At 40.8% G+C, this 243,793-nt stretch overlaps 3 protein-coding genes across 5 annotated transcripts; 2 read left to right on the top strand and 1 right to left on the bottom strand.

Moving 5' to 3' along the window:
* The first annotated feature begins 49,371 nt into the window (after positions 1–49,371).
* CRMP1 (collapsin response mediator protein 1) lies at positions 49,372–101,483 on the top strand. 2 transcript variants are annotated; one of them, XM_050895299.1, is made up of 14 exons: positions 49,372–49,743; positions 66,626–66,714; positions 72,031–72,215; positions 73,771–73,935; positions 79,032–79,093; positions 80,736–80,816; positions 85,348–85,416; positions 87,440–87,560; positions 88,660–88,816; positions 93,330–93,471; positions 95,129–95,299; positions 96,521–96,700; positions 99,247–99,412; positions 100,474–101,483. In XM_050895299.1, the coding sequence occupies exons 1-14, from the start codon at positions 49,372–49,374 to the stop codon at positions 100,563–100,565; spliced, it is 2,052 nt and encodes a 683-aa protein (XP_050751256.1). In that variant the 3' UTR covers positions 100,566–101,483. The 2 variants fall into 2 exon arrangements, with proteins under 2 accessions (XP_050751256.1, XP_050751257.1); XM_050895300.1 differs by lacking the exon at positions 49,372–49,743 and adding an exon at positions 52,349–52,535.
* A 6,837-nt stretch (positions 101,484–108,320) lies between these two features.
* Positions 108,321–166,681, bottom strand: EVC (EvC ciliary complex subunit 1). 2 transcript variants are annotated; one of them, XM_050895738.1, is made up of 21 exons: positions 166,511–166,681; positions 162,760–162,870; positions 159,886–159,969; positions 159,120–159,352; positions 158,050–158,134; positions 155,633–155,731; positions 153,175–153,312; positions 151,054–151,212; positions 149,286–149,502; positions 145,361–145,509; positions 142,427–142,525; positions 131,137–131,349; positions 124,451–124,560; positions 122,927–123,137; positions 119,400–119,606; positions 118,451–118,595; positions 113,787–113,895; positions 111,704–111,830; positions 111,344–111,437; positions 110,028–110,139; positions 108,321–109,013 (listed from the first exon to the last, which is right to left on the bottom strand). In XM_050895738.1, the coding sequence occupies exons 1-21, from the start codon at positions 166,679–166,681 to the stop codon at positions 108,932–108,934; spliced, it is 2,955 nt and encodes a 984-aa protein (XP_050751695.1). In that variant the 3' UTR covers positions 108,321–108,931. The 2 variants fall into 2 exon arrangements, with proteins under 2 accessions (XP_050751695.1, XP_050751696.1); XM_050895739.1 differs by lacking the exon at positions 166,511–166,681 and having other exon boundaries at positions 113,787–113,892; positions 162,760–162,811.
* Positions 166,682–167,097: 416 nt separating this feature from the next.
* EVC2 (EvC ciliary complex subunit 2) lies at positions 167,098–243,515 on the top strand. The gene is given in 24 exon segments (XM_050896372.1): positions 167,098–167,104; positions 169,946–170,000; positions 177,330–177,490; positions 178,028–178,093; positions 182,765–182,951; positions 185,042–185,151; positions 186,260–186,322; positions 191,343–191,477; positions 193,785–193,936; positions 204,720–205,044; positions 207,985–208,059; positions 208,147–208,224; positions 209,524–209,699; positions 216,122–216,281; positions 217,585–218,049; positions 220,110–220,224; positions 220,227–220,309; positions 221,849–221,971; positions 229,006–229,233; positions 231,342–231,553; positions 232,997–233,084; positions 239,835–240,028; positions 241,502–241,603; positions 242,085–243,515. Coding segments are annotated over 23 exon segments (3,594 nt in total). The 5' UTR covers positions 167,098–167,104; positions 169,946–169,978; the 3' UTR covers positions 242,359–243,515.
* Positions 243,516–243,793: the final 278 nt, after the last annotated feature.

Here is a 243,793-nt window from a genome sequence, read left to right on the forward strand (position 1 = left end):
CTGTTCTGCCTAGTCACTGCATTTTTGGTCATGGTGTGAGAACATGGAGCAGAGTAAAGGGGAATTTCAGTAAAGAATTCCTTGAAGTTCACTTGGGTTGGACTTGTATTAATTGTATTTGGACAAGAGCGAGAAGCTTTGAAGTGCCATGGCCTCTCAGCACATGGCTGTCTGGCAAAGCCCTCTTTAAGTGGGAAGCTCCTGGAGCACATTGTCGATTTTTGTAACGCGGCTCCGAGGCTGAAAGTCACAAGCAATTCTTTCTCACTCTTAGTGAAAGCCGCAGCTAGAAAAGGAGGACGTGGCCGTCTCTTGTTGCCCTCCCTTGCCCCCACCATCTGCTGGGTGCTGCCTCTCTGCTTTCCCATCTGTGGGCTGGGGACTCTGTCTCTCAGCAGCCACATCTTTGTTTCCAGCTGGCTGCAGACAGTCCCTTCTGGTGAGTGGGCTTTAAAATCTAGGGGTGAGGCTGTCTAGCTGGAAAGTACTGATAGTTTGTGACTGTTTGTGCAGGGAGCTTTGCTTGGGGGGCACAAGGCCATTCTTGTCTCTCAGAGGAGCTGATTTGTAGGAGAAACTGCACTCCGTCATGTAGCTGCTCTGTGGATAGCGAGGGGCTGGGGTCTGCTCATCTCTGCCACCCTTACAATTTTACGTGCCTTTTCTGTGCTGGATATGATCACCAAGATGATGTGGCTTCTGAATGAACAGTTAATTAGAGATCTTTTGTGGATGGTGGATTTTTTTCAAATGGTGGTTTATGGATGAGCTGGGCAGAAATAAATAACAAATCTACTTTAAATGGCTCCTATATCATCTGGATACCTCACCATTTTGCAAGGCAGAAGTATACTGTCTGTATCCTATAGCTGGTGAGCAGAAGTGTGGAGAAGCCAAGGTCCAACTAAAGAGCTTTAATTAAGAGCACACTGAGCTTTATCAACCCTAAATTAAGACATGGTCTCACAGAGGACAGTTCCTAAGTCTGAGCTGGGAGGTAGAGGTCTTGGTCATGTGGTTTTTTATGATGGCCGTAGAGGTTTTCATCCCCTAATTTACCTCTCATAGCTCATCATGGCCCCATTGCCTCCTATCCACAAATAGAAACTGCTGCCTCCTCAAACCTGTCAGTGTGGCTGCTCAAGTGATAAATCCCTGAAACCATTTCTGTCAAAATGAACCTGCTAAAGAGCAGATGACCACAAAAGGAGCTCTGCAAGAAGTTCTGGGGAAATAGTGGTGTGTAGCAGGTGGTTGGCCCTGAGTGAGTGTTTGTCATGGCTTAACCCCAGCCGGCAACTAAGCACCACACAGCCGCTCGCTCACTCCCTCCTGGTGGGATGGGGGAGAGAATTGGAAAAGTATAAGTGAGAAAACTCGTGGCTTGAGATAAAGACAGTTCAATAGGACAGCAAAGGAAGAGAAAATAATAATAATAATAATAATAATGATAAAAGAATATCCAAAACAAGTGATGCACAATGCAATTGCTCACTACCCGCTGACCGATGCCCAGCCCGTCCCGAGCAGCGATCGCCACCCCCCCGCCAGGTCCCCCCAGTTTATATGCTGAGCATGACGTCATATGGTATGGAATATCCCTTTGGGCAGTTTGGGTCAACTGTCCTGGCTGTGACCCCTCCCAGCTTCTTGTGCACTCCAGCCTTCTCGCTGGAGGGCATGAGAAGCTGAAAAATCCTTGACTTAGTGTAAGTGCTACTTAGCAAAAACTAAAACATCAGTGTGTTGTCAACATTATTCTCATACTAAATCCAAAACACAGCACTACACCAGCTACTAGAAAGAAAATTAACTCTATCCCAGCCAAAACCAGGACGGTGTTGGAGAGGGTATTGGAGGAAATAACCTCTTCAGGTTTTTGAAACCTAAGAAATGCAGCTGCAACTGGTGTAGACAAGTATCTCAGTGAGTTAGGTGGTCTGAATTGGGTTCAGAACAGAAAGTACCTTGTGTGATGATGCATAGGTGAGCCAGAAAAAATCACTGCTTGTTATATCTGACATCTGCATCTTTCCCAGAACAGCACATTCCTGTAGTCCCCATTTTAGATGTCTCTGTGAGACTGGGATTTGCACTGACTTTTGCATGTGGACAGACAATTGACTCAACATGTCCTCGTTCTTCTTGAGTGACATGACATCTTTACTAGGCTACAGAATTAAGCTCTTTATTGCTTACAGCTCAGCCAACACTGCAGACCTTCACAGCAGTGACTGTCAGATGTCTGTCTCCCAGGCAGGGAAATTGTTATCACGTATTTAGGAACTAAGCTTAATTCATGCTCTAGGGAGTGGGATTCCTTGGAACATATATAAGTCTGAGTTAGTCTGCTGGGGTCCCTGACAGTCATGAAGAGAAATCAGCATTCGATCTACAGGATAGGATTCATCTCATCATAACGTAGGTCTGAAATAGGCAAGATGATCTGCACTCTAGACGTGCCTTTTCAACTCACTGACTAAAGATGAGTGGATGGGGACTGCCTCAGATGTCAAATCTACACTGCAGAAGAAAGGGAAGGTGATTCCCACCCAAATTACTTTAGTAGTAAATGTGACCAAGGCCGTATGGGACTTGGTTGTGGCAATCTGGTACGGCCTAGCAGGACAAAGACTTGAAATCTTCCACCTGTGTCCTAGGTGAATGCTCTGAACACTGGACCAGCCTTCTCATAAGAGCTAATGGACATTAACACTTGGGAACCTCTCTTTTGTGTTGTTCTAGCTCTTTTTCGAACGTTCTGCCTGAGGACTTTTCCTTTGTACTTATACCCTGCATTAACTGTATAGTTTTGTCTTAATTTATAGTCACCAACTCTGTTGGATTCACTGTAAGGTGTTTAGGTACCAGTTTATAAATATATTGAGTAGGAAATAAAATGTGTATGTAGATCTGAAGACTTGTTGACCTGACAAATTCTCCTGAGGCCCCGGGAGATCAGAGACAGCATTCATCAAGTGAGGCATTGAGCATATGCCGAGCCTAGTGCTAATACTCAGGAGCTTTTGCATAAAAATAAACTGGATGCACTGTTCTTTATCTGCGAACTGTGCGCTCCTCTTTAGTTGTGCGTGCTTCCCCTTGAATAGCGCAAAATAGGACAATGCAGAAGAGAGGTCAACAACTTATAAAATAGTGTGTTCAAACACATGGATTCAGCCTGAGCTGCGGAGGGTTTTCTTCAGTGGATTAGTACCTGCAGCACTGCCCTTCTCCTGGGAAATCACATAAGCACATGTGTTTCCTTTAGAGGGCTTCTGACCTCTTTTGTGTTCTTCTTCTTAATTTCTGCATCCTAAGTAAGGTGATATTAAAACAAATCCTTGTTGGTATGCTTCCTTGAGAGCTTTACAGAGTGTAAAGGAGGGAAATAGTTTCTGCTGCTCTTAAATTAAGAGCAATCGCTCAAATTCCTGCAAGTCTTTGGAAGATGACATGTCTGCTAAAAATGAGCGCTGCTCTTTGCACTGGCAGACTGGATGCTGGGGAGAGAATAATGTGATTGTCAAGACACATCCTTCAGTTTAATAAACCGTTTTGAGAAGAAGGCTCTGCCTCGGTTTAATAATAATCCTTGAAAAAAGTTCTAAACTCTAGCATGAAAATAAACACTATTTTGAAATAAACCTACTTTCTTCTGCAGTACTGGGTTACATTGTAAATTAAGCCTTGTATAGACAAATGGGATATGAATAAGACAATTGCCTTAGCAGTATTATTAGAAGTAATAACTTCTGTTGTGGATAAATCTGACCCTTTTTGAATGTAAAAACATTCATATTTTATTTCCTAGCCTAGCTTTTCCCTCAGAAGAGGTTGTCTTGTCTGTAAGACTTATTTGAAATGTCATGATATATGTCCTACTATGAATTACCAGTTTTGAGCTCTCAGTTGAACAGAGGTCATAGCAATATATTGTTTTGTGCGTCTCAACAGGATACTCTGGAAGCTTAATATCAGGGCTCCTTCCTGCTCCGGAACAATTGTTTTGGGACTGATTACCAAGTCACAGTGTTGTACACAATGTCTGAATCTGCTTGCCAATCTCCTCCTTGATTATCAGTGGAAGGAACTGCATTTCCATCTGTGTGCTTTACATTGGGACCCTTATGCATTGGGGTCTCCCCTCCCTTCTGTCCCTTGGCAGAGAGTTTATACTGTTCCCACAGTCAGTGCGCCTGGTGTGTTTTCCCTTGGCAGTGAAGTCATTACATCCCCAGTCATTGCAAAACTGACACCCATTCATTGACACTCAAAGAGAATAAAACATCAGTCACACAGACCTCAGGCCCTGGGAGCTGCACTGCTGCCTTGTGCATGTGAAGCCGTGGGATCCTTGGTATTTTCCGATTGCTGCAGCTGAACTCTGTGTTATCTGTTATGACCACACCATTAAAAAATCTTCTAATTTATTGCCTAATTTATAGGCCCACCTGATAGACCTATGACACAAGCTGAACTCATGTTCAATGATTAATGTGAAATAAAAGGTAGTGTTACATGGCCCAGTTAAATTAGATGCTCTTGATCTAATCCTGTCATTCAGCCACAGCTGTTAACAGTTTTGTGTCCTCATAAAAGACTGTACCTGTGCTGCTGGAGGTTTTCAGGCTGAAAGAAAATCATATTATAACAAAATATATAGCCAGAGCTTATAAAACTCAATAGGATAAGAGATAAACATCCATAAATATAATCAGAAATTTATAGGAGGAATGCCTAAATAAATATGATTTTTACCACATAAAATGTTATGGAGATTTTTCAAAGTCGTAAGAAGGCATTAGGTATCCAGATTTCATTGCCGTTCCATTTTAGTTGGTAACTAACTCCTCTTATGTCTTTGAAAATGTTCCCTAAATTACTGAATTTGATTATACACATCATATATAATCATATAGGGCCAAAGATGAGGATTCTTTGTGATTTTTAAATTTTATTTTTCTTCAGTGCAAATTTCCAATTGAAATATTTACCCATGGGAGAGTATAAATAAAAGTAGCTGAAGAACCTCAAGGTGGTTTCACTGGGACTTGGTAACATTCGCCTTTGTAAAAACTGGCAAGTGATAGGACTGTTGAAAAGGCTTTTTGTCACCCTGGGCATCAGGAAGCGGCTGCAGAGTTGACTGCTGCGCTACAAGGACAGTGTAATCCTCAGTCACGTGTTGGACTTAATGGGAATTAACAGATTTCAGAGATCTTAAATGAATGTTCCCGTTAGGAAGGACACTTTTCTTCTCCCCCATTTTGTGTGACAAGATCAATATCTCATCAGGGAAACCTTCGATACAGAATATTTTGAATGAGCATACGATAAATAATATTCTCTTGACTGCACTTGGGCTATAGGAAAAGAGTTTTCCTGGTGTAATGAATGATAAGTAGAACAAAGATAATTTGGGAGTAAAATGTAGCTGTTTGATCCATTTGATAATTTCCATCTGGATGGCATTTGCTTCCCTTGGTAAAGGGAATGGGAGCTGCCTATTTCTACGCAATCTGTTCAGTTTCTTTCATGGAAAAGGACAGTTTAGCTATTCTCTCCATATGGGCATACATTATTTCATCTAACAAACATGTTGTTCATCTTTCATTTTATTCAGACCCTCTAAGAAGTCTTAATTCCTGGGTGGGTTGGGGTGAGGGTTGAATATCCTCTTTTTTTTTTCCCCTCTCTCCAGAAATCAATAAGGGAGGGGGAAGATCCCCATTATTCTGTATAGACAGGTGCTAGTTAATTTACTAAAACAAAAGAAGCTTTGCTTGAGGGAGCAGAAAGCAAGATAGCTGAAAGGATACCAGAATAATCATTGTTCCTTTGGGCCTGACGATGCTGGAGGAATACAGGTCTGCAAGTGTGGCTCCCTGCTATTGTGGGATCTGAGTCATGCAATCTCTGTCATAAATTAAGCAAGTTCTATCTCAGGATTCCCCCTCTAGAACAGTAAAGTATTCTAAACATTAAAAGAATCATTATAATCGTAATGTCGTCTTGGCTAACCAAAGAGAAACTCTTTTCTTAGTACAATGAGGTGACACTGGTTAATGCTGCATTTTGTCACTGCCCTGGGACTACTGGATCTTGTGCATTTTTAGCAGTTTTTTCCTTATATGTGTTTTTTGTCTGAGGCAGCCTGGGCCCTTTGATTAGCTTCCAAGAAGACTTGTGTATCAGAGGGGATGTGTCAGAGCTGCTCCACTCTGACACCCTGGGTGGGCAGCGAGGTCTGCACCCTGCTCCCCTCGCTGAGCACAGTCATTCCAGCATGAATTCCTGTTGCCCACAATGTCATGAGGTACCCGAGTGCAATAAGCACGTAGGCACTGGCGCTTTGTCCTTGGAATACTTTTATTTGAAAAGCGATTCTGTCCTCTGCATCATAATTTTTTTGGAAGTGCTAGTGTCTAAAACCTTTGAAAAAGCACTGAAATCTCTTCCTAATACCCCTGTGCGTAAAAGCAGGAAGGAGCAGTAGGAATTGCTGTTTTGCTAGCTGCAGTTTAAGAGGACAACCCTATTTTCTTGATGAAAAACAAACTTGGAATTTTTTCCTTTGGCAATCCCATGTGATGTAGTCCTGCAGAAATGGAGTATGGTGAGACTGCATGGAGCCAAGGAAAGGGGCAAAAATTAGGAAAAGGATATGACTCAGTGCCTGGTGTTTTAGGTCCACACCTCCTTCATCCTCTTCTTACTAGTAGTCCCTAGATACTGCTTATTCTCTCTTTCTTGGTTTGGTGTGACTTGCTGGGCTCTTTCAGCAGTGAGTTTTTGCTGTACCACGCCCAGCATTCCCAGTGGATACTGCTGTTGTAGATGTGCCCGGGCAGCCCAACTGGAAGTGCATCCACAGAACAGTTCAGAGTTAAAACAGCCTTTTGTTGCTGCCACTGATAATCATTTGCTCTATCGGCAAAAGTTGCTACCCCTACATCAGATCCATGAAAGCATGGATGGCTTCTGAATGTGCTAATTCAGCACCAGAGCTGTGATTTTAGCAGCAATTGCTCCTTAGTGTTTTGCACCTGGAATTGTTATTAATTTTCGTATTTATCAAACAGCTGTAAATTGAGACCTCTAGTTTGCAAATACTTGTGTGATCTAAAGAAGCCTGTGAAGGATGATTGCACTCCAATTTCAGTGGAGGCTTACACTGATTCAGTTAAAGTTCAGTTAGGGCCTGGTTCTCAGAGGATTTCAGTGCCTTAGCAATCACGTTTCATCAGTGAGTTATGAATTTTGAATTTCAATGCTTAATTTTTTTCCATTGTCCTTGCTACTTCTTGGTAATGTTCAGACTGGACAGAAGTAACCTGAGAGAGCAAGCTCTAACTGATTACACAGTGGGTTTAAAGTAAGTCCAGGCCATAACACTCATGCTTGGGATGTGCAATCCAAAAGACAAGCACCATTTCTAACTTCCAGAAAAGACTTTTTTTTCTTGTTCTGACCTTTAACAATCTGCACCAGTGAACAGAGCCATGTCGCAGGCAGCCTGTAGGAAGGCACTCTGCTCTTTCGCAGCCTGTATCTGATGTGCCTCCTGTGTGGGAAGGGGGGTCCCACCAGACCTCACCTGCCAGCTCCCCAAAAACAAGGTTTTCCTGGTACAGTGAAACCAGTTCTTCTCTCTGCTGAGAAGTTTTGAGATATCTTGTGGCTGGAAATAAAGGATTTAGCCTTAATTCCAGGCGGGCTTGACTGTTCATCTCCTTCAGGAGTGCTCCTAAACTCTTGCAGTGACAAGAGGTGATGAAAAAGAGTGTTGGTCAGGTTTCTGGTGACATGGGGTCTCATTATTCATGAAGTCCACAAGCCACAGTGAAATTACTAAGGATTTAAGCCTAGCAGGCTGAGTTGGCTAAAGGTGATTCTTTCATACTCACTTCAAAGGAGGTGAGAAGGGAGAGGAAAAAGACATAAGGGAAGAAATGGTGGAAACAAGAATCTGTCCAGGAGCAGAAGCAGAGGCTGGTGGAAGAAGAGATGAAGTTTTGTTGAGGAGGAAGGACTAGAAGGAAAACAGACAAACGCGTGTCAGGAAGGACAAAGGTTTGAACTTAGATCCCTGTTTCTCAGTTCTGAGGATTATGTTTTATAAATCTGTATATATTCTTAATTCTTTTGCACATATTTAATTCTTCAGTAAAGCATAGTTAAAGCCAGAAATATTATGATTTGTGGTGAGGATACGAACAGCTTCCTCCAGTGATGGAGGGCTTTTTATGCTGCTAAATGACTCATATCAGGAAAAAATAATGTAAGTAAGTCTGTAATTGCTTGTCTTTCTCCACATTGGTGTTTCCATGGAGCATTTTCAGTTTGTTGAAGTAACAAAGCACCAGAAATATTCTGGATTGCCTTATGTGTATGTTGCTCATGTAGTGATTATAAAGGGGGAAGAAACATTTTTTATTAGATTTCTTACGGGTGCATTTTAAGAAGCAAATGTCATATGCTGCATTAGGCTATTCTTTAAAATAGGAAAAAAAGAAGGATGTGTGGAGTCTCCTTCTGTTCCCCAGAGTTTCAAGAACTCATGGCTGAGCCAGTTAACGCACACATTTTTCATGTGAAGTTCAGTCTCGCCATGCTGGAGGCCTTTGTCCCTCTACAGCACACAGCCAGGATTAGAAATCTTCACGTGGGTTGACTCAGATGGGGAAGCACGTGTGCCTGGCTGCGTGGAGCCCAGGTGCTGAAGGACTTCTTGGGGAGGGGAGAGGGAATGGGTCAAAATGAAGAAACAGATGTTGTCTGGGCAGGAATTCCCATTCATTTTGTTTACTCACCTGGCTGTTGAGGAAACCCTGTGACAACATATGTTTTCAGCCAACAGCCTTTTCGTAAGATTAGCTGTGACAAATACAATACCTTGTTTCCCATGGAGAGAGCTGATGTTTGTTACTGCTGTGTCACTTCAGTTGCAGTTGTGGATTTTCTTTTTCTCTTCACCTGAAAGTAGCTTTAAATGAGACAGAAGTAGTATCTGGTTAGCTAACACAAATTAAACAGCCAGCTGAGATTTCCTTCCTTTGCCAGAGCCCTTAGAGCTCTCTTTGTGCTCTTTAAGATTTTACCCAGACAGATTGTGGCTTTTTCAATCCTGGTGGTGTGTGACAGTTGGATCTGGCTAATATCTTGGCCCTTAATGAGTTATTAAAGTGGGCAGCATCATTAAGAATTTATTTTATGCCTTGAAGCCTTTTTCAGACCTTTTTGTTATGAGACGAGCAGCTACTGCTGGCAAAAGGGGCTTTGCTGCTGCAGAGTCATGGCAGCGCAGGGGTTGTGCAAGTTGTGCCTGTGTGGTACCGCCACATATGCTGACACTGTGGTGTGGACATCCTTTGAGCAATTAAGTTACAGCGTTCAAATTATTGATGTAGTTATGTTAGGCATAATTTCATAAAAATTGGCTTTATTCTTACTTGCAACGTTACATCCTCATGTATTCTACAGGCATATACTAGAACACAACTAGTGAAGGCAAATAGCCAAATTGTTATGTTGTTTCTCATGCTTAGAGAATGGAAACTTGCTTGTGGGTAGAAGGATAGAAACGTGCTTGTGGACAGAAAAGGAAGATACATTAAAAAATGAGCCAGCAGCTGAAAGCAGATACCTTGGGGAAGAGAAGAGGGCAGAATGATACTCTCCAGGGCTTTCATCATTTGCTGCTCAAGAACTTCCTGAAGCAGGGCTGGTTTCTATTCATTCAGTGAATCTTGATGGATTTTTCTTCTGTTACGTTGTCAAGTCTCTCTCAAACCCGCATAAACTTTTTGTACTTGCAGTATACCATGGAAAGGAGGTCCACCACTTAATTACATGCTAAGAACCACTTTGTTATGAACCTATTACCAATTAGCGCACCCTGGCTCTTGTCGTTCCTGGTTTCCTTCTCCACTTAGATGTACTTTTACACAAGAATCAGTCTTCACTGTAGAGAGTAAGGTTTGCACAAGAATCTGTCTAGCAAACAGCAGCTTTGTTTACTGTTAGCTTTTGGACTCAAATTTCCAAAGCCATTTCAGGCCATATATAGAGTAAACATTTTTGAAAAGTCCTAAAATCTTTCTTCGCCAAAATTGCAGACCTTAGTGTAAATGGCCACTTACTATTTTTTCTTTCTTTTTACATAAGAGAAAGTATTCACTGGGCCAATTCCAGAGCACAGACAAAACTTTTGGAGGTATCACTAATATTGCAAGCTGTGTTCCTTATCAGAGCTTGTAACATAAATCAAGCAATGATAGGTAGTGGGAAGGTGGACTAAGTTAGGAAATGAATATAATTTCTTTTCTATTCCAGATAAGTGCTTCCATTTGAAATATTTGACATTTATCATGTTCTGTCTCCTCTGTACAACTCCAAAGTATTTTGCTCTCTGGAATTCCACAGCTTCACAAATTATTGTCTCAGGTTACTACAGACCGGGGCAAAGTGAATAGGAACAACAGACTGAGAGTCTCTTCTTGTCAGCTCTTTAAAGCTGTGTATGCACAATTAACATCATCATGCTTCCTCTTCCTTTTTCAGTTGCTACCTGTTCTGAAAGAACTTTTAAGGCCAAAGCCTTTATGTCTTTAAGACACATTTCTACCCCAAAATGCCCAAATACTCATTCTGCTGTTGAATATTAAGAAAGATAGTCAGCCTCTTCTGGTTGAAGTGTTGTTCTTCTCAGATTCCTGTCTTGAGAATTTAGCAGCTATTTTTTCAGATATTATCTTTTTTTCCATGCTATATTATTACACCTGCTTCTTTTCATTCACTATTTTGTCTGTTAAATAAAAGTCCTCTTTCATTAAAGTAATTTTACTACCACACGTGATGCAATATTTTAATGCAAATTTTATTAGACTGCCTAGCTAATGCAGATGATCGTGACTGAGATGAGTAACTGTTAGTGTTTTGCTAATCTCCAAAATTTGGAATTAATAGGGGAATTCACAGTATTGATAAGGAAGTGTTGATACTAGGAAGCTATGTCCCTGTTGAACCAAAGCATTTAAAGCATGTGCTGAAATTGCATTGTAACTTGAATGCTGTATTGGCCAGGGGGTTAACAATTGACTTCATAGTAAGAACTCAGATGAAATGTTGTGCTGAACAGGGGACATGTTAAATTGACTTTCCTCACTAAAAAAAGATAAAAGCTCCAGTGCCTGCATTTATGTTATGTCAGTGATTTGAAAAGCTAATGAAAATAGTATTCTTGCTGTATGTTTTTTTGTTTTCTCTCCAGGGATGAATGTGCCAGTTGGTTTGGTCTACATTATTAAACAGTGAGGAGAGGCAGCCTGATGGTTGGTTCAGAGAGATGATGATGAATTAGGATGTTGTAATGTGACTTTCATCGCAGAATACAAGGTAGGTGCAATACAAATGAACATTTAATGTTTTATCTCAAAAGACATTAAATAAGTTTCATTTTGATGCAGTTGTTTTGTATAGTTTCATTTAGATAGAGAAAGCCTTGTATGCTAATTTTTAGGAGTGTTAATTTTCAAATACAGCACATCGATCTTGAAACATTCAATAAAATCAATATAACCATTTCTGATGACAAACGCAGATCTGACATTTTTTGCACAATGGTCACTGACATATAATCTATTCTGTTGCCTTACAAAAAAAAAAAAAAAAAACTAAGCCAGCAAACTAAATAGAAATATATGTCATCAGGATAGTTTTAAAATCAACTATTTAATATTGGTCTTAATATAATTATTATGTTTTTAGCTGAAATACCAAGTTGAATTATATTTCCTGGTCACACTAGAAGGCTAGATTTCTCACTCTTCATTGGTTCAGGTCCATCACTTGGACTTAGACAGGACTTTGGTTGTACACTGTTGCTGAGTCATCCAATTTGTCTCAACTATTTACCTGCCTCTCATAAACTATGTAATGCTTGCTTTGATCACGTTCAAGATCCCCACACTCTTAAACCTAGTTCCCCTTTCACCATGCCTTTAAAATACAGCAGTGCTACGTTAATGGTTGGACTTGATGATCTTAAAGGTCTTTTCCAACCTAAACGATTCTATGATTCTATGATTCTAAATAGATTTAATGCTTGTGAAAGGTGCCAGACTGATTACCCAGCAGATGCGGGAATCCCATATTCATCAATAGATACAATAATTTACATTAATATAGCTATTGAAAACTTGTGTATGCTTGAAAGAGATACTTTTCTACAAAAATGAGAGTTCATAGTCCGTACTTTGATCCTCTGGTTGCCTGAATGTTTGCATTACTATTAATGGAGCACACATGCTATTGGATTCATTATGAGAGTCTGAGTACTTCTTTACTACCCGCTGCTCCATCTTCCCCTATCACAAATCAGAGAGTTTCCTCACTTGCACAGTAAGTTCAATGTTTCCTCTGTCTGCCCCGTTATGCCCCTTCCCCATTTCACTCCCCCCAGAGACCATACAATACTGGTAACCATTTCTCGTAGCTCCTGACAACTGGCGGGGCCGAAGACAGTACTTGTTGAAGCTCACCTGGGTCTAGGTATGTGCTCATTTTAACCAGCACATATGTGCTGACTGATTCAGGATCACTTGCCCCTTTTTTTCTTATGAAAATTGAAATCCCTTTCCAATTAACTATTGAAAATGTGTTCTGTTATCATATATATATATATTTAGTACATTCTCTTCTTTATAGTACTTTGGTATAAATGCAATATTAAAGGTACACAGGGTATTCTGCTACTATTATCTGTAGTTTGAAATTATGTACTCTTTGCAATTCTTCCACATCTTCCTATGCATAATTAATTTTAAATATATGTCTTTGCTGCCCTTTCCAGTTCTCTAAACATGTCAGTCCGGATGAGTGTAACATCACTACTCCTAGTCATCTTGTTATTTGGATTTATGCATGTATTATCTGAAATGACTTATGAACTTTCAAAGGGATGTTGTTTCCATCTTCTTATCAAGGGCTTGATCTTGCCTTATTAAAGACAATAGTAGTCCCATTTTCTTTATTAAGAACAATTTCCATAATACAATAATGTTACATAATAACAATTTCCATACAATAACTTCTGTAACTTGTGGTTTAAGAATGATCTCTGTATATACATGCACATTTAGGAACAGCTCTTTAGGCTGTTTAAATTGTTTGTGTTTCATCATGCTAAGACAGTAGCTGAAGAATTATTATTGCTTATGGTTGCCATATGTTTGTGTCTGGGTTTTTCGGTCAGCGTTTATACTGTGGTACTCAGGACGATTTTTTGCAAGCAGAAATTGCAGTTTCATGGCTGAAGCCCTTGCTCAGCGTCACACTAAGAGCTGATTCTTCGAGCAGTCCCCTCGAAATCCATTGCTTCCTGAGGATTAAGTTGCTCCTTGCCATGCAAAGCTGAAACTGAATCCAAATGGCCCAAATTGAACTGAATGGACTGAAGATGTAGACACTGACTTAAAAGAGAATTTGGATGTATCTGCGCAGCCCCAAGCAGAGGGGAGATGGCAGGAACATGTGCCACTTCATTTATGCAAGAAACACTGGGTCAAGTCAGAGGCATTCCTACGGCTTTCTGTAACACAGGCACAGGCAGACCAAGCTGGTAGCTTCCTATGAAAGCCTGGAAATGTACCTTTTGCTTGTAAATAGCATGAGATTTGCCTGAATGTTAAAGATGCTTAATTATTTAAAGATGCTTAAGCAAGTCAGGTACCTAACTATGCATGTGGGGAGGAGGGAAGGAAGAGTAACGACTATAGGATTTGGTCTAATATTGTTAGCCTGGGCTTTAAATTTTTACATATATATTACCGTCTCTCATTGCCTTTCTGCAGTCATTGGTGGGTGTGAATCTGAAGATGGGTTTGGAACCAGATATTAGAAATCTTTAATAGGACAATTTCTAGTCAGCCATGTGAATACCACAGCTGCGCTAGGGTCAGAGAGGCTTTTATGTTGCTTGTCTCCAAGTCTGACAGAACATCTACTTGCCATTTGAGTCCATCTAATCAAATCACGATAAAGTAGATGCTATGAAACATAGGTCACCCCTTAATATCCACCTAAGACTTCATGACCACCAAAGGCAAATATCTATCCTATATTAAATCATTTAAACACATGTTTTTCACATCAACTTTTTACCTATTTTTGTTTTCTGCCACAGTTATACCCAGATGAGGAATTGCATAAGTCTGCCATGAGTTCAGCAAGTATCAAGGTAACCCAAGTCTTTATTGAAAGACATTACTTATTCTATCAATATTTAATGTGGAGCAACCACTGAACTGCATAATTTGATAGAGATGATTGTGCTGCTCCCTGAATACCTCTAATGCTCTCGCGCTTTCTTCACTTTTTAGAAGCAATGTGAGAGAATAAACACCAAATGCTGTGTTCAGGAAAAAAACATGAAACAAGCTAATAGTACTTGGTATTGCACATATATTTTCCTGGCAGTTTTTCTGAAAGTCTCTTGGGGGCTCAGCGGTGTCTCTTAGCCAGTTGGTTGCTCAAGGGCTTTACTGGCACACCGAGGTTGGTTCCCAGCGCACAATATGTGATGTGCCTTCTCAGACACACATTAGCTTCTCCTGGGATTTGTGGTTCTTCCCCCAGTGAGCCCCTAGCAGACATCAAGTTAGTTGTAAGCAGTGGAATGAGACTAGGTCAGTTTGCTCCTGGTAGCATTACTCCTGCTTAGCTTTCGCCATGCTCGTTGGCTCTGAATGCCAAGGCAGCTTCTGAGTCTGTTATGGCAGCTCTTTAACAGCATCATTTGCAGTTATTACTGTAAGCACACCGAGATTAGGTTTATTTCTCTGAGCTACATAGAGTTCACCCTGAATATTATTCAAAACAAGTTCTGTGAAATCATCATCCATACTGCTTTGCCTGTATGTCCTTTTTCCCAGATGTCTTAATCATCTGTCATTATTTGATTCAGTCTGTGATCTAAAAATGCTTATTTGACCCTTTGTTTCTCATGTCAATGCACTGCATCTGTCCTTAGAAATTCAGTAGCATACCTTCTCCCACTGCAGATACTGGCTCCTTTCTCTGTCTTCCTACCTACGCGTCGACTGTATGTGCAGGTGATAGGAGTATGATAAAGAATATGGAAATGCTATAAACCATGTAGCCATATGACGAATTAGTTTATCTCGTCCCTTTGGCCCCCTCCAGCTGATCTCTGCTCCAGGGGGCTCTTCCAGCACTCCACATCACAGAGCTAGGAGCTACCATTAAAAAATACAACAGGCAAGATCTTTTTTTTCTGTCTTGTGAAATTCTCACAGATACAAATTGCTCCTTTGCAGGTCCTGTGAAGGGAGTAAGATTCTCTGAAGGGCTGTTAAATACAAACATTTTTATGTAAAGGATAATTGTTAAAAAGTCCAGGATATTATTGTATTCTCTTCCACAGGAAAGGGAGAACTTTCTTTCAGTGTAATTTACCACTTTCAGTTCCCTAAAAGATTGAGATCATAGACTTGAAGCCATAATAATTTTTAGCATGAAAGAACTAATTTAATTTATAAACAATTTTATGACCTTAAGTGAGATCTTTACAGCAGGACTCCAGATGCCAAAACCTAGAGAAGTGAAGCCATGAAGTACTTTGCCAAAAATATATTTTACAAATTTCTGAAGAAAGACAAGTAGAAAATAAAGACTTTAGATGGTAAGGATTTAAGACAACCTGCATTATTCACAAGTGCTCTAACAGTCCTGTGTAACCTAAGTGTTCTAGAATAAAATAAAACTCCATGCTATTTCTCCTCTATCTCATTTCATGTACATTACATATATATGTTATATACTACATAAAGTACTCCAATCTCTGCTGTTGCAATCAGGTAAAACTCATTTCAAGTCAAAGGTTTAGTACTCATTTACTAGCTTGGTCTAGTACTGTATCAGAAAACATTGCCTAGTGAGTAGTATTGCTAAAAAGGCTGTAGGAAACTAACTTATTTTGCAATTAGTATTTCTCCTCTTTCCAGACTGTCTTAGAAAACTCATGCTCTCTGTGTACATTTCAAATCAGTGTTCAAACTGCTGATGTTTCTGGCTTGGTTTCTGAGACGACAAGTGTCCAGTGCAGTTGTAGAAGAGAAGTCCTGTGATTTGAAGCTCAGTCTTGCTCTGAAAAACAACGGCCTGTTGCCAGCTCTTGTAAGGTAGCAGTGGTACTCTTCATGTGAAAGTTAATGCCGATGTTTATCCTCAGAGCATCTCTGTGCAAATCCACGCTATTGTCTTTGTTGCAAAAGCGTCTTCAATTTAAATATAGGCATGTTCTAATAAGGAGACACTTTTACGCCAAAGAACATGTAAAGGGTCAGTAGTACATTAAGGTAATTCAGCAGAAATGCACAAAGTGGTTTCGTGCTACTTTTTTTTTTTTTTTTAACTGAAGCATCTGTTTGTGATTCCTGACTAGATATCATGTATCTGGGTGAACAGAGTTTCAGTGCCTCACTAAAGGCAAGTTCCAAGTGACAGCAGATGGAGTTGGAACTAGGATTAATTGTAAGGGAAGTGAGAGCTGAGGGTGTTTGGTTTCAGTTTTAAGAATCAAACCTCCTGCCCTGGTTAACACTGAGATATTTGGATTTGATACAGATTGATAAGGAGATTACCAGAGCAGGGAGATAAAGAGCAACCTCAGATCACCTGATTAGGGCCTGGTTTTATTCACTGTAACATGGAAAAACTGTTAGTAAGGGCACAATAAAAGACTACTCAGCTATGGCAAGGTTTGCTTTGAGAATTTAAGAAAATTAGTATGTAAAGACTTGGGGGTTACAAATACAGGGAGTTCAAAGTTTGGAGGATCTTCTGAAGCTTGGTTAAGAAAGTTATGATTTCTCTTACTGAAGAAAATAAGAGGCAGACACTATGTCTTGGTGAAGAGTGGAGAAAAGTATTGTCTAGGTAGAGAGTGTCTCTGGTAAAGAGATTTTAGTCAGGTCATTCCATGGTAATCCAAATGTCTTTAAAAGTCAGGTTCCTGCAGTGCATGAAGGAAAAGAGCGAGAAGATCAGATTTCCTCACCAAGAATGCCTGGTCTGTAAGACGTGACATTTGAGTTTGACTTTGGGTTTGGCTGGGAGAACATTACACAGTGCTGGCTACCCAGAGATTTCCCCCTGACCTGAGCAATTCTGCATTATACACATCCTAGAACGCAAACAGAAATAATAAATGCCTGCTGTTACATGCTCCTGCATGCACAGGCTAACATCAGTAAGTAATGATAGTTGTTTAAATGTTTTTATTGGTTCAGTTTTTGAAACTCTTTGTAGTGCTTTTGAAAAGCCACCAAGCCAGTCCTTCAGCAGGGAGCTGTGGCAGGTCCCTTTATCTTAAAAAAATATATATATGATATCGTAACTTTTATGTATGAATAGGTATTTAGGTCTAAAGGTGATTTTTTTACCCAGATCAGAGTGACTAATGTTCCGGCGTAAACATGCTTTGTAATGTTCCCGTCTTGCTGTTGTTCTGTCTCCAGAGAGGAGATCCTCCAATTTATTGCTCCTGGACATGCCTCCCACGTTAAGTGTCCCTGCACAGCACGTGTCCAGGGGAGGGCACAGGCTGTGCTGTACATTGCCACAAAAGTGAAATCAGTCAGCCTGTTGGATTACAAACACAACACAAATTTACTCATTTGAAACAGAATCTTGTTTGCTTTTGGATTTTGTATTTTCTGTTTTTACCTTTGAAATCAAAATGGGAAACCTGTTAATTTCACACAATTGCAGGCAGCATTAGTCTTGGTGACAAATCTGAAAAAATAAAAGGAGATAATCTTCATCCAGACAAATAAGAGAGGGATGTCTTCCTCGTTTATGCTGTATGCTAGTCAAGGCAAAATAATTTTACCCATCTAAATGAGAAAGCAGTGATTCTTGGGTGTTTATTGCCATACAGTAGATTCTGCATGTTTGGTGGTTTATTTTTAATTAATGCTTGTGAAGCTTTAATTGAAACCTTCACACAAGATCTTTAAAGTCTCTGATTATATTGAATAGCTTATGCAACAGATGCAGTTTTAATATTTTTTAAAAATTCTTTAATATTGTTTAAGATCCTTTTTCTTAATGTAGATGTCATTTGACCTATGCCAGATAAAACTGAAAACTGTCTTGGCAAATACCATACCACACTGTGGTGAGGAAGTGAATAGAAAGCTAATGATGAAGAAAACTGGTTGTCTTGAGTAAAAGCAAAAATTCTGTGAGTGCTGATGAACAATACTTTTTTATTTCATAGTTTTTATAAGAAATGGTTGACTCACATTGTAACAGGGACAAATTGATCCAGCATATTCATATTAAGTAGGGTTGTAGAAGGGCTCTCCAGAAGTGAAGAACTAATGTTCTGTACACTGTGTCCCCAGCTGGACACTCAAAGGCATGTTTTTGATCATCTTTGCCCCAATCTCTTTTGCTGTTGTGTAGAGAGTTCATCTGGGGGAAAATGCGGAGTGAGCAATGACAGAAAAATGCAAGAAGTGAAGTAACACTTCTCTTGGGCTGCACGGGACAGTCTGTCAGCTTCTTGAGCTTCATGCTCAGCAAGAGATGGAACTTGTTATTTCAACTTTAGCTAAGAAATATAAACTTAGATTATTTGTAACAATGTAGGGTTTGCTTTTAACTACAGTAGATGGAATATTTTTCAGGTGGAAACGTAACTTTCTTTCGTGAAGGTGTCTCCTTGAGTTGTATATTAATTTATGTAGCACCATTTATGCAGTGCACCATATACTAGTGACTCCCTTCTTCCCAGATTGGACCTCACTGATTTTCAGAAGGAGTAACATGAGGAGTAATGTCTGCAGTGCCAAATTTACAAAGATACAGAGATAGATGTCTAGTTGGTGTAAATCCCTAACTTGCATTCAGATTGGATGTGTTGGCCTGAGTGTTTAGTTTGCACTTTTGAAATGAATCTCCTGTTCATCCCCTCTTTGCTGTGCTATAGATAACATAGCGGAGTAGGCAAAATGGATTTCTTCTAAGTGAATCTAAACTGGAAAATACTCTCCAGCTGCTGATGGCTTTCAGTCCATCAGTCCAGACTAAGGCTATTCCAAAATCAAGCCCCTAAAACTTGTACAGTATGGATATTGTGTCCTTAACACCAGCTTTCTGCTCTATCTGCTCCTATTGCACTTCATTACTTGCTAAGTTAGACAAAGCCAAAAATGTTAATGGGGATTTAACATTTTAACTGTGTCTTAGATGTTTTTGTAAATCACTAAAGGTACCTTCAAACACCTCAGTAGGTCAGGCTCTATGACAACAAACTTGTTTTCAGTGCTCTGAACCAAAATATTAAAAAATTGTCTAAATAAAAATGTATTTCCTTTCTCCTAAATATGTTTCACAAAGTAGGAAATGCCTTTAAAAGCAGGTATTTGCTAAAAAAAACAAAACCAAAAAAATTTTGCAACCAGGTACTTTTCAGACAGTTGCAAACATATGGTCTTTGTTCTCATAATCATACAATCTTGAAAAAGCTGTGGTAACTTGGGACCAAAAGGTTTTTTGCTGTTAACGGTGTATTCAATACTTACTTACATGCTTTTAGTAGCAATAAAATATCTCCTGTTAAAGTCAATAGTAAAATATAGTTCACTTCAGTTAGGCAGGATCAAAGCTTGAATGAATACACAAACAATTTCCTTCTTACTTGTGTGGTATTCTTCATAAAATATTCCATTTTTATCCTTTACACATAAGTAGAGCCTCCTGAGAGGGAGCTTTGTTTCAACATCAGGAGCATGCTACACTATCTCTGGTTGCAAAACCACTTTAATCTGGAGATGACAAACAGGAGAGATTAATGGCTTCAATTTGGACACATCCAGCCAAATACCACATTGATTCTTTAACAAAGGCGGAACGGACGTGATTGCCTGGGATTTAAGAAGGAAAATATTGACTTGGTCCATGAGCTTAAAATACATTCTTATATAACTTAAAATATTTTTAATATCACCACAGAGATGCGAGTACTCTGTACACTGCAGTGCCATATCAGCAAAACCACTTAAATGTAGGTTTAAGCATATAATGAAATTTCATGAACTTCAATAACAAAAGACACTTAACTAAAGGTATAAATAAACTGAGGGGTTAAGCAGGTGTTTAAATATTGGAGTAGTTCTTACATCCTTGTTTTTACAAGGAGACAGTTAAGACACAGAGAGGCCAAGTGACTTCCCCAACATTTCCCAAGAAGTCTGAGGAGGAGGAAGAAGCTGAACCCATTCTTGTGCTCTAGATGCTAGGTTAGACTCAAGAGTGACCTACAAAGTCACCCTTAAAATGCAGATGGTGTCAGCATTGCTATTTGTCGATGCAAATCCTGGTGGGATGGAAAAAAACCCCAGTCTTTGCATGACTAGGGGCTTTTACTAGACGTGTTTTTAGACAGATATTTTAGATAAGATATTTTAAGCTAGTTTTATCAACCAAAGTGAGTGAAACTTTTACACAAAAATAATTTATAAAAGTTTTAGGCAACACTTTGATACATCTGTGGATATTTTTCCTTGTCTTTGCATTGTTTTTAGAGACTATTTGACCCTTTTCTGCAGAAGATGAGAGAGATGGGCTAAGATTCGAAAAAGGGTTGTAGAAATGATATTGATATATTTTAATTGCTAGCCAGCGTGCTGTCCTCTCTAATGAAACCTTTTCTTAAGTCAATTAAAATAAAAGGCTTAGAACACAGGAGAGTGCAAAGAGGTGATAAGAACTGATGTACGGTCATATTAGTTGGAGAGATGTAATGTTCATTTTCAAAGGTACAAGGGAATGCAATGGTGATGGGCCGGAAAAAACCTCTTCTCATCTTTCTGTTACACTAGAAGCATAGGAAGATTTTTCCTTGGTGGTTGATATGACTGTTGCAAAAAGTGTGGTCTAAGACTCTGAAGATTAACTCGTGACATGTGAGACCGCAACCAAGAAAAGCTAAGCGCCATTCAGACCTCTGTGATGGTGTGACATACTTAGCACTTTTAAAAAAACAGGCCATTTAAATATAGCTGGGGGGCTAAATAAGGCAAGTTTTAAAAATCTTAGCCAAAAGCCTTAAAATATCAAAGGGAAATGTCTAAATGTTACAAGTGTGAAGTTAGACATATAGTATGATGGTTTTTGGGTTGGTGTCAATTATGGAAGTTGATTGGAATTAAGTAGAACTCTATCAATACTGGGAAAGCAGGTGGATGGACCCAATTTAATCAGTTTCTTCCCTCCCCAGTCTTAACTGGATATCTTTGAAATTAGTTTTTTTGTTGGAAAATGGCTGTGGACTAACAAAATCAAATTTTTCACTGCACTTGTGAGGACCTATCCTTCCTATACTGTCTACAGATTGTAATAGAAGCAATGAGGAAAAAATGCCAAATGCAGAAGATACAAAAGCTCTTTGTTAGCTAAATCACCCACAGTAAGAAATCAAAGCTAAACAACCAACCAACTAACCAAAACCCCCCCAAATCCAACTGTCCATCTGATGACAGAGCTGTTCAGTCCAAGAATCACTTAAGCTGCTGTCTGCTTTATGAGACTCCAAGGGCAAAAAAGCTTCTGCATTTTGTGTTAAGACAGCAGTGATAGAAGATTCTTACAGTGGATTTAGTTCATCCCCGTCAGTTCCTCCACGGATACTGGTTGGGTTTTTTATAGTGTATGGCTTTGAGGCACTGCATTTTGAAGCTCAATTTCCCTCCTTCCTGAAAATAGAAAAGTAATCTTGCTGCCTTGGGAGAAGGATTTGGCTTAGAGAAGAATTATATTAGCATGACATATATAAACAAAATAAAAGTAAAAAAGGAACTTGCCTGAGAGAGAACAATGAACATTTATTTACTGTCTCGTGGAGACAGAATTTTTTGACTGCGTGGAAGGTCACCGTATGACTTATATGCTACTTAAGTCTCACTTGAAGTCCCACTGTTTTGTCTCCTTTGCTTGGATGATTACTCAGAATGAGAATTTCTTGCCTGTCCTGGACCTGAAGCAGTTAAAAGCCTGATAGAGCTACCCATGCCTTTCTGATATATGATCATGTGTGCACATTCAGGCAGCTTGTGTAGTAGTAATGAAGGAAATGCAGACTAAAACTATGCTTGCTGCCTGACATTCTTACAGTAGCTGAACCTGTATTTTAATGACACTCCAGCAAAAGAAAAGAAAAAAAGTACTTCGGTTCCCCAGTATCTCCCTCCACATACATCTCCTTCATGTCACCATCCCAGCTGTGTGAGCAACTTTCATCCAGCCCTGGATTCAGGAGCAATGTCTTCTTTTGTCTGCTGAAGAGCTGTCAAGCAAACTTTTAAATTTAAGTTGATCTGTTATGAACTTGTAGTAGACTGCTGGCAAGCAAGTCTCTAGTTGAATGAAAGTTAGTGACTTCTTAAAAAGAACCTGTCGAGTACAGGAAAATAAAAAGCACATTGAAGAAGAATGTGATCTCTGTGCTTAATATTCCATAAACTGGCTAACTAGTTCTGAATTTGCTTATTTTAAATATTGTGGGAATCTATATAATCTGCAAATCTGGTTAAGAACTCTAGCTTCTACAAGATGCTAATAAATTGGTCAACCATACTGTAAAATGTATATTAGTCTTTGGACTTTATGAAGTAGTTTAATTGTGTGCTAATCTGAAAATAGAAAATAAACAGCAAGTTTAAATAGTGTCATCTTAATATATTGTATCACATACTCTAGTATTTAAAGATAAATATATTTGGAAAAGGAGATGAAATGGGATATATGTAACATTATGAGTAGAGTATATATGAATTTCATAGGCCATTAATCTTTAGTCTTTAAAGTTTCCTATTCAAGGCTATACATACATTAACTCAGCTATCAGCTCTTTGCTATCTTGATTATGCAGGTCACAGAGGTTGCTATAGTAACCTTGCATTACCAATGTAAAGACAGTGAAGGATCTGGCTATCTAGATAAATAAAATAATCGAGGGGTGCTTGCAAGCAGCACCCTGATTAATGTAATGCCTAGGTCCATTGAATGAGCACTTAGTTCCGCGTGGGTTAGGCTCTTGACTTGTGGAGTATGAGAAGGGCTGACACTTAAAGCCAGTTTCATGTGGAACAGGTTAGTAATTACAGATATGCTATTCACTGGGAAAGCCTGTGAATTATGGCATATATGATGTTCATTTGTTGCAATCTGCAATCACACTGTCAAAAGACAGTCCGGGATGGATCCCATGTGTGAACCTGCTCTCGGGGATGCAGATATTGTTTGGATATTTTGAAAACCAAGAAAAAGTGGTTTCTGTGAAGCTGAGGTGAGTCCATGTTGTTGAATACAGTTGTTGAAGCGCACAGCCCAGTGCTAGTAGGGACTAGGTGATTCATCTTATGGGAGAAAAGACTAGATTACACAGCGGTTAGGTAACAGGCATCACTAAATGCTAGTGCCGGTCTGCCATGGGGACCTGTCCTGATGATAAAGGAATGAGAAGTTGTAAAAGGGAAGAAGCAGCAAATTTCTGAATCACATTTGCCCATGAGTTGAGTATTTCTGACAGTTACTCCAGGGGCTTGAGCCCCAGCTGAAGCTTTGCAGTATTTTTGTACACAGAGGACCCACGTGAACTCTATATGGGGAAAAATCCTAACTTGTGTAGTTTTTTCTATAGTGAGGAAGCTTATTGTGGGAGTTGCTTTCTTTACCAGGCCTCTGACTTCTCAGAAACTTGTAGGAAGTTTGAGGCTTTTTCTGTAAGTTGGTTTTAGTTATGGCCAGTGGGTTAAAAAGTAATGCAGGAATGCAGGTACAGAGAGGCACAGTAGTGATGAATGCTCTGTTTCCATTGGAAACCAAGCCTAAAAATACTCCTGTAGCCACAGCTCAACTGTGCTACCAACTGAAGTTGCTGGCTAAGCCTGTGAAATAACACTCAAGCCTAAACCAGTGAAATGAAGAGTTAAAGTTGTAGTCTCTCGTGAGCCTTCGTTCAGCCTTCAGTCCTACAAAGGAAACCTCTCATTGCTTTAGAAGGGTCCCAGCTCTTTTCCTTTTTGTCTGTCCCTGAAAAGCCAGATCAGTTTTGTGACTTGCTTTGTTGAGAGTGTCAGCCCGCTCCCTGAGAGAGGCTGCTGCTGTCCTGGCAGCTTTCTGCAGGGGGAAAAATGGAAAGAAAGATTCTGCATCAGCAATTCCATTCGTATTGCTTTCCTTCCCTCCTTCCCAGAACAAAGGTGGTTTTGTTTGTGCTCAAGAACCAACTAAAAAGTTTGGCTGTGAAATGAGCCCTCCTCTGGAGAAAAGGGAAGGGGTAGAAGATGTAGCATACAACTGCCAGACACAAACTTCTACCCGCTCCCTCCTCCAGGTCACAGGCTACAGATGGCTTTTGCATTAGCTGGTTGTTGTGTTGTTGCACACAGCTGCAGAGCAGCTAATGAGACAGCAGTTGCTGGTTTTGAATCCTAGACAGAAGTAACTTAGTAAACTGGAATATTCTATTCTAATTTTGTGATGTAATTAGATAGGAGAGAACTTGAAAAAAAAGGTACTTCCTCCTCGTCAATGGGACACAGGGAACGGTTGGGTAATTGTAATTTGGTCACATTGGTATATGTTTCAATTCAGAATCTTTGGTGCTGTCAGAAAGGTGGGAGAGAAGTAGAGCAGTTAACCCTTGCAGCTAACACCCACCTAGGCATCTCAAGACGGTCATTACTTGAGCAGACTGAATAACATTACACTCATTGAAATAAAAATTCTCCCAATAGTTCCCAGTGGTGTGTAGTCTCTGCTGATAAAATAGGTTCTGCCCCTGAAAAGCTCTTATTCATATTGCTTGTTCCTTGTGTAACCAAGGATTTGCAGGATCAGAGAAGTATCCACATTATTCTGCCTGTCAGAGATGAGGTAGATATATTGAATATAGAGGACTCTCTTGTGTGTATTAGTCTTATGAAAAGATAGCCACAGGCAAAGCACTGCTGAGCGCATTTCAAGGTTTAGACTACAGTGATAAGGGGATAGGCATGGCCCATATACCCAGGACAGTCAAGCACCAAAATCAGATGGGTAACTGAATGCCCAACTCTGTGCTTAAATCCCTTGGGCAATGATGGAGAAAGTTCGGAGGAATGTGTGTATATCCTTTTGCTTCCGCAAAAGACAGTGGTTTACATATTTTGAAGCAAAGAAAGAAAATGTAATGCCTCCGTAAGAAATGTTAATGAATTGAGTGTACCTGGAAGCTGTCTGTTGTCATTCTTTTTGAGCTTGGTGCCCATTCCCAGGCTCAAGGCTATAGAATTTGCAGGATAATCAGCTACATAATCCTCAGCAGCTTTGTATGTTCAAGCAAAGGTATGGGATACAGAATGTCTGGGTAATTAGCCGTGACAATCTCCTTCCAGCTTTTTTGGCTAAAGATGACTTAGAGGACTGACCTTTGTCTCTGGTGTCTGGGACTGCAAGTTAAATGCTGGCTTGGGGTTTGACTGGAGAGAAAGCACAGTCATTCTCGTCCTCACAGCTGCCTGCACACAGATGTGAGCCATGGAAGAGGCTGCAGTTTGTGGAGCTGCTCTCCATCGGAGGAGCACACCAGCTGAACTGGTTCATCCCAGTGCTGTTGATGAATCTTCCAAAGACACCACATGAAAATCTATTTATAATGGAGTGAGGAAGGGTGGAAAGAAATAAGGGTGAATGAACCATGTTATTTAAAAATTAGTTCATGCTTTCAGTGAAGGTCTATTTTTCCCTGTGAGCTTGCCAACATCCCTTAATTCATATCACTTAGAATAAAATGACTTCTGGGTGTAAGGAAGATTTGAATTGTCTTTTCTGTATCGCTGAATAATGATTACCTGGGGAGATACAAAATGTAAATTGGCAATGAATGAGGTATAGCTGGTAATACGTTAGATGCATTATCTCCAACCTGAGGCCTTCAGTCAAAAGAGGTCATCTGTTATCATTAAAGAGCATTGCAGCAGGTATTTATATTTTAATTTTTCTTCTTTTTTGAGTTTAATTTTCTCCTCATAAAGAGTGCAACACTTTTCTGAAGAGACATGTGCCATGACTTCTTCTTAGGCTTCCTAAATTATATTATTTTGTGATATAATTTATGAGCTAGAGGAAGCAGGGGATCTGTACTTCACTGAATGACTGATGTTCACTAGTTTTCTAGAAATGTTTAATTTTTCCCTTTACTTTCTTTTCTGAACAATATCTCTTTGTACAATTGCTGTGTGAACAATTCAGAACATGAAAACATTAAGCCTCACTTCCAATAATCTATGTTCCTGTGTTGGAATTGAATTTTTTCTTTTCTTCCAGATACATCATTACAACTTACCTTACATTATGCTGAGTCAGACAGCAGTGTAGAAGAGCTACTAATTAGTCCCATGAAGTATCCCTTGTGCTTTGCTGAATGACAGCGGGCATGTTTCTTAAACTCCAGACCTCATTTTTCACATTTAGAAAATAGGGCTGTAATTATTGACGGTAATAGTGTATAATGTAGTGAATCCTAGTTAGTTGGGGCAAGATTGTACTGGACAAATGTGCTGGAGGGAGAGCAGTATGGCCTGCCTCAAATTCCTCTCCAAATATTCCCAATGAGAACAAACAAACTGGAAGCAGATGGAGACTTGTCTCTTCTCTCCTGTTTGCTGAAGTGAAGTGGGACTAGTTGTAGTTAATCTTATAAACCCCTGGGTTTGTCTTCCCATGGAGCAAGAGGGAATCTTTGAAGCTTTGTGTCTCCTGGGGCTAGAACAGTTCTGCACTGCTGAAGACTGGGGTTAGTGGCATGAACCATCCACCAATGGAGTGCATGAGCAAGAGTGGAATTACTATTTAATTGAACTCTGCTTTTCTAGTTGTTAATTATACTCCTTCTATGGTTTTTCATGTTTAAGCTGTATCATTATGCCTAACAAAATGTTTGTTGTTACCTGCTGTGATTTTGAATAATGCATGGTATTAGTATGCAATTTGGGACCATCATATGTTCTCCCTGGAGAAAACCAAAGGTTGCTTCACTGTTTTTGTGTCTTTGAAGGTGAATGGAAGGCAGGCTCTGGCTCCTACTGTCTTTTATCAGACAGTTAATTTTGAATCAGCCAAGCAAATTAAAGAAGGCATAATGAGGGTATAGTATTCACAATATGTTTGAAATATTTTTATGAAATCGCTTGCTAAGATAAAAGTAACCTGAGTAAATCAGCCCAGGACCTCTGTAAACACCAGTGTCTTGTACTTTCAGTTAATTGTTTCCACAGATGTAGTCAAGGACAACATTGTGTTTATCCTACGGCAGTGTTATTGCAGCTCTCAATTTCATTTGATTTCATTTCCTTTTCTTAATGGATAGGTTAACCAAATGTAAAAATAAAAATCTATTTTTTCAATTATGACAGGGATTTTCTTACATGAGTTTTGTGAGTTGCCCTGGAAACAAGAAAACACTGAAGTAAGGTCAGAAAAATGGTGTCATGCCAACCATTGTTTCTAGTTTTTTGGTCCCAGCTTAATACTAGATAAATTGTATGGCTGAGGAGTCCAGCTGTTAGCTGATACTGGCAGGTAACTTCTGAACAAAGATAAGTGTGGTATGTTTGTTTTGATTAGAAGAAAGTCAATGGGAATATTCCACAGTGGAAGTCATTGTGTCAGAAAAACATTTTTAAAAAATGTTTTTCTCCCCCAGCCTGGCATGTGCTCTCCAGTCACTTCACTCTGCTACTCTCTGTGCTTCGTCACAGTCTCAGGATTGCATTGACGCCATCTTTATACAGTCTGTATCAGCCAAGATCTTTCAGAGTGCAAGGCTGAAATCTTCTTTCTGGCTATCTTCACAGATAGTTATGGAATATTTTCTCATTTTTCCAAGCAATGAAAACACTGGTCCTCTGAACATGAAGCAGACCGATTTAATGTTAAAACAAAGGTCGTTCCTAAAGGTTAACTGCCTTATAAATAGCCAGATTGTTCCCTCCACTCACTACAAGTTTGCAGTCTTCTTAATATATGCACAGTCAGGGAAAAGCTGTAAATATAATGCTAAAAGCAGACGCTTGGAACTATTGCTCTCGCTTTTCTTCAGCGTATGCAACTGTTTGCAGTAACTTATTGCCAACAGAACTGTTGTGTCCTAGTACTTTGGGCTTAATCTTGTAAGTCTCCTGAATACGTGTTCCCATTCCAGCACTCTTGAACAGATCTGTGTGAGGAGGGTTTGCAAGAGCAAGTCGTTAATTGAAAGCCACAAATACATCACCACCTGCTTAAGCCATCAGTCTAGAACTGAGCTAGCTCATGAAGTTCAGCCAGCTGAAGTCCTAGCTAAAAAATCCTGGTAACCAAACATTTTGGCCATAAGAAGCCCGCCCCTCAAATCTTATCCAGACAGATCATTCCACCTGCTTCTCCCCTTGCAATTGATTGAAGTTCCTTCTTCCAGAGGTTTTCCAGTGAGTCTTGCTGATCTTTCAACTGCAGCTTTATGTCCATTGATAGCTGTTCTTTTCTCATCCGCCTATTCAAAGCAGAGCCTAAAAATGCAGAGGTTATCTGCATCCATGGCCTTCTCTCTGCAGACAGACCCAGCAGATCTCTGACAGTAAATAGCATTCTTGCTCCACAGGCACGTAAGTCCATTGAAGGTGATGAGGTGATCCAGGAAATTGCTGCCCTCATAAATTCCTGGGACTGTGTGCTCAAGGCATAGTGTCATCTCTAATACCTGTCTACCACTGGTGATCTCCAAGAACTCCTTATAAAATTATAGTGTAATGCATTAACAAGGTGTAGGAGGGAAGGACGTATTTTATGTAAATTTAGTCAGGAAGTCTTTGAAACTAATTTCTTAAAGTGAGTGGGGAAAGCTGATGGAGTGTGATAGACGTACAGAATTTTTTTTCCGGCTTTCAGAATAGATAGTGTTGATTAACTGGGCTTAGCATAGCACTGCATATATTAACTGAGCATAAAATTGCTCAGTGGATGAGCCTGCTCTGTGGATGAACTTAACAGGCCATGCTCTGGATGTTATTACAGATGCAAATTTAGGAAGTTTTAGAGCTATACTTCTGCAGATAAAACCATTGGTTTTGGTGAGCTTGGTATCGAATTATTTTCCTGGCCTAGTGTCAATATTTTAATTTGTAGTAAAAATGGAATCAAATGCAAAAAAAAGATGTGAAGCCATACCTACAGAATGGACCGTTTATTCTGAAAAGTCTCAAACTCAGGAGTAATGCTAGGGAAATCCTCCTTCACATACGCTACTCAGCATAGGTACCGCTGAGAGATGTCAGAAGCTTGTCTGTCAATCAGCCTGCTAGTTTACATGCCAAGTCCTGTTTGATCCTGCCGATTTGTGCTTGTTGGTCATTGTCTAACTTGTTGCTAACTTGTCTGCTAGAGCAGCCTCTGATCTTTCTTTGGTGCTGTTCTGGACATGGTCTACCATTCTGCAGGCGTGGGCTGCACACCTTGTTCCCAGTGCATCACCTTGCATTTAACCATATTAGAATATTTATAGAAAATCAGTGATTTCATTTCCATGCTAGCTAGCTGGAGGCTGGAGTTACAAATTAGAGTTACTTCTTGATCTAGAACTGGGATTTGCATAGATGTCTACATGTATTTGATACCTGAATAAAACACATCATGATGCCTACTGTAGTAGGTCAAATCTGTTGTTCTCAAGTATGAGTGCATGCCATGGATCTATGCATACTTCATTTCAGCATGAGAGCTGGGTACCTGCTGTTGACTTGTGTCCCCTTCCCTTCACAATACCTTGACCTGGTTTTATAGAGAGAAGATTTTTACAAATATTCTCTCTGTAAACATCCAAGTCTGGATAGAGTCTCCTCCATGCTGTGTCCTATGGACACGTATGAAGTCCCTGACCATTGCCATGACCATTTCACAGGGGTGACTGGTAGATGTGTGACAAAATGGAAGGGGTCAAAGGAAAAGGCAGAGCAAGAAGCAGCAGTAAGAAAATGTGATGGAGTGAACTCACAAGTTAACAACTGAACTTAAAACAGTATATTAAAATACAACTAACAAGAATTAACTCAAAATCTTTTCTTTCCAGAAACAAAACTGCACATGAATGGATGGGCACTAGTGAATTTAAAAAAAAAAAAAAAAAAAAAAAAAAAAAAAAGCCTCATGAAAATGATCCAGTGTGTCTGATTGTAAGCACCAGGCTGAGAACATGTAACAATTACAGGTCTTTGGAAAATTGAAGACTGAGATTTCAGGGGGTCTCCTTTAATGGGAAAAAAAGATGGATATGAGCCTTTGATGAACAGCACACAAGGTTATGTAGCAGTCACAGCATATTCTGTCTTACTTATTTGGGACAGAGAGCCAGATGCATCACTGTTACATAAGCTTGCTGACCTGCATATAGAGCTTTGTGGTAATAGGAGTTTCAGAAAAATAAATCCTGTTCAACTTAGCCAACATAAAGATACGAAATTAGTGTCTTTTTAAGTTTTGTTGCTTTCTACTTGCTTTCTCTGGAATTGTATGGCTATACAGGTATGTTTAAAGGGGAAAACCCCACAAAACATGTTATTCCCTAAAGGGCTTGGTTTTGAAAATAAAATTGGGAGGGCATGAATACCTAGGATAAAGAGAAAGGGTGAGGAGGCAATGAATGTGATGAAGGCTCAGTCTGCTGAGTAATGGTACAATCTGTATGCTTAGGGAATGGGACCACAAGATGTGTTGTACACCAGCCATAACAGCCCGTTATTTAAGTGGTGCAGCATGAAAAAAGATCATGCCATTTTGCAGAGGGTTTTGATAGGTTTGTTTAATTTGATTTTATTCTGATTTGAAATGAAAAGGAGTATTTTTCCAGTTCTTAATGAATAGAATAGAATATTTTCAGTTGGAAGGGACCTACAATGATCATCTAGTCCAAAGTTAATGACACCTGAAACTGGAGGCATCAGAAGCTCTGGGGTCCCCAGTTCGAGGAATTCTGTCTGGATCCTCTGGCTACCTGGGATGCCAAGGAGTTGCACATTTCGAGAGCTTCCAGACTCTTGCTTCTTTTCTTTCTGCCTGGTGGGCTAACAGAGAGCTGGCAGCCTTGGAGTTTATGAGCAGGGATACTCTGCTCTGAGTTTCTTGGCATCCTGCCTAATGAGATCTGTAGAGGAGCCAGCAGCTTAGGAGCTCTGCAATCTATGAGGCAATCCTGGAGCATTAACTTCTTTCAAACTCCCACTCTCTGTCAACCTGCCAGGAGTACTGTTGAAGAACAGGGAAAGGGACCTGGCAGGAAATCAGGTGTGATTCCTGAAGCCTCATCAAAATCAAATGTTCCATTCAAAATGTTTCTGACCACTTTTAGTAACCCCATGCAGAAACCCTAACATGTCAGCACCTGATCCTGGAGGTCCTGCATCCCCTTGCTTTAGATATAATGGGTGCAAAGCTCGATGAGGTAGAAGAGAGGACAAAGAGATATTTACACCATCCTATATCTCTGTAGTTGGGATGCAGGTCGGCTGCAGCTCTTCACATAGCACTAGACTACCTGCAATCAGATGGCCTACAAATCCCAGTTGTCCTAATGGTATTGGAGGACATGGTTATTCTAGGAAGGCTCTTGACTGGCATAGCGGCTAATATAATGGTACTGGAAAGGTAGATGAAATACATGTTGGCACCCTGCACTTTTTCCCATGCTTGCTTTATGATTGATCTTGAGGTCTGTGTCTGAGTAGAGATATTGGTCCAAACAGTGTGGACAGGAGAGTTGTCCAGGCACATGTGTCCCAAGGATGTACTTAAAATTCAGTACAGATATTTCCAATGTAAGTTATAGCAGCCTAAGCGTTACTGTAATTTATAATTATAATCTACTGCTACAGAGTGACGTTTCAGCAGCTGGGGGTCCCTGGAAGGTGAGCATGCTCTTGCTTTTTCTAGCCATAGAGCAGGAGGATGATAATACAACAGGCCTTGTGGCTCACTGTCATGACTATGGCCCCTGCAGGGTGAATTAGGACTAATGATGCAATGCAAAATTGCCCAAATGACAGAGAGAATCTGGGCCACTGCATTCATCTTGTCTGATTTCCGAATTTTTCAGTGCTCAGGGGGACAGGATTATAACAAAGTTTGACTTCCTGCTATGTAGGTCATATGCTGTATGCTGAACCCTCCACCACAGGGGTAAGGCTGCACCAGGGAAACTTGCTTTGCCTCTGTAAATATTGATGGGAATAGCAAATGTTTGTCTTTTATTAATAATTTTCAAGTAGTTAGATTTGGGATAAAACTATTTAGACTTTTACTGTTGGTGGTGCATTAAAATATGTTGCAGTAACAATGTGTTGCAGTTATTAAACTCTGCAGTCTTTAGATTGCTGCCTCTGAGCAAAATTCACTGTTGGTCTGGAGGCTTTCAGGGTGACGAGTGGGCTGTGTGGCTCTGCCGCAGGGTGTTCAAAGGTACCATCACCCTAGTGCTCCTGCGACCACGGCTGTGCATCCGCTGTCTCTGGCAGACAGGGCTGTGCAGGCTGACACACAAATCTACTGTAGGTTGATCTGGGAACAGGGTGAGGAAGTAACCACAGAAAGTCTACAATTTGCTCACAGACTTGTAATGATACTGCTTTAAAAAAAAAATCCAACCTACTCTAGCAGTTATTCTGGCTTGTAACAGGCCTTTGTAAAGATCAGGCAAGGAAAACAAAGCAAAACAGAAAAGCTCAAATATTTCTGTGCTCCTGTCTTCCTGAGCGTTTGCTATGGGGTGCAGAGCATCTAGAAATCCTCTTCTGCAGATGATGCTTAATCTATTCTGGATGCACATACATTATTTTTCCCTGCGTGGTTGGAGGGGTAGTGGGATACAAAAATGCTTTGCTAAAATGTGAATTCACTTGCCCATTTTTCTTAGGCTGACAGCAGCAAGGCAAACCTGCTGATCTTGTCTGACTGCATTTTAGGGGAAGTTATTTTTTTGCTACTGCTGCAGCTCTGTTGCAGCAATTAAAAAAATGTGTCTAAGGAGGAGGCAATAACTCTGAAAGCGCCTTTGGTGACTAGACATTATATGCTAAACATGCAGTGTTGCTGCTCATTTTCCCAGTCTCCTGTGAGTCATAAAATCTTGTCTCGTATTGAGTGAGCCATTCTTAATGACCTTGACTTTTAAAAAAAATGCCTGTGACTCCCCCTAATTCAAATAATTTAAATGAATGGTTTTCTGTAGGACATTGTAGTGCTTTTCAGATCATTAAAATTCCTGAAGGACAATGGGCAGGTCTGCATTTGCAGGCATCACTGCTGTCCCCAGGACAAAGCCCCTCTGGCCCAAAGGTTGCTGTGGCTTAGATGAATGCAACCCTTGGGTCTTCTGGGCAGCCTTTACCCATGCAAATGTGAATAGGACTGCCTGGGAAGATCATCTAGTAAAAGATAGCATGCTCCAGAGACTGAAGGGCTCAAATGGCCTCTACTTCCAAGGATCTTATGTTGTCCTGCTCACAATTTGTGCTCTTCAATCCCAGCAGGTCTTTCAGATTTTCATGGTTGTACTTACCTCCTTGGCTTCCCCAGCATCCCCCAGAGACCAGGGTGCTGCTCTGAGGCACAGGCTTTCCCGTCATAGTCTGTTGATCCAGTTTGCAATGCCTTGCTGCAAGGAGGTTGAATCCAACTCAGCAAATGAAGCATGTTTCTACAAGATTCACCTATTGCAAATATATCTGTTCCAGTGGTGTTCTACAACTGGTCTGTGAAACTGATATTACACACTACCAGCAGAACCCTATCATTAAGCTTCCGGTGTTAAGGATGCCTCTCTGTGAAACTGTAAGGGAAAGGAGTGGCCCAGCAGCCCAAAAATTTGGAAATAACCAAGTTGAACGTGCTTCTGTTGTATATTTGGGGGGGGCTGTGGGACTGTTGTGGGTCAACCTGGCTGTTGCATATTCAGCACTGGAAGAAACACTGTATGTCCCAGTTGCAACTGGATGTATTATGGTGCTAAAGCACACAGTGAAGTACATTAGATGTGAAGTATTTGTTGTGGTTGTTGCTACTGTCTGTTACTGTTGATAATCTTTTGATAATGCTCACTTCTTTAACTAACCTCAGTGAAATATGCACATGATAGGGATTGTCTCCATTTTTGACTTGACAAGATAATCCTTCTGTAATTTGCTTTTTCATTGTACTGAGTTGCATTATTGTTTTGAGATGTTTCTCAAAACCAATATGCCCGCTATATAGAAGGTACCACTCTGCCATCGTATTTGGACGTGTCATGCTGTTATTGTCTCTATAGTGTAAGGTTAACTCATTTGTATTAGCCTTTAAATCCATTATAACTGTCTTAATGGGAGACATGTAAATAACATTAAGTTCATGTCCTCAATTTACCTTAGCACAAAAAAGAGTCTATATTTAATAAGTGCTGTTAGATTTTCAAGGCTAGTAAAAGCTCTGGGATATATAAATGAGGTGGTGCCTGTACAGGAAAATTGATCAGTAAAGTAAACGGGGTCCTGTGGAAGATGCTTTGAATACAAGGGTGTTTTAATTGTTTCTTATTTTAAATTGGAATAGGGCCACTCTTTAATTAGGACTAGCACTGGGTGAACTCTATCATAAACAAAAAATAAGATTCCAGCTGGTTTTTCCTTTTTTTGTATGTTCTCAACAATCTGTGATCAGACTTTGAGGTTTCCTAGTTTGTCACTTTAAATTGTTGGACTGCTTCATATCAACGTGTTTCACCCTAAGCTTCTTGGCAAGCTGGCTTGCTTTGGCTGCGTTTTCAAGATTTTGGGTTAGCGATTGATCTCATAAGCGTGTATGTTACTGCTGCCTGCCTGCAAAGTTGTCGAATATTTGATGAGCAGGAGGTTAGACATCGAGATTCTTCTGTAAGCATTTGCATCTCAAAGCTGCAAAGGATTGCAAGGATATTATTCTAGAAGACATTTTTGAAAGCAAATTTGTATATATAGATAGGCCATTAACAGAAGAAATTAACTTCCAGAATGGCACTCTGCACAGCAGTGAATTCAACTGTCCATGCACATTTGTAAGATTCACATTTGCAACTCCTGTTCACTGTGGTTACCCAACCCTAATTAAGACTCCTAAATTGTTCTTCTCCAAACAGTGTGAAAATGAGTGTGTGTGTGACAATTTTCTGAAGAGTTCCATAACATTAAATAGCAGCACTGCTTGTATGTTGTATATTGACCATATTCAACTCTTAATGAAACTAATGTATTTTGCATAGAGTGTGATTAAGACAAACCTCATTCATCGCTGCAGGAATTCATTTTACCAGAGTTAGTTACACCATTAGTTTCATAAGAAAGAAACTGGGATAAAGCTGGAGCAATGATGTTGAATCAGATGTATGAATGTAACACTATTTAGTATTTAATACCTTTATTAAGCACAAAAATGTATAAGAACATTATTTCATTTTCTAACAGAAGATAATATAATTTATTCGTGGTTTTCAGCATCCGTGGTTGGTTAGTTGGTTGGTTTTTTTTCCCTGGGATGCAATTGGTGTAGCTTTTCCTTCCTCTGAGATATAGGCAAGCTCTGTTGGCCTTTGGTTATAATTGGGACCAATATGTCTTCATTCACAGTTTAATGAGATTCACACCTCTTGAGCTCCAATGTGAATCCATCAATTAGAAATTAATTTTATAAGCAGCAATTTGTGAATGAGAAGACTACACTGAATACTATTTGATTTTCTTTTTTCCAAACACAGAAATCAAATGTTTTTGCGAAGATCAGTATGCTCTTGGTTATATAGCATTTCTTTACCAAACGGCTGAGAGATCCCGTGTGTATTATGGCAAAATGCAGCTTTGCAACATTTCCTTTCTTGTAATCACTTTCTTTTTTGCCAGTTTTTCTATTTGCAGGTAATCGAAATTTTTCTAAATAAAGATGTTTATATTTTAAAATAAGGTACTATAACACCCGAAATAATTTATGGTAATTTTCTATTAAAGTGTGTGTGTGCCACAGACACATTGATTTTCTGTGATTAATAGAAATTATAAAATGACTGGATGCTCATGATTATATTAGTTAGACCAAGTAAAATATCTGTAACTTCATTATCAAATATTAAAGAACAGCACAAGCCTTCATGCCTGGCATTTTCTCTCATTTGTGCTACTGTAGCTCCAGAATAGTGGTAGAAGTCAGTGGCGCTTCAGTGATACTAAAGAAAGGATAATATGTGACCCTTGATAAGGGCAGAGACACAGCAGAGTAATTCTTTTATATTTTACAGCAGAAACTCTTTTCAGCTGTTGCATAGTATCTTCTTCAAATATTTGTTCACAGTAGCAAAAATATGTATTTCCTTGCTGGTTATAAAGAAATTTTATTAATTCCTTGAATTTTGCACTTTCTTCACTTTAAATACCTCTAATGATACAAAACAACAGAAATATGGTGTACCCACCCTGCACATCAGGGCTGAGGTGTGGAGCACCCACTCTGTACCGGTGACTTCAGATCTTTGATGCTGTGTGTTACATACTGAGGAAATGTTCCCAGTATGCATTGACTGATACTATACAGAAGCCAGCCTGAAGCAGTTGGAACTGCATGATGGTCCACCACCTAAACCCACCTCAGACAGTTGGAAAGTTAGCAGACATTATTTTGATATGTTTTTACAGTGGTATCACCAGATTTCATGTCTTCTTTCAGATGATCAGAATAAAATAGCATCCTCCTTTTTCCATCTTTATCTTCTCAATGAAAGGAACTATTTAACTTAAAATCTTGTGTGTGCATTCATTATGGTTGGACTTGATGACCTTAAAGGTCTTTTCCAACCTAAATGATTCTATGATTAATTAAAAAAGAGAACAGGGACTCTTTGAAGATGCCGTAGAGATTTTAGGAATGTGTGTACAGTCCTGCAGCTGGGTTTTTTTTCCTTCCGGCCCTGCTGTTGTTTGTCTTTAAAGTCTCTATGTTGGCTTGTTTCTTTCTGACTTTGATGCACACTCTGAAACTTTTTGCAAAGCTTTTACTGCTGTACCTTCTGAAGGGGAGAAGGATGGCTTCCACGCTGTGCTTTGCAAGGGACAGAGACCACAGACCCTGGCAGTGGACACAGAGCTCTGCTCTCTGGGAACTGATTGGAGTGGAGAGTTAAACAGGACCACCGTCTTTAGGAGGAGGTGCGGTTGGTCGGCATCAGTTCTGTTCCACCAATATGAGCTGAGGTGGATGAGCTTGTGCAGACCAGCCAGTACTATTTCGGTCATTGTATTCTTTGTATTGTCTGTCTCTGGACAAGCTGAGCTGGCCAGGGGACCGCAATGGCCTTGGCTGGCAGTACTAGTGTTCTCTGAGCTTCCTTAAAAATGTTAGTTTAGATACTTGAGGGAGTAGACCACTTGCTCTGTGAGGAGAGGCCAAGGGATCTAGGCTGGTTCACCCTGGAGAAGAGCCAGCTTTGGAGGGACCTCACAACAGCCTTCCTGAACCTGTGAGGAAGTAATTTAGAAGGTGGAGCTGGGCTCCTCACAGTGGTGCATGGTGAGAGGGTGAGACACGGTGGGCATAAGTTGAAACAAGAGAGGTTCAACTGGATATAGGAAAAGCATTTCTCTCATGAGGACAGCCCAGCAGTGGGACAGGCTGCCCAGGGAGGCTGTGCATTCTCCATCCCGGGAGGTTTTCAAGATTTGATTAAGTAAGCCCTGAGCAAACTGGTCTGACTTCAGAACTGACTCTGCTTTGAGTAGATTGATCTAAATGACCTTCTGAGGTTCCTTCCTATGATCTTATAGTTTCCTGATACTTAGCACATGATGAACAAGGATAGATGAGGAGGACTGGGAGCAGCTAGAACAAATAAATGCTGGTGGCTCACAGAGGTGGTAAAAGATTGGAGAACATCAAGTGAGTGCATGAAAATGGATCACTGATCTTTGTTATGTTGGAAATTATTCAGTCCTGGCTTAGAAAGCAGTGCACGGTCTTATCACTTTTATGTTGCAAGGTTCCCTTTAAGGCTGCAATGTCATGAAGAAATCAGTTTTGTTTAATGACCTTCTGCATTAGCAGTTCTTTGTGTTGGTGACTGAAATTGATTTTCCTTGTGATGTGAAGGAACATGAGCCCAGCCTCTGCATCGGTGCTCAAGCATGTGCTTTAGCCCTAACAAAGAATGGGAGGCCAGCAAATTTCTGAGCACCAGAAATACCCATGCTGAAACTCTTCGGTCTGCTATTGATAAAGACTCAGCTGTTTTTAGTCACTGTGATGCATGGTTGGAAACTGCACCTTTGTGCTTAAGCACTGGAAATGCTTGGTCGATATTTTTCTTTGGTAAAGTGACATTATGAAGACCTTTTTTGTTTTCCTCAAGCATTTCACAAAACAGACTTCCTCCCTGACCAGAGTAATTACAAAACAGTTCAGTAGTAGTTTATGTTGCCATACTGCTTAGTTAGATAAGTGGTATGAAGAAAAAGAATAGGAGAAGGGTGAAGGATAAATATGTCAGGGAAATAAGACTGCAAGGAGCACAAGGTTTCAAAAAGACTTGGAGTGGAGAATAAAAGGAGGGATAAATAAAGTCACATAGGAAGGAGCAAGGACAGACAAAGAGGATGAAAGGAATGTGAAAGAGAAAGTGAAGAGTGACAAAAACAAGAAAAGAAATATAATTGGGAGCTAACATTTCAAGAAAAAATAATAAAAATGGAAGTAAATATTATGCAAATAATGACTTTCACATTTGTAAATGCTCCCTAGTCTAGCAGTGCATGTTTGGCAAATACTCTTTATCCCTGACTTTGGAAAATTGGAGAACTTGGTTTAAATTTAAATTGGTGGATAACGAAAGATGTGATCACTAAAGTGCAAAAAAATATATGATCATTGAATGAATGAAGTTTGAATCAGATTTCCATTATTTTGGCCACACCAGTTTTCACACCTGATACTTTAGGGATGTTTTTCCCTTTGAACAAGTCAGTAAACTGACAACTGGCAACAATGGGTAGCTCCTGTGCAAGCAATTGAAGGACTAAAATTGCAACCTCTCTGTCTTCTAAAATAAGACTAAGTTTTAGGAGGACCTAGGGACTCATCCTTCTGATTCTCCCCAGCTCCTATGCACAGTGATGGGATCACAGAGAAGAGACTGTGTATGAGTAGAAGAAGGGGAGAGACAGGAATGTATTTCAGACCATCCCAGAATACAAGACCAGCTCTGCTGTTACTAAGTCATATTTCTCTTTGTAATATTAATTATAAAAGGGAAAGTGCCTGATGTCCTGAAAAATCCCTGGAAGCTGTGGATAGCAAAGGCTGTAAGTGTGTTCTGTTGGGTCTTGTTCTGATTGCACTTAGACTACAAAGACATTAATCAAAAAAGAAGATGATCCATGGAGACTCTAGTAGAATTCCCTTTCTTTGCCTGGAGACAGAATGAACTGCAATGGACTTTGTTTGTTTGCAGCACAGCCTGGAGCTCTATTAGACCATGGAAAGAGAAGAAATTCCAAAAACAGTTTTGTTTGGATCCACCTACAGCAGAGGCAGAGATAATGCATAACATCTTAAGAAGGCTGCAGAAAGCTTCTGGTGTTGTTTTTAATCAGAAGGAAGTCTGAACATTTGCCATCTTCTGATCCAAGATGGAGATCTGAACTAGGGAGTATGCAAGAGCTCTAAATGCCTCTCATCACTAGGACTCCTAGATGTGCTCCTGCTCAACTGACACTCTCCTGGCTCAGTTACTGACTTTTGCATACCTCATTGGTTTTGTGTCCTACAATATTCCATCTAGCTACTTCTCCAAAAATAATGGCCTCCCCTTTATTACTCTGCCTCACCCTGCAGGATTTTTTTTCAGTTCTGTTCTTCACACTTGGAAAAACCTTTCCATCCTAAAGTATAAGCCATAAAGGCTCTCTTCTTTCCCAGTTTTTAATTTTTCTCTTTTGGGGGGCATGTTGGTGAATGGGACATGTTTTAGTAATGACAGTTAATTACTGTCACCAGTTGGTTATTATAATAATAATTGCAATATACCAATTTTTTAAAATTCTGTATGTTATTATAATTTCCTGTACTCCTGATGTACTAAGATGTATGTTTCTCCAGAAGACATCAAGTTTTAGCCAGCATTAAGTATGCAGGCAGTGCATCACTGGTGATATTTAACAGTAATAATGGCAGCCTCAGTGGAAATTGCAAAGTCAGATCTAATATTTTGCAGGCTTTGAAACTTAATATCTGAGGAAGAATTCAAATGATGAATATTGTTCTGAGAAGAGGCATAGAAATAGGACTTACCTGGAAGGTCAGATTTGTGATGGCTGTCATCCCTGGGATGAAATTTATATATGAGACTACTTATGTAGATACCTACCAAGGGAATTATGAAATCATGTTGGGAAGATGGCAGGGAGTGTTTATTCCCATATTGATAAACAGATGACAGGAACTTGTTTACAGAAGGAGTAGCAAAAGGGAAAAGTATGGGATGCGCTTTTCATCTTAAAATCAGTAAATCATGGAAGAATGTCTCAATGTGTTTTGAACAGTTCAGTTTCTACAATGTGTTGTCTTAACGTTGCCATTATGTTATGTTTGTATGGAAGCACCTAGGCACTCTGCTTCCCAAATGCTTTATTTTGACCTTGAATGAATAATAAATGATTCCTTAAATTGTGAAAATCCAGATACTTATCTTATGTTTTCATCTTTTTTTTTCCCCCCTTTTTTTTTTCTCCTTCCTCTTATCCAGGGAAGAATGTATCAGTCCCACAGAAGAAGCAGTGCTGCTCTGAAGGAATGATGAAAGGTGCTTTGACCTGGTGGTGACTGCAGCTGCTTCATTATGGGAAAAAATGTGAAGCTGCCCTGAGTTACCATCTGCCACGTTTTAGCCACCTCCTGTAGTGGAAGCTGGCCATGCCGGCCAACCCAATGTGTGGTTTGAGTTTTCGTTCTGTTTTGTTTTCTTGGGATCTCAGGATTTGCATTTTAAAGAAATTATCAAGTCAAGCACAGATGTCGGTCTTCATGGGTCTGCTTGTGTGGGCATGCAATATCTTCAGCCTCATATGGCTTTGAGCATTCCTGAAAGGGCCTTTGATCTGAGTTAAGATGGTTAGTATTTCTGAGGACGTGGTACTTGAGGGTACAAACTGTTTAGAAAATGAGACAGAACTGCATTTTTACAAGAGTAAGTAGGAATTGGGAATGTACTTCATGTGCACTGAGAGGCACTTGGAACAGTGCTGTGTCCTAATAATCTAGATTGATTATTTCAACCACATGAATAGGCCACACTGAATTTAACTTCCAGATAAGGCATTCACATGCATACATGCTTTTCCTGAAATAGGTGCTTTTGTGCACACTGGTTGGTAATAGTACATGTGATGCAAACACATTTTGCAACCACACTGCACAATACAGATTTATGCACCCATAACCCCTACCATGCATGTCTGAGTACCCTTTTGTGAAGGCAGGGAGATGTGAATGCAGGCACAAGACTTGTGCATAAGGGATCATATGGGTACATCCATTCCTTCTTTAACTAAAGGCACACAGCACTGTTGAAGTCAGTGGCAATACTGGTGTTGACCTGAATGGGAGCAGCCATGGGTACTACTGCTCTCTCAAACCATCCCTTACAGTGTAATGCACTTTCATTTTTAATAACTGTTTTATGACTTGTATTTCCTCTTTTTTTTTTTTTTAATGTTGAGCTAACTGCTAAAATGTGCTGTCTTTACAATGCTTAGTCGCCCAGTAATTCCAGATATCCTTTGAAAGGAGGCAGAAGGATAATAAACTGTGGAATCCCAAATCAGATTAATGTAATGTGCATTTCTAGATTATGATTAGTAACAAGATGACATGTTGGCATGGTAACACTTGAAGCTTAACTACAAGTTCTTAAAATAAAGCAATGACATATGTGTAGGTTTCTATCCATTTGCATACTAGCCACCTGAAAACATACATCATTTCCACAACACTCAGGCAATTTAACCCTACTTCTTACTTTTGAATTAAGTAAGTGTTGAACTAAAACATCATGCCTCTTTCCTAGTATTTATGCATAATCTTCCATCATAAATTATAAGTGTTGATAATGAACCTGTCCATTTTGTAACATCTTAGGCTTTCTGCCTTTTGGTTTCATTTTAAAATGATTAGCATAAGGAATGTAGAACATGCTTCATTCTTTGTGGTTTGTACCACATCGATCTCCTTTAAATTCTACCACCTCCTAATATGAAAATTGTCTCACCGACATTGGAAAAGTCTGTTAATTAATTAAATTGATAGACCAGTGGGTGCATTTCCTGTGGCTGAGGATCGGGAATTAAAATCCCAACTTTACCTCAAATCATTGTAAGAAAGCAGTAAAATTTTTAATGTGAGATTACTAGCTGAGACAGAGAGCCTAGCCTTTTTCTAGTTGCCTTATGGTGAAGAGAAAAGTGTTGTCTAGTTGTTACAGAGTCTGTTTGGCTTTCTTTCGCTAAGCAGAAGTTAACTTGTTTAATGTGCTATCTGTGGTAAACATGCCAGGGGACTCTTTACGTGTATTGTTGTTTTGTGTTAAACTTTCTCAGAATGCAAAATTGGGCACTTTGTTCCGATTGCTTTATATGCACAACATTGCTTTGACCAAATTCCTTACAGTCAAAATTAAGATGCTGCTAAGTTCTGCGTAAGTAAGTACAATCTTCTTCTGTCACCCTAAATAGACAAAACGGGCAGTGTTACATGGAAAATGTGATTTCTTTGACAGTTCACTTATTTATGTATACTCTACTATATAGAGCATCACAGGATATTGAAAATATAGCTTACATTATTTCCACAGCTCCTTACGCAACCTTTAAATCCCAAATTCTGTTCTTCACACCACTATGGATGGCAGATGCTGGAAGTACAATGATTGACTCCGGCATGATAATCATGTTACCTTCAGAATAATACAATTGCCAGGAAATATTTCACATACACAGCAGAGTTCCCAGGATAAACCTCCTGCTAAGGCATGGCTGATATTTGTCCTTGTGGCCTTTTAAGAAGTGGAAACCCTGATCTGTGTTTCATAAACCCACCTGTATTCCTCACTTGCAGATGAAGGATTTTAGTATTTGAATTTACTGTGATTGTGGGGTGGAGGGAGGGAGGGACATGTGCATGCTGGGTTTTGCCACTAATCCTTTGGAAATCCTTTAGTGCCTTAAGGAGGCAGAGGGGGAACAGACCTTAGGATTACAGAAACTTGTTCAAACCTCTTTCCTGCTTTAGCAGAATTCCTTTAAAATATATTGTGCCTTTGGCTTCAAACATATTTGCATTAGAAATCAGTAGCCATGGGATTATGGACAGGAATTTTTGTCCCTGCACAATGTTAGGAAAGAGAGTATACTGTTTCTTATATAGGATATGAATTAAAAATATAGCTAACAAGTTCTACCATTGGGATCCACGCATACTAGAAAAGTTGCCAGTTGCAGGTAAAGCCAAACAAAAAAAGAAAAAGAAAAAAAAAAAAAGGAGAAAGTTTAAATGTACTGGATGAAATGCGTGTACCACTGAAGTGACTGGCAAATTTCCACTGGCTTCCCTGGGACCAAGATTTCATGCTTGCTTCTACTTGGCTTAAGAAATGCTCACATATGATAGATACTTAGGCATCATGCTCTCTTTAACGTTGTCTATGCACATAGGAGAGGAAAAGAGAGGTTAGTAGTTGTGGAGACCTGCCTTGATTTGGAGTTGTTGGGATCTGTGGTATAAATCTCTGTTCACTATTGTTTCTCTATGTAACATAGACTCTTGCTATGGGAATATGAATATGCAAATGTAGATTCCAATGTGAGAGGTTACTGCGCAGTGTGCACTAACCAACGCCAAACAACTACAGTTCTATAGTCTCTGAATTGTGGTCTTTTTTAAAAAGAAGGAAAATGTAGCTAACAGGTGAAAACCACTCCTGTGCAAAAAAAGCCTGTATGAGGCAATTAATGTATTCACTGATGGTCCTAAGCAGATCTTAGGAAAAGTTGAATAAACTTTTAGCTCATGGGTGAATTTTATCTTTTAGGAATTAAGAGCAATTTGTTGGTACAGAGCTACAAAAAAAAACCAAACAAACCCCAAAACAGGGCAAAAAAAATGAAGGCCTGAAAATCAGAGTGGTATGGTCTTCTATTTTGCTCCCTGTGATGACAAGTGAGTTTTAAAGAATATGTAAATAGTTAAAAGAAAATTATTACATGACTTGCAGTATATAAGACAAGACCCAGCATGGAACAGATTTTTATAGCTTGTTTACAAATTATGCTGCTGTCTTTTGTTTGGAACTTGGAAGAAGAAACCCTGTAAATTAAATAAGGAGTAAAGACTTACTGCACACACTTGTTTAACTGAAACAAAGGTATTTCCCCACCTCCTGAGGTATTAATGAGTAATCCGGGATGAATAACGTATGGAGATCTTGCCTTTTGAGCTCTAGTGCTGCGCAGCTATTTAGCTCTTTTGCACAGCCAACGGTGGGATAGTAACCAGAAGTCATGAAGAGCAGTTGTTAGGGCTACAAATTGGGATCCATTTGAAGAAGTGCCAAAGAATGCACAAAAAGGCTGGGGTTTATGGTGTGATACTTATTAAGCAGATGTACCAGCTAGACTGGGGAGGGAGGAGTGTTTGTAAATAAATGCAAAGAGTTTAAACTCCAACCCATGACCACCCTGTAACTGGGTGTCAAATTGGTCTCGGCTAAGTGAGAAGTTTTAACAGTATGAGAGAGGCCACTCCTGTTTGAATCTGTCCCATTAAAACCTTCTGGATAACTTTTCAGCAAAGATTTCCACTCTAAGATATTTGTCATGGATATCAACTGTACATATGTATTAATTTTCAGTGTAACTAGGGAGGATACAGAACTGTAATGAAGTCACAAAGTCTACTTGATGATTATCACAGATTTGTAACTCTCACTTAAATTATGTAAGATATGTTGACATTTTATCTTGTTAACAAGATGTATTTTTCTATGTTAGTTAAATGTATAATTTGTATAATTTTGTATATTAAATGTATGCATATTTTAAATTAAAAACTTTATAATTTTAATTATTTGAACTCTAAAATGGTGGCAGAGCTTCTGAAATACAGTTGTAAATACAACTGTATCCATGGATAGCAACCCAGGAAGTCTCCATTTTGAGGAAGGGGCCACCTGATCGTCTAACAGGGTAAGGAAACTGTTACACCTGAGCTCTTGCTCCTCTTGGTGGAGGAGCTGCCATTCAACTTTTGCTGATTTAGCAGAATTAATATGAATTAGCAGAATACTATGGGCTGTGTCACTGCTCAGGAAGTGGGAAACCTGAGCCTTCCCCAGCTTGAAGGGTTTTGGATCCACGGTTCCTACATGTCAGCAGACAGTCCAAATCACCAGTCCATGGGATGGGGTTTTGTGGGGGGAGGAGGACACTGCAGCCAGAGATACAACAGTCGTGTAGAACAGAGACAGGGAGACTGACTCAGTGACTTAGTGACTCAAGTCACTCCTCTGGGAGAAACAAGACTTGGGTCTCTTTCACACTGACTCCCAAAGGCTGTTCATGCCTTTTTTGTCTGATGATCCTATTGTAAAATGCACAATAGCAAAAATAGGTGCAAAATGTATATTGCTTATTCTCTGAGCCCCTGCACCAGGGAAGTCCTGTTCTAGCTCATGATGTTCACACTGTTGCAAGAAGAGTTCCAGCTACAACTGGAGCCAAGCCGGTAAACAATATCTTTCTTGTTGGACTTCTGTTGAAGGCTTTGGTTGTGTGAAGCAAGCATGCCTCTAGGTTTTCTGCTCTCTCTCATCTAGTCTATTTGCAATAAAGGTCCTATAGGAAGAGGGTGCACTTTCAATGAAGTTCTGTCCTCTTTTCATCAAGCTATGTCAAGACAGGATGAGATGCAGTGTCTGCAAGAGAATATACCAAAGCAATATATTTCTCCAAAGTTGCATACAAGTTTTTAGGTAAACTCGCAGAGTGACAGGGTATCAGGCTGTAACTGGGTCTGCTTCTGTAGCCCCTAAAACTGCAATTTTGTCTCTTAATGAACAGAAGAACAGTATGCATCTGTTGACTTAGAACACAGTTTTTAATAAACTAAGGGCTACAATATGAAAAAAATCCATTTAAAAGCAAAGAAAGACTCCAATATGATTTTATGCTTATTTCTAACTTGAAAGTTTACTGCTGTTTTCTGAGGCATTGATTTGACATGTTCTCTGAGTCTTGTGGTCTCCTTATGTATCAGCATTAAGATGAATGTCCTAGCTTAATACTGAAAAAAATGGCATTATTCTTTGTTATTTCAAAAAACTGAGCAGTTCTAGAAACCTGAACAATGTTATCTAACTAGATCCCAAATATAAACGGAGTCCATCTTTCTTAGCTTTCTGGATGTTAAATAAAAGATGCTTTTCATTTAGCAGATGCATGCACTATGTACAACATACTGGACCTACTATGGGACCATCAGAAGTTTTTTTTCTGGAGGTTCAAATTAATCCCTTGATTGGAAAGAAATATCTCATAAAATGAATAATTTTTCCAATACTTACGAAGACAGGAAGGTCACACATCACACTGCATGTACCACCTGCATATTTCACTAACTGTCAGGGTTTGGTGTCCTATGGAGGAACAAATTGACTTTTTTTTTTTTCCCAACATGATCAATAAATCTCAATGTTACCATCAGGAACAAAAAAATCAATATTTGCCCACATACAAGAGAAGAATTTAAGGAAGCAACAAAGCAATATCCTACAAGCTATACTTATTTTTTCACACACCTGTGAAACCTCCATATGATATTAATGTGTTAATGCAGTAGCACGGTTTATTAAGTGAGCTGTGGAATCCGGGGAGTATACACTCAGAAATGTCAGTCACAATGCTGCAACTACTAAAATCAGTGTGTTAGTAACCAATGATCAGTGAACTTTTGACTAATTTCCTAACTCCCCTCATGTAAACAACACACACAGTGTTGAATGCACACACAGGGCATTCAAGGCAGCAGGTACCACTGCATTATAACAAATGCAGAAAAGAAAGATATTTTCCTTTGATGTGTTTTGGCAGCGCTCAGGTATGTTACATCACTGCTTTTTCACATGGTTTTGGTCCATGGGTAGTTGTTAATGAGAAAGATGGTTATCTGGACTTGCTTCTGATGAAATCCCAGGGACCTCTGTCTTTAACCTCCCACTTTTCCTGATTAATTTATAACTTGCGATTTTTCTTGTGCTGGGACCACCAGGCATGCCTGTGGGCCATAGACAATAGTGCTGTGTGACTGGGCTTCTATTCAAATGGCATAGCCATGTTGTACGTGAGCAGTAAACAGGTCTTCTGATTGATCCACTGCTTCAAATTTGCTTAGTCATTTAATCGATCTCGGACCAGTTTGTTCCAATATATTATTTCAGAGCAATAGAAAATGTCCCTTATGTAACTGCTGGTGTATTCGAAGCCTGTCAGAACTGTCTGAGATTGGCTGCATGTGCGGGAGAGGAGTGTCCAAGGTCTTGTGGTTTCAGTGGATGATCTCCTCAGGCATTATAAGACGGGTAGAGGTGTGAAGACGGACTTTCTGGAGTGGGCTGTGCAGAGAGTTGAGGGTCACACATTCTCCACCCCTCCTGCTTTAAAAAAAACCCCTCCTTGATTTTGGGAACTGGCATCCCTCACAGCGAAACGAAGCCCTCCGCCTCAGGGTCCCCGGGTCGCCTCTCCTTTGCCGAAGCGAAAGCCAGGCAAGAGCCGGCCAGGGCTGCCCGGCCGGGGACGCCGCCCGGGGTGCTGAAGGGACAGCTCCGCGGGGGCGCGCCGCGCTCCCGCCGCTCCGCGGAGCCTTCCGCGCCGCCGCGCCGGCCTCCCCGGCTTCCGCGGGACTCGGCGGGACGGCGGGCCGGGCGCCGCGGACACCCCCCCCGCTCCGCAGGGGCCTCGGCGGGGCGGCGCGCCGGGCACTCCGGGCTCCGCGGGCTGCACATGGCGGTCCGCGGAGCCGCCGCCGCCCCCCGGCGCCCCATCCCCGGCGGCGGAGCAGGCAGCTCTCGGCGCGATCACTTCCGTGTCAGGGCCGGCTGCCGCCGCCGTGCCTGCTGCCGGCGCGGCGCGCTGCGGGATCGGACGCCCTCGCAGCGCCGCCGCGGCGGGGGGGGGCGGCGCGGCGGCCGGGGCGGCGGGGCGGAGCGGGGCCGCCGCCAGCCCCCCGGGCACCAGCTGCTGCGGCAAGGAGAGGGCAGCGCCAGCCGCCCTGCCCCGGGGGCCTGGCGCTGGTTGTGCTTCCTCCCCCACCCCGGCCACCCCTCTTCCTCTCCCCGCCGCTCCCCCTGCGGCCGCCGACCGACTCCGAGCGGCGGGGGCAGCGCGGAGCTGACCCGCCCCAACCCCGCACCGCGGGCTGCCGCAGCCGCGCCCCCCGCCCGCCCCCCCCCCCCCCCCCCGCCCGGGCACCGCCGCAGCCTCCTCCTGCGGAGGGAGGCGGGGGGAGTGTGAGTGTGCAAAGTGGGAGAAACTCCCTCCGGCTCGCTCGGGGGGGGCTGGGGAGATTTTGGGCTTTGCTTTTTTTTTTTTCCTCTTTTTTTCATTCCCCCCCGGAGCCACGTAGCAGCAGGTGACTGGCGCCCGCCCGCCGGGAAGGACCCTGTTTGCACCGGCTGTGTGTGCGTGTAGAGGGCTCCCTCCTCCCCCTGCCTCCCGCCCCCCGGATCATTCTTTATACCGGGGGAGCGTGTGCACTGCGGTCCTTGCTCTGGGAATTGCTGCTGCTCTTCCTATTCGTCAAGGGCTTTCCAATCACCTGCCTCTGCCACCCTCTCCTCTCCGCTCTTTGTACTTTATTTTCACGTGCTCTTTACTAACACGGCTATTTTTAAATCCCGCTTGGATTTCTTTCTTTCTCTCTCTCTCTTCTTCTTCTTTTTTTTTCTTTTTCTTTTTTTTTTTTTTTTTCCGGGGGTGGGTGGCGGGAGGGAGGGAGGTTAACGTTTGCATCTCCCTAAGGGAAAGATCCCACCAGCCAACCCAGCTCCGCCACTGCTGCATCCATCCATTCATTTTTATGGTCACTACCAGCCTATCCCGGTAGTAGAAGGTGCAGAGAAGTGGGAGGCAGAGAGAGAGAGAGAGAGGGAGGGAGGGAGAGATCCGGACAGCGAGAATGGCCGAGAGAAAGAGGAACTGGAATAAAGAAGATGACCTGCCTGTGTATCTAGCTAGGCCGGGTACGACAGCCCAGACACCGCGGCAGAAATACGGGGGGATGTTCGCCTCCGTGGAGGGGGCCTACGAGAACAAAACCATCGACTTCGACGCCTACAGCGTGGGGAAGAAGGGGTCCCGGACCCCGCGGAGCGGCAGCCGGCACGACATGCTGGACGGAGGGGACAACTACAGCGAGACCGCCAGCGACATCAGCGAGGTCTCCGGCTCCGTCATCAGCTCCCCGGGAGACCGGGAGGACAAGACCCCGGGCGTGGAGATCAGATACCCCGTGGGGAAAGAGCTGCTGCAGGGCCAGGACAATGGGCAGGTGAGCGGGGCCGGAGCGGGGCCCCGGGCCGGGGGGCGGGAGCCGCCGCCCCCGCTCGCCGGCGAGCCGTGCCGTGCCGTGCCGAGCCGTGCCGTGCCGTGCCGTGCCGTGCCGTGCCGTGCCGAGCCGTGCCGCAGAGCCCCGCTCGCCGGCGCGGGGGAACGGGGGCCGCCTTGGCGGGGGAGTTTCGGCACGGAAGGTCGGGGAGGCGCAGACCCCTCCTCCCCGGCACGGTGATGCTATAGGAAGAGCCCGGCTGGCCCCTAAACTATCTCACTTGCCTGAGCTTAGTGGGGGGGGGGGCGATCCCAGAAATCGTTTTCCTTTGTAAGTGATGGCGATGAGTTCTCTCCGTTTCCCTTCCTGCCGTTAAAACGCTGCCCGTGCCGGGTGGGCTGGAGGGCAGCCCGGGTCCCCTCGGCGCCTCCCCGCCGCTCCCGGGAACAAAGCAGCCCCCGCTGCGCTCCTGGGCTCGCCGGAAAAACTCCGCGGAGCCTGTCCCAGGCACGGACCCCGGCTCTGCCCCGGCCCCGGCTCTGCCCCTGGCTCCCCCCCCGGCTCCCCATGCGCCTTCATTGTCTCCCCGGCAGGGAGCGCGTAAGGCGGGAGGATCAGCTGAAACCTTTGCCTGGGGGTTCCCCACCTCTGGGGCTGCAACCTGGACTCATATGGTAGACTTCAGGAAAAAGTGAGGCCGATGGGGCTGGCTAGCCCCTGCCAGCTGTGCTTCTCCATCTTAACCCTGTCTGTGGCACGCAGACTGGAGGCAGACCCGGGGGGCTGGCTCTCCTGGGAACCGGGGCTGTCATTGATTTCCCCTTAGAAAGAAATGCAGCCTTGCAGTCATGTCCCTGCATAGATGCACCCTTTGCCTTAGCACCCAGCGTGGAGGCTGTATGGCCTGTCCATGCTCTGCTCTTTCCACAGGCTAAACTGAGAGTTTCCACTCTTTTCTCCCCCTCTTCAATTTGAACATGAATAGGGCACCGGTCCTCTCTGGTCGGGGGTCTGGGTGCCGGTACCACACAGCCTCCTGTGCAGCCTGGTGGGTGGCCGCTGCGGTGGGACACTGGAGCAAGCAGGCAGGGCTTGGTGGGACACTGTGCCTGCGATGGTGCTGCTTCACTGCAACGACCTCAGGGTTGCCTTCAGAGGCTGCCAGCTGCAGTGCAGTCTTCCTTTTCCCAGCTCATCTGAACCGCTGTGTCTTTTCCATCAGGACCCCGGGGCAGTGGGATGCCGTCCCCACCCTGAACGTCCCCCACCTTCTGGGACATCCCTGATGCCTCCTCCCCATCTTCCCTGCTTCCTAGTTCAGCCTGGGACTCAGGGTAGTGAGCACATTGCACACTACCTCCCCAGATCTCACTGTGCTTCCAAAGTTGACTCGCTCTGGATTGGACTTGGGGGGGGTGAGGACGATGTTGGGGGTAAAGTAGGCAATATTTGGTCACTGGCTTAGGAAGGTGCACTGTAAGCAGCAGCCACGTGCCTGACCCCTGTGCAGCAGCGGCCGGAGCTTTTTGCAAGCTCCGAATGGTGATTTCAAGGGAGATGTGTCAGGGTTGTGGCCTGGGTGGGAAATGCCTTGTATCTGTGTGTGTGTCGCAGGGGTGTGTGCGCTAAGAGCCCCTGGCTGCTTGTCGGGGGAATTAACTTGGGCGCAGCTTTGCAGTGCCTTTCACCCTTCCTGCAGTTGTTCATGGAGCCTTAATCAAGCACCGTGAGTGGAGGGAGGCACTCTGTGAGTCAGAAAAGACGGAAAGGTTTCAATTAGCCACTTTTCCTCTCCAGCAGCTGCTGGCATAGCATCTACCTGGCCAGGCCTGGCTGTGCTGGGCTGTGCCAGCCCCCACGCCCTCCCTGGGGATGGGGCAGAGCAGCGAGCGCCACTGGGACAGTGACAAGGAGGGCAGAGCAGGTCAGTGCTGGGTCGGAGCCATTGGTGGGACAGAGCTGGCAGTGCCATCTGGGGCAGTGCCATCGGGGACAGAGCGGGCAGTGTCATGGGGTCAGACCAGGGCAGTGCTATGGGGACAGAGCAGGCAGTGCCATCAGGGTCAGTGCCATGGGGACAGAGCAGGCAGTGCTATGGGGGACAGGCCAGGGCAGTGCCATCGGGACACAGCAAGGCAGTGCCATCGGGGTCAGTGCTATGGGGACAGAGCAGGCAGTGCCATTGCCATGTGCTGCGCGGTAGGACCCGCAGCCGGGGGTTACCCCCCCCCCCGGTCCCCACCCTGCGGGAGCCCACGCATGGGACCCCGCCGGTGACCTCAGCGTGCGAGCGGGGCGGTGGCGGAGCTGGGAGGGCGGCGTTTCCCAGCGCCGGTGCGGGAGGGAGGGAGGCTCCGGCTGGATTGATGGGCTGGGAAGGGGGGCCGAGGGAGTAGGGGTGGGGGACAGGAGGGAAGGAAACGCTTCCTGGGTTGAGCTGAGCGAATCCCGCTCCGACCTGCAGCCGGGAGGGCGCTGCTGCCGCCGGGAGAGGCAGCGCTCGCCGACCCCCCCGGGAGCCGCGTCCCTGTTTTATTGCAGCCGGAAAAAAAGGTGCCGGGTTTGCCTGGCTCCCCTTCCTCTGGGCGAGGAAACTTTGCCTCCATTACACAGCTCTGCCGGGTCGTCCCCGCCCCGCCCCATCACCCGACCGGGCTCTGAATTATTATTCCTCTTATTACCACCGATATTCTTCCGTCGGGCTCGGCTCGCTCCTCGGGGTGTGTTGCGTGCGCCCGGCGCTAGCGAGAGCCGACATGTCTTACCAGGGCAAGAAGAGCATCCCCCACATAACGGTAAGCGGATCCCGGCACGCAGCGAGCCGCTGCCCTCGCTCCTTTGTTAGCGGGGCGGGGAAGGGCGTGAGGCGGGAGCGCAGCGGCCGCGGCCGCGCAGTGCCCCGCGGATGGCGGCGGGGAGCCCGCCAGGCTGCGGGGCCGCGGCCGAGGTTCCTCGGGTCTGGGTGGGTGCGGGCGCCGGTGCCCTCTTCTCCTCCTGCTGGAGCTCCGCGCTGGGAGCGATTTTATTTTTTTTTTAATTTTATATTTTTAATTCTATTTTATTTTATTTTTTTATTTTATTTTTTCCCTTTCCTCGCCCTGCGCACCGCCGGGGCTCAGCGCTGTGTGCTCTCTCTCGCCAGCCTGGGGCCGGCGGCGGTGGGTCGGGGCGGGGAGGGGAGGGCCGGCGGGAGGCTTGCCCCGGCGCTGGCGGGGCCGGGGATCGGGCGCCGGGGGCGGCGGTGCCGCCCTCCCGAGGAGCAGGGCCCGGGGAGGCTCGGCCGCCGGGCGAGGCAGAACAAAAGAGGGAGGGGACGAGCCGCAGCACAACGTGCCCCCGCCGCCGCCGCCCCCCGGCAGCGGGCAGGGGCAGCGCAGCCCTCCGGCGGGGGCAGGGGGCGGTGGTCCAGGGTGGGCTGGGGGTGCGGAGAAATGGGAGGTGGGGAAACGGAGGGGGGAGAAGCGTGGAAAATCAAAGAGCGCCATGATGCCAGCGCCAACACCTCTGCGCGCTATTAATACATCAGACGTGGTGGGGATCAGAAGTCAAAGAGTTAATCGTAACCATCCTCTTCCTATCTGTGTCTGTCTCCTGCTAGATGCTTTTATCCCCGAGCAGGACTACAATAGACCATGCTTTCCATGCCAGAAAGAAAGGATCTGGGTCCTTTGATTCAGTATATTGTTTCCCATAGATACACCGGATTGACAGGGGCTGGGGATAAAGAATAGGCAGAGCTGGCGGGGAGCGGGTTTCAGGGGAATTCTCCCCCAGAGTTTGGTCATGCAGAGATTTTCCCCAGCACCAGTGTCGGTCTCCAGGCTGGTGCCTGCGTTCCTCTTGGGGGACTGGATCAGTGGGTGATGGGGTCGCTGCTGCTGTGGCACCCGGGGCAGAGATGAGCGGGGAAGCGGGGTGAGCTCAAAGAGGCTTGGGTTTGTGGAGCTTTTGCAGGAAAGCTAGCACCGCCGGGGCGCAGGGCAAGTTTCAGTAGCTGAAGAGAGGGCTGACTGGTGGGTGTGGCAGCTTCCTGAGCAAACCTCATGGTTAAAGGCATTATTTGAGCCAGTGTTACAAGGCTTGTAAGCACCTCAAGGTTTTCTCAATATTAAAAAAAAATCCTTTAGCCAAAATATTTGGTCAGGAGGGGAACAGCCTCCTTCTAAAAGCAGGGGGTTATGATACCGAAGTGCTGCATTTATACAGTTTTCCACTATCAACAGGCAGCAGTGCCTGGTGGCCCGGACTGAGCCTCGGTGTTGCAGTGGCTCTTTGGGTGATGGTTCCTCTCGCCTCGGTCCTCGGTGCGTCGTGTGTCTTGCAGTTATTCAGATTACCTGTGGACTGGGGGAGGCCCTGGCTGCCCTCTGGGTGAGTGTCAGGTGCTTTGTGCGTGGCTTGACCTTCATTTGCAGCTGGAGTGTAACAGGTTCCCACCCATAGCTGGTTGTTTGCTCTCCAATTTGGAGTAAAAGCAGAAACTGGAAGAATTGCAAGTGTTTGCCTTGGAATCAACAGTTCATTTTCATTTCTTCACTTCTCACAAATTTCCTTCTCTGTGCTGGTGAGAGGATTGCTGGGAAAAAGAAAGCCCAAACCTCAGCCTGTTCTCTTTGAAATGGGATGTGTTGAAGCTTCTATAAATAAATATTCATTAACACTAGTGAGTTTTGTGACCAAATCAAAGGCATAAATTAACATTAGTGAGGTTGGCAGACATCAGACTTGGACTGCCTTTTTTTATTTTAATGTTTTACACTTCTGGCCCTTTTTCTCCTCCAGCAAAAGCAAATCAGACACTCTGTGTTATACCTTGTATGCGCTGCCTGTCCCACAAGAGCCCACTGGATTTGCCTGTGTGTATCTTCCAAAAGCCCCATTCCAGTATGGTAAATTAGATATTTCATCCTGGCACTAAGGAAACACATTGGAGCTTCAAGCCTTCTGGGCTCTAAGGAAATGTGATAGCTCTGTAAAGTTATGCAACAACAACAGCGATGATGAAATCATATAAAAATGTCATTTGTTACTGTGCTTAACATGCCCCCCCCCGCTTTTTGGAATTACACCAGCTCCTGGATTCATTGGAATAGTGAGAAACTCATTTTTAACAGTGTCCTGTGTGCTGATACTTTGCTGTGGATTTTCCCATACCAAGCCTGTGTTCCTTGCGTGGGGCCAGGAGCCATCCTGAGCACACAAGAGAACAGCACCCAGCATCCTGCCACAGCATCTGGCCACAGGCACTACCTGCGGTCAGTGCCTGGCTGAAAGCTCCCTCCCGGAGCTTGCTGTGGGTCAGGTCTGCGTGTCAGGAACTTTGTGAAGGAAGAGGCAGAGGCTGGTTTCAGCTCTGATCATTGTGGGAGCAGGTATCACTCTCGGGAAGGCAACCCTGTGGTGTCCTTTCTGGGTTACTCCCCTTGGTGCACATGGGCATAACTGCCTCCTCGTGCTTTGTCTGACCATGCCTCGCCTCCTGGACCCTTCAGACTATTAGCAGTGGCTGACTGATATCCCCTTCAGCCCTTTCCCCCGAAGCAGCTTTATTCCTACCTTCCCTTCTCCCCTTTCTCCTGGAAGTATCTAGGATAGTAGAGACACTGTGTTGCAAACAGGGCCCCTTTGGCACCGAGCATCTCCCTGCTCTCATGTACCACATCTTCACCTGCTTTTTTTTCATTTCATTTCACTTGCCTTTTTTTTCATTTCAGCCCCTGAAAATTCGTGCTTCTTGCAATTTATCCTGTTTGTGACTTTCCTGCTGCCCTTTATGCATCCCATGCAGCATCCAGGCTTGCTTGCTGTTATTAGCTGAGCACCAGCACTGCTCTGGTGTAAGGTGTCATTCAGTTGTGAGTCACTGGAGAAACTGGGCCCCTTTTGCTGTAACTACTGTGGGAAGGACCTCCGTATTTGAAGCACCAGACCAGTCTCTGGTTGATGTAAAATAGAGATGCACTGAACCAGTAAGTGTAAGCACTTCGGTCACGTCCTCTGCACTGTGTTGAAGTCCTTGGGGGATCTCACTCCCCTGGTTCAGGAGTATTAGCTGGGGATGGAGCAGGGTGTGCATAATGTAAAGGTGGCCAAGGATGCATCTGCAGGAGCATATTTCTCAGGCTGTGTAGTACAGTCAGCCACCACATCCATTGATGAGGTGTTTTTCTGCATGAGGTGGCAATCTTCTGTGCTTTGGTTGTGCAGACATGCTCTCATGCAGACCGGATTTTCCAGGATACGTCCCCCCGCCCATTGCTTTTAACGTCGCTGTCATACTCCTCTTGTGCAGCATATTACAGGGAATCAGTGAGGGTGACGACACTGAAAGATCTGTTAGGAATTATTTTGGCTTGTGTGTTTTGGTAGTCCTCGGCACTTTTCAAGCAAGGCCTCAGCCCAGATGAACTCAAAATTACAGTATGTAGAGAGCACAATTTTAAAAAAGTACGTGGCGTGTAAAATGTCTGTTAGAGGGCTTGTTTGTTCCAGTAGCGATTGCAACCATTAAAACATAATCAGTGTGAGCTCAGTGAAGAAGTGGTATGAAGACAAGTCTACTGAGCAAAGGGAGAATAGCTAGTCACCAAAGCAAATGCAAGGAGGGACATGGGAGAGGCAAGTGGTGCACAAATCTTAGAAAAGGGAATAATATTCCTGGGAATGGTCCAAGGGTTGGCATATGAATGGGGCAAGGAGCTGCTGGTCCTGAGCTGGCAGACTGTAAGGCATGGGGAGATAGAGAGCTCAAAAATGCGGTGTTACAGAGGGAGGAGCTCATTGAGCTTAGCAAGTAAAGAGAAGGACTGGCACAAGCTGAGAAAAAGAAGCAGATGCGGAAAAATGAAGAGAGGCTGGAGAAATTCAGAGGAGTGGGCACAGAGAATAATTTTAGTTGTAGCCTTTTGAATTGATTGACGTGGAGAGAGCTGAGAAATAAGTAGGCTTCAGCTGAACACGGCAGAATACTTTTGAGAGAGAAAAAATGCATTCATCTGGACTTCTGCTGTGTGACACTGATCTCAAGCTAACTATTGAGGGTCAAGACAGAAACTTTCTGTTTGGCCTGAGCAAAGTGCTGGGGTAACGTGAGGTGTTCTGGTATGAGACAACAGCAGTGCGAGAGCTGCCAGCCGCCAGCTAATTCACTTTGGACGCCAGGTGGGACATGTCCTACAAATGCAAGGTGTGGTGAGTACCTGGAATGGGGAACCAAAGTCCTCGTCTAGGTTTGGATCTATTCCATATCTCCCGTGGCCGTGCTTTTTTCCCCATCCACCTTTGCTTAACAATATGAAGCTACACACAAATTGGTGTGTGACGTGCCAAAAGTGTTCGAAAAGCCTACTGAGTGCTGGGTATGGGAACAGTGTCTCACATTATTATTCTGCTATTGGCACAAGATTTGGACTGATTTAGACAGCACTTTTTGTCGTGCTTTAAAACACCAAGGCCTGGGACTTCTGGATCCCCTCTTACTCTTGAATATTTGCTTAATACTCAAAGTTATGTTTTTCCATCTGTAGCTGTTTAATAGACTTGGCCCCTCTCAGTTTACCTGTCTGCCAGTGAACATTTGTGAATTCACATTGCATATTGCACTGAACTTGGACTTGGCACCTTTGGAGATGCTTTAGCTGCTTCAGTAGAAGTTTTTGGACTTCCAACCACCATTTCTATGATTCTGTGATAAGTCTTTTCCTTTCCTTTTTCCACGGGAGAAAAAGTGGCCATAGTGTTTAAGCCACTTCCATCTGATGTCTTAAATTACATTCAGAGTAGGTCCTTCTGGGGCCATTTCTGTGGAGACTGAAACCTTTGGCAGAGGGACAGAAAGAAGGGTTTGGGGCAGTGATTCCTTTAACTGCCACAGCAAGTTTGTCAGTTGGTGCCCGCTTCAGGGTTTTCAGCATCATGGCTGGTGCCACCACGGGGAGCTGAGCTGCGTTTTGCTGGAAGCCGGGCAGGTTTGGAAAGGGGACAGTGGCTGTCTGGGAAGACAACTGATGCAGTGAGGTGGTTGTTCAGCAAGTCTGAATCTCCTCCTTACAAGTGCCGAGAGCGACCGCTGTCAATGAACCACTTTCCTGACAAGAGGTCAGGGTCTGTTTTCTGCTTTGCTGCCATTTCTTTCATAAGCAAGTATATACATGTGGTAAAAGGGAGAAGTTTCATTTTCCTTTGCGGGATCCAGGAGAGCCCACTGTCTTGTGAAACACTCGGCACTGTGAGAGTTAGCTGGAATACATTTGCTGCTTTTGTAGGTGTGAGAAAGATGGAACAGACATGAGCAGCAAAATAATTTGCAGGTTTCTAATCTTGCTACATGTAAAGATGATGGCATCGTCCCTTGGGACAGCGATACTTTGGGATTACTTTTGCTTGTCACTTGATGCACTTGTCACAAGACAAAGTTTCGATCTGTAGTGCATGTCCTGATGAGGTTTAAGGCCTCAGCTCTTGCTTAGGTGAATAATAAATGTCATCGAATAATAAATGTCCCCACTGATTTCAGTGAAATCTACACTCTATGTAAAATCTCTCTAAGAAAAGCTGATCACCCTTGCCCACCTTGCACATGGCTACCTAAAGGAGTATGCAGAGAGAGTGCAAAGAGACTGTGGAAGGGTTGTTCATGGACTGGTAATGATACCATGGGAGGTGGAGCAGCAAGCGTTGCAACTTGCTATGACTTGCAGGGGAAGTAGATACGTGAGGCAACATGACAGCAAAAAGTATCTAAGCGCAAACAATATACATCCGTGTCTACCACATTTAGTTGATGATGAATTACTATTGCTAACATATTAAAGGGCATTTTCTACTGTTCTGCTTCCCTTGCATCCACCTCCGTGTCCAGAGAAGGGATTCCTTACAGTCTTATCTGGATTTCGACTGTGAGTGGTGCCAAGGCTGATGTGTCCCGGTGATGCAGGTTTCTGACTAGAACTTAGATAAAACTCATCTTCAGTTCAGTGGCACACAGCAGCAATCCGTGCTGTAAACCGTTGTTAGTTTTTCCCAAGTTTAACCTTTCCTATGAATGGCATGCTGAGATTTCGAGATCAGCTCTAGTTGACGTAACCTGCGTGTAACCCAAGAGATGGCTATAACAACACACGATGCAATGGATTCAACTCTCCAGCCCATACTTAGGTGAAACCCCTGCTGATGCCAATGAATATTGTCATCAATAAGATGTTTGTTGTGCTTCCCTTCCAACAGCAAAGCAAAGATGACATTTACAGTGAAGAAATCCCCATGGAGTTAGTAGCTGTAGGAGTAGCCCTTTTAGACCGTGTGATTAAGGAGTGAAATTGCTAGCTGAATAGAAAGTCAGGTCTCCAAAGGGGAAACAAAAGAACATCAGATCTTTTAAATGAATAAAGATGAATGAATATATTGGCTACAGACCAAGATACAGCATTACTACAATCAACATAATCCTTCCTAAATGAGGTGCCATATACTGGAGTGCGTTTGTTAAGAAAAGGGCCTTAAAAGCAGGATTCTCCATTAGTGGCCTATCGGAAATGATGCCTCAAGGATACAATGTTTTACAAGCAATTCCCTGAGTTGATTCAGGGATCACCCTAGCTAAAAATTACTTCCTATGGAGGGTAACCTAGACGTGAAATTCAAAAGGAAGGAGAGTGCTGATTAAAAGCAGATCTTCTATAAGCAGATAGTACTTCATGAAATCCCATTTACAGCTCTTTGATCCTTATGAAAGGATTTTAAGCAAGCATTCCTCTTGGGAAGGATGTCTTTCTTCCTTTGCCATTAAGTTTAAAAATGTTCCTTATTTGTAAGTACTTTGATAAAAGCAAGGTAATTTAACGGTATTGTATCACAACTGGGTCTGAATCTGACCAGCTCTGACAATAGACAACTAAATATATCCACAAAAAAAAAAAAGTAAATCTCTTGTATATTATGGGAAATAACTCTGCAAGAAGGAAAGCACAGAAGCACAGAGGAGCTCTCAGTGTCTCCCTCCATTGTCTGCCAGTGGGACTTTTGCCTTTGAGAAACCGCTCCCTTGCAAATAGTCTTCTTGTGGAGATTTGGATAATCAAGAAGAACACAAACTTCAGCCTGTGGCTTTTGAACCTTCCCTCTAAATTGGGGATGCCGTGTCTTTTCTAACTCTCAGTGGCTTTTTTAAAGCCTTAGCAACAAAGGATTCTGCTTCTCAAATGTTAAAAAAGTAAAGATGAATGTCTCGGCTGCAGGTGTGGTAACGTAGCCTAATGCCTTCTTATGTCTGTTGCCTTTAATCTGATGTCTTTTAAACCACATGCGTTTATAGGCAGAGAACTGGAAATACAGGTGGATTTGGAATTTAAACTGTTTTCAGTTGGCTATTTAGTCATCTTCAGGGCCATTGACTAATCTGGATTTTAGAGAATACAGCCATTGTTGCTCTGGAGATGTAAGGACAATGGTATATTCTAGTAAGTCCTTAGAATTATGCAAAGGATGAAATCACTGCTGAGTGTTTCCTCCTCCATTAGGCCTGGTAAATCTGGGGCTAAGAGTGTTGCAAAGACTTTTTCAGTTGGCAGTGGCTGCAATGCAGCAATCATAAAAGTCCAAATGCAACAATGAAGCAGCACTTAGACCCATATGGTGGATATGTTATATGAAATTCATTGTAGTTAAATTGTAAAGCAAACTGTAAATAGTTAAAAAGACATGATTTACTTCATTTCGAGATGAAGATGTAATAGGTAGACATTCCATTTGTGGAAGAAAAGCAAGAATGTGATAGCATATATCAGAATTGCAGTCTGGACAGATGCTGCTATTTGATGAAAGCACTGCTCTTGAAATCTTTTTGAATCTTTTTGTATGGTTAGAATACATAATGGCAGATTCATTCCTTCTTTTTTTTTTCAAACTCCATCTTGTACAATAGAGGTGTGGTTTTCTCTGAAAGGTGCCTGCAGGTGCAGTACCATGGGTATTGATACTGAAGTGTGTGGTTTGCTATAACTTGTGCTGCATTGTATTTTGACATGCTGCACCAATTTGGGATAATATTTATTTAGTAAATCTTATGTCAGAAGATGGCAGTTTCTGTTACCATGTTTTTCAGTAGTTCCAGAAGCAGACTGAGAACTGCATGTGTAAAAAATGTATTTGAATTTTGTTGTGTGTAATGTTTTTAAATACCTCTAGCTCTGAGTGGAGTAGGTGAATGAAAAAAGGCTAATTTTAAATTTCTTTGCAATTGTTCCTGCTCTAACATTTGAATCTAACATTTGGATCATGTTTACAAGTAACCTAGAGTTGAGTGATTTACTGACCAAAGGAATTTGACTTCACTTGTAATTGCGCAGAGCGCACTGCAGATTTTGGGACCGCAGCAGGGCTCAGGCTCGTCATCTGGCAGGTTGATGCAGACGCTGCTTGTCTCTGCTGGCCTTATACCATTGCGAGTGTATGAAAATATGGACACGCTTCACAAGAGCTGAGCCAAGCTGATTTAAAAAAACTCGGCAAAACAGGCAATTTGTACAATTTCTGCCAGTCACCAGCTTACAGATGTTTTGTGTTGCTCTTACTATAATGCAAACAATAGTTGTAAGGGAGCAGAAAGCCACCGCCTCGTGTCTGAGCAGCTGGCCCCTCCTCCTGCAGCAAACGATGCTGAGTTTGTGGCATCTCCTTCTGCTGCCGTGAAAATTGCTGTCATGTCACAGACTAAGCTCTCTGGCTTTGCTGCCAGATTAAGCAGGAGAAGCTAGACCGTGATTAGCAAAAATCACCAGGAAAGCAGTGCGCAGGGTTTGAAGGTGAAGAGCTGTAAATAATAGGAATGGCTGTATCATACTCAGCAGCGAGCTGAGCTGGGAGGTGCCAGAGTGCTTGTAAAATGGAGCTGCAGGGAGACAGAAGATAAGCATTGTTGCTGTGCTGATGCTGTGTCATAGCCAGGCACAAAACCCGGAAGCACACAGCGTTGCATCGATGCGGTCGCATCATTGCAGCAGCAACGGGTGGAGGAGAAACACCTCGGCTCCGACACCCCACAGTGAATGCCGAGCAATGGCATGGATTTACAGTGGTACTTTCTGCACCTCCCCATGTCAATGAGAGCAGGTTTTTTTTTCCCCTTGAATCTTGGCACCTAATGAATTGCTCAGTTTATATGTTCAATATAATACTCCCTCTCTGTTTTGCTGTGTTCCCGCTGTCTGTCCTTGACAGGCTGGAGGGAGGAGAGGGTCCCGGCAGCTTTCCTTGGCTTGCACCAAGAAGAGCTGGGCTGGCAGCTTCTTGTGCCAGGCAATGCACTGAAAACTTGGTATGGAGCCCTTAGGGCTCAGCAGGCAGGGCACCAGTGACTGAGACATCTGTTAGCTGAATAAAAAGGTGGCAGCCACCCTATAAAGGCTTACACTATTGTCACCTCCTGAGCCGAGTAATGAGCGCATTGTTGTTTGCATTGTGAGGCACCCGAAGGTCACCCACATGGCTGAGGGTACATCTGAGAGCTAGGCAAAGAAAGTGTCTTGCCTGGAGGGGTTTACAGCTGGGAAGGGGAAATATGGGCCAGCGCTGAGTGATTAATTCATGAGCTTCAGGTCACTCCTCCCTCCACCCCCCCCCCCCCCCCTGCTTTCCCCAGGGTGCTACAGAGTGTGGCTGTCCTCCAGCCTGGAACATTGTCCAGGTAGAAGAGGACTTCGGTCTCTAGTTTCTCTGGACATTTGGCACTTGGTAAGAAAACTGCAAGCAGCCTGCCTGACATCAGGCCCCCGGTAAATAATAAATGGCCGCTGACCATGCACAGCCTGGCTAAGTGCCCGAGGAGGCTAACCTACTTCACAGACCCTGTGTGTGCCCAGATTTCTGTCGAGGCTTTCACTGCAGCAAGTACCAGTGACCTAAAACAGTGCAGGAGTGCCCAGGCGTCTGTGGCTGTGGCAGCAGTGCAGGGTGGCAGTGTCCCTTTGCCTTCAGGCCAGGGCTGTGCCTGTCCCTGAAGCCTGTGCTTATGCTATGGCAGGGAATGAGTACTCACATGCTGACCAAGGGTTTGTACGAAAGTTTATTTCATGAAGAATATAGCAAATCTCTTGTCAATGTTAACCCACGCCTCCCTGCTAGTCAGTTATGTTTGTGTAATTTTTCCAGCGTGTTCATGGAAATGCATCTATACGGTTATGTGCACGAAGGCATTCGGTACCACTGCTTTGGCTAAAGACAAGCCACCCTGGTCTGGAGCAGGGTGTAGGAGGCAGTGCCTGTTTGCTTGGGCACAGTGTGCTGTTGGGGTGTCCACGCGGCACTGAAATCCCACCTGAGTTGCTTGTGCCCATCAGCACCATCTGTGTAAAGGCACCCTGCTTTGCTTGTGCTCCTTGCTCGCAGTGATCTGTAAGGTGTCCTACAGACACGCTGACAGCTCGAACTGGTTGGGAAAAGTTCCAACAAAACTCTTTTTCTCCTGAATTTGCTGATTTGCTGGAATGGAAATGTGTGTCAGAGATGTTTCCACATCTATCGGGTCCTGATGAAAGCTGGGCAAGGCTCCATGGCACCCTCACTGGTGGCTTGGCAGACGACCTGGGGAGCATCAAGATTTGTGGTGTTTTGGCAGCCTCATCTCCCATGGCTTCCTGTTCCTGGCTGGGGGCAACCTTAGCCACAGGCCAGCTCAGGTGCACGACCTGCTCCCTTTTGCAACAATTTTGAATGGTTTGTATTTTCTTCTGAGTGGGAAGGTGTCAAGAATTAAAATGTTGAAAGTCTCCAGTTTGAAAAACTCCAGTGCAGTTTTCTTCCATCACCAGAATTTCTTAGGACCTCTGAAATTCTGATGAAGGCAAGACTTTGTAGCTAAACATCCAGTAATCCTTTATAAACTGCAAGTGAGGCTTAATTTAATGGATGACTGACATAATTGAGTGCTTTCTTGAAACTGCATTTGTATCCTTTATAGTTTCAGATTATTCTAATATCTAGTTTTGCCACTTATATATGTATATTTATATATAAAAACATATAAAATCCTTATGTCTACAATTATTTTTCTGGGTCTGTACTTCTGCTTTATTTTAGTCTGTCTTATTTTCCCGGCCTGTTACATTTGTTTCTATTTATTATGCATCTTCTCCTGTTTTAAAAGAAATAAAATGTAGAATATGTTGATGACCATGCAGATTTTTTGACTCATTAGCAGTGACAGGTGCAGTGCTCTGGTAACATTCCCTGCCTGTATCAATAAGCTCTTGCCTCTTGTAATTGGACAGTATTAATGTTTAGGAAGGCAATTGAATGAGCTTAAAAAGAGCTCACAAGATGGTGGTCTCCACAGGTCAGCAGGCAGTTTAGTAAATCATCATGGTGAGGCGATGCAACTGCCAGCACGTGGCAAAATAGCTTAGTACCATTCAGGCTGCTGATTCACAAGTCCTGCAATTACAAGTGACAGTAGAGAGGCTGGGGGAAAACAGGGAGCCTGCTTTGGCAAATTCCAGACTGAGGACTTGCATTTGTCTCCATCCTTTAACGAGAGGGTACCAACATCTGAGGCAGGTCCTGGGGACATATTTCATTGTAGTTCTGTGCGTTGGTTCCCCTCCAAGGTCATCTCACTGCTGCAGCACATGGAGAAAAGCCTCAAACCTTCTGTGTACATACTCTTTTGTCACGGACTGTATTTAAAATGTCTTTTCCCCCCTTCTTTCTCCCCTTAAAATGTCTGTTTCTCCCTTTTTGCTTTTCTAGAATGATATAGAGGGCTATAGAGGCCTCGAACCTACAAAATGTTCAAATACAAGCTGAAAAGTAAATGTGCTACATGTAACTGAGAAGTTACATTGAAAAAAGGTTGTTGTAACACCCCTAACTCTGACTTAGCACTTTTTAATCAATAAATTTTTAGAAGGTGTGTATTGTTGTCCTGGTTTTATAGATGAGGAAACATATCAACTTGTTTAATTAATCTTTTCTAAACTGCGAACTTGGGACATGCATGGTTTATATGCGTGAGTCATCCTGTAATTAAACCAAGAATTGAGTCTGGAGTGAGGAGTATAAAACATGGACAAAATGGAGATTCTGAGTTATTGTTTAGTGAGCCAAGGAAATAATTTACAATAAAAAGCTTTTTTATATATGAATGGGAAAAGAAGGTTCTGACTGCTTTAGAGTTTTCCAGCATTTACGATCACTTGGCAAAAGTCTTTCTAAAAGCGTTAATTACTTGTTGTGGTTTAACCCCAGCCAGCAACTAAGCACCACACAGCCTCTTGCTCACTCCCTCCCAGTGGGATGGGGGGAGAGAATCAGAAGGGTAAAAGTGAGAAAACTCGTGGGTTGAGATAAAAACAGTTTAATAATTGGAATAAAATAATAATAATAAGTAACAAAAAGGAAAATAACAAAGAGAGAGAAATAAAACCCAAGAAAGACAAGGGATGCAAATGAAAACAATTGCTCACCACCAACCCAGCCAGTCCCCAAGCATCGGCCCCCCAGCCAACCTTCCCCCTAGTTTTATTGCTGAGCGTGACATCATATGGTATGGAATATCACCTTGGTCAGTTGGGATCAGCTGTCCTGGCTGTGTCCCCTCCAACTTCTTGTGTACCCCCAACCTACTCACTGGTGAGGTGGTGTGAGAAGCAGAAAAGACCTTGACTCTGTGTAAGCACGGCTTAGCAATAACTAAAACATCCCTGTATTATCAACACTGTTTTCAGCACAAATCCAAACCATAGCCCCATACTAGCTACTATGAAGAAAATTAACTCTATCCCAGCCAAAATCAGCAGAGTGCTGAAGTTACAGACTTTCCCTGTCTCTGGGTAGGTGGTAGGGTGCTGGCATTTCCAGTATGACTTCTTCAATGAGGGAGTTCAAATATTGGTTCTCAGGAATATGCAGTGGTAAAATTTGCTTTCTGTAAAATGTATTTTTTGAGAACAGAGTGTAACCATTTGAATAGAGAAGAATGGAAACAGATGATTGTTGTGAACAGTGCCCCAGCAGACTTGGTATTTGAACAGTTCTTCACGGGAAAAAATGTTTGCTTTCTGGCACTCCAGAAAATACCGGGAGGCAGTAGCTCTCTCTGCGGTTCATATGATATTTCAGGTAAACCAAACTTTGGAGGCTGCAGTCCCGTCCTCATTCATGGAGCAAGTGAGATACGGCGTGGGGAGCCTCAGTACAGAGTGCCCCCAACTAATCAGCAGCCTTTGACCTGCAGGAATCACAAATTAGACAACAATCCATTCTTCATGTCCACTAGAAACTAGATTTTCTGCTGTCGGTCTGTAACACAGTACGGGAGGCGCAAGCTGTGGGCCATGTCCCTTGGCCACCTCGGTGGAGCGGCTGATTTGACCCTGCTGAGCTGACGCTGCTTAAAGGAGCTCCCCTGAGCCGGAATTTCTGCATTAAAGAGCTCAGCAGCCTCTCCTGACCTTGTCCCTTCCCATTTCAAGCTCTGTTACTCTTCCAGCGGTGCTGACAGTCCCAGCTGAGCTCAGCTTGGCCATTCCAGTATTGGGCAGTTTATTCTGGTGGCTCCTCTTCCCTTTTTGGCCTTTGTACAGTAAAGTGGTGGTAAAAAGGGGATGTAGCAGGATTTCAGGTGTTTCCATGTGCAATGAGTTCTGCCTTGAGGAAAAAAGACTGTGATGACCATGAGGCCTCATGCCCCAAAAGTCAGAAATAAACTCTCAGTGAAACTATGATTTTCCTCTCCACTATGTACCCACCTGAACCTATGGCATAGATGCTTATATAGTGTGCTTTGATATTAATGGCTTTCTATATAATATAAGCCTGTTTGGTATCATCAATATGTTATTATGTTTATTTATTTCAACAAACCCACATGTCTTCCTTTTTTTTCCCCCAGAGTGACCGACTACTCATTAAAGGTGGAAGAATTATCAATGATGACCACTCCTTCTATGCAGACATATACCTTGAAGATGGACTTATAAAGTTGGTTTTTTAAAATATTGGAACTTTTTTTGCATGCCTGTTAGTATAGGCTACTGTGATTTCTTGATGGTGCTTACCTGAAATCTTGCAGCCAGCATCTTGGTTACCTCTAGATGTGGGGCCATAGTAGAGGAGTGTTTAATTACGAAATTCTGCCATTTTATCTTTACTAAGATTAGATAAGTAGAAAATGCCTTTACTGTAAGTTGAAGGTATTTGCTTTTCCAACAGTTCAATCCTAGTTTCTTCCAAAATAGTCCAGGCAAGTAGGCTCTCTCAACACGAGAAGTAATGGTAAGGACAATGGGTATTTTCTGAGTCCATGTATGACAGAAGGCTCATTACAGCTTTTTTCCCCACATCTGATCAGGGTGAATGCAGCCATGCTGTAAAAGATTGTACGGCACAGAAATATGCCCTGTGATACACAGTACCAATGGGGACCTCCTCATTCTCAGTCACCCTGTTGGTTAATGCTGAAGCATAGCATGTTCTGTTGGCCAACATTGTTATGCATTGCTCATATGTCCCTTTTCTTGCTTAGAAAAGGTATATGATCTTAAATCTTCACACAGTTAGAAAGAAAATCCTACTGGTTTATCAGGATATAAAATATAGGAATGGGGAAAGTATTCCTTAGGTGAAAAACATGAAATAAATACATATTACTGATAGCCTGGGAAACAGTGACAGAGATGTCTGTTCATGTAGCTCCTACCTTGACTTAGCGGAGATGGGGGTCTCTAGTTTTGCAAAGTTGTGTAGTGTGTAGAAGCACTCTGATGTACACAAGGATCAAAGCCTTTTTCTTGACTGCTAAACATTTTCACTAGTGACCTAACAAGTTTGGTCTCCAGAGGCTACAATTTAATGCACAGAAACATGATTATGGTTATCTGGTAAATAATTCATTACCTACTTGTTGTCAGAGCTCCTTTTTGTGAGAAGCTAGCATCAGATTAAAAGTCTGATTCTTTGCATATCTGTGGCTACTTACATTATTCATGGTTCAGGTTATTATAACAGAAAAAATTCTGAACACTTTTACCCATGGACTGTGCGGCTTTCTTTTTAATACTTCACTCTGCCTTTCCAGTTGTAGTGTTACTTGCATTGCAGCAATGGCAAAAGGAGCATATGGTTTTAAGTGGAGAAGGCACAAAATTTGAACACGTATCTTTTTTTTAATAGCAACAGTCAACCAAATTGTGCTCTCTCTGATAGGTATTTTAGTTGAGTTTTTCTGTGCTTTTGATTGTTCAGATGCAAATTTCCTAGTAACACTGAAAAGCATCAGAACTGATTTAACAACTAAGTGCATGAGATGATGAGAGTCTGAAACTGCTGTGAATTTTTGGCCTTGATTCCAGAAATGCAATGGTACTTGGTAGGCAGGTTAGCAACACCAACCTCTGTGTTAAGTGCATAGACTCCCTCTGAAATCCATGCATGGATCCATACCTCCAGAAAGTATCTCAGTGGCCCAAGATAGCTAGGATTAATAATGAATAGACAGGCAAGATCTTAATTTTTAAAATGACTGTATCTTTGCTCAAGGAGGCAAGTTTACAGTTCACCACCTGGAGTCGTGCCTGGTTTCCTGGATTTAGATGACCCGAGATTTTTCTTTGTAAACTGTGCAAGAAGTCCTGCTCTGAAAAAGTAGCTAATTTGTGAGGGCAGCCTGGTGTGAGGTGGGCTTGGGTCCTAACTGTGTTCAGATGATAAATTTTGTAGTCTAGGAAAGCGCTGTATTTTCTGGGATTGGTCTTTTTTAGTTTCTCCAGCTGGAACTGCCCATTGTGTCTGAACATTTAACATCGTTGTTAAATGTTGCTCAAGATCCTTTGGAGCAGGATCTTGAACCTCAGGCATCCACATTTCAGTTGATGCCCTAACTCTGCAGCTGCAGATCCTGCTGATAATAGAGAATTCTTTCCACAGAATGGAGCAGACACCAAACCACTCAGCCCAGAACATGCAATAGTGTCCTGGTTTTGCTAGGATATAAAAGATCTGGGTTAATTTTCTTATTCTACAATGGAAGATGATTAGAAGATAGACGGTTGGTGTTTCTCTTGCAGACTAATGAAATGAATAGGCCTTCTAATGCTTATGTCACTGCAGATTGTCCTGCAGAGAGGAATGTAGATATGACCTTGAATGTGTTTGAAGATTAGCTATAGTTTGGAGGAAGGTAGATGCTTTCTCCTACCTATCAATGCTCAAACTGGCTCCCTAGGTACAAGGGAGCAGTGGTGCATGTGGATTTTTCCTAGCTGAAACTAGCCCTGCACACTCAGATGGCAGCTGAGAGGCAGTTCTCCAGTATCTAAATAGTAATTTAGATATTTAGTAATTTAAATTGCCATTGGCACGTAAATAATATATTTTGCCTACATCTATCCCATCTCTGTTATCCACGTGAGGAAATGAGCCCTGGTCTCCATGCCAAGTGGCAGGTCATGGTCTGGTGCTTGCTGTCCTCTGCTCCATCCCTGCCAAGGGAAAGGGTTGGATCCCTCCAGGCTGGAGGGGTGTGTGCAGGATGGGTGACTGGGGATGAGGTCTCCAGAGCTGGGCAGCTGACGAGCCAAGCTAGAGGGACCCTCAGATGCCTAAAAGAGATCTGGGCTTGATAATGACAGAAATAACTCCATGGAGTTCTGGGGGAGGTTTTCAGCTTTCTCAGGTTAAGCTTATGAAGAGTTGAAGCCTGCTGTTTCCATTGCGCTTTAATCAGCTCGTGTATGCAGAATTTACCTGCTTGTTCAACTGAAGATGGTAGACAGCATGAACCTTCCATGAGTCTGAGTTTTCTAGTTCCTAGTGCATCAGAAAACCAGCTCAATCATTTATACAGTGTCTAGAATATCTGTGCTATTGTATTTTTTCACCCACAAGTAACTGGATGCCATTCTTATTACCATACACTTAGCATTAACGAGTCGGCAATTCAGGAATCCTGTCACATTATCTCTTACTCTGTGTTCTAGTCAGTCAGAATAAAAATAACCTTGAATGCCAGTGAAGATCAGCCTTCTCCCAGCCTTAATCTTGATGCCAGGGCAAGAGATGAGACAAGCCCCTGACAGGTAATAGTGCAGCATCATCCACAAAGGCCATTTGGTCCCATGTTGCTTCAGCATGGATGACTTCAGCCATTGCCAAATAATCTGTTACTCAACCATACACTGAAAATAATGAGCAGTGAGTCATCAAAAAACTTCAGTACATACTCAGCACTCTTTCACTTCATTAGGGTATGTGTCTTCTTGAATAGGGAACTGGTAGATAGTGATTGTGGAAGAAAATAAAAATTAATTGCTTTTATATTTTTGTGTAGGTTTTCTTTAATATTATTTTCCAAAGGTGTGGTAGTCCTTGGAGTGCAGTTCCACCTTAGATGTATTTAAAGGAGATTGGTCATAGTAAATTTTTTTTTCCCAGTTCAGTTTTTTGGCCCCACAAACTCTGTTCAAAGGTTTAGGATTGTTCTGATTAAAATCTTGGGAGTAGATTCAACTAACAAAAATTAGTGCAACACCATTATTACACATGGGGCTATCTAACTTCATACAAGCATTCAATTTGCTCATGGGTTGGCGTGCCTTATGGTATGCCTTTGCGAGTCAGATTTTAACAGCAGAGGAGCTTCTTGCAACTTGTTTGCGCAATTGGATGTGCTGGGCTGCTGCTGGCTTTTCCATATGTATCAATTCCCTGTTTGTCATGGTATCATTAGCGGTCCTCACAGCTGTAAACAGGTTATGACATGCTCCCAGTGCTATACGTGTTGATGAATATTAGACGCCAGACATGGAGTTGTACGGCTTCAAGCTGTGATATTATCATCTCTCATGAGTAAGCCCTTTTGGATTTGTTCAGTGCTGAGCGGCTGAGACCCCAGCTTGGGATGCTGGCAGGGAGTTTGCTAACTGAATGGCTGTGCTTCCCTCCAGCCAAAACCTGGAGCACCCGGGGAGCCAAGCTGCTGGAGGTGACATTTTTGCATAGCATATGAAACAAATTCTTGACCTCTTGGGGCTATTTATTAACTCTGTCAGTTTGGCCAAATTCCAATGTGAATAATTATCCCTGTTTTTTTCACTGGTTTTAATTAACGGTTATACTCATTTTCTGTTCTAGCTTGTTGCGATTGGCTGTTAATCAGTTGCTGTGTTTTGCTCCGTAGGTGGGAGTTGCATTTTAATATGGGAGAAACAGATTCAGCAGCTCAGATGTCTGGGGTATTTGTTTAGCTATGGATAAATATTACTTTATCCCAGACAAAAGGAAGCTAAGACAAGGACTGTGTCTCTGTAATATGAGATAAACTAAGTGAACGTAAACTACCTTGTAGTTATCTCTTAGCCCAAATATATTACGATGTAACAATGCAGAGACATGGCTTCCACACAGACCCATACCTTTTCCTGTTTGGCACCATGCAAAGTAGACAATAAAAATGTAATGTAGCTTTAAAACTTAAAGGTTAGTTTACTCATAGTTGTGTCCGTGAACACTAGAAGTATTTTGATTGTAAGTATCTGGAGTTTGCTTGATATCAGCATGGGGGACAGATTAATATTTTTAATAGTGAAAAAAAATATCCTGTTTTGAAGAACTGAAGGGGAAAAGATGGAAACAGTTAATTAACATTTTTTATACACAGTTATGCAGAATGTTTCACTAAGTTTTACTGTAAGAGGAGGATGAAGAATATGTGACATGTTAGGTTAGAGGTGTTTGGGTCTCTTAAATATGTATTTCTGTATCTTAGCATATTTAGATTTCTTTTAAGGATAAATTTGCATTGCTTGGTTACAAAGTAATAATAACTCCTTTCTGATGTGCTTTGTGCTTCTGCCATTTATTTACAATTCCAGCTTGCTGTCATATTTGATCTATGTTTTTCTGCTTTCATTTAAGAACTTAATATACAAAACTGGAGCCCCCAAGAGAGTATTAACTCTAGATATTTGTAATTGCTTAAAGATGGAACACTTAAGTCTCACCCTGAATCATATAAAAAAATAATCAGTTTTTAATGCCGGTGCATTACGGCTTTATTGGCCACTAGAGCAATGCAAAGCAATCCGAGCATATGGCCCAGCTAGGCAGGCTCGCGGATGCTTTGTTCTGCCAGTGCTGTGCAGAGTGGCCAGAGCGGGTGCTTGAGTTTCACCTTCCCTTTGGGGTCCCAGTTCTTTCTGTATGGCCCCTAGGTGTCTCTCCCCTATGTGCCTCAAATAGCTTCTGTCCTCTGTGCTTCTTTGTTTAAGTAAAATAATATTAGCTTTCCTTGCTGCCTAGGCAAATAGGAGAGAATCTGATTGTTCCCGGAGGAGTCAAGACCATAGAGGCTAACGGGCGCATGGTTATTCCTGGGGGAATAGATGTCAACACTTACCTACAAAAGCCCTACCAAGGAATGACTGCTGTCGATGACTTCTATCAAGGCACAAAAGCAGCGCTAGCAGGGGGCACCACCATGATCAGTGAGTACTAGCAATACTAACTCTTCCTACCCCAGGCTGAAGCTCATGTCCCATAGGTGGGGATAGCTACAGGAGGCTCCATACTGATTTTCTGAGATCTTCTGCAATGAATCTTCAAATTTCTGGGCACTGTGTTGGAGATCCATTCATCATTGTCACCCAGGGCTGGCCTGAAAATGAACCTACCCTCAGAAAGAAACAGTGGCATGGGGAATTGTCTCTTGGATTTCCCTCTGAAATACAGAACAAGCACTGAGGGATAATATACCTACTCTTGGGATTTTTGAAAAACAATGTAGTTAGTGCTGTAATTATATGGCACAGAAAATCTGACAAAGATCTGCTGTTCCCACCTAGTGACATTTCAGGGGCTTTGGAAATAACAAGATGCTTATTTATGAACTTGGATTTGGCACCAGGAATTGAGGAAGTCCTTACCAGAGATGTCCTGGAGGAAAATCTTTCTTGGTGGAAGGGAGAAGTGTTTCTAGTTGTTAAAGACCCTTCTTCTGTCTACCGGATGGCAGGACAAGATTTAGCTCTTTCCTACTAGCAGTGGTTTGGCCCTTGGTTAGACTTTGTGAGGCAGTTGTTCATGTGACATAAATTGTCTTAGCTTCCTTGTGCAGAGGAGCTGCCCAGTGGGGTTTTACTCCCACTGAATTGGAATGTGGCTTTTTTTGCTGAGTGGTGTTATCTGTTACCTATGTTCAGCAGCAAGTATCAGCTGAAAGGATCTCTGGCAATAAGCACAAAATGCACTGCTGTTCATTACTTTTGTTAATAATTTTTTCAGTGTATGTTCTTCAGTTGAGGCTTCCTGTGCAGTGTTACATTTGCAAATGCCACTGGTAAGCGCATCTTGCTTTGTTTCCATACTTACTTTTGACCTAGCCCTGCAAAGATAAGTGTATATGCATAAGTAGTCATGTCTTTATTTTATGCCAGTAAACATTGTGGTACCATCATATGCAGAAAGCCTTGAGACAGTGAAGATGCATAGTTGCAGCACGCTCGATCTGCCATATAGTGTGGCTGAGTGTTTGTTCTCTGCATCATCTCTGTTCAGACCTTTGGCTGTATTCCCAGTTCTGGCTGCTGAGAAAGCATTCGACATCTCCATTGATATATTGGTAAGGCAGAGTGGGCCAATTCAGTGACTATGAGGCACTGGTTAATAATAATGCTTACTATGAATACATAGAAACGAGCACATCAGACAATAAATACAGGTAAGTCCAGAACTTGTGGTCTCTTACAAAACAGCAAAGGGGAAAACAAATGTTCCCTAAACTGTGAGATGTTTGGCTCTCCCACTGTGTGTCTATTGATGCTGCACCAAGCAGGTTGCCAGACTCAGCTTTAGTATAGACTGTCCACAAAGTCTGCTGTACCTGAGACAGCAGGACCTGGCTAACATCCCAAAGTTACGGTCTGCACACAAACTGCCTTCAAGGCTGCTGTTTTGGCTGAGATGCTGGAAGGCTACTTCCAGGCACTGAGGAAATCTGAACAGTGTGCAGTCTGGGTAACAGACACTGAATCTCTTTTTCAGTTGACCATGTGTTTCCAGAACCTGGATCGAGTTTACTGACCTCCTTTGAGAAGTGGCATGAGGCAGCTGACACAAAATCCTGTTGTGATTACTCTCTCCACGTTGACATCACTAGCTGGTATGATGGGATTCGAGAAGAGCTGGAAATACTGGTGCAAGACAAAGGTTAGTGAGTGAAAATTAGTAGTATTTTTTGTTTTTATTGAAATATCATATGGAGGTGAAATTTTGAAGTATTTTTATGACTGCATCATCCAGAACAGAAATGCACAGCCACTGGTTATGCTGCCCAAGGTTCTGCACCACCTTGAACTTTTGTATTCACTTGCTGCGGTGTAAAATGGACCTAAAACTTTGTGCATTAGTGCTAGTCAGCCGCAAGGCTGATGGAGGGAGCAGGTTTACTCCAATATAGGCACGGAAAATTAAGATGTGTATGTTGTCAGATACAAATGTATCACTTTATGCTTGCTTGTACATGTGGGAACAGGCTCAGGCATTGCATAGTTAGGTTTTATTTTAAGGTAAAACTCAGAGATCAGCATTAGGGTAATCAGCCCAGTCACTGTAGATCCTCTGTTTCATGAATGGAGAGAATGAGACATTTAAAGGTAGCAGTTCCAATTTTAACTAGGCTGGAATCTGCCCATTTAGCTGCCTCACATTAAGCCCAAATATGAAGGGCACACGTGCCTGAGAAACTGTCATCACAGGCTATCATTTCTCAGCAATGGCTTAGGACAATTTACTTGTTAAGGCTAGATTTTTTAATAAAATATGCCTGTATTTTTAAAATAGGTTCAAGTTATTAGAAAAAAGAGGTGCTAAAGTTAGGTACCTAATATTGACAAAATGTCCTGATTTTCTCAAGTGCTTGGTCTCCAGTGGCTGTCCCTGAAGTTACTAGAAGACACTTTGTTTCAGGACTTACAAAAACCAGGTCACTTATTTAGGAATCTATTTAAGACACTTACTTATGGGCTTGATGCAATTCAATTAACAGGTCTACTATCATGTGAGATGCTGTAAGTTACCTTACTTGGACTCCAGCTACCACTCCAGAATAGCACAGATAAAACCTCTCATAAATCCTTTTCCATACATACCAGCTCATCGTGGCAGTCTCATATATGGAGGCACCAGATACCTATGTGTGGGCAATTGAATCTAGCCTTCAGAAAATCCTAGTTTAGATCTCGTTCCTTAAAATTCTGCCTAACAGCATGGATTGTCTTTCCAGAAACATATTTTTTCAAATATTTTTCACTTGATATTTTCCTTGAAAATGTATGGATATTAATTAGGAAATATTTTCTGAAATGGTATTTAGTTACCATGGGTAAATCAGAATGACCCTTCTGTTGGGAAGTCTAAGTAATATGTGTATGCAGCATCCTTTGTAAGGTGTAGTGCTAGTGATGACTTAGATTTGAAACATTCTCTTTATAGAGAAATGTACTATCAAAGTAGAAAAACAAAGCAAAATCCTATTTTCGGGTGAGCAGTTGTTTACTGAGATACTATGGAGGCGCAGTCACCTAGGGGAATTTATCCTGTATTGCAGCATGCTAGCAGTACGTGTGCTGTATAACCAGATTTTAGGCAACAAACCCCTTCATTCAGCAAGATTACATACAATTTAGAGAAACTGCAGCTGCTCTTACATAGATCTTTCTAATATAGGTGATTTTTACAAGGTGATGACATCTGTCAATGCTGATGGTGCCAAATCTGTGCTGTTTCCCTGCTGTCAGCATTAGCATGGATATGCTGCTGTGCATTAGCTGACTGTACTCTCAGACAAGTATACTGTGCCTTGTTTCAGAGGTTAGATACTATTTTCCAGAGCTCCCAGATCACAGATGGCTCAGCACTCCCAAATTTGCCTTAGGGCTTACATTAAAAGCCTGGTGCAGACAGTTAGGTGAATAGTTTTCTCCAACTATTGAAATGTGAGTTTTCAATATAAATCTGACCTGCCTTTCAGTCTTCAGGGGAAGCACAAATCTGTTCATCGGTTCCTGAACCGGGATGTGTGATGGGGCCCTTGGTGGCCTCTTTGGTGGCAATTGCATTAGGAGGTCACCTTTGTTCTCACGGATGCTGCAGTATGTCTCAGGCAGTCAATGTGAATTACTCTCATGTGTTAGGAGACACAAGGTAAGGGCGAGTATGAAAGCACAAGCACAATAGGAAATATTTCAGCGTGGCAAGGGCTTTCAAATTAATGGATAATATCTGCTGATAATTGAAAACATTTGAGCGCGCTGGTGCAAATAGACTTGATGTCAATGGACTGACACTGGTTTTCATCAGCTGGGAATCTGGATTGAATTTGTTCTTGGCTGATTGTCTTGTGGGTGAGTTAGCCGAGTAACAGGGCTCAGCTAATCACATTTCAATGCTGTGTGTGCCTAATACAATCTCGGCATGAATAAAAAGGGAGCTCACAGAGTTGCTGTTGAGGTGCCTTGTCATGAGGTATAATTGAATAATTAATCAGTTTTAAATCAATACAAAGCTAATTTAAGGAGACACAGGCTTTGGAAGGGCCTGGAGATTTTGTAGAACCAAATATTGATTATAAAGACTCAGGCTTTTAGCATTTCGGCAGCTAATTTGGGACTGGGCTTCTCCAGTATATGCAAAGGAGCAACAGCCTGAAATGTGTTGGCAGATGCCTTACTTGTTCCTTTAACTACTGCACTTTGTCACTGTTCAGAAAAACCTGTAGCACTGTCTGAAATTTGGAGAGGATCCTGTTGAGTACTCCTGGTGCGAGAGCAAGCAGGACATTAAGAAGAATGTAGTATGTAACAAATGTTAAGCATTAAAGTCAATAGGCCATGGACCAGGTCTTCCGAAAAGCCACATATTTCCAATGACTAGATCAAGACACCAGACCAAGGTGTTAGGCAGTCTAATCTTGGATAGCTGTATATGTAAATTGGTGTTATTTCATCTTGGTATCTTGTAAAGGTACTCTCTTTGCAAGGCAGGATGGTTCAAACCATCTCTCCTGTTAACTGTAAAGGCAGGCTGTGAGATGCCCTTCCACTTTGTGTGTATCTGATGTGGTAGCCGAGGGCGCGGATGTGCATTTAGATGGGAGAACTCTGCTTCTGCGCTGTGGGAGCTGTTGGTCAGGGACAGGCTCAAGATCCCGTGGCGGGATCCCTGCTGGGATCCCTTCTACTGTCATTGACTTCAGGGAGAACATTCACCTGAGTGGGAGCAAAACTCATAGTCATTTTACTAAGGTCAGAAAAGGGCCTAAGAAGATACAAAGGCAATAAAAGAAAAAGGAAGAGAATTTGTATTACTTGCGTCAATGCATGTCTTCCAAGCACAGTACCCAGAGAAAGCGGCCTTACCTCCTGCAGGTTTGTGATTAAATGAATTACCTTTGGCTAGATCCCAGTGGATAAGGGAGAGCAATACGTAACTCAGCACTTTGCTTACAGAGAAATGTGTATGAGAGGATTCAGGCACATGCCATCACTGAGGCTAGTTGGCATGGCTTGGACCAGCCTTGACACGTCTCATTGCTTCACATGTGCATGGTCACCCATGCAGAAAGGTGGCTCCCAGGTGCAGCTGACATCTGAGACACTGTGTGGGTTTGTGAAGAGAAACAGAGCTTTCCTCCAAGGCAGGTCGGGCAGATGTGATCGATCAGTCAGAGGGGAGATGGTGCTGCAGGCATGAGACTGTAAACATTGGCCCCAGGGAAGGTGTAGTCAAGCTTAACATTTTAAAGCAGGGACATTGAAAGTGTGTCATGAGGAATAGGCTGAGGGATTACAGTTAATAAAGCCCATGCGTGTCTTCTGGGAACTTGAGAAATAGAAAAATAGGAAGAAAGGACAGGCTTGCAGGCTGACGGGGCTCCACGGTCCAGGCTGGATTTGCTCAGTGTGGAAGTCAGCAAGGAGGGGCTGGCTCCTGCTTTGTATTTCTCCCTGAGCTGCCTGGACTTAGCAGGAAGACATAATACCAGGAATCATTTCAAGGTTTTATCCTGCATGTATCCTGGGGTATTTTAGTGTTGTAATTGTGAATAAACAAATTCTCTGTGTGAGTGTGAACAGCCATACCCTCTGCCTGAGGATGTATCTGCACCTTCTAGTCTCATGAAGGAGTTATGTCTTCATCAGAGAGCCTTATTCATTCGGTGTAGCCAACATGAATAACATGAACAGATCTCTTTCTTTTTCCTTTTGCCCCAGGAAGCACAGTTTTCATGACAGCTATTTTGAAATGCAGTATACACAGCTTAGCTTAGAATTTACTTTTCTTTTAAGCTAGAAAGCTGAGATCAGTCCCTGTACCACACTGGGGATGTTGTTAGTAGACTAAAGGGTAAGGCAAATTTATAAACTAATATAAATTCACATGTACAGGAAATATGAACAGAAGAAGTTTGGAATTCCCGTTCCGTTAGAATACGAAGCTGTGTAAATAATCAAATCTTTGAAATAAACAGGAAAACTCGTAGGCGTTTGAATACAGTTGGTTCTTGGCAACCGACACTCAACACTAGCATTTCTTACTGATTTCTAAAATTTGGAGCTGTCATCTTTCATGCTTTTGCATGACTGCCAACATAAATCCTTCCATCTTTGGAAGGTGGAAGGAGAGGTATGGTGAACTGCCCTTGTAACTGGTTTCAGGCTTTGCTTCCACTCCTTCCCAGTGTCTGCCATCAGTTAAGCTGGGTGCTTTGGGCAGTACGGTCAAGAAAAAGCAAGTCTGTATGCAAATTCAGATACACAGTTCCTACAGCTTCTCAGCACTTTGGGGAAACTTAACTAGAAGTTTATCTATTGAAAAGCACAGTTTCAGGTCAAGCTGAAATGTTTTCCTGATTAGCTAAAGAAAGCTTAAGAAGAAAACCAGTGATTCACAGAGCCTCACACACGTTTTTTTAAACTTCACAAACTTTACATGCTTGCTTTAGCCACCATCGCTTGTCTATGATTTCGCTACAAGCAATCGTGTTTGCGGTGGTGGCTGGGTTACTCCTGGGCTAAACACAGGCAGTCCACAGAGTCCAACAAATTCCCCCAGAGAAGAGGGGATTCAGGCTTCCAGTCCTAGCAGCTGTAATGCAGCTGTGGAGCCATGCTTTATTTCTGGCAATCACTGGTTAAAAGCCTGGTCCGGACATCTTCTATGACTTATTTTTCCTGAAGTTTTTGTTAAATACAATTTAAGAATCCACTTACATGGCAACACCTTTGAATTTTGTCTTGGAACAGGTGTGAACTCTTTTCAAGTCTACATGGCCTACAAAGATCTCTACCAAATGTCCGACAGCCAGGTATTGCTCTGAATGCTTTTCATTGCTGTGATCTGTCTTCTCTTTTACGATCTCCGAAGACTTGAGGAGTTGCTAAGGTTGAATCCCAGAGAAACGTTCCTACTGACCTGAGTGGCACTGGGGGAAATATGCACTGGGGGAGTTCTCTCTGGAGGGTCAGTGCCGAGCAATGCTGAACATCTGCATGTGTTCCTTCAAGTGTATGACATTCACTTACTGCAAAGATTTTCTGGTGTCTCCCAACATTGCAACCACTCAGCACTGCTCAAGATTTTGCCCTCACTTTATTTTGCTGTTACCTTTCAAGAACTCTAGGTCAGAGGGAAGAAAAGATGAAGCCCTCGAGGCAGTGGCAGTTTTGAGGTTTCAAGAGTTTCTCAGTTGCTGCAAACAGCTAAATGGAGTTGGGGGAGGTGGCCTTTTCTCATTAGGGCTGGAGATAACAATGAGCTTGTTTCTCCAGAGCTCATTACAGATTCCAGACTCTTCAGCTTTCCCATTCATAAGTATCAGGTCATTGTAAATGGACAATGGCATCTGTTAGTAATAATAATGTTTGCTTATTCAGTTGAGAAAATGTTTCTTTCTTACTTATTCCCAGAGCTATAGCTCTCGGTCTCTTAAATAACTGTTGTTACACCTCCGATACATGTGGGTTTAATTGGAATTTTAGACATAATAATATAGAAATATTCTCTGAGAGGCAATGCCTGTTAAATTCAACTCCCTGTTGGAATTGCCAAGAGAAATACATCAAATTGTTTAATGTGTGAATAGACTAATGCCTGTTACCTTGTTTAAAAGCGCATGTTGCAAGCTGTGTATTCCGACCCATTCAACGCTAGCTGAAGTGCCCTAGTGCAAAAGTGGTCACTGAAGAAACCATGTCTTCAGTATTTGCTCTGTGTTTGAAAAGTGAGCTCCCACGTTACTGAAGTCTGGTTTAAACAGGGAACACATCAGCTGAATACCTTTTGGAAAGGGAACTGAATTTCAGTAGATCTGTGCTCAGAAATTCTCAGTAAAAGCAATAGGATCAACTATTTCCCTTCTGTATGGATGGGTTTTGAATCTTAGAAAGCAATAAAAAAAAAGGATGCTCTAGAGAAAATACTGCAACTTTTAATTGCAGAATTAAAGATGTTGGTGAAAGCTTGACACTATCTGCTCTAAGAAGAGCGTGCAAAATGCCTGCACTTCAGAAAAGAGGTGTTCTAGCTGTACTAAAAGTGTCTGTAGTCCATGGGAATAACTCCATTTTACATTTGCTAAAACTGCAGAAAAGACACTACTCACTAAACTTAGGCCTGCGTGGAAGGGTGTGAAGAGGTAGCCCTGCAGTACAGGGGGCTGGGGGAGGCACTGTGTCCGAGGGAGATGCAACCCTGCTCGGAACTTTTGACCCTGTCTTGGTGCAGAAGGGCAGAAGCTCGTCCTGTAAGGGGGTGGGTAAGTCAACACCAAGCAGTGAAGCTCAGGCTCTGTGTAGAAAGCGGAGAGTGGAAAAGGGAGATAATTTGCTATTCACCTAGATAATTACCAGCCTAGAACGTGCAAAACTGAGGTGAACAGAGAGGTCTGAGTGTTAAGTAATGTGTTTTCCTTATTTATCAGTGTTCTACCTTCTTTGTTCTACCTGCAGCTTTATGAAGCCTTTACCTTTCTAAAAAGTCTTGGGGCTGTTATCCTGGTCCATGCTGAAAATGGAGACTTGATAGCTCAGGTGAGTGAACTGTCGTTTTTGCTTCACTTTGTGAGAAGACAGACACAAGAGAGGAGAAGTAAAACCCTCCAGTCAGAGTGTGGGTAGGAAGAAAGGAACTACCTGGTAAGCGCCTTAATTGAGTCTGGTGCCCTACACACCGCTGGTATAAAGCCTGGGATGAGAGGATGGAGGCCCTTCTGCATGGTTTGGCAGAGCATCTGTGAGGCAGAGCAGCGATCCAGACAGCTCCTTGCCTTGGCAGCAGATGAGGACTGGATGAGGGGGGCAGAAGGAAGCAAGAAGATCTCTTCTGAATCTGGCAGAGACAAGTGAAGCAGAACAACGTAAAGCCTTGCTCAGAGATTTTCAGGACAAAAAGTGGAGCTGGGAAGCTTTATGCTAATGTCTCTTGCTGCAGCTATCAACATAAGCAGCCTAGTGAGTTTGGAGTGGGTGGTAAAGCTCTCAGACCTATTTATTTTTGAGAATATTCTTACAAATCTCTGAAGTTTGAGAATAAGAAACCACCGTGATCTTCTAAACACTTAAAAAATGTGCGTTAAAGTGTAAGTCATGCTCTTTGAAGATGCCTCTCAGAACCAGGAAACTGCACTCAAATTCAGTATGTCCCACTAAAATGTCCCAGATCCCCAGTGCAATCTTTGCAGGTCAGGTGCCCCGCATACGTACTGTCCTTACACTGGAGTGTGCTGTAGCTCTGATCTGTGCCAGAGCACATCGAAAGAGGTATCCCAAGGACAGCAGTCGATAGTAAACCTCTCGCTGGTCTTTCAGAGGCCAGGATTCCCCTATAAAACAGAATGGGCAGGTTTGGGTGGGTGTTTTTATGACTCTATACATCTCTGGCAGATGAATCTTTTAAGGCTGTGGCAGAGATGTCTCCCTCCTCTGATCCCTTGTACGTGCATAGAGCCCCTCTGAGGTCTGTGAGGCTCCAAGTGAGCCGACTGATTTGTCTGCTGAGCTCTTTATCTGCTGGCTTATCCGCTAAGGACTAGGCTGCAGAGCTGACAGGGAAATTACAATAGCTAAAAACAAGTTGTCTTTGAGATCTGAACTAGGGAAGCCACCTTGTCTCATGGTTAAGGGAGAACCTCAAGTGAACATTTGAGTGGTTGAGCAGTGTGTAAAAGGGCTCTTGCCCACATGGGTTTATTTTGTTGTTTTTCCCTCTGTCATGATTTGACCCCAGCCACCAACTAAGCACCACGCCGCTGCTCCCCTCTCCCCCCTCCCAGTGGGATGGGGAGGAGGATCGGAAAAAAAGTAAAACTTGTGGGTTAAGATAAGAACAGTTTAATAACTAAAGTAAAATAAAATATAATACTAACAATAACAATAATAATAATAATAATAATAATTGTAATGAAAAGGAATATAACAAAAAAAAAGAGAAAACCCAAGAAAAGACAAGCAATGCACAATGCAGTTGCTCACCACCCGCTGACCGATGCCCGAGCAGCGATCCGCCCCTCCCGGCCAACTCCCCCCTGTTTATATACTGGGCATGACGTTCTATGGTATGGAATACCCCTTCGGCTAGTTCAGGTCAGCTGTCCTGGCTGTGCTCCCTCCCAGCTTTTTGTACACCTGCTTGCTGGCAGAGCATGGGGAACTGAAAAATCCTTAACTTAAGGTAAGCACTACTTAGCAACAACTAAAATATCAGTGTTATCAACAGTATTCTCACACTAAATCCAAAACACAGCACTGTACCAGCTACTAAGAAGAAAATTAACTCTATCCCAGCTGAAACCAGGACACCCTCTGTGGGATTCTGTTCTTTATCTGCCTGGTAAGTGTCGTGGTTTAACCCCATTCAGCAGCCAAGCACCACACAGCCACTCGCTAACTCCCCGTCCCCCCCTCCCTGCTCCCAGTGGGATGGGGAGGAGAATCGGGAAAGAAGGCAGAACTTGTGGGTTGAGATAAGAACAATTTAATAACTAAAGTAAAATATAATACTAACAATAATAATAATGAAATATAATAATAATAATAGTAGTAATGAAAAGGAATATAACAAAAAAAAGGAGTTGGGGGGGGGGGAAAGAGTGATGCACAGTGCAGTTGCTCACCAGCCGCTGACTGATGCCAGAGCCATGATCCGCCCCTCCCGGCCAACTCCCCCCTGTTTATATACTGGGCATGACATTCTATGGTATGGAATACCCCTTTGGCTAGTTCAGGTCAGCTGTCCTGGCTGTGCTCCCTCCCAGCTCCTTGCACACCTGCTTGCTGGCAGAGCATGGGGAACTGAAAAGTCCTTGACTTAGGATAAGCACTACTTAGCAACAACTAAAATATCAGTGTTATCAACATTATTCTCACACTAAATCCAAAACACAGCACTGTACCAGCTACTAAGAAGAGAGTTAACTGTCCCAGCCGAAACCAGGACAGTAAGAATTTACGCCTTTTGAGAGCCTTCTTTCCCTTTTCCCTTCAAGTCTGGCCGAAATAGCCACTGGGCTCAAAAGTTACTAGTGAGGAGTCAACAGGCACATACAGTACAGTTGTGTCCTTCCCCCACTGAAACTAGGTGAAAACCCTCATTTGGATTCAAGAGGGAAAAAAATGCTCATTTCCCATGAAGTTTAGCATGATTTAAAACTACCAGAATATATAATTTATAGTTTTAATACAACATAAAATATCCAGTAGAATGAAAATTAATAAGAAATATAATAAGTCAATATTACTGTAGGAATGGCAAAATGAAACAAATCAAATAGCACCCATGATGTTTTGATGCATTAAAATGATGTTCCCCATTAAAATCAAGGTGCACTCGTGGAATTGCATTTCTGATAGAAATCTGTTTCAGTTACATTTTTCTTTGATCAGCTTTAATATACAGCCATGGAATATGAACATACAGGACAGAAAAATTATTAGGAAAAGAGGAAGTAGTAAAGAAATGTGAATTGTGTTATACGTCAACATATTTCTTCATCATTGCCATGTCTCATAAAATCAGTCTTTCCTTATGCTTTTATTTAAAAGGATTATTTGGATAGTGAAAAGAAAGCTGACTGCAGGGAGGTTCTTCAGGGCTATCCTGTGTGAAAATACAAATTTGATCTTATCAAACAAATATTCTAGCTTATTAGCACTATGAAATCCTCTTACAGTGGGTAATTTTATCATATCTGATTTTATGACTTCCTTCAAGATGCAAATCTATCCTACTTTGTGTAGCCATTCTTTGCCATCTTGCTATTTTTTTATATGGTTGTAACTTTATTTTTTATTGTATTTTAATTATCTGAAGTCTTTAACTGGCACTCTTCAGAGCTGTTGCATTAATGATTTAGAACAGCTATTTTTAAGAATACCTATGAAACATTATGATTTTCTAACCAAAATATTCTTAATTACACAGTCAGATTAATACATTCCTGTTAATGCCTCTTCAGCCTTGACTGATTGCAACAAAGGCAAGAGTATATGTGAATATTAACTTGCTCAGGTTTTGCTGGAGTAAGTTGGTAATGTGTGAGCTTTTCACTGTCGAGGACCTGGGATCAAATATTTATTAGATGACACAGTAAAGTATGTTCGGTAACTTCATCCTGGTCTCTGGGGGACATTTGTCGGTATTACAGAGTTATTACATTTGTTGAACTCGGCTCATTAGAGACCTGTGGGCAGGGCAGGCCAGGGTCAGAAGTTCATCAACAGCTCTGGTCCCACTTCTGCTCTGCTGGCAGACCTGGACCAACCTCGGATCAGAAGTGGTTGACCACTATTTTCTGCAAAAAGGGAAATTTATTCCAATACCACTGCTTGACCTTAAATTAAAAGATAGGTGAAGCTTTTTGTCTGTTTTAAAAAATTTATCTCACTGCTGTGAAGCTGGATAGCACAGATTTTTTCTGACAAACCCCCATTGGTCCTAAGATGGGCTTTTTGGTGTGGACACAGTGCCCTCACAACTAGAAGGCGCTGTTTTGCTTTTGTGAAAACATAATTTTAGTGATTCACTTTGTAGGAAAAAAGTGTTACAGAAAACTGGATGCCAAAGGCAAGACTTTATTTGATGAAGTGTCAGCAATGCTCAAAGTTTAAGGAAGGTAACAGTGCTTCATGGATTGCAGCCAGAGAGGAACTTGTGCAAGTAAAGAAAGAATCGCAGGCTGGAAATACCCATAATTACTATTTAGTATATTGATTGAAACCTGTTCCCTGAATTGGTGTCTCAGTGTAATAAGACTTTCTGGAGGGCAGAGGAGATTTCTGATGGTGCAGCCCAATGGCTCGAGGCACAAATACACGGTATTGCACCGCAGAGGTAAATCTTCCCCTGAAATCTGTGCTGGCTGCATGGAGCAGACGCCGGGGTGGCATGGGACCAGTTTAGAGCCAGTGTTTTCAGTCCTCCTCCCCCGGCAGCAGGCTTATGCAGCTCCATTTACACAGACAAAAAAGGGGCAGTCAGACAATATGGCTGTTAATCTGCCAGAGGATGCCTGGTGCAAGGGTCTCATCCCGGAGCGGTTGTCAGCATTTATCTCTTATGTTGCAGGAACAAAAGCGTATCCTGGAGATGGGAATCACCGGACCTGAGGGACATGCCCTGAGCAGGCCTGAGGAGGTAAGAGACTTCACTCATTTTGTTGCTTGTGGAAATATTTTGTCAAGCATGGCTTGGCTTCTGTATGTGCAGATGATAGATGGGTGCGTGGGGGAAGGCAACAGTCTGCTTCTCCCATGGCCTCTTCCAGTATTATTCAAAGCCTTGAAAAGTCCAGGTTCCCTTCAGCTTGTTTGTTTGCCTGAAATAGCCTTTTGCTGCTGCAGCAGGTGCGTTCCCTCGGTCCGGGGATGAGCGTGTCCTTGTACACTCAGCAGTTGCAGCTCCTGCTGCCCTGGGCACGGGCGTGCGTGTATTTTTTGAGTGTGACCCTTGTGATTTGATTTGTGATGACAAAAAAATGGGCTTATCAGGGTAAAAATCAGCAGTGCAGCTTGTGGGTTAGGCTTTGGAGTAACTGCATTCGTTAAAATGCTTTGGCTGAAAACCTCCTATAAGATGCATGTGTACATATATACCATGCATATGCATACACCCACATATAAATCTACGTTTATGCCAGCAGATACATTTGTAGTAGGAATGCAGGCTGTAGAAATGCAAATATGTGAGAACGGAAAGATGCTGCGAGGCAGCTCATTTTATGCAACTCTCTTATAATAAAAACCAGGCTCTGGCATGGATCATCTCAGGCATCTGGAAAGGGTTTCTTTAATGAGAAGGAAAAGGTGGAGACATGTGGATGTCCCTTAATGTACACAGTTCAGGCCGTTAATGGGATGGTGGAGGGCCGTAGTGGGAAGTGACTGCTTTCCATGAAGACTAAAGAGACAAGGTCCTGGGGATTTGAGGCTAAACTTGAAGAGATTGTTGTGGTTTGCAGATCTTTATATAACCTCTCCCCAAGGCAAAAGGAATCAGCTTAATTGGTTGCATTCTTCTATTGAACTGTTTATGTACTTTTTCATTTTGCTGTTTAACTTCCACCTAAATTATTCTAAAAGAATGGAATCGCTTCCTTTTAATGAGAACAAGGACTTAAGGAAAATCTGCATTTGCAGTTCCCAGAAAGGAATTTTGCATCTTTCTGACCATGCATCTGACCACCTCAGCCCCGGCACTGAGGTACAGAGGTCCTGCCTCCTTCCCTGGTCTTCTGCGGGTGCATTTGGGGCTTCCAGAGCAAATGTTGTGATAAAAGTCCTAGGACAACCTGAAGCAACAGTCTGATTTAAGAAAAAATATTTTACAAAACTGTGAAGAATTAAGCCATGTGGTTTTGAAGGGCTAAGTTGCTCAACTTTTCTAGCACAACTCTTGGAGAGAAATTTCTGTACTGTTGAGTCAGTATTTTCAGTCACAACAGAGTTTTAGGTATTAAAATGCTGATACTGTGAGTCCGTCTGGGAAGGAGGTATAAAACTGATGACTGGGGAAAGGAGTCTCCAGAGCCGCTGGGAAACACTGCTCCTCTGTCTGAAGACGACGGTTTTGTGTGCCTACATCCCAGATGGCTCACTGGGAGGAGATTGCCTTTACGCTTGCTGACAGAGGGGGCTTACTGGGCAAGGCTTCAAAGGCTTTTGTGGATTATGGGCTAAATTCAGTCCATAGTGCTGAAGTTGCTGTTTGAGAATACTTTACATTCACTGTCATCTTATCCTTATGTAAAGATTGCATAGGGTAAACTGCCAGGGGGAGCTCCGAGGTTGTCTCCCTTGCTTCGTTCTCCTTCCAACTGCAGGGTGGAAGTCTGAAGCAGAAAGGTGGGAGGGAGGTAAGGAGGAGCCCCATCAGCTGCTTGGACATGACCTTTCCTGGGGTGCAGGGAGCCAGGGAGCTGTATTGTGCCAGGGCAGCTGTACCCCATTAGCGAGTACAGCCTGGCTGTGGTTACTCCTAACGTGAAGTGTCTGAGGTTGGGTTAGCTCCCTCTTTCCCAGCACTGTGTCTCTCTATGGAAAAAGCAGAATCAACCCCTGAAGAGTTGTTGCTAAACAATGAGAAATATGGCTCAGTCCTCCAGCTCATTTTTTCTTCAGTCTGCTTTTGCAGTTAACTTTTTCCTCCTTGTTTTCCTCAGCTTGAAGCAGAAGCGGTTTTCCGTGCCATCACCATTGCCAGTCGAATAAACTGCCCAGTGTACATCACCAAGGTGATGAGCAAGAGCGCAGCTGATATCATTGCACTGGCCAGAAAGAAAGGTAAGAGACTTCCTTTTCTCCCCCAAACTTGTTTTTTTTTGTTGAATAGAAGCTCAGTGGAAAAACCTGTACATCTTGACCCAAATCACAAGATACAGGGAGAGGTTACCAAAGAATGGTAACACACAGAACCTAAATATTTATGGCTGAGAAAGATGAAGGGAAATCCTTCTACATTTTTCAGTTGAGAAATTCTCCCCACAAACTGTCCCCTTGAAGATTGTGTTGTAACTCTTCTTTATCCTGTCTTCCCTTTTACTTTTCCCTTAGACTGCTGTATCTCTGTTCATGGGAGGGAGATACACTTTCTTCCTAACAGGGTCTAGCGCATCCTCTGTGCCTTTTGGGGGTATTTCAGGGTATTACCCTCTGAGGGGTGGCTATGGGCAGTGAACCTGCTGTTAGAGATGCCTGGTGCTTGCTCCTGGCCTTGCTGCTGGAGGCTGACCCCGTCAGATGTGCACTGGGGACATCTGTGAGTCAGCACTGCTTGCTGGGGCCGTGGACGGATCCAGGTTACAAAGCACCCAAAAGGGATTTGTGAGCCTGGAGGCAGCTGCTTTCAAAGCTGCATTTGTGAGTCAGGACTGTTCTTCTGGTTGGTGCTACAAAGCGCGTAAGCAATATGGAAAAGCCAAAGAGCAAAATATCGTCTTGATATTTGTATTCTTGGAGACTTGGAGTATGGTGCTGGGGACCATATGCCGCTATCTGCTGGTGCTGTGCCCAGCCTGGGACTAGTAAAAAGGCATCTGCCTGCTGGAGCCCATCCTCCACCTAAATGCACTCTGAAGCGGAGCAATGTAGAGAACATGGCTGTGATTAAAACAGTACAAATTAAAACCAGATCTGAACTGTCTCCTTCTGGATTAGAAAGGGAGCTTTGTAAATATGCTAATCAAAAGCATGTGTAGCTCAGAGAGCCTCCTGATTAATTTTTTATCATACAGACAAAGCCAGGGCTGCTTAATTTTCTGGGAGCTAATGCTGGCCATGTAGCAATGCGTAAATTATACATGGCTGCATGCAGTAAGCAGTATAATGTGCTGAAGAGAGAGTGGATTGTAATCAGTTCCTGTATATCTTTGCTTTCCCCAAGGTCCCCTTGTTTTTGGAGAGCCGATCACTGCCAGCTTGGGGACAGATGGGACACATTACTGGAGCAAAAACTGGGCCAAGGCTGCAGCTTTTGTGACCTCGCCACCTCTGAGCCCTGATCCTACCACTCCAGATCACTTAAATTCGCTCTTAGCATGGTAAGACCTTCATTTTTTTACAGGCTGATGGTCAGGCAAGTGCAAAAGCCACATGGGATGAAGCATCTAGGGATCAGCTCAGTTTCCTTTAGACCAGTCTCATACACAAAACAGCAGAGAAGGGACTGTAGAAAACCAAGAATGGTTATATCCCTGTGTTTAGGCTGTCAGTCAGGTGAGCAGGCATGGACTCTCCAGCTCCTGGTTAACATGTTAGAGAGGTAACTGCTGGTTATTCAGGAATTAATTATTTTTCTTTCCGCTTTTCAAGTGATTCTTAGTTGTACAGCTAGATAGTCTTTAGCCCAGGACTTCAAACTGATTTTCTCCCTAGTTCTCTGTTTTCTTCAGCCAAATTGTTAATATATGATTGGATGGCATCCTCACCGTTCAGCGTAAGCAACAGCCTGGTGGATAGACCCCCATCTGTGAGAACAGACTCAGTTTCAAGCCCTTGGTCATATCTGGCAAGCACAGCTCCTGAAATCAGGGTTGTCCCTGAATGCAGAGATGCCTGGAACTGAGAAGACTTTCCTGGTGCAATTTTTGCCAAAGCTGGTGCAGGTCTGTAAGCTGTGAGCACTTTTGAGAATTAGGCTGTCCTAAACTAACTTGTAAGTGTTTGTAGCAGAGTTCAGTGGTTTTAGCTCCTGTATATTGCAAACTTCTGTGTTGGTAGTTTGCTTTCATCTGGGATGGACCAAAATCAGGTAAGTTTATTTGTGTTTAGTTCTTGCAGCCTTGTTTTTACTTTTAGTTTGCCTTGTGTCTTTATAGGTTCTAGGGTCCTCAAGCTGGAAGTCAGCAAAGATGAGTGGTACATATACAGAAGGTATGTCAGGCAGGAGAAAGAAGCCAGAGTGGATTACAAAGGAGACTGTCAGGGACTCAGGTGGAGACAGGCTGGTGACTGGAGGCCATCACTTGACAGGATAGGGCTATGGGCTGACTGTCTTCAGGTTGGCAGGGAGAGGGTTATCACTAGAGAGATGAAAGGAATGTGGACAGCAGAGGGAGAAATGTCCTCCTCATATACAAAAGAAGACATCAGCAATGCCTTGCCAGCAATGCAGAGCATAAATCCATCCCTGAAAGTATTTCCTGCCTGTAGCCAACTGTGGGTCTTCTTTAGCTTAAGCAAAAGACCATCTGCTTTGAAATGATACAGAAATTCACAGCTGAAGTCCTACCAGGACAGATTGCTAGTGCTGGAGTGAGGAACTCAACTTACCGTTCAAAACCGTATTTAACGCCATATGATGGCACTCATCTCACATGCCTTTCTAGGGTTTCCAGTGCTCTAGACAGAGCAGTAGAATTTGAACCCTAAAAGTGACCCACTGGACTTCAGAAAACATTTCCCCCTGAGGTTAGTTTTCCACATGACTAACTGGCAGGCTGTATAGCAGGCAGTGCCAGCGTGGCTGGTAATATAAGGCCCTTGCATGTGTAATTCAGGCTTGGGCAGAGCTGCCCTTTAGGTGGATGGGCACATATCTGTGATGGGAAGCTGCCATCAATCAATGCCACTGCTGCAGTATGCACGCATCTCTCCTTGCACACAGTGGGTCAGGCTGTGCAATCCACCAAACCCAGGTTTTCACTCATCTGCCCTAATGATGCTGGATGGACAGCACTATTAATGAAGGCACAGTTGAGCTCTGAGTTACATGCAGTTCTCATAAGAATACGCAGGGATTTGTTCTATTGTGACGGTCTGATTGCAGAAATGATTTTCCATAATTGAACCTTCTGTTCCTTAAAATAAGGACAAGGAAGAAAAATTACTTTTCTGGTCTGATCTGTCACTATCAGCACTGTAAAGAGTGAAGCTCATTGTGTGAGGGTAAGGCTCTTAGCCAGCACATGTGAACGTGTATCAAAATGTTTCGCTCTTTACTCTGTCAGACACGGCTATATGTTTTCTAGAAGAGAGTCCCAAAATAATAGTATGTGGGTCAAAACAGATTAGCTAAAATAGCAAGAGAATTTTTAGAACTGGAATCCAAATAATGACTTTTTTTAACACTAACATCAGAAAGACACACTGAGGAGTCACAGAAGTTTTCATTATCCTCTAAGCATGCAAAAATGGCTTTTTTTTTTCTAGTGGCTTAAAGTCCTAGATCTTAAATGACAGCAGCTTAGCCTGCTTTCAGTTTTAATACTTTAAATCTATACTGTGAAACTAAAAAAAGAACTGTGTATTTTATCAATATCTGCCCTGCATTTGTGGGGAATTTTATGCAAGGATGATGGTAAAGACAGTATTTCACTTTTCTATTGCACTGTTCATTAGAAGACCAATATTTTACATTCATTAAAAAATCCTTACAACATTCTTCCTCTGCAAGGACGCAGCATACTGCTTGTGCTGTTTTCCACAGAAAGTGTTGATTTTTCACTGAAAAGTTGAATGTATAAAAATCCAGCATGTCTCATGGGGTTTGCAGATTGGATTTGCCTCATGAGATTTGGTCCTTGTTTCATCTGTGGGCCACACACCTGAGGTAGCTTTCATCTTCCATGGTGTACTGCTGCATTATTGCCGCTGTCATATGCCATCTCTTCTGAACTAGAGATGTGAGATCTTGGTGCTTCGTGGAAGATGTAACCTGCCATGAAAGCCTTGTTTACGGTGAAGTATAAGATGATGAGGTATTGATGTGGCATTTAAAGATACGCATACATCCACTGTTAATTCCCACCACTCCCTCTTTTGGAGATGTTTTCCATGGTGATCCCTTCTTGTCTCTAAGTTTTTTAGTTGATCTGATGCTTATCCCCCATTTGACAGTAGAGTATACCCTAGACAGCAGGAGTGCCCGTGTGGTTAACCAGGAGGTGCTGGGCAGCTCTCGAGTGACATGCTTTAGCTTCAGAAGTCTTCTATTGATTAGACTGGGGAGTGCAGTGCATGTCATTAAATGTCATTAAATGTCAGAGGAGAGGGAAAACGGGAGTTCAGAGGAAGCAACTCCTTTTTATCTTTCAGGTGGAGGAATTAATAGCGTGGTGTAAGACGCACAACATAACCTCAGGGAAATGGGCAGTGATACAGGGCCTGGCTGTGACATTCATGTTTTCATGGTTGTATTCAGCAGAGTGCAGAAAAGAGACAGGGAGTAAGCCACAAGAAGCTTAGCTGACAGAAGAGCAACAAAAAGGAAGAAATGGCATTGCAATCTTCTGACTTCATTATTGTGTTAGAATAAATGAATGTTTCACTGATGGATTTGGTTTAATCCTATGGAGTAACACCAGGCAGTCATTAATAATCAGGAATAGCTAAAACATAGCTGCCTTTTCACTATTAAATACATGGGTTTGGCTTCTGCTAAAAAATGGATGGATGGATGTGAGCATGGTGAAGAACCAGAAAAGAGGCCAAAAGTTCTTCTCCAGCTGTCAGCAATCATTAGGGCTGGCAGCCCAGAAAATTGCATTAGAAGTACTGATGCGTGACACTTTTTTCCTCTGTACTTGGCTATTTGTTAGCTTGCTGGAGTCTAAATTTGTGGACCAGAATCATTCAGATGTTTCAGAGCTGGAACTTACATAATCAGTTAAAGAAAAAGAAGGCTCTTGGGGACATCGTCCTTCTGGAGTGATAGAAGAGAAATCATAGCGTGTTTTAATGTGCTTGACTCCTGTAAGCTTAATCAAGACCTAAAAATATCACCTGTTTCCTGTGGATATTGAAGAACGTATCTTCTTTTTTGTCTATTTTTGCAAGATTCTGCGTATTGGTTATGTTCTTCCTCCTTATTCCCTAGAGCAGCTGTGATCCAGTTCTGCTCTCTGCAAAAAAATTTTCTCTAGGCTGAAAAAACAACTTCTTAAATAAAAGCATTATTATTTGGTAGCTCTTTTTGTGTTTTACTCCATGCCTTTTACTGTGTAAGACCTTTAAGTTAGATAAATCCAGAGCACGTTTGGCTTGCACTATGCCTTTCTTTGTTTAATTAGAAGACTACCTGATAAAAAACTTTCCTTCCTTTTTTATTTTCATGGTTCTGTTTTGGAAGGTCAGACAAGAAATACTCGTGTAAGAATTGCAAGAAAAATATATGTGCAGGGGAGAAATGGAGGGAAACAAGTTTGATGCTCATGACATTGCACTGTAAAATTTGCCATTATTTTTCATCAACATGGTTGTGAATTAATTTATCTTGAGGGTGGCAGACATTTCATACAAGCTTTTGATCATTTCTTTAATCCTAGAGTAATCCTTTGTCCTGGTTAGTGGGCTTGTGCCTGATCTCTGTTGATAAGCAGCCTGAAACCTGAGGGGGCTGTAATCTGGGAGTTCACGGTGCTCCTGGGGGAAAGTGGAGATGTCCAATGCCATTGTCACTCTTCAGTGATCTGTAGCCAACATGTAAAGGCTGCTGACATGATTTACAGCCTATGCCTCTGGTGTGTAGGCTTGAAAGATCCATTCACAGCTAGTCTGAGACCAAGGTAACCTTGGTGATGCCTGGTCTAAACCTTCTGTGTGTTAACTCCACAGTGGGGACCTGCAGGTGACGGGAAGTGGACATTGCCCATATAGCACTGCCCAGAAAGCCATTGGAAAGGACAACTTCACTATGATTCCTGAAGGGGTCAATGGAATTGAGGAAAGAATGACTGTTGTCTGGGACAAGGCTGTAGTAAGTAATTACTTACTTTTATGGACTAAAAAGAAATTGAGTGTTGGCTGAATAATGAAAGCCAGGAGACTCTTGGCCAGTACTTAAGTGACATTCTAATATATTTCTGAGAATTCCCTGAGAGAGCACTACTACGAGGTGAATTGTTTATTTCAAAAACCTTCTCCCGTTTTAGAAACTCAGGGCTGTGTTTCACTTTTGACACTGCAACAGCATCGTGTTTTATTAGACCTGAGGCTTCACAGACTCCACTGCTCAATTTTCCAGTTGTGTCAGAGTGGATGCTTCTCAGAGATGTAGGATCTGGAGCAGTTTAATGATTTTGAAGTGGATGCGATATAAACATGATGAATGGATTGTTCGAATTTGGGAAGTGTCTCATCATTTTTGAGAAATTACAAATGGATGGCAGCTGAGCCTGAGGCTAGACGATAAAATGCTTTGAAGGAAAACATGGCATGTAATTCATACTGGCAAATTTTGCAGTGGGGTGCCAGTATAAGTTAGCAATTTTTTGATAGTTCCATGGATCTTAATATATAATGATATTCTCCCTCCATTGTCTGTCTTCACATACACACCCATGCACACACACTCACACACACTCACACACACACACTCTCTCTCATTACCTTACATTGCATTGTGCTTGAATGCATATTGCAAACTTGGAAGTGGTAGTATTTACAATGCTCTCATGAGCACTTCTCCCAGACTGTGTTTAATAACCACTTTCTTCAGGGACCGCTATTGAGATTCCAAGCACAGAAGCAGCTTCAGATATCTGCCATGTAAGAGCAAAGCAGGGAAGCAAGCAAAGTGCAGCCAGCCAGTGATATTTCTCTTTTGTTACTCCCACAAAGGGAAGGAGCCGCAGCAAGGGCTGCAACATGGGATTTACAGGTGGTAGCATTCAGTCCTGCACCACTGAGTAGCTTATATTTTGCAAATCTCATGTTTTACCAGGCAGGAAATAAGTGTTTATTTAATATTAAAAAGTTTGGCACTGTTGTTCTTTCTTGGAACATTGTTCTTGCTTATCGCCAGGGAAGACCCCAAACTACTCAACTGAGAAATCAAAATGCTGTTGTGTACAGCTGCTATTAAGCCATCACTGACAGTATGAAAAGTTCAATTGGTGGCGACATTTCTCCAGGCAAGGACTTTATAGTTGGGGTTGTATTACTTAGATGTATAGGTTTGGTAATACTAATAGTAGAATGGACTTACTTTGCAAGAAATGTTTCTAAAAGAGTCTGAATCTTGGATCTTTTATTTAATCTTGTAATACTCATATAAGTTTCTCTGTTTTAAAATTGTTAAAACATTTAAATGGAAATTACTAGGACCAGCAACAAAACACACTTAGGCATCAGTGTATAGAGAAAGGGACCTTAGATAGCTGAGCAACTTCATGATATCATCTGCATTAAGGTTTTATGGGCTGTTCTTTGGGATGCCAGGAGTAACATTCATTTATTTGAAACTCCCAAGTAATGTGCCTTGTATAAAGTCCTGCTTGATAAAATCTCTGTTTCATGCAACATCACCATATATATGAACTGCATGCTTTCCAATATCTCCCCGACCATTCAGTACTCTGAATAGTAAATCCCCATTTTATAAGTGTGTTTTGCTCAAATCACGTTGTTTTTAGGCCACAGGCAAGATGGACGAGAGCCAGTTTGTAGCTGTCACCAGCACCAATGCTGCCAAAATCTTTAATCTGTATCCAAGGAAAGGCCGGATTGCTGTAGGATCGGATGCTGATGTTGTTATTTGGGACCCTGATAAGGTGAAGACTATAACAGCTAAAAGCCATAAATCGGTAAGGAGAAAAGGAAAACCAGCAAGAAAAAAAGAAATGTCACTGTTGCTTTTCAACTGTTGATCTAATTCATGTGAACACCAAAGGCACGGGATATAGAGGAGTGGTATAACTGCCTACTCCTATTCTGAAATGGGTAAATGTTTCAGGAGATGAAAGTATTGAAATCTTGCATTGGAAGCACTGAGATCAGGAAGGATTTCTTTTCTCTCTGCATATACCATTGCACTATTTTTTGCATGCTTGTGGCAGATCTGTAAATAGGTGTGAATCAGCAGCTCTGCAGCTGAGGTTAGTAAAGCTGTGATGATGAATTTAAAACCAGCTCACTTTTTTTTGCTTACCTGAAAAGCACCTAATATTATAAATTGCACGATTAAATCAACAATATTCTAAACTATGAGAGATGATTAAATATTTTGATAATACAGCTCTGATCAGCTTCATGGCTGGGATTTTCTATTTAATTCCAAAGCTTTGCCGCATACTTCTTTGCCCGTAGTGCAGAGTACCAGTGACTCACAGTCGCTTCGGTTTTGACTGTGACAGGTTTTCTTATTGTTCAGTGCTTTGGTCTTTTATAGTGGGGAATTATTCCAAAAGTTTTATTGGAAATCCAGTAATGTAGTTTATATTAAAAACGCAAAAACCTTTAGAAACTTTTAAAAAGTAAGTTTAGGTGATTCAGTTTCTATTTCTCTGTCTTGGGATCTCTCTGTATTTTCAAGAAAGTAATAATCACCTGCCCTTTGACAGTCATTCCCATTTAGATTCAGGCTTTTCTGGTCCTTTCTGGGCTTTTTGACACAGAAATATGTGTGCTGGCCCTTTTGAAATCCCCTTACGCAGTCACAGCAGATGCATGGTGGGACCATGTCCTCTGGGTATCTGGCAGCTGAGTCACAATTTTCCTTCTTATTAAGTCCACTGTACTTCTAGAGGCTCTGGATAAATATGGAAAGTCCTCAAAAAAAAATGAGAGAAAACCTTGATGGAAAGTGACAAATGGAAAGGAAAAATCTGATCCAGCAAAGTCTGATCAGAGAGATTCTTTAAAATCATTTCGTATCAAAATGCATTGCTTTTCCTTCAGACAAAACAATTTTATACACCTCTTAATGGCAGTTGTCTAAAACTATGACTACAAATACAGATTGTTAAGTTACTAACTGAAAGAGATCTTGTACCGAACTTGCAGTGAGTATGTTGGTTGATCCTCAGGCCGTTGAGTACAACATCTTTGAAGGAATGGAGTGCCATGGTGCCCCACTCGTGGTCATAAGCCAAGGGAAGATTGTGTTTGAAGATGGAAATCTGCACGTAAATAAGGGAATGGGCCGCTTCATCCCTCGCAAACCTTTCCCTGAATATCTTTACCAGCGCATCAAAATCAGGAATAAGGTAATGTCAGATATTATTTAATCTTCTTTCTAGCCATACCCTCTTGGAACCACAGTAGCATATGTTTTTTTATTATTATTGTGCTAATATGAGTCCATATCAGATGGACTATATATGACTTGTTCAAAAAATGACCACAAAACTGGTTCCTCTGCAAGTGTGAACTGATGTAACTTAATTAACACCATGAGCTTCAGTGGGTAGAGCATATAATTGCCAGTTGGGCATAATTGCCTTATGTCCAGCTGTGCAGGCTTTTGAAGGGAGGTGGAATAGTGATAGAATTTACTTTTAGTTAAAATTCAGGAAAAAGATAAAGCTTCTTTGGGAGGAGGGTTAGCCAGAAGAAAAACAGAATTTTAAATTGTTACTGAGCTTTGCATACTGAACTGCCACACTGCAAAGAAGAAAAGCAGGTAAGCCAGAGATACTCATTATATTTGGCATCTCTGAACTGTTGTTGGTGCATTTGCTGAGGTGAGTATTAGCAGAATTCACAGCTCAGAAAACTTTTCTCTTGTGTTTAATAAAAACCTTGGGAAATGACCAAGATTAAGACTGGGTCACTTCTGGTTTTGAATTCTGTCGGTGCTCCTCTGTTGAAAACCAATTCGCTTGGCACTAGTTCGGGGTTATTTGGAAATTGCTTCTTGCAACTGAGCAAGAAAGTCACTGCGTGAGGACAGGTAACAAGACAAATTGACTAAAACTCATATTTTCTTCAACTAAGCATATATCGTACCCTGTGACGATGGCAGCTGAGATTAAGTCTACAAGCAGGTTGATAGTTTTTATCTTTCGTCATTTGTTATGCAAATTCTGTCAAGCTATGGGATGCAGAAGGTCTGCACTTCTAACAAGAAAAGGCACTGTAAAAATCAAATGCACCTGCAAAAGTTTTGCAAAATGCCAATCAGTATTGCACTTTTTTTACATTATCCACTTAGATGACATGGGCCTTCTCTTCACACTTGCCTCTCAAGGGTTTAGCGCATGGGAATACTACATAAATTAATGACGATGTCATTTAAATACTGAAAACAACACATATCAGAGAATGGTGTCTTATACCAGGAGTTTGCACAAAAGTAACTGGGCTAAGTAACCTGCGTCTTGCAAGTAGCCCTGGATTTTGGGAAAGACCTTTGATACTTAGGAAAGGTCTGCAAAAGGATGAAGAAAGGGACTGATATTTTTGCTCTTGCAGCTCCCTCTGCTGCCTGCCGAGAGGAAGGGAGAGCAGATTCATGTCCGCGTTTCTTTTCCCACTATCGAATTTTATCAATTGGAAATACTTAGAAAAACCCAATGATGGTCATATCAGCCACCATATGAATATGTCAGTGCACGACAAAGGAATATAGAAAAAACGTGTCAAACAAGGGGCTGCAAAGCTGTAACTGGCACAGGACAGCAGTATATTTATCCCTGGAGCAGGGATAGCAGTATAAATTCCTGCCTTTGTGGGTCCCTGGAAGATGGATTCATTGCTGTGATCGGCAGCTGCTCTCTTCTGGGGATTAGTTTTGGATCAGCCTGCGAGACAGTGGCTTTTCTGAGCCTGATGTCCCCATCACCGAAAGCAAGGAAAATGCATTGATGTCCGTAAGAGCTGGATCAAACCCCTGTGAATAGTGTCCTTCCTATACGGTATTTTAATTTCACTATTAACCTGTTAGGGAAATGGCTCTGAAACAATAATCTTGTAAGCCACAGATTCCTGATCTTTTTGATGAGCTTTGGATTCTGCGATTCAATGGCTTCAGGCTCTTCCTGAAAATTGGAACTGTTTTTTAAAAATATTATTTCCTAGATGCCTGTGATTTTAAGACCAATGAGGCTGTTTTGATTGTCTTTTCTCATATTCCTTATAGAAACTGTACAGGCATAAAATCTAGAGACCTCAAACTGAAATCAGAGCTCAAATGACAGATAATGAAAGATGGGTCCCATGCCACAGTCTAGTGTATAATTGCTTTTCTAGATGATGACAAGAAGTGGAAACTTTGGAAATTTTAATTTAAAAATTGCCACCACTTTTCAATGAGTCCTAATAAAGATAATGAGATATCTGAAGGGGAGGAGCAGAGAAAATACAGGTAGAAGTGAAATTGCTGCAGTCAATATAGTGGGTATATCAGTCTTGCAACAACCCAAGTGGGATTCAGCAGCTGAACTAACCCTGCTGAACAGCCTCTGAATGGAGAGAGTAGAGGTGATGGTGACTGATCTTAATTAAAATAAACATCTTAGGTCAGACCTGTTGTTCTTTTGAATCCCATTTCTCCCCATTGACTGTGAAGGAAGCCTAATAAGGATCTCTCTCTTACAATTTTTATATATATAAAAATGGAGGGAGGAAGCTTTATAATTTCCTTTATATATAAAGCAGACTGTAGCTTTGATGAGAGTATAGATGTGTGTCTAATTCAGCTCATGCAGAATATAGCTCTGTGCTCAGTGGTCTCTGCATATAGGCAGGAGTATCATAAGGGAGCATTATGAGAGCATTCAGTGTCTGGATTTTTATTCTCCTCTTGATCCAGGTGGGAGGACTGCAAGGGGTCTCCAGAGGAATGTATGATGGGCCTGTGTATGAAATCCCAGCTACGCCAAAATACGCAACTCCTGCACCCTCAACTAAATCCTCCCCTGCCAAAAACCAGCCCCCACCAATCAGAAACCTCCATCAATCCAATTTTAGCTTATCAGGTAAGTCAGCATGACTCATCAGAAATGTTTTAAAGCCATGAGTATGGATTATTGGTGATAAAGTTAAATTATAATTACTTCTTTAATCAAATATGAAAGGATTATATATACTCACACACATGCATATACTTACATATATATATGTATGTATATACGTTTTTATGCATTCTTTCCCTAGGAATATTTTACAAATTGCCAAATATTCAAAATGTTTGCAATCTAAAATTTTTCTCTGCATGCAGTCTTTTAATATTATTTACCTGGCCCTTTACAGTTAGCTGAGGTCTGTGGTTGATGTGACTGAGGCCCCTTGGTGGTATGTACAGCTGATGGGACTTGGGCCTGGTGCAACCCACGTGGCTCAGACTTCTCAGATTTCTTTCTTGCTGCATCACCAGAAACTGCTAGACATGGAAACCTCAACTGTCCTTGTCCATGGTCAGCAAACCATGTGCAGAAGCTATTCGTATGCAGATCAGAGTATTTCTTGTCCTCTTTGCTCTTGGTGCCCAAAACATTTTGAAATGCAGTTTGAAGTGGGTGCGAGTTTACGTCAGCTCAATGCTCCTTTCCTCATGCATTTATGATCGCTGACATCAGATTTACTGTGCTGTTGACCCATGGACTCAGTAGGGACAGGTATTCTAAATCAATGAGGCAGGTTTGAAAAATCCACTCTGCACATACACGTTTTTGGGGGTTTTTGTAGTTGTAACAGTAGTATTTTCTGTCAGGGTCTGATCTCACAAAGGGAACCCAGTCTGTAGGCTGTCATCCCTACATGGGCTCTTCTTCAAGTCAGTGGAGAACAATTCCCTATGTAGGGTGAGCATCAACCTGATCCCAAACATTTAATCCTACACTTCTCATTGAAGACAACTGGAGCTAGGCACAGAAATACGCCCTGAAGATCTGTTTAGCACTTCGGTCAGGGGTCTGGCTCAAGAGAAACCAGCTGATGGCGGTGTGAGGGAAGCATAGCTGGAACTAGCCAGGTAAAATCTCACTGCTGATGGTTATTCCTTTTCATGGCTTTGTTTCCTGATTTTCTGTTGTTGCAGGAGCTCAGATAGATGACAACAACCCACGCCGTACTGGCCACCGCATCGTGGCACCTCCTGGTGGTCGCTCTAATATTACCAGTCTTGGCTGAAAAATGATGATGGACAGAAACGCAAGGATGAAGGATCATGGGAATAATGTCCATTCCCTTCAATATCTATGTTATCAAACCCACAGTTTTATTTGTTACTAATGGAAATAAAAAACGAAATGTCTTTCTTTTTTTTGTATAGGAAGAGGTGATAATAGTGTGGTGTGTTTGCTTGGAACTACTTGCCTCACAATTGTGCTTTCATGCCATAGTCACCTTAAAGCATGGTGCTTCCATTGCCCCTTTAGTGACTACAGGTTTTAGCTTCGTCTCGTAACTGAATGATGGTTCCTTTGCACCCTTTTGCTGTATTAGAGTAGTTAATGCATGTTACTGAGTTATTTATGCAAGTTGCATTCTGTGAGTGAGTCCCTTTAGAACACGTTGCCAACAATTGACTAGACACAATGCCAAGATTAATGTCTGTATTTGAGAAACACCACCAAAAACACTTATGAAGGAAGAAAATGGCCATCTTGAAAGTATGCCGTAGAGTAGTATAGGCAGCTTCTGTTTCATCTTTAATTTATTATAAACCCAAGCAGCACTTCTCTCAGACACAGAAAATCATCGGGACGCGTAAGGACAAACGGTCTCTGTAGCACCTGTCTGTTCCCACTCAGTACGTTCCAAGTCTGTGTCCTTCTTGTTTCCATTTTAGACAGAGCCATAATTTATACATACCAATGCCATTGCCACCCTGCAGGGATTTCTCCACCTGGGCAGTAGTGCTCTCCTTCTGCATGAGATTTTTGGTACTTACAGATAATCCAAGTTGCCGTCGGATTTTTAAAGTTTTTTGTACAAAGTTTTTCCTTTGTAATCACATGCATTTTTACTTACTCTACCGTATCAAGATCTACTAGTCGTGGTTCAATTTCTGAATTCAAAGCTTGTGAAATAAAGGAAATGAATTGATGGGTAAGCGTCTTCCTCTGCTTTCCAGTGCTGTTGCTCAATGATTGAAAATTTAGACTGGAGAAACGCAAGAGAAATTGTCTTTTAGGTTGACATCACGTGAAAGAAGGAACCTCCTTAGATCACAAGGGGTGATAAATGTGTAGATGTCTGCATATGCATACTATAGCATGCCATAGTCTGCCTTGATTAAATAGAGTTCACAGTAAAAATGTACTATTGACATTGCAGCTGCCTCAGTTTTGGCCAAATGAGACCTAAATTAGCTTTCTCCCAAGACCTTCAGGTCTGCATCTCATTTGCTTGAAATGGTAATTGATTGCCATCATCTTCATCTGTATTACAGAACCAGTATGCAGTGCTCCAGTTTGACCTAAGCTATATTTGACTTAATACTGGTTTTCTCTGCTGACTGAAGTGGGACAGTGTTTAGGCATGGCATGAACAAGACATGCTGTAGGTAAGGTGAGGAAAGTGGACTTGAATTCTCTCTATGAGAGTGAAGGAAATGCTTTCTCCTTGTCTTTCTGACTCTCACAAACTATGTAAAGAAACCTTTTCTGTTGCTTCTTACTTGTCTGATTGTGTGGCAGATGTTGTGGGAGGCGTGGGCTATGGTGGAGGGTGGGGTGCTACGAAATTAAGCAGGTCAGCAAAACACCTCCCATTGCCCTTATGCCACTTTGCCCTTCTCTACACTACAAAGCTGCACCAGGAAAAGTCTTGTAGCAGCACGGTGCCAGTGGAATGGTTTTATCTAGCTGTGATGCTTGACCCCTTAGCACCCGTCCATTCGTTCCACACAGCAATAAATTGTGTAGGCACAGGGCATGTGGTGCACACCAGGTGCACGTGGGACATAAAAGTTTTGGAAAGTAGCCTACCTGAAGCCTGTCATCTTATTCTGAAGCCAGTTTGCTATCACCTCCAGCTTGCCCAGGAAAGGAACCGCTACCCTGGAAAACTCCATTTCGGTCAGCTTGGTCTGAAAACCTGGCAGCAGAGCTGGTCTGAACAGCCAGCTTTTCTTTTTGCTTTGGCTTTGATCTGAACCAGTGAAGAAACACTGCAATTCAGCCTGCAGTGAACTGAATTGATTGCTCCCAAAATAAGAGAAAAATAAAGCTTTTTATGAACAATCCTTTCTGCTAAGGATTCAAATTCATGCTTCCTATTGCCTGGAGAGTGCCCTCATCCCCAGGCATGCTTGTTCACTTGGTGGTTCAGGTATTTTACATGATATGAAGTAAAATAACGCTAGCAGAGAAGCCTGAGGAACCTGCCCTGGAATAACCCACAGCCTAGCAGGTAAGGCAATCCTGAAATGCTAAGTCTCCATCTCCACTGTCCTATTCCAACCCATTTGCTATGAGTGTTGACAGAGCTAGCAACAGTTCTGGTAGTCTAACCCTGACAATAAAAATAAAGCTGGTTTGTGAAACTATGTGGCAAATTTGACATAGTGTGAAAATGTTGGAACTGCTGGTTACAATTTCCTTAGTGAATTTCTTGCATGTGTTTGTGCAAGTAGCAATGGTTGTTCACCTCTGAGTAAAACTTCTACTGGATCTACCAGGCTTGTCACGCTTGAGGTGACAGAAATGATCATTGTGTAACTAGTATTGCCAGGTTTCACTTTTCCTACACGCTAAACAGCATCCTAAACCAAAGAACCCTTTGCCTACAAGCTAGACAAGATCCACTGTTGTTAACATGCATTTATTTTTTCACAGTGAAGTGTCTCTGAATAAATACGTGTGGGTGTTTGTGAGGCACTTCATGGTTCAGTGCTTCTGTGCGAACAAGAGTGTGCTTGTCATGTCAATGTAACTCTGCTATGATTTCTCCAAGGAGAAATACGCTAGCGTGCCCATGATGTTCATAAGCCCCCGCAGCCTGACTGCTGCTGCCATGCCGCTGCTGAGGGACAGCCTGCAGGAAGCCCGGGGATCCTGTGCTGTGCGTGGGTCTCTCCACTCTGGACATGCAATACTACCTGGATGTCATTTAAGCAGCATTTTTTTGGAGCACAGGTACCTTACTGCATGGTCACCAGCTGAGGTGAAGGATGCCCGACTTGGATGGTTACTGTGATATACTGTAAGAGAGATGGCACGTGCCATTGCTCATGGGGAGTTTAAACAAAGCAAGGTAAGTGGTGCTTCTCTTACCACCTGGAGGCCTATTTCACAGCAATGCCCCTGCCCCTACATCACTAAACTGTCCTTAAAAAAATAAAACAGTAACAGTAAATAAAATGTGGATTAGCTGGTGATCCTGAATACCTCTGCAGAACAGGAAACTGTACTTGAGTTTGCTCCCTTGTAGGAGCACCAAGCTGGGAGATGTTCAATTTCTGAACTTGCGGGTGGGGAGCTGCTGTTATCCCAACTACAAGAAGAAAGCAGTGCAAAGCTTTCATGCTTTTTGAATCATCAAGCTTCTAAAAATTTGCAGCAGAGCTATGACCTTTTAATACCTGATATAGTCCTAATGATGTAAAACTGGCTCTTCCCTATTGCTATTTGCAGACCCCTTAAAATTAGCCCCTATGACCAGTCTGAGGACTATCTTCATCAGTCAAGTGACGTGGAAGAGAAGGCTGGATCCATGGATTGTTTCCTGAGTGATAGTTGGGACCAGTTTGTCTTGTGTTAGTTTGTCTGCCAGCAGAGCAATGCAGTTACATGTTTGAATTCTAGCGTTTGTAGCAAAGCCTGTTAATTATGATGCTAAGACTGTACCAAAACTGACACCTGTCCCAGCCATTAAATGTTTCTCTTAGCAATACACTGATCTTCATCCTTAAGAACTAAAAACACAGACTGGACCATGTCAGATGACCATCTACTCTGGGTTCCGGTAGCCAACAACATAAGCTTAAGGGAGGCCAGAAGAAAAGAACAAACATATAATGCTAATACTCCTCTGAGTGTTTCCCTCATTTCCAGTGCCTTGTAATTTCCTAAGCAGCAGTAGCATCTTTGTACTCTGTAGCTGTCAGTGAATTTTTCTGCCATGAATTTGCCAAGGCGCTTTTAAACCCAGGTAAAATCTTGGCATTTATGGCTTCCTGGAGCAAGGAGTTGCACAGCTTAACGCACGATGACAAAGTGTCGAGCTAGTCTATTTGGCACCAGCTAATTATTGCCATTTAGACCTGGCCAGTATTAAATCTCAGTGATCTAAACAAACTGATTTGAGGATAGTTTTTCATCATGATTGCGGTAAACTTTGCACGAGCTTTCCAGATATATTTCAGTGATGACAGTGAGGGGTATTGAATTGAAAATAAATTGTGTATGGGAGAGGGAATACTGTCTTACAATGTAGTAAAAATGCAGAGTTTGGGATACTGTTGAGTATCATATAACTCATGAAGTACTTGCAGTGATATGGATAGTTAAGTCTCAGCCCCCCTCCCTGACTGCATATTCTGTAATTTTCTAGCACAGTTAGCTGTACATGCAAGGCTACCTTTAAATATACAGTCATATATACTGCTTTAAAAAGCTTTAAGCTTAGCAGCTTCTTCCTCACAACTGAGTAAGCCAACCTGCGAATACATCAGTGACTGCAATGCTGTTTCTGAAAGTCTTCAGCTGGCAGGGTCCAGACCCTTGTCCCCTCTCGTGATGCTCTGCAGTGCAGCAGCGGCCACAGCTGCGAGGGTGCCGAGACCAGGAGCCCTCCCAGCGCAGAGGCAGCTCCCAGAGAGTACGGGGCAGGCTGGGCAGCTGCACACTAAGCCCTTCATAGTCTCTGCTGAACACACGGAAGAAGCCTTTGTCCAGATGGAAGAAACATGACCAAAAAACTGTTGTACATAACGATCTCTGGATGTTAGAATGGCTCCCAAAGACTGCTGTAGATGCCACGATGGAGAGAGTGAAGGTGCTAATCTGGTGCTTGCCCTGGTGTTGGGTTACTGTGTGCACAGGCTGGATCAAAGGACCTTTATGTGTGACTTAGGAGTGCTTGTTTACGTCAGGAATGAAACTGCCCATATTGCACAGGAACTGGCACCAGCTTGAATGTCCCAAGTACAAGTTTTTTAGATTGCACGCCTCTTCAGTGTGGTCCAGGCCGCCTTTCAGCAGGACTTCTGCATGATTAGGCTTTCCACATTTTTCTATAGCAGAGGGACCATTTTGTGGACTATTGTGATTCTTGCATGATATACAATGCACTGAACGACTCTTAACACCATGCCTAGAATTTGAGATGAGATACACCCTTGTCATAAAGCTGTGAATGAGGTTGAGCACCACCATAAACTGTCGTAGTAATTGTTACCCTTGATGTTAAAAAAAGGAGAAAAAAGGCATGACATTTTTTCCCTAAATTTCTGCAGGAAGTGTTTTGGATATGTACCTGTAAAGCATGATCAAAGCTCCTTGTTAGCCTCTCCGGAATAAACTAAAGAGAGGGTGCTTTATAGAGTGACACTATAAAGCAAGTGTTTTGAGCTGCGACTGGCGCCTAGGTATCCCATTTTCCCCCAACTGACATCCACTATGCTGGAGACGGCTCTCAGCTGGCAAAACTGCTTAGCAGTTTATCTCCCAGGGACTCCCTAGGCACAATCCCTGGCTTGCAAGCAATTTCTACCATCCCTTAAAACACAGGGAAGATACAAAGTGGGGGGTGGGAGGGAAGCACTAAACATTTTGATAACACATCAGTAGGAAGGAATATTAGAATCATGGAAAACTTTAGGTTGGAAGAGGTATCATCTGGAGTCCAGCCTCCTACCCAAAGCAGGTCTAACTTCAAAGTTAGGTTGATCAGGGTGTTGTCCAGCTGAGAGTTGAAAGTCTCCAAGGATGGATGTTCTGCACTCTCCCTGAATTACATGTTCCAGCAATTCACCCATTTCATGGTAAAGAATTTTTCTTACTGATGAGTAACTGCAATGTCTGTGCTGAAACTTGTGACTATTGCAATAAGCTGTGCCCATTTGGCTGGTTATAAAGTATTTCACAGCATCAAGAAAAAATCTTGGTCTCTGTACTGATCTGTGTTGGCTCAGAAATAAGCAATCACATGGATTTAAAGTGAACTGAGGGGCCAGAGGTAAAAAACTCATTCTGTAATGTCAGGAGATGGGAGGGAGATCTTCAGCATCAGGATACAGATACTGACCGTTACTATGGTTAACACTGAAATAACATAACAACATAACATACCATAAAACATAACATAACAACATAACATAATGCCAGGGGAGGTTTAGATTGGATATCAGGAAGAATTTTTTCACCGAAAGGGTTGTCAAGCATTGGAACAGGCTGCCCAGGGAAGTTGTTGAGTCACTGTCCCTGGAGGTATTTAAAAGACGTGTAGATGTGGCACTTAGGGACATGGTTTAGTGGTGGACTTGGCAGTGTTATGTTTACAGTTGGACTCGACAATCTTAAAGGTCTTTTCCAACCTAAATGATTCTATGATTCTATAACGTAACAAAGTTTAACAGCGCTTAACTGAAGGGCAACTGTTGTGAGCTTAGCTTGGCATTTGCTACACTTCTTTCTTGGTCTAATGAAACTGTCTTGTTCAACATCTGCATCACTGACAGGGAGTGATGGCAAGTGCCATGCTAGGGATGAAATCTGCACACGACTTTAAACAGGACAGTGAATCCATGGAGTAACTCAAGGAGACTGAGAAGTCAGTAACAGGGGCAAGAGTAGCTGGTGTTTTGCCAGGAAACTAATGTGACTGCGGGAGAAAAGAAGAAACGCCTGTTTGTAGAAACTCCAGCCCAGGGATGCCGGGCAGATGGAGCAGCCACAGCGCCGGGCAGGGAGGTGCCCGCACCCGCGGCGGGGGGCAGCGGGGACTCGCGGGGGTCCCCTCCCTGGCTCCTTCCCGGTGCTCCCTGCCCGTCACCTCCACCAGCAAGGGGATGAAAACCCCGCTAGCTGCCCGGGAGAGGGCACTGCTGCCCTGTTTTTGGGAAAATCTGAACCTTTCCACGTTTTCTAATGGAGAGAAAAAGCCGTTTCAGCCCTGCCTAGCCAAAGGAGTCACAGTGCATCTGGGGTGACGCTGCTCGGGTGATTAGAGACCCCGCTCGGGTGATCAGAGACCCTGCCTGGGTCATTACGCTGCATTCTAAGTGTGACGGGAGCTGCTGCTGCTGCGCTGCGTGGTTTAAAACAACATCAGCTCTAATATTAAAAGCTTCCTTCTTGCCACCTATATAGAGCACACTGCAGAATTAAGAAGTTCAAACAGAGGTAAACAGGCTGCATCCATTTTAAAAAAAGCACAAGCAGCAACTAAAATGTCCAGATAGGAAGGCAGAGAGTCCATAGAGCCCCAGTACTGAAATACCAGAATCAAATGATTGAAGCGGTATAATGTAGAAAAAAAAATTTTTTACAATGATCAAGGTGAAAATTAACCATTTAACAACTGTGTGTAACATGCCTGGTAAAGTCATTTGTGTGGCGGCACTTTTGTCTGAGGTAAACTACGTAACTGATGTAGTATTTTCCATCATGCACCAAAGGACAGCCTTTTCGTTAGTAAAATGTATGTTCACCTTAAAAAGGCAGAAAATTTTCATTTCATGAAAGCTGTAAGACTCCTTAAGTGGGGCAATTTATTACACAATACAGGTGCTCTGTACAGCCAGTAAGAACTAGCTGCTTTGCATAACAAGAAGAATTCCCATAGGAAATGTAATGAGTGTAACAAAGTAAGTTGGAAACAAAAGAGTGTACTTAAGGAAGAAGACTAGAAACTGAAGCATAAAAACCAAAACAGTAAACTGGTTTTCTCTCATTCTTCATAAAAATAATAATTTGAAATCTGAGACAAACGCAGAGAAATACATTTATAAAAATCTTTGTACAAATTTAAAAAAGCATACATAGCCTTGGAAGCACTAAAATATAACAAAAGAGAGACCAAATGTAATCTTTTGATGTACCAATACCATCTGAAGTCTGTGTATGTATTCTTTACATTTCTATCTATTTTTGTTAGTCCAAAGCAGCAATCACAAAATATTAAGACCCAATCTACCACATTGAGGGCTCAAAAGCAAATGGTACATCACTATTGTAATGAAACCTTACAGAGATACACCGAGCTGGGCAACCAGCCTAGTGTGGATCTGTTCTCCTACAAGTGCACTTTCCTCAGGTACATTCCTAATATAAAACTATCTCCCCTTCACATTCCCCAAGCGATCTGGAAGAGCTTATATTAAAGACTTCCTTGTTCCTCCTTACCAAAACCAAGTGGGAATGTTTTATTAACAGCTAAAGGAAGTCGGGATTGATTCTTGGTCTGTAGCTAAAGAAGATTTTTCAGTTATTATTGATGTTCTTCGCTGTTCCTCAGTAAAGCAGCTCGGTAAGTATTTATAGCTGCTGAGATTCCCCAGAAGAATGCTTCGGTACTCTGTGTTCAGACAGCTCATATAAATGCTTTTACTACCTGTTGCCTCTTTTTTTTAGCGTCTTTGAGTTTTCCCTAGGTTCAGTCTCCCCTTCATGCGGACTCTCTAACCTCTCTCTGAAAGAAATAAACAAGAAAAATAAAATTGTAGACAGGGTTTTTAAAATGCTACAATTCTCTCTTAAACTAAATTAATTTTGATAAGAGAAGAAAGGCGCTTGCTATTTAATTATAACTTCTGCACTCGCTGGTTTCAGCTGCCTCTGTTGAGGCTGCCAAAACAAAGTTGCATAAAGATAAACGTTCCTTTGTTGGGTCCCTGTTCCCTACACATGTATCCCTTGTTGGCTGTGGGAAAGGAGTGTGTGAAAAGGGTTGATGCCATCAGGGAAAGGAGCCATCTCCTGAAGTCAGTCCCAGGCTGAGGTCACTCAGGGGATAAATACTTTTCCCCAAAGGCCTGTGGCTCCTGAGAACCAACTGTTTGCTTTGCCTGTCAACAGGATTTTCTCTGCTCAATATATCAAGCCCCAGCGACCAGCTGGCTGGTTTGATCTGCCCGTAGTAATCAGCTGGCATCTTTCAGGTTTGTAGCCATTTCTTCTCCTCTAGTTAGCACCCCAGCATAAGCCAACTGAAACATCTATCAAGAAAATAATTGTTAGAGCTGCTACCCTCATCAGCCAAAGACTGGCGCTTGCCTTTGTTCCTGAAATAAAGGTGGAAGCTGAAAGCCTAAATACCACAGACCATATTTTGGTTGCTACATGTCAGCCTAGTTCCATTGGATTCACTTGTCTCTGCTGATTTATGCTGTCTGTGACTCAGGTTTTAAAAAACCTAATTAAAGGAAATTTGGAAACAGTATCTCATTTCTCTATCTAAAATCAAAGTTATTTATAAAATACATAGCAGCACAGACAAGCAAACTCATATGATTTTCCTAAATTTAAAAAAGAATAAGGGGAAAAAAAAGGTCAAGTACATGTGAGAAGTAACTATTAAGGAAGAAGCTCGGCTAGTGTAGGCATTATATTTTGGGTTTGACTGACATACCTGCTTATGAAGTATATTTTGTACTGCTTTTTATAAGTAGTTTTTCACATACCATTTTTTTAGCCTCTACTGTACCTGTATAAGCCAGAAGTCAGTCCAGGGGGCTCTTGAATATTTTCATGAGAATCATCTTTGTCTGCTGATTCTGGTGACTGAAAGGTCTTTCTTTTTGAGTTTGGTTTTTCCCCTGAATTGCCAAATGCATGTGGATTAAAAAAAAAAGAGTCACATATAGTAGAGCTTGTTTGGTTTTGATTAACCTAAAGCAAAAAAATACACTCTAACACTTCATACCTACACGTTATTATTCCAAGGCAAGCATTCCACTTTACATTAGTCTAGAATATTGTTTTTTTGCTATCGGTTCGTTCTCAGACAGCAGAGCTTGAACTTTCACACTTGCTGAACACTGAAGTAAGTTTCCATGAGGTGCAACAGTTGAAAGCCCTATCATGTATTTTCCTAGCAAGTAATTGAAAATGGCTTTTTACTACCAGCAAACAGAAGAAAAGCCCATTCATAATTTTATGTGATTTGAATCAGAACAATCTGATGTTAAAAAGTCACTGTTTTTAAGGCCCTGAGCTAAGCTTCCACATGTGTCCCTGGGGTCACGGTGCCTACCAGGGCAAACAGCTCTGCATGCTTGAGAAACAACTGACTGGGGAGAGAGACTTCAAAATTGTCCAGGTGAGTGAGCTGCTTTTCCCATTTGGGCACCCATCTCACCTTTCAGCATCTTTCAAACGTAACGCCAAATGTTTCATTCTGATAATGACAGAACGATTGCATGGCTCAAAGAATGAGAATTTGCACACTCCACCCCAAATGTGGATCAGGAAACGCAACTGCTATTCTGATAATTTGTCCCTAAGGATTTCTTGAATAATGAATTAGTCTAATTTGTTAAAACTGCAGTAAATTCATGTAAATATTTCAAGTTCCCTGATTCAGCAAGATTTCACTTTTGAGCATGTGTGTGGGAAGGTGATCCTTCCATTCCACCAGGAGAATGAAAGCTGGGCGATTCAGCTCTGCTTCAGCTGTCCTCCCAAAGACTTAGTGATTGAGGAGAACAGAGTCATTTCTAAAGAACATGTTAAAGACATGAAAAACAATTCCGGTTTGAGCAAGGCAAAGCCTTACCTCAGTGGACACAATGTGATCTATTGGCTAAAGGACTGCTCTGAAGTGAGGAATGGTGACACTTATTGGTGGCTGTGCTACTGGCGAGCTGGGTGACCTTGGAAGGTTGCCTTACTTTTCTATATTCCGATAAGGGAAATGGCACTGATGAAAAATCTCTCCTGAAACTCCATTGTGTTATGTTGCAAAATATGCACTGATATGTGGAATGATGTGGTTTTTTTTACATTCAGGATTGTACCAACCTGCTGGCCTGCTCCTTTTGGAAGGCTTCTTCCTCACAGCCACTGGAACTCGGGCTAGCACAGCCAACTCGCTCACAAAGTCCTGCTCTGCTTCCTGCACACAAGGATAAACCAGAAGTCAGTTAACACAACACAGCTTGGTTCTGGGTTATGTTATTCTACATGTGGCATGACAAAAAAGGTGTATGTCATTGCAGAAACATGGGAAACAATATGGCTAGCATCAGGGAAGCGTTTCCTACAAGACAGTGGTGAATCTTAGCACTGGTTTCAACTAGGACAGCAAAGAGACCCTTACAACCTGTCCGACGTTTTGCCATGGACTGCTTCAGATCCGTGAGTCATTTTACCCTGATTTACCCTTAGCTGATTCTCCAACTCAGTTTCTAGGTGATGCAATCCCAGCAGCTTCTGTTTCAGAGACTCCAGACGAATTTGCTGCTGCAGTTCAAACTGAGCCAAAATCTTCTTCTGCTGCAGCATCATCCTGGTCAAGAGAAATTTAAAAGTACCGATGTTGTTCAGTTCAAGGGAGGAATACAATCCTGGCAAAATGTATTCAGACGATTTTGTAGAGAGAAAGACTCATTAACAATATTGGCCCATCCAGGTTCTGCTGGGACAAAAAATTTTGCAGTAGATTTTTAGATAGATTTACTTATTTTAATAACCTGCCTTGGCTCTCCATAGGATACAAGCTCGTTTTGGAGGCAGGAATTGCAGCAGGAGTTTGGGTTGTCCATGCCTGGACTTTGGGAGTTCAGCTCTAATGTTGAAGTCTGCTTTCAAAACCATTGTATGTTTCTAAAGTCAGCTTTACTGTCTGCTTGCCAAAGAGACAAGCTGTTAGAAGATCAGGTGTGAGGATAAGGGATTAAGAATTATGCATTTCATTCAGGGCTCTTCAGTACCAGGTTGAGACTGAGCCAGAAACATGGTAATTCAAAACTTGGCAACTGGGAGCACTGACAACTATATTCTTCGCTTGTTTTATTTTGCTGGTTAAAGATTAATATTAATACAGTAGAACCTGAATGGCTGCAACTTTGCTGAATCTGTATCTCTTCTGTTTTCTTGCCTGATCTACCTTGAAGCAATGCTGTCAATCACCCATTACATTCCTTAGGGAAGGAGATAACACAAATTGTTTCTGACATCTACACATAATGAAGTTGCTATTGTAATGGTCAATGCTTACAGAAGGTTAGCTTTCAAAATTTGCTTTTTGAACTCACATTCATAACCTTGCACCAAGGGCAAAAGGAAATAAAACAATCTATGCTGAATTTAATAGGAGTTAGACAAATTAACGGCAATTTTGTCATTAATTTACACAGGCCTGGGATTTGACTGTAAAAGAAATCATAATGGCAATAGGAAAACAGGTTTGATTACTCATGGTTATGAGACCAGCTTAGATACTGATTAGGTACATTCTTCAATACCATATTTTTGCTTGCATGAAGGCCAATTTGATTGTATTTTGTTTTAAGACACTAGAATAAATTATGGGAAAAAAACCTGAGACAACAGCTAGAAGTGAATTTATATGTCAGAATAAATTATAAACTTGATAATGAATAACTAACAGATCTTTTATGAAGCCCCTTATTACATGAATCTATTTCTATACTAATTCAAACAAGGATGAAAAACAGAAAGTGGGCAATGATTTCTTTCAATTTAGAAGTAACAGAATGTCTTAAAAAGGAATTAACCTCTTTACAATGTCAAAACTGCAGATACTGTGTTGTTCTGGATAATAAACCAAGAGTAAAGAAATAAAATGATTACAAAAATGTATCATGTGCATGCAAGTCATACAGCTTTTTAAGACAACTTATTCCTTTGGAATTGCAGTGCTTTTTGTCCGGACTCTAAGTTTCATAAAATCAGTAATGAATTAAATATGATTTTTATTTAACTAACATTTGAGGGATTCCACTCTAAATTTAGTGTAAGTAATCTTGATTGTCCAAGGCATTCACTGAAATCTCCTCGTCATTCTGAGTATTATTTATGCTTCAAATATTTTCTCTTCATTATGGTATATGTTTACTCAACAGCAAACTAACGAACACTTTCGAGGTTCAAAGCAGAAAAGATGGAACGTAATGAATTAGACAGCATCGGTTCCCATCCTACATTTATGTTAAATTTCTTTTAAAATTTGGCATATGTTTTGGCATTGTTTTTCATTCTCTCTTTTCAAACTGTCTATGTATAGTTCTTCAGTCTGTAATTAATGAACACCAAAAAGTTTATTTAATAAGAAAGTAATTATCTGAGATGAAAGGGTAGACGTAATTTGGCAACAGATATTTCTTTTCCATCAAAGACAAATATGAAATGCAAAACCAAGACATTTATTCAGCTAGACATTTATGTAGATCTGCAAACACTCACAACATTTAGAGTCAGCAGTGCTGCTGCCTGCTCTTACCTTTGATGGACTGTGGATGATACGTTCAGGAGGCCTTTGGTCTGTTTTTCTTTCAATGCCAGTTCATTCTCTTGTTTCTTCCTAAGTCTGTTCCTTTCACCTCTTTCTGCTGAAATAATGTTTTTGTAAAATCTGCTGCTCAAAATTACAAACTCTGAGTTGTGGCAACCTTACAATTTATGTTTTGCATCAGCACAAATTAATCCCTGTTCTAAGTAGTCTTTCCAAAGTTACTGCTCCTTAAGGATATCAAGTACTTCTTACACACTCTTGCTCTGCCACTGTGATCTGTTGCACGGACAATAGTTTGTGCATCATTTAGCTGAGATGGTAATGTCACTGAATTCCTATTCTCACCTACTTCTCCCACTAGGCTAACTGATTAACACAGAATTCAAAGCAGAAATTTTATGAAAAGACCTTGATGACTTAAGCAAGAACTGTAATACCTAAATGAAAAATGCAATATAAAGAAAACCTCTGCTCAGAGGCCACTTAGTCCTGGGAATGCCTAACTTCACTAGATGTCCCCTCATTTGATGGTGAAGTATTCTGGGTACTTTTGCATATGCTCACACTCTGCGAGTAACTTGGCGTTTATCTGCTGAGCAGGCTCCTGACTCTTGCCCCTGAAGTCCTGCGTGGCAGCAAGGCTTGGGGCATGTCTGACAGATAGGACTCATTTCCTTTCACCACTGCTTTTAAATAAAATGCAGAAAGATGGAGATGGACGGGTACGTAACAGATTAGGGTACATAACATTCATTTGGGGAGCACCTGACCCCTTCTGAATGCTCAGAGAGGCTGACAGGCACCTCTCCTACTGACGGCACCATCCGGGAGCAGTTACTGGCTGTACTCTAGGCTGGGCTAGGCTGGCTGGGCAAGGGGAGGTACTCTCCACCTTTTTTCCTGTGGCTGTGCCAGACAGACCATAAATTCAGATTTACTAGGCCAAGCAATGCCCAAAGAAGCAAAATCCTCTAGCCTGACATTAAGCACAGTCACTGGGAGAGAGAAGCCCGGCATTATGGTCCTGTACTGTGTTTGCGTGGCAAGGTTTTGGTAGCGGCGGGTGCTACAGGGGTGGCTTTTGTGAGAAGCTGCTAGAAGCTTCTCCTATGTCTGACAGAGCCAATGCCAGTCGGCTCCAAGATGGACCCATCTCTGGCCAAGGCCGAGCCCATCAGCGATGGTGGTAGCACCTCTGGGATAACATATTTAAAAAGGGGAAAAAAAAGCCTGGGCAACTGCAGCCGGAGAGAGGAGTGAGAATATGTGAGAGGAACAGCTCTGCAGACACCAAGGTCAGTGAAGAAGGAGGGGGAGAGGTGCTCCAGGCACTAGAGACTCCCCTGAAGCCTGTGGTGAAGACCATGGTGAGGCAGGCTGTCCCCCTGCAGCCCGTGGAGGTCCACGGTGGAGCAGATATCCACCTGCAGCCCGTGGAGGACCCCACGCCGGAGCAGGTGGATGCCTGAAGAAGGCTGTGATCCTGCGGGAAGCCCATGCTGCAGCAGGCTCCTGGCAGGACCTGTGGACCCGTGGAGAGAGGAGCCCACGCTGGAGCAGGTTTGCTGGCAGGACTTGGGACCCTGTGGGGGACCCACACTGGAGCAGTCTGTTCCTGAAGGACTGCACCCCGTGGATGGGACCCATGCTGGAGCAGTTCGTGAAGAACTGCAGCCTGTGGGAAGGACTCACATTGGAGAAGTTCGTGAAGGACTGTCTCCTGTGGGAGGGACCCCACGCTGGAGCAGGGGAAGAGTGTGAGAAGTCCTTCCCTTGAGGAGGAAGGAGCAGCAGAAACAATGTGTGATGAACTGACTGCAACCCCCGTTCTCCATCCCCCTGTGCCGCTGGGGGGAGGAGGTAGAGAATTCCGGAGTAAAGTTGAGCCCAGGAAGAAGGGAGGGGTGGGGGGAAGGTGTGTTTAAGATGTGGTTTTATTTCTCATTATCCTACTCTGATTTGATTGGTAATAAATTAAATTAATTTTTCCCCAAGTCAAGTCTGTTTTGCCTGTGACAGTAATTGGTGAGTGATCTCTCCCTGTCCTTATCTTGACCCACGAGCCTTTCGTTATATTTTCTCTCCCCTGTCCAGCTGAGGAGAGGGAGTGATAGAGCAGCTTTGGTGGGCACTGGGTGTCCAGCCAGGGTCAACCCACCACAGGTCCTTACTCCAATTTAGCTATCACTGAATGAAGTACATAAGAAATTTCCTATGTGGCCATTCTAACCCCAGGGCTATCACATAGTAGGTGGCTCTATTGTCAACACTGTTTTTTCCATCTTGTGTTTTAGACAGAGAAGTTATGAGAGTATTTGGTGAGTAGGATCACACTCTCAGTGTGGTAATCATGCTTGGAGATGACCTAACAGATCAGCCCCTTCTGAAAAGGAAGAAACATGGCTGCTCTGCCTCCTGGCTGAGCTTGGATGGAAAGTAGTTGGCTGGCTAGCAGGCCTTAGGGCGTCCTGGCTGTGCCCCGGAGCAGAGCTTCAGGCTGTTAAGAATCACAGAGAGAAATTTAAGTGCTTCTGGGGCCAATACAGAAGTGGAAATGAGAAAGGAGTGGGGTTCTGCATCACAAATTTGGACTTAGGTTAAAGAAGGACTTACAGGTACTAAAGCATCAAAGTCCCTTATTAGATGGTAGTGCTCACTCCTAACGTAAAAAGCATCAACAAAGCTGAACTAGTTAGTTGTTGATACTGAAAATCTCAGCCGGGCTGCAGCATGCACATGTAGGTTTGCAGTATTTTTTCACTGTAGCGGTTCATTCATTCTGTGAATTTCAGCTGGGTTTCTCTCTGGCCACCCAAATCTAAAACACTCCTGCTTTTATTACCAACATAAATACTCTCATCCTCCCTCATGCCTGTAGGCTTACATTGCAGCAGAAAGATTTTCTTTTTCTTCAGTTGAAAAGAAAATGTGCTCTGCTTACACATGTAATTTTCTTCCTTGTAGTTCGTGGAACACCAATACAATGAAACAATAATATATCCACACAAACTCCAGGAGAAAAAATAATCTAAATAAGCAATCACCAGAAGGCTGACTGCGGTTCTAGGAGTTAACTGGGAGACCAGTTGAGAGCAATATCAAAACACTGATGAAGCAGAACATTCAAGTGTGTAATGACATCCATCTCAGCTCAGATCAGAAGAGCATTCTGGAACAGGCTTCAGTTTTAATTCCTGCTTAAAGGAACTCAAATCAAAGGGATTTTAGACATGGTAGTTGGCTGAATCAGAGCCAAAGAGGTCTTCCGAGGGACTCTGTGAGAACTTAAGTAACTGACTGCCTTGCTAGCTGCCAATGTCTAAAATACAGACTGTCAAAAATCCCCGCACAGGTTTTGCCTTACCCTAGCACTTCAGCTTCCAATATTGAAGTCCTCAAGGTTCACAACAGGGCATATCTAGCTACTACTGGGCCTCACAAACTCTTCCTACCAACTCATCTCTGGATCTCAGCCTTGAGTGGATACGTCTGTTCCTCTTCAAAAACTCTGTTCTGTGGTTGAAGAATCTTTCCTATTTAAAATTGCCAACTCTATTTTTAGAAAAAAAAATCCATTCCATGTGTCTCAAATACTTAGCCTCTGATGCTATTGCCATTTTGCTAACTTGCTAACTTCAGTTAATGCCAACAGCCTTCATCCAGGGGAGGGGAAAGTGTTTACAAAAGAAACCAATAATCACAGCTTGTTTTTGTTCTCCTGTCCTGAAGGAACTGAGCAATTAAAAATAATTCCAGGAGAAACTGCCTGTATTTATGTGAGATCCAGCAGCTCATAAACCTCTTCAGCAGTTTCACAACCTGTGAGGGTCATGGTTGACAGCTAAGAAACAATGCAGTAGCTCACAGAGTGTTCCAGGATGGGCATGCTTGGCTTTTTGGTGTCTCCTCTAGTGCATTTCCTCAACTTCAGAGACAACAACATTTCACTGAACCAAAAAAAAATGAATGAATATAAGAATCTACTCCCCAAAGCTGAGGGCAGTCACCTCAGAGGAAGCAGACTGTCTGCCAACGATGTTTACGTTTTCCAACATGGGAGCAGGGATTGCAAACCCAGATCTCGTCCCTTCCAAGGAAAAGATTCAGCTTGTAGCCGCCTGTCATATACCCTCTCTCTCCCCCATGAATATTTGATTCATTGATTCATCTTATTTGCATATATTAATATGCAAGGTTGAACAGTGTTTATGGTAGACGTTGGCTGTACAACCTAATACTTGTACAACTCTTTGCTTTCTAAATTGTTCTGCCTTGTGTTGAGGTTTGGAGCACCAGAAAATCAGCTGCTGGTGGTTGTGACTATGGTGGTATCTCTGATCTTAGCTTGGTGAACCGGAGTTCGTGGTTGAACTATAATCTCCAACACTGGGTCACTGTTCTGTGTGTGTCTGTATCAAACTTCGAGTAACAGGGTCCTGCATCTACAACTGTAATTCAAGTAATTATTAATAATAACAGTTCTACAATTTCTCCTTCAAAGATGGAAATGGACCTAAACATTCATTTTGCTTTGTTGCTTACTTTAAATAACAGATTTCTCTTATCCTTAAAAGCAATCTTTACAGTGATAAGAGAATTAATTTATCTGTTAAAAAACAGAATTATCTTACAGTTGTCAATATCATACGTACCTTGTAAGGATTTCAATTGTTGAAGCTTCTTCCCTTCATAGCCTTCTGTGATTTTTCCTAATTGCTGATAGTAGTTTTGCACCAGTCTATTGATATTATTGCTGGTCCCATACACACTTTCTACAGCAGCTTCCACCAGTCTCTCCTGTATTACATAGTACAAGTCACAATTCATTTTCTAAGTCAAAAACTGAAGTGTTTTGATCTGTCTAAAACTGAAGACCCAATCTAATTTTGTATGTGCACACAAAATTGTGAGTTTTGTGCTTTAAAAATCTGGCAGACTGAGACAGTGGAAAACAGGTATTTCTATTTATCCACCGAACATTTCAACATGAAAAATTGCAGTAAAATCTTTCTAATGTGCCTTACCTCCATCTGGGAAGGGGCCATTCCCCTATCTGTTCAATCTCTATAGCCCATTTTACCTGTCAACCTGACTGCCAGCAAAGTAAATCAATGTATGTGTAGCTCAATTACAACTTTCCATTATACAGAAAATCCAAGTATTTACTTTGGAACAATTTTATTAACCTATGAAACAAGTTTTATTTTTATTTAATTATTTATCTATGAATTAATATTAAGCTGTTAATATACAAGTACTATTAATTAACCATAAAGCCTTCATCAGTAGATAACCACCTCCATTTCTTCCTCATTTTTGTTATTCTCTGTCATCAAGAACTGTCTCAATTTTTTTTATGTTCCAGGGTTTGTCTTAATAAAACCTGTTTTGGCTGCTATACCAAGTCACTAGAAAATACTGTACTTCTACATATGTGTTAGTTTGTAAATACTTTGCACGGTATCTTCAGTTTTAACACAGGTTCTAATGGTCTCCTACTGATACTTCTAGGCTTAGGGTAATGCATAAATGAAATTGCCTTCCATTTTAGCAAAGTAGCACTCATTTTGTTTGGAAAACCGCTATTGAACATTTCCATACCTTGAAGTCCTGCCCATCATCTGAACTCCTTTTTCCAGCTTCCTGTCGGGCATGCTGCAGCAGTGTCCGCCCAATCACCTGCTCCATGTGCTGCTGAAGAAACTGAAGAGCTTCTTGGATTTCTGTGACTAGCTGCTGGTGAAATTCTAAATGAGTTTGCTGCGTTTCTTCCTCAAGCTTTTCCTCCTCTTCCAGAATGTGGGACTCCTGGTAATCAGACAAAAAGATAGCACTGCCATTTAAATACGTTGACAAACTTAAGTCAGCTTCACTTTAAAAGAAAGTCCTACACCCATTCACCAAACATCCTGTTTTAATACTTAGAATAATCTAATTTCCAGTGGAATTTTATGTACAGTCATTTAACACATTTGTCTTTGCAACAAAGCTATTGCCTCTGTCATGATATGTACAATAACAAACAGCTGCATCCTGTCCCATCAGTCATTTCCAAGTGACGCATTCCTATCTTTGTATTCTGTACTGTTGAATTTGGTCTTACTTCTATTAAAAATATGAACAATCTAGGTCAAATATCCTGAGTCCAGTAAGGGATAATTGTGGATGCCTCGAAAGTGCACAGGAACAAGGCAAGTATACAATTATGCACCTGGAATACTCGTACAGTTTGTGAGGTCTACCTGAGAAAAAGTTGGTATATTGGTACTTAGGACTCTTGGGAGGGGTCATGAATGTGTTTAATAGCACTTGGAAACCATCTGCACTCTTGGCATCTACAGCATCCTGTGGTGGTGAGTTCTACAGCTTATTCACACATTTCTTAATTTTGAACGTGCCATCTAATAGCTTTGCTCGGTGCTCTCTTCTTTTATTAGAAACAAGTGAAAAATTGTGTCCTATTCACATCTTTTATGCCAGTTTTAAAACCTATGATATTCCAGAAGACATCTCTTTTTTAGGCTGAAGAGTTCTAGTCTCTTGAGGTCTTTGGACCATCCTTGCCACCATTTTCTATGCTGCTTTTTAAATCCACTTTCCCTCTAAACTCTCTTTAGCACACAATAGTATACACTCACCAGCATGACCTGTTCTGTCTTCCTTACGTGTATTAGTCTTCCATAGATTGCCTTCTATTGAGTTGCTGATGTCCCTCTTATATTAATATTCTCATTTAAGGCTAAATAACATTAAATTATTCCGGGGGATTTGACAGTACCTATTCGATGCCCTCTTGGAAATAAGAAATGCAAGTAGAAAAAGAACCTACTCTGCCCACATTCATCTGTAGAAAATAATGATGTCCCTATTAATGCTGGGTTATTCTGACATGTCTTTATTTATAGCTCAGACAGACGTTTTTGATGGGTTTTTTTAGACAGTCGGAATGTCATTAAACTGTTTCTCTGTTTTTTAAGAGACCTAATGTCATGTTATCATGTCCAAGCTAGGATTCTTTAGTGTTGTTTTACATTTTATATGAAATCAACAGATAGACATGACACTGTCTACCGGTCTAAAACTGGCACAAGCTAAAATTAAGTTTAGTTCAAACAACACATATGTCTAAAACTCTGGTTGAGTGTCTGTAAATTAACCTTTTCCTTAACTCCTTATACATTGGTTCTAGTTTTGGAGGTTGTTCATAACATTTTTTTCTCTCTGACTTTTCACAATTCCACATCTAGGCCCTACTTCTTTGGCAGCAAGGATCTTATATGTGTATTTTTAGGCGCTTCCTTGTGAGATGGGTTTTAGCTGGCCTTGGAAAGAGGCTGTAATGGAGAGAGGCCAAAGGAACAGTAATACCTGGGGACATTTCATTTTTGTTAGGGAATACTGTGATTGCATCAATTAAGTCCCTGTGGGAGCTAAGTGAGAGGGAGTAGTGGAAAACACGTAATGAGGAATGCAGTCATATGCATTTGTTCTTTATTATATTTTATTTCTTCTGAAGGTTAATGAGATTTTGAGATTTTCACACTTAACAGGAACAACTTCAACAGAAGTATCAAATATGGAAATGGCAGCAGACAGAATTTCCTTATTCCTCTTCCAAGTGGAGAATTAGGGTTTGTATTATGCAAATCAAAATTAGAGGGATGCAAATATTATCTCTCAGCTAATTACACAGCGACAGCATGGAGCACAGAGCTGCAAAGTGTTGGATGGGTTCAACCCGTACGTGCAGCAGCAGCGGGTTGGTCAGGGGCTATCACTGATGCCCGCTAGGAGGGTCCTCTGAGGTTGAAATCTGAAACTCGGTGTTGTTCTAGGTAAATATCCAATGCAGATAAGTAAATAACTGTCGTGGTTTAACCCCAGCCGGCAACTAAGCGCCACACAGCTGCTTGCTTACTCCCCCCACCCAGTGGGACAGGGGAGAGAATTGAAAGAAAAAAAAAAAAAACCTCGTGGATTGAGATAAAGACAGTTTAATAGGACAGAAAGGAAGGAAAAATAATAATAGTAATAATATGACAATAATACTACTAAAAGAATTAGAATATACAAAACAAGTGATGTACAATGCAATTGCTCACCACTCGCCGACAGATGCCCAGTTAGTTCCTGAGCAGCAATGTGCCCCTCCCAGCCAACTCCCCCCAGTTTATATACCGGGCATGATGTCATATGGTATGGAATATCCCTTTGGCTAGTTTGGGTCAGCTGTGCTCGCTGTGTCCCCTCCCAGCTTCTTGTGCCCCTCCAGCCTTCTTGCTGACTGGGCATGAGAAGCTGAAAAATCCTTAACTTAGTATAAACACTACTTAGCAACAACTAAAAACATCAGTGTGTTAGCAACATTATTTTCCTACTAAACCCAAACCACTGCACTATACCAGCTCCTAGGAAGAAAATTAACTCTGTCCTAGCTGAAACCAGGACAATAACCAAAACCACTTAATGCATTAACCCTAAAAAACACAGTCATAAACACATTTGAAAGCAACCTGTTGGAATATCAAGTCTAAAAATCCCTTAAACTTTCTCCCATATTCTTGACCTACAGGAGCCAGATTATTTGGAAGGATGTCACGGGAATGGATGCTGAGCATCTCATGGACAGAGGAGAAAGAAAAAAAGAATGAAAAATGATGACAGTATAGAAGAAGTTGCTAGGTCTGGTGGAGGAAATAATTTCTTCTGATGCTCAAGTAAGAACTTTTCAAGTGCATATCACGATCCCTACCAGAATTAGTAGGAGTTTATCTTACCCTGAAGCAGTAACTTGTGTAGAAGTCCTTCACACAGGTTGGCATGCCTTCTTTCATTAGTACTTTCATATAAAATAAACAGCTGAATAAGCTTGCTATGATAACATATATCACAGACAGCTAGCCAGCAGATAAAGTATTAGCGAATTTAAAATGTCTGCCCAAGCTAAAACAGGCACACTCAGGGACCTCCTATGCCAGCAGTGGGTGCATTTTTGACAGAGAATATTATCCTTTCTGCTTGGAACGTGAACGTTTTTATTTTTTGAGATCTTCTATGGCTACTTCTAATGCCAGACATCATAGCATATGAGACCTCTGGAGGAAAAATCACATGGACCCTGTACCTACCACTGCCTTCTGTAACTGCCACTGGTCCTCATCTTGGCAGGGGGAGGATCCCTTCTGGAGGGTATGTTGCTCTCTCAGTTCCTGAAGCAAGCTCTTCTTTCTGGACAGTCTCATGCAGGCCAGGGCTGCCATTCCAACTCTTCGGAGGGTTAACCTTCTAAGTACTGAATACAGCAAAAGTCGGTGTTTTTGCAATATATAGTTAACAGACCTGTGAAAAGGACCATTAAAAATCAATCAGCTAAGCTGCTGGCTTATTGGGCACACCTGTGTTCAGCAAAGTCACTGCTCAAAGAGGACAAGAGTTACTATTCACTCTGTGTAATGTCTTCTCATACAAAGCATGCCTTGGAAAGCTGCTCAGGTGTAAAGAATGGGTATTGCTGCGACAGACTTCTAGTTCTGTCACACTGAAATTAAATTAAAATAAAAATAGGAGGAAAGCAGATAAATAATCATCTATAATTACATAATAAAAGTTTTTTTAATAGGAGACTTGAAATAAGATGAAAATAGAATGTAATCAGAACTACAGGAAAGTTATTTCAAGAAAATGCAGGACAGCATATGTTGGATTAACAAGGTGGCACACTGAAGAGACATTGAAGAGGCTAGTGTTAGCTGGCAGGGCAGACATGGTTGAAGCAAGTTTGCAGTGAATTTTAAACAAGAGTAAATTTTGAAGTTGATTCTGGACCAGGTGAGTGAAATCTGTGTGCACATTTGGGATGACATTGTTTGTGCCTGTATCTAATTTGTGTGTATGTGTAAGACATCGTGAGCTCTCTAGATACCAAATGTTGGGAAACATTGAAGTCAGAAAACATGAAAAAGTGAGGTTGAACTGAAAAGTAGAGCCAAAATAACAGAGTGCAATGGCAATAATACCAATATTCCAAATAGACAAGTCTTCAAATGCTTTGATCTTTGGTAATGTGAAGACCATGGTAAATGAAGTCATTTGATATCTTAATTAAAACAAGGCAGATAACACAGAACTGTGGTTTTTTGAGAAGTATCTCTATCAAAGAGATGTTTAGCTGGACAAAGATGCGATAAAACTAAAGGTTTCCTTGGTGAATACAGACAGAATGCAAGAGAGGAATCATTATCATGCAAAGCGATGGTCAGTGGTATTGTAATAGCAGAAACCAAAGGTAGAGCTGAATGGTGCTGGACTGAACATTTTATCTTGAAGAATATTCAAATCCAATGTGACATACAGAGTGCAAAGAGAGGCTGGTTCAAGATTAGAAATCACTCACATAGGAGTAGGTACACAGAAAGCACACCACTTGACTAATCACAGAAGACTATTTTTTCTACTTACCAGCAGTCATGGTATCTCTGGTTTTTTAAATTTGTTTTTGATACTCAGACAAAAAACTGGAGTAACTGCCTCTCTGTTGGAAGATGTTCATAATCCCTCAACACTGCTTTCCACAATGTAATGTACACAAGTTTTTATCTGTGCATGCAGCAGTGCAGTTTTACCCCACTGCTTACTGATAAAACCATGCTTACTCATCACTGACGCATCCTAGTCTGCTTACGACATCTTGAATTATCTTCTCTTGTTTCTCAGACAGGTGCTTTTGCATCACAGCAGACAGAGCATATTCCTTTATCCATAGCTAAAAGCAGGGGAAAAAAATTACAATCGTAACATACTCTGATTTCAGTCATTCTAGTCACCACATTAAGACACGGGCTTATTTGATGTTATTTTGCTAAAAACAATCATCCCCCTCTTTCAAGAAACAAACTCATGCTGAATTAAAATTATTCTACTTAGGAATATTTTTTTCTCAATGATCAAAGTCTTACACAAAGCTCACTGAAAAGAAAGGGAGGCTTTGCACTGGTTTGGATCAGCCCTGAGCTGTGTCTCCTACAGATTTTCTGGTTTCAGCAACAGAGGAACAAGAGAAAAAGAACAATACGGCACAAAATATTGCATCGACTCTTATCAGCAGGTTGCAGTGGGCTTTTCGTTTGGGTTTTTTTCACTAGTAGAGAATGTAGCTTTTATTTTCACTGAACAAAATAAAGATATAATCTTCCATCACACTTTTGTGTATAGTACACAGTGCTAATAAGTTAGAAATTGAGGTTGTGTGATTAGGTTTATAGACTGCAAGTTTACAGCTCCTTCAGGGTGATATTTAGATCAAAAAAATTTAATCTTTAAATGTTTTGATGGATTTGCCATTAGACTGTAAACTTTGGGAGATATGGACTTAAGATTTTGTTTAGCGTATTGCTGGAATTTAAGAAATAAGAAGCTATAAGATGAAATGGTTGTAAGGCCCAAACTCTATTACTGTGAGATGAAGGGTATATTTTAGGCTACACTGGCAGCTGGATAAATGCAGGTTGCCTGCAGACATATGCAGAGTCCTAAATTAAATATAATACTCAGGCTCTCTGACAGCTTCACTTCATGTTCTAGCCTCATTCAGAACATGAGGGACTAAATTTTCTATTATTGCAGACAACAAGGTTTCACTAGATCAATATGTCTAGCAAAGAATTAGATGTGTAATTGCACAACTGTTAGTGTTAGCAATTAGGAGTGGTAGTGGGCCTTCCTACTGGATTTGATAGTCTTTTCCTTGGGAAGCAGTGATCTGTGCAGGAGAGAGGCTTTATCTGTGAGCACAGAATGAACTCCCCTGGGAAATGCAGAACATCAGAAACCACATCATCTTTGGCTTTAAAATAAACATGTATTTCTTTCTTGGATAGTGCCTTCTCTGTAGTATACACAGCAACACATCTAACTGACCCCTCTCCACGCAGAAAACCTTACGAAAACACATGCTTCGGAGCAGGATGCCTGAGAAGGATGGGCAGGCAGTCAACAACAGGTGACAGATGGAAAGAGTGCAGCTGAGCATGAGAAGCACAGCCCAAAAGTCTGTACGGCGCTGGGGAGCCCACCAGGCTGCTCCTGGAAATTGCCACAAGACATACCTGTGTAGCGAGACCTCACCTGATTTGAGTCTAGGCGATTCTTAAAATCACAGAGCACAGCTGAGCACAGTGCCGTCTCTGATTGCATGCTGCAAGTGTCAAATTAAGGTCTATCAGGTCTCCAGGTATCATCATGACAGATGGCAAATACTTGCTTGAAGTAATAACTGTATCAGTATTTCCCTTTAGCAGCTCTGTGGATATGGCTTCTAAGTGTTTCACACCTCTCTGCATGTGCCTTGTAGATCCATCGCATTATGTATTTTAATGTCTCTTTCAGCAGTTAAAAGAAGGGCTGAAAATGACCTTTTACTTTCTAGAAGTACTTTCATTTTCAATGAGAGACTGGCTGTGGCTCAGATGTGGCTTTCCATCATTTTTGGAGACCTGGTTATTCACTGAGAAGTTGCTCTTGAAGGGCCTGTCTGCACATTTACTGTCAAACAGCATGAGGGTATAGACCACCACGACACATAAGACAGGAGACGTCTTCTGAATTACAATTGGAATGGTAAGTGATACAATATTGCAGCCAAGAAACCAAAATTTAGCACCTCTGCTGCTATCAGTATATCCTATCCAAAAAGGCACTCAGAATGACAACAAAGACAGGGATTGTAGTCACTGTTTACTTCTGTTTATGAAGAAATAGCCTAGTTCTGTGGTGGTGAACAGTTTCTTTTAAAGGAAAAGAATGAGTTACTTTTTCAATCGCGAGTGCATTTAAGGTGAGTTGTATGCAAAATTTATAAAAGGTCTCTTCACCTCCCTGAGACCAATGGAAAGCTGAGAATACAGCAGAAAATCCCCCCGGCGCACAGTTATTAAACTGAACAGCAGAAGTACATCAGCCATACAAGTAGAAAGATAACAAAGAGGAAAGGAGGGGGATTACTACACATTTAAGATGGGATGATAAATAAGTAAGATTGAGATTTGGACCAAATACTAAACCAGTGTTTTGTCTCAAAAAGGCCACTAGGAAGATGATCAAGAAAGGAAGGATAAGCTGGGAATAAACAGAATATTGTATGTTTTATTGGAAGCAACACTTCAGTAGCTCACTGAGATGAGCTGGGAGGGCTGGGTGTTTTCCACCTCCGAAATACTAGAAGAACTCACACGTACAGGCACAAATGCAACAGCAAAGATCCTCTGGGACTCTTATTTTGAGGCTGCTGGTGTATGGCTGAAAACCAGCAAAACAGAGACAACTATTTCATCAAGCCAGGTGGAAAGTCAGGCTTTGTGCTGCACCAATCTTCCAACGCTGGGTCACGTTGCCAGGCGCCTGCCCAAGCTTTTCCTGTCCTTGCCTTACTTTGCTCAGAGACAGGTCAGTACGGAGTGGAGAAAATCACGCTGCTGCACAAACTCAGTGGCTGGAACAGAGCTCAGGCTCTCCGATTCCTGCATTTAACCAGTAAAAGCAGTGACAAAAGCATGGTAAATGGGGGAGTAAAGCTCCGAGGAACGTCTGGCTTCTTGAAGAGTCATTCCAATCGCTATGAAAAAGTGAGTATAAAACAAAGAGAAAGCAATAAAATGCACACCATGTCAAAACTGGTAAGCAGATGCTGGTTCAGCTTTCTGGGTGTCAAGCAATGATGTGGGAATGGACAGAAATCTCCTTACCCCGTTTTTACTCTGTAAGCTTCTCAGTGTTTTGCTTCCTGGCAACAAGTCCATTACAAGACCTTCTGGAGCACTGCTAACGTTAAGTATTACTCTCCGGCAATAAAGGTGAGGAATATGCCTTTCGTAGGTAATGAAACCCATAAAATATTTTGAGTTAGACAGATACAACAGCAAATTAGACCCAAGTAAGCTCACTCTTTTTTCTGTAGCTCTCAGTTCGGCATTTTTAGCATGGATTATTCAGGAAATCGAAGGAAAGCAATTTCTCCCTAACAGCCTGTAGATGGGGTGCGATGCACACTGAATGCCAAGCAAGTACCTCATCCTGGTGCAGCAGTCTGCTCCCTGTAACTGCTGCCCAGGCAGGAGAGCTCGTCTACAGAAATCATGAGGTAGGGGCTATGTGGGAAAATGCTCAAAATTTATTTTCATTAGTCATTTATTCCCATTTGCCTCACTCACATCCTCAAGCGTATAAGGCAAAATTAAACATGAAACTGAATTTTTCTTTTCAATTGTAAAAGAGATTCTGTTCCTCCAAAGGACATAATATTCCAGATATGTATAAATGCTAGGAAAGATAATTTAAAAGAAAAAAATGCAGTTCAAGTAAATGGGAAAAATGTCTTTTTGAGCCACCTTGAAAAGCACACATAAATACCCTGGTGAAAAGCCTTCTGGTGTTAGACTTCCCAAGTCTGTAAAGCAGGTGACTATGTAACTCTTAAGTATAGTACATTTATCAAGAGGCCGATGAAAGACGTATCTCCTGCTGGAAAATGCCTCATAAATTAAAAGGCCTGCCAATATGAATGTTGATTTATGGATCTTCTGTCATATTCAGCGCTGTAACATCTATGGGATCTCCTAAATGACACCATCACCTGTCACAAGTGTCTGATCTCTCTTCTTCTCTTCTTAAGGTGGAAAGCAAGTGCTCCTTTTTGTAGGACACAAGTGTCAGCTTATTGCTTAAATGCGCATGCTGCTGCATTTATACTAGGAAAGGGCCAAGAAATGCACTTTGCATTTGAAAGTAATATAATGAGTTGTGTGATGTTTTTCAGACTTGTTTATACAGGAAAATCTGCCAGCCTAGCTTTGGTGGAATAGCTATCTCGCTGCATGCTCTCTTTGGAGATACAGCAGACTTTTTTCCAATTTAGTTCAAAACACTTCCAAAAAGCAACATGCATTAGGTTAAAAAAGCTACTTAAGCTCCCACAAAGAATATCGTCTTGAGGAATCACACATTTTCCCACTAGGAGAAACCCTTGTCTCTTCTAGGAATTTATGCCACATAATCACTCATCCTTAGGACAGCTCTGTCTGCCGCTCAGGAAATTTTTATATTGAACAAGGCCCAACTGCAGTGCTGGTGACCCAGAGACCAAAGTGAGAGCTCTGTCATTGCTAAGTGAATTGCTCTATAGCTCAGTAATTACTGTTAATGATGTCAGCAAACCCTTTATTGCTTTTTTTTTTTTCAGCTAGGAAGTCATCTGCTTTATATTATGAATGCTACGGTACACTGAAAGTGATGGAAAGACAACTTTCTAATTTAAATAACCTGTGCTTGGGCATGACTGGAACATCTGAATTCACATACAATGAATCCATCATACAGTGCTGCCCAAAGAGCTATTATCCAGCAACTGAGTGCTGCAGATGAACTAATCCTTTTAATCCCTTGAGAAAAAATCCCAGAGTGTGGTTTCTCCATCAATACTGTACCCAATGATAGTAACAGAGGAATACATAAACAGTATTTTTGGAACAAAACTTCAGACTTGAGATCTCCCCCTCTGTGGAGAGTCTCCCAGCCGTTAAACTGCAACCTCTCTGGCCCTGAAAAATGGCTGAGGTTCAATGGGACAGTGGAAGGACCAGAGCAGAGGTGCCCTAACATGCACTCTGACTTCTGAGACTAATTGCAAGTTGCACACCAGAACCTCCTCCTTCTCTGACTGTGGTTTTTAATGACAGCAGATACCACCACGGTGCTTTGGGCTCCATGCACCATGAGACATGCTTGCAGTTCGCCTACTAGACCAGGCTGCTCAGGTCATTCACATAAAAGGACAGGCAACTTGTGAACCCTCGGTGAATGTGAAAATGAACAGCAACCTAGAAGTTTAAGCTTGCCAAGTCAGGTATTGAATCTAATCCTTGATAAAAAGGGGCAAAATCAAAAAAGTTGAGGTCAGACATTGTTTCATTAATCGCTGAAGGTATAGGTATGCCAAATTCAAACACTAAATGCCAGCCAGCAGTCCTAGAAAACACAAATGCCCGCCCTTAACTTAAAGCATGTGAGCAGACTCACTGGCATCAGTGGTCAGTCCCAAGCATATTTTAGTTTAGTTTGCTAGATATCCCTGTGACACAGAAACAGAAGAGGCAAGCAGAATTGTTTTTCAAAATAGTTGAGATAACAGGTGAGTTACAATAAAGTAAATATAAAATGATCAGGGAGGTGCATGTTGTGTAACTCCAGATCAAGGAAAACAGAGAAGAAAAAAAGGAAATGGCTAAGAATTTCCAACGAATATTTTTACTCTTGTATTCCCAAGGGTGTTCCAAAACTACTGGTCAGCAAACCACTCTACCAGATTTAGTAGGAAGCCCACAGTTTCCTGAATCACAGGGTTTTATGGAAGAAGCCTAAATATGAGTGGGTGGAAAAGTTAAACACCTTAGAGCAGTCTGTAATAATTAGGGACTCAATCAGTACCTTATTAACCATGTACTGAATTGTCCAGGCACTTTGGAGAATGAGGGTAGGGAAAAGTATGATTTTGCCAGTGTTAAAGAACTCTGCCAACCTTTTATTTAAGAAGCTCCAATTACTCTATACGTTGCAGCCCACACTTAACATTTGGGAAGGGGCACACCTTTGTAGAGAGAAGGTCTTTCTTTGACTAAGCTGTGTTAGTCTTCAAAGCAGTGTTAATAGAGACACAGCATTGCACGAATAAATTGAAGGTATATTTGAGTTCCAGCCTAATGCTGAAGATACCTGCCTCTGCATTTACTGTTGTTGCTTTTCTCCTCTGGTGTCAATGCCCCCTATGCTGGGCACAAACAGAGCAGGAAAGCTGGATGTGTCTTTCTTCACCTTCTCAGAGTAAAGAATAACTTTTATATAAAGTGTGTATCATATGTTTCCAATTATTATAGTATTAATACATAAAAACAATTAAGAAATATTTATCATTGTAAGGCCACCTTTCCTGTAAACTGTACTCATAGGTACCCTTTCCAAACAGATGAAGGTTTTTTTTTTTTTCTGTTTCTGTAGATGCTCAAGAGTTGATGACGTCAGACAGCAGCCTTGCCAAAAAATGTTTATGTGCTGACAAAGCCATCAAACACTGTGGACAGATGTTCAGTAATTACTCTCTGACTCCTCTATGCAAGTCTACATGCACAACATATATTTTCACTCCATACTGCAGGTCAAACTGCCCAGCCTGAGTCTGGACCTGGGCTGTATATTTATACACAAAATACTCCCCACAGATAAGTATCTTGATAGTTTTTTCCATATCCCTGTTTTTAGACCCTGGCGTCCCAGAACGTGATATGGATCTTACTTTTTTTTCTTGCAATAGCTGTTCCTGGAAAAGCTTCCAGTGTCTCTGGCGGTGGGTCTCCCATTTCTCCAGCTGAGGGACCAAATTCTCCTGCCATTCCTCTTTCAGAAGCTCACATTCTCTTACAGATAAGCCGGTCACAACAGGCAGGGTCTCAAGAAACAGCTCCGTCACCAACTCCGCTAAAGCATGGGAAGCTTTAGAGTACAGCTCCTAACAGAGGGCAAAGAGGGAGAGAGAGACAGGTGAGAAAGTGAACCCCTCAGCCCTTTGGAGCTGTTTCATTGCATGTCTCCATGATGCCAGTGAGGGAACCATGTCCCAGTGAAGACACGGGGCCAGTGACCGACCCCTAGAGCTAAAATCCAATTCCACTAATGCTTGAATTAAAAAGACCAGGTTTTGTAGATGGAACAACTTAAATGTTTTGGTTCAAGGCACACAAGGGCATTTAAAATGCAATAGTGGCATGAGCACATGACACCTTGAATCCTAACTGTTGCCCACATGCAACTGCAGTACAAAGAATATCTTGTTTTACTGGCTATGGCAAAGCGTTATAAAAACACTTATTTTGAAAGTTGCTGTGGAAACAATCCGGCGTAGCACAACACCTCATGGGCACATTTGCGAAGGTGCTGATATGAAATGAATGCATGCAAGAAAGAAGGAAGAGTTAAAAGGGACAGTACGGCTTTTAGTTAGGTAAAATTGACATTAGTCATGTTAATAGTTTGTGCTCCAAAATATGACACTCCTCAATGCCTGAAGGACAGAATTATTCAAATTCCTTCTGATGCAGAACAGGTTCTAGCCTAGGAAAACAAACATCTTCTGGTGGTTTTATTAAAACTAGTCCCACATGAGCGGTTTTCAAGTGCTGAGGCTGTTTCACTCACAAGAAGAGTTTGGGTGATTTAGTCAGATGGCATCCAAGCTAAAAAGTCTGTTCAAAACACATAATTTCACTGTCTAATACACAGTGATGATACGAGCTGTGTTTGCAAACTTGCTACAATTTGAGATAATCCCTGAGGAGAAGGAGTGAGAGCAGGTAGCTTTCCCAGTGGAAGAGAGAAAACAAAAACACACTGGAAAGGTCACACAGACACTGTGGTATTCCAGCAGTATGAAGAGCTTTTTTTGTGTGAGTTCCACATGATCTCACCAGTCCAAAATGCTTTATTGCCTACTTGGTTTTGCTTTCATTGTAAATCAGTGTTATCCCTCTTGAAAACACTTATATTTCTTTCTTTTCCTTAAAATACAGCTAATATTTTAAAAACTTTTTTCAGCATTCCTGTTGCAAGAACAAGTCAAGTCTTCCAGCTGTTGCCTTCTTTTAAATACAGGTTTAATTACAATCTCTTAAGTGATCAATATCTAGAACCTCTCAACAGACACATAGAGATATTTATCTAGATGTCAAAAACATTTGTCTGCAGCTCATAGACATGAAAATTTCTAGTGGACTTGTCTTTTTTGGGGAGATACACTGGTATAATGGTGTCCTGGTTTCGGCTGGGACAGAGTTAACTCTCTTCTTAGTAGCTGGTACAGTGCTGTGTTTTGGATTTAGTGTGAGAACAATGTTGATAACACTCTGATGTTTTAGTTGTTGCTAAGTAGCGCTTATCTTAAGCCAAGGACTTTTCAGTTCCCCATGCTCTGCCAGCAAGCAAGTGTGCAAGAAGCTGGGAGGGAGCACAGCTGGGGCAGCTGACCTGAACTAGCCAAAGGGGTATTCCATACCATGGAACATCATGCCCAGTATATAAACGGGGGCAAGTTGGCCGGGAGGGGCAGATCGTGGCTCTGGCATCGGTCAGCGGGCGGTGAGCAATTGCATGGTGCATCACTGTTTTTTTTTTTCTTTTTTTCCCCTCTTCTTTTTTTTTGTTATATTCCTTTTCATTACCATTATTATTATTATTTCATTATTATTATTATTGTTAGTATTATATTTTACTTTAGCTATTAAACTGTTCTTATCTCAACCCACGAGTTCTACCTTCTTTCCCGATTCTCCTCCCCATCCCACTGGGAGCAGTGGGGGCGGGGGAGTGAGGAAGCGGCTGCGCGGTGCTTGGCTGCTGACTGGGGTTAAACCACGACAAAGGTACTATTGTGTAAGAGCCCATTCCAACTGCTAGATGTGGTATCATAAAAAAGAAAATAAGACCAAAAAAAGTGCCCCAAAACAAGAGGATGTTAAATTGCAAAGTCAAGAACTCAGAAATAAAGACCAGAACTTAGGTTGCATATGAAATCTAGTTCTGTGCCCCCATAATGATAAATTTGGGGCTCACATACTGTTTCCACAGGACCTTTATCTGTTCCATGTTTATCAATACCCATTGAATGGATAGATTTCTTAAAAATCTTTATTTTGTATTTCTCATTTATTGTAAGATATCCAAACTGTGCACTGAATACTAAATTATTATTTTCCTTCTAGGATCCCTCTAGGATGCTAATCACCATATTAATTAGCTGTTTCACAAACAGTAAATAGCTTATCTTAACAGCTCCCTGCAGTAACCTCTTCTTATGGATAAAATTGAGGCACAACACTATCAAAAGTGTTCACTACACCTTCAAGATGAGTTGTCCATTTTTTCCACTCTCTTACCTGTTTAAAGCATGCAGGATTTTCATGGGGATCCAGCTCCCACTGGCTTTGTTTAATCTCAGAGTGTTCTGAATTCTTGTAAATTGGGCTACAGGTTTCTGAAACTGGGTACTGGGCGTAAGTATGAGAATTAGTAGCCAAAGACCCAACGACTGGATACCTCATTTCTGGTAACACTTCTCCCACTTCTACTGATCGCCTAGAATCTGAACATGACAGTATCATTAGGGTAACATTTGCTACACAGGTGCATCCTATGCTGAAAGATGGATCTCCCCTACTCCTTAATTATTATAGTTACCAGTTCCTGTTACAACAAGAGGCAGGATTTATACCATCTTAATCATCTGTGTAGTTGTGGGCCTGGCTTAGCTTGCCAACACTACTGCAAAATGGTTTGTTTGAATTCTCTCTTCTGCTGCTGTTTATTTTAAAATTCAAGCCTCCAAATTCTGGGATTTAACATAAGCTTAAAGATCCTACATTTCTAATCTCCATATCCCATACAAAATTTAAAGAACAATCACTCTATCTCTGTAAACTATCTCTTCTCTGAGCTTTACTAGCCTTTCAGGACAAGTTAATTCTCCTGCCTTTACTGGGTGTTTAGGTATATAAGAATTTCTCTTGGGTCTGAAATAGTTCAGAATCAGTCTAGAGGAGTCTGTGACATTTCTACTGCAATCTCAAAAGATCTCAGGTAGGGTGTTAAGGAACTCCATTCTTAAACAGAGTTCCACCTATGGCAGCTAAATCACTTTGCAACATATTTTGCAGCAGAACTGATAGCGTTTCCCTGGCATGCTGACAGCTCTGTATTATTACTTACCAGGAAATCTTTTGCACAGAACATAAAATATTTTGTTACTTGCTTTCATGCCATTTTGTTTAGAGTTCTGCTTGCACTCCCTGCAGCTTCAAATTATACTGTATATTTACCTTGGGCACTACCAGAGTGGGTACATAGTTACCCAGGAAAAATGTGACTAGGTCCTGTTCCCACAAAATTACTTACCTACATCACCTCATTAATGTGATGGGCCAAGTTATCTTTAGATCAAAGGTGCTTAACTATTTGCTTGCAAAATACTTCACGGCCCTCTGCTGAAACTGGTGTATGAAAGGACAAGAAAGTGGGATTTCAATTCCAGGAGCAGTTTTTTACATCAACAGTCCCTTTAAAAATGAAAATGCTGGGTGAATACATGGAGGGGAAGCAGAACTAAGCACTACGTTCTTTACATCTCACGAATGTTGCAAACTGGCATGCAAAGCAACTGGAAGCTTGGTCAGGTGCTGTAAGTCCCTGGGACAGCGATTTTTAACAGGACTGAACACTTTCCCTTTAAGTTCTGTTAGAAATTCTCCTCTGTGCAGGACACAAATCCTGCACTTACTAGTCTCATCTGTGGTCCAGGATCACAAAACAAACCATCGTCACTGATGACTATCAAAATACTAACTTCTCTTCAGTGTTCAAGGAACCACTGGCCGCCGGCTTCTTTAATCTGAACACATAACCATACAGACATTAGACCCCAGGCAGTCCTTGCAACCCAGACCTAACATGACAGCATGCTCTACCCAGAGGACATACCACAGGTACAATATGATGGCCACAGTGTTTAATGCAGCACTTGAAAAAACGCAGTGGAACGGCCTTTTAAAATTTAGTAGGGGACTTGGTAAGTCTACATTTAGGAAAGACTGCAGATGTGACTGAATTCTACCAAAGCGACTCAAGCTAACAAAATAGTTCAAAGCTATTTGTACTCTAAGGAACGTACTTGATCTGAAACAGCAATAAAGTCCGTGAACACGGACGGTGCACTACGTATTATAAAGCTTATTTTCCACAGGAAAAAAAGAAAACTGTTAAGAAATCCTACTGCCTCCAGGATCTTATTTTTGGAGTAGAACCCCTACAAAATAGTTCTTACAAGCTTCCTGATATGCCATCTCTTGTTTTTAGAACTTTTACTTAATGAAATTTATTCAAATTGATTCCATTAATAGAATAGCTGATTGCAGTGTTGAATGAACCTGTTTGTAGTACCTGGCAGTCAATCTCAAAGCTTTTCAAAAAATCTCCAGAGAAATTAATCAAGCATAAAGAAACACCACAGGGTATATGCAGGAATAAAATGGGCTCAGATTAAAATGCTGAGTGCATCTGAATTTCAAACAAGGCAATAAATGTATAATTTTGTCAAAAACCAGGGGAAATACACAGCTTATCAGATTTCACTACAAAACCAAAGAACAACATTAATGCTCTCCCTCAAACCCAAATGATTAAAAGGTTCCTACATGCAGATGACAATAAAGTGCATAGTGAAATTGTGAAGCAGGAAAATGTATTTAGAAAGGCTGGTTGTGCTGTATTTTACATGCCAGCCACTGACTAGTATATATTATCTTCAAGAGGCAACTGCACAGCTATTTGTTAACTTTTGTTAACTTGTGATACAACAGCATTTCATTAAAATAATTAAAATTTCTGGTCAAAGCTGTAGCACACTCTTGCATGTATCTCCAGAAGCTCAATGGCTAGGACACTTGTTTAAGAGGTAGGAGATTCATCTCCCAACCCATATTGTATCTTATTAAGGACACAGATTCAATACTCAGATCATACGTCCCATAAATACTCCAAATGTTATTGGACACCACTGGCCACTAGAAGATACTTCACATTATAAACTCACACTAAATGAGGAAAAGCTGATTGGATGCACTTTTTCCTCTCTTCCACATGAAGAATTCTGGAATGCTAATTGGAAAATGAAAACAGTATCCTGCTTTTAAGCATCCTAACACCAATAAAACACAATGACATTGAAGTCATCCTTAGCACAAGCTAATAAAAAAAAAAAAAGTTTCATTTCCATGCATTTAAAATGGAGGTTCATTGAAATTCCAGTCTTCTAAGGACTCACCGGTCCTTGATGTATTCAGGAGGCAGTTTCAATCTTCTCTTTCTGTACTCCCTTTTTAGAAATGTGTCTTTGTAGATAAGGTTATGTTCTTTCTAGATCTAACTACTAACAAATCGTGAATCCATACAGAGGTAAAATACATTTTCTTATGCAATAAGGCAAGAAGCAAACTTCAGAATGAAGGCTATCCATATCAGGCGTCTTGTATCAGCTTTGACTGAAACGACCAGATCAAATTTAATCAGTGCCCAAACCCAGAACTAGACTAAGCTCACATGGTAGGAGTTCACAAATTTAATCTATTAGATCATGGTGTCTTTCAGCCTTTTTGGGGTAAGTCACAGGGCAAAATTTTCGAAAGTGAGCATTTGAGGTGGAGGTCTCTTGATACGGATTTCCATCTGAGTCAAGTTGTGGGTGATTCACCTTGAAAAGAAGCTAGCTCCTGGTACTCAAAAACGCAGTCCACTCTATGAAAAGCATCCCTAGCCATATCTCATGTTAATGAAATTACATGAGGAAAATAATGAAAGAGTAAGTCTCTGAGAATCTGTAGTTTTTGTTCTGACAAAAATAAATTTTCCCCTTTTATTAACAAAGGAAAAAATCAAATACTTTGCTTCAACCTCACATTCATGTTTACCCATTCATAAAATGTTTATTGCCTTGCCTGTGGATAATACTCATTACTTAATAGCTTTTAGTCTAAATTCCTGTGCATTTCTGTGTTCTGTCAAGTCAAATGAAATAACATTCTGGTGAACTGCTATCAGCAAAGGGGAATTATTATAAATGACAGTAAATTATGTGTTTTTATGGTTTTGATGTTAAGGTTGAGAAAAAATAATTATCTTACCATGGACTATGTAATTCCTAGCTGTTAATTGATTTCCTTTGTGCAATCTGCATGTCTGTTTTCTTAACAACGAACTGTTAACCACCAACCTCTTTTCACTTCTCATTTCCCTACTGAAATAAGTAGGCAGTTCACAAAAAAAAAAAGAAAGAAAAGATTAAAGGTTGGTGAACAGCTGATATGCTAAACTTGACTTGCAAGGAGCTAGCCATTAATCTTTTCAAGAGATCACGAGAAATGAGAAACAGAACAGGATATATTGGGGGGGTGCTTTTGCTGCCACGTAAAAGAAAATTACAGTAAAAACTTTGCAATTGAAAAGCTACCCAAGCCAATACAAAACTGTTACTGCAGCACAATATCCTCTGTGTATGGGATAACTCTGCAGACTGTGTTTATATTAGGCTGAGCCATTCAATTACCTCTGACACAATTCCTCCTTCAGTTATGATACACTGCGATAATCAAAATCACTTGCCCTCATTCCTCAACTTGCACTTCAAAAATTAGTTATGGACCCTGTGTCTAGACACAGACTATTCACCTACAGCGCACTATTTTAATCCACTAGTATAACTGAAAAGTCCTACACTATCCTCCAAATATAACTCATTCATTCACTTCAGGCATCAACAGATTCCATTGACCTTGGTTAAATAATTTTAATTGATTTATTCATGTGTACAAAATCCAAACCTACTCAATTATTCTATGCAAACAGTCAGCTTCCAGATCATTGCATTTTTACTTATTTATTCACCAATTTGGATAATTTTTTGATATACTGTAGCACTATAGGCTACAGTAGTGCTAGAGGGTTATATAAATCTATCTTGATGAACTCACAAACTGTTTAAAAGGGGAAAAAATGAAAAAATAAAAAAGGCATAGAAATTTGAGAAGGGCTTAGAAGAACATTGTGAGAACAAGGTAAGGATCTTCTTCCGCAAGTGAGTGGCACTTACAGGCAAGCGACATCTTTTCTTCCGTCCCCAGGATATTCATTGGTTCCCTATTTGGTCACATGGTGACCTTCTCCTTCTATTTTAAAATCACGTCTTGTACTGAGGTTATCTTTCTACTTATACATGAAACTGAGTCTGTCAGGCTTGCTCCCCTGCTTGCTCATACTAGGACAAACCAAGGTAACTGTTGAAATAAGTCAAGTCATTCTAGTGCACAACTGACGGAGGAACAGAGGGCCTAAACTTTTTATCACATACAAGCCTTTATCACATACAAGATCTTGCCAGGTCCTTTTCCCTTGAAAAAAACCATGTAATGGCCTTCAAATATAGCAGCTAAGGACCATGAGGTTAGGGCGACGGCTGGGCACTTGGGCTTCTGCGCTTGGTCAAGTGAATTTGTCAGAGTGCAACCCTTGGGAACTTTATACTGGCTGTCTTCCTTGAGATTTATTCTGGTTTGTCATCTAAAGTGCAAGTTTTGATACAGTGCTTAAATGGGGGTGGAGAGTTTAGAAAGTTGATATAGGATGGAGGCACCTGTATGCTCCAAGACAGTTGCTTTGAAAGCTGCTAGTAACTGCTCTTAGCTGAAGGTATGCCTGAGAATGGGACCTAACTCTAGCTAACTGGGTATTATGCATCTCTAACACTGGTGCTGTTACAGTACATGAACTTATTGGATATTGCTCCAAATCGTCATTTGTCTGAACCAACACGGCTGTTCTGTACTAGGATATTGGTGTTTATCTGATAAATTGCAATACTGATGATGCCCCAAGGACCATGAAAGCAACTTAAGAAAATAGAGGGCTTGGATGTGCAAAAAAACCCTCACTATGGTTTGGGTTCTGCTGCCATTAATCTGAAAAGTGTGGTGTGATTCATTCCCGCTCTGGGGATTTCCAACCAAAGTCAAGATGGCAATGGGTACACAAGCAGCAACTTGTCTGGAACCCTAAATCCTGTGAGTACTGGACAATATTAGATTGTTCAGCCCAGAAGAAATATGTGATATTTCTTTAATCCTGGGCCAGTAGAGAGTATGAGTTACTTGGAAGAGGGGGCATATAGGATGCTATTGCTAAATCTTGGTTATGGAGAAATTGTGATTTAGGTAACACTTTGCCTCCTCTTGGATTTAGGTAATTAGCTCCTAGTAAGACATCTCAGTTTTATTTCCCTTAAATGCAACAGCTATTTAACTTCTGTGTGTGGGAAAGCATAACTACTTTGTGCAGTTTTGCAAGGTTAATTTTCATTTGCAACAAATAAAAACTGGACTGAACTCTTAAATATTTAATTATTTCTAGTTCTTTCCACTCTGACTGTGTTTACAAATGTATGAATGCATCTTTTTAAAATGTCTTGTGGACCACAGGCTGAGGAATATTCATCTAAGTATCTGTGGAGCATGCCAGGGTGACTTCAGAGAGTTTCACTCAGTTTTTTCAGCAATATTGCTAGGCTTCTGTTTCTACGGGAATGATAAAAAAGCAACAGAACTCTCTACTGGTGAACTTCTTTTCTTGCCTTCTAACTTAGTAACACATGCTTGCAGTTACGGAAATATGGAGATTAAGTGAACAATAGAATGTTTAACCAAATCTTTAATTTAACCTTTTCCTTGCTCATGGTAGAACAGAAACAGCAGAGTCCAAATCTTCCAAATGAATGCAAGGCAAATGACTATCAGGTAAGCTTCAGGGAGTACAGACCTTCGGGAATGACAACACGGAGCTTTGCAGTGTTTGCAGATGTGCCCAAACTAGCTGGTTGTACAAACTAGCTGGTTCAAACCTGACTGGGACATAGGTCTTGTAGCACAGTGCTGACTATTGCCTTGTGAGGGTTGCTGGTACCCAGCTGGTTAGTCTAATGTTTGCTTCCTTAGGTCTACTTGAGCCTTAGTCACACCACTGCACTGTGGAGTATCTCAAATCCCTGTTGCCTTCCTATGGGTATCTTGACTTCCCCATTGGCAGCAGTAGCTTCTCCCTAGCAGAAACCTGGAGAAGCTAAGTGAAGGGGCAAAGCCCTGCTGCCCAGGGAAAGGCTTCTGCTTGTCCAAGGTGCACTTCTGCTCTGAAAGTGTGGTGGAGCAGATAGAGAAGCAAAGGCATTGTGGTTGCGAGATACAACTCCTTCCCTTAATGGCAAATCTACTTTTGCTTTTATGCCCCAGGTAATGGACAACGCTTAACTACTGCACCTCCCTTAGCTGCAGAAGTCAGAACAGCTCCATTTACCTACAGTGGGGCTATGCTCATCTGTATTTTCTCTTCTTTCTAGCTTACGCTGCTTACAAGGTATGTTCAGAAGCAGTCTGCTCTCCTAAAACAGTCTGTAGTATCTGTATTTAGGGTTAAGGGGAGAAAGTGCAGTTGTTAATTATGTTAAATGTCACAATAAAAATGTTTTATTATAGAAAAAAAAAGTGGAAATTAAGATTTGTGGACCCTCATTCAACAGATGCCAGTTGGATCACAGCACTTGCAGTTTTTCATGTCTGGCAGTGTTTGTTTGGGTCTAGGAATAAGAGAGCAGCTGTAATATGGAATATAATGGCTTCGAGCTGGGTGAATTGGCAGAGTTCAAGTTTGTGCCGCTCTCCTGGCAACTTGGCAATTCTAGAAACATTTAATTCGCCCAAACCAATTTTTCTTTAATGGAAAAGAAAACTTAGCTAACAGTGCTGAAAGAAATAGGATTTTCAGTCTGATCTTAGCGTCACTAAAGCAGAGTACACAATAAAGGAAAGCAATATAATTTCACAAATGAGGTGGAACTGTGCAGAGTAAAAAACAATTGTTTGGTCTCCAGAGACTTCATGTGACTTGAGGAAGGCGGTGGAGAAGTTAGCACTCTGGAGAATGGACTGTGCGCAGTAATATCAGCAGACATGTTGACTTTTCTTAAATTAAATAGCTTTGTACAATTAATCTACTCTGATTCATTGGCATAGCCCTCCAAGCAAACTTCTCCTTTCTCCAAAGCAGTAATTCTTCTCAAATATCCTGTTGCTTGCACTATTACATAAAATCATGGCAAAACTATTTGTTCTAAATACAGTGGCTTTGTTTCTTCTGTCAATTGAATTTGAAAAAGTGCATGTGGACTAGTGCTAATTCAGACTGTGGGTATCTTATCCTAATGTGATAGGGACTACAAGTTTCCATAACACCCTGATCTGGTCATAATTAATCATGACAAGGATTCTGTTGAGATAAAAGTGATTAGTTCCAGCCTAATTAAAGGTCACTGCTGGCTACAGTTTTGGGCTTCATCAGGTAGATCATGTTATCTGATTTTTTCAGTGCAGACAGAAAATAATTAAAGATGACGCACAAGCATGAAGCATCTACATATTTTCCAAATCAGTAACATAAAGAAGTGTAAAAATATTACTTACATCGAAGACCTGAACTTATTTCAGGGAACTAACTAATGTCAAAACAATTTCTCTGAGAGGAAAAGAGATGAGAAAACTATTTTTGGAAATGTAGTGAAGTTAACTAAGAATAGTATCATCCTACCATGGTGCAGAGGAGATAATTATGCTACATAAATGAAGTCTCTCTCCTGGTAGACATTGTACGCTCTCAACGTTACTGCAGCCTTGTCAGCCACCCAGGTAGCACATTTTGGCAGACCACGTAGGCATTTTCTGACTAACACAAGGTTAGGAAACTTATTGTGTTGGGAAGATAATGGAAAAGGCAAGCTAATGTGGAAGACTGTCCTGTCTCCATCTCCTGGTTTGCCAGCCTAGCTTCCTGGAGCTGCCACGATCTGCCCTGCAATTCCCCAATCCTCCCCGAGGCCTGACATTGTGTAGTGGGGTTAGAAGATCTTCAGAATTATTTTAGTAAATGACACACATCACTAGAGGTGGCACCTTGTAGAGATCTGCAACAGCCTCTGTGCTCTCGCAGTCATCCTCCTCCTCCAGTTCCCACTGTGCTTGCTGATGCTTCTCTAACAGCTCATGGTAAGCCTAAAAGAAACACAATAGATATATTTAAATAGCTTAAAAGGTTTTGATAGCTTCTTGTGATCCTCCCCTTCTCTGATCCCCTTCCCAAGTACCATCACAACAGTAAGTGTTTATCTGGAACCGTGACTCAGAGGGAAATGAAACTTGCCTTACCACCTTAATTTGAGCATATCCAGTCTTGAGTATGAAACTCCATAGCCTCAGCAATTTGGGGTTAAATAATATGTACCTAATACTGGAAAACACATGAAATGATCTGATTTGCAATCTGCTTTCCTGTGTATGAATATCACTTCATCATAGCCAGTACTATGAGGTGCAGAATAGCCATCAGACATCATCATCAGACACCTCAGTTACAGCTGTATCACACTGTATAGGGCTTTTGCACTGGGTTTGGTCACCATGTCCCATGGTGGTCCCTAAAAGGCTTATCTATGACTTGGTCCTAATTTGGTCCGTGGTCACAGATTTAAGAGAGATGCAATTTTTTTCTTCAAGCCAGGACTGTGATGTGTTGGCAGGCTCATGTGCTGTAATGGAAGACTGAATTTCACAGACAAAGAACATCTCGTTCTATAGACTAATGAGTGGTCTTACACATAAATATTCCATATTTTGATTTAAACTGCCAAGTGTGCTCTTACACTCCTGTGGTAAATATGGCTTTCTTTGTTAGGTATGTCAATAGGGCTCTTCTAAAGAGCACAAAAGTGCTCATAAACTCTTCATGTACAGGTCATTCTTGTAGAGGTGGACTTTAAAATTCACACTTATCATGAAATCATAGTTTACCACAGAATTTGACAAGTTAATTGCTGTAACTTGTATGTACACCTGGGGTAGGGCTGAGCAAGACTGGGTTACTGTAACTGGCACTTTTTGGCTTGTGTGCTTCACTTGATCATTCCTGTATTCTCTGCCAGTAAAAACCAAAATGAAAATGTTCCTTTTCCAGTGGAAACATAGATGAAGGAGACAGAATGATACAGGGACTCTAACCTTTATTATCTGGGTCATTCTGTCATATAAAAAAATCAGAGCTGTAGCAACTAAATCATTACCATCCAACTTGTGTTCAGAAGAAACTGATGTGAAGAAAGTTCATTGCAAAATCCACCTTCTTAATTGGCAACCACTTAAAATTCAGCAAAAAGGTCAGTTACTGCCGAGGCTGCTGGTGGTGCGAGCCCTTTGATGAGGTGGAGGGGGGAAGGCAGAGAAGAAAAGTGCATTTGATGAGTACAACTCTGGGCTCATGGTGAGGATTCAGGACCAACTCCTTCACTGCTGGGCTGGCTCTGAAACCATGAAACAGGTTTAAAATAGCTCCCCAGTGCTGAGGGGACTGTTCGCACAAAGTAATTACTGGACTATTAAAGTCAAATCATGGAAGCTGCAGACATATACATATTTTTCTTATTCTTCAAAGAGTCTCTGGACTCAAGACCCCATCAGTTCTGGGACAAAAGGCTCTCTACACTGTGGCAGCAGAAAGGCGTAAATTTCTGACTTGTTTTATTATTTGCATACAGGCACTTCATAATACTAAGACTCAGTTGTGTTCTGTCCTGCAGCATGAAGTGCAAGTTGCCCGTTCCTGCTCAGCCTGTCATAAGCAGATCATTAGTCTACAGTTTAACTAATTGTATTTGTTAGCTTTCTAAGGGGTACAGAATAAAGCATCTCTTGCACAAAGCTGCGTGGCTCTAACTTTGTAGGGGAAAGGTCTTAATACAAAATTTCTAAGCTTTGTTCAATGAATTTGGGATGCGTCCAAGAATTTTGAATGATGTGTATGAGGAAGATACATTCACAAGTGCTCAATGGCTACAAAAATGCGTGATAGAATTATTTGTCTCAAGTTATGAAAAGCCAAAGAGGTAAAAGTGCTCTACTGTTTTAAAGTGCCTAAAACCTTTCGTTTTGAAGTGAGGTGTTGCCAGACAGGTGTTGCATACAAGAACAGTAACTGCATTATCCAATTCATAAAATATAATTAAAGAACGTGGCTGTGCAGGACAAAATTGCAGTGTTGAGATCAATAAATTTTGACAGTTTGCTACAGCTGGAATCTGGGTCTTCTCATCCAGTAATTTATCTAAGTTATTAGATTTCATCAAAAGTTTAATGCTGCTGGATATAACCACTTTAATCTTAAATTACTTCTTTTCATGAAAATTGAGGATTTTTTTTTTATTTCTTAATAACTTGGGTCTGTAGTTCTCAGCAGTTATAGGAGTTTTGCAGCTCAGCATTTACAGCTAAGAACTCTGATTTCGTATATACATTCTGAACAATAACAATAGAGCTCTACAGAAAATACGGCCAAGAAAACATTACACTGGCCATTGTATACCATATTAAATTATCTATTGCAAACCTTCCCTAAGGTATCCTGCCAGCGATCATAATGAGTTTTCCCTCTGATTATCTGAAATTTGATAGTCTTTTGAGCCTCAGTAACCTCACTCATAGAAAAGTTAGATCACTGTAGTCTGCTTTCTTCTGTAATGCAGGCCAGATACTTTCCTCCAGAGATTTCTTATATTGAACCAAACACATAGTATCTAAGTAAAAGATGTTTTCTACAAAACATGCAATCTAGCATTAACACCCTTTGGCATTTTGTTCCAATGCGACAAGACCAACACTGCAGGAAAAGTCTGTAGGTAAGCCTAGGCAATAGGGAGTCTGACCCTATCCTATCTGTGCTACTGTACACAATTCTCAGGAGGACTCAAAAATCCGTATTTTATGGAACTGGGAGAAATCTGCAATATATTTGGCCTTAAAAACTAAGGGAACAGTGAAAATAAGTTTTTACGTGCTCACCTTAAGAAAATCATGAACATCTTCCTTATAAAAAGTTTTACTGAGGAGACTCCCTTGTTCGGCTTTCTGTCTGTGCTTGAACTCTTCTCTCTTCTTTGCACGGCACTCCAGTCGTTTCAAGATCAGGTCTTTACTTTGCTGGATACATTCTGGAACATAAACCACCAATGATTAGTTACCACAACTCCACAGGGAGAAAGTAGCATCTGCTACTGTCACACAACATAAGCTCACAGAAATCTGTTAGCGAGTGAAACATGCAAGTAATTACCATGCAGGATTTCAAATTTGATTCTTACCCTGACAGTCTTTTTATATGTGAACTTTCGGGTTGTTACATGGCACTTAAATCTATCAGGTTTTTGGATCACTGCCATCCTGCACCCTCCCTTTCACTGGTGCTGCTGCTTATGCAAAGGCAGTATGTTAGTTCAAGAAACAGATTCCCACCTGCAGCACCCCAAACCTCCCCCTCCTGCTTCAAGAAGGTCCAGAAGTGGCTCATTACCTAATTGCACATATGCAAATGCTGCTGCAAGGACAGGTGCAGTAACATATGGCTGGGAGAAAAGGTCTAGAGCAGTGCTAGTTCAGATTAGCTTGAACTGGCATGCAGCCATACCAAGCTTCCAAAGTGACTCATCCAGGAACCTGCAGCAAAAGTTGTCAAGGTCCCACTGATTTTGTGCTTGTACTGTGAAATATTTGGGACCAAGTTCTTCCCCCCTTCATGCCCCCTATAGCTCCAAGTGATACATAAATTCACGAGTCTATCTGGACCCTGTGCTGCAGAGTGGAATTGGTACTTTCGATGTTCTGCTATTACTTCATGTCTCATAGCCCGTCCACCTAAGAAGAACTTCATTCATTTCCCCCACTCGCCCTGCCCCAGACCAGTACTTCACCCCTGACACAGGCAGCTGAAGGGGAATGCAAAGGAATAGTCACCTGTGGCTGCTGTTCTGCCACCACATCAAGCTGCTTTAACTATGAGAAATTATTTTGTGGAGAAATAAAGGAGTACAGTACTGTAGCACTGAGCATGTTACTTATTCTCCATGCTAATTTATCATGCTTATCCACAGGCTGATGATGCACTGACAAAACACTTGAAAGTGCACTGAAAGTACAGGAAAGCCTGTAATAAAAATGTCATCTGAACAAATGTAGCAACTGTTATTTTTAAACACTACTTGATTCTTTACTACTTCCTTGTTTGTTTCCTAGGAACACAGTCTTGCTGGCTTTGTGTTCTGCTTGTAAATTATAGGTACAGTTTAACTTATGTATTTAGGAGCTCATAAGCAAGGTCAACATAGACTCTCTTGTGAAAACGCTGCACTCCAGATTCTTTTTCTTTTTTTTTTTAAGCACATTTCATTTCTATCTAAAACCAGGAGGCTGACAATGCCCTTCTGCACAGGCTGTACTAACTATAATATATAGCTATATATAACACCTACTTTGCATAAAATCAAGGCCTTGACAGAGGTATTTCTGCTTTGGAACAAAAGAAACTTGACAAAAAGGGGGGAAAAAGACCCACAGATGTATGTTTATGCTTAAGGAACATTAGTGGCTGAACCTATGCAAAGACTATGAACTAGGCATGCCAATTTTAGGAGCAAACATCCATGAAATAATCTGTATCACGGTATACATGAATTTGTGAGTATCAGCAAACTGTTCACATGGTTAATTGATTTTTTTAGAGTGGAGCAAGTATGCAGCATGGGAATTCCGACCACCTTCTATGATGAAATGACTGGCTCAGTAGATGAGGGGAGAGCAGTGGATATTGTCTACCTTGACTTCAGCAAGGTTTTTGACACAGTCTCCCATCAGATCCTCATAGAGAAGAAGACGAAGTATAGGCTGGATAAGCAGACAGTGAGATGGACTGAAAACGTGCACAAAGTCCACCTGGAAGCCAGTAATGAGTGGTGTACCCCAGGGGTCAATACTGAGTCCAGTCCTGTTCAGTATCTTCATTAACGACCTGGACGATGGGGCAGAGTGCACCTTCAGCAAGTTTGCAGAGGTCACAAAAAATGGGAGAGGTGGCTGATATGCCAGAGAGTCGTGCTGCCATCCATAGGGCCCTTGACAAGCTGGAGAAACGGGCTGACAAAAATCTCATGAAGTTCAACAAGGGGAAGTGCAAAGTCCTGCACCTGGGGAGGAACAACCCCAGGCACCAGCAGAGGCTGAGGGCCACCCAGCTGGAAAGCAGCTTGGCAGGAAAGGACATGGGGGTGCTGGTGGGCACCAGGCTGAACATGAGCCAGCAAAGTGCCCTTGCTGCGAAGAAGGGTAATGGTATCCTGGGCTGCATTAGACAAAGCATTGCCAGCAGGTGGAGGGAGGTGATCCTTCCCCTCTAGTCAGCAATGGTGAGGCCACACCTGGAGTGCTGTGTCCATTTCTGGGCTCCCCAGTACAAGAGACATGGAGATACTGGTGAGATTCCAACAAAAGGCCATGAACTGGAACGATGGACCGGAACATCTCTCCTATGAGGAAAGGCTGAGAGAGCTGGGGCTGTTCAGCCTGGCGAAGAGAAGGCTCAGGGGGATCTTATCAATGTATATAAATACCTGGAGGGAGGGTGCAAAGAAGACAGATCCAGGCTCTTTTCTGTGGTGCCCAGTGACAGGACCAGAGCCAATGGGCACAAACTGAAACATGGGAGGTTCCCTCTGAACATCAAGAACCACTTTTTTACTGAGAGGGTGACTGAGCACTGGCACAGGTTGCCCAGGTAGGTTGTGGAGTCTCCATCTTTGGAGATACTCAAAAGCCATCTGGATATGGTCCTGGGCAACCAGCTGTATCTGACCCTGCTTGAGCAGGCGGGGGTGGACCATATGACATCCAGAGGTTCCTTCCAACCTCAACCATTCTGTGATTCTGTGAATTGCTGACCATGAGATATGGCACAACTTACCGACACGAAGCCTGAAAGTGAATGAGCAGGACTGCAGCAAGAATACAGTGCAACAAGACTACATTCATTCTGACTATTCAGTTCACTGAACTCTAACCCTAATGCTGTTTTGCTAGGACAATTTTCTTTAAATATGCCCACAAGTAGCAGAAATGGTTCTGGAAAATGTGAGAGAGTAAAATACTTCTCACTGTTTTCATTTTGGCTGAACGCGTACTATAATTTTCCACGAGTGCTGATGGGAAACACGGAGCCCTTGACACAGCACCTATCAGAGAAGTTGGGGGTAAGTTTCTCAACATGTTGGGCATTAGGTAACATGCAAAGTGACACAGGGAGAACCTTAAATCAGTGGGTCAGTCAGCTTAGACTTTGTTATAATTGTGTACTTCACAGATAGCCAACGTGAAGTGGTGTAAGAGGAAGAGGAAATGACTTCGTTTTTAAAGTATTTTAGTCTGACATAATAAAAGAGAGGTTTATCTGAAGATCATAAGCCTTAAAATTATCTTTTCACAAGAGTGACAGCACAACTATGTTTTGTGTATCTTCTGGCTCCACATGCTAGCAGGAGATCATAAGACAGTATTCTGCACATACACAGCTATTACTGTCCCTAATGTTAGCTAGTATCACCAACAATGTCAAGTACATGAACAGTAAATGGAGAAATCTCACAAATACTTGTAACAAATGTGACTCTTTTTCAATCTTCAAATTAATGAAATAAGGTATAGATTATGTGAACTGCAGAGTAAGTTCATAGTAATGCGGGGAACAAGACCTAAAAGACTTACAGCCAAAGTTCCCATTCTAAGCATCCACCGTTCACAATAATAGTGTTCTTGGCCAATTCATGAATAACTTTTTAAAACAGAGAGGTATAGGGCCAAAACCATACTTTTTTTACTATTTAATACAATAATGAGAACTCATACCCATATTTATTAAGTCATGAGCTCTGGTCTAAGTACTTACCATTACTGAAATGTGCCAGCTGTTCCCAGAAGGCCTTGTGCAGATCCGTTAAAAGTTCTTCCTTTTGTCGGACTGAGAGATTATTCTTTACAGTTAAATGGTCCAGAATATTTGATACAATATTTAATCTACCCTTGCACTCTTCTGGTATATAAGACTTCAGCGAATCGATCATTTTCACCATAAGCTCCCAGCTGAATAACCTTTCCTGAATGTCCTAAAACAAACATAAAAAAGTCCTGTTTAGAAACCAAGAACAGGTCTTTGGTTGTGCTTGTCCTTTCATTGAATTATTCATTCCCAACTATGCAGAAAACTGAGGAGGCTTCTCAAGACCATGGGAATAACAAGCTTCATGTATTTAAATACTTCTGAAAATCTTGACCGGTGTAGGACAGCAGTGGGTTTACTGCATGTCCAGCTGCAAGATCTAATCTAAAACTACTGGTATTTTTCACTATTTGTAGCTGTCAAGAAGACATTAAGGCAGGAAAAGACAACAACAAGCTTGCAGAACAAACTTAAATACTCAAGGGGGAAAGATGGACAGAAGGGCAACATGGAAGTCCTGGACCTCTTTTCAAGATACTGTATGGCACACCAGTATGGGCCTTCATTTTGAAATGAGGATGCATATCTGATTTTGGTACTGCTGGGATTCCTTCAAGTATGTGGTAAGCTGGAGTTCAGTAAATATACTAAAAATTAGTATAATTGCCTATGGCCTACCAGCTTTCATTGCATTATTAGAGAAGAAGCCCAGGATTACAGTAGGGAGCAAGATTTCCTGGGTGAAACTGCAACTGCTTTAGACAATGCTGCAAGGTTGGAAAGAGTGTGACAACTAGTGCAGTTAACGGAGACACACAGACAATGACCCTGCAATGAGATGGAAGCATCACAGTAGTGACTTCAGGTAGGAATATGTCCTGTACCTGCATCCAAACACCTCATTTGAAGTCTGCCTGTCTGAAGGAACTTACTGTACAGTAGCCCAGTATGGGTCGAGCGTGATCAGCTGCAAAGACTATTTTCATACCTGGCCAGCTCAGTTTACTTAGCTGCTCCAATGAAAAACTAACAAGCTAATAACTACCGTACCTGTTTATTAGTAAGCCAAATAAAGCTCCCTATCCATTTATTCTCCAAATTACTAATAAATGCAGTGGGCCAGATTCTGATTGTACTGTTAATCTATAAATTCCAAGTAATTCTTTCAGTATGTCCTGTGCAAAGCAAATAAAGGATCTGTTAGATTTAACACAACAAAGCATGGTGCTGATGCATTTATAAACACATTTTTCCCTCTTAAGACCATGTCACTAAGAGATGCTACGGGTTTTCAATTCCAGTTAAAGTCATTGGACACACAGAATCACCCTCAAATTTAAATTAGGATTTCTCAGTCAAAGTGGAATAAATACTTTGAAAGAAAAAGAAATGTCCTAATGCCCAGGGTAATGATTCTCCTTCATCATTAGATCTAGTGCTCTTGCTCCTGTCTCACTGGCTGCATTAATATCACTTTTTCCTAACATGACTGCCTAAACAGTATTTTGAGAATTAGAACTTGAGTGCAGAGAGTTCACTCTCCTGTGAGTCTTCACAAACTGCAACGGAAGTTCAGCTCTTTGCAACAAAGCTGAAAGAGACAACTGGAGTAAGCAGTCTACATCATTCCTGAGGCAAAACTGACAGACTCTGTACACTCGCATCATTCTTTGTGTTCAGATTGACTAAATCTCTCTCATTTCTTTTTGTACTTTACCATTGCCTGCAAATCTTGAGATTCACTTAATAAGCTTTCTACTGCAATCATCTTCTCAGTCAGATCCATCATTATCTTTGTTGCTTTAGCACTTGAGCATTTTGATTGGTCCAAAAAAGCCTGCTGGGCTTTGTCAGTCTGCTTCCAGAAAGCTTCCATCTGTGGAATATGAATCAAAAAACAACCCGTGTTCCCTCATTAATCATCTAGTATTTCATTACAGCGAGAGGCATATGAGTCTACTGAGATACAAGTCACTGAGACTACAGACAGCTTTCAGTATTAGTTATAGTGAACATTTTGCAAAGCTAAAGAGCCTATTTACTATATGATGATACACGTGTTGGTGGCACACAACCAGTAGGTCAGTCCTGATCTTTTTAAATGTAGTCATTCTGTATAACTCGCTAAGAATTTGTTGTTAGTTCTTCATATCTTGCATCTATAAAAGCCTATTATGTTGTTAGTATTAATGGGAAAACTAAAAAAGATAACAAACTGCATCCCTTTTTTCTGGGAAGTTTATTTAGCTGTAGGAGCAGGCATTCCCGTCAAACAAGATTTTTGCTAAAAAACGAAAACTGAAAGTTGTCACTGTTTTTCACCATCAAGCCTTTCATAGCCACATGCGACATAAGCAGTTTATTAACTGTGCTGGAATTAAGTACTTTATGCAGTATCAGCACAGTGTGTGCCCATTCTGATATACTATCGTATGGGTAATCTCTAGTTCTAGGCTCCGATCCCACAAACACTTATGACTGCACAACTGTGAATATTCTGTGGTCTTCAATGGGATTACTAGTACACATAAAGATAAGAAAATGTATCCATCGCCATGATTTGTATTAAGTATCCGTGAGTTTTGAAAAAAACTGTGACTATGGCATCTGTGAGTATAGCAAAAAACCTCTTTATATTACTGAGGGAAGAGTGGATTAGTTCAAGGTCCTGATCTATACGAATCTGCGTACAGGGAAATAATTTTCAATATAGATGAAAAGCATCTGCTGGCATAAGAGTGACAGACCCACTGAAGGATGACTGCTGCTGGTGAATAACTGTCTCATGTTGCTCAGAGAGGCTGCCAGCAATTTTTTTATGTGACTAACTCTGGAGAACTCTAAACAATCAATTTTTCACAGAGCAAAGTTAAATTGCAAAAGAAACTTGACACAGATGTACCATCATTACCAGGACTTCCACTATAAAGTGAAAGGCACAGAGAAATCAAGAGAAAGCTGAGAAAATTCCCAGCGAAGCACTTAACCACCAGACATTAAAAAATGTTAACTCCTCTATGCAAAAGGCCCAAGGCTGAGATGATGGGCTGTTTAGTTCAGGGATGAAGTGCCGCATTCAATCAGCGCAGGCAGCTCACAGAACCACCAGTCTGACTAGTCAGTCTTTCATTTTCATCAGCAGTGAATTTGCTCAAATCTCCAAAACAGGACTGGGAAGGAGAATATCTTCCAGATTATTCAAGTTTACTGGAAAATAATATACAGAATATTCTTAACCTCCAGTTTTCTAGCCTGCAAGCTATTCGGACACAGTGACACTACTGAAGAGAAAAAAATCTTTACTTTGAGAATCAAATGCCTGCTATCAAACTACATTTTTACATCAAAAACCATGTAAATGTATTCTAATGTGCAAAGTTGCTAAAGAAAAATGTTTTGCTAAAGTAAATGTGCAAAGCATACTAAAAGGTTGTACTGTAATTATTTTCTTAGTACTTATTTCAGCTGAAAACGTTTTATAGTCTCTTATTACTCTCTTACTCAGTTATGGAGGATTGAAGAAAACAAGGTGCTAGGATAGAATTCCTAAAACCCAGGCTATACATAGGCTTGAAATAAATCTTACCATCTGATAAGCAACAGACATTTCTCAGCTCTAAACTCAGTGTGATAAGACAGTGTTCGTATAAAAAACATTGGCTCCCAAAGGGAGTTGGAAATACTTTGCTGGAACAATGTAAAAATGTTTTCAGGACTCATACACATCTAAACTACTAACTGTGGACTAGTCAACACAACAGTTTAAAAGAAAAAAAAAAGCATTGCCCATCAAATGAATAACATTAAAATAAAATTTTAGAAAAAATTAGAAAGTTACATTATCTATTACGTGCTCAGAATATTCCCTTTCTTTCCTTTCTAAGTCTTCTAGACTCTGGTAGTCTGAATTATGGGGTCCTGACATCTCAGTATTCTGGAGTCTAGAGTCAAGTTGTTTCTGTAATTCTTCAAAATCCTGGGAAAAAAAGCAAGTGATTTGTTAAACAGAAAAACAGGCATAACTTCTACATTCGGGAGTGAATTTGTATGTCGGTTCTGGCTCATGGCTAAGGAAGCTGAACACGAGTGTTCAGAAAGTTCTGTCTCTGGGTAATGCACCTTCTGCAGCAAGCAAAGAAAACTCAAGGTACATGGCAGCTCTGAGCTACACTTAATACAAATACAAACATTTCCAATAGTATGTGAGTACAATCAAGACTGTTGTCCATCCCCACTGAATTCAAGTTTCAGTAAACACTGCTCCATGAGCTTTCATACTAATAATCCTTTGAATCTAGCCACAAATATTTTTATTTTAATGCACGTGCCCCATCTTAAATGGCAGCTATGAGTGTGCACGCTGTGTTTAAAAGCACAGATAAGTATCCAGATATGATAATCAGGCAGCGTTTCCTGCAGAGTGCTACCACACACAGATCAACACACCTGTAATGCTCATAAGGGACAAATTACAGGCTACATGATTATACGGGTGTTTAAAGTTTTTCAATCCTTTGAAACCAGGATGATTTTTTCTGAAAGCTAATGATACAGACAAACACTAGTCTTCTGCCATTACTTAGTAGGTTCATACTGAAATGGATGATTCTTCAGTTGCTGAAACATGCCTTACATAACAAGCATTTACTTTTAATACCACCCCATTTTGGGTGTCAATGCATTAACTTGATACCCTTAAGCCTTAAAGAAATGTAACCAGATTTTGACAAGCTTCACAAACAATTTCATCAAAATCCCATGCATTTTTCTTACAATGCAGAATTCAAAGAGGAAAATGCTGTCTGCAATAAATCATATAATCCTCCATCTTGCCAATGCAGTATTACAGTAAATAGTTTCCAGTGCTAATGCTTTTGCTTATTACTAATGTCTCTTTTACATGGTATTCATAACCAGCCTCGTCCCTTACGTGATATCCCAACTCTAAGGCTGTCACATTTCCAAGACCTTTCTCTCCATAATATAGGACACAGGAATCCCATATTGATGCTTAGACAACTGGCTACTCTAGCAATTACTGCATCTAATAAACAAGATTTAGTCTTTGTCTTGCAGCAGCTCAGTCAGGTGCATGAAGACACCGATGCCGTCAAGCTTCATTGAGGGTTAGGCTATACTGGGAAACACATCTAATCTATATTATCTCTGTGTTTATAATTTGAAGTCATTAACGGAAGTCCATCAGAAAAAGGGATTCACACACCAAATCTCACTTTTCATTTAGTAAATACAATCAACTTTAATACTAAACCTGAGGATTTAAGGCAGAAGAGTGGTTTTAAGGCAAAATGCATTCTGATATAAATTATAAGGTACAACTACAGAGATTCCTGATATTAATTCACAGATTGTGAGACTGCACGGACAAAATAAAACTCAACAACTAGAGCTGACAAGCTGATAGACTAATGCCTAGGTGTGAAATTTCATCTGTACATAAGAGAAAAATAATCATTACTGTGAGAAAATTAAATATTGGACTAGGCTGCTCAAAGAAATGGTGGAGTCTCCCTCAGTGCAAATATTCAAAACTTGGATTGGCAAGCCACTGGATAACCTTACTTGAGGCCCTGCTTCCTACAGAAGGTTGGACCAGACGATCTCCAGATATGCCTCTTAACCCAGACTTTGCTATGACTCTAATCTGGAAAATGGGAAGTGGAACCAGTAGGTCTCCTATTTTGTTTAGTTTTGTAAAGCTTTTTTTCCTTCTAATAATCTTAAAAATAGTACTGTGACTCCACCTGAAATGCACATTGACTGTCAATGTATGTCTTCCAGTTCAGAAGTGGCATACGGATTTTGATACAAGTACATGGAAGAAAAAATGACAATGAGGAAAATAAGCATATTCTCCCTTGATAAAAGCCTTGAGTTTCCTTCTGGTACTTTATTTCCTGCTATTTTATTATCAGTAATGATACATGAGACAAGACAAAGACCTGATAATTAGAAATTATTAAATCTGAGTGAATAAGGTTCACAATGTTCTGTTTGCTTGAATGGATTCAACTACAAAATACTTTTATCCTTAACAGATTACACACATCACTGTCCTGATCACCTCATACAATAACAAAGAGGAAATGTATACAAGGTAATGGGGAGAATCAACTACCAAGGGAGTTTCTTTGCATTTCCTCTGAAATAGATTACAAATGACATTGCTGTTTAAAAGGAGTAGGTGAGCTTGCCTGCTGTGGCAGCTTGCACCAACTGGTGGGATTAACTCTTATTTTCTGTGGTCTTAAATATTAACCAACAAAAACACTTACATTTTCCTGAATTAAAAGGATCTTCTTGAACAAATCATCAGTAATCTTCTTTTTATGATAAAAGTCTGTGAGGTATATTTTGAGAATCTGAATAAACATCTGTTTAAAAGGAAAGAAACAAAATCCAGGGTAAGTGCCTGTTCAACATCATAAGGACATCTTTGTGATAATTTTTGTTGCTTTAAATCAATCGGTGAGACTACAGGGAATTGGAAGCAAAATAACAGAAACATCATCAGCAACTCTGCAGTACTTCCATTGTGAAAAATTCTTTGGCTTTGGCTTCAGTAAGATACTGGAAGATGGTGTTACATTCTAAGAAGGACAAGGACATAATCTCATATATCCTTGTAACCAGACTGACATATTTTAAACTGTCCTTTACTGGAGAAAATGTAGATCACTTAAAAATATAAAGCCCATTTTTCTAAAGTTTAATGAACCCCTAAACTGAAAGATACTAACATATTCATTACTATGATTTCAACTGTAGTCGGCCAAATGAAGTAGCAAACATTTTCATATACGACCCAAAAGTAACCATCTCAAGTTCTAGCTACCTTCCCTTACAAAAAATACACCTATTTTCCAGTTGTGTGCTTTTTTTTTTTTGAAGATTGTAATACCAGTGTCTTCAAAAAGATGTTTTTGAACACTGGGATAATTTTTGCTTAACCTCTTCCCCTCTTGCCTCAATTTGAGTGTCAGTGTAAAGACAATTCACTTCATTACTAACTGCTGCAGCATTTTCCAACGTGAAGATAAAAATATGTGAAATTTAACAGCCACCTGCCTGTTACTCATGTGCTTGAAAACAGATGATGCAGAAGTTGCCCATTTTAAACATATAAAAATGTAAATAAAATCATAATTTACATATAAAACCAGTTATTGAAGCCAACATTTCAGCTGAGCAAAATCTGGAAAATATGTTATAATTAGAGCTCAGTAGAAGAGAAAACCATAAAGCAGCCATGTTTTAGATCTCACTTGCCAATGTTTTGGATAGGAATTTGGCAAGTTTTGAACACACACCACCAAGACACCACATACTGTAAAAATGGGGGGGGGGGGGGGGGCGGGGAAGAATTCAGGAAAACACTGAAGGAAGAGGATATGTTTCCTTTTCCTAGACCTGATGCTAAGAAAGACTGACTGAAATCAGAGAAAGCAGAATGGAAAAGGAAGAAACTATTCTCCAGGCTGAATTTTTTTTGTCCTTTTCCCCTGCTAGAAAAAATATAAAGCTATTCTATGATTCAGGTGAAGGTCAAAGTCATCTGCCTTTTGTGGTAATTTCTGGTGGCCCACAGAGTGTGTTAAATCCTCATTTTCTCAGTGTTTCTGTGATTACATCACCATGTTGTTACCTTACCTTCATTTACAAATTGATGATTAACTTTGAGATCAAGTTCAACCTTCCCTAGTCAAGCTAAACTTCCTTCTGGAATCTGATCTCAAGTTCCGTTTCTCATCTACTTAGATGGGAATAACCCATCAGAAGAGAAGCTGCTTTCCAGGTTTACTTTTATGCTTCCTCCTTTGGGTTGTATAGAAATTTGTTCAGAAAAACCCACCCCTTGAAATTTTCTCACTGCATTTAATAAATTATATCAGAAATGACCAATCTGTTTAAACAGAGGTCGGGAAAGAAGGGGAAGAGAAAGCTATATACTTTATATATATACACTTTATATATACTTTTAATATATATATATACTTTATATATATTTATACTTCATATATATATGTCCAGATTTATATTAAGTGAGCTAAAACTCAGTAATGGTAATGATTCTGTACTTGATCATAACTAGTCACCATAAACAATTCTCCTAACCGAGCATTCTGTGGCTTTAATTGTATACATCCATTTTTTTTTTGTTTTGTTTTTTTTTCCTGTCAGCTTTGGATGCTGTGACTTGATGTAGGTAGCTATCTATGGTTTAAACAGGTACCTTAATTCCTCTGTCCTACAAAATCATGACTATTATACTTATCACAGTGGTACTGATTCAGCTGATCTGAATTTTCAATTTTATTCAAAGAGCTTGGAGTCCTTGGAGTTACAATGCACAAACACTGTCCTTAAGACATAAACTCATCTATTACATAATTTTTTTCCCCTCTTTTTATGAACCTCAAGTGCTGTATGTTATTCTCTGGAGTAAAGTTTAAAACCAAATTTTTATATTATCCAGCCTGACCCTCAGTATTTCACAGCCCAATATATTTCATTACATTTTATTCCTTTATGAAGCCCATATGTATGCAGGAGAAAAAATAAAGACAATACTGTAGAAATGCAACTCTGCTACACTACTTCCCAGCTAGCCAGTTGTTTATGCTATTTCCTAAACTGATATTCAACTAAGATGTTCACAACAGATAGCTATAAATGAGATATGAGTACCTACCACATGCTTTTCTTTTCTGAGTTCAGTATCAAGAAGCATGAGATCTTTTAAAATAAGACTGCAAAGGCAGAGCTTAACATCAAAACTAAAACAAAGATTAAAAAAGTGTTAATATCAATCTAAATGAAAGTTACACAGAAGGGCAACACCATATAGTAGTTTCATTTAACCACTAAATTCTCCTAAAAGCATTGCCCCAAAACAGCAGTCAAATCACTTTATTTCCACATTGCCTTCTCTTTCAGATAAAACATCTCTACATAAAAGTAAGCAAAACAAAATAGTGCTTTTAACAAAGTTGGAGTTGCAGTTCCCTTTAGAAAAAGGCAAAGTAAATATAGGCATGAGTGGCTACAACAAAGGGAAAACAAGGCTTTAAGTTAAAACAGCTATGAGTAGATATTTTGAAAATGTTCTTCATCGCTAGTACCTTCCCCCGTCCCCACACCGACACAAATATGATTTTCTTTATTCTTGCTAATGAGAATACAGACACATACGTATTCATCTAGGGGTACCTTGCCGTGGTACAGCTGAAAGAAAATCAGAGCTGACAGTCCATTTTGATTAGCTCTACCTGCTCATCAGTGGCACGTCCGAGGAAGGAACTGTTTTCCCACAATAAGACATGAATAGTTCCCCTTAAAATGGCGAAAACAGACCACTGCCACTTGCTGTTCTCAAGGCACCTGTTGCGTGACTTGACGTTGTGCAGTGCAGAGGACTCCATCCCCGGTCAGGCATGCCACTGCATGTGTGAACTGAGCATACCAGCCAAAACAAAGGGATCTCCTCATCCTAACAGTGATACACCTTTTACGAGACAGCTTTTGCCGAAGTTCTGATTCCCAGAATTTCATAAAGAACAAACTGACTTTCAATATGCAGCATGATGTGTTAATCTCCCCAACCACTTTTTTAGGGTTATAAGCAGATAACCCTGTCTTGATGTGGTGAATGTATGCATTCAAGCCCAGCCTTTGGTTTACACCAGACCTTTAGTGATTGTCCTGAAAACCACTGGGGCACGCTAGGAAATGACCAAACACAAGGGCAGGTTTACTGCTTACCTCTCAGATGTTAGCACTTCAGGGAAGCTGGTCACCTTGAGGAAGGCTCGAGCCTGAAATCTGTCATCGCTTGTTGTGGAATGTATTGTTGTGGAGGAACTGCAGTCCTCTTTGTCTCCCTGGCTCAGGGATCCCAGGCTGCCTGATGTAGATGTCTCCATGACCTGATTAGGCAGAACCGCCTGCTTTGGATTCTCATGCAAAGACGGATTGGATGAGCCATCTGCCAAAGGCTACAGTCAAAGAAAATTCACAAGGTCAATTAATACAACATAATAAGGAGATAAACATCTCATCAATTTGCAGTGTTTGCTTTCAAGTGAAAAATTAAACAACATACACAGCAAAAGTGTTTCCACATAAATTAAGATTCATCATACTGACAGGTTTCTGCACTGCCCGGAAAAGCATTCTTCTGTTGTGGTTATCTGCTTGGTGCATGTTTTCTTACTGAAGGGCAGATCCTTGTGGGGTTTTTCTTATGGCTCCTTGGACAGACCCAACTTCCATTAATGTTAATGGGAAGAAAAGGTCTCTTGACTACAGTGAAAGTTGATCGGACACCATGTAAAGCACTGCAGGTTTCAGGGGGAGCTGAAAGCAGCTGATGCCTTACAGAATAAGCCCTGAGTCAATGGACTATAAACAAAGAAAGATCCCTATTAAGCAGATTGGCAGTAAGTCTTCTTCCATTACTTGACTCTGCAATTTACTCTGACACAGAATGATTGTCATTAATTTTTACAAGTAGAATCTAAAACCTTACCCTAAATTTCTGATTGATGGGATAGATCACTTTTGCCTTTAATGCAAATGCCATGACGTTACTGTTCACAGGAGACTCACTTTCCTGTATGGAAAAGAACAGAAAACCATTTGGGAACCGCAGCCGATCTGATGGTCGTTCACTGTAAGAATCACATGCCCCTTTCGGTTACATAACTTAGAAATTCCTATTTATAACTATTTATTGACTGTTTCTGCTTTGGCACAAGAAGTCTTCTCATAAGACTCGTTCAGAGTATGAAACCCAGAAAAGGGAACTCTGTCATTACCACTGCTCCAAAATGGTTTTACTCCTGCAAGGGAAAATAGGCAATAGCTGGTATTCACAAGTTATTTTCATTTCTTTTTTTTTTCCTCCCTTTAGCAGCAACTAAAGATTTCACATTAGAGATTGAAATTATCTTAATAATAGAAAGTCCTAAAGGATAAGCTCCACAGATATCATCATGGCTATAAATTCTGTCTTTCAATTTAAATAAAGAAACAATAGATTAAACAAAACTAGTCATCATTTTTTCCAGGAAGAACTTCTATAGTACAACCCTTACTTATAATCTACAGAAAATACCAATGTTCTTCCAAAGAACTTTTTATAGATAATGCATTCTTTTCATACAATCTGCTATATCACGTAATCTGACTTTCTGCTCCTCCTCTTTCCTAGCCACTGCTTTATGCACTGGAGCAATGGGATAATCAGCTTTGTTTTGTGAGGTTATGTACAGCTTAATAAAAGGTTGGCTATAAGCAACAGATAGAATGTTTAAATCCAAGCTTTAGGAGATTTCCTATTCTAACTTTTTTGGTTTTGTCATACGAAATGAATGAATCTGATCTGTCAAAACACCATTTTCTTTATATAGATTTTTCTTTATATCAATATATCTGAAATATCAAAGCACTAATAGAGTCTAAAAATAGAAATGGGAAGAGAAGAGCAAACTACATCATTCATTAGACTCTTTTACCATTGCACCTTTTCATCTCCATTTCATTTATTTCCAGAAGTCATTTTTTGATTTACTGATAAAGTTAAAAGCACGGGGTCAGCGTGTAAAAAACTTGCTCATACTCAGCAGTCCCACTGCTAGCAGTACATATTCAGGGACAGAATCCGACAGAGCTATTGCTCTGCAATGGCTGGAGGCAGAGCAGCTCCAGTCCAAAGCCGCAAAACCATATCGCAGTGTGCTAGAACTAACACATCCTGCTTCTCAGCAGGCATGAGTAATACACAGTTATTATTAACATGGTAATTATGGTATTATTGCAATGTGGAAGGTCTCAGAATGAAAATAGCTTTTTTTCTGAAGTGCTCTAACCTAACGAAAAGCATTTTCCATCTATGCTTCTTCATGAACTGTCAATTTGAGGCTTGTAACCGCAAAAGCCTCTGGGAATTGGAACAAATGAATAGAAAAAAAAATACGTAACTTCAGTAGTTGTATATAAGTTCAGTAGTTAGACAAATAGGTGGGAGAAAGTCCCTTCAAATAACAAGGTTACTTCTTAATGTGTTATAAATGAGCTAACATGTTTGGGAAAAGGATATAGTTGTGAACGATCATCTTTAAAAGACTGTGACCCCATTTCAAAAGGACTGGTAATATGCATAAAGTTATATCATTGCATAAGTTCTCCCACAGGATTTACACTCCAAAAGAGAATCTGATCCATGCTCACTTGTTATGCTGTACTTTAATTCAAACAACATGACCAACCACAGTTTGTCACCATTCCTGATCACAAAACTGAAATGAAGATTAATTAACTGTCAGGATTTAAACTAACAGTAAAATGTTTACAGTAACGTCTATCTTCTCTTTGTCTTGAAACCAGTTCTCGTTACAAGCTAAGCACCAGACTGGCTGACTTTAACCAACACTTTCTGCATGTATTTAATTTATGTATAATAGACTGAGCTAGCTGAACTGCACATTTTTTTAAATGTGCAGTTAACTCACAACCTTTAGCTTCACCAAGAGCAGTCAAATCAGCTTTGGGTGAAAGGCAGTGAGCTAACAACTACATGGTGGGACTGGTTCTCAAGTTATTTTGAGATTATCACACACACACAAAAAAGTTATCTGAATTTTTGATTGAGGGTGGGTTAAGTTTATACCTTCTCCTACTTTTCTTTCCAAATTGTTTCTCTAATTGTCCTTGAATCCCAGCTCACCACAGTGGTGTTTCAGTACTTGTGGTCATTTGAACTCTGCACTGTATCTTCAGCTGCTACCTGATGGGAGAACTTCCTATGTGAGAAAGCCATTGAAGATGCTGCTGTTCGCAAACACACTCATTTTACCTCATTTAGTCTTTCTCGCTCCATTGATCTACTCAGTCAAACTGAGAGCTGGAGCCTCTAAGGAGGCTCTAGAAAAAAAGTATTTCTTCCAGATTGGACCTGATGAGGGAACTTTGTTACTGTCAAAATTTCTCTAATAAATCTCCTTCTCCAGGAAAGAGTCCACTATCAACTATCAGCACTGATTTCAGTACTTAAGAACTTTTTCTTAATAGTGTTAACTTTTTTCATCAGCCTTTTGAAATTAAGGACAATGCAGAGACAAAACCAAAGAAGCCCCTGGCCACAAAGAACTCGGGATCTTGATTAAAATATCCAAAAAGTGTCCCCCAAGAGAAATGGAACTCATAAGGGGAATGAGTGCCTGAAATGGTTGCATTCATAAGCAGCCATCAACTCCCACTCTCCTTCTTATGCTTTTTCTGAACACTTTTTAAGGGCTCAATTCCAAACTCAATAAAATTAAGACAGTTTGGACCAGGCCCTGAATGTGCTCATTGCTACATGCAGCAAAATGGATATCCACCAACAAGAGCAGAGCTTTACCTCCAGCACCATTTCCTCCTTTGAGGTATAGGGTTCTGCTTTACTTTTTGTGAGTGTGTGCTCTTTTTCATCAGAGTTGAAGCTTTCCAGAAGTCTCTGGGAATCATCCTTCTGAAATTCCAAGAGAAAACAGATAAAATATAACACTGAGATCATGCAGATTCACTGGAAACATCTTTGGCAGCAGCCTGGATACAGTCATGTCTCCATCCTGAAAATGATTTCAGTATTAGTTGAAAATTTTGGAAAAATGCAATCTGAAAATGAATGAGAATTTTATATATTCAGGAAGGAATAATTAAAATTCATGAACTTTATAAATTTGATGTCAGTCCAGAAGTAGAATTTTAATCTGAAAAGTTGTAAGAGGCTGTAAACATGTCAAATCAATGCATCTGCTCTCAAAACGTCTTACTACACACTATGGAGTCGAGCTCACAGTCTGAGTTCAAACTTCTCAATTAAAACAAGTTAACTAAAATTGTCTATAATTGCCTGTAATGAAGAGAACGCTGAGTATTTTTGCTCCCTTGCTATGACAAAAACTTCCTAAAGTTTTATGTGTGGGCAAGTTCCTGTCAGGAAGAAATAACCATCAGAAAATGTTCACCATCTTCCTTCCCCAACAGCAGCCCATATCATTGGCCTTTACTTCCCTAACAAACATACAGAGCCGCTGGTACAGACACAGGCTGTGTAGGAACAAAACCTCCTGCTGTACATGCTCTTCCCTGTGCACTAGACAGACCAAAAAATAATACTAACGGTTGTCAATGTATCCAAACACAGCATTGCAAGGAATTTTTTTAGTGAAGGAAAAGATGGCAGCCACCCTACCTCAACTACTTTTAAAATTATTTTTCAGGTTTTCAGTCCACTGACTGCTTTTTAATGTAGTCTAACGATATGGCTGCAGTCACTATGCATGTAACTGTCTTATGGAAAGATCCTCCTTGAATTATTTGGCCACTTGGTATATAAAATAGGCCATTTTCTCAGAATACAGAGAACTGCCCAGCCTTTGAATACATTTAATTCCTTATGACTTGCCTCTATCACCTCTCTGGAACTTAGATGCTCAATAATACAGACCATATTCTTGGGTTAGCCTCTAAGACTTAGTGAATTGCAGATGCTGGTTCCTAAAAATCTACTTATAACAAAAAAACAGCTACAAGTCTCCCTCAGCTATCTTGTCACTTATTTGTCCCAAACCAGAAGTTCACAAAATTTAGGTTGAGTGATTGGGACTTGTGGAAGTAGCCACATTGAGCTCACCACTGTACCTCACATCATAGCCACTCCAAAATAAGAATTTGCTTTTCTTGACTTGTTTCTCCAATTGTTCATATTCATCCAGTATTCATTTTCACTCCTTTATCTCTCCAACACTATAATTTTAAAAGTATTTGAATTTTTCCAGGATTCATTTCTTTCCTCCTAACATTTCTAATCTCATCGCCTTCCTTTCCATTTGTTTTTGTCCTTTGTTATTTTTCCAACTGAAGTGCTACTGAGCTCCCCTTTTAGAGCATTAAGAAGTTGAATAAAACTAAGTCTAACTGTAATTACTGCAACACTTCATCAAGCTAATCTACCAGAATACCATAATGAGACATGCTCCAACTCAAAAGGCCACAAGAGCCTCCAGGCAACGCCGCACTCTTAACAGGAGAGTATTATCGATAGAAACGTGTTACAGTACACTACATGGTCTGAAGTTACCATGGTAAAGGTTTCTTCTTAAAACTATCCCAGTGCATCCTATGCACAGATCATCAAACCAATAAGGCACTTAACTGCATGCATCCAAGTCCCACAGATTCAGGCTGAGATCTACAGAATAGTGATTAATCGGGGCTGAATGTCAAACGCTGATGGCTTATCTCGGTGCCTATGGCTGCTTCGGACTCCAGGTACTTGCCCTGCTCCCACTGCAAGGATAACTCAGCTGCTTGGGAAGGAACATGGCATACTTATGTAAACTATCCCTGCTTTTACTTTGGATACAGAAGGCTGCAATACGAGCAGTTCAGTACCTGCTATACACACAATAGGCTTGCTCCATGGCATCGGTGGGGCAGACAGTATGAAGAAGGAACAGGCACAGACAGCCTAAGGTAGCCCTGTTCGATTTGGGAAATCAGACCCATAGGATAAAACCTGCCCACCCTGCAATGTGCTCTGTATGCGCCAACAGGCAGTTTATTTTTCTTTCAAAATAAACAACTCTTTTACAGTAGCAGCATTGATTTTAATGGCATTTAAGCACCTAAATGCATCTGAAGATCTGGGTCAGAGACAACTGACAGCTTGTATTCCCTATTGACATAAATGACATAAAGGATGAAATTCTACATAGCTATATTTGAGTTGGTAGTGGCAGTACAATAAAGATACCACCTATTAAGGCAGGGAAAATGAGCAACTGAATCATGCACTCACACAGGACACATTGATCCAGCATTTGAAGTGCCTCCATTACTAGGTTAAAGCATGGCTTCAAACAGAGTTTCAAACCTCCTACTTAAAAGCAGTTGGGAGCAAGAGGATTTTTCTCTTATGTCATGTTTAATGACGATCAACACTAGCAGATACGCGCATGCAGCAGAGCTGTTATAGCTGAAAAAAGGTGTGGTTAAAAACCAAGCCAAACCAGACCCCCCACTGCAGGCTGGCAGAACGCTCCGCAGGGCTCCAAATTTCCCAGCTGCGCCAGCACCAATCATTGCTACATCCAGTCAATCCAGCACGACTTGGGTCTAAATGCGATGGGAGAAAGCAGCAGAAGTCGGTAACAATTCTTAGAAAATACATCTGCCCAGTAGCGGTTCTGCAGGTATGTGCTACCTCTGCAATCCTTGAGTCCAAACAAACACTTCATGTAATAAAGAGCTATGAACCATCCACCTCAGTCCTTAAAACAGCAAGGCACGTATGTTATTAACAAAATCACATGCTTTAGAAAACCCTGTTAGTTTTGCATCAAGCAAACTGTCAGATGCGTTCTGCCTCCTTTATTTCTCGGGTATGGATGTCTGTACACTCAGTGCAAAGTTACTGCTGTGGGTTAGTACTAATACTCTGCTTGTGCTGTTTGTAAACTGAACTTTGGAAAAGTTTGTAAAATGCTTTGGAAATCAGATTGTTCTTTCTGGTTTAGGATGGAAATTAGCGTTTATTTTCAACTATCTCACGAAGTTTCTGCAAGCCAGGTACATCTCCGTTATCCCCCAAAAGCAACACAGCCTCGTACAAGTGATGGCTGCGAGAGGCAACTAGTGGGTCACCTATGTTAGAGGCCAGTAGGGCAATATTCAGAACACATAAATACGTAAACCAGCCTCTTTTTTGAGTCAGCCCGTTTGTTTCAGTAAATTTTTAAATGAAGAAAGTAGTAAAATCCTTTCCAACAAAAGTGCTTCAGGAACTACGGGGCTCCCCACCTACCACCGAGCTCACCCCAAGCCCCCAGAGTCACCGCTGCAGCCTACACCACCGGCCGCGCCGCTCGCCCCGCGCCCCCGGGGCCGGCCCGGGGCTCCCGGCCCAGCTCAGGCAGCCCCGGCTGTCCCGTGCAGCGGGCAGAGCCGAGCCGGCGGCACCTCCCGGCCCCTCCGGGGCCGCTGTCCCTCACAAACCGGGCCTGACTCCTCCAAGCTGTGTACTCCGAGACAGGCCCGAGCCTCCCCGCGGCGGAAGGCAGTGGGGAAGGCCGGCTGCCAGCCCCCCGCCCGCCGGCCCCGCGTACCTCTCTCCGCCGGCGCGGCCCGAGCGCGCAGCGGCAGAGCAGGGCGGCGGCGGCGGCGCCCAGCAGCAGCCCCAGCAGGACGGCGGGGGCCAGCAGGGCGGGCAGCGCCTGCAGCGAGCGAGCCCAGAACTGCAGCCCCACTGCCCGCAGGCAGCCCCCGGCCGCCGCCATCGGGCCCGGCCCGGCCCGGCCCGTAGAGAGGAGAGGAGAGGAGAAGAGAAGAGAAGACAAGGGAGGGGAGGGGAGGTCCCGCCGCTCGGGGCCCCTCCGCCGCCCGCCCCCCGCCCTCGCTGCCGTGGGAGGAGACCGATGGCGGATGGATGCGGTGGGTGAGGCCCGGCCTGGCTCGGGGGCAGCGCCTGGAAAGTCTCCGCGGCGCCCTGCGCGCCCGCGGAGGGGCCGCCCGCCGCCATGCGGCGGCTGCTGGCCGGCCTGCTGCTGGCGCTGCTCCCCAGCGGGCCCTCCGCGCCCGCCCAGCTCCTCGGAGCGGCCACCTGGCGCGCCCGGGCCGGGGGCCGCCTCCCGCCAGGCCCCGCGGAGGGGGCCGGGGTGCCGCGCCCGCCCCGGGAGCCCTGCGGTCAGACGGCGGCTGGGGTAAGGCGGTGTGCCCGCGGGGCGCTGGGCGGCTGGCGGGTCAGACCCTCAGCGGGGCGGATCCGTGGGCCCGGGCGGCTGATGGCGGGCGAAGGAGAGGCCCTGTCTGCGGGCGCAGCGAGCCCCCACGGCGGGGTTTGCTGGAGGAGCAGCGGCCCGGCAGAGAAGCGGCCGCTTCCCAGGCGCTTGGGCTGGGGGCAGCGGCCCGAGAAGCTGCCAGGGGTCGGCGTAGTGGGGCCGCTGCAACGTGCCACATGCCACAGTGGCTCCGCTTCGCTGTTGGTCCTGAGCAGAGGCATTTGGTGTTCTTTTATCTAGTCACAGTACCCTTGCCCACTGGTGTCAGCCCGGTATTGGGAATGTCACTAGCGGTTTAGGATACAGCTTTTATTTTTCATTCTTTCTCCTTGTCTAGGTATGTATCTATCAAGCTGTCTCAAAATGTGTCAACGTAGTTTTCTTTTGCCGACGTGGAGAACACCTGAGACTGCGGTGGGGAATGGAGGGAGTCACGAATGATAGTTTGTGGTGTGATTACAAAAAGGCTAATCAGCAGGAAATAGTATTGCAGGAAAATGAAAAAAAAACCAAAACCCACCTTATTTTTCCACCAGAAAAATAAATTAATGTAAAACCTGGGAAAATGTCTGCTGGCAGTATTACTGCATTAAATTAATTACTTTTGAAGCATGATGCAAGTGCTGGCCTGTAGAATTGGCACTATTTGCCAATGCAGAGCCCCTCGTGATTCCCTCTGGTATTATGGACACACTCTGTAGCAGAGTGGAAGAATTGTGCCGAATATCCAGACTATATTTTCCGGTGCAGACTACTGAGAACTGAATGTCAGATAAGGCAGAAGAAAAAACAAGGAGTGCTGTAATGTCATTTGTAGTTGACAAACATGGACATACGAACACCACAGATTTTTGTGCATGAGCTGTTGTAAAACCACAGCTGAATGAATGCCTGGAGTCTGTGGAGATCAGGAGCCGTTTGTACACTGATTTCCTAGGAATTAGGAAATAAAGCTTGTTAGCTAGCAAGCCACATTTTCTGCATGCCTTTATGCATGCTTAGATGACTGTCTGCTTTTGTTACAGGCTCATTTACAAAGGAACTGTTGACACTTAACATTCACATTCATATATATGCTGATACAATGCATAGAAGTAATATTTGGGATTTATATTTATAAACGATTTATTTCAACATTTAACATAATAGGCTGTCGTATTGGTGTTTTATATTTTCATCAGTGTTTTACACTGGTGTCGTTATGTCCATTTAGTGTACTGGTACACATTTCCTTAATGCAGATAGGGCTCTAGACTGCTGTAGAAGTATCTGGCAAAGGTTAATTCCCTTTTAACATGTGATTTCTATTGCTGCGTATCCATATGCATATATGAAAAGACATATGTATATATATCTATCCACCAGACAATTTCTTGTTTAAGTTTGCCACTGGAGTTTCCTGCTCTTATCTTTCTGTGTTCTTGAGATGCTTGGGTACTCAAAATTAAAGGTCATATAGACTGCTTAACCAATAAGAAGAAATTAATAATGGCATTAGAGAACTTTGGCATAACTCTGTTTGTGTACAAGAATTCTGGAGTGCAGGGAGAGCTGTACGACAAGGTATTTGCAAATAGCCCCTAGCAAAGAGCTCAGTGCCTGGAGTCTCCCAGAGCTGCATCCTGAGGCTGCTCAGTGTGTGCTGCACATTCCCGCTTGTGTTCGTTTTTCTGTCCTTTCTTTTTCCTCCACAAGAGCTGCCTCCAATCCCATATGTACTTGTTTTCCAGAGCAGTGTCCACTTAAAACCCAGGGCTCCTGGGTGCATCCAAATTTGTGAGATGTCTTGCATTTTCTGTTATTTTGAGGGAAAGTGCCCTACCTGAAGTGAGAACTATTTTCACACAAGGTTAACTAAAGTTACAGCTCTAGCAATAATGAAAGGGATGGCTTCCCCGAGCAGGTGAAGAAGAAAATTGCCCCTAACTTGCTGTACTGTAACGGTGGTGCTGACATAAGTCAGTACTTAATATTACTCACATGCAGTGCTTGGGAGCAAACAAACAGCAAGTGTGGGTCACGTCACTCAGCGAACTTAGAAGATCGCTGTTAATCAGCCAACATGCCTAACTCTGCATTATCTCCTGCAAGGAAGCATTTTTATTAAATGAAAACTTGCTTGTATGACTACTACATCTTGATCAAAACACTGAGCATTAACAATCCTTAAAAACACTGGTTTCTTTTACTGATGTTTTAGAGCTGTGATTTCTGTAGCAATCTCTGCGGTCTGGGCACAGGTGGGAGGCTCTCACAGATTGCCTTGTAAGCTGCAGCTTTTAGCCTGCGGTCCCTTTGAAAGGCTCCATGTAATGCTCCGAAGGAAAAATGACCGTAATGTCAGTAGACTTGATCATCCAATATGGACACATTCCTGCTGACTCCTAGTGATCAGATTTTCCTGTGTCCTCAAATCTGCCTTTGAAAACGGCAAAGATTATTTTATAAGAACAAACTAATAGCAAACCCTTCTGCTCCACTATTGCACAGGGGCTCACTGATAATATGAAGTGTAAGTTTAGTTTGAGCCCCAAGCATGCATAGCCATAGTGGGAGACAGCAGAGCCTCATACTGCTTAACAAGCTGTGGGAGACCTCTAGAGCCATTTTATGTCTCTTCTGGTAGTTAATTTTGAGAAACTTGAGGCTTTGTGGAACAGGTTCTGTCTAATTGTGAACCACAAATTCAGTGTAAGAGTTCAATATTAGACATTTATGAAAACAGTTCTTCATTATAATTGCTCTCTTCTATGTTAACTTTAGGTTATTAAAGATAATCTGTGGCTTCAAAAAGAGATGGGATGTCTGGGAATGACAGGTATGTAACTGCTTTCTCTCTTTTCAGTGCTGTGGGAGTCCGAGGACTCCCAGGGCATGGGTCTGAAGGTGGGCAGGGGACTGGAGCTGTGCCCTGGTGGCCCGCTATTGTCAGTGGGACTCTTGATCCTGGGCCACAGGGGAGTGTTTGCTCAGAAGTTAGGAATGAGGGTGCTCTAGGCTCCCTAAACAGCTCATCTAGAATGGAGCCCCTGTGAGAAGACCTTCATTCGTACCCTGCTCTGAATAATTTTCAGGAGGAGCCCTTTTTCCTCATTAAACGTAATGATGTAGGGGAGCACTCTCTGATGCCCAGCATTCGCAGTGTTGTGGAAGACCTATATTAAAGCTGATCAAAACCTTGTTCCTTTTCAGACGCTAACTTAACCTCTATGCATTTACTAACACTGTTGCAATACCTACTCTTGAAGCTATTTTCAAAGACCTCTGCAATTACAATAACTAATATACTTTGTCCTGGACCAAGTTGTTAAAGACTCATAGACATAGGGGGTCTGAAAGTGTTGCTGGGATGCTAATCCTCTTTACAGCGGGTATCAAGTATACCTGTCACTGATCTCATACACTGAGCATCTCCAGTGGTAGTTGCCTAATCTGATCGAAATAGGGTACCCTGATACTTGGAAAAGTCCCTTACAGCTTGGAGGAGCTGCATCAGAGAGCTGACTGCCACAGGCTCTTTGTGTACATTTGAACAAATCACTTAGTTTCTCTGAGTCTTTGGTCTTTATTTTTGTTACATAGGTATAATAAATAGTGTGCTACCTCACCCAAGTGTAGTGGAGATGAGTACCCTGAAAGGTTACGACATCCTCATACAGCGCATTAATCGGGGCAATGCAATGTCTGAAATAGACCCCCCTGATGGCTGCAGTTCCCCAAGAGATGATTTCATGACATGCATTTGCCAAGAAATTACATGGTCTGAAGCAGTTATCTAGTGAGATGCCTCTAATTTCTTTGCCCTGTGCCATGGCTAATTCACAAATGAGTTTATTAATTTAAATACGAAAGCAAATAATTTAGATTTGCTGAGCTTCCTTGTTTTTTTCCTGTATTTATTCAATGTCATCTTTGCTGTTTGCATCTTGCTTTCTGATGGGTTGCAAATTATTAATGTACCATCCACTGAGAGAGGAAATGCATGTGGTTTTGTAGTTCAGAAGAATCTTCTGGCGCTAAAGAAAAAGTGGGGCAATTGGAGGGTTTTGTTAGTGGTTGAAAATAGTGTGGCCAGCAGGACTAGGGAAGTGATTATGCCCCTGTACTCGGCACTGGTGAGACCACACCTCGAATACTGTGTTCAGTTTTGGGCCCCTCACGACAAGAAAGACATTGAGGTGCTGGAGCACGTCCAAAGAAGAGCAGTGAAGCTGGTGAAGGGTCTAGAGAACAAGTCTTATGAGGAGCGGCTGAGGGAACTGGGGTTGTTTAGCCTGGAGAAAAGGAGGCTGAGGGGAGGCCTTATCGCTCTCTACAACGCCCTGCAAGAAGGTTGTTGTGAGGTGGGTGTCGGTCTCTTTTCCCAAGTAACAAGTGGTAGGACAAGAGGAAATGGCCTCAAGTTGCACCAGGGGAGGTTTAGATTGGGTATTAGGAAAAATTTCTTCACTGAAAGGGTTGTCAAGCACTGGAACAGGCTGCCCAGGGAAGTGGTTGAGTCACCATCCCTGGAGGTGTTTAAAAGACATGTAGACATGGTGCTTAGGGACATGGTTTAGTGGTGGACTTGGCAGTGTTAGATTTACGCTTGGACTCAATGATCTTAAAGGTCTTTTCCAACCTAAATGATTCTATGATTCTATGAAACTGCCATTTTGTTAGTAGGTAAATATACGTGTTAAATGAGGGGCTGCTACAAGCACTTAATTGTATGCTTGATGTTATAACTGAGAATTGTCCCAGTCTAATAAACATGAATTTTTAACATATTTAAAGCTAAGTTTTTAGTGGTTTGCTTAATCAAGGTACTAGACTTTATTTCTTACTGGAGAAGTTCTTAATGAAAGCAACAAGATGGGAACTTCTGCATAAAACCTTTGTCATTGAAAATGGCAGTGTGCTCAAGTGAAACGGTTTGTGGCAGCACACTGATCTCAGGGTTTTTGTTGGAAGCTTTTTCGAGTTGTTTCTGATTAAGATGAGAAAAAGCAATCCCAGAATAGCCCTGTGATTGGGGAACACAATGGATTTTTGAGAGTTATGTTCGAGTCTGCTCTGGCTTACTCAAAACAGGCCTGGAAAGTAGATTTGTTTTGTCTTGTTGATGCCCATAGTTTCTTTGACTTAGTAACAAGAAAAGCTAATGGCAACATTCAAAACTGAAATACAGTAAATTACTACCTTTGCGTGTTCATTGTTGTGTGTAATTGAAAGGACTTCAAATTGGATCTTGTATCCTGTATGGTTTTCAGGACAGGGAATAATTCAGAACAGCAACAACAAAAATATAGTAATCAAGTATATTTAACTCTTTTCTTCCCCACTCAAATAAAGCAAGATTATTCCAAGCTTTGCTGATAAATTCTAGGGGAAAGCAAATCAGACTGCAGATGTGGGACTTGACATATGCAGCCCTTGAGAGCTAAGAATTAGAATGACTGTCTTTTAGTTAATTGCTTTTTTCCTCTCAGTGTCAGGTAGTTTTTAATTCTGAACTTGACATTTCACAAACTTTGGTCAGAGTCTTCACTTTCCTACTGTAATTTGGCAGGTTAGGATGTGTTGTAAAGGTATGGGAGCCTCAAGGACATACTGGAGTCTTTGCTGCAAACCAGTTGTAAGACTATTTCAATTTTGTGTCATCCTATTTAATTGCCATGGCCAAGAGTAACCTTCACCTTAACTTCTATCAAGAACAAGTAAGGCACTATAGTGTTATACCTACCATTCTAATGGTGGTCCATCTGTGCCACTAACATGTTCAGGACTCAGCCCACTTAGTCCAGTGGTAAAGGGTTGTGCTTTAGCACTGAAGGTCCCTGTCATTATACAAAACTAATTTCTTAGCAAGGGACAGTATACTGACCACAAACAGAGGACAGTTTCTTTTCTTAGATACCCGTCCTTCCACCCCTAGCCTGTATGAACACAGACCCACTGTCGCCACAGTCTCCATGCAGTAGATGCATTTTGTACCAGGTCGGATCGTCTCTGTATTTGCACACCCTGAGCAGCAAGCTAATGCAGTGAGAGCTGGGAGTGGGGAGCTCTCCTTCCTAAATGTATTACGCGTATCTTGAGTGTGGCTGCTGGAGGTCCAAAAGAGCAAAAGATCACCACTCAAAGAAATAGTGCACAAAGCTGAGGAACTGCAAATGACCGCCAGCGGAGAATAGCAAAGAAAATTGAACAGCATTAAGTAGCAGAGACTGGTCTGATCAACTATGCATTTGTCATTTCATATTGTTGCGGCACTGCGCATATGTGAGACTGAGTGAATGCTATAGTAACGTGAGTGGTAAAATGTTACACCAATCTTCCAGCTGTTTCAGCTATATTAATATTTATTTTCATGTTTTCATTTTGTAATTCAATACAAAGTCGACCTACCAGCACTGGTAATTAGCTAGGAATATGCAGTTCAAGACAGGGTTCTGGCATAACTGTTTATATTGGGTTTATGGAAGATTAAATCATGGTAAAACATTTTAGTAACGTGCTAATTAAAAGTCAGATAAAATATTTAACAACTTGATAATACATTGTAAAAATGTGGAATGTTTAAGGAAAACAAAGAAGATTTCATCTGAAGGATGGTGATATTGTCTCACATCTCGAAAGAAAGTGAAGTTACTGCCTTTAATAAACTGTTTCACTTGGTGTCTTTGGAGATGTTTGCAGGAAAGCCCCAGATTAAGCCTCATGCTCTGCTGGTTTGCTGTCTGGGAAATGTTTTGGCCTGAGGCGTTGTACTCCAGGAGTGCCTGGTTACAGCCTGGCAAGCCCAGCTGAGGGGGGGCTGTTCGGTCTGCGTGTAAAGCTGAAACTGTTCCCCTGCTTCGCAAAGTTTCCCTTTCAAAAAGGAGTGGGAATAGTTTCTGTTTAGAAACTAATGGAAGTGAAGACTATGCAGCTCTGATAATGGCTTTTCTGAAAACAGCCAGAAAAATGGCAGAGATTGAAGCTGTGAGAAGAAAAGAGAGTGGAAGGAACAAGGAGACCGCAGAGTTGGTGTCAGAATTGGGACGCATCTCTGAAGGGGCACTGACAATGGTGTGCTCGCACTTCTGAGCAGCAGGGTATCCAAAAGAAAGCTTGATGCTTGCTAGTGAAAGGCCTCAGGAGTCAAGTGTTAGTATTTTCCAACCTCAGATGAATCTGTTTGTTAAAAAAAAAAACAATTTCAGAATGGAAATCTAGAATAGACGTGAAAACCACAGAGTGTGTTATGCCTGTACCGTCCTTTCTCAGGTATTCAGTCCCCAGCTTTTCAAGCAATCATCAGCCATCTACAATCTATCTAGGACCTTATCTGAAAAGAGACAGCAGGTGAATTGATAAATACAATTATGTTGTCTTGATGTTAAGTGTATGCAGCAAGTTATGTGGAAAAGCAGTTATGTTCTTGTAAGTCAGCTGGACTGAGCTGTATAATGTTCTAGTGACAGTTAAATATATGTGGATCAGGAAAAAGTTATTTGATTTAACTGACAGTTGATACTACAAAAAAAATGAGATAGAAAAGTGCTGCTTTACTGGCAAGGGAAACCAGGGTATTATAAAACAGCCTATATTGTTAAAAATTAATAGGAAGTATGAGAAAAAATCTGGAAGAAGGCAGTGGGACATGTTGCTGTATGGACATGTGTCACACTGATTTAATCTATTCAAGCAAAACTTTCCACTGAGTGCTGGGAAGGTACAAGTGAATTTGCAGAAGTATCCTTGTAATCATCTTCAATGTTGAGGCTGCTTAACATAATGTAAAGAACCTGCAAAATCCCCAACCTCCAATTAGCGATGATGGAGCAGCCAAGTAACATGCCTGGAGACTTCTGCTGGGAGCTGGGCACATTATCTCAGGATTGTAAGTGATGACAAAGCACAACTTGAAAACAGACTCATCTGTGTATTTAGTAATCCAGAGATTTATTTAGAGTCAAAGAACATGATCAGTTAATTAAATTGGTTACTGTGGACTTGATACTCTCCAGAGACCAGTATCAGGATTTGCTGTCACGTGAAAAGTGCAGTTAGGTGCGCTGATGGAGATGTCATGCTGCATAGAGCCAAGAACAAAAGATATTTTATGAGGCAATTATCCCCTTCTTCTTGGCTGACCTCCCTCATCCAACATACAGAAGGAAATGATATGCTAAATGAGAAGCACTTTCAAGGCAGTAGTTGCTCAACCCAGCCGGTACATTTTGCCGTTTTGACTTCTGACTCTTACGAAGCCCTACAAAGAAGCTCAATGTCTTCAATGAGGGTTTCTGTTTACTATAAAGGAAAGTGCATCTCCTGTAGTCTGGCAAGAAAACAAAAAGGAGAATTGATGCTCCACCTCCATAGGAATGGGGTGGCAATTGCATGAATATATGACAGACACAGCAAATATAAAATGAATCTTCTTCAATGTTTGGATATATCTCTACAAAACTGCGAAGAGCCTTGATTCAGTAGTCAGAACATAGGTTTGGAGCTGTTGGAGGTGGGATATAGTATGATACTTGGATCTGCTGGGGAGTGCCGTGGCCAGGTGGGCTCCGACTGGTAGCTAGCAGGTCTGTACTGCACTTACAGTTCAGCACTGGTGTCATCCTGAGTGATTTGGGCTGTTGCTTAGTCTTGAAACAGAAATATGCCATGCATGACTACCCTGAAAAAATTCCAACCCCAAAGATATGCAGGCATTTGGTATTGTAATTATACATATTACTGTTCTCACCAAGTTTACCTTGTTATTTTTACAGTCCCTAAATTAGTCTGAGTCTGTTGCATTGCTTAACAGTGGTTTAAGTATTTAAGTAAAACTTAGAGAAGTGAATTAAAACTGATTGTTAAACATAAACAACTAGCTTTTCCTGGCCCATATATCCACAATTTTGTCCAATATAAACCACTTCCTCCCAAATAAAAAGCATGCTATTCCAGTATGGGAAGACAGTAAAGCTCCCCAAGGTGCACATGTCCATGTGGGCTGTGTAAGCAGCAGGACTGCATCTCATTCATTATGTTAACAGAAATCTTGTCAGTGACTCACGTGCATCAATGCTTCAAGGGCCTTTACAGGACCTCCTTTTAAGGGTCCAATTCTGAATGCTCTGTGCATGTCTTTTCTATTTACAGCTAACAGTATTTCTCTATGTTGTTCTTCCAACAAAGCAGTGTCTTTTAAAAAAAATGCTGCTTCTCATATTAATGAGATTTTAGTATCTTCAGCTTTTCATATTTCATTAACGTATAATAGGTTTTTTAAAAATGAAAACTTTATAGAAAAATGTCACTTGCCAAAAGTCTTTGCTTTTCGATGAGAGTTTTTGTTCATATGTATATATTGCTAATGATTAAAATATGGGATTTAAAAATAAGTAATAAATGAGAACTATTATGCAAAGAATGAAAAAAAAAATCGTCTTCAAACATAGACAGCCAACTGTCATTTTGAAATTTTCATGACATTTTTCTCTTCATTCAGCAGCTTTATCTTTTGACAATTTAGTATATTAAATTATTGATTTTTAGTATAAGTTCCTTTTATTAGTCATAGGTGCTTTTACTTTAGTAGATGAAAATGATACGATTTCAAAACTGTTCTTGTAATTTTGTGTGATATTATGGACTAATCTTTCATAAAAATATAGGAGTATGAGCTAGCATTTATATTGCTAATTACTAAATTGAGAAGCATTTGATTTGATGGCACTCCAATTCAGCTGAAATGTAACTGAGACCCTTACTCAACTGAGAAGTATTTTTGTTCTGAATCTGTATTGACATGGTTAATGGTTAATTGGCAGACTGTATCTTTGAAGCAGAACACCCTTAGCACTGACGCCACTCACGTTGTAGAGTGCTTCAATTATTTATGCTTTCCTGAAAATTTCTTTGTGTTGAAAATATTAACAGTTGATTTAAGACTGAAACCTTTTAATTGTGGGGCAAATCCCATCTCTGTTTCCTGTCTGGCCTCATGTCTCTGTTATCTGTATTGATTTTAAGTGCTTTGAGGGAGATCTTGCTGGTCGCTGTGTACACACAGAGCACCAGGTACCACGAGCCCCATCCCTAGCTGGAATTTGCACCAAGTGGCTGCCACACAGGAGCCAGCTTTAGCTCTAATGCAGAGTGATAACTTGGTTTTCAGCAATGCCCTTACCTCTGGTCTTTCAAGCAAGTGAAGCCCCTCACCGGCTCTTGGCTTCTGCAGCCTCAGATGATCAGTGGAGCCATTCGCTGTTTGCTTTGATACCCTCATGGACAAAGAAGATTTTGTTCAAACGAGAGTCTTCTGTTAACCACCAACTGGTCAGTAAAAGATGGTTTGCCATTTTTAATATTGGTAAGGATTGTAGCAATTATATCAAGTGAACGTTGCTGGGAATTTACTACCCGATTAGTACGTTTCTAATTCTGTCTCAGGTGATTATGTTCACTTGAGATGGCTTCAGCAACACCAACTAGTTGTGAGACTTCCAAAGAATTATTGTGACAGATACGGCTGTGTGATTGCTGTGTAAATTCTGATAGACGCTTAGTAGTGAAATGGATCTGTATAATCTGATGAACATTGTGCATAGTGTATTTTGTTAGGGAATTGTGATAGCCAAAAGTTGAATATATCAATTAAGATACTAGTAATTACTTGTGGGAATAAGTAGTTCATAAAAATTTGGACTAGAAAAAAAGATTAACTATTGGGATAACAAATCTCTTAAATTTGAAGGTGATTAATACCTCTAATTGTTTTTTCTCATTTCATTATTTACATAATTTAACTTGTGCTGCAGTTTGTGAATTATGATATTTTCATACGCTATGTAGACTTTTCCCCTTCCTTCATAGGCTGAAGATGTGTCTAATATGTCAGTGTCTTCTGGATTTGGAATAACCCTTCAGAAATGTGGTGTGGTAAGTTTTCTTACATTTGTCTTGTTAATTTGGTAGAAAGTTTGTACCTAAATGTCCTTTAAAAAGTGGGAACAGAATTGTGCCCATGCTGAGTATTTGGGAGAACGTCCATTTTGATGTTAAGATGGTCGCACTCTTTGTAAGAGAGACAGTTTTGCAATGTTGATTCAAAACTGAAGGAAGTCAATGAAGTCTTCTCTCAGACTTCAGGGGATTTTGGACTGTGGTCAAAGTAAATACCTTGGTGTGAATTTGTAAAACTATAAATGGGCAAAGCCCAGTGAACTCTAGAAATCAGCCACAAGGCAGGGTAGAGATAGAGACAAACTTCTTTAGAGGATGAGATAAGCCTTCTGAGATACTTTTCTGGCTCAACCATGGGTGCCCTACCTGTGTCAAGTATGGACTCCTTTTGAAGGATGGGGCACTGAGCCCCATGATGCCCATTGTGTCTTTGGGCATCCTATCACACAACCATAGAAGAGCCAATGCGTCATAGTCTGCATATTCAGTGGGACTCAGCTGCAGCACAGTATTTAATGAAAAAAAGGTTTCATTTGACTCGTGTAAAATGCTTATGAGGAGCAAAGACCTCCCTACTATAAGGAAATTTTAAACCTTCCATTTTATTTTTACTTTATGTGACATAAGTTGATAGATTTACCTAGACTGTTATTTTTCCTTTCTTTTTTTCCCGTTTTTTTTTTTTTTAACGCTGGATGAAGCAAGTCTCAATTTTTATAATTAGAGACAGTTCATCTTACCTGTCCTTTGGAGAGAGAAAGTGCACTGAACTTTAACATAAATCTGAATTCAGCCACTGAAATGCTGCGTATGAGTGTAGAGGATTCAGTAACCAGTACAGAAGAGATGACATTATAACTTGCACCAGATCATCTGCGTAGAGAAGAATGAATATGCATCACATCTCATGGCACTAATTACCTATAATGTTGTTATTGAAATGGCGGCATGTCATAATTAATGAGGCTGAATAGTGAGCATTTCAGACATAAGAAGCAGTAACACAGAATCTTCTGCTTTTCCGGCTGTAGATTCCCAATTTTTATATCAGAGCCTCTCAGAAAGAGAATTTGAGACAGTTACATGTTGTTTTTTTCTGTTATTCATAGCACAGCCTCACACAGGCTCATTAAAAATTGTGAAATCCTGCTGTACAAGATCAAAGTTAATCTGTTGTAGATGCTAGGATTATCAGAAAATAATTTTGCAGTGCTGTTAGTTGTAAATTACTGAAAACTATGCTATTGTATGTGATCATCTTCCACCTTCAAATGCAGTGCACATTTTATTTTCCTTTGTTTACCTTGTCATCTACTTCAATCCTAATTCATCTGAACAGATGCTTTCCTGCTAAGAGACAGACTGGCCATATGGTGGTCCTTAGCTGTTTTAAATGGAAAAAAGTGAATTTTGCACGTTTTCCTTCTCCTACCATGAGTGGCTCCTCAGAGCATGGAGATGACATATGTTTGCTTCTTGGAGTCAGGATTTTTCCAACATCTTATCACAGAAATATCCTTATTGAAACTGGGGTGTTTAAATTTTACCTATACTTCCAGCACCCAGTCCTTTCCTTCTTTCCAGAAATGTACTCCTTTAAGAGCTTCATTCCATAGTATGGCATGAACTTTTTCTGTAATAGTACTTTATAATGACAATAATCTTTAGCAGCGCTGAAGTAAGTCTTTAAATTTGACTGTTTGGCTTTTAACACATTTACCTGTCTTGTTTCTCAATCTCCAAAGCATTCTTGCATTGCAGATCATCTATGATTCTATGATCCTTCATTTTTTTTCCTCCTTTCCTGTTTGTAGTTGTTCTAACTTATTCCCAAAGGTCCTCCGTTCCTTTCACTTCCATGGCAATTCCTTCCTCCTCTCTTTTCTCCTAGCATGTCCTTGCTTTTGCTGTGGTTCTTTCACTCCACTCCCCAGATACCTGAATTGACATCGCTGGCAGGGTGTGATGACACACATGGTGTGCTTCAGCAGCAGAGAAAAAATGGAGTACGCACTTATGCATCATCAGTGGCTGCCATTGGGTTCGGTTCCTGTAGATGCTTGGCAGCGTAATCATCTGCTCCAAAAGCAAGAAAAAACACCTTCAGGCAAATTAAAGGAGCCACTTAAAGGAGATATCCGGCGGCCACTGATCCCAGTGGCAGCAGTGTAAGGAGGAGGTCCTTTCTAGGAGAGGTCAAACCCAAGAGCTTCCCTACTGCTTGATTCTCATCTGCTGCTTTCTCCAGTGCTATCAGAAAAAAAAAATCCAAATTCTTTCAACCCTTTTGCAATTTAGCTTAAAACTGACTGCCAGTCAAAAATAAAGAATGCAAAATGTGTTAATCAGAAATGCAACATATGTGGCCTTTTGGCCACCTGAGGAAGACTGTGGTAGGAGATAGGCAGAACAGTTGGGATAGCTCTGAAGGGTTGCTTTGTTTAGTCACTGAATTAAGAATTTTATTAAATGAAACAAAATTAAGAGAAAGTGCAAAATTGGTTGGAGAAAGAGAATGAACAGTTTGTGGGAGTGTGCATTAAACCTCCTGCCTAGGGGAGGGAGAGGACTAATGCTGCCATGTTCCCCCACCTGCCTGTGAATATACACATGCTACTTTCTCTGCCTATTTTATTGTAGGAATTTATCTAAATTACTGTTTACATCCCTTCTCCCCAAATGTAAAGGAATATATTTGTGCCTGATTAGAAGCACAGGAAGAGACCCTGAAATCCTCATTTTTTGCCTTCATCTCACAGAAGAGCAAGGGAAAGGTATGGGAAAATGAAGGGAGGAAAAAATTTTTCTATTTCCCTCTGTTTCCCCAGCTCCCTCTTTTGCTGGTGCATACATGTTTGTCTGCACAAGCCCATCCACACTTACTGTGGAGCATAATACAGTATTAACAACTCATGCAGTTTGAACCTTGAATCTTTCAAGGTGTGTTTTCTTGTTTTGGTGATTGGGTCAGGGTCTCTGCTTTGTGGCTTTGGATTTTCTTTATGTGGCTTTGAGGCTTTTTTTCCTGTTTCATTTTGTTTGTGCTTTTTAAAGCAAGTTTCTAGCCCTTATGACTGCACAGGAAAGGTTGAAAGGTGTGTTGAGTGCATCATGCCAGTTCAGAAACCAGGAGAGAGAAAATCTGCCCAAAATAAATCACATTTTTAATATTTGGTGATTTTAAGTCTCATAAATGTTGGGGTATAATTCATGATATACAAACATATGAAATTGGTAATGCTTTCCTCACAAATATGATTCAGCCTATGTTTATACGTACTGACAATTATATGCAGAATCTAGCACGATAAATAGTTGGGTTTTTTCCTCCATAAGATTTTTTTAATACAATTGAGGCTGAACTTGCTGTAATGAGTTCGGAAAATTTAGTGTAGTATACCAAGGAGAGTTATATAAACAGGTTTATTCAAATGTACTTTAATTATTGTCACTTAAATAGAAAAATGCAAACTAAGCAATAATAATTTCAATAAACTGTTTCTTCTCCTTGATTCATAAGATATTCTAAAACTGTAATCTCTTTCTATACTGGATTAGTATGAAATGCATAGATCAGTGGTGCACAATGAAATCATAACTACATATGTTGAACCCTGTGGCTGCCATGAACTCTGGTGTGATTTCTGAAGTCTATCACAATTCATATTTTTAGAACTCATTTCTGTGCGGGCTGCTTTATTATATATATTTGCTGGTGTCCAGATACAGAGTAGACATTTCCTAAAAAAGAGGAGGAAAAAAGAGAAAGGCTTGGCCTGAATCATACTTTGGTCAGTTAAATAAGTGTTAATTTGGTGTCATTATTAGAAGCCTGATATACCATCATGGCTATACTATAAGCCAGCATATTATAGACCTGATAAAATTTTAGACAGTTCTGGTTTAATATGAGTTATAGGGGAAGGCAATTTGGAAGGTGAGAGGTCAGTAAGCAACTCTGTGCTCAAAGTAATTTCATTTAGAGGGTATAATGACTCAATAAGAGTTAACAGCCTAATGGAGTAAGTAAATAAAATCACGTGAGTCCGTGTTGCTAGAGATTGGTGATTAGCTTAGGAACTTCACCACTAACTGGAAGCAGAGCCGTGAACTCCAAGTCCACTGGTGGCTCCATCAGCCCTCCCATGGGAAGGGCGAATCAAGGCAGCCAGCACCCTTCGGAGAGTGTGGTTGCTGTGAAAAAAGGGAAATAGACACCAAAACTGCATGGAGAGAATGAATTTGCAGTGAGAGCAGCTTGCAAAAGAAACATCCTCGTGGTACAGAGATTCAAAGTTAAGAATTTTCCAGACTCTGGTTATAAAGTTATGATCCAGTTCTCTGTTGTATGAGGTATCACAGGGATATTCAGATTCTTGTTTTCACTGCTGGCTCTGCATGAGCTGGGTGTCCAACTTCTGGCTTTCTGTCCCTTTGTCTCCAAGCAACAGCTTGACATACCAAAAATCTCCTTGGGAGTTTGAGATCAAACTGAGTGTAGTGCCGTTTGCAGGTCACTCAGAATGCCCTCAGAAAGTAAGTTTACACATATAATGAACTTTTATTAGTAATCAAGAGTATGAATTTTGCTGTTGAGATGCACATACAGCCATTTTGCACCATTAATACTAAGATTTCTGTTTTCAGGTGGATGTTGAACATGACCCTCAAACTGCATACATTACACTTCTGATTAATAACACCAATACGCTGCTCTCAACAAACATTACAGATCTTATCCTCCTGGACAATATCACTGGTCTGCATGTTCAAAAAAATAGTGGTAATAAGACCACAGATGGCATACAGATTTACAGGAAAAGGTTCTTGCAAGGTAACAAAATCTGCAGGGAAGTACCCCTGATTACACATCTGGAAGAGCATCTGTTCAAATCACGATATTTATTTATTTATTTATTTTTGGTGGTGTGAATTCTCCGATTATCAGTTAATACAGGTGAAAAACTCTGGGAAAGGTTTCGTGCTGCAGTTTACGATTCTATTAACTCACATTTTGACTCCCACCTTTGCACTGCTTCTGATCTCCCAGGCACAGAAGTGAGCCCCTGTACTCTGTAAAAGTCGCTGCCATCAAAATGAAAGAGAGTCTTTCATGATAGTATTTGTTCATTTTGGATATTTTTAAAAGCTGCTGCACAAGCCACTTTAATCATATCTGATGAGTCTGCCTTATTTAGCCAAGTGTGGCAGATTGGCTTGCTGAGGTATTGAGGTGCATTGGAATTGCCAAAGGCCATGCAAGCAGGCAAGATGATTCATCAGAAATAAGGCAGCTCTTCTCAGTATCCATTCTCCCCAAACTGAGCAAATTATAAAATCAAACCAAGTAATAGAGAGATAAACCTGTTCCACTCTAGGGAGTCAGTCTGTTCCTTTGGTAGCAGTTGAATCATTGAACATTCATAAAACTTTACCTTTCTTGATTTCTTCATCTCCTTTTTCCTAAGCGCAAGCACATAGCACCTTGCTTTTGAGAGTCATGATATTTCTCCTGGAGCTTCAGAAGTGTTCAGTGATTTCTGTTTATGGTTGAAGTATCTAGGGTTATGATAGTGTTTTACTGGTAAAAGATTTCCAAATAGGAAAGGGAAGTAAGTAGACCTGGGGTTGCTGTCTGCTTGCAAATGGATAGCCAGACTCCATTTCTAATAACAGCAGTGTGAGTAGTGGTACTGATTACAGGACTGGTTTTTTTGAAAATGTCAAGGAATTGCTGGCTCTCAGCAGAGGTTCCTAAGAAATAATGATCCCTGAGAAAGAATAGAAAAATGGCTTGCAGAGCTGATCTAGTAAACCAAGTTGGAGCAGTTAGTTAATTTATTTATAATTACTGAACCTGGAACTGAAGCTAGCTTTTCCAGCCCACATACGTTGCACGAATCAGCATGAAGGATACTGAAGTGAAAGAAGATCCAGCAGAGCAGATTTCTGCATAGTTTAAGGTTTGGTCATTACTGTGTCAGTCCTGGACTCAGCCCCATACTTTGCCACTACGGCTGGACAGAAAGGCTATGCCTACGCTGGCCTGTGTACTGTCATGCTGCATGTTAGCCATGATAATTTTTCAGTGCTCCAGTGCACTGTGAATCAAACTTCAGCTGAAATCTCAGTCAGATTTCTCTTTGGTTTCAACAGGAGGAGAACCAACCAGTTAGTGGTTATAATGTAGGCTGTCCATTTTATAAAAAAAATTGTTTTTAAATATCTCATGTTGAGTTTTATTATCGGTCAAAACATGATGCTTTTCAGTAGCTTGAGGCATCATTTAATGCCATTTCCAGATCCCAGGCCAAATTTGCTTGAATTCTTGGAGGCAGCAGATGCAAAGGATGTTGCTGGGCTCACATGGCCAGGAGCTATCTACTCTGGATGTGGGGCATCTGCTGTGTCAGAAGGGGAAAGCTCCAGTGCTGTCCCAAGCCTTCCCCAGGGATCTTTGAGAAATTTTCCTGGGACAGAGCAAATCTGTCCGTATCCCTCCTCTCTGGAGTATGCTGGCGGGCTCTGGCTGCCTGCTCTGCTGAATTCCCTTGAAGTCAGTGTTGTGAGCTTACTGCAGCTTGGTTCCTAGGAGAACACTTTTGCTGGTGAGGAAGCACAGTCTAAAAGGGAACCTAAAAAACTCCTCAGATGTTTTATTCATATTGAACTTGCTTTTCAAATTTTGCAAACATCTGTAACTGCAGCTGAGCTCAGCTGGGTGCTCGGCTCTTCAGAGATTCACACCCAGTCTTCTAGTGTAAAAAAAGATGTGCAACTGTACTGGGTTGTTTCCAAGTCAGTGTAGCTACTGTTCTGTTTAAGAAAATGCAGACACAATTACTTAGAGGCCACTATTGCACTGGCAGATGTACCTCACCTGCTTAATCTACACAATTGGGTTTTTTTCCTCTGTTTGAACAGGTGGAGAACACTTTGCGATCAACTACTCTGCACTTCCTGATGCAAAAGAAATGTGGGATGGCAGGGTCTTGACACTGCCTGTGAAGCTAACTTTCAGGAGTTCATCACAGGTATTTCCTTTACAATTTTATTTTGCTCTTCACAATTTTTGTAAAAAAGTCTCCAAGGTGTTTCTTGTCTGCCTAAGCAGTGAGGCCTGCATGTAATGAAGTTCTTAGGCTCTCTGATTGTTTACCATGAATTTGTAAATACATGAGTTACTCTTCATAGCTTAGGAAGTCCTAGACCTCCTTAAATAGGTGAAGTATGTTGGTGTGTTGTCCTGTAGCTTTTCTCTCTACTTTTTGTGTTTCTCTCCAGTTTATCTCTGTATCCTGGAAATAATGGTGTTCCACATACCTATGTGCGTATTCCTGTAGTCTGTGAGAGATTGAAAGTTTTGGCATATTTTTATCAGAAAATAATTTCTTTTAACCAAAAAACAAGTTGCAGCAAAGGAAAACCTCCTTGCTCATCAGGAAGACACTTTTTTAGTATGAGAGTTGTGAAGCTGTGAAAGAGATTTTTCAGAGAAGCTGCCGAATCTCCATCCTTGCTGATTTTTGAGAACTCAGTTGCACCAGGCTCTGAGACAACTGATCTAATGCTGGAGTTAGCCCGGCTTTGAGTAGGAGGCAGGACAAGTGGTTTCTTCCAAAGTAAAATTTTCTGATTCTTAAATATGGCGTGATATTTTTTCTGTGGTTTTCATAATTGCATGTAACTGGAATGTGCAGATGTATTTTCACTTCAACTGCTGTATCTCCTTTGTTTTAGAGGAAAAAATGTTCAATGTGCATGAGGATGGTACTAGCGTGGTAGAGGGCAAGACTTCAAAAAACAGGGAATTGTAAGAGTAGAGACATGCACTGACTGTGGCTCCTGTTCTGTGCATTTTCAGTCAACCCAGATTTTAAAGGCACAGAAAAATGTAATTCTGTGAGCATCAGAGTATGCCTCTGTGTGATTAGGAGTGTATCCTACAGAGCAGCTGCTTCCATGTCTGTTAGTGTTACCCCTAAGTACACTGCATTTTCCTATCAGATTTATTTCAGCTTTAAACTTATTGAGAAGTATAGCTTATCTTCCAAGGAGAGGCTTTTCTAGAGACTCTGGGCTGTTTGCCAGTAGATTCTGCTCATTTTTTTAATACATGTAATGTTTTTATATCTCTCTCAGAATAAAACACATCTCGTATCATTGACAGCATCGTTCACCATAACTGAAGAAGAAAAGACCAAGGTAAATTCTATGATTTGGTATTATGTTGACTCTCCTCCTTAAACTTATGGATAATCTAAACTAAATCCTAGGAGCTATGGATGTATTTATGTACTTATATCTCATCACTCAGCTATTGGCTATTAATCGTACACAAGTTCTACCTTCTCTGATTTTAAGAGGAAGAAAATAGGAGTCAAGATAGGGGGTCTTTGTTGTCTTAAAGGAGCAGTATTTAGTATGGAAAATCTACAGACTTCCATTATATTCCTAGCCATGCTTTTTCATTTGAAGAATTGTCCAGGCATAGAGAACTGTGACGAGGAGTATGCTCACCTGCTCCTGTGCCTAGCCACCATGAGAAACCTTTTTGCCTTTCCAAAAGGGTGGAGTTATCCTCCACCTAGTGAGAAAAGGTTTCTGTATCATGCTGATACACAAATCATAAAATAGCTGTGTGGGGAGCCTGAGAAATAAAACTGCAGTAAGAGAGGCATAGTTTATGTTTGCCTTTTGTTTTTTTTAACTAGTCATCCTTCCAATATGACTTTCTGTTCTTGGCTTCTGAATTAACATGGTTTCTAAGAGGCCAAATAAACCTTCAAAATTACATTGATTGCAGCAATCCCCACTGCATCCATCAGTTTCATTGCTAGAGTACTCTCTTCACCAAACTTGTTTTTCTCCCCCAGCCCCTCATTACCTTGACAGGCTGCCGTGTTGCAAGGGGTCTGTTTTTAAGGAGCTGTGGCTTGGTTGGCAAGAACACTGTGATTATTTGTGTTCAGGCAGAAGAAAATAGTTTGTTTCACCCCAGAATGTTTTTGCCATGGTTGTATCATTTGAAATCTAAAGTTCATGTGGATGGGGCTTGCCTGAAGAGGTCCTGAGGACTAGACTGCTCGTTCCTTCCATGGGGCTGTCTCATGAGTTCTTCTCCACCTTTAAAATCAGTAGTCTGTTTGGAGATTGGGCACAGGGGCCTCTTGTTCCAGTATTCTCTTTTGCTGGGGATCTCTTGCCCTCTTAGCTTCTATTAGCATAATAGATAAAAGTCCAGATTTGGCTTTCTTGTAATTGAAGATCAAGTGCCCGTTCTGTTAAAATGAAAGCCAGAATGAAACACGATATAAAGTAAAACTATACATGAGCTAGAGAACTCATTGTTCCTGGATAAAGATCTAGTAAGATTTAAAAGGACTGGACATTTGTATAGCTAAGAATTATGCTTGGAATTACCATAAATGTGTTTTTTGGAAACTCTTATTCTTAAAGGTGTAAGCCATGCAGTAGCTGACTGGGTTAGAAAAATAGCTTCATGAATGGTTTTCTGTAGAGTACAGTGTGAACTGATCTGCAGCAATTGGTGATGTCTAAGCTAAGACTGTAAGCTACATTGGTCTCAGCTCACCATGAAAATTCCTGCAATCTATTACTATACTTAAAACCTTTATAGTGTGGTTTTTTCCCAGGTTGAACTTGATAGTTAGACCTCAACAAGTTCTTGGGGACTACTCCACAGTTAGGTAAAATTGGCACAGCTACATTTGAACTTACTAAATGAACAGATTTTGTAATTAAAATGTGTGGTAAAGGTGTGTGGAGAATACTGTTAATTTTTGAAAAATAAAGCTTAGAAATTATGGAACACATCATGTTTCACATGCATAATATTTGCCTTTGGGCTGTGGCCAAGCATAAGGTGTTTCAGAATGAAATCAGTTTGTGCAAGGAAATTATGATCAGCTGAAAAAGGTGCGATGTATTGTATTTCATCTATATCTTCAGCTGTCATAAATGCTCCCAATCTCAGATTTTATTTATTAAAAATCATTATTTAAACCTGTTCATGGGTGTGGTAAAGCCAACACACATGTGTGACTAAGTGGATGCTAAATGTTGACTTTGGGGACAGAAAAGAGAAGAATTAATTATGTAGTCCTGGCAGTGCCATGCTGGGTTGGTCCTGTCAGCTTTCACATAAGGTTTGCTTGCACACTTGGCTACTGTGCTATTCTTTAAAGTTTTACAAACCCTGTGGATTTTCTCTTCTGCGGTGCTGGAAAAAGTGCTTGGTTGCCTGTGACAGGGTAATTCTGTGGGTTATGAAAAAATATTGAGTGTTGCTCATCTGAGTGTCCGTGCCAGATGTCTTCCCACAGTGCTTCAGGAGCTGTGAGTACTGTGTGCCTCTGCCCTTGGCTGGGTGGTTTTGATGCTGAATGGGAAGCTGTAGTGTAAAGGACAAAAGGAAATTCTCCCATCTGAGCACGTTGCATGGGATGCATGATAATAACTACTTTGATCTGATTTTTACCAGGCTTGCGTCCCTCGGCATCCTTCAAATCGGTGGGAGCGCAGCAGTTCTTGAAAGAAACTTGGGCCTGTAATGCCTCTTCCCACTATTGGGACAGCTTAAGAAGTTCGCTTAGGATATGGGTTTTGAGGCTCACTAGTGTGTCAGTGGTTTCAAGGTCGGCTTCCAGTGCCAACACTGGTCCTATGCCATGACTTGTGCAGGGGCTCTGGCACCTGCCCTGCACCATCCACTGTGATGCTTTCAGATGCCATTAGGCGCCTGCTGTGTCCTCCTGCTTGGGTTTACAGCCCCCCTATGACATGGACTGTGCTTCCAGAACCCATTTTCTGTAAGTATAAAAGCACAGATAATTCCCTGTCCATTTTTCTCCATCGGAGCTTAACCTCTGACAGAACTGCCTGCCCTGATGCAGACTGACTGTACCACCATAGGTCTCACCTTTTACTTTACTTAGAAAGCACAGGATCATTCCCTAGCCAGCGCTTTTTCTCCATCAAGACTTAACCAGCTTCGTTGCAGCTTCACTGAACCCATAGCCTCACCAGATTCCTGCTTTCTGCAGAAGCCTAGAGAGATACCTAAATTTCACCAAGTGCTTGGAAATTAGACAAATGCGAGTGAATTCAGACAAAATGATAAAGTGGTTCCAAAGCAGAATTTTTTTTCCCAAGTATTATCTACAGCATCTCCTGTTCCTTGAAAGCGGTGGGACCTCAGGCAGAGCCTTGGTGTGGCAGAGGTCAAGGAGAACCTTTCTGTGATTCCCTCTTGGCCACCTAGTGCAACCGGGGAAGCTGGGGACAGCAGATTGACTTAAGAGGAATTGCATTTTTTCCAAGTCACACACAGATGTTTGTTCGCTCAGTGACTGTTCGAGGGGTATGAGCTAAACCCTTTTGATCTGTGAATGGAGTAAACACTGGGTTAGGGAAGGGAGTTACTTAATATTTACATAATCGCCTTTCAAATAAATTTAAAGATGAAGATACTTTGATGCAAAGAGATGGCAGCTTTAACTGAGCTCATGTCAAGGAACTGGGGGCCAGTGCAGGGTGAGAGGGGGAGAGAGCTGGTACTGATGCTGATGTAGATGTGCTGAGTGTCCTTAGTGGTCGGCCACGGTATGCACGGAGCATAATGGAAGCAATTGGCCAAAGTAGTAGGAAACTACATCAAGAAAAAACATTCAGACAATGTGTTGGTAATTACACATGGAACCGGGAAATTAATGCTCCTCTTTTTCTTTTCTTTCTTGTTTCTGTTTAAAACTTAAAGATATTGAAAGGTATTAGAAGGAATTCAGCACATGGCTGGCTTACTCAGATAAATACTTAGTCCCAAAACATTTTAGTCAACTTCAAAGTGCTTCAAGGGTTTCATTATTTTAGACTAAGCACATTAAAAAACAAAACAAAAAAACCAAACCAAGCATACCTCTGTCAGTCAGAGCAATTGTTGATTCTGTATGTACAGTACTGTGAAGTAAACCTTGGATCTTCTTGGAACTGTGCAAGTGCCAAATAGTAGCCTGTATTAATGTCCTGATGATCCCCTTGATACTGACATCATCGCCTAATTCAACTGAAATCATGTTGAAATCAATGAGTGCTGAGCATCTCCAGCAGCTTTGAGGAGCTGAGCCTGTGAAACAACAAAGTCTGACGTGAAGCAGTTCCTTTCAGTTAGAGATATGACAGATTTTCAGTGTACAAACACTTGTTAGGGAGAGAAAAACTAGGCAGTACAAGGATAAAATTCTGCTGTTAAATTGGAGTAAATCCTTTTCAGATTGTGGATCATGTTTGATTATTGCTTCCTATGCAGAATTACCATTGACTCCATGGAATGCTCTCAGGTTTCTGCTCCAAGAGATGACCAAGCCCAGCTTGCAAGCAGCATGTTAATTATTTACACTTTCTAGCCCCAGCAGGGTGATTAGTTTGTGGTGAAACATTATACTAATAGCTGTGCTATGTTTTTCATCCAAAGATCTCAGAGAACTAAACAAACACTGAATTAACTTTTGCTACACGGAGCATGAAGTAAAAATTAATTTTTAATGCAATTCAATTTAAAGATTAAATTAAGAGCTAAAGTGAAAGGCCTGCAAAGTTGTTAGCTGGCTCGCGGTTCCAGTGCTCCTGCTATTCTTTTCTGACTCTGGCTCATGCAGAAACTGCAAGGATGCACACAAATTGGGTGGTTTTGTCAACTGGCAGTTACGTATTTATTCTGAACTCATATTGATGCTTTTTCCCTATGGTGATTGCTCAGTTTTATTGAATCGAGAAATGGCCATTAAGTAAAGGTAGCCAACATTAGACTGATTTTTCAGAGCCTCTGAGCAACATCAAATGCCGTCAGTTTCAATGAGACTTAGGAGAGTTTGGCAACACTGGAAAACAGGCTATTAAGTGCAGGACATCCAAAAGTCACAGCACCTAAAATTCAGTCTGTGGGAGTTCTGTTGCTTGGAGTTACACAGGAATTTGGACTAGGTGAACATAATGAACCATGCTGACTTGAAAACCTACGGAAAATAGACACTTGTTTGAAAATATTAATAAAAATGTAGTAATTATAACTTAATGCTGAGAAACCCTGAAGTTGTGTGAAGCCATTTAAAAATAATTTACTATGTTGCTTACAATTATAATCTTTGAGTCTGATATTTATATATAGTTAAAATGTAGTTTTAATAATATGGTCTTTTAATTTCAGATTTCGTACAGCTATGCCATCCATGCTTCAGGGTTCTTCATTGCTTTTTTTGTTTCCCTTGTATTGACATGTGCTGGTTTTTTCATTGTTTACCGAACCCAAATACTAAAATGGAGTTTCCATAGTAAAGACCAGGTGAGTCATACTGTCTGTAATGGTACTTTATTTAAATTTTTTCATTGATGATATCTGACGATATAACTTGCTAACTAACACAGATTGTCTAAAGAGTTTTTGAAGATAAATAAAAAGCCACAAAGTGATGGATTGGATTCGCAGGTAATGTAATCTCTACAACCTCTAATCTCTAGCGCAATTAGATTTAGAGAGGAGTTTAAGAATGATAATCTGATCAAAAGAACTGCTGTCAGTACCTGGATGTTAGCTTCAGACTGGAGGGAGATTACCTTTTGGCTATTAGTTTCTTTTCATATTCCTCCGTTCCTCCTCTCCTCTTTGTCCCTCAAAATGAGAGGCAGTATGTCTGTGGGTTATAAGCAGTTGCCCAGGGAGTAGACCACTCACCTTGAGCACAGCAGACTTGGCTCCAAATTATATTTCTGATTATCAGGAACAGGGATTTGAATTTAGGTCTCTTAGTTCCTTGGATGTGCCTTAATCTCTTAAGTGATTAAGCAAAACAGTTGGGTTTGGGGATCGAGCATTTTCAGTGTTCTTTATCCAAGCTGTGCCAGTTTGGAGAAAGTATTTCAGTACATAGCGGGACAGAGAGAGAAAATACAGAGTCTGATAAATATTCATCAAGTTGGCCCAAGTTCCAGCCCTTGCTTCTATTAATTATTTATGTATTTATGTAAAGTGGAGCAACTTCAATGGCAGGGAGCTAGAGACCTCAGTCAGAATATTACAGTGATTGGAGCAGTCCATTAAGAGAGGTGTGCTCAGAGATTTGAACCCCTCCTCTGCTCGGACGGTGGTGGATCTCCCATCCCTCTGGACTGACCAGAGGAGTTCACAAATCACTTCCAGTCTTATTTTCTGTGGTTGAAAATCAGTCCATCAAAAATTTTTATTTCTTTTAGGTCTGAAAAAATAATCCCTTTAAATGAAAAGGGCATGCCTTGTTTCTTGTTACAGAAAAAGCTGTGATAATGAAATCATAAAAAACGGCCAGTTTGGTCCTAGCAACAGGTATTTATAGTGGGTTTTTTGTGTCGTAATTTTATTAGCCCTCAGTCTCAAGGGAGTCTCACTGAACTGTGAACTGAGTCACTTCCATCATTCATAGGATTAGTTTTTCATGTTGTTCACCTCATAATACTGTAATCTTGCCATATGCAATTTGTATACCATGGTAATTTTAAAAAAATTGGCCTAGAAAGTTTATAGTGGAAGATAACCTCCTAGAAGGCTTTCACAAGCCTACTGAAGTCAATGTAGAGTCTTCTGTCTTCTCCATTCATTTCTTCATTTGTATTTCAGATCAGTTATATACAAAAAGTTCAGCCTGAAACAAAAGTAGTGTATTTGATTTCAGATACATATCTGAATTGCACGATCTCTTTATACCCTTTCCAGCTGTATAGTTTGATGATAAGTAGGAACCTTCTCACTCAGAGTTACTTGCAATAAAATTAGATCAGATGTTCAGTGTAAATTTTTTTTATAATCTGAAGCTTACTTAGTTCAACAAGGCCAAGTGTGGGGTCCTGCACGTGGGTCGGGACACTCCCAAGCACAAATACAGGCTGGGCGATGAGTGGATTGAGAGCAGCCCTGCAGAGAAGGACTTGGGGGTGTTGGTTGACAAGAAGCTCAACATGACCCAGCAATGTGTGTTTGCAGCCCAGAAAGCCAACCGTATCCTGGGCTGCATGAAAAGAAGTGTGACCAGCAGGTCAAGGGAGGTGATTCTCCTCCTCTACTCTGCTCACGTGAGACCCCACCTGCGGTACTGCATTCAGTTCTGGGGCCCCCAACGTAAGAAGAACATGGACCTGTTGGAGCGAGTCCAGAGGAGGGCCATGAACATGATCAGAGAGCTGGAGGGCCTGTCCTGTGAAGACAGCCTGAGAGAGTTGGGGTTGTTCAGCCTGGAGGAGAGAAGGCTCCGGGAAGACCTAGCAGCCTTCCAGTACCTAAAGGGGGCCTGCAAGAAAGCTGGAGAGGGACTTTTTACAAGTACATATAGTGATAGGACAACGGGTAATGGCTTTAAACTGAAAGAGGGTAGATTTAGACTAGATGTCAGGAAGAAGTTCATTACTGTGAGGGTGGTGAGGCACTGGAACAAGTTGCCCAGAGGGGTTGTGGATGTCCCCTCCCTGGAAGCGTTCAAGCCAGGTTGGATGGGTCTTTGAGCAACCTGGTCTAGTGGAAGGTGTCCCTGCCCATGGCAGGAAGGGTGGAACTAGATGATCTTTAAGGTCCCTTCCAACCCAAACCATTCTATGATTCTGTGATTCTTCTTTTCTTTTTTAGGAGATACGGCATGAACTCAGTCAAAATCACAAACTGGAGCATTCTCCGTTTAATTCACGTGATCTCTTTAGTGAAGATATAATTATGAATGACCAAATCATTGATATTCTGTCCTTTGAAGAATCTGGGAACATGCTTCAGGCTTTAGAAGAGTAAGAATTCATTGCTGTTACATTACATTTATCATCAGCCAAACTTTTGAATATGTTTTGAGTATCTGCCCTTTAATTTTTTTTCGTAGAGTCTGTTTATGCCTGTGACTGCACTACCTTAGGTCTTTGAACTGTATTAAATAGCCGTCTGTGGGAACTGAAAATCATTGTATTTCTTATTGCTTCACTTATAGAAGTTACAGCTCCATCTAGGCCTTAGGCACGCAAGTTTTCCAATCCAAATGAACATCTAGTTTTGCCTCTCTGTGGTTTGCTAAGTAAAGGGAAACTTCTGTGTACAAGAAAATGTTGAAAGGGTGTATTCTACTATTGCTGAATATATTCTGCTTTCAAAAGGGTGGCTTTCGTCCTAGAAAAGAGAACCCCTGTTGGGTGCCAACATTGCTGTTTAGCAGCATATTTTGGAAACAGCTGGATCAGAGTCTAAGGAGTGACAGTTCATGGTGCTGCCAGAAAAATGCCATGTAGCTGCAGTCGGAGGGACCACTGGGTAGAGCAGAGAAACTCTCCTGATGTTGTTGAAAGGCCAGTCAGGGCTGTTTGACAGAAACGTGCCACTGTTAAAGGTCATCTGTTCTTCAGCTAAATTTGATAAAAAGGTCTGATGTGAGGACAGAGCAGATTTTGCTTGTTCAGTCTTACTGTTAGCTCCTGGCAAGTCAGTTTACAGGCAGTATTATGCAACTATAAAATCTGTAGAAGCTGAAAAGGAAAAGCTACAGGACCATGGAAGTACTTTTCTTTCTTAAAGGGTAACTAACAGCATTATTATTTCCTGCATTTCCTTGATAATTGGGATACTTACCTCTGTAAATTGCACATTGGTCCTTGCTTTTATAACTATTTAGCAACTCGGGCTTTGAGAAGACTTATCCTGAAAATTATTATGTGAATATTAAGAAGAATGAGATCAAACATTTTTTTAATTCAGTTTATTATTAATTTATTTCAGGGATAGTGAATAGCTAGTTTGAAAAAAATAATAAAATGCTGGACTATTTTCAGATACATTATGGTTTAGAAAGGTAAATATTCTTGCAAACCTTTGGATAGGATTTTTTTTATAACTGGATTTTTTCTAAACCTATAAAACAGGATTCATTTCTTAGTTTGAGTATGTATCGAGGGGCTAAAGTTTTTTAATATTCTTACGCAGTTAGCACAAATGTTTCTCTTGTTTCCCGTTCTTTCCTCACAGTTTCTATTTTCTCTGCCTCTAAGGAGGTAGAGCATTGCGGCGAATAAAATAGATGCCCGTTAACAAACAGTCACTAACCTTCTTCACCTTCTGAGTTATCTTTTCTGTCTTCTGGGATGAGGATGGTGGATAGACCTCAAAGGCATCCAGAGTTCCAGTGGTTCCTTCTAGAAAAGATGATTGAAAGGGTGATAGATGTTACTGTGAAGGGCTCAAATCAGCTTCTACCTCTTAGCAATGGGTGCTTCCTAATCCCTATTTAGATCATCCCAATTCTTCTCATTTCTTGTAGTTTTAAACTGGACCTTCTGATTCATTTACTGTTAGGAGGTAACACACAGATGCACTTACCATATTTTTTTCTATTCTTTCCCTCTCTTTATTGGCACTCATTGAATATGTGTATTCAATTACTACATACCTGTTCCTCTCCTCTCTTACTGGTGGTGCAGTTTATGTGACTGAGTGAAGATCTCTGCAATGTGAACTCCTACACCAAGTTGCCCTGAGTTCCCGTTTTTTACTCAGAGGTGAAAAAGGGCACTTCTAGGGTATGATTATTCTCATCCTAAAGTAGACATAGAAAAAATGAGTCATATGGCTGCTGCGCCCACTGACCCTAAAGCCTGGAGCCTGGGCTGATTAGCTCAGCTGTAGGGGTCTGGAGGTGAGTGAGATGAGCCCCAGTCTTGCAGGCTGGTTGGTAAAAAAGGCTACAGCATTAATTTAATGCCTATATTAGATACATGCAGTATTGTTTGTGCTTTCTTCAGTAGGTATAATACACCACTTGTTTTATCTCTCATTGTTAACACTTTTATATGATATTTAGCTTAGGATGCTTCCTCATGTCTTAATGTTGATTCCTTATTCATTCTGCCAGTTGGGGCAAAGCAGTCCTTTAATTTCTGATCTATATTCCTTAAAGGTTTCATTTTAGTCTTGTACTTCATAAACTGTTGTACATTATCCAGGTTTTTAGCTGGTTCCAAAGACAAAGATAAGATACTGTACCATTGCCTTAGGAGCTTCTGTGACAGTGATGTAGGCTAAAACCAGAATGGAGTAATCCTTCTTCTTACTGAATTACCTGCTTTAAGGATAGTAATTTGCAAAGCATAATGGGAAAAAAAAAGATTAAGCATTTGTAATTTATTAACAGATAATTGCAGTCAATTTGAATGGATACTGTGCCTGAATGAAATGTTGTAATTTTACTAATTGTGGTCACAGTCAGTTTTTCAACAATATTGCATTTGTTTGATTACATTTAGTGTCACCCAATAGAATAGTTGGGTTTTCTGTAAGGAACTGAGGAATGAGGTTTGTATTGTCTTACAGGAGTGGCAGTATACTGAGGATAAGAACTGGGCTTGTATTTTGAGCACAATTTTTTCAAGTCATATGTATACCAATATGAATTTTAGCATCATAATCCTGTTTTTTATTATTTGGGGAGGCAAAAGTATAGGTGCTTTTGTTAGAGAGCTTTTGATAGTTTAGATATTTTCAACCAACCAACAACATCTTGCTTGTATGCTAATTTGATAATTCCTTCTCCATATTGGTGCAGAAGGAATGTGTCATTTTCTCTATGTGGCATACATATAAGCTTGCCAACATAATTGATATATTCTTTTTAAATTGCACTGTGATAGTAAACATGGTTGGAATCATTCTGGTGCTTTGTTCTTTTGCCCAGACACAAATGAGAAAATTACTCAGAAAAGTAAGAGCCACAGGATTTTTTTGTCCTCTTTACGACGTAAAGCTATGTTAATAGTTAATGTCTTTTATGAAGTGACAGTGCCAAATTGTTTAGCAAATACGTTAGGAGCCTGTGTTCAATATTTATGGACAAGGACATCTTTGGAATGTAGACAGTTTGCAATGTCAGGAGGATTGGCTAGAGAACAAAACATACTTTTAATTTTGCATAAGGAAGCTTCTTAGTTACTGATTTTGTGAGTTTAGTCTTAATAAGTCATATCCTTGATGTACATTATGCAGCAAAATAGCTTAGCCTTTATTCTCAGTAGGTTTCTTACTGTGTATATTCCTGAATATTGGCCCATTGGCAATGAATATTAATGAGAAGAAGCTATATGATTTGAATATTTGACGTCGCACTAGAACGTCATGTTCCAAAATGTTGTGGGTCTCTTTTTCTGTATGTCTAGAACAGAAAATGAAGAGAGCTGAGCAGTTTGGGTTTGTGTCCAGTGTGATGAAGTCTGGCCATGCTCATAGTCTCAGCACATACAGATATGTTAAAGGCAACTTAATTTCTTTAAATGGCTTTCCACTACTACAGCTTTCCTTTTTCATCTTCATTTTGTACAGCTATGCTTCACTGAGTTTGTCAAAGCTCTAGTTGAACTTGAACCTGCTTGCTGATACACAATACATACTGCCAGTTATTTTGGGAAATCACTAAGTAATGTGGATGCATTGCAGCTGATTTTTTTTCTTATGGTAGAGGGCATTGAGGCCAATGTACTAGAGAACAGGATCAAACTGTCTCCAGAGAGCCTTGACAGAAAAGTCAAAAACAATTTACTACTATATTAAAAGTTCACTTTTTCTTTCTAAATGTAAATTTCTTGCTGTACATCTCAATTTAATTTGCTATGGAGCAAATGTGGTGGATTTTTTTTTTAACCCTGAATTCAAATGGAAAGTGAGAATAAAAGATCACATTGTCATAGCAGCTAGACTTGAATATTCCTACATAGAAAATGGTGAGAAATAGTTACATTGTTGGTACAAAAAAAATTTGACGTGCTAAATTTCTGTATTTCATAAATTTTTAAAAGTGTAATTGAAATTTTAGAATTTTTGAAGGGAGGGCATATTCTTTGCTCTGTTTTTGTGCAATCTGTACAATGCAGGAATACAACAATAAATAACAATCACATGGATATAACAGTAAGATACGGTGAATACACATGGAATGAACCCTAAACCCTGCATTTGTAGTTCTGTGTTATGAATGGTCTTATAAACTTGACAAGTGTGTAAACTAGACATTTTTTTCCATCAGAGAAGCTCAAATGCTTAATAGGTGATAGGAGTCCATAAGACAGGGGAACTGAAGAAAACAAGTAATATGATATTAATGAATACATATCTTTTTTCATCTAACAAATGGCACTTTTCTTTGATGTTGGCTAACTATGAAGAAATCGTGTTCAGAATTATATGGGTCATTTCTGTTGTCCACTCAGAACAATTTATCTCATCCAGAAAACAGTCTGCTTTTGAGAGTAGTGCTGTTAGTGATGCTTTATTCCGTATCATTTTGAAAGAAGATTGATATTTCCTGCTGTTTCTGTCATCTGAATACTCACCCGTCTGAATAGATCAGAAGAATCTGAGTAGATCACAGCAAAGTTGGAAGCTCCTCAGGCATTAATGCATAATGCATAAAGCCATAATATTTATTTATGCTTTTGTTAGTATCCAGGCTGAAGTTGGTGCTTTTAAAATCAATGGTAAAATGTGTGATGACTTCACTGGAAGCAGGACTGGAGTCTCTTTTTATACTCTTTTTGCATAGTAGTTTTTCAGTGAAATACCATTTTCTGAGCTCTGTTGCAACAGCTGTATTGTAGCTAGCTGTATTTTTTAAATTGGTTTGCTGAAGATCATGGATTTATCAGTTTTCATACTTTCTGCAATCAAAGCAGAGGTTCTCAGTCTCTTAAATGCAGGATTTTTCAAATGTTTTTTAAACAGATTAATTTAAGAATTGAAATGCCTTTACAGTCTTTATGTTGCTGTGGAGAGTTAAAGGAATTTGATAGTGAAACTGCTCCCAAATCTAGTGCTTAGACTTTTGGCAGGTTTTCATGAATATTTTTTTTTTTTTTTTTCTGAAGAGCTACTTGTCTCTCAGCTCAATTTATCATCTTTCCTAATTTGGGGATTGATTTTTTTTTTTTTTTTTTTTTTTTGGCTGTATATCGTGAGAATCCTATTTCTGGTTTTGTCAGCATTGTGACTTTTTCTGGAAAGCTAAACTTAACCTGTGACTCATCCACGTGAAAGCATCCTTAGATAATGGTCACGTACCTTTCTTAGCAATTTTATTTATTGACGAGATGTCCTGTATTCTCTGTAGGCTCACATTTGAGCTGTGCTGAGTTTACGCTTAGCTGTGTAAGTGTCACAGGACTGACGGATGAACTCACCAGTTCAGAGCTGGCTGCAGGCCAATACAGCTACTGGTGTAGCACAGAGCATCTTCAGACCTCCTCTAACACAGGTGGGCTGTGCCCAGCCTGGAGCAGGCAGAGACCAGGGAAAGGCAACACGCCTTGCACCGGCATGGGAGAGCTGAAGAATTTTGTTTTGGGCAGTCGGTAGCTGTTGGTGGCCGTTCAGACCTCATGCCATGACTTCTGCTTCTACTTTAGCACAGTTTTGGTCTCCTGCAAAGGTTTGCGCCTCGTCGTGCTGCAGCCTGTGTGTAAATCCCTGCCCCAAAGCATTTGCAGTCTCTGTTGTGACTGGGCCCAGCAGGAGAGCATGGGAAGCAGAGGAGGGAAAAAAAGGAGGGAGAGGCTGAAGGGAGGAAGCTATGGCACTGCACACAGGGTCTGCGTTGACATGATACTTAAAAAAAAAAAACCCAAACCCTAAACACAACAACAAAAAACCCCACAAAAAACCAAAACAAAACAGCCCAACTTAACTGATAATGTATTGCTAACCCCTCAATAAATGGATGATTTAGAAAACAAACCATGTCTGCAGCTGAAGACCTGTGATGCTCATTATACTTGAATTGGCTTTCTTTGCTTACTGTTACTAAAGCCAGCACTGCAGGTACTGTTTTCTGGCTGTGCGATTCTCCTTGTCTGACCCTCTCTCTGTCTTCACTTCTCTGAAGTGTGACAAGGCAACACGGACCATAACACGTCTTTTTTGTCCTCCTTTTCCCTTTCTCACTGCAGCTGTCCCGTTGGCACTGTGCCCGTGGGTGCAGGAGATGTGCTGCTCTGGCTCAGGCGGTAGCAGTGGGTGCTAGCGGCATGGGAGCAGTTGTGTGTCTGTCTGTCCTTCCCCGGCTGCGTTCCTCTCTCCAGCAGGAGTTGGTGCAGCTGCTGTGCTGTGGTGCTCCAGGTCACGGCTGCAGCAGGGCGTCCGGGACAGTGGAGACAAACTGTCCACAAATGGCCCTAAATTATGTGCTTTTCAGGAGCGTTGTGTATCACGAAGGGATGCTTTTGCAGAAACTGCTGCCATAGGGCTCCGGTCTCCTCTGGATGCTGTTGCAATACGTATGCTACTAATTGGCTACCATTTGCAGATGAGAGATGAGTCTTCTGAAAATGATGGGTTTTTCTGTTTTGGTGAGAAAATGTCACCGAAGGGGAGTTTGCTTGATGTTTCTCTCCCCTTTAGACTTCAGAAAGTTGTGTCACAATAGTTTCTTATCTTTGCAAACTCTGAATTTGTTTTAAAAATGTGTAAGCCATTAGTTCATTTTAGGACTGTTAAATTCAGCAGCTATTAATTCTCCTGTTCAGAAATTCCCTCTGCGGGCCTCTAAGTTGAATCATAAGACTTAAAGACACAGTTATTTTGTAGTTAATGAGAGGTTTCCTTTTTTGTGGTGTGGTGTGGTTTGGTTTTTTTTTTTTTTTAAATTAACTATAGATGTTTCTTTCCTGACCCTAGCTGCTTTCCTGTATTCTTTTATTAGGTCTGTGGAGGACATCAGATGTTCGGGCACTCTCTCTGCTTCTCTATTTGGTGTCTGGGATTCTCCCTTCCCAGATCTTCTCTGACAGATCTTTAAATCCTCTTCAAGTGAGTGAAAAATCTTTGCACTTGCTGTTTGCAGTTTCATTTTCTACGTGTCTGTTCACCTTTCTTCCCCCCACACTTTTGTACCACCTTCTGTACTGTGCTCATCCTTTCTCTGCATGCTTTGTCCAACAGAAGCTTTGATCTTTTTCATCAATAGGTTGCCATCTGCTACCTGTAGTTCATTGGCTTTCATGTTTCTATTATGCTGAATATGCTCAGGAAGAGATGTGAGACCTTTTAAACATTAATTGCTGTAACAAGCAGAGTGCAGAGCATTTAAAGCAACTTATTAAATCTACCTCGGTTTGAGGAGGCACAGTGTCAGGTTAGGATTTTTTTTTCCTAGGTGTCACAAAACATTGCGTATTTAATCTGGATGATTGTAAGTATTGTTCTTCTGATGGACTTGTGTTTGAAATCATTTGGTGTATTATATGTACATGATTCCTGTTTTGTACTGACTGTCGGCGTACAGACTGTACAGTCAGTACAGACTCCAAGACTGTAATGATGCAGCTTGTTAAGGCTGCCCTCAACCTCTCATTTGGAGTAAGAGCTTGAAGCAGGGTTTCTGGTGCATGTGATGAGCTTGTCTCACTCCCGCTGGCTGCTGTGTGGAGGAGGCAGACCAGAAGCAGAGCACATCATGTGGAAGGTAGATTTAAAATTTTTACAGATGCAACCTTTCTTCAGCTGCCACTGAAAAAAGGTAATGGTCTGGCTGCTGTCTTCCAGGATGTGACTTGGGAGATCTGTGGCTTGTAATTACTCTTTCTCCATGCTATTATCCTTGGATTGGTGGAACAGTTCATGTGCTGCTTCTGCTTTATTGCCTTCTTCACAGATGTGCTGTCAGGAAAATGGAGGGCGAGAGTTGCAGATTAAATACACCTGAGATCTTAACAGCCTCCTCACTCACTTGCTGACACATGAGCGTCAGGTGAACTACACCTGTTGCTCCTCCTGCATTTGGCATCATGATCTGGAGGAGTGGAGTTAATTGGGTACCAGAGTTCTCTTTGTGGGCGAGAAGGAGCATGGGAATCTTGCTCAAAATGAAATCAGGTCCAGTCTGTAATGACTTGCAGTAAGTAGGAAGAAATGCTGTGGGAAGACTGAGGGAAAGATAACAATAGGAAATGTTGTGATAGTGTTTGGTTTTGGCTTTCATTCTTGGGATCACTCCTGAAGAAGACTGGAAAATTAACAAGTAAGGAGATGGGTGAGGAATGGCTTAATCTTTTTCAAAGCATGCTGAAAAAAATCCTGCATTTGTGATGAGAAATAAATGTTGTGTTATGAGCTATGTATCAACGTGGTGAAGCTGTGAAGTGTTGCCTTCCAGGGCGAGAGACGAGGAATTCAGTCTTTCACACCTTAGTAAGAAAGGGTTAGTAGGTGCTGTGACCACCATCTATCAGTGCACGCATGAAGAACAGAAAAATAATGACTAAGGAACTTGTTATTCCAGCTAACAAAGAGAGTTGGAAGTTGAAACTAATCAAATTCAAGCGGAGGATAAGGTGACTGTTTTTAGGTCTTAAAGGAATTATCAAGTGGAACAATTAATTAACGTGTTGTTTAGTTCTCTGTTAGGGGATGCTTGAAAGCCAAGATGAGGTGTTTCTCACAAAAGACAGATATGCCTCAATTAAATCAGAGCTACTGAACTTGAAGCAGGAATTAAAACAGAAAAATAAGTCCGGTGGCTTGGATTTTACAGGCTAATAATGAATTGGTGAATCTATGAAGGGGAGCCTCCTACCACTTCCTGACAGTCATTGGGGAAATGTTATAGCATAAGCTCCCTTTTTCTTGATCCTTGTTTTTATTTAAGTGCATTTGCACAGAACTGAGACACTTTTTTTTTTTTTTTAAGTTAGTTGTCATAAGTAAACAGCTTAGTACTAGCTGGCTATGTCAGCAAAAGTCCTAGGGCTTCTGTAAGCAAAGAGACTTAAGATAAAATACACATCTGCGCTGCCCATTTGAAGTACTTGCTGTGTTGCTTCAGCATCCTGTTCCCTTGATCCTGCTGTCACCTGTCCTCTGTGGCTGCCCCACTGTCCTGGAGCAAGAAGGACTCTCCCCAAGCAGGGGGAGCAGATCAGCGCCCTGGGGGACTTGACCATGAATGTAGCTGAACGCCACCCAAGAAGGCTATGTACCTGCAGGTGCTGTCCTGCAATGTCCGTCTGTACACAGCACAGAGAAGCTGGATTGTTGTGTTGTCTTGGGGGCATTACAGAAAATATTAGCTCTTACAGCATCTTCAGATTACTGTGAAGAATATTTCAGGCACACAGTGTTTCAATCACAGGGATCTGGCCCCATCCAGCAGTAATTCCTGGTTCTGTATGGGAGGAAAAGGGGGAAGTGGAGGAGGTTTTGCAGCTGCAACCAGCCAGCCCTGCAGCAGATCACAAAGATGAGTATGACCATCGCCGGTGCATTTCTGGGTTTTTGCGAGACTGCAACAGGAAAATCTCTCTGCCTCTTTGTGATAGATTATCATAGATTAAGTTCATGTCTCCTAAATACTTCAAGTATTTGAGTCATTGTAAGAAAACAACCTAATTCCATCCCATTGATTTCTAAATGGGGAAAATGCATCTTGTGTTTAACAGAGGGGCAGTGATAATAATATATCACTGATTTAGTTAAACTTTATTTGCTTACATAAGGAAAGTAAAGTTTGTTTGACAAAAACATGAAGTGTTTATAGATTTGCATGCTTTGATATATGCCATTCTAAATGTAGTTTCATTCTACTGTCTTGCAAATCTTGCCAAGATCTTTGCTATGGATTTGAAATTTACTCTGAGATTTGACTATGGAACAAATCAAACCAGTAATTTAGCCTAACTGAAAAAAGAATGGATTTAAGCTCTTAAAAGTGTATTTTGTAGGTCAGAAGGAAATTCTTGTATACTTAATCCACACATAGAAGCATACAGTGCTGTGCGTTCATGTATATTGACATGCAGGGGCAAAACCCACCTAATTCTCCAATCCTGAATTGAGTGCAGAATAGGCAAAGCTATAGAATTTACAGTAGTTACATAGTTTTGAAATGAGAATAATTATAATTCCCGTTTAATTAAAGATAAATGAGAATGTATTCATATGCAACATGACACTTATTGCATTGTGTAAAAAAACCTTGTATTTCCCTCTGGTTTTAATCTCTTTTCTAGAACTCGATTAATGTTCATGAGAGATAGATATCAGCTATTTTAATTTATTTGTATCGGCACGTAATCAAAACACTCTCCCCTCTTCCCTGCAGAGAAGGGAATACACCAGCACGGAACACAAAGCAGTGATGTATCAATGTAGATGGGTCAGTGAGTTTAGAACTATTTCACAAAGTTGGTGAAATTTATGGTCTCTTCAGATACTCAGTTCATCTGCTTCCCAACAGAGGTGGTTTGTTTGGGGTTTTTTTTGTGTTTGCTCTTAAGCTTAGGGAATGTTTTGAGTTTTAAAGAAAAGCTTTTCCTTTTTCTGTCTAAAATGGAAATGTAAGAATGGATGTATTTCATTAAAGTTGCTGTAGTAGAAGTTGGCTCACCCTGCTTTTTAATGAATGATTACTATCATGATTAGTAAACTCATATGCTGTGATATTCCTGCACTTCTCTGCCATTTGGTTATCCAGTATTGAATGAATCTAGATACCCTTGTTTTCTGATAGAAATTTCCTATAATCTGCAATTTCAAAAAGTCCTGGTTACTTTTCTACAGCTTGGAGGTTGCCAGCCTGACACGGGCAGATGCTGATCTGGAGGCATATCGAACGCAGATATGTAAGGAAGTGATTGCTATGATGATGAAGAACATGGTCTTAAGTCACAGCCTCTTTCCTCATGTGGAGAAGAGGATGAGTTCAATTTTCAAAAAGCAGTTTCTTGCAATGGAGAAAGAGATTCAAGAAGAGTATGAAAGGAAGATGGTGGCTTTAACAGCTGAATGTAATTTGGAAACTAGGAAGAAAATGGAGGCTCAATGCCAAAAAGTGAGAGCTGCAAATGAAGAGGCTGAGGAATTAATGAAGAAAATGAATGAAAAGGTAAATCTGGTATAAAATCAAGATATTTTGCATGATATGTGGTTTTATATAGGTAGTTTCTCTTTTAGACTAGAATGGCTGAGTTGTCCTCTTAAAGAGAAAAGCTGTACAATTTAAATGTGTTCAAAAATTCAGATGTCATAATTAGGGTAGTTGTTATTAAGAAACTGTGTTTTATTTCACCAGAAAATGAATTTATCTAAAGAGAATCAGTGACACCTGAAAACAAAAGGTTGTTATTACCCTGATTTTTTTTTTTATAATCACTTAAACCCTTGCAAAGTGGTGTATTTTTATTAGTGCAGCAGTTCCTAAGAACTCCAGTCAGACACTGTGTAAAGTATTTTGCACATTCGGAGCAGAACAAACTCTCTGCATCATAAACCTTACAATCTAGGTAAAAAGCCTCCAATATTTATATTCATATTTTGAAGAAAATGAGAATATAAGCGCAACCAAAGGCCGATTTCCTCCAAACCAAGTGAAGACAAGCAGAACAATCTATATTTTAGGCAGAGCAGGGAGTGGACTTCTCTTGGAAATAGCCTCTGGATAATAGTGAGATAAAGAATTTAAGGCAGAGTATGATTCTTTACAAGTTTAGAGTCTCCCTTTAAGTAAAAGCTTAGTGCTTATGTGTGTCACTTTCATTCAAAGATCTCTGTCCAAATGGGTAAGTATCATTACCCAGGATTTCATAGGTAGTCGCTAGCTGGAAATAGAGCCCGGGTCGCCAGTCCAACATCCCGTGTACAAAATTACGCTCCAGTCTTCCATGTCTTTTTTCAAGTATAGTGAATGTTTACAATAAAACTGATTTCCTCCCCTGCCCTTTTTTTTTTTTTTTTTTTTTAACTTCATGTGTCTGGAGAGGATTCTGTTAAGTTTTGAATATTTCACCTCTGCAAGCTTAAAATGCTAAAATACCGAAATTAATGTTTCATGTTTATCTAATGTTACAACTCATATTAAGAGGATGACTTGGTGGGAATAAATAGTGCAGTTCGTTACTTACGAGTGGGGCTTTGCTTCTGGAGCACAAGTGGATATGTGGGTATTGACGGTGATGCTGCTGAGTTTCCAGTTTGATTATAGAGACAAAATAAGTTATATTAGGGGTATAATCCCTTAGAACAGTATATTCCTTACTTGTGTATGCTCTCTTTGTAGACAGTACTTAAGTTTTTGGCCCTCGGTTTTGTTTTTGGTGGTGTTTTTGTTTTGTTTTTTTTTTTAAAAAAGCATTTTTATTTGCATATCATACACCTATAATTGTTAAGGACTTTTATGACAATTCATGATTGCAGTTTCGACAAAAGTTTTTTTGCTGAGTGTGGCCCATCAAAGGTACTACGGTATGTTGAGTCTTTCAGGAAGAACTTTGGTTTATCAGGCTGTTGTGTGGAGAAGGTTGATGGCACAAGGCTAGTGAGCCAGCTGAATTTCTTTGATGTTTCCAGGTGAATTTTAAATTGTGACTCTAGGGAGCTTTCAAGTATCTGTAGGATATGAACATCCTGAACTAGAGGTGCTAGAAAGTCAAAGGAGATGGCAAGGAAGGGATACTTGTGGATGTCTTTTTAAGGATGAGGTGAATTGTACTCTGCAGAAGTCTTTTTCCTTCTCTTGGTTATAGGAGTCTAGACTAGATGTCTAACACTTAGATAGACCTCGCCGAGATAAGTCCTACCTTTGCAGAGAAAGAAGCCTGACTGAAAATCAGTATGTGAACTCACACTACATATGCTCTCAGCAAAGCGTCTTTTCTTCGCACAAAATACATTGGTATTGGTTCAGTCTGGTTTATATTGGAAGTCCTGAATGGTAGGAATCAAACGGAGAATTAAGGCTAATGCAGTACGTGTCCTGATTCATTTATCATATACTAACGTCTTGCTGTTCACTTTCCTGTCTGTGAAAGGACCTGGTTTTTTTACTTGCTGTGGAACCTGGTCCAAAAAGGCATGCCAGAGAGCTAGGGTTGGCCCACACTTGTGCTCCTGGCAGCGGGTGTGCTGACGTCCGAGAGAGAGTAGTGAAAACCAGCTGGAGCGATAACCTCCTCCCCTTCTCAGCCAAAACACAGAATGTGTATTCCCTGCCTTTTTGATTCATTTTTTGCTGTCTGCAGTGTGCCTCTTGGGAATGAGAGGTGAGGTGCAGAGGACAGTTCTCCCCAGATAAATAGTATGAAATTTAGAACAAGACCAACATTAACTACTGTTAGGTAGCTCTGCTTGCGTAAGAAGCATTCTTTGCTCTGTGGGACATGTATGTTTTGATTCTATAATGAGTTTATGCTATCTGAGATTAAAGCTATGAATATGTAAGTCTTACTGGAGAACTATGAGAAAGTATTTCTTGCAAAGAAGCTTTTAAATTAATTGCCATTTAATTCTACTCCATTGTTGTAACTCTGAAATGATGCTCTTAGATTAATTTGTAGAAGCCAATGATAAAGTAGGTCACCAATACTAAGTACTTTCAGAGATTTGTAGTAGAATAGTTTTTTATAATTTATTTTTAAAATGTATGCTTATTATTATTTCATTGTTCTGACTTATATGAGTCTATTCAATTTTAATAGAATTTCAGGATTGATGAAACCTAAGAAATGCATTTCATATATAGTCTTTGCGTTGAATTTCATGCCGTTTTGTATAATTTATCTTAAATAATGATTCTAAATTCTAAAAAGACTTTATTATGCCTTGGAAGTGTTACCTGGATTAGAGATTGACCGTTGTACAACCCCTGCCATTCCAAACAGATGAAAACCATGGAAGGTGTACACTGATTTAGTACTAGCCTTCATTCAAACCTGAAATGGCAGTAATCAGAGTATGCGTAAAATGTGTATGAGCTAGTAGCAGTGATACTTTAAAACATATTGAATACTGAAAATCACTTAAGATTTATTTATTTGTCTCTTCTCTGCAGCCTGCTGTAGAATACAGAAGTCTTCTGGATAGACTTCACAGGCTGGAGCAGGACCACCTGAAGAGGTTGCTTCTGGTAAAGCAGGAGGAATATTTTGCAAAGGCTTATAGACAGCTGGCTGTTACCCAGAGAAAGGAGCTCCATAATATTTTTTTTACACAGATAACAAATGCTACTTTCAAGGGAGAACTGAAGTCAGAAGCAGCTAAAACATTAGTGGAAGGTTACTCTAAAATACAGGTAATAGGATGATAACTCCATTCCTAACGTAATGACAGAATACAAACCGACAGTAACTTTTGAGAAATGTTTCAGGAAATATGTTTCAGGATAAATGTTATCACGTTTATAACTAATTTTCTTAGGAAGAATTTTAAAAGGTATAATGCCATCATTATGCACATCTAGACATCTACACAACTATATATTGATGCATACACACAGCCTTTTTCTACAACAGTGAGTTAGCTGTATTTGCCACAACATTTTGTGCTTAGTGCTGACTTTTGTTTTGATGGGTAATGTTTCCAAAGCACCCAAGTGCTTAAAGCTTGTCTTTACTGCTTGGGGAAAATAAGACTAGTAGCTCACCTGTATCATGCAGAAGAAAGAAGTTTGAAAACATGTCTACACCATGCAGTGGGAAATTGTGTAATATAAATCCCCAGTTTTGCAGTGAATATTTTGATATATTTGCACATCTTGGGGCTCTGCAGAAAGATAGAGCAAGTGAAAGAAGTTTTGACAATGTTTTGGCTACTAAGACATGGGTCACCTAAATATCAGGCCTTGTCTTAGCTATCTGATGCTAGTAGAATATCTGCTCTAGACCATTGTGCGCCTACCTCCGGTCTCTACCAGACCCATTTATAGGTACCTAAACCCTTCCTGTTCCCCACTGTTGGAAGCAGGAACTTCTAAGCCAGCCTGTGCGCAGCGGGCTTGGCTTTCCCCATGCTGTACTGGACACATGTGGAAGACTTATCCTTGGCTTTGAAGTCAATTTAGACACCTTTGAAAATGTTACCCTTTATTTATTTAATCATACAATACATTGTAAAGAAAAAAGAAAGGAGGGGGGAAAAAAAAAGGACATGATGCCATTTACTGCTGTTACTGAACACGTGCTGTCTTCAGGTCCCAGTTCAAGACGACCTTTCAGCCTGTGGATGGCTTATAAGCAGGAACAGTTCTACTAACAGTGGTAGGGTTGCATGTGTATTTAATTGTGGGTACCTGATCAAATGACCTGTTAACTCAGGGCTCTCGGGAGGTGCACTTACTGTTCAGGAGAATACACACAATATTGAGGTATTCAGGCCAAAAGCTCAGCATATTATTTATTTTGTTTTGTTGAAATAACAGTAATAATTTGATGTGATCAGTAGAGTTAAGTTAATATAAGCTTATTGTTTTTCACTTGTAAGAGCTTTTTAAGTTTGCCCTGTTAATGAACAAATCTGGTCTGATACCCACAGGTGTTAGCTGAAATTAACATTACATCTAATTAAATATATTTGTTCACATTCTTTCCTGTAGGGAGACATTGAAGAGCTAATGGATTTTTTGCAAGCTAGCAAGAAATATCATCTGCATAGAAGATTTGCTTACAGAGAGTATCTTATAAGTAAGACACAGTTAAGGGATTCTCAAGCCTCTACTCTTATAAATGCAGCAGCAACCCAGATATTAAGTCTCATTAATAAGGTGGAAAGGTAAATATCTCAATTGTTTTCTTGGCAGCCATTTGACTACGTTGTCTCAAAGACAATAAAATAGTCTTCAAAAGTCTTTTTGTCTGTGTTACTTAGCAGGAAAGGTGCATAAAAATGTTATCTTCTAAGTTAATTCTAAGAAAATATTTCATAACTGATGACTTCATTAGTTAATATCTCAGCAGACACTAAGGTGAGGTTTTGTTGTCTGTGTCCACTTTGTACAGCACTGAGATGAATTGCTGGGAACATGTATAGTACCTGTATGTAATTCTGACTTCAGTGGGAACCAGACTCATGTAAGAGTCTCAATGTCTTTATACATCCATTATTCATGTAAATAGCCTCCAATCATGTGAAAAGTCCCACCAGAGTCCAGTGCAAGATGTACCACTTAAGACCATTTGTCTGGGTTCTTTATGTGCGAATATCTGGATTTAACAGAAAAGAACAATTTTGATTCACTTGTGATTGAGTGTGTTTGAGGAGCTGGGTATACAGTCTCAAGCTGGAAAGCATGAATATTTTCTAAAGAAAGTTGACTAAGTTTATAAATAATGTAACTGGGGAGGATCTTGACTAGCAGCGAATACACCTGTTGCAGGGAATATTAAAAAGTAAAGGTCAGGTGCAGTAAAAAGTAGACCTGGAAATGGACTGTCGTAAGACACTCATTTAATTTATTTTGGATGTCATACCATATCCAGGCTGATTCAAGTACTCTATGTGAGGATACTCATAGTCAAGGTGGAGAGATAGAATTGGTGACTTACCAGAGACATAGTTATTTAAAATTACGTGGCAATGTGGAGCACTGAGAGACACCTCTTGCTGCTACCCAGAGAATTGTGGCATATCTTAGTTTGGCATACAGAGAGATTACTGAGGATCATGTCAGTGCAGTAAAATACGTTAGTGGGCAAAAAAACAACCTAGCACTGCTGCTGTTGATCCTGTGCATGCAGCTTTATTTGTATATTTTGGATGCCTATATTGGTGTCAGTCACTGATAACATGTGGAACATGCATTAAGAGAACAAGTATAAATATCAGGCTTTACACTGTGGTTTTTCTTTCATAATGTTGACTTAATTTAAAAGTAATTTAATATTAGGAAGCAAGAAGTCTGTTAAAAGCTACTGACGATTACATCTGTTGCTATGATAAAGTCACTTTTTTTTTGGGGGGGGGTAACATTTCCTTGCTCTTCTTTTTGACTGTCCTGTGTGCTGCCTCATTGGAATCATACCCTAAGTTTAGCCTCAAGATTCGTTGATCAGAGAGAGGTTCTTCCAGTATGCTTGCACTGCTTTGCCTATTTTGCTAACATCTGCAGCTGTGTGGCTTAAAGACAAAAATAAATGTCTTGGCATAGGAAATATAATTCAGACACATCTTTCATAGAGAGTTCCCTTCCATCGGTTCATGCCTCTCTTTGGAATTGAGTTATGAGAAATGTTCTGAGATGTTTTCACAGACGTTGTGGTTATGGGAAAAGCCTTCGTGAGAAACTCTCACCTGTATGACCACTGCATACGTGACTTAAATCATTGCAATGAAAACGTGGGACTTCTCAAGCTGGAAAAATAGGTTCCACTCATTGTTTAATGCCTGTTATTACACCTAACAGTCATGAAACAGATCGACTACAAAACAGAGAGGAAATGTGTAGTACTAGTAATCCAAGACCTTGTGGATCTCATCCCAAAAAATGTACCAAAAAAAATACTCCCCAAAAACTTCCAAACCCAACAAGCATCATTACCAAGATGAAAAACTAATTTTTCTAGCACTCCCCTATTAAACTCCTCAGAGTATGCAGTGGTCGTAGTACACTGCGGACGAAGGAAAGTTGTCCATAGTTGGAGATAGCGTTTGTAGAGAAGCAATCCCATCTGACTTTCTGGGACTAGAACTAGTTATTTTCCTGTAACATCCCACACCTGCTGTGGCAGGAATTCCTTTCAGGCAAATGTTGGCCAAACTTACATTATTGATTCTTTAGCTGTTGAGATTATAAAACTCCAGAATGTAGTATTTCAGATTATTTGTTAGTCTTTTTTTTTTTTTTTTTTTTTTCCCTACAGGCAAACTGAAATGTCCTAGTATAAACCCTGAGGAAGTTATAATCTATGCTAGGTAGGCTTGTATTTCAGTTTCTAATTATAAAGTGATTTGGGGAATATTTACAAATTGGAGCATTAAATTTGAGCAGTGAGAGAATTCTGGTCTGAATGGCTGGTACTTTAAATTTGTATCCATAATATCCTCTTATTTTTCACTTTAGCATTGAATCTGCTTGTCTAAATATAGATACAGGTCTGTCTTAATCTATTGTGTCCAGCTTTAATAGCGTGCCCTAAACTTACTGTTATAAATGGAATTTTAAAATGCAGAACTGTTTGTACGGAGGAGAGAAACTGAGAAAAGATGTAGATTAGATATGCCAGAGATAAACAGATTCAGGGGTAAATAAACCAGCAGATAAATGATGAGGTCTTTTAAAAATGGAGCTTAATAGGATGTTTAAAATTTATCATATAGCAAGGCAATTTCAAATTAACATGAAAAAGATTCTGTGTGACCAGAAATAAAGGTTATAAAAGGCAAAATAAAATCAAACCAATTCTAGGGAGGGTTGTGAACATTTCAAATGAAATAGAGCAACCAGTTTTCAAGCTGGGCTTTCTAAAGATAGTATTTAAATAAAATGTCCCGTTTGTCAGGACTGGCTATGGATACTCAGTGCCTTTGGAAATCAAGTCCATGGACTGCAGTGCCAAAAGGCAGGAAAGCAAATTTTGAAATATAATCCATAATGATAGATTTCAGGGATGTCTAGGTAGGCTTTTTGTGTTTTCCCTTAAAGACTAAATGGGCAGGAGGGCGATACTTGAGGCAGTATTTATCCTGGGTTGTTCTGGCTATCCCCAGAGGCACGAGGTTCTCCACGTTTTTGAGCTACAGCAGCTGTAACATGTTGCATCGTTCTTTTGCCAGTATCTGCTCATTCACAAGAAGCTTCCTTCCTTCTTTGGTCTCTTAAAAACTGAATCCAGTTCTGCTGACTTGCTAGGTACGAACAACTCAAGCTCCTTTATAAATTTCTCCCAAAATTTTAATTTTTAAGACCTCAAGCATTTCTTGTGAACTGTGTTTTTAAAGTATGCAATTGATTATCTTTAACATAAAAGTTCAAAGCAAAACATCTCGTATTGGTCTCTTACTCTTCTGAATAATCTCAGTTTATGTGGACCTTGTTATAAGCAAAGTAATTTTCTGAAGAGTGTACTGCTGGACCTTTCAATGAGTTGGTATTGGAAAGTGAATGCCTCCAGCAGTAATGGATTAGTATAGAGTTTTCTAATAATCTCTTAAAACCTTTTTTGCTTGTAGCACTTTGCTATGTAGAGCATTTATTGCTCTGAATTATTTACCTAAATTTTGATCTGGGCACTGGCAAGATGCCAGTTCAGCAGGTGAAATCCTGAAGTAGCTGAAGCAGAGTAATGTGGGCACCATCATGCAGGTTCTCTTTGTATAGTCTCTGTATAGTGTTGTTATTCAGCTTCCATGTACATCCAGGCTGGTACAACTTTTCTGCTTTGTATCTATCTACCTTATCTTTTAGTGACACTCCCACATGCCTTCTCTAGCTTTCATAAAACAGTCTTCCTCCTTTGCTGGCATCCAGCATCACTTAGTTCTCCATAGCATCAAATACAAACTACTACTTTTTAGTTTTAGTGCCCTTACTTCACATTTTCTCCTAATTTTGTTGGCTTTCATTCAGTACAGAGAAGTCAAGGTCTGCCTCTGATTGACCTGTGATACTGCTGCTGTTGGCCACACACTTGATCTCTGTTCCTTCCATGGTACTCACTGCATTTGGGAGCATCTCCCTGTAAACATCATTGTTGTTACTGCAGTATTCTCCTTCATTAAAATTCTCCTTGTTCAAAGATATTAAACATGTGCCGGCACATTTCTTCAGTGATTAGATGTCTGGTATGCTGAGACCAAGCAGTTTATCATACCGTCTATACTGTCTCATTATCTTTCTCCTCTCCTTTTATTTTGTGTTTCAGTTCAGAGTCCTTTGGGAACAGGACATCTTTTAATTCTAATACTGTAATTGTTTTTATACTGTATTTATACAAAACCAGAAATGAAGGTCTCTTGCCAGGATTGAGCCTTCTAGGAATTACTGTAATACTGATTAATGTAGGTAAGTTGCCACATAAACTCCCATAGACTTCTGTGGTGGTAGGTGTTTTGCCCATTATTTTTGTTATCTGGGATTTGTAAATAAGTAGATTCCAAAAAAATAAATAGATAGGTTTTACAATACTGCATCATCTTCAGTTTGAGCTGTGGACATATTGGATCTCTAAATAAATCAACAACCTGAAACTGAAATAATGTAGACTTTTTTTTTTTCCATCCTAAGAATAGGTAGGTATAGATCATCTTCCAGTCATTCTGTGTTGCATGGCTTTTTCTGTGTCTTTTATTTGCTGAATGGTTCCAGCACGTCTGTCTTTCTCTATTGCAGCCCCTTTTCACTGCTCTGGACAGGGATTTTAATTGGATGCAGCAAACCTGGGTTTATTTCCTCAGTACAAGACAGGATGAAGGTGTTAAAAATAATATCCTGGTTATTATCTTGCCTCACTTCCTCACCGTGATAAATCTACCTTTTATTCACTAATCTTTTGCCTTGGGTTTGATCAAAAAGGAGGGCAGGACTTAGAGTTTCCAAATATGGGTAGAAAATTTAGTGCCTTTTTTTTTTTTTTTTTTTTTTTAACGTAACCGTGAAATTTAACATTGATTGCTTTCAAGGCAAAAATGACTTGGCCAAAAGATCCAAGAATGATGCTTGGTGGATTGCTTTCAAGGTACTGAGAGGTATTTTAATCCTCTCTGCAGAAGATTAAAGAAATACAATAGATAGACATTGGAAAAGCTCTGCAGAAGAATGCTCTCTCTGGTTGACTTAACTGTGTGATAAAGCAGATCTAAGTTTCTATCCAGCACGTTCATTATGTAGGGGATGATGTTTCGTGGCTTGCTCAGATCCTTGTGGATGCTTGAGCAGTAGATGGAGAGGTGTGAATTGTGGAATCTGGCCACCATGGTTACAGTGCAGTGGCTGCAAACAAGCTAATACATTAATCTTCTGTTTTATTTCTTCTGGCTTTTATTTTGAGGATTTTATTTGGAATTAAGCTGTTACAGTATCAACAAATCCTAATAAACCAGAATGAGAGACTGTCCTTTCTGGAGAAGGGCTTGCAATGTTTAGCTGCTACTCTAGTCTATGAATTGGGCTCGATATCGCATTGGAACAGGGACTTGGAAGCCCTGGATTCATCTGAATCCAGGCTCTGTGTGTAACGTTCATGTCTTCTGAAAAATGAGGATTTGAAAAACCAGGAAGTGTTTGGACAACATCCAGATTCAGGTCAGGAATTGGTGCTTTCTACTCAAAGTTCCATGTTGACCTTTTCAACCCCACATTTTGGAAGTCCACTGTGTTTAATATTAGAAATTATAACTCACAAATGTCCAACAGCCTGGTCTGAATTAAGATGTTCTGTTATTCTTTTGTTGCCTGAGAAAGATTTGGGGAATTTCTGGTGTAAATGTAATATAATTTTTGAAATTCAGTTTGAGTTTGTAGAGAGGGAGGTTTTTCTAACTGTTGCAGGCATGGTTGGGATCTTGCTTACTCTTTGCAATTCAATACTGTAGCAACTAGAGGTAGACCATAGTCTTAAACTTCCATTTGAAAGCACTGTGTGCTTAAGAGTGAGAATTTGCTCTGTTAGATTGTTGTATTTCACTATTAATTTGAAATCTTTATAATTTTTCTGATGATGTAAATGTAATAGGAAATCTGAATATAAATCTTTTCATAGGTATGATTGCTTTATATCTTTAAAATAATTTTTTAATAGTTTTTACTTGATTAGATTACATCCTTTAAAGAGAAGATTGTTTCTAATGAGGAGAAGGAGTTATAAAAGACATCTAGAATTGCATTGCAGGGGCTTTAAATGAAAAATGTAAATATTATGAATAATATATAAGGTTAAAAATGTCTCATTTGAATATCACTTACATTACTAACTGATATGTAGTTGGTTTTGCATTTGCTTTCCCTGCTTTCCTTCTTCCTGTTCTTTCTTCATACACCTTCACTCTGCCTTCACAAACTGCCTCAATTCTACACTCATCTCTGAGATTATCTTTCTGTTATCCACTTGCTTGTTTGATTCCCTCAGGTATCACTGCTAAAGAAACAAAGATCGTTCTGTGTGTCTACTTTGTTGAGCCTTATTATACTACTAATTGCCTCAAATATCCTTTTGCTCTTAAGAATTTGGGATAACAGGCTTCAAACACTGTTATTACAGAGCAGGTCATCTACCTGAAAGTCATTTGGGAGTGCTGCTGGACCGAGCTGAGGCTGAAATTAATTCTCTTAAACAGAAATTCGATCATGATTTAAAACAAGAAAAGCAAAAGCTTCGCCAGAAACTCATTACCAAGCGAAGGCGGGAAATGCTACAAAAGGTAATTATTTTCAGTATATTTGTTTTCACAGGCCTTATCATGAATTAAAAATGAAATTAATTGAAAAATAAAGTGTACTTCTTAGGACAGGGGTCAACACTGCCAGGAGCATGGATGAAAATACGTGTCCATTGTTTTTAGCTGTGTACTGCCATGTGCTGTATTAATTATGCAGTAATTAATAGCTGTTCGTTTAGAAAAACCTGCAAGAAAGTAATATAACTGGGGAAACTTGTGAAGCCCCTCTGCTTAGTCTAACCTGTCCAAGGGGGTTATGACAAGCCTCTGTAATGTGTAGACAGGCAAAAGCCAACTGAGGTTCTGGAGTTGGTGAGGGAGATGGCACAGACCTGTGACAGTTGTCGTTTTCTGTGGGTTTCCTGGCTATGTGTGACTTGAATGACTTCTACAGCATAGTTAAAATTCAGCTACAAGACAGAACTATTTAAAAGATGCTGTACCTGTGGCTGCTTGTGGTAGGACTCATGTCACCTAACTCAGCCATGTAAAAATCAAGACTAACTCCAACAGCTCCGAATCATCTCATAATGGAAGATGACTTGCAGGTGATCTGAGATAAATGGAAGGGAATTGTTATCCAAAGGTCCCTATCTTTCTCTGCCTAAAGGATGTAGAAAAAACTATCTTGGATTAGGTGATATTTCTTTAGATGATCAGAGTTAGGTGAGATTAATTTTACCTTTTGCGGGATATGTGTTTCAGTGTTTTCTGCTCTTTAACAGATATCAGTGCAAGGAGAGACAGCAGGTATAACGATGGAGACTTCATTTATTGTATTTATTCTCAGTATAGGTAGCTGTGGTTTAGCTTTCCAGTGAAATTGCTGCATGCTGTAAGATGGGGAAAATAAAATTTAAAAAAACCCAACCTTCCCCCCCCTCTTTTTTTTTCCTTTTTTTTCTTTTTCTTTTTCTTCCTTGGTATTTGATCCACTTCTGGAATGCTGCCAGATCATTACAGTTCAGCCAGTTGGGATTATGTAAAACCACAAGTTTCATGCATTTGTTTGTTTAGGTGTTAGCCCTTCTATCTAGCAACAATCCGAATTATCACAGACCTGTGTTAGCCCTTCTATCTAACAATCTGAATTATCACAGGCCTGCTGGATGCACACAAAGCCATCGTGGGGCTAGGTAAGTCTCTGGACACTGAAAAGCAGTTTTGAGAACACTGAAAAACAAAAGTGTGAAATTTTGCGTTGCTATGAAATACGTATTTAAAGAGCTAGAATTTGAGATGTTCCTTCTCTTAACCTTGTTCCTCCTTTTGGCAAATGAATCAGCAGAAAGAGCATCAGAAGGAGCAGCTGTCACTTGGAGACCCCTTCAAAACTACTAAGGAGGTCACTCACTACCTGAGCCACTGGAAAAATCATCTGAGTGATCACACCATTGAATTTGAAGAACTTATTGAAAAGCTTGACAATGAGGCCAGTGAAGAGCTGAAAGAGCTTCTATTTAGTCTAACAGAGAAAACTGTTGAAGACCTTAAACGTATTCAGTATGGAGTATTTGTGCAAGAACTGGTAAAGCTCAGTGTGCCAAAGATGTTCCTGCTGGAAGCTGTGGAGGAGCATAAAAAAGAGATGGTTGTTAAACATGAACAGCTTGAAAGGGAAGAGTGTGACAAGAGTACGGCCGCTGAAGAGCTGCTTCAGCTCACCAGGCAGAAGCTGAGCCAAGAACTGGAAACGAGCCTTTTGGAACAAAAAAAGTTAAGGAGCTGGGAACAATCAGTATTCATGCAAGTATCTCTCTGTACCCTTTTCTTCGTTATTCTTGCAAATAGAGATGATCTAGGAGTTTTCACACCTGTCTGGTGTTAGTTAAGGTTTCTCCTTCATACCTCTTCTTTAAAGCAAAACAGATTTGCGTGGGCAGTTTTGTCCAGACAGCATCTTTGTAAGTTTGTCTGCTGCACAGTGTCAAACCATATAAAAGAAATGTGAAAAGAAACCTTGCCTATTGCATGTTTGCTTTGTTAAAGGAAAAAAAAAAAATCCATTTGTCTTGTTTTCATTCTCATTTCAAGGCCTTTGCATTTTATTCAGCATTTTAAATACTTTTCTATAAGCCATTTCAATGTATTTTCTAGCTTGTCTTATTATCTATTATTTATATTGCTGTGAGCAGACCTGCACGAGCAGGGAAGTAGATTGTATGACCCAGCAGGTCTTTCCTATTTCTGACTTATGATTCCATGATGATTGTGTTCCAGCATGTAGTGTCGCCTGTTGTATTTGTTAAATGCTGTCTTTATTTACAGCAACAGTAAGCCGTTTGGTTTTTTTCCCAGTAAAATATTGGAAAATATATACAAAAAATGCAGCATTTGCACAACTGTTCTATCAAAAGCCCCTTAAAATCTGTCACTGTCTTTATGTTCAGGCCACTGTTGGTCAATTTTGATATTTCGATGACAGATGCCAGCTCTCATGTTTATGTTCTCATCTGCTATCTAGTTTTCACAAACAATTATTTTGAATGATAGCTTTTCATTTTTTTTTGCTTATCAGAGAGCATGAGTTAGTCCAAAATATTTATGAAGATCATCAATGCTTAAAGTCCTTTTTAAACATGGACATGACAAAACTGTGATTTGCTGTATTTTCTTTTATATCTTTGTCTATATATCTGTACGTATGGATATATATTATAGATTTTCTTCTAAAAGTCTAAGACAACATGAGAAATGGTTAAGTATACTGTAAATGCTTGCTTGGAGTAATATTGCCTTAAAGTAATTTTTCAAAAAGAAAAACTTTATGCATTAAAAATCTTTTAATTTAAGATTTAGCTGTACTTTGTAGAATCAGTAACCAGAAATATGGATTTCTAAACTGAGAAATATTCTAATGAAATGATGAGGTGGTATAGGCCTGTGATATACTGAATAAAAGCATCAGTCCTAATGGAACATACATTATAATATATTTTTAAAAGAAAACTGCTTTTTTAAAAATACACTGTTCATGCTTTAAATACAAACACTTTTTTGGGAAATAGCATAATTTTTTGTTTGGAAATTTTCTCTATTTTTTTATGAAATACTCTTAAGGAAATATTTCTATCACAAGATAAGATAATGAATGTAGTCTAAGGTTAGTCACAACTGGGAGATGAATTTAGGCTTTAGCATGCTTTATTTTTAAGTCAGCTTTAGCTTGACCTGAGGATCAGTTCCCCAGACTTCTGTGTTGAGAACCTTCCTTCTACAAAACGGGAACTTTGAGTGATTCAAATTGCTGCTGAAATATATTCCATGTTGTTCAGACTGCTAAAAGCTTTTTTACAAAGAACAGCTGGAACGCTTGTGACTTGGTGATGGGAGGGATGACATATATGCGTTTATAATAAAGAGATACTTTTTTATTTTATTTTTGTCACCTCTCAGTAGCTGTGACTGCTGAGTGCTGGGAAACAGCACAGGGAGGCTTTATGGGAAGGTTTTATCTCAATTTCAGCCCTAAGTTCAGAGTTTGTATTGTCTGAAGAGGTGGAAGGATTCTGTGCATAGGAAATGTGCTAAAAATTATTTATTTTTTTAAATATTCAAAAACTGTTTCCCCTTGAAAATGAAGTTTTACAGTCTAGGAAGTTCTGTATGCAGAATTTGAAGTATCCTCAAGGATATTTCGAACATGCTTAGCAGCTCAGTCCTATGTGTGGAATCATTAACTGATGTATAAATAAGACAAAAAAGGATGATCATTGTCATGTAAAGTATTTGTGTGCATGTCTCTTGCATTTTATGCGATATTGCCTATATCACTGAACAGCAGATGGCTTTTGTTTTTTTAACAGGCAGCTTCTAAGTTTACCCCTCTCGCTATCGGAAGAGGAATTGCTTAGAATGAGGCAAGAGTTGCACTGCTGCTTCTCTCAGGTGGACAGCAGCTTGGCTTGGCCCAAGATAAGAGCAAGAACTTGCTTCAGGCTTTCGAGGTGGAGCGGAGGGATGCAGAGATGCTGAAAGTCGATCAGAATTTAGCAATGACCAATAAACAGGTGGGAACGATGTGGGATCAGTGTGGAGATGTGCAAGGGGTTCATGGGTGTATCCGTGAGCTGTCGGCCTCGGCTGCAGATATGGGTCCATAGCTTCTTCATAGGTGCAACAGCGGTGCACACTTCTCCTGTCTGCGTGGATCAGTGGACCTGAAAGATAACTGTTTGGGCAGCAGTTGGATAAATACTTTTTTTTCACATACACCTGCATATTTCTGCTGCTTTTGTGTCCTCCAGCTTTCCTAAGAAGAAGGCATAGTTACAAAGAAGCAGGTGGGTGGCCAAAAGGGGCTGCACCTCTGAGGGGAGCCCACTGAAATGCCAGAAATTTGAGCGGTGCTGAGCCTGGCTCTGAATATTAGGGACAAGTTGGGTCCTTTACAGCCCAGATTGAGATTTCTCTGGCAGTCCCTACATGTTACTAAATTTGACACTAAATCAAGGAAAAATTTAGGGATTTTCTGTAGAGGAATGTCCTACATTGTCTTGTCCACTCAGGAAAGTGAAGTTCCTGGATTAGCTGGTCTTTCTTGGCAAGAATTTGGGCTTGATTTCTGTTTCTTCTTTCCAAAAAAATTGGGTGTATACAGAGGGTTGGGTTTTGTTGTGGTTTGGTTGTTTTTTTTTTTTAAATCTAAATATGTAGAAGATGGTGCATACTCACTGAAAGTTAGAGAGACATTCCCAACAAGAAGTCTATTTATCAAATCTAGCACTTTTTTAAAGAACTATATGAGGAGTGTTTAATTCCTTCAGTAAAATGTAAAACCTGTGAAATCATAAATTATTTTCAGTTCTTAAATAGGAAGGGGAAAAAAAAGTGTTTCCTGTACGAATTGTGTCTGATACCATCATAAAAGAGGAGGACTTTCCCTTGCTTTGTTTTGGTTCAGTTATGTTTTCTAAATGTGTAAACTAACTTGGGTTAATTGTACTAGTTCAAAACCTTAATAATTTCTAAAGTACTAAAGAAGGGAAATGACTTTGCAGAGCCTTATAGCTGAACAGATGTTATCATTTCCCCAAGAGTACATTATACTTAGTTGATATTCTTGTAAAAGAAACATAAAGGTCAAGAATAATTTGATTACATGGAACGGTGCCCCTTAATACTATCATGGTTCATTTGTGATTCATATACTGTGTCTTGAAAACAATGTAGTTCTTAAATTAATATTCTGTGTTCATTTTTAACCATGCTGAGAAGACAATGTATCAGTTAAAATCTTCTCTTATTATCCCTGCTAAAGCTTGTTTAAAATCAAATTTATGTGCTAGCAGTTTTCATGGAAAGGATGAATATATTTCTACTTGAAAGAAATTAAAAAAGAAATTTCCAACTTTGTCTGAATGTCTGAAAGGAATCTTCTGAATGAATAGGCAGCACCTTCATTTCAGAAATATTTTCTCAGTGAAAGTTGTCCTTGCCAAGTGTTTCATTAATTGGTGGATCTGCCAATAATAGCAAGTAATAATCTTAATGTTAGCATCCTCATACACCTCTTACAAATACAGTATTTTGTGCTCACCTTCTTACAGCAGCATTCTAAAATGAAAAAAACAGGATCCAGGAATAGAAATAAGATAGATATTCTGAAGAAATCTTTACAGGACAAAATTTTCATTTATGAAGACTCGGTGAAAGATGAATATTTGAATAAGGTAAGTGTAGACTTTTTCTGTATTAAGGTCAAAACCTAGATCTTTAGTAATTAAAGAATGACGGTTTTCTATCAATGTGAATAAGAACCAGATAAAAAAGGCATAAGGTGTAGTGGTGTGATGCATCTCTCTACTCTTGCCTGCATTTGTCAAGATGATGTATTTCAAGCTTAGTAGTTTTGGCTTTGTTTTAATTTTTGCACCTTTAGTTACAGAACTGATTTCATGTCTGTCTCTTTTTTTTCTTCTGGTGGTTCTGGGTCTTGGCGTATGCATGATTGCAAGACTCCCCTAGATCCTGTGGTTTTCTTAGTAAGGCTTTCAAAACATGGAAGGTGCTTCACTGCATACTTCAGTTGAGCAAGGTTTAGTTCTTGGACCTCTCCTGACACTACTGAAAACAAAGAAATGGGTTCTTAGATCCAAAGACTTCTTGAGTAGGGGCTGAGTTCATTTATAGAGAGTGTATTGAAAGGGAGCCTTGATTGTGGTGGGTTTCTTTAAAAGTCTCACACCCCCAGTCTAAAATTAATCCTTAAGGAATGAGTGGGGCCAATGCCAATGTGGGATTTTGGAGGCTTTTTCCTTCTCTGCCAGCAGATGTTTGATGAGATCTTGTTTGTGTTCTTTAACCTTTCTCTCCTCTTTCCACTTCTAAAATATGGGTAATATTACTTTTATATATCAGAGGAACATTACAATGATAACTGTGTTAGACATAGGTGGTGCATGGCTATAAGAACTATACAGAACAAACAAGTGCCATTGGTAGTTAAAGTTGGTAGATAAAAAATAGTTTCACAAATGATTGGTTGCAGATGGTAAAAACATAGGTTTATCTAGTCGAGCACCCAATCTTTGAAAGTGAGAACAGATGCTTGGACAAAAATGCAACAAGTGGGCAAGTGTGTTCTGGCACTCTTTAGTAATTTAATAACTCTCATCCAAGAATGCCCCTAATCCTTTACTGGAGGCATTTATACTTTTGGCCTCAATACCTAATGCCTTGACCTCCAAAATTTAGAAAAAAAATTTTATTTTATTTTTTTTTTGGTACTGTTACTTGAAAGTACAACGGAGTATGGGCTCAGCTCTTATGTTACAAAAAGTACCGAATACTTGTTTGGTGTGAATATTGCCTTACATTTTTGTTAGAATTTTGTTTTAAAACTGGAAAGTTAGCTTCTCTAAGCCTCATTGTTTCAGTTTTATATGCACCATCTGGCATACCTGTTGTTGTTCTAATTGTATGGCTGCACATTAGTTATAAAAAGCCAAATGCTTTGGGCTTTTCCCAATAAGGAAGCTAAATTATTGTTAAGGAAAATCATTAGTTTTCACATTATCATCAGGAGACAGAAGTATTGCAATAAACCTTATGTTGATCACAGAAATAGAGTTTCTTTCTTTTGCCTCTTGCAATCTGTTACCTCGTTCCTCATTTAGAATCTTACACTTGTAAATTTTGCATTAATGTGAACACTTTTATCATCTAACTCAAAATTAACCATCTGAAGTTGCACAGCTAATTCAAGGCGAGGAAAAAGGACAGTGGAGCAATACAGCTCTGCTGTATTTCTCCTGCCTTCACTGCTGCTGTTCTCCTGCAGACTTCACATGGTGTGGTGGGTTCTGTCTTGCTACAGGATGGCTGTAAAATGGTTTCCAGCTAATGCTTATGAAAGCAGCAGAGGGATGTGTTTTGTAATACTGTAAAACAGGCATGAGAGAGAATAACAACACATAGACAGGAGGTAGTGAGCTGGGAGGCCACGGCAAGAAGTTTGAAGCCTAGTCTTGGAGCACCTGAGAGTATCATTGACCTTGCTGTGAAAATCTTGAAAAGCAGACTGTATCTACTACTTTTGTGTTTCATAGCCATTTTCAGCTGTCTTGTGCGTGAAGCAGTAGCTGTTCCTTTCTGAAACAGCAGTTACCTCCCTCAGAAGAAATACAGCGGTAAAAATACTGACATTCTGTAGTCTGTTTTCCCTGCTGGGCTTAAAAAACCCAATAGTAAGACTTGCATGAGAAATGTCTTTGGAGTTGCAGGTAATCAAGTACATTTTCAGATATCCCCTTTATTTGTAATATTTATGACCGAGACAACACTAGTTAGCAATTATTCTTAACTAAATATGGAATTTAGAAGTCAATGCTTTCAAACAATGAACTAATCATGGGGCATTTACAGCATTGGCAATTTTTTGTGTAGTTTTGGATGTTTCAGGTGGAATCGGCAGCAAATGTTCAGACCTACAGGAGTTGACTCATCATAACCACAGTAGTTTGACACTAATAATATTAATGTCAAATAGGACAATGTCAAGCAGTATTTTACAGTCTTCTGGTATGATAAAAGACTTCAAGAATGGCCAGGGGATATTACTTTATAACTAGTTTATAATTTAATTTGTAATCAACATTTGATCCAGCTTCTACTGAAGTCACCTTCTATGTCACACTGAAGTCAGGTCTACTTGCAAGCTTTGATTTTCACAAATGTATTTCTATTTGCAGAGCTGTGATTTCAGAGCTGACAAGAGACAGAAAGAAACTCGGGTGGCTAGGCGTAGATAGTAATACCAGTTGAGTAACGCAACATTTTGTTTGGTTAAGAGCAGTTAATTTACTGTATAATGTTGAACAGATGCTGAATGATAAAGCTGAACATCATTCCCATGTATTTGGGCATGCTTAACATATGGCTTTGTACGTCGTAATATGCAAATAGTATCCAGTTTTGCAGTTTGGACCATAAATCTTATGATTCATGGAATATACTGAACATATTAGATAAACCTCCTGTTATTTGAAGTGGTTGACAAAAGTATGTGTTTCTGTCATCAATGTCATCTCTTTTGCCTTTGAATTCAGCTGCAATTAAAATCCACATTCTTGTGTCTCCTTATAAGTGAACTTGAGTTGTCAAACTGCATTTCCATCCTTCTTCATTATTCGTTTTAATGGGTTCAAACTTAACACTAAAGGAGATCACTCATTTACTCATTCATCTATTCATTATTCATTCATCCATCCCCAGATTTCATGTGTGTAATTCATTTAAAATCCTTGTGTCTGAAACTGAGCCTCCTGTGAAGAAAGAAGCAAAATTTAAATTCAGTTGTGTGCACACATCTGTCAAAACATTTCTGTGTAATTTTTTTATCTGCATTTTTAAAGATTTATAGCACATCCTGTTCTTAAACCGCAAAGGCAGCCTTCAGATATTATTTACTAATTTTGTGTCATATAAAACAAATCATACCTCAAGCATATACTTTTCCCCTTTTTTGAGATATTCTAAAAATGTATGTATTCTGGCAGGCAGTATCTTAGACATGTAAATAAAAGCTAGAAGAAAAGAAGGGTGAGCTCCTCAGTGTGTGTATGTTGTCATAACTCATTCAAGCTAGTAGTGTTGTAATAATTTCTATTAGTTAAGAAGCTGCCCTAATACATTGAATAGGGAGCATCACATAGACTCTAAAGCATTAGTCCTTTTGAAAATGAACCTGTTTACTTCTAGTCAGGTAGGTCTGCTTGAATTTTTTTCCCCCATTCCTTGAATAGGTGCTACTGTAATGAAAATCATTATATAAATCATTTAGTCTCTGGTGACAAAAACATTGGTTTTTCTCACCCATCTTCATTTTCCTGCTTTTAAGTGAACTCGAAACACGTTGCCAAAGTTTTGAAAGGTGACTTGTGGCATTAGCTGTCCAGCCTAGTTCATTTCTAACATGAATTGCCCTTAAAGAGATGTCTGCTGTAGCAATGCATCTGCCTGAACACCTTGCTAGATAGCAACTGTTGTTAGCAAAGTAATAAGTGGCTAGCTGAATTGGATATAAATTCCTTGCCATCCTTTAGAAGCTATTTCTTCTGGTATTTGTTAACCTGTCCGTTTTACTGTTAAAACAGGACTCACTTCCATTCCATCTTCTCTTTAAGAATCAGCTGAGTGCAGCAACTTTTACCGCTGAAAAGAGGGATGAGGGCAAGTCAATGGAAACTTCACAACTGAGACCTTAAAAAATAGGACAGTCGGACCAGACGGCTCTGAAAATTGCTAATTGCTTTTGAGAACATTGTGTCACAGAGATCAGTAGTATAACAATTAATTCAACATGCCTTTCAAAACAAAAACTTGAGTCTTATTTGAGAAATTAGTCTTGTGCACAGGCTTTTGAAGAAAGATTTACTTTTTTAGTAGTATTATTTTTGTTTTAAACATTTGCCTTGGCACTGAGCGTGGAATAGTCTTGCTTCTAGGCCTTAGTCTTATGTTACTGGCTCATAAGAATATCTTGAAATAACACTTTGGATTTTGAAAATAAATTTACTTTGATAAGATAAATGTCATCTACTTTTTTTGAACAAGTACTGAAAGGCAGCTCAGCTCTTTTTTCCATAAACTCCCAATTTTGGCCATCTCTTTGCTTTTCACTGGAGATCTCTGCCTCCCGTGTTCAAAAATAACCGCTTAGTTTTTAGCATTTTGGTTACCGTATTTCCAGTATGATCTCTGAGTTAAATTCTCCTCCTAACTCAAATATCCCATATGTTTATTTGTAACCCATATGCTTACTTATTATGTAGTGTCACACACCTATATTATTCAAGATTGATTTGTTAGATTAACAGTAATATTGAGAGACAATGTCTGTCTTTCAAGATGGAGATTTGTTAAAGATACTAAGAAAATGAATCTTGCCTCTACTTTGTGTCTGTAGGATGATTTCTTATTCTTGTCTTGTAGTTGGCTTAATTCATGTTAGTAGGAAGTATTTCCTGAAGGTAACCTTCCGTCTCTTGCATTCAAGAACATTGCAGATGATGTAATGGAGACTTTGGAGAATATCACATGAGCATGAATGAGAATATTACAAGTATATCTGGTTCCAAATCACATTTTAAATTTAGCTCTATCTACTGGATAATAGAATTTGGATGATATACAATCACTCTTAGCAGGTTCCTTATCAATAAAATTTCCAGAGAAAATTCATGGGCATCATCTTATGTATTTATCATCTTAAGGATCTAAAAACTTGGTGGAAGTCTCCTTAAATGCTCCTTTAAAGCTAATCATGAATAGAGTCAATAATGTATAATTGTGATTAGCATGAATAGAAAGCTAATAAGGTTTTAATGTCTTGAGTATGTACCATCTCTGTTTGTGCAAAGATATTCTGAGGGGCAAAATCAGGTCTTGTGCCAATGGGAAGTCATACAATGTCTAAAGACTACAGTTGACCTTTACAATGTTGTAGCTCACGCTTGCAGGGCAAGTACTATTGGTCTTTATTATTCTTATTTTGTAGACTGGTAAAACTAGAGAGAGATTAAGACTGCATGTATAAATGTGTACCACAGGATGCCTACCATGCTAAGATACTAACCATGTAGGTATCTCAGTTAAATAGGGATGTTCATCTCTGCCTGTTCTTTAAGAGAGAGGCCAAACTTGATGGGATAAATACTTTTCCATAGAATGCAAATGTGAGTACCTGCTCTCAGGTGCCACGATGATAGTAAACTTAACCAAAATTTATTTAAAAGTTTTTGAGATGCCTCCTTTGATGGCTGTGGTTCTTCCATTCTGTTACAGGCAGTAGTTACTTGAGCATTGCTGTTAAAATATATAATACTGGAAACTTCTGAAAATGCTGATTTCTGAAAACTTTTTTTTTTTATGCTGTGAAACCTATCAGATTAGATGTGTCAGGACCAGAAGAGAATTTAGAGATGGAGTGAGGAAAAACTCTGCACTCTGATACCCAGCAGTGTACAGATGGGCTGTTTCTGTGCTTAGCTTTATTCTAAATCCAGTGTGTAGGGCAGCAGTTGATATCAACACCAAGTAGTTGAATTGGAGCTCTCATGGTTGCATGTGCTTTCTCTCTCTGTGTCTTCTCTCTCTTACAATCCAACTTTTGGGCCTGCGTGGATAATACAGGGAGAGAAAATAAAACAAAACTGATAATTATTTACTGTATTTGAGGATTCAGCTACCCAAATGTTAGATATGCAGTGTAGCCATGAATGTCTAACCTAGACATCCACACTTAGTGGAAACAAATTTTTTAGGATATGAAACATACCTTTTCCTTTTTATGAAATAGTACCTTTTCCTTTTCTTAGACTGTAAAAGGAGCTTAGAGTGACAAGCTCAGATGGAAGCGGCTAAAGAGGGTAATTGCAGCTGGCTACTATCCACATTGTCCTGCAGAAAAATGGTCACAGTGGCAGTATCGCTGCTGTGAATGTCAGTGGTATAGCATGGAGAGCTAATCAATCACGTTGCGTTTGATTGTGTGCTTGCACGTGCCATTCTTGCCTTTCACTCTTGGATAACTTCTGTGGATGTCCCATCAGATGTGTGGCAGCAATAGTTGTTGAGTTAAATCATTTTGATTTAATCCTGTTTGATGTTCATTCAATGCAGTTTTAATCTTGTCTGAAATCCATTACCAGTAGACTCTTGATTTACAGTTTAACTTTGTTTTATTTAAGAGGATTTGTGGTTATTTGCTTAAAGAATAGTAGGTTGCATTTCATTAGTCAATATTAACTGACACTTGCCAATTTGAAACTAAATACAGTCTTTCTATAAATTTTGTATTTTTGCTAAACAGAAGGATGTATTTTATCTCCCCATTTAACCAATCACATAGGTAAGCATAGGTTTATTTATATTTTTAATTTTTACTTATATTAAAAATTATATAGACCCTCTATTTTAGGTTAGTGTTTTAATATTAAAGGTATGACTACCCTAAAACAAAGCCTGATCTCTTTGAAATATCTGACCTTACTGTAGTATTTTTTTTTGATCACTTAAACACAGTAAAAACTTGGAATTTAATGTTAAAAGCACTTTTTAAAACAATGTATTACATTATAAGATAACAGCATTGATTTCTTTGCTGGTTTAATCCTGCTTATTAATTACAGAGTAGTAAAATCATGAGCATGCATGTATGGTTTTCTGTTAATCTTGTTATCTTTTGTGTTTTGGTATTTTTTAGGTTAAGTACGAGTTGCTGCTTGAGAAACAGTGTCAGCTGCATGATCTGGAAAATAAACTTGGAGAGTATATTGCTGCTTTAGCCTTTCAAAAGACTGGTAAAAAATCCAAAATGTTGGAGCTGTATACTGCTATCATAAGTGTACAAGCTTTGCTCTTTGAACAACTGAGCACGTCAAAAACCCTGTCAAAATTGGAATGTATTCAGATTTTAGAAGCACATAATCCTGTAAGTAATGAAGTTGTGAAAAGCAAAAATTCCTGTTAGGAGACAGCAGCTATCACAGTACTTTATTTGACTTTGATTCAGCTGTGCTGGTTTGCAGCTTCTGGTGGTCCGGCCTTTAATTTTTGTGATTATGTGCACTTTAATGCACACAGTAAAAGAAATAAAGAGAAGGAAAGTGTTAGAGCCAGGAAACATTGTGTATTATTATTTATTACAGTGGCATCCAGAGATCTACAGTCAGAAAGAGCAGTATTTTGGTGGCTAATTAATATTAAAGTTTTATTGATTGCAAGGAAGACAATTGGGAAGTGATTGGGAGTCATGACTGGGATAGCGTGTAAATTGTCATGACTGTTACAGAATTGTTCGTGTCATAGTGCTATCCGTACGGTAAAATCCATAACCACATGATATGCTTCAATCATCGACTTTTTAAAGATGATGTATACAGCCTCCTACCTGTCTATCTCCCTCCAAGCATGCTCATCCAGTTTAAATAGTAGAAACTTTGGAAAGGCCTCTTCCCTTCGTTGTATTTATTACATACTTGGTATGTGCCAGTTTTCTAATCCTTAATATTTCAGTGCTCTGTATTCATAAGGTTTTTTGTTTTGTTTTGTTTTGTTTTGTTTTTTTTTTTACATCTGCTATTTGCAGCCATCCAAGTGAGGCTTGGGAGAGCACTGGAGTAGAACAAACAAAACGTTTTTTTAAGAGCAAAACCTCTTTGCTAGAGGGCATCATTAGACAGCTATTGCTATGAAAACTCCTGGTTAAATTTTAATGCTGTCATCTCTACAGAGTTTCTCTTAGAATAGCAGTTAGAGTGCTTCTGTGCTTCCAGTTTTGCTTAAATTTGTATTAAATCTGTAGGAAATAGTGAAAGTTGTATGTATATGGAGTATTAAAAGTAATTTAATCTGGAATTGTTGCCTTTTATGCAGTAAGTGTAAGGGGGCTCTGCAAAGAGGTTGCTTTTAGCTTCTCTGTCCTTGAACAGACTAAGAAAAAGGATTGAAGCAGAGGCAGAAGAGAAGCCTAGAGTAGCTAACACTGGATTCCTTATCCAATGTGCAAGAACTGAATTGAGCCTTATTTTGGGGAAAAAAATTATTTTAGGCATTGTTTAAAGTGCCTGTTAGGCTTGTTTTACAGGGACTGTTTCCTGGTGATCAAACACGTCTCTCGTTGTGTTTTTGTCCAACTCCTTTGTCCCACTAGCTGGCAAGTTTTAACACCTGTTAGTTTAAAACAAATATATCAGATTACACAGGATTCCCTAATGCTGACGATACCAGTGATAGTTTTGCCAGTCAGTGAAACAAACACATCTGGCTATATATAAATTTGCTTCATGCCCTTAGAAATAACAAGTTAATACTCGGTTTTGGTGTTAGGAGAGTAGATCTGAGCTCCAGTGTCAAATCTTGCTGACCAGGGAACAGTCATTTACTTAGAGATGCTGTGCTCCAATGAATCTGTAGTCTGAATACAGCTGATGAGGTGGAGGAATAGATGAAAATTCAGCATTTTCTCCAAGGTAGAGGTTGGGAAGTAGGGCACTGAGATATTAAGCAACTTAAAGCTTGAGGTCAGATGACAATGACATTGGAAAACTGGAATATGAAGCCTTTCTTCTGATGTCTAGTTTGACTCTCTGACCAAAGAGAGATCTTTGGCATGGGGGATCCAGTCCACTTAAGACTTCGGGTTTTAACCCTTTGATTTTTAGAGCATTGTATTTTAGCCCTGATTTTATCACAGTAAATGTGAATTACTGTCTTTTAATTTCAAACCTGTTTGATATTAGCTGTTGATTCAGTATAACTAAAACTAGTCCGTCTGAGTGTCTCAAGGTGTTTCAGTGGCTTTATGCAGCTTATAGAGGAATTCTTGTGTTTGGATCTCAGCCATGCTGGTGGTGTACTCTCTAGATGTCCTCTGCCATGCAATGAATTGGAAAGTGTAATGGCTGCAAGTGGCTGGGTAGAATGAGAAATGAATAAACATCAGAAATTCTGATACCATCTTTTTTCTTCACTCCAAATGAAATTTGTTCTTTCAAGTTAAATTATGACTTTTTATCATTACGTGTATTCAACCTCTAGGAGATTGAAGAACTTGACAGGAAGCTGGAGTATGAGATGTTGCATAAGGAGTCAGCTCAGCAGCAGCATCTAATGAGTAGGCAGAGGTGGACTCTGGATGGACTGGGACTTTCAAGTGAAGCTGTGGAAACGAATGCAGACAGACAGGTGACAGTTCTGCTAAGACAGGCCATGAATGGATGTAGGCAATTTATAAATCTGCACCAGCAAAGGTAAGTGCTTTGGTCTCAGGTTTTACTTACTGCGGTCCTTATAGACTATAAGATATCACAGAGAAACAGCAGGCTAAATGTTCTGCTGTGTTGGGGAGAGACTATACATCTATGTTTGAATAGTGCATTTTTGTGATGTGGCCCAGAGCATACCTGAGGAGTCTTGGGAATATTGAAATAAGAAACATGAAATAATAATAGCTTAGTTACATAGAGATTGTGATGTGTTGCATGGCAATCACCATTTCTTGACAGGGACAGTGGAAAAATAACAATACTCCTTAGCAGCAAGGAGGAAGAGAATTTTAATCCTGTTCCTTTGTCTCCCAAGAAGATAGGTAGGGACTTCAATGAAACCTGATCTGCTGGAGTCAGAGGAAGTAGCTGAGACAATTTAAATTGGATTTCCATCTCCACTGTCACACCATAGACTGAATTCCCTGTCACGCAGTCATTTTTGATGGGATATATAAACTCTTCTTCAGACAGGCTCAATTTCACTTTTCCCTGGCCAGTTTTTAAGTAAAGATATCAGTGACAAAAAAAAAATGCTTCTTGGGAGATATATAGAAATATCTGTCTTGTCGTGAAGGTTGCCTAGCAAAAATGGGTGATAATTTGCAAAATTGCAAAGTATTGTATTACATTCATTAGGGTTACAGGAGTTAGAAATTACATTTCCATGTGTATTGCACAGTATTAAAAGCCTACCACATTTCAAGGTTCATGTAAGATCCTGAGAGGGTTTCCATTACAAAGAGGGTTTTCTGTGAAACGATATATTAAAAATGGCTTTGATAAGCTTTGAGTGGAATTATTGCACTCTTAAGTCTTTGTTAATTCTGAAAGGGCTGGATCTCTACTCGATGTAGATTAACGACTTTCCTGCCGCAGAAGTAAAGAGCGGATAGGTTACTGGCTTGTGGATACTACTGTAGAGATATGTCAGTGAAGCCTTCCGAGAAACTGCAACTAGTCTTTACTATTTACCTGAAAACATAATGGAAGAAACAAGTTTTGTACTTTTCCCAAATGACATAAGGATGGCTTCATGATTTGGTCCAGAAACAAAAAAATCACCAGTAGTGAGGAAGTTAACTGTTTACTATTATGTTCCAGCAACAAAAAGATCCCCAACTTGCCATAAAGTGTGGTGATGAAATTTAAAGAGGAGGATGGGGACAGGTTGAATCATGTTGCTTTGAGGCGATTCCAGATTTGAATTGTGTGCAAGAGCATAGCCTTAGATTCTGCTCTGATGTTTGCTTGGTGGTTCAGGGGAGAAGGGAGGAGAAGTTGGCTTATTTTAGAAGTTATGCTGCTCACCCAACTTGGCTGACAGAAAGATAGGCTTCCTGAATGGATGACTTTCAGATATTGTTTCCTATAGTACAGTCATTGCACCTGGGAAGATTTCAATATTAATTCTGTCTTTCACTTCAGCTTGAGAGATGAACAGTGGAATTGCGCAGTGCTTGAGGATCTCCTGGAAAATATAGAAATGGATGCATTTTTGGCACTTTATAGTCAGGTAAGCATGAAATTGAACAAAGCTTCTGAGTTTAAATTACGGCTGTATCCGGAAATCAGCTTTTCTTGCTTTTTTGAGAACCATTACAGATGTATTTGGACACAGTTCTGCTAATAGTCACTACCAGTTCTGGTGTTTGTAGCCTGTATTATCATTCACTTCAGTTAATTCTGACCTACTTTCAGCCTTTTGAATTTTACTGAGTTACACTTCTTCTTGTTCACTTACAAATCCTTTCTGGGGGTTGTCCTGTTGCATTTCATTCTGTGGAGAGAACTAAATTGCCTGAGTTTCTGGTTTACAGACAGATTTACAGTCTGATTTTCATGTCATGAGACAAGGGTTTTGTTTAGGCTTTAATCAGTGTTAGAAAGGATTTGCATTGATCGTGTTGCAAAACTAAATGATAGAAGGACTGCTAGTTAAATTTTCTAGTATCATTACTCATATTGTTTTCAGAAATAGCATCACCTCTTCAGGTAATTTGCTGTCTGTTGGCTGCCTGTCAGTGGCGCAAAAGGCATTAAAAGTGAATCGTTGTTGTCCCCAAATTTTATCTGCAGGCCTTGATTGAGATATGTAGCTAGTGTCAGAAAAGAGACTCGGTGTTGCAGCTTTTCACATCCAAGTATCTTGCCTCTCAGGGACAGGAGTGGTTGCAGTAACCTGTATCAGAAATTGGGAGCTTCAGAGGCCAGCAAGCCAAGGAGAGACCACTTAGACTAAGGGTCTCTCAGCTTTTCCTGTATCTCAGCTCGTTTCTGCTCAGTTTTCTGAACTCTTTATCCTCTCCAGAGTTAGATGTCTATTTGAGGTCAGCTGCTCTCATGAAGAATTGGAGTGAGACTCCTGTACATTATACTGGTGTTAGGAGATTCACCTGGAAGGTAGTACATGTTTTCAGATCCTTACTCTGATTTGGGTAAGGAATTTACATCAGGAACTCCTAAAGCTCACAGGAGTGTGATAATCACTTCAGTCTCTGCCTCTTGTGGGGACACTCGGGCTCCATTGAGAGCAGAGTCCTTTCACGAGCCTCGTTGGAAGAGACTTGCCTCTGAATATCTGGCAGCCTGATGGCTAAGCTGCTGTCCTGGAGTGGAAGATCTCACTTCATGCTAATGAATTCAATCAGGCAGAGTGGGAATTCAAACCTCGTCTTACGCTTTCCAAGAGCATTATATCCTCTGGGCATAATAATATAAACACCAAAAACCCATTCTGGCATGTCTTGCAGAGTGTAACATTTGAAGGTGTTTGCTGAGGAGGTCATGACCGTCGTTACCAGCCTTCTAGTTTTAAGTCCAAACTATGTGTTTCCTTAGTTTTGGGTTTTTAAAAAATAATATTATTATTATTACTATTATTTTCCTCTTTGTGATTTTTTTGTTTGTTTGGTTTTTGGGGTTTTGTGGAGTGTTTTTCCTGTTGCAACCGTTTTTTTTCAAACCATCTTGCCACCATGTTGGCCTTGATGGTTTGGTGTATTGTGAGTGGATATGGCTGTCAGGAGCTGCTGAATTCTGTTCCAGCCTTCAGCTCCTTCTCACTGTGTTTTCTGCCTCCATGGCGTACTGCACATAGAGCTCCTAACATTTTTGGGACTTAACAGAAATAGCATCCTGCTGACACTGCTAAAAATTTCTGCTGCAGGCCTTTGTAGGGTGCTTATGATGTAAATATTGACATGATGGTGAGTTCTAATCTGATTATTTCTTTATAACTTTAAACTTTATATGTATTCCTTTATGCTCCTTCAAAATAACTTGCGTACTGCTGATGAGGCAGTCACCCACTATTTTCAGTTATTCATTCAGTCGTGGAACGGTGACATGGGCAATGACAGCTATAACTCTTTTCAGAGGTGATATTAAATTTGAGGCTTTATTTGCCCATTTGTAGTTGCAGTTTGTCTAATAATTCAAGATTTCAGAACACTTTTCGGGGAGAAAAGATGATCTTTTGTCCTGTTCAGCATTCCTTTCTTTTTTTTTCTTAATACAGGTAAGGAGTTAACAAGCTTGTGTGAATATTTTGTTGAAGCATACAGTGCTTCAGATACATTTTGAATATGATTAATATAAGCTAAGTCTTAGATAAAATAAATTCCATTCAACATCAGTGGAAAATAAACATCAGAGCAGATACAAAAATTGAAAATGCCTCAAAAGATCCTTTGGGCTTTGCTGATCTTTCCCTGTACTACTGTGGTTTAAGTCATTAGTCTTGGTGGACCATAGTCTTGGGAATTCTTTTTATACTCTCCCCCCCCAGTTCATTATATATTTATCTGACAAAATATGCTGCATCCAGAAATGCTGGCCAGTGTAGAGGCTTTAAACAGCACAGACCAACTCCGGATTAGCACTACCAAGACCATTTTCATAGTTTAATTTCAGTGCTTTTAAATCCACTATAGCTTTGCAGTCTTGGACTAATTGAAGGAATGGCTGGGACCTTGTACAGTGGTTATTTAGGAATTTCATGGGCTGGCAAAAACAGTCATCACTAAGTGGGAACTGTTAAAAGAGAGCATGAATAGTGCATTAATCTCATACTGTGGTTCTTAGCTTGCCATACTCTTGGGCATAGAAGGGTAGGAAGAAGATCCATGTAACAAGCCAGCTGCTCAGCAGAAGAGTTCTTACCTTGCAAAGGATGTTGTGAATTGTTTTTCTGCTGCCCTTGAGTTTACTTGTCTCTGATAGAGCCTCAACATCTACCTCTTTCATGAAGGCATGAATTCAAGATGTGTGGCATGTTAAGATGAATGCTGAAGCAGCTGTGTAGGACTTGGTGGAAGGGAAGAGAGACAAACCCGGTGGCTGGATGCTGATGCTGCTGGCTATGAATCATTTCAAGGGGAACCCTTTCCCAAGAGACCTTGGCTCTTTTCTTAGCATTTCAGTTCAAAGACAGTGCTCTCTTTCCTTTGGAAGTGTTAGTCGTATTTATCATCAGACTGCGCAGGACTAACCAGGAATGTGCTGGTTTTGCATGTTATTGTAGCTTGTTTCTGTCCTAGAAAGTTTGATAATACTGGCACTCCTTGTCCTGCATTCCCAAAGATCATACCACTTGGCTGGGGGGAAGCTGGATATTGCTTTTGTACAGCATAGGTAGAAATGTTGCTCAAGCTGCTGACAATTTAATAGTCTTCCTGTGATGGTTGTTAGGTTTCTTTGGCACAGATATATTGTGAAAGAGAATCTGAACAGCATGGCATGTATTCTGCAAGTTGAGAGGTTAAAATCATTGTTTTGCAGATTACAGATGCATGCAAACAGAATATGTCATAATTTTCACAGTACTCAGTCCTCTTAGCACCCTAGCAGGTGAACGATGACCCTTGATAATTATGGATTTTGACATCTTGAAGACAGAGATTTAAAGGCATCACTGTCACCTCACTGCACTTGAAAAACTGGACACAGCATTCAGTGTATACTTGGGGGACTGTGCTTTATGTTTTGTTCATAAGATTCCCTGAAAAAATAATTAATTTGTGTAAATATGCATTAGATATACCATTGGGGTTTTTGTATTTATATTTATTCATATAAAGTGTAGCCCAGAGATATTCTGAGATATACTTTATTGAAATTCCATAAAACCTATACATACGTACCCTGCAGATATACAAAACAAAATTTCTGTTCTCAGCAAGTATAATAGTATAATAACTCCAACTATAATTCGAAACCTGACTACTTAATTCAACTGTAAAGAAGTATGTGCTTAGTAGAACAGTAATTTATTAATTTATTAAGGCTCACAGCATAACATGTTCCCACTTTTGGATGTGCTTATCCTGTGAGCTGATATGGGAATTGATTTTTAAATCTTTTTTCTCCCTGTTTACTTACAATGTATAGAACACATTGTATTGGCAAGTATTAGGAAACTGTAGCTATTGTACCTCTGTATCTTACACTCATTCTTTTCTTTAAAGAGGATTTTCTCCTTTAGGCTAGTTTACAGAACTGTGGATGCAGCTCCCTCTGGAAAACCAGATAAGTTTTACTTTCCTACGTTTCGTGTTTCACCTTTACATCCTTATGGAGGCGGATCTAGGTCAATAAGAGATTTGCTTGAATGATAGTGAGTTCAGGATCATAAGCCTCTGGCTGAGAAGTTACTTTTAAATAAGCTCATCGCTATAGCCCCAGGTACACTAGTTGCATTTTAGAGACAACAGATGATGCAGGCAGACTGTCATGTGGAAACAGCAAAGTAAGCTTGAAACACAGCATGGATCGAGTTCATTGATTCCTGCATTAGTTGTTTAAATACACATTGCTCAGTCCAAATACTTAAAAGTAATTCTGCTATTTGTAAGCTACAACTCATTCCTGTTTTATTTCGACCAAATTCAGAGAATACAAATGAGGCTATTGGTGCCGCAAGTAGCATTTGTATCCATTAGATGTTATGAAAAAAGTGAATTCCTAATCTTTGTGGTACCTTACCATATAATATACCTGAAGAATCACACTCATCCCACGCTGGCGGGCTTTTGGTCAGACTAGTGTGACCATTCCTGTGTCTGCATGCACATTCAGTTCTCCCTCCCACTTCTGAAAGCTGGTCTGGGTAGCTGTGAGCATCTGAAAGTGCTGCTCACTGCTGGTGCATGTTCACACATCAGCACTCCCTTTGCCGTACATATGCTAGATGCACCTGGCTGGTGGGCGCCTGTGCCACTTTTGGTACTGTTGACAGCGTTGTGGCACCTTGCAGGATTACTTAATCGTGAATTCTGCTGTGTTAGAAAACCATTAAGGGTTGCCTCTCAGTCCAAATCATAGTTGATGCAGAAAGGTAAAGGTCAGAGTGGAAAAAAGAACATTTTAAAGAGGAAACTATTACAGAGGAAAGCACTACTGAAGTCATGATGTTTCGATCATCTGTGTATAAATTACTGAGTTAAAGGTCCTGAGACCATTTAGCCAAAAAGGGCAGAATAGGTCACAGAGATGTGTCATTTTTATTCTTGCTTAATGTTGTTTTTTGTAAGTTTCTAGAACAGTTTTTTAAAGACCAAAAGTGCAACAGTCTGTATACAACTACAGAAATTAAACTTAGGTGTTTGTATTAAGATTTAAGCTCTTATTTACATTCCTCTCCAGAGAAGAATGAAATCATTTCTTGGCCTAAGTAGCCTGAACAGACATCTCTCTTACCTAACTTTGGTGCCTGTTTAGGGTGAAAATATTGGACGTTTTAGATACCGTGTCAACTTACTAATCTCTCACCAATCTTAGGATATTGTCTTGTTCATTCTAGTGTCACAGTGGTTTCCATGGAAAACCTATAACAACCCTGAAAAGCCTAGGAAACTTTGGGAAGTGGCTAGTTTTCCTGCCTTTTGGAGAGGAGTTCTCTGCTTGGAGAATGGTTATGGGAAAAGGAGGTTGATTGATTTCTTTATTTTGTGTGGCTGTCTAAATTTGGGTTAGGGCTGCTTTGGGGGTGATTGCTTTGTTTGTTTTTACATGGATTTAGAAGAAAGACTTGTCCTTTACAGAGCATCCTTTTGGTGAAATGGCTTCTTTCAAAGAAGAAGATTCAGTTAATACAGGGATCTCTTAGGTACATTTGCTCCTCTAAAAATTCGTCATGCAAAAAAGAGGCAGACATTTGCTGTGACATTTTGAATCCACTGTGGACAAAGAAATTGTCTGTCTTCCTGCATGGTGTGACCTTGTGGGTTTTTTATGTAACATGGACTTTAGTCATCTCCACCATCTGTGCTTATAGGAGGGTCTACAGAGCAGAGGTGACTCAGCTGTCCTGAGTCATCTCAAATGTTTGGCACGTTTTGCCTGACGTCGGCTACCTGAGATACATGTATGGTTTGAATAAACTACAGCAGCATTTTTCTGGCATCCTTTGAGGCATTTAACTTGCTTTAATTTGCTCTATTCTTTTCTTTCCATGTAGTTCTCAATATATTGTAGGCCTTTCATATTTGATACGCATGAGAAATCTGCAGAAACAGCCCTGGGGACACTAGTTTTGACAGCAGAGCAGAAAATAACAGTGGGGCTTTGGTGTTTGGAGAGGGGCAGGAAATGGGGCTGGTTGATTGTCTAGGGAACAACTAAATTTGAACTTAGGCTATTTGAACACGATGTGAGTATGCTTTACCCCGACCTTTGGGCCAGAAAAGAGAGGACGTTTGGAAAAAAAAAACCACCACCAAAACAAAAACAGATGTTTCCTTCACCTCTTAACAAATCTTACAAGCTGTTCTCTGAGCTTATCGCAGAATCTGGCGTTAAGAGAGGCTGAACAATGAAGTGCTCAATCATCGCAACATGTAAATGTAGTCATTAGGTTTAAGAGGCTATTTTTTTTCCCCTAATTTTACAGACCAAGGAATGCAATATCGCTTCATTAACTAAACCTTACATCCTAGAATATGGTTGCATTGTGATTTTTCAGACCGAAGGGCATCGAGTACATGCCCTGAGCACATATGCTAAGGTCAGCTGGTTGTTTAACATTTACTTTGCCTATATGCAGAATGAAATGGACAACCATAGTATATATGGGCCAGTGTGGGTAGAAACAGTGAGCGTGGGAGTATGACCACTTGACACCAAAACTGTCACCACTAACATGATTTTCAACAATATTTTTTGTTTCTATAATGAATAATTCTTTAATTACAGTTATTAAAATTCGCTAGTGCTTTTTTTATTTTCAATGCTAAATTTATCTGTCTTCTACTCATTAATCCTCTAGGAGCTCCGACTGGCAGGTTATTTAGCTAAACTGACGAGGGCACCGATGGGGCTGTTGCACAGGATCCTGAACTTGTTGCTGCCCTCCAGCTCACAAAGTGAGGTTCTTTCTGTCCTCAATTCCATCAGTAAATATTCAGATGGTGTTGCTGAAAGTGACAGTAATACAGATGAGTCTGGCAGCTGTAAGAAAAGGTAAGTGTGATATTTTTTGGTAGACAATTTTAAGAGAAGATTATTGCTTTACATGTATATGTATTTGCTGGAGAAGCAAATTGACAGCAATAGAAAAAATCACAGGTGCATAGGTTTCCTTTTGAAATATTTTTGTGGGGTAAAGACACTTGGAAACTGCTACCTGACTTTGTGAAAGATTTTAACTATAATAAATTGATTGATAAAGAGTTAATTTTATAACTTTATGAATTAAACGATTATTTTATAGATTTATAAATCTTGTTCTGATCATTTTCTTTCTGTTGACTTTAATTGGAGTTTATTAAAACACTTTCCTTTCAGCTTGTTGTATTTATAATATTCATAGCTCACCAGATTTCAGGTGTCTGTAGCTCCTAAAGATATAAAGGAAGATCCTTCTTTCTCGTAATGGAAGTTTCAACCTTGGAGATGCCTGTCCCTTTGTAGTTCATTACTAAAGTCCCAAGTGGCCACTGTTTTTCCCTTTACTCACAGAGACAAGGAGTCTCCCAGAGCCTCCATCCCTCCAGTTTATCCCCATTAACACCAGCTGAATAGCTGTGCAGCTAACACCGAGAGGTGCTCCCGGACCCTCTCTCCCAACTCCCTGCCATGACATGGGAAGGGGAGAGAAGCAGATGTTGTGGCACTGGGCCCTCTAGTTGTCAGATGTGAGTTGTCAAGGAACAGGTAAGGGACCTTGGGACCATGCCCTGAGGTGTGATCTTAGCTGATTGTCATGGTTTAACCCCAGCCAGCAACTAAGCACCACACAGCTGCTTCCCCCTCCCACCTCCCAGTGGGGTGGGGAGGAGGAAAGGAAAAAGTAAAACTTGTGGGTTGAGATAAGAACAGTTTAATAACTAAAGTAAAAATAAAAATACACTACTAACTAATAATAATTGTAATGAAAAAGAATACAACAACAAAAAAAAAGAAATAAGAAAAGACAAGTGATGCACAATGCAGTTGCTCACCACCCGCTGACCGATGCCCGAGCAGCGATCCGCCCCTCCCCGCCAACTCCCCCCAGTTTATATACTGGGCATGATGTTCCATGGTATGGAATACCCCTTTGGCTAGTTCAGGTCAGCTGTCCTGGCTGTGCTCCCTCCCAGCTTCTTGCACACCTGCTTGCTGGCAGAGCATGGGGAACTGAAAAGTCCTTGGCTTAAGATAAGCGCTGCTTAGCAACAACTAAAACCTCAGAGTGTTATCAACATCATTCTCACACTAAATCCAAAACACAGCACTGTACCGGCTACTAAGAAGTGAGTTAACTGTCCCAGCCGAAACCAGGACACTGATTTAAATGATTTGTGGTGGGGCAGCAAAAATACTTGAACGCTCTTACTGACTGTATTCATGGTATTACTGTCATGGGTTTGGTAGCTAAAATCGTAAAGGGGAGGAAAGCGTGCATATTTGGGGATTTGCTGCTAAGAATTTTTTTCTTTCCTGCTCTTTCAGGAAGAGCCAAGAGTTGTGGCAAGCACTGGAGAACAAAGTAAGGCAAGACCTGATAAACAGAAGTTTGGAAAAGATGCCTTCTCTAAACAAGAGAAAAGACAGGTAAGGAGAAAACGGGAAGAAACATATATGTTTTTGGGTTTTTTTTTTAAGACTTCATCTCCAAAGGTGGTTCTTATATGTGTTAGAAATCAGAAAGTAAGTTCATAAATATGTATTTTCTGACACTGTTCCACTGTTTGGAGCTTGTTTCATACAACATATTTACACATAATAAGCAATACTAGTAAATGCCTAAAAAGATTTTTCCGTACATATCCACAAAATTCACAAATTTTTCATATACATTGCCCATCTTCCCTACGGTTATTTATTATAAGGTTACCTTTCCTTATGCAATTTTGTATCTCATAAAATGATATGTAAATTATTGGGGATTGGAATGGAAATTACAATTCTGTCTGAAATGTGATTTTCTTTAGCTTCCAAAGTCACCACTTCTATGTCAGGATGTAATATAGGAAGTCATGCTTGTTTTGCGCAAGTTTTCATTTTTCAATTCAATTTTTTTTCATTAATGTAGCTTGGTAAAGAAGAAGCAACTTGCCCTCTTGGAAAAAGCATCATTCATTCATCTTGGATGTTCGCCTATGCATCCTCCTATGGAACAGTCCGATCCACCTGTTCCTTTGAACACTGCAACTGCTGAAGCCATAGAGCTATTAGACACAGGGGAGAAGGTATTTTTGTTTCGTGAGCAGAGTGATCCAGTACTTTCTTTGCATAATTCTCCAAGGAAAAAGAAAAAGAACTTTCTTAATGCCAAAAAGGCTGCTCGTGCAAATATGGACTCATGAGGGCAACTGCCATTCGAAGTATCAATTAGGGAAGAGGAAGTTATTTAAAATTCAGTAAAATAATGAGAAAGAATGAAGTGTGCAGTTCAAATAACACATGTGTTTCTTTAATCTCATTTGTCTGACATTGTAAATAGCTGTAATTTTAGAATGGCGCAGTTAGCAGTGTGCATTGTGCATTTTTTAATTCTTGTCAGCGTATGATGCAGTAGATGAAATATGGGTGTTTTATGATGCACATGCTGGCAGGCAGGACTCGGTGTTCCTTCAGTACATTTTGATCATTTTTGCACTGATTTTACTGTAGCTGTATTTTCATAATTTATGTAGAAAGGTTATTTATTATATAAAGTAAGTACTGATTTACTATTCTTGTATTTATATATTCTTGTAATAAGCTGCAGTATAGCAGATGACATGAAGAGACGAGGTGGATGACCCACAAGTCCTCATTTCTCTGATGTTCTGTTATTCTAGCTAATTTACAGTTTAATGTCGTGTTCTTAATAGGCTTTGAATGTTACTTGTGCAGTCTGTGTTCCACAGGGATAGCTAGTAGTCCAGATCTTCAGCACATACATACGTACTTAGCCTTGCATCCTGGAATAAATTCAGCTTTTCGCTACGTCAGTTGAACTACGGGTGTGGCTGCAGCTCAAAACTGTGTTAAATATTTGCAACCTGTTGCAGTCTTTTTCTTGGTGAACCAGTATCATCACACTTGCTCAGTAGAAAAGAGAAAAATGTAAAAGGGCATGTAATACCTTCAAAAGCTTTTTTGATTGCAATGCTGCCAACTGTCACAATTTTAAGTGGGTATTTTTGAAGTTCTTATTCCTGGATTTCTTTAAATTGATGAGAATATCATTTTACATTTTGAAAAGAGTTAATTTTTAAACCTTTCCAGTTGACAGAAAGAAGTCTGTAAATATGAACCCTAAAAAAAGGAACAGGAAAAGGCTAATTAAAAGAAACACATATATTGTTAATATTTCATGATATTCAAGCCTGTTTTGAGGTTTTTTGGAATGTATTTGAATGCTATGCTCTGAGGCTACTGTGATCATATATTTTGCATTTTTTCATGTATGGAGTTTCTGTGTCTCTGTATTAATAGGGTGCCAATTTCATTTTAAAAATTAAAATGTTGCAATGTACGTGTGCCTGCAGTTGGCATCTATTCCAAGTGGAAAAAAACATTTTTTTCCCCCACTTCTCTTGACAAGTTTAAATATTCATCCTACAGTAAACAACAATTAGTGTTTCATATTGCTATTAGCATTAGAAAATGTAGGCAGTAATTAGCCTGATAATCGTAATTATTTTTTGATTGCATTCTTCAGTCTTTTCATAGAAGTCATCGCTCTCACAGAAAGAGGAATCTATCAGAGTTGTGGGAGTTCAGAGTCGCTACATTTTAATGCATCTGGTATAT

The sequence above is a fragment of the Gymnogyps californianus genome, chromosome 4, assembly GCF_018139145.2.
Source record: "Gymnogyps californianus isolate 813 chromosome 4, ASM1813914v2, whole genome shotgun sequence".
In the NCBI taxonomy this organism is placed as follows: Eukaryota; Metazoa; Chordata; class Aves; order Accipitriformes; family Cathartidae; genus Gymnogyps; species Gymnogyps californianus.

Coding starts and splice junctions, on each gene's coding strand:
- CRMP1 (XM_050895299.1), top strand. CDS start 49,372: ATGGCCGAGAGAAAGAGGAACTGGAATAAAGAAGATGACCTGCCTGTG. Junction 80,817..85,347: donor ATGGAGACTTGATAGCTCAG/GTGAGTGAACTG, acceptor CTTATGTTGCAG/GAACAAAAGCGTATCCTGGA. Junction 87,561..88,659: donor TGCACTGGCCAGAAAGAAAG/GTAAGAGACTTC, acceptor GCTTTCCCCAAG/GTCCCCTTGTTTTTGGAGAG.
- EVC (XM_050895738.1), bottom strand. CDS start 166,681: ATGGCGGCGGCCGGGGGCTGCCTGCGGGCAGTGGGGCTGCAGTTCTGG. Junction 124,561..131,136: donor AGCTATTGCAAGAAAAAAAA/GTAAGATCCATA, acceptor CCCTGCTTTTAG/CTATGGATAAAGGAATATGC. Junction 109,014..110,027: donor CTGACTTCTGGCTTATACAG/GTACAGTAGAGG, acceptor TATTTCTTTCAG/AGAGAGGTTAGAGAGTCCGC.